The sequence below is a fragment of the Periplaneta americana genome, chromosome 4, assembly GCF_040183065.1.
Source record: "Periplaneta americana isolate PAMFEO1 chromosome 4, P.americana_PAMFEO1_priV1, whole genome shotgun sequence".
Classification (NCBI taxonomy): Eukaryota; Metazoa; Arthropoda; class Insecta; order Blattodea; family Blattidae; genus Periplaneta; species Periplaneta americana.
Genome location: NC_091120.1, coordinates 14741408 through 15029765, shown reverse-complemented (window position 1 = coordinate 15029765; position 288358 = coordinate 14741408). Strand labels below are relative to the sequence as shown.

The 288358-nt window shown below is 36.2% G+C and overlaps 4 protein-coding genes across 15 annotated transcripts; 2 read left to right on the top strand and 2 right to left on the bottom strand.

Moving 5' to 3' along the window:
• Positions 1–93024: 93024 nt before the first annotated feature.
• Positions 93025–156692, bottom strand: Rrp5 (Ribosomal RNA Processing 5). Of its 5 annotated transcripts, none has more exons than XM_069822871.1 (24): positions 156008–156692; positions 155573–155700; positions 153235–153357; positions 150218–150385; positions 147908–148205; positions 145337–145509; positions 143370–143618; positions 140398–140612; positions 136953–137169; positions 132750–132980; positions 129742–129913; positions 129463–129635; positions 126179–126313; positions 119483–119632; positions 116314–116512; positions 111604–111720; positions 108372–108576; positions 107531–108146; positions 104353–104553; positions 101255–101383; positions 96535–96636; positions 96035–96188; positions 95539–95704; positions 93025–93290 (listed from the first exon to the last, which is right to left on the bottom strand). In XM_069822871.1, exons 1-24 carry the CDS (start codon positions 156057–156059, stop codon positions 93113–93115), a joined length of 4551 nt encoding a protein of 1516 aa, XP_069678972.1. In that variant the 5' UTR covers positions 156060–156692; the 3' UTR covers positions 93025–93112. The 5 variants fall into 5 exon arrangements, with proteins under 5 accessions (XP_069678972.1, XP_069678974.1, XP_069678975.1 ...); XM_069822873.1 differs by having other exon boundaries at positions 156068–156691; XM_069822874.1 differs by having other exon boundaries at positions 156138–156691.
• Positions 156693–161191: 4499 nt separating this feature from the next.
• LOC138697541 (uncharacterized) lies at positions 161192–195379 on the top strand. Of its 4 annotated transcripts, none has more exons than XM_069822869.1 (8): positions 161192–161293; positions 162045–162220; positions 166159–166249; positions 167104–167289; positions 169683–169831; positions 172332–172421; positions 174889–175078; positions 194945–195379. In XM_069822869.1, exons 2-7 carry the CDS (start codon positions 162054–162056, stop codon positions 175076–175078), a joined length of 873 nt encoding a protein of 290 aa, XP_069678970.1. In that variant the 5' UTR covers positions 161192–161293; positions 162045–162053; the 3' UTR covers positions 194945–195379. The 4 variants fall into 4 exon arrangements, with proteins under 4 accessions (XP_069678970.1, XP_069678968.1, XP_069678969.1 ...); XM_069822867.1 differs by having other exon boundaries at positions 161231–161511; XM_069822870.1 differs by lacking the exon at positions 161192–161293 and adding an exon at positions 161558–161659.
• Positions 195380–196110: 731 nt separating this feature from the next.
• On the bottom strand, positions 196111–254388 carry LOC138697539 (serine-rich adhesin for platelets-like). Of its 3 annotated transcripts, none has more exons than XM_069822861.1 (14): positions 253948–254388; positions 251921–252030; positions 250006–250169; positions 238169–238314; positions 236039–236152; positions 233680–233832; positions 230703–230909; positions 226646–226886; positions 222316–222452; positions 212414–217465; positions 205664–206753; positions 203515–203617; positions 198516–198616; positions 196111–197035 (listed from the first exon to the last, which is right to left on the bottom strand). In XM_069822861.1, the coding sequence occupies exons 1-13, from the start codon at positions 254119–254121 to the stop codon at positions 198529–198531; spliced, it is 7779 nt and encodes a 2592-aa protein (XP_069678962.1). In that variant the 5' UTR covers positions 254122–254388; the 3' UTR covers positions 196111–197035; positions 198516–198528. The 3 variants fall into 3 exon arrangements, with proteins under 3 accessions (XP_069678962.1, XP_069678964.1, XP_069678963.1); XM_069822863.1 differs by having other exon boundaries at positions 222316–222449; XM_069822862.1 differs by lacking the exon at positions 196111–197035 and adding an exon at positions 197039–197659.
• Positions 254389–254729: 341 nt separating this feature from the next.
• LOC138697540 (transcription initiation factor TFIID subunit 11-like) lies at positions 254730–267851 on the top strand. 3 transcript variants are annotated; one of them, XM_069822864.1, is made up of 6 exons: positions 254730–254926; positions 255018–255088; positions 255169–255307; positions 258784–258853; positions 263445–263732; positions 265518–267851. In XM_069822864.1, the coding sequence occupies exons 3-6, from the start codon at positions 255171–255173 to the stop codon at positions 267069–267071; spliced, it is 2049 nt and encodes a 682-aa protein (XP_069678965.1). In that variant the 5' UTR covers positions 254730–254926; positions 255018–255088; positions 255169–255170; the 3' UTR covers positions 267072–267851. The 3 variants fall into 3 exon arrangements, with proteins under 3 accessions (XP_069678965.1, XP_069678967.1, XP_069678966.1); XM_069822866.1 differs by lacking the exon at positions 255169–255307 and having other exon boundaries at positions 254735–254926; XM_069822865.1 differs by lacking the exons at positions 254730–254926; positions 255018–255088; positions 255169–255307 and adding an exon at positions 258334–258358.
• The last annotated feature ends 20507 nt before the right edge of the window (positions 267852–288358 follow it).

Here is a 288358-nt window from a genome sequence, read left to right as displayed (position 1 = left end):
GTTTTCCATTTACATCAACAATATGGGAACGTCCAAGCAAATATGAACGGAAAAATGTTTGTTCTATCCCCCTTATGCCATAGTATACAAGTTTCATTAATAATACATCATACGGAATGGAATCAAATGCCTTACTTAAATCATTAAATATAGCATATGTATAATTTCTATTTTCAGAGGATGTATATATAGTTCTCAATAATTCATCAATTGCATCCTGAGTAGTTTTACCTGGACAGAACCCAAATTGTGAAGGAATAATAAGGTCATGTAGTTCAAAATATTCTCTCAACAGTAGGAGTACAACACTTTCTAGTATTTTACCTAAGATGGGTAAAATAGCAATTGGTCGACAGTTTCTAGCATTATTTCTTTCACCTTTTTTTATAAATAGGAACAGTTTTTGCTAATTTAAATTTCTGAGGAAAAGTTCCATCCTTTAAACATCTGTTAATGCAAACAGTAAGTGGGAAAAGTATATGATGTATTATATTTTTTACTAAAGTATTACTTTTACCATAAATATCCATACTATTGGAGTTTTTCATTTTTTTAACTACATTTAGAACCTCTATTTCTGTTACTGCAGGCCACTGAAAACTCATACCTTGAGGAACAGGGTTATTATTAAGTAACAGACTTTGAGCTGATACACCATAGGTGTCAGAAATTAACTTTGCTTTACAACATATGTCACTAATACAATTTGAAAAGTAATTCACAAATTCGTCTGGAGAAATAGATATAGGAATTTTATGAGTTGAACTACCTGCTTCAGCCTTTATAACATTCCATGCAGCTTTACATTTATTATTAGACTTTTCAATGTAACTCATATTGTAGCTAACTTAGCATTCCTCAGAGCTTTCATATATGTATTTCTATATTCTTTATACAGCATCCAAGATTCTTGTGATTTTGTTACTTTAAAAACAATGTTTAATGTTATTACCCTTTTCTTCATTTGTTCTAAATTTGTATTATACCATTTATTTGATATTCTAACATTCTTTCCTTCCTTAGTATTGTTTACATTTACAGCAGTAAGTGGAAAACACGTTTCAAAAACTTCTAGAAATGTATCTAAAAATTCTGTAAACAATTTCTCTGCATCTGACCTATCACTATTTAATAGGTTGTCCCAAGCTATATTATTCAAACAAGATATAACAGCACCAATATTATTTTCAGTTAAAAATCGTTTATAAATTATCCAATGACTATGATTAACTACATAATTAATTCCAGTTAGTGATAAAATTAAAGCTGAATGATCTGAAAGAGAGGGGTCTAATACCTCTACAGTGTATCTATGTTTATCAAGATTTGTTACAAAATTGTCTAAACAAGCATTCATCCTTGTAGGTTCATTATTAACATAAAAATACCCCACAGATCTAAATATATTTCGCAGACGATTGTTATTAAAATTAATTGTATTCATATTAATATTAAAATCACCACAGATACTGACATTCATTTTCTTTCTATTGATCATTACAAGCATAGCCTCAAGGTTATTAAAAAATATATCGAGATCACCACTTGGTGAACGATATAAACAAATTGTGATGAGATTAAAATGTATTACACTTATTGCAGCTACCTCTAGATGTTGTTCTTGACAATAATCAGACAAATCAATTACATTAAAATCAATACCATCAGCTACGAAAATACAGACACCACCATTTTTTAACTGAGAACGACAATAAAAAGATGCAATTGAATAACCTTTTACTTTGTAAAAGTTTACTTCATCAGTATGTAACCAATGTTCTGCAAAACATAAGAATTTTAAGTCTTTATTATGAAGAAAAGCATCAAGCTCATCTACTTTATTTCTGATGCACTGTATATTAATAAAAAATATAGTCTCATTAAAATTACCAGTCTTCCTATTTCCACTATTGTTCACTTTTAACTGACCTGTATCATTACTCCTCACTTGTCTTCTGTTACTCTGGGATGAAAATGTAAAAAACGTCGTACACAGGCATTCAAGGGCCATAGATTAGGGTCCAACGCCGCCTCAAAATGTTCTTCGTAGATGTCGACTTTGAAAGATGAGTACATATCGGGATGTCTTGATGTTAACTGTTCAACTCTAACTTCTGGAAACTTATTCTTCAAGAAATTGATGACGTGTTCTACTTTTGTAACAGGAGATAACCTATACACGTGCAGTGATATAGTTTTCGGGACACTGAGGCAGATTACTGCCTTCTTGTTGACATTTCATTCCAACAGCTGTTTTACGTTTAACATTTCGAAATAATTCTGGCCGGGGCACCTTCCCTTTACTTTTGTGCGTTACTGTGTACCACTCATTATTCTGTGAACTACATTCACCGTTTTGAACATTGTCACCACTATTATGATTTACAGAAAGACACGACTCTTTAACAACGTCACTGTATTTAACTGCTGGGGTAACCTTTTCTGCTTTGATTTGTATATCACTGTCAGTAATAGTAAAATCAGGTCTCTTGAATGAATGATGATTTGAGTTATTTCCACTACTGTCCATCTTTTGATTACCTTTGTTGGATCCTCTTCTCATTTCGTGTTGATTCGTTATAGTTTCAATATTACAGATAGAATATTGAATATTGAAATTGAACGATTTAAGAAGAATCAAAGTAGCTGTTAATTTTAAAGTACCAAAATGAACTAGTTAAATGTAAAGTCTAAAGACTGAACTGATGATTTTACTTAGTAGGGAGAACCCTGGTGCTGTTCAAAGATGATGCCATTTTTTGAACTTCTTCCTGGACGTCGGGAAGTTACGACCGCTACTGCATGACCGCTGTCTTGACCAATAACTAATGACCGCGTTTTGGACGTTTCATGTCCATTTATAAGTTCTGGAACCGCGTCCTTTGTGACGTAACAGAGTGACGCTATTTTATCCGCGAATCTTCTAAAAAGACGGTATTGCATTCACTAAACAACACGCTTCTGATTCTTAACCATTATTTCAGATCGGCGTTTCTGGTCGTCACTTAGAACAATACAGATTTAAGGAACTCTCACGACTGAATCTCTGTTTTTGATTTACCCAATAGAAATCGAGACCGGAATGATTCTCCAATTAAAATGTCTCGCGAGAGACGCTGCATTATATATGTATCTTTCGTTATAGGTCAACTGTTGCTAAGATTGACTTTGTGCTAAAATGCAAGCGTACGCATTCCTGCCTTGTTCAAGGACTGGACTTTCAGCTTCCTGTGACGTCGGTAAACTGTACGGTAATCTGTCGAAACAGGATCGTATGTCAAAGCATGTCTTCAACTGAAATGTTTTAATAAGTACGATTTCATTACTTTAAAATAAAGTGAAAATATATTGCTTATGGTCATAACAAAGTTATGATTGAATAATTTCAAGGAAAATTGTTCCCGAGCCGGGTATCGATCCCGGGACCTCTGGTTGAACGTACCTGCTTTACAGGGAGCTTTACCTGAGACTAGATTTGCATAAAGTTATGATTGCTTACCATAATCCTTGGGCACAACAATGCCCTCTTCTTTTTCAAAGACGATGCCGTAATCGGCACGTGCTTTTACTCCTAATCAAATTAATGGCAAGACATGTCGGAACCTGTGGAATATGATTATCACACAAGTCTTAGTACACTTTTTCTGTTAGGCTTGTGTAGTTCCCTCGCCAGTGGCCTAAAGAATCATTCAGGCTTGCAGGATTTTAATCCGTTCCAGAGGCCATCACTCATTCTTATTGAGGATTCGGATCGTCTGTGTCTTGTAAGCTAGTTTTGTGTCATTCACATTACAGATTATAAGAAAAATCTTTATTGGGAAGTCGAAGTGCCAAAGATTTTGACTTTCATAAGCAATAGATCGAAATTGATATAATTGCTGACATTGATATCATAATGGCGGTAGGGCTGCTGCTATTTAATAAATAAGATATATCTATGCATTTAATGAGTACTCCATTACGTAACGAGGCATAATGTAATATAAACTGAGTTCCTGGATATTTTAATTTATAACTTTGCGTGCTGTCTGTCATTTAACTCGATAGTATTTACGAATTTTTTTCATTGCAAAGTGATATGCCGATCTAACGTTATGAATCTCCGATCTGTAGCGTGTTATGCATGTGTATGGCATCATCTGAGACTTAGGGTGGAATTCATAGTCGTCACTTATAAAATGAGTAAACCCTTAAGTAATAAGTGTTTGCTTATAATAAGGGAACCCTTAAGTCAATTCCGAATTCATAGAAAACACTTATTTTCACGTAATGAGTGCTCACTTATAGCTGCCGGACATGACGTCATAACAAAAGCTGACTCTCATTGAACTAATCGAAAGCAGCTCTACATGTGGGGTTGCTATAACAACGAGTTATCAATATTATTGTACTGAATAAGTTATATACAGCAATAGTTTCATATGTTAAATTCTAGTTGCATGGTAGTTATAGTTATAATCAGATATCTTACTAATTGGAACACATGTTCTGTAGTAGTGAATTTCTTAAATAAATTAATTAAGCCTATTAGGCCTATTATATAATACTGTATATTGAATTTATTAACATAGTGTTATATTTACTCCGTAATTTGCCAATTATAGCTACATTTTACATTTTTGGCTATGATATCTATACTTAACTCTTTTTGATTTATTTTATTTGTATTTTTCATTTATATCTAGATCTGTGTCTTTTATTTAGGTAGTATCTATTTGTTTTTTTTTATTTTTAATTTGTAATTACACTTGTATCTGTTTTATCTCTTTTTTCATGTTACATGCAATTCTATGTTTTTTTTAACAAGTATCTGTACTGTCTTTTGTAATTGGGGCTTTGCCCTGTTATAGACATAAATAAATAAATAAATAAATAAATAAATAGATAGATAGATAGATAGATAGATAGATAGATAGATAGATAGATAGATAGATAGATAGATAGATAGATAGATAGATAGATAGATAGATAGATAGATAGATAGATAGATAGATAGATAGATAGATAGATAGATAGATAGATAGATAGATAGATAGATAGATAGATAGATAGATAGATAGATAGATAGATAGATAGATAGATAGATAGATAGATAGATAGATAGATAGATAGATAGATAGATAGATAGATAGATAGATAGATAGATAGATAGATAGATAGATAGATAGATAGATAGATAGATAGATAGATAGATAGATAGATAGATAGATAGATAGATAGATAGATAGATAGATAGATAGATAGATAGATAGATAGATAGATAGATAGATAGATAGATAGATAGATAGATAGATAGATAAATAGATAAATAAATAAATAAATAAATAAATAAATAAATACCGGTAAGTAAGTAAGTAAATAAATAAATAACGATGAATTTGGCTAGAGCAACAACTTCGAATTGATCTGAAAACGATATCGCTTCTTAAATTCCAGTTCACTATACATTTCCAGAGGATTCTCCATGTCCCTAATATACCTTTTTGGGACACGTATATTGTCCTCATTTCGTTCAACAAACTCCATAAAATCCTCAAAATCATTCTCAGTATCCATTTTGAAAATGAGTGGTCACTTAAGGGTACAGATTAGCTCACTTAAGTAATCACTCATTATGTGAATGAGGGACAACTATGAATTAGAAATGAGTATAAGTAACCACTTAAGGGTTCACTCATTTATAAGTGACGACTATGAATTCCGCCCTTAGCACTTACATGTTACATACAAGAATATTCATGTCATTTACAAAAATGATCAGTAAAAAAAAATAATCTTCAATACAAATTTTCTTCATTGAGGCGAAGAGATGACTGTTGCATAACGAAGAGTAGTATCTAGGACCTGGAGACAAATCTAGGTCCGGCGAAGACTGTGTTGGTTGAAGCTGGGCCAGCGCAGGCATCGGTTGGTGTATCTGCTTTCTTCGCAGTAGGGATGGGAGTTCTGGTTTCTTGCACTGGGCCAAGCTCCATCTCGTTCTGGCCTTCTCGTAAAAGTTCTGCTGTCTCCGGTTGTTTACGAGTGAGCTGATATAACCAGACACCATGCAGACGTGGACTTTGTCGGTACGTCTGTAGCATACAAACAAGACACAATATAACTCCTGTTATGGTTAAAGTAATTAGCCAGGGGTTTGCACTTTCTTGTGGGGGGGACTCTTCTACTTTAGATTTCACACTTTTAATTTTCTCTTGTAATTTCTCTATGGTTATACCATCATTATTAAAATCTTTAATATTTGGAAGCATATTCTTTAAAGTAATGACATGTTATTACTATTAAATACGAGAAAAATTCGTACCGGCACCGGGAATCGAAACCAGGATCTCAGCTCTGCGCGCTGAATGCTCTTACCAACTGAGCCATGCCGGAACACGATCCACGGCGCCGGCCGAACCCCTCTCGTAATGCTATTTTACGGCCTTACTACCTGCACTTGAGACGATACACGTCATATATGTACAGGAACGCATATTAAATGACTTTATGGCCATATTCAACATCAGTTTCATGACAACTGCTAACAGTTCAACGGTCTTACTAATAAAAACTCTATATACAGTCGTTTAACTGTCTTATACAATGAGTAGCTCGTTTATAAGTCGTGTGTAAATTCCTTACTAATAATCACTACATACGTCGTGTATAACAGTATAACTGTTACACAGCTACGTCATAGTTTCGTCATTACTTCGTTACGAAAGGTAATACACTATCGGAGGTTCTCTACTGGATCCGGCAGAGCGCTCTAGTGTGGCGTGTTAAATATCGATAGTACAACTGGCTCTAATCGATTACCACACTACATTTTGGTCAAAGAGTACAAGCTACAGCAATATTATTCTAATAATTCTATGATCTTTGGTTTGTTCTTCTGTGGTTACAAGGTAAACATCATCATAAAATGGCAGTCGATACGAACAGCTGTTAGAGGGGCGGCCATTTTTTCGCTATATACAACGCTTAAACTAGGGGTTTCGTGTATATAACTACTGCAAAGCAATTCCCATTGTATAGTTACAGCCTGTTTATACGTCCATAGCTTATTTACGGTTTATTAGTAACGTTTTCTGTCTCAACTCTGCATAAGTATCGTATAAAAACTATACACGGTTTATTAGTAAGACTGCAAATATTCATATGTATAAGGTCTCGCCCACCTCATTGAATATTACACGACTAATCTGAATTAGTCAATTGTATTATGACTAGTGAAACTGATGTTGAATTTGGCCATAAAGTCATTTAAATATACGCTCCTACATACTGTATATACGTGTATCGTCTCAAATGCAGGTAGTAAGGCCGTAAAATAGCATTACGAGAGGAGTTCGGCCGGCGCCGTGGATCGTGTCCTGGCATGGCTCAGTTGGTAAGAGCGCTCAGCGCGTAGAGCTGAGAGGTCCTGTGTTCGATTCCCGGTGCCGGCACGAATTTTTCTCGTATTTAATAGTAATAACACAATTGACTAATTCAGATTAGTCGTGTAATATTCAATGAGATGGGCGAGACCTCATACATATGAATATTTGATGTAATGACATGTTGTTCAGGTAGATTTAGATCTGGATGAACTATAACAGAAGTTCTATCAGGGATAATAACATCGTTAGGCTCATATACTGGATACAGATTTCCAAAAACATGGGGAAACAGTTTAAACTGACCAGAATAAAAATGACAGTTTGCAGATACATTAATAATACCTGTTCCCTTGGATAATAAATGTAGAAGTTGACGGTCGTGTTGCGTTTGGATTACGACAACTTCTAGTCATACGTACGGTAGCTGGTACGCTGTACACCCAATAATTCTTCTGGTACGGTCTGTACCATACAGGTCACCTGTGAGGTCCAATTGGTTTCGTTGCTTCCTGGGATTTTCCAAAAATAAAGCTGCTAAAGAATGTGATTGCAAGGAGGCTGAGAAAATAACAACATCTGGAGGACATAACATGTACATTTCACCTCTACATTGAGATAGATCATTCTCTTCCATGAGAGCATAAAATTGCCTATCACTTGTGACGGCAAAGTACGGAGCTTGTTCATAGCGGTTATATATTGGTAAATTCAATAAGAGTGCTTTCAATTTCGGTTATTCTCTGCATTATCTTATTAATTTGTTTTAATTACTGAATCACAAACTACTATCGTGAGCAAATACATTGTCTAAAATGAAATAATCTAATCTGTCGGTCTGGAACGTAGATTATATCTATGACAGGATACTTCATCACAATTCTGTGCCACGGGTTCAGTTACCTCATCATTATCTAAATCATCATCATCATCATCATCATTTGAATTCACATATTCACGGCGAGAGGAAACATAGGAAGGAGACGTCACATCAGAATTTGTCATGGTAGGGTCATTAGTGGTAACTTTCGAGGAATATCACTTTTGTTGACGTTGTACAAAATTTTGTCCAATATCCTTTTGAGAAGATTAACTCCGTACGTAGATGAAATTATTGGGGATCATCAGTGCGGTTTTCGGCGTAATAGATCCACTATTGATCAGATTTTTTGTATTCGACAGATAATGGACAAAAAATGGGAGTATTAGGGTACAGTACATCAGTTATTCATAGATTTCAAAAAGGCATATGCCTCGGCTAACAGGGAAGTATTATATGATATTCTTATTGAATTCGGTATTCCCAAGAAACCAGTTCGATTAATTAAAATGTGTCTCTGTGAAACATACAGCGGAGTCCGTGTAGGTCAGTTTCTATCTGATGCTTTTCCAATTCACTGCGGGCTAAAGCAAGGAGATGCACTATCACCTTTACTTTTTAACTTCGCTCTAGAATATGCCATTAGGAAAGTTCAGGATAACAGGCAGGGTTTGGAATTGAACGGGTTACATCAGCTTCTTGTCTATGCTGATGACGTGAATATGTTAGGAGAAAATACACAAACGATTAGGGAAAACACGGACATTTTACTTGAAGCAAGTAAAGCGATCGGTTTGGAAGTAAATCCCGAAAAGACAAAGTATATGATTATGTCTCGTGACCAGAATATTGTACGAAATGGAAATATAAAAATTGGAGATTTATCCTTCGAAGAGGTGGAAAAATTCAAATATCTTGGAGCAACAGTAACAAATATAAATGACACTCGGGAGGAAATTAAACGCAGAATAAATATGGGAAAAGCCTGTTATTATTCGGTTGAGAAGCTTTTGTCATCTAGTCTTCTGTCAAAAAATTTGAAAGTTAGAATTTATAAAACAGTTATATTACCGGTTGTTCTGTATGGTTGTGAAACTTGGACTCTCACTCTGAGAGAGCAACAGAGATTAAGGGTGTTTGAGAATAAGGTTCTTAGAAAAATATTTGGGGCTAAGAGGGATGAAGTTACAGGAGAATGGAGAAAGTTAGACAACACAGAGCTGCACGCATTATATAACTTACTTCGCCTGACATAATTATGAACATAAAATTCAGACGTTTGAGATGGGCAGGACATGTAGCACGTATGGGCGAATCCAGAAATGCATATAGAGTGTTAGTTGGGAGACCGGAGGGAAAAAGACCTTTAGGGAGGCCGAGACGTAGATGGGAAGATAATATTAAAATGGACTTGAGGGAGGTGGGATATGATGATAAAGACTGGTTTAATCTTACACAGGATAGGGACCGATGGCGGGCTTATGTGAGGGCGGCAATGAACCTTCGGGTTCCTTAAAAGCCATTTGTAAGTAAGTAAGGGTCATTAGTTTGTGCTGTTACCTTTCTCGATGCGGTCTGTAATTGATCCCTTAACTGTGCTAATGGTACGTCATCTTCCTCATCGAAATGATCACTCTGGGGAACTTGTAACTGACTAAGAGGAATATCATCTTCCGTAGAACATCCGTCGTCACTATCCACCGCTGCTGGTACCTCACGGGGAGTTTCGTACGACTTCGGGTCGTTTCTAATTATTTCGTTGGTTTCTGCTTCACTGAAACTACTGTCTTCGTCTGCTTGCCGGGGACGAAACTTGCCTTCTTTAATTTCAGACTCTGGGGGACATAATTTCAACCGGTTTAGGTGCACTACCTGTGTTCTACCATCTTTGAACTTAATTCTATAGTTCACTTCATTTAGTTTCTCTACAACCTGAAATGGACCAATCCATGGTTTCGACAATTTTTTCGTTACACCTTTCTTAATTGCTGGAGAGTGTAGAAATACAAAGTCTCCTACCTTGAGACAACGAAACTTTACTCTAGGATCTTTGTTATACTGCTTTGCTTGTATGGTTTTGTTTCGAACTATTCGGTTTCTTACTATCTTGTAAGCTTTTTTCTAGTTTATCTGCTAAAACTTCGACATGCTCGTCGGTTATGTCACTTCTCGAAAATTTTGGTACGGTATCCATAGGAAATGGGATGTACGCCATCTGGACTATAGCTATCCATTTGTCCCAATCTTTCTGATCTGCACAATATGATAACATGTTAGTGAACGTTTGATGACTGCGTTCCACTAAGCCATTCGACATAGGGTGATACGGACTCGTTTGTATTTTTTGAATTTGTAGCAATTTACAAACTTCTTTAAATAATTTAGACAAAAAGTTTCTACCCTGATCTGTAAGTAGCTTTTTCGGGGTGCCATGTCGTGCTACTATCTTCGTAACAAATTCTCTAGCTATTGTTTCAGCAGTTTGATCAGGAATCGAGATTGCTTCGCTATACTTTGTAAAAGCGTCCATAAAAGTCAACAAATATGTTACCTGATGTTGTTTTGGGAAAGGGACCAACTATGTCCATACTTACTAGTTCAAAAGGCTTTAAACAAGTAACAAAGTTCTGTAACGGAGCTATAGGGTGTCAACCATTCTTTCTCTTGTTACAAGATACACATTTCGCGATATAATTTTTAATATCGGTTTTCATATTCGGCCAGTAAAATCGTTGCCTAAGCAATTCGAATGTACGTTTTTGACCTTGGTGTGCTCCAATAGGAGTATCATGGTAAGTATTCAAAATCAAATTTCTCATAGGACAAGGAACAACTAACAGTTGCTCTGAGCTCAATTGCTTTGTATCGAAACGAAACAGAATACCGTTTTCGTCTAACTTAAATCTTTCGGTATCTGCTATCCATTCTAAGTACTTTGGTTCTGCTATCTGAAGATTTCTGAGTGATTGGCGGTTTAACTGTTCACCTTTTATAGCGAAAATATTGTGCGTTCGGGATAAAGCGTCAGCGTTTTGGTGACGTTTACCGGGTTTGTATTGGACTTGGAATTGAAATTCAGAAAGTCTTAAAAGTCCAACGAAGTAGTCTACAATTTGGTTCCTTTAACCTCATTAACCAGCGGAGAGCTGCGTGATCGGTCATGGCTATGAACTCATGACCATATAGATAACAACGAAAATGTTTCGTAGCCCATACAAGTGCTAGTAATTCCCTTTCTATCGTGCTATAATTTCGTTCAGCTTTATTCAAAACTCTAGAGGCGTATGCTACGGGATGCTCTTCCGAACCAACCTTTTGAGATAGCACTGCTCCGAGGGCAACTCCTGAGGCGTCAGTCGCTAAAATGAACGGTTGTTTAAAATCGGGATATTTCAAAATAGGTTCACTGTACAAGGATTTTTTCAATTTGTCAAAGGATTCTTGTTGTGATTCTAGCCATACAAATTGTTTATCTTTTCTTGTAAGTTCGGTAAGTGGTTTTGCAATCTCAGCAAAATCTGCTATGTGCCTGCGATAGTAACCAACTAAGCCAAGAAATGAGCGGACTTCTTTAACATTTTTAGGAATCGGAAATTCTTGTACAGCTTGTACTTTCCTTGGGTCTGGGCGAATGCCATTTCTATCTACTACATGTCCGAGATAGTCGATTTCGCGCACGGCAAATGTACACTTCACAGGGTGTGCTTTTAAGTTTGCTTCCCTTAATCTTTGTAAAACTTCTCGAAGTCTTTCAGCATGCTCTTCTATGGTTGAACTGTACAGGGAGATGTCATCAATGTACACAAAACAGGATACGCCCTTTAGGCCGGATAGTACTCCGTCCATTAATCTCTGATATGTGCTTGGGGCTCCAACCAAACCAAATGCCATTCCGTTATATTCATAAGAACCTAGTGGGGTGCTAAAGGCTGTATTTTTTTTCTTCGATTTCCACTTGCCAAAAGCCACTGTAAAAGTCGATTTTACTAAAATACTTTGTACCAGAGAGACTTTCTAATGTTTCAACTATATTGGGAATGGGGTATGAGTCACCAGTGAGTAACTGAATTTAAACCACGAAAATCAGTACAAAACCGGATTTTATCGCAACCGTCGGGAGATTTTTTTTGGTACTAACACAATCGGTGCACTCCATGGACTACATGAGGGTCGAATTATGTTTTTTTCTAACATGTCTTCTATCATCTCCTTCAATACTTCTTTATACTCGTATGGCAATCTGTAAGGATTTTTCTTTATAGAATGCGCGTTCCCTGTATCGATCCTATGTACTCTCAAGAACCCGCACAACATTTCCTTAAGAGCGATGATAGTAGTGTATCTTGCTAAAAAGTGAATCCTGTTGGATTTGTTGTCTGTTGTACAGACGTTTTGACATCCCTGGGGTATTGTTTTAAAATAACGGAATTTGCAATCTTTCGTGTTAACGCCTCATATGTTTAAGTCTATGCTTACGTAATTAATTGTGAATGTTTTCATTTTATGCACAAGTTTAATGCTTACGTTATGCTTATGATTAATTTGCATTGTGAATCTGAATTACCATGCCAATCGGTTTGATCTGAGATACGAGGGTTCAAACCCGGGCAAGAGCGAAGGATTTTAAAGTGCGATAAAATCCTTGGCAGGTTTGCCTTAGGGAGGGCGTAAACCTGGGAGGCCCGTCTCATAGATTTACGGCACGTGAAAGAACCGTGTATCTGGTAGTGGACTCCAGGAAAAATTTGTCGGTAAATTCCCGCCCACGTTGAATTTCGACATCGTTAAATAAAATACTGCGTAACTTCTTTTATCGAAATAAACTGTTGCAGCACCACACCACTTCATAATGCCTCCAAGACAGCCACCTCCTGTTTTCCAAGGTATGAAAGGTTGGAATTTATTTTCGGTTATTCAAAAAGTATGTTAAACTTCTCAGTGAAGGCCATACATAACTCTGTAACTGTAAAGATTCTTTTTTTGATTTGTACATGTTTATTACACGCATCATCTAGAACTTACAGAGCGTAACTTGCAGGTTAGCATTTTCCCATAATACTTTAGTGACATACTGACGCAAAATGGATACAAAAAGTGGCGACCAGAATGCTTAAAATTGATACAGCTGATGGAAATATGATCACACGAGATATCTGTCGTGTTAATTCATTCTAGCAAGCACGGACAATAAATGAATAATTAAATAACAAAGCCCACCGCCGCACAGCCTGCAATTTTCCCAATCTAGGTGGACAAAAATCAAATTTCGACTTCTTTAGTTAGGTATAGGTGAATATGAATTCATGTTTTTTAACATTTCGAGAATGTTGTGAGAAATAGCTTTTACTGTTTTATCAGCGGCAAGCTATATGTAGAAGGGTACGAACAATGAGTTCTTCCTAACACTTCTCGCTCCTGTTCAGCCGTAGACAGGGCTGGGCAGAATACTGACATCCAAGTATTTCAAATACAAATACAAAATACTTTACAAAAATTAACCAAAATACAATTGTATTTCAAATACTCAAAATACATTTGTATTTCAAATACTCGATACAATATATAAAGAAATAAGAATATTACAGTACTGAAAATCTAAAATATTATATTAACATCAAAATTATTTTTATCTCGAAGTTTTATATAAACACTGTAACTGAACATTCTTCGTTTTCCCAGTCATCAATGAAATTATGCTACATATGAATAATTACTGCTCCCTTCCAAAAAACCAGTTTTTCCAAAAGTTCATCAGATAAGGATCCCCTTGCTGGTGAGTGAATAAATCCTGCAAAACAGAACAGCCTTTCTACAGGCGCAGAGGGACACAAACTTGTATTATACTTTATAAAAGCTTGTTTCACTGTTGGATAATTCTCTAGAGTGCACAGGGTTGTCCCTTTGCCATTGAAGAATTGTATGAGCTCATACTCCGCAGTAGACAAGTTCTTTTCTTTTTGCATTTCAAAGTCTGTTTTAGTTGAGTTGAAAACATAAAAATTGTTTTCATCGTCTTTCATTGTCTGAACTGACCAAAAGTGTAGCAGAGAACTGCTCAGCTGATTTCACACACATATTCTGTATTCTCTTTTTATCATTTGGTGAGGCAGTGTCAGGTAGCATCTTATCTTAGATGATGGGTGGAAGCAAGCTGCCAAAATAGCTCAATTTGCTTCTGGGATCAGATCAAACATATGCCCATGTGCATCAACGTCGGTTAGTGTAACCACCGGTTAAAATTGTCACCTAACCCCTGGTTAAGCATTTTTACAGTGGATCGACCTCGGTTACGACTTAAATAGGAGGTTAACCACAGTAATCTCTAACCGGCCATATTCGAGCGGTTAAAAGAGATAACCAGTGATTAGTAGAGCAAGTAAAGCAAAATGGCGGCCAGAGCCACAGATGTTTATTTCGAAGACGATTATTATTATACAGTACTTGAATTACTTGGATAGAGAGTGAGCGTGAAGTTTCTTTAGTGGAAAGAGAGAATTCTTACGAGGAATTAGGTGACAGAAAATTTCAGGAGGGATTTCGTTTATCAAAATCTACAAATGGATCACTCGAAATAACACAAAAAGTCATATTTCTCCTATGGTTCGGCTGCTTATATTACGATTCTATGTAACTGTTATTTTCTGTATTCTATGTAACTGTTATTTTCTGTATTTTAAGAGGGAATACTCGAATATCTCTTTCTCTATGTCACTGGCTCGACAAAGAGAGGTTATTTATGGATCTTAGGATAATGAACAGTCCCCTCGTGTAAATGAGGTGCTTGCTCGTATACACATTCCTATTAATCATCTGCATCCTTTTCCTTTATAGATATTCCATCTTTTTATATAATATATTTAAATTCTAGTAATTAAGTCTAGCGACACTTCAACCACACAATGGGATATAATCATTTTTGCATTCAATTTTCTATTTTGTACGATTTTAACCTAACAGCAAAGAAATGAAACTCGCAAATATAACAGCGCCCAAAGGCAAACAAATGCAAAGCGAAAATGTAGGACACGTTCATTTCGATGTAGAACGGAGTGAGCGCAGTCATTTTTAGTCGTTGACTATTATCTTTGCAGCGGTATGGATGCTTTCCTTTAGTCATTTTGTAGAAACAGTACATCAGCATAGACTTTACTCTGGTTAAATGAGGTGTCAGCTAGCCATGTTTAAGTAATCTGTGATTATGAATGGTGCACACAAATTACATTTTAACCACTGTTACTGTTTAACCGTCGTTTCATAATCTACGATTACTGCGTTTTTAACCGATGTTGATACACTTCGCCATAAATCTTGATGAAAGCGAACTCATTAGGATTGGAGTTACTTGGAATAGATGGCGTAGATTACTAGATAACATAATATGTAATCTGTTTTCGAGGAAAATTAATGCAGACAGACGTTGGCTGTAATAGCACGTCTTCTCATTTTGCATTAAATCAAGGGCTACGACAGAAGGTTTCAGAACTGCGCAATATTCTTCAAAGTACTGAAACTCAACATCTTTGAAGGTTGGCAATCCCAGTTTTTCACATAGTGGTATACTGTTTATATCATGTTTGAATTTCAATATTTCAGAGATTGAGTCATAAAGAGAATTCTATCGTATCGGGCAAGGAAACTTGAATGAATATTTCAAGACATCTGATGTAATTTCGGAGTATTCAGGTTTCCTACACGCATTCCATAATGCTGAACACTTAGCAAGTGTTGGGTGATGGATCCTTGATGCTGTTGGAGATTTCTTTATGGCATTAAGGAAATCAGTTGTGGCAAAAAACTAAGTGTACCTATGGCTAGCACATCTGAAATGGGTAGGCAAATAAAATAAAAGTTCAGTCTTCAAATCCAAATCCAAAACTTGAAGGACACGAAAATGAAGAAAGTATTTTGAGTATTTGAAATACAAAATACTTTCTAAAATCCTTACAAATTACATAATACAAAACATAAATGTATTTTAAATACGTATTTCAAATGCATGTATTTCAAATACTGCCCATTCCTGGCGTAGACAGAGACGCTTACTATATGGGTGAAAAAGAGCCAATTGCTAGTGATCTATTGTGTTGTGAGACATGCAATCTGTTCAGATAGATACGCTCTTACTAATGTAACTTCAATTGCAAGTTTTCAAAGTATTATTCTTCTTACAGAAGGGTTTAAACATTACAATTGAAAAAAAAAAATATTATTTTAAAGTTCTTCAAATATAATGTGAGTTTTAGTATATCCGGTCACGTCCGGTTACAACAATTCTTTTACCATTTATTACAGCATCATTTAGAGTGTTGAATTCTTGTTTTAAAGTTTGCGCGTTATTGCGCATTTATCGGTAATTATTTTTTTTTTCAGTGGTGGGGCATACGGTAACTGTTCTACATTTGGCTTAACAGTAGAAAAGAATCAGGGGATAGGGAAGTTTTTAATCACTTGTGAGTGTTTTAGGCCTGAAAAATTATTCGCATCAGGTTAAAAATACATTGCACACACTTTTATCTAATCTTAACAAGCGCACAGTGAATCAGAACGCAAAAACTAGCTGGACAAAATTAACAACTTCTCTGCATTCCAACGGATTGTTATGAAACTTTGTACATGCCTTACAGGTGGCACATGTTTTCTGTACTAACTCTGATTAGGCTTACACCAGAAAAATTACTCCTTTAAAGCAAGTGCATTTAAACAAAATTAATAACTTCTCTCCTACATATAACATTTTTATGAAACTTCATATACGGTAGAAGTTACAGGTGGAATATTTTATTTTTTATCTAGAAAGTCTGATTATGTTTCATAATAGGAACTGCCCCTTTATAGTGGTGCATTTAAACAAAATTAATAACTTCTCTCCTATATAATATACTTTTATGAAACTTTGTACAACAATTAGGCCTAAAGCTAACATACAAATATAATCAGAATTTGTGCATAAAAATATGATACCTGTAACTCCTGTACAAAGTTTCATAAAAATCTCTTATGTAGGACAGAAGTTAATTTTGCGTAAAGGGGTACTTCCTCTTATGGAACCGTAAATATAGTTTTATACAAAAAATATATTATACCTGTAACTTCCGTACACTGTTTCATAAAAAACTGTTAGATAGGAGAGAAGTTATTATTTTAGTCTAAAACCATCCCCTATAAAGGGGTAGTTCCTCGTACACAAACGTAGTCAGAGTTTGTATACAAAAAATATGTGCTGTTTACTGTATAAGGCCTGTACAAAGTTTCATAACAATCCATTGGAATGCAGAGAAGTTATTAATTTTTCCAGCTAGATTTGCGTTATTGCACACTGTGCGCTGTGGAGTAATGGTTAACATGTCTAACCGTGAAATGAGCGGGCCCGGGTCCAAATCCTGGTTGGGACAAGTTGGGGTTTTATCTGGGGTTTTCTCTCAACCAATTGAAGCAGAATTGCTTGGTAACTTCCGGCGCTGGACCTCGGATTCATTTCGTCATTGTTAATTCAAATGTCACATCATTAATAACACAGCCCAGGTAAAGTTCACGGAGCAGCGTGTTGTATACGTACAAAAGTCATTCTCAGAATATGAGTGGGAAAGTGCAATAAGCCTCAGGCTAAGTGCAAGTCTTCGGGATCCTTCTCTGTTGAAATAAAGGAAGAAACAAACAAATAACAAAGAGAGAGAAAAAGAAAGAAATAAGCGTCAGATTGCTGTGTAAGCAAAACTTTGAAAACAGTTGGAGAAGTTTGAAAACAGATTGAGGAGTTTCAAAACAGTTGATAAAGTTTCAAAATGGTTTGAAAAGATACAAAATAGTTTTAAAAGTTTGAAAACAGTTTGAAAAGCTTGAAAACAGGTGGAAAATTTTGAAAACTATTTGAAACGTTTGAAAACAGTTGGAAAAGTTTGAAAACAGTTTGAAAAGCTTGAAAACATGTGGAAAATTTTCAAAACTATTTGAAAAGTTTGAAAAGAATTGGAAAAGTTTAAAACAGTTTTAAAAGTTTGAAAAATTTGAAAACACACTTTGAGAAGTTTGAAAACTGGTGGAGAAGTTCGAAAACGATTTAAAAAGTTTGGAAAGGGTTTGAGAGGTTTAAAAAAAAGTTTCTGAAATTTGAAAACAGTTGGGAAAGTTTGAAATCAGTTTGAAAAGCTTGAAAATAATTTCAAGGGAAAAATTATTCCGGGGCTGGGTATCGATCCCGGGACCTCTGGTTGAACGTACCAGCGCTCTGCCAACTGAGCTACCCGGGAACTTCACCCGACACCGTCTCAACTTTTCCCTTTATACCCACACAACTCGCGTGGGCTGCCGAAACGCCAGAGACCCACATCGAGTGCACACAATCTCTGTGTGACTTGGAATTGTGGTTTCCTGTTAACGTACACAGTGAAGTATATATTATGCAAATATAATCTTTCAGGTAAAGTTCCCTGTGAAGCAGATTTGAATAATTTCAAGGGAAATATTGTTCCGGGGCCGGGTATCGATCCCGGGACCTCTGGTTGAACGTACCTGTGTCGGGTGGAGTTCCCGGGTAGCTCAGTTGGCAGAGCGCTGGTACGTTCAACTAGAGGTCCCGGGATCGATACCCAGCCCCGGAACAATTTTTCCCTTGAAATTATTTTCAAGCTTTTCAAACTGTTTTCAAATTTCAGAAACTTTTTTTTAAACCTCTCAAACCCTTTTCAAACTTTTCAAATCGTTTTCGAACTTCTCCACCAGCTTTACCTGAAAGATTAGATTTGCAGCTTGAAAATAGTATCTCACCGAATCCTCAATCAATAAATTAATTAAAACTAATACGTTTCGCACAAGGCGATGTTTCCGGATTCTTATGGAAAAATCGCTAAGTTTTTTGCTTACAAACTGCAGCTATTAGAACGGGCCTGTATGAGACGAAGAATATGTTGCTCGTTAGCCTGTAGCTTCGCGGGGTTGCCTCGGGGGCTCTTCCATCTCCTTCTCGCTCTTCCTGCATTCTTTAGCGCCACTCAGCGCCGTGGAATACGAGAAAACAGAAGTAACATAAATAAGTTGGCGGTTTCTCTTCATCGTCTTTGACAGAACACTGAATTCTTGAACGGTCATGCACAGCATCTCGGAAATTAAAAACGCCAAGTCCTACTTCGAGGCACCGCGTCCCACTTCAGCGAATTGTTTACAGCCGTACTGCTTGCGATGAATTTCAGTCTGCACGGGTGCGAGTCCCTGTCTGTTTTGACTGCGACACATAAGTCACAGACCATTTGTTTACCAGCTATTCGTGAATTTCACCATCTCTCTTCTTGTTTTGTGGGTTTCATGAAAACACGAACAGCAATGGAACCCGGTTTCGCTGGAATTAAAGATTCGGTAACAGTACCGCTTGTGCCAGACAAAAATGGCGAATAATGACAAAACACAACGAAATTTCATGTCAACTCAATTACATTAAAATTCTGACCTAAAAAAAAATCTTACCTGTGGATGGTTCATTACAACTTTTTCTTTTGTATTTGAGATTCATAAATTTTATTTGAGAAGGTGTCATTTGTATTTCAGATCTACGAATTTTATGTGAGAAACTGTCACTTTTATTTCAGATTTTTCGATTATTTATTTCAGAAGTTATGATTTGTAACATATCAGAAAATACAATTTAACAACTCATTTAGTTACTTTGGCAAGAATTAGCTTATGTTGCTGATATATTTCATCCCTTCAGTATACATTTGCTGTATTTCTGAAATACTCATACAATTGATGTTTTCTAACATTAAAGTTGTTAATCTCAAATACAATTAATATTTTCTGAATACAAGTTATTAATCTGAAATACAATTTATGTTTCCTCAAGTACAATTTATTAGTCTGAAATGCAATTGATCTTTTTTTGAAATGCAAGTTATTAATCTGAAATGGAATTGATGTTTTCCGAAATACAAGTTATTAATTTGCGAAATGCAATTATGTTTTCTGAAATACTAGTTATTAATTTGAAATGTAATTATGTTTCCTGAAATACAAGTTATTAGTCTGAAATGCAATTGATCTTTTTTGAAATGCAAGTTACTAATCTGAAATGCAATTATGTTTTGTGAAATAGGCCTACAAATTATTATTCTGAAATGCAATTAGTATTTTCTGCTACAAGTTATTAACCTGAAATGCAATTGATATTTTTTTTTTAAAATGCAAGTTATTAATCTGAAATGAAATTTATATTTTCTGTAATACAACTTATTAATCTCATGCTTTACGAAATACAAATTATTAATCTGAAATACAATTGATATTCTCTAAAATACAAGAGTTTGATCTGAAACAAATTGATGTCTTCCCTAATAGCCTACAAGTTATTAATCTGAAATATAATTGGTATTTTCTGAAATAAAAGTTATTAATATGAAATATAATGATTATTATCCGAAATACAAGTCACTGATCTGAAATACAATTGATATATTCTAAAATATAACTGATAATTTCTGAAATTAATTATTACTTATTTTTTATGTGATAAAATTAATTGGAAAACGTTAAGTTCACAGTATTTGCTAGTTTTTTTTCTAAGATTTAAAGCATAAAATTCGTTTTGCATTGTTCCTTTCCCGATGTTATGTTTCGCTTGTGTATTTTATGTTTTTGCCATAAATTGACCTAATTTAATTTTATATTATGTAGTCTTAGTTGAGAAGAAACTGTCTACTGAAGGATGCACTGGAAGGAATGGTGAACGGGAGAAGAGTTCGGGGCAGAAGAAGATATCAGATGATAGACGACATTAAGATATATGGATCATGTGAGGAGACAAAGAGGAAGGCAGAAATAGGAAAGACTGGAGAAAGCTGGGTTTGCAGTGAAAGACCTGCCCTTGGGCAGAACACTATGAATGAATGAATTAGGTAGACAGTTAATCGTTATTAATTTTATGTATAGAAAATAAGGTTCTTAGGAAAATATTTGCAGCTAAAAGGGATGAAGTTACAGGAGAATGGAGAAAGTTACACAACGCATAACTGCAAGCATTATATGCCTCACCTGACATAATTAGGAACATTAAATCCAGACGTTTGAGATGGGCAGGACATGTAACATGTACGGGCGAATCCAGAAATGCATACAGAGTGTTAGTTGGGAGGCCGGAGGGAAAAAGACCTTTGGGGAGACAGAGACGTAGATGGCAGGATAATATTAAAATGGATTTGAGGGAGGTGGCATATGATGTTAGAGACTGGATTAATCTTGCTCAGGATAGGGACCGATGGCGGGCTTATGTGAGGGCGGCAATGAACCTGAGGTTCCTTAAAAGTAATTTTTAAGTAAGTAAGTATAAGAAAATCTAACGAATGTTAGTAAAACCGGCCGAGATTCGGCTAAGATTATCTGCAAAAAATTATCCCTAGACTGTATTGAAGATGCAACTCGCATCCTTCTACTCTTTATAAAAATAATTTGAGCCCGTAAGATTACACTGTAACTTCTAAAATATGCAACCTACATACAACTATACATAAACGGTTGTGTCAATTCCGATCATCCCACTTGTTCTAGTAGTCTGGCATGAAATTCGTAAAATTTTAATGCACATGAAATTATGGCAGTTTAAGAAGTGTGCTGTAAGCGAAACTAGTTTTTAAACTATTCCAGAAGTAAGATTATTTTTTACTCGAGGGATTTAAGTGTTAAATTCGTTCTTGGTAGCTTACAGACATCGCGTGAGAACCGTTGTGCGTGCAGAGTGCACAAATAGTTCTGAGCCGCCACGTTCTAAACACGGACATTCCTCTCTACTAATAATATGTTTTTTAAACGTAATAACAATATTTTATGGCGGGACGAGTTTGTATGGTGAGTGAGCTATTCGGAGACATGAGTAAATACTCCTCTAACAATCGCTTTTGGAATGCATCTGAAAGATGTCCCCTTCAGGAAGTCACGCGCCTCGCTTTCCTTCTATTTTGTAAGGAATTAAACACAGCTACTTCTGTGCCTCTCTATTCCCTCACCGGAATTAGGCCTATATCCTCGACTCATTTCCGAGCTTCATTGACGTGTCCTCAATTCCTTCACAGTACTGTAGAATACAAGTCATCAACAAGAAGGAAGCCAAACGCAAATATTGCGTATTGATTTTCATAATGCAGTGATAACTGAACACTTTTATTTCGAATAAATTTTATTCAGCTTCCTCCAAGTGAAGATTGCCTAGAAGACAAAGCTTACCATAAAATTTTTGTTATAATGGAAAAAAAGAAAACAATGGAGAAGAAAAAGAATAAGAAATAGCACAATTAGAAATAATTGGAAAAGACTAAACAAAACATCATTAATTCCAGAAGAAACATAAAATTTCCTAGTTAGCTATTGGGTGATCACAGTCGTCTACTTAGCACTACTTGCAAGACCCAACTTAAGTGAGCAGATCGCCATAGCAAAGAGATCAATCTATATAACTGTAGAGATGGCTTCTTAGGATTTTTATAGATCCCTTCACTGCAGACATAGATACTTCAGTGACAAGAGTTTGTCCTAGACCAAACTGCTTATTAATTACTACCGCCGTTGATCGATCAAAATATTTATTATTTATTATTGTTATCCAAATATTGAAACCCTATTTTACCTTTGATATATTAGGGTTGTAGTTTGTTACATGTGAAATACATTATATAGAGATAATACACAATTTTAAAGAGTAGTAGTAAGCCTGAGTCATAGTTACAATATAAATACACTAATTAAGAGACAGTAAACAATACTAAATACCTTATGGAATAATTACATTCAGTTAAAACAAAATTAAATAAAATTAGAAATTCTAGGTGTTTGATTTCAATTTCCTGATTCATAAACACAGATCAAAACATTTAATCGATTAAGTTTTGATCGAGTTGAAAAAATGTTTTAATATACTGTAATACATAATTAATTAATATTGGCCTTGAAAAAGTCATTAGGAACATTGATATAAATTTTAATGGTACCATATTTAATAGGACCAGACAGTGCATGGCCTACGCGGATGATATTGTGGTCATGAGTAGATCTCTTGGAGTGCTAAATGAAATAGTAACCCAAATTCAAACAGAAGGAGAGCACATGGGGTCAAAAATTAATAAAGAGAAAACTAAATATATAAGAAACATAAGACCAAGTGGCGTTTGTAATAAAGATATTATAATAAATGGACAGAAATATGAGGAAGTAGATTCTTTTAAATATCTAGGAGTTCTAATTACCCAAGAAAACACTGCAGATGCGGATATGAGGCAAAAAATTGCTGGGGGAAATAGATGCCTGAGAGCCCTTAACAAAACTTTGAGAGCAAGATGCATAAGTAAAAAAGCAAAACTTACATTATATAAAACAGTCGTAAGACCAATTGTGCTTTATGGCAGTGAATCTATGGTCCTAAATATGAGAATGGGCACTGGAGAATTACATATAATACAGAACTGAAAACTCAATATAAATCTCCAGATATTGTTGCTGAAATCAAAGCCCGTAGGTTGGAATGGTTAGGACATGTAATCAGGATGAATGATCAGAGAATACCAAAAAAGATTCTAAACACAAAACCAGAAGGCAGGCGCAATATTGGCAGACAGAAACTAAGATGGTTGGATGGAGTGGAGGAAGATTTAAGGACTCTAGGCATGAGAAGATGGAGGCAGAAGGCTCTGGTTGGACAGGAATGGACCAAGATCCTAAGGGAGGCCAAGGCTAGACTACAAGGGCCGTAGTGCCAAAGAAGAAGAAGAAGAATACATAATTATTGTTAAATTTAAGTAGTAAATGTGGTATATCTGTATATATTGTATCGCTGTATTACAAAACAACTATTTTAATTACTTAGTAACATATTTATTATAAGGCTTATAATTTATTGTGTCAATTTCTCCGGGAATTTTTGAGACAAACATAAATAACAAAAAGTATGAAGACTCACCTAGTTAATACTGCTTCATCAATGATGTTGAACATGTGAGTGCATTCACATGCTCCGAATTAAGTGCCGCTCTACGTTTAGTGACAATGTTTCCTGTATCATTAAACACGAAAAAACTTTTTTTTTCTGCCAAGCACTTCTCCACGATCGTTCAATTTAAATCCAAACGTTTCACCGAGTTTACCTCTCAAATGCTCATATGACGTAATGGAGTTTATACTTTTCACAAACCACAGAAAACTGAGCTTTTTTCTTTATCAAACTAAACAGACAACCTTCATATACAAACTCAGTACAGAAACAGCAACTGCAAAAGTACAGCGGTCGAAACAGAAGACTGATCGTCTATTGTAATCGAATTACCAGATTTTAGAAAGAGAAGATAGTTACGCTCTCACTTGCACACAGTGTAGACATGGCTATTTTATAAGGGATGAGGGGGACGAATCCCAGAAAAGTATGAATTTCATATGCTAGGGAGATGAGCTGACAACAAAGTCGAAGTTTTCTTGGAAAACCATAAAACTTAATAAGGGTTTCGCATTGTTTTTCAACTTTCAATAGAGGTAGACTATGTCACTGTCCTCATATCTCCATCTCTTTTTGAAGTGTTTGTGCAAAGATTTTCCCTACGCTACCTGTTTACAGTTAGTTAATAACAGTACTATTGTGCTTTTAAGTAAGCAAGTTCCGAGAGAGAAATGAAGGAATTTTTAGTATGAGTTTGTATTAACAAAAAAATAATTAATATCAATTACAACTGAATAATTTTAATCGACTCGATTATTCGATTAAATATTTTTATCGATTAATCTTACAACATAAATTGATCGATTAATCGATTAAATCCCACAACACTATTAATTACTATTTTTAAAATTGTAAAGAAATCAACTGGACTATAAATTCAAAATTATAATAAAGTTCATTTTAACATTAAATCAAGTTATATAACAGAGATTGAAAATAAAATTTAACCCACTCTAACAATGAAAATTGCATAGCCGAAGACTTTTGTAATGATCCAAAGCATAATTTCTAACAATTTAAATTGTTAACGTTGATATGTTATTTCCAATTAAATTAAATGTTAATTAATATAATTTAAAGTATAATACGCGTTTTCCTACAGAAACTCTTAATAACTTATACAATCACTTAGGTAATTTCTGGACCTGTGCGAGTTCCAGAAACATCGTATTCTAATAAGGGAACATTAATTATTGATAGGAAAATGAAAGTGATTATTTAAGAGAAATAACGCAAATTCTAGCTAAATACTTATTTGATAAGTTATATTACATATACGCTCAAATTACCATTCACACCAATTGCAACACTCACAACCAGCTTAAGCCCTATTTGGGTATCCCACAAAGGAGTCTCGTTGGTTGTTTTATGATTTTGTAACCCTTAATTAAAGAAATATACTTTGGAATCCTATACATGCATTCAAGTTTCTTTTCTGACCAATACTACCAATTCTATCATTTCTACTTAGAATACCCGATTTTTGTATTCTATCAAAACTATCGGACCAGTATTCTACACTTCGACTCTCACTTTGAGAGAGGAACAGAGGTTAAGGGTGTCCGAGAATAAGGTTCTTAGAAAAATATTTGGGGCTAAGTAGGATGAAGTTACAGGAGAATAGAGAAAGTTATACAATGCAGAACTTGTCGCATTGTATTCTTCACCTGACATAATTAGGAACATTAAATCCAGACGTTTGAGATGGGCATGAAATATAGCACGTATGGACTAATCCAAAAATGCATATAGAGTATTAGTTGGGAGAAAGACCTTTGGGGAGGCCGAGACGTAGAAGGGAGAATAATATTAAAATGGATTTGAGGGAGGTAGGGTATGATTGTGAAGACTGGATTAATCTTGCACAGGATAGGGACCGATGGCGGACTTATGTGAGGGCGGCAATGAACCTGCGGGTTCCTTAAAAGCCATAAGTAAGTAAGTAAATAATTATGAAGTTAGTGAAGGAAACATATTTTCGTTTTATCAGAAAAACATGAATTGCCACAAAATCTCTAGCTCAGTGATTTGATTAGAAACATGCAATCCAGTAAGAGGGAATGACAGAAATTTTGCGGACTTGCCACAACAAACAACTGAGGTGCACGATTACTGAGAACTGTAAAATGTGTGACGAGACGCTCTGTGCAGTTCAGATGGCTGACATGGGGCATTATCGTGAATGGCATATATAGTTTGGAGAGTGCACGTTAAACACGTGCTCAGGAAGAGATTCACGGAGCTGCGCACTTGATGTGCATTCGACATCGTGGACCCGATTCAGATAGCCAGCTCACAGAACGCTCTCTTACCTGGTCCAATATCCATGTGGAATTGGGAGTATGAAGACCGGTTTGTGAGAAGGTATGTGTTTCAAAGCTGCGCTTGGGGAAGTGTGAATAATTATAAACAAGTTGTTCTGCCGAGAAACCAAATATTTTCGCAGATAAAAATGCAAGAAATTATCAAGACGAACTAAGTGCAAGTGCTAAACTATTAGGGCCGTATTCATAGACTTTTTAGCGCGGGCTTCCGGTGGATGATAAGCGTTTTTCGTATTCATAAACCAGTGTTAGCGATAGGGTATGATTTTGAATTCTGTACTAGTAACCAGTGGATAGCCAGGGCTAGCTTAGTACGCTCGTAGCGCGTGCTGCGAAATGTCTATGAATAGCACCCTTCGAATTATTTTACAATACCCTTTACTTTACTATTAATTGGACATTTGTAGGAAAATTACAACCTTTGAACACTGTCCCTATAATAATTTATTATTCTACAAACATGTATTATTATTATTATTATTATTATTATTTGGTTATTTTACGACGCTCTACAAACTGTTTTAGTTACCTAGCGTTTAAGTGAGATGGTGATAATGCCAGCGAAATGAGTCCGGGGTCCAACGCCGAAAGTTACCCAGCATTTGCTCTTTAAGGGGTTAGGTACAGCTTACAGAAGTAAAATGTTTGGAAATATTCAACATTTGTTTCCTCCATTACTGTATCTTGTACAATAATGAAAATTGGTATGTGTAAAACACTGTCCTTCTGCTATATGAAAAAAATATTTTTACCATTTAAAGAAACTATTTATATTTTTTTTTCAAAATTCAAAATGATGCCAATTTACTGTGCAATGATGAAGCGTTTTCCTCATAACTCACAAACTTGTTTACTTTTCAAGTTCTCTCTCTTTTATTTTATTGCTGAAACTCATGTTTACAATATCATGCTCTTTAAAATACATTCCTTAATAAATAATATATTTGTTTTTTTTTTTATTTTGTGTTAGAAGGAAATACTGATATTTGACCATTTTTTAAAATGAATTTATTTTTTATCAGATAATATCTCAAAGGTAGAGAAGTAATCTTGCATCATATTGTAGACATGACATGCATAAATACACACAAAAAATTTAAACACAGAATGTTGGACAGTTTTTGAGTTATGTGGGAAACGCTTCATGACTGCACAGTGAACTGAATTTTGAAAAAAAAAAAAAATGTAAATAATTTTTTTCATATAGCAGAAGGACAGTGTTTTACACATACTAATTTTCATTATTGTACAAGATACAGTAATGGAGGAAAAAAAATGTTGAATATTTCCAAAATTTTACTGGTGTAAGCTGTACCTAACCCCTCAATGAGTTGATGGAAAACCCCGGAAAAAACCTGTAACCAGATAACTTGTCCCAACCAGGATTTGAATCCGGTCCCGCTCGTTTCATGGTCAGACGTGCTGGCCGTTACTTCACAGCGGTGGATTATTATTATTATTATTATTATTATTATTATTATTATTATTATTATTATTATTATTATTATTATTATTGCACTATACGCTTTGCTATTTTTCCACATTCGCGGAAGTCTCTCTCTCCTTTAGCTACTCTGCCCTGCATAACGAAGTTCTTAAGGAGCCATGCTAATGGTAGCTTATACAACAGTGGAAAGGAAAATACGCCGACGTCATGAAGATGTCACTACAAAAATAGATAACGTTTTAAGCGTATCGCAGTAACGTAGTAGCTTTGTCATGTTACCAGCGATATTAATTTGTTATTATAATAATAATTATATATAATAATAATGCTTTATTTATTCTGGCGGACTTAAGGCCTTAGGCCTTCTCTTCCACTCAACCAAAGGATGAAAATAAGTACATAATAGTGCAATATTTTCACAAAAAGAATTTTATAAGGCAAAAAGGAAGCAGCCAGAAATGTCTATAAATCAGAAGAAGATAGAAAAATATCATGAACGTAAATATACAGTATACTTAATTTAGGTGACAAATTACATTATGCAATTACATGATAACCTAGTTACAATCACGAATTTATATACAAAGTGAACCGTAAGTAATGTCATTAATTTCATGGGGTTATTCTTTGAAATATTTCAAACAAAATAGTTTTATACAATTTTCTCGTCTCTCGTTTCGTTTTCGAGATAAAAATTGATTGATATAAAACATTTTCATAACGTATTTTAGGAAAGTAATTGATTGAATTCCCTATACGCTCAGTCAATTTAGGAGAGCAGGGTATTATAATAGTAAATTACTGAAAAATGTTAGTTTTGTTTTTATAATCTCCCTACCATTTGTTTCTTTGTATACCAACATTTCAAACTGCAAATTCTTTACGGTACTATAAAACATTCTTTGCGATCGTCATTTGTTTACCTCATAGACGGTCAACTGAAAATGGCGGCTCCGTTCAAACGTTTTGGTGAAGCTAGCATTAGTGAAATAGAATTTTAGTAAGTCAATTAATATTTTATTGTATTAGAGCACTTTATTTCTTCTAATCGTGTAATAGTCAATTAAATCCCACTCGAGTTTTGATTTTATCTAGATCAACCATGGGGAAAAATGGCTCCGAAGGACCACTGCACTCAAAGCCGCCTTACCTTACTCCACCGACCCTCTCCTCCGTCTGGTGCTTCTCTAGACACGCTTCATTCAGAGGCGGGTATGGCTTCGATCTCGGGACGTCAGTTTCAGGAAGAGTGGCAGAAAGAATTTTTTGTTACTTACAAAAAGAAGAAAGTCTGTTGCTTAATTTGTAGTTTTAAAATTGCGCATATAAAACGCTTCAATATTAAACGCCACTTTGATCGGAAGCATAAAGCGGACTTCGGTGATCTTACAAGTATTTATTTACAGTTTTGAAAGATATTTTCGTAATATTTGTGAAAAGATACAAAACAAAATATGTTTATGGTATTTTTAGGATTTAGATACTTATTATTTTATTAAGTATCTGGAACTGAACTTATTTAAAACTTTGAGTGCATATTAGGCCTACTTGATGCGTTCTCTTTCCAAGAAAGATTTTCAAAAGTAACTGCAATGGACATGGAGATGTGTCTGTTCAATAATCCATTTGTATTTGATGTTACCCAAGCATTAGAGCCACTATAGAGATGCAAAAGAGTACGCTACTAAAGTGTTTAGGAAAAAATGAATTAGATCTTTTTAAATACCTACCAGAGGAGCAATTCCCTAATCTGCGCACATTTGCAATGCGTATGGTATCTATGTTTGGCTCAACGTACTGTTGTGAGCTGTTTTTCTTTTAAAAATGAATATGACCAAAAGTATCTCCAGGTCTAGGATCACAGACCTGCATTTAGTTTCAGTATTACGGCTGAGTTGTTCTATTTTAGAGCCAAATATATCCTTTTTAGTTAATAACAAGAAATTTCGAGGCAAAAAAAAAAACAGCAGTATCAGCCTACAGTAGTATTTCCTTTCATTCATATCTCATATATTTTGTTTAATATGTTTTAAAGTTAAATGACAGTGGAGCTTAGTTTTACTTTCTTTAGTATTTATAAAAAGAAACAATTGATTTTGTTGATCATTATATTGTGTTTAATATGTTTTCAAGTTAAATGACAATGGAGCTTAGTTACTTCATTGGTTTTAAAAAGAAACTATTTATTATGTTGAGCATTGTATCTTTTAATATATTGTGCAGTTAAATGACAATGGAGCTTTGCTTTTTCCTTTATTGTTTTTAAAAAAGAAATACTTTATTATGTCGATCACAAGGCAGTTCAAGAATTTTTTTGTGCACATGATAAAGGAATGGTTATACAATTGAAAAATATATAATTTGCCTAATGACAATAGGTGGCCGTCATAATTATTGTATGATACGTGTACTTCCTATAAACAAAATACTGTAAAGATTTTGAAACAAGAAATAAGAGCGGAGAAATTACCGATACCCAAGGTGTGTCGAATCCACCACTCCACTTGACTTAGCAAAACAACTGCGTTACCCCTCGCCTGTCAATCAAACGAATGTGGGGTGAGTAGGAGCGTTCCCTCCCTACTTTGCTGATAGTCCCCATAGCTGCTCTAGATGAATCAAAACCTCTAGTGAGATTACTGTTGGGGTTATGCCTTTTCTCATATAGACACCTACATCAATCTGTCATCATTCCACTGCATTCCCGGAACGTTGGCTGGCGACGCACGGAGGAGGTTGGACTAGGGACGAGGGGGTTGCTTGCTCGAAACCTGGGTACGTAGCGAACCTTTTCTTTTCTCTTTTTGTAAGGAGGAGAGACTCGAAGTCTTGCACTGCAGCCTGAGCCTTATTGTCCTATTCTGTGAATGAGTGGGTAGCAGAACGGTCGCGCTCTTGTACAAGTGCACCACGCCGCACTGTGAACTTAATCCGGGCTATTGTATGGATGGTAATATGTGAATTAATGATGGCGAAATAAGTCCGAGGTTTCCAGAATTTTAAATTTACATGTACAGTATAAATGGAGGGGAAAAAAACAAAAACAAAAAGGCAACTTAAAAATTTAAATTTTACTCTCCACTAAATATAAGTTGTTAAAATGCTTAATTCCCAAAGTACGGTATTTGGTTTTAAAAATGCTATTGTGTATTGTTAGATACAGTAAATATCACATGCAATAAAAGTTTTATGTTCCTAGCATCAAAATGCTAAGAGCCGAACTTTGGGCTTGACGAAATGTGCTGAAAAAAGAGTGTAAAGTTTGCATGGAATACAAATTCAAGGGTGTAGCCATTTAAATATGACGTAATTTTTGTTCTTCCAAGCACTGAAACTTGTTCAACATATAAATATGACATTACTGATAAATTTCTCAAAAAAACGAAATGCGATTTTTTACTGAAAAAAAATATTTATATTAATTATTATGATGAAATAAAATATTGAAAACAAAGAATAAAGTTGAAATGTACTCCAGTCATATTCAGATAATATTTTCATTATCAATTAATTTTCATTCCACAATGTTACCTGAATAAGCATAAAAATACTGTATACTGAGATTTATATTTTCGATCATATTTCTTGTAGGCTTGTTCTGCCTCCATGGCTCGTTATGGCAAGGTGGGGAACACGGATTTCTATTTACTGTATAGTATGCCGACAACTTTGGCAAGTTACTGACGTGGTTGCCGCACTCTCTCAAGATGACGCTGCTTCATTCAATTCGTGACGTGAATAAATCGTTCAGTCGTGTGAGTGCCAGTAATAGCTCGTCTTCCACAGCAGTTCATTATGCTAAGTTGCATGAAATTACCACGAAACTTGTGGCATCTGTGACGTTTTTGAGCACGCTGTGTGCCGACTAGAAACTGTTACTGGTGAAATGGGGAAAGCCATTTCTGAAAAGTGCAAACATATATTGTCTCCATTGCTAGCTTGCAGAAAATAAAACAAATCTGCCGAATAATGTAATGCAATACCTCACTACAGTTGCGTTAGAAGTGCGACTACTCTAGCTTGCTTCAAACATGCTCCAGTTGCGTCACTTTACGTATGTAGAACGATCTTTTTCTGAGATGAAAACTGTGCAGAGTGTAACATTATAAAACCTAACATGTATTTTGTGGTAATGCGGAACCAACAGCTATTTTTAAAGGAGTACTGGGTGTTCAGTTCAAAGTGTGTCAAGGCTCGCTGTATGCCGTCATATGGCTAGTCGATGAGCCTAGAGAATTCAATCTTCCTACACTTCCGCAGAGGTGTATTACTTATGTGCCAGAGAAGCTGCCTAGCAAGTACGGTGTTCATTCAGAAGAGTACTTGCCGATACGTACGGTAACGCCGGTAGTGGCAGGAATGTGAATTGTTTCGAAACATGTACTGAGGTGAGCTTTTTTCTTACTGTCGGGATATGTGGAGAGGATTAAGACGATTAGTTACGTATTTGTTGACATTAACTTCGACGGTCAACATGGACACGGAGCATTTGATTTGTGTTGTGGAATATTGCCGTACGCAACCGATGATAACAAATACCCTACGTACGACTTGCCCCGCAAAACACAGTTCGAAAGAGGTTATGGTAGCACACAGACCGTACAGACCGCCATCTGTTGCTACGACGTTCAAGTTATACCGTACACGTTCTCAAGTTCAGATTGAACGCCTTGATTAATAGGCAACTTCTCTGACACAAAAGCTAAAAGTCGCTTCAAATCGCTGACTCATCAATAGTGACGTCATGACACACTTTGAAATGAACACCCAGTAGTTACAAAGACCCTTGTTACACTCCAGTGAAATGTCCATAATACAATAACTTATAGTTGGACAACTATCACTTAACCTGGTTAATTGAAAAGTCATATATGTCCTATTTAGAATCTCATTTTAAATCACTAATACATTTTAATATTTTCATTACTAGCGCACTGATTTTAGAAAACAAAGAGAAATAAATGAAATGAAAAGACTAGAAGAAATAGAGTACTCTAATACATTAAAATAGGTACTGACTTACTAAAATTCTATTTCACTAATGTCATCTTCACCAAAACGTCTGAACGGAGACTCCATTTTCAATCAACTATCTATGCGAGAAACAAATGACGATATCAAAGCATATTTTATAGTATCGTAAAGAATTAACAGTTTGAAATGTTGGCAAACAAAGAAATAAATGCTAGGGAAGTGATCAAAACAAACAAATGCTAGGGAAGTGATAAAAATAAACAAATACTAGGGAAGTAATAAAATTGAGCGATAAACAGCCATGATTTTTTGAAAGACGTTTTTTCGTATCGCTTTATTGGTCAAAAGCAGTATGACGTAGTAAAAGTGTGATAGTCAAATAAAAAATCCAGGCCTCTCCGGGACTTGAACCCAGATTTCCTATAAGACAGGCCGGAGATCTCACCATTCAGCCACGCAGGGGTGCTACTTATTTGACGCAAATTACAGTACATGCCCGGTCTGGCGTAAACAGAACGCAACTTGGCGGACCGGGTTAAATTGTGAGTACAGAACACATCACGCTTGCACGCCGCGCGGGCAACTCTACAGTTTGAGATTTGACTGACGGCAGGCAGGAACCAAGGGCAAGAGCAAGTCTCGTTTCGAAGCTAGTCACACGGGAATCAGTTTGTCGTAATTGCGAGCATTGTTAGGAGGGCTCGCTCCCACTCATTCTCTCGCCTTAGTTTCGGTGATCCGAAACAGCATTTCCTTGTTCAGAGAACGGATCAACCTGTTTGAGGTTTAGCCATCTTCATGTTTTGTGCCGGATAATTGCAGGCCGATGCCGCGGTTATCTGCTCCAGTGGTCAAATTGGGTGTGGCTGCTGCTACTCCATCCAAATCTCATGCTGGTCTTTCTTGTTACTGACCTGGCTGCAGCAATCCGCGATCACCTCCCCCACGAGTGCAACTTCCGGAATAATTAATTCTTCTTTAAAGCTAAGGCCCATTCACAATGAAAATTAAACATAACCGTAACATAAACACAGAAGTAATCTTCATCTTACGATGTTTGGTGACGTATACACGTCCGTTGATGTGACATATTAATGAATTTAAATACAGGGACATCATTTTATTTTTACTAACATTTTTAATATTAACCTGGCTATATCTTCGGATTAAAGGTCTAGAACCAGAAACACAGCTTGCTCCCCCTTCCAAGACTGGAGTTCGATGATACTGGCGTAAAATACAAATCACTTTACTAGGTATAGGAGGGAAGAAAAGTAATTCATCCATTTATGTAAACTAGGAAATATCGCAATTTTGAGTTTGATTAATTTTCATTACGTTTTTGTTTAATCAAAATACAGTACATTATTAACAATGAGTGTTTTTACTCACGAATTGAGTTACCCATTCGGACGTACTAATTATGCAGTGTATATTATACTGTCTACAGCACATTAGCGTATAATATAGAGAATGAAGTTAAATTGAAAAATAATCATAATATGGATATTTAAACACATTTTTGAAAATAGTGGCCGTTCATTTCGATACAGGCTTCAATTCTTTTGTGCATATTATCGCACTGTAGACTAAGGTACCTAATTCCAATTACCATTTTCGTCCTTCGTACGAGTAACTCATGTTGAAATAATTCTATACCTACTATATAAAAGAGTACCTTACGTACTGTAAATTTAATCTTCACTTCTGCCCGATCCGAAAAGATAAAATTACTCAGAAATGCTATCTACTGTCCGTTCAAGTGGTTTTGTCGCAGGGTCGTAGAAAGGGGGAAATCACGTGACAGTTAATGACTTAACGAGGTCATTTTATTTAAGTTATTTTAAACAGTTGTATAATATTACGTAGATGTCCAATTCCTAACAGAAATTAATGTTTTCAGAAAAGAGCTAAGACAGCCCAGCTACTAGACTTTGCAAAGGGGCGAACAGAAGCGGGTGGGGGAAACCGGGATGCGACGTAGGCAAACGGACGACAGTACCTGTGCGAATATATGATTCAATATTGAAAGCTCTTTCGTCACTGGAAAACGCGAACATATTTCTGGAACGTAGTGTGGTGGACAGTTGGAAGTTTACTAGTAGAGGGGGTGGGAGTGAAGTACATTAAAAAACTCAGGTACAATAAAAATTGAAGTAAAAATAAAATGATGTCCGTGTACTATTATAGTCACAATCATGCCATGGTATGAAAGAAAAATTTCACAACCTCGAGCGGGAATCGAACATGCGACTTCCTGTTCTCCGGTTAGGCGCTCTACCACTGAGCTATCGAGTTCGTCTCACGCCAAAGGCTTGGAATTATCCTTTCATACTGGCGACTCTGTTATAGAGTACTGTCCATAGCGTCTGATCTAGTCAGCACAAGTTTGCGACGAGGTTATCAAATAGGATCATTCACAATGATTCACATAAACACTGACATTAACATTGCCGTTAGACGTTAACATGAAAGTTTGCGAACTCCAAACTTTCATGCTTATGCTTACGTGATTTGCAAACAGTACACAATCGTGGACCGCTGAAGTATACGACAGAATTTGAGGAAATAGGTCGTTGTTATGTTTCCATGGCTACCAAGTATCTTTGCGGTTATATTTATGTCCCCATCATGAATGATGTGATTTTACCGTAACGTTTACATTCTTAAGTTAAGCTTACGTTATGTTTAATTTTCATTGTGAATGGATCTTTCAGAATGAAAATTAAACGTAAACGTAAAACTTAAACGCGTAAAATTACTGGGATGTAGGCATTCACAATGAAAGACGCAAACGTAGCGTATTAGCGAATCAGAGAAAAGAACAAGTGAAAGGATGACAGTTGACTCAAAATGGCTGCCTGTATCGTTCTCGTAACAGTTTCATTCTTGACTGACAAACATCGACTGTAACAAAATACAGAATTTCCATACGAAATAAGATCTTATTCAGTGATATTTACGATAGATGCAACAATACAAATAAATTAACTAAAACACTGCAAAACGAAATAGGTTATGTCAGTACATTAATACAAATCATTAACTAACATTAATATAAACCATATTTTTTACTTGTCTTCGCAGTTCATTTCACATGGAATTGATTCCCATGCATTAGTTTTTAACGCTGCATTTTGTATGACTTGATTTTCTTGCCATGTAATAAATCGCAACTAACATTCCATTCAACGGCGCCATTATGCAACTGCGAACAACAGCACTGCGCTCTGATTGGCTGATTTCTTACGTTTCGCGTAACCGTAAACGCAGAAGCTTAGAGTTTGTAAACTTCTATGTTAACATTTAATTGGACGTTTATATTAATTATGTTTACGTGTTTCATTGTAAACGATTCCATTATATTAGGTTACATAGGTTTTTATGTTTACTTTGAATTTCCATTGTGAATCGGACTTTACGCCCCTTGCATCGAGTTTAAAGGCACAATTCCTGAGACTGTTCATTCGAATTGGTGGCATTAAAAGAGACTAGACTCTGCATTGCTTACGCTATTTTAATGGAGTATTATTTAGTAACGGTGTATCAAATGCAGTTATCTAATGCCAAGAGATGAGTCCAAGTATTCGCTTTATAGTTGAGGGAAATCTCGAAAAAACCCAACCAGATAATAATAATCAATACAAGCGGGGTTCGAATTTACACCCCAGTGCAGCCTCGGAGCACGAGTTCCGCTCGCTAGCTGTAGATTGTTCAAATACATGACAACTTTATACTGATATATTAATATACAGAGTGTTTAAAGAGTAGACCATAATTACAACTAAAATGAAATGAGGGGATTATGGAAAAAAGCGCTCAGACACTTCAAAACTTGTATTTAGAAAGGGATATTTTTATCGAAACAAATTTTTTTGTGTGACAATTGTGTGACTTAAGATGTTATCGATAACATTTTTAAATTAACACCCTGTAGTTTTTAATCTCATATAAAAAGTAATATTTTTAATGTAACATTTCCTTTGTTTGTGCAGGCGCAAATTGTGAATTATGTTTCATTTAACGACGCTCGCAACTCCCGAGGTTATATCAGCGTCGCCGGTGTGCCGGAATTTTGTCCCGCAGGACTTTATTCTTCTTCCTCCTACTATCACTCCTCCCATGTTCTGAAAACAGTACTTTAGTAAATCCTCCAAGAAGATGTTGAACAAGGTAGGTGATAAAGAACATCCTTGACGTACTTCTCTCCCAATTTCATTTCAGGTGTTCAGGGAGGAAATTTTCCCCGTAGTTAAAATTCCCTTTCTCAGTGTTTCAGGGATTTTGAAGCTATTGCAGCAAGTTTTACTTAAAAGTTAATTATGAAATTCACTAGTTCTTTCAATCAGATACAGATAGCCTACACACAATCGTGGCTCTGTCCCACACATATTTGTAACAAAAATTTATAATTAAACACAGTAATCTATGTTAGCAAGGCATGGTTTATCTATCAATCCCATAGTTTAATAATAATAATAATAATAATAATAATAATAATAATAATAATAATAATAATAATAACAAGCTGTAGACATTAATTTCTATCAGAACAAAAACAAGAAAGAAATTGAGTTATTCCAGGAAAAAAAGAAGTTGAATGTGCTATGACATGAATAATATAGATAACACTATTTTATAAATTTCGTTTCTGTAATAGCTTTTCTATCCCGGAAAATAAATCAGTTTCCTCACTTAATGAATTGAAGTATCTTAGCAATATAATTAATGATGAGTTCATATTATGAAATATGTTTCTCGATCTTGGGATATTAAAAAACAAATTTCTTCTAGACCTAACTTGGGGGATATAAAATGGTATCAGTTTGAGTATTTGAGTGGAATCTAGTTTCATTCGAAATACTTCATGACCTTTCTTTTCGAACAAATCGTGAAGAATATTTCGATATGCAGCAGGGTCAAATTTGACAAATTAATCCCACCACGGACATAAACTGGAGTTGAGATGCAATTCCAGAGGAAAAAAATAAACAATTGAATGTGAGCTTCTAGAATGCAGTTGTGTGTTCCCTTTCTTGAAACAGGGTCGATGCCATTATGTAAAATATGACATGATTCGCCCGGGGGCTGAATGCATGCATGGCACTGACCAACAATTACCATCACTAAATTGCTGCATGAAACAGTTTGGTACTTTTTATTGCAATATCAGATTAACAAGGACGTGAAGAAGCAACATGTTCCAGCGGCAAATTGTTGGTGCTGGTTTTTAATCGAGGAGCCTACCCGAAAAGAGTCCATGTTTGATCTACAACCTGGGGCCCCCGATAAATACTTCCAAGGAAGAGACCAACAAAAACAGTAAAATGTATTCGACAGCGAACTTTTTATGCCTTAAATTTAGGATCTAGATGCATGAAGCAAGCGTTTAGTTTCCGCTGTCTAGCCACTGTTAAAATATAAACTTTAAATAAAATTATTTGATGGAAACGTTGAAAATTATATAACTGTCATTCCAAGTTCCGTATGAGACGTTCAGATTTATTGTAGATGTGTTTATTGGATGAGTACATTCATGTTTCTTCAACAGTAAACTCATTAGATCTTTTGATTTATCTAGAGAAAATCTAGAGTGGGATTTAACTGACTATTGCACGATTAAAAGAAAGTATATACAGATTAAAAGAAATAAAGTACTCTAATACAATAAAATAAGTATTAATGGACTTATTGAAATTCTATTTCACTAATGTTAGCTTCACCAAAACGTTTGAACGGAGCCGACATTTTCATTTGTCTATACTGTAAACAAATGACGATCGAAAAGCATGTTTTATAACACCGTTAAGAATCTGCAGTTTGAAATGTTGGCAAAGAAAGAAGCAAATGCTAGGGTTGTGATAAAAAAAAAAACAAATGCTAAGGAAGCGATAAAATTAAATAAATGCTAGGGAAGCGATAAAATTGTGCGATAAACAGTCATGACTGGTTGAAAGACGTCCTTTCGTACCGTTTTATCGGTCAAAAGTAGTATAATCTTATTAAAAACTAGCCGTACCGGTGCGCTCCGCTGCACCCGTTAGAAATAAATATAAAGTAATTATATAATTAAAATAGGATATTTGATCCAGGGAACATTCGTGTTTGATAGAAGGATAAATCGTTTATTATGTTACTTAATTTAAATTGTATTTGCATAATTAAAATGCGATCATTTTGATCCAGAGACCACTCATTTGGTCATAAAAATTAGTTTAGGAAATACAGGAAACGAATGTACAGAATAGCCTATCAAGTTTTCTGTGCATAAGAATCTATTTCAATCTTACCTGTCCTCGATTCACTCAGAAGTTACTGTGATAACATTATAGCATTATGTCCATCTAGAGAAAGTACACTTTCCAATGGTGAATTAATAATTAATTATACAAATCGGTTAATTTAGCTTCCGATATTACTTCATAGAAACGCAGAAACATTATCTGTAGGCTATCTTTCATAGCTTTCGATTGTTGCTGTCCAAGGCCCCTTATAGACGAAGTCATTTGTTTTTTAATTCATTACACGGCCTTAGATGGCTGTTATTTTAATTTTAAAACTCATTTATCTCATTAAATATCAGTCCTATCAAAATTTTTCAAGGAATAAAACTTATCGCAAATTAATTTTAAAGAAACTTTTGTTATGTAACATTTTTCATAAAAATCAATAATAAGCGAGATATTTCGATTTATTTAATTCAGGCCCCTTATAACCCCCCTTTTAAATAATGTATTTTGAATGCCATATAGCCTAAAATCTAAGTTACAACGAACTTAATTTATATTCCAATTTTCATCGAAATCCGTTCAGCCATTATCGCGTGAAAAGGTAACAAACATACAGACAGACATACAAACAAAAATTTCAAAAAAGCGATTTTCGGTTTCAGGGTGGTTAATTATATATGTTAGGACCATTTTTTTTTGGAAAATCGAAAATTACCAGAAAAATTTCGGCTACAGATTTATTATTATTATAGATAGATAAACATTGCATGAAGACTGTTGATTCGGAGGGGGCTGGCGTTGCCTGCTCGAAACCCGAGTATGCAGCGAACTTTAGTGTAGTCAGCCGGTGTGGGTTTGCGAATGCGCCTAGCTTGAGGGTAGCGCAGTAGATCTTGAAAGTTCGCAGTGCTGGATCATAGTGCTCCCTCCAATAAATTCAATTCAATTAAAAAAAGACTGTTGATTTAATAATATTAAATATATCTCACGAAGGAAATGTTTTCTTCAAATTATATTTTAATCAGACAACGAATATTTCTATAAAAAATGTACTTTCTAACACACATCCGTATATCATCTTTGACAAAAAAAATGACCGGCAGCCATACGCAAAGTCCCCTTTGGAAGACTTCAGTTGATTTTGTGAGGGTTAGATTTACATGTAAACGAATTTCATATGCAACGGTAGAGATTCAATAAAGTTGTCAATTTTTCAAATTATACTATTATTTAGACACCTGGTCTAGAGATAACGTGGCTGCGTTGCAAACGAAAGGTTGCGAGTTCAAGACTCCGCTGTGTTTTTAATTAATTTTTTATTCTAGTTTCTATGTTCTGTCTATTGAAGATCGAGTGTTATAAATAGGGCTCGGAAGTTAATGATCTAAAAATCACAGAAAAATGACCTTATAATAACCTTAAATTTATGAAAATATGACATTGAAATTAAGAAAAAAAGACCATGATTTTAATAATAAAATACAAACGAAATGGTATACCTACTTTTGTGGAAACCATCCCATTGTGGAATCCTGGGAAACGAGAATGCGGATGCTTTAGCAAAGAAGGGCAGCACTGCTACTTACACACTTAAATCTACATACTTAGACTTCAACAAATAAAATTTGATAACTCAATCCCAAGGGAAAAAATGGAACTCTCTGCATCAAAATCCACAGTTAATTCCCGATTTACCACGAAAATCGTCTGTAGCTGCATTTAGATTGGCAACAGGCCATGATTGTTTGGCCAAATACCTATATAGAATTGGAATATATCAGTCCCCTAACTGCCCATTGTGCAACTCAAACCAAGAAATGGATTCGGAACACCTCAAAATCTGTGCTTCAGTGGCTGGTCATGACTTTATTGTCAAAACGCCTGGCATTAGAAAACAACAACAACAACAACAACTTTTGTGGAAACACATTGTCAGAAAACTCAGTCACTAACTGTCGCAAAAAAAAAAAAAAAAAACTTTGTCTGCTTTGTTATACTTTCGGCATTTTTATGTCTTCACTTGTGAGATACAATATGCTAACTACGGGCACTGCGGCTACAGTATTTGTTCTGTTGGTTTGAATAAGGGAGTCAAGGCTGATGCAATCATATGAAAAATTCCTGCATGACGCAATCCAATTGCGTACCGGTAAGCACTCTGCAGCAACTTCTGGAATATAGGCTACAACTACGCCGTAAAAATGTTCGTTCATAGGCAGAAAATAGCAAAAAATGCAACAAAAAGTAGAATATTTCTTAAAAAAAAAGACCAATAGACAATAAAAGACCAAAAAAAAAAAAGCAAAATAAAAGTAGGCTATATTGGTTCGTGCTGAAGTAAAATGAGTTTATATTGCATCCTGCATTGTGTGTGATGTCTGAGAAAAAAATATGATATTTCATAAACTTCCGCGCTCTAGTTATAAATAATTTATAGGCCTACCAAAGATAGGCCTACATGCAAGGGGTAATTCATTCATTCATTCATGCCTAGTTTTCTGCTCAATGGCAGGTCTTTCACTGCAAACCCAACATTCTCCAATCTTTTCTATTTTCTGTCATCCTCTTACTAAATTAGCTGCAAAATAAAAATCCTCTATATTAATGGCTATAAATAGATTTTTCCTCGTGTGAACCAGGCGCTGCCCTAAGCTGAACTTAGACAAATTCAAGCTACAGCAGATCGGTCTTTTGCGTCTAAGAACGTACAGATTACTGAAATTCTCTGGACAATTACACGTCCGCTTTTCTTATATTGTTTTTATTTTTGAATAGTGCTCATTAAGAGCTTTTCAAAAAGTACCTACACTTAATACTTCTGTACAAATTCAGTGTATCGAATATTAAAATAATAAACTACTTCTTCCTTAACAAAAACAAAACAAAGCTAGCTCACCTTCTAAATTATGTGTTCAAATTGGTAGCCCTCAGCTGCTTTACAATGTGTCACTCGATCATAGAAACCATTTAAGGAATGATTTAATCAGGCTTTAGGAATATCGTGCACCACTTCCATTTTTATTTAGCAACACTGAATTTGTATAGAAGTATCAAGTGTGAGTACTTTTTGAAAAGCTCTTAATGAGCTATATTAAAAAATAAAATAATATATTGAGTGTTCCATTAAAATAAGAGAGTTGGACTTACTTCCGGTTAAACCGGAAGTAGAAGAAACTCGTTAATACCATTATTGAGTTCTTAGTATATGGTTATCCTCACATACCAAGTTTCATATCACTGAACCGTATGCTTCAAAAGTTATTTAGGTGGTGCATTTATTATTTTAATGCTGGGAATCGTCTCAGTTTAAGTTCCAACTCTTGGGTTCGTGATTTAAGACGGCGCTTATTCCGTCGGATCCCGGCCAACTAGTCACTCATAACGAGTGCATCTCAGCACATGTGTGGACTTCATTCCTTCGTTCATAGACATCTATGACGTAGTGCAGAGGGCGGCAACTAGAGGGAACCCAAGAGTTGGAACTTAAACTGAGACGATTTTCCGACACCGAGATGGGTATCCGGTGTGGCTTAGTGGATAAAGCATCAGCACGTAGAGCTGAAACCCGGGTTCAATTCCCGGCGCCGGAGAGAATTTTTCTCCGTTCCATTACTCTTTCATCGTACGATGACGGAGAATATCTGCATGGAAATATCATATGTACTTCGGTACATTAAAATAATATAAATTTGTTAAAGTTCAGAATGAAAATGATTTGATGTTATAAAAGAAGACTAAGCATAGGAAATTCAACACTAAAGAGTTAAATGTGATTCACACTTTACTTCACGTAAGGTGATCACGTGGCCAACGAATAAGCATCAAAACGTCAACTTTGATGCAATTCACTGCTGTTTCAAGATCACAGTTTGACACTAATTTAATTTTAAGATATTATAAAAAAGTCTCCAAGAAAACTAAATTAACAGTATATAAAACCACGTATATCCCCACATTAATATAGGGAGCAGAGACATGGTCTCTGACCTCCAAACATAAGAGTCAACTACAAGCCATGGAAATGAGATATTTAAGAAGAATAGAAGGAAAAACTGGAAGGGATAGAATATGGAACCAAACAATAAGGCTAGGTCTGGGAATTGATCCTCTCGTAGAACAAATAAAATTATCACAATTAAGGTGGTTTGGACATCTAGCTAGAATGAACAATGATAGATACCCAAAAATAGCGTGGCAAGTTAGAATGGAGGGAAAATGACCTAAAGGAAGACCGAGGCAGACCTGGGAACAAGGAATCCAAGATAGCCTACCATGCGGGAGAGAGGGATCGAATGGAAAGAGGCAAGGTCCATTGCTCAGGACCGTGAGAGATGGAAGGCTCTTTGTAAAACCTCTACACCAGGTGGTAGAAGAGGATCGACTGAGTGAAGTGAAGTGAAGTGAAGTGAAGTGAAGTGAAGATATTATATTATAAAATTCGTGATTTATTTTCAAGTTTTATTCGATTGTAATCTCATTTCCATTATTCTTTGTCATGTGGTAACCTCAGAAGTTGGGGAAGACATACATTTCAGAATATAATTCTACAAATGTCTTATTCAGAGCTCGTTGCAGATAAATTTATCTTATTCTCAAGTCACAGTTCTGCTTAAAGCTGTAAAAGAAGCAGTAGTGTAAAAGAAACCAAACAGCTGCTGATCTCTGAGCGGCAATGTTCCGTTAATGCAATTAGGAATATTGACTTATTTCCAACTGTAATTTTTTGCGTGAATTCTTACGCGTCCATTGAACGATATAAGAATGAATCCCAAGCAAGATAGTACGCGTAATATAAACGTTGTTCTTAACAGTTGAATACGGCTCACCACATACTAGAGAATGATGGTATTTGGACTCACTTAATGCTTAATAGTTCAGAAGACCGCATCGTCCCTTCCTGGTTGTTTTATCACAACTCTTCCTTTGCATTCCATCATAATAAAGTACCAGCAAAAAAATCGAGGTATGCTGTATCGCAGCCGCGGCGAAAATGCGACTCACGAGCACATTGTGGCTCGTAGTGCATTTCCCTTGCTTCCTACCTACAACCCCCACCCTCTCACTCACTGGAGTCAAACTCCGTTCCATGTATATTTGTCTCTGACCTGCGAGTGGCGTATCGTCGCAATATATCTCTCGAAACCATGTACCTCTATAAAAACGAAAGTTTCAAGTAGGATGGGAGGATGCATTTTTTTGCCGACAATATGATGAAAATATTAAATGTATAATTTATTCACAGGTATTACTAGCAAAATGGTTGTATAACATAAAACGGCATTATAAGTTACTACATGTTACTTATGAAACATTAAAAAGTTAAGTGTTGTTATTATTATCATCATCACCATCGCTGTATGTCGATCCTTTTTCAGCAGATGTACGAATAATGCGGTTAGATCTTCAATTTAAATTCACATATTTACAATGTGATGTTAAATGAAAGCTAGATGTAAGGACTTGACAAATGTTGAACTTTTCAAATCTTTGGCAAAAAAATAAATATTTGAAGCTTCGTTCTTTCACTTTCTCTGTTGAAGCTATGTTCGCTACAACTTACGTTTGTGAAAAATTATTTTCAACAATGAAAATAGTAAAAATCAAATTTAGATCACGACTGAAAGACAAATACCTTCGTGATCAACTACGACTGGCAGTAAGTGACATAATTCCTGATTTTGAAACTCTGTCGCAGAGACATTCTGAAGACAGTTAATTTTAGGTCGTGATAATGTGTCCTATGTTTTTTTGTTCATTTCTTTCTTCGTTACACATACTAAACATTCGTTTGTAACCTTGTACTGTATATAATTTTATTTAAGTGCTTGACGTAAGAAAAATGAAAAACCGTTAATGTCAGACAGTTGCTTCAATTCCCCTTCGGGTGTCCGCCTCCCTCCATAGGTGCTATGCACGTTGCAGCTTACACAGTGGCTCGGCGCACGATAGCATTTTCGCCACCGCTGCTGTATCGAATACATAGCCGCAAGCTTCATGCGTCAATACGTCGCTGATAGAATTTCTGTTAACGTAAACATCAGCAATGACAATTATATCTCTTCTTACCAGATATCCTCAAAACCCTGCATACTGGCATATCTTGCTGTGCTGAGACTCCTGGGAGTAGCCATCTTGTATGCATTGAGAGTAAACATGTCGGTTGCTATAGTAAATCGTGCTCATCGTTTGCTACCTGTTGTTTATACCTGCATATAAGAGTACCTGGACATTGCAGTGTGAATTTTCTATCTTCACTTATATTTACACGCCAATTTTTGCAATTTCACTTGTCGACTGTTGATTATTTCTCAATTGAGATTATAGCCTGGTTCGTTATTTATCGTTTGACATCACTGCGAACATTCTATCGCTTCGCATTCTCGAGTTACACTACCTAGGCTGCCGCGCGACACACTAATTTGTGCCTCAAATTCTCCCCTCCCACGTATCGCTAAATGACGTCACCAACTCCAGCTCAAGGTAACGCTGGATACATTGATCCTTCGTCTATAGATCGCCGTTTACTTCATTGGAATATGTCGTGAAGTTCAGAAATTATAGACGCGATAATGCACGCTTGAAAATGTGTCTTTCGACTTTCTGAGCCGAACTTATAAACTTACGTATTACTATGGGGAGGATGTTGATGAAAAGTCATCTTCTTATTTTTCACATTAAGACGATGCCTATTAATATATAAATCCTTTCTATGTTAATATCAACGTAAAAAAGTAATTTCTTATATTGCATTTTTGACGATTTTGAACTAATAGGTCATTTTTATATTTTTCGGCATTTTTTGGTCATTTTTAATATTTTGAAGAAGTATTAGATCATTTGGAATGCATTTTACTTTCTTCTTTACCGATAGGTCTGTTAAATCATTTTCTAATCAAATAAGTTAGTAGTAATCACCTACTGAATAAGTGAATAGCAGTGAAGTATGAGTTTTATAGTTTGGAATAGATTCTAAAGTCCATCCCTCATTCCACTAAATGTTGCACTTCACACAATGGAAGTTATATAAAACGCTTGACAGCAGCTTAGTTTAAGTGAAGACTTTGACCGCTACTGTTCTTTTGTCGGTACGAGGGTGTCTTTAGAATTTAGGTTTGGAAGGAGGGAAACTTTCACCATGTCCTGGACAGGACGGTGTCCTCAACATAATTCGGAAGGGATGGCTACTATAGTAGACAGTATTTTTAGTACAAAGATTGCAAGAATGCACGCTGCGCCCACAATTTGTTTTGTCATTCACACTCCCTCATCTGGAAGATTTGGTAACAAAAGTGAAGCGCAGAAGGATGAGACGGAGAATGAAGGCACTGACATGGACCACACCTGATTGAAAGACATTGCGAACACTCATTAAATGCTATAGTATTCCCTTAAAACCTTAATTTTGTTACATGTTCATTTCCTTTATCTTAGCCAAATTCCAGGAAGTTGTCTCTTCTCTCCGAGATTTACAGGGCATTCAGTGAAACAAGGTAGCTAATTTTTAAGAAGTCGTGGTGCGAGTACGGTGAATAATATTTAAATGTCATTTTCTTTTAATTTTATGTCATTTTTCCATTAGTTTAAGGGCATTTTATTGATCATTTTAAGTAGATTTTTAGATCAACAACAGTCCGTCCCCTACCTATTACGTAGGATGTTAAATGTTATGTTTTATTTAACGACGCTCGCAACTGCAGAGGTTATATCAGCGTCGCCGGATGTGCAGGAATTTTGTCCCGCAGGAGTTCTTTTACATGCCAGTAAATCTGCTGACATAAGCCTGTCGCATTTAAGCACACTTAAATGCCATCGACCTGGCCCGGGATCGAACCCGCAACCTTGGGCATAAAAGGCCAGCGCTATACCAACTCGCCAACCAGGTCGACATTACGTAGGATGACTAGACGTCCCAGCTGGACGTCATAGAGAGCAAACACAGTAGAAGCCCGATATAACACAGTTTTTGGGAGACATACTTCACTCTCGCGCTATATCGAAGGGTAATCTGTACAGTGACAAAACGTCTAAATCTAAGTTCTTGCTTCGTTCATCTTCTAATTGTTCTTCTGGGACGCAGTTCCCACGTGATAAATTTGCCTTTCAAACTCCGATGAAATTTGAATAGATTAAAAATGTAACAAATGTTAAGCTTGACTTACTTACTTGGTTTCAGGGTGAACTTCCTGAAGATGAGTGATTCGTCCTAATGAAAAAGGAGGAGGAGCTGATTTTTACATATTAAGCATATAAAGATGTTATTTTGCATAAGACAAATGTTGTTTTTAATTATTTCTATAGTAGGCTAATTCGTTGAGCATTGCAAACATTGAAAGTCAGTGTTGCCAATTCGGCGGTTTTCCCGCTAAATCTAGCTTTTTTGGATAACCGTCTCGCGGGTAAAATTATATTATCCCGCTTAGCGGGAATACTAGCGGTTTTTAATCTTTAAAGTTTCTGAAATGAAATTCATATTAGCATTATAAGCGGATTTCATAATTACATTTAATTCGTTCAGTGTGTGTTTTGTGAAATATTGGATGTGTTAATGTAGTGATAATTCCATATTATATATGTTACCGTTAAAACCCGAAATCCGTCAAAACCAGTTTCAACTAGTAAAAACTAGTTTAAGCAAATAAAGATAGATAGAAAGTGAGTTTTCGTATAATCTAGAATCAGTGTCAGGTTAGGTTTGGTTTGCTTAGGTTTTTGTTTGGTGAAAAAAAAAATCCTAAACAAACCAAACCTAACCTGTCATTGATTCTAGATCTTACGAAAATTCGCTTTCTATGTATCTATATTTTAAAACTAGTTTTTACTAGTTGAAACAGGTTTTGTTGGATTTTGGGTTCTAACGGTAACATATATCGTGCAATAAGAATTTAAATATGTTGTGTCTGTGATAAAAGTGTTCAAAATTGCTTTACAGCGCCACATTGGGAATGATAATAGTGTGCAATATTCGTTACATTGGCGGGTGGATGCTCTATCTTGACCGTTATTATTATTATTATTATTATTATTATTATTATTATTATTATTATTATTATTATTATTATTATTATTGAATAATAAATATACATTAAAATCTAGAGATATTTGTTAGAAAATCGCGAGTTTTCGAAAGCCATCTAGCGGGATTATACGAACAACTGTTGGCAACACTGTTGAAAGTAGTTCTGTTCGCGACATTACATTAAATTTAGGATTTTTTTTTTGTTAATGTAAGATAAAGTATGTAGAAATGTATATCTATAGTAGGGGAGATTAGGGAGGTTTGAGACAATTTGGGTACTTTATTTTTTTTATCCTAAAGCGAGGAAATGACAGGCGTGCTTTAACCCTTCTTGTTCTTTTTATGTTTTATGGTTGTGGAAGCTTTACAAGTACGTCATTCTCCGTTACACAGGAAATGTCTGGTATGGTTGGAAAAATGAACTGGGATGTCTGTCTTATACGACGCAGGTACCTCACTTCATATTCATTGCCAGTAGCCTTTTCCAAACTTCCAACAGAAATGTGATATTACTGGGACATCAAGATCAAATACTACGCAGTCCACACCTGTGGAGTAACGGTCAGCGCGTCTGGCCGCGAAAACAGGTGGCCCGGGTTCGATTCCCGGTCGGGGCAAGTTACTTGGTTGAGGCTTTTTTCGGGGTTTTCCCTCAACCCAAGATGAGCAAATGCTGGGTAACTTTCGGTGCTGGACCCCGGACTCATTTCACCGACATTATCACCTTCATCTCATTCAGACGCTAAATAACCTAAGCTGTTGATAAAGCGTCGTAAAATAACCTACTAAAAATACTACGCGAATGTAGGGCTGCTAGTAACCAGATATGGGAATCTAAAAACAAGAAATCTATGTGAAGGGAGTCTCCTGAGAGAATTACCAAAATTGGCTGCAGCAGAGTTAACTCTTCATTTTATACTTAACTGGTTTCAAACCGCTAAGGATTCCCTGCACTTCACGAAACTATTCAGAATCAAAACATTGAGAAATGATGAATTACGTACAATATTAGGATGCTAGGAATGGTGTGGGAGTCCCTTTCAACTCGAGATTGATTTAGTGATAAATTGTAGAAAACAGAATCGTTCTATGCAAACTAAAGAATGAGTATACTGAATCTCTAACAACTCAGAACGTTGCTAATAAATTGATAATGATACTGTTATCTAGGGGGACATATTCTTCACTGCGTTAGGGGAGAGTCGGGTAGTATCGGACATCGGGTAATATCGGACAGTGCGTTTCTTTCATCTACCACAATATGGTAGTCCCTGAATGACATGGTTACGTTTGTCTATGCGACATCACAGAAACGTAACCATGTCAATCAGGTACTATCATCGTGTGGTAGATGGAAGAAACTCACTGTCCGATATTACCCGCTGTCCTATACTACCCGACTCTCCCCTATATCACAATCCGCGGTATTTCGTACCGCGCTACTGTATGTATATGCCTATTAATTATGAATTCTAGACAGATGAAGAAATCGGAACAAAAGAAATAGGTTTTGGAAGCACAGTGCAGCATTTCTAGACAAGAAACGAAACAAAGACTTCCGTTAAGGACTAATATTGTTAAATAAACAGACAAAATAACGGGATTCAGAAACAAAGGAAAGAATACGTTGAGACAATAAGAGTGACGACCTTGTTTAGAAATTAGTAAGTAGCGATGATCTGTCGGAAGGAGAAATACTAAAACGCTGTGGAAAAGCTGACTTGCAGAATTTTTAGTGTCAACATTTCAAGCGGGCCTCGAAATGGACGTTTTCACGAATAGGAACACTCTATTATTTTCGTGGATCCTGTGGTGCTGCTGACAGTAACGAGTGGGATGACGTCGAGCATTGCCACGAAATATTTAGACCTAAACTAATTGCTTTTTTTCTGGCAGAACGCGCCACTTTTATGATATATTTTTCAATATGGAACCGAATTTTGCGCCGCCCAATATATTGTGCGGCTTCTCTCTACTCAACTTCATTGTCTCTGCACTCAGGTCATTTAACACCACGAGGAACATGCTTCTTATTAGAATTATGGTTTCTATCTGGCCAGAAGACAGAGCAGGATCTCCACTAAGCTTTGGACAATGACGGACAAGACTTCGAAACTAGTCAGATAAGGTAAATCCTAAATATCAACACAGTAAAGAAGTTGGAAATTTGACCAGAAAATAAAATATTTATTTACCTAAGAATCTTAGCCCTTAATTCTGTGGTGTTTGGGTAAAGGGAGATAAGTCATAAAAATGAGTATGGAGATAAATAAAAATTAAACTTCGGATCCCTATTGCAAATAATTTTCTACACAAATAAAACATATCGACTGCTGGTATTCTTTTGTTTTTTGCACACACACTTGTATAATTTAACTTGTGTGTTCATGAAATATCTCGGAGAAACTCATCAAATATCTTGGAGCAACAGTAACAAATATAAATTACACTCGGGAGGAAATTAACCTCAGAATAAATATGGAAAATAGCTGTTATTGTTCAGTTGAGAAGCTTTTGTCATCCAGTCTGCTCTCAAAAAACCTGAAAGTCAGAATTTATAGTTATGTTACCGGTTGTTCTGTATGGTTATGAAACTTGGACTCTCACTTTGAGAGAGGAACAGAGATTAAGGGTGTTTGAGAATCAGGTTCTTAGGAAAATATTTGGGGCTAAGAGGGATGAAGTTACAGGAAAATGGAGAAAGTTACACAACGCAGAGCTGCATGCATTGTATCCTTCACCTGCCATTATTAGGAACATTAAATTCAGACATTTGAAATGGACAGGGCATGTAGCACGTATGGGCGAATCCAGATATGCATATAGTGTGTTAGTTGGGAGGCCGGAGGGAATAAGACCTTTGGGGAGGCCGAAACGTAGATGGGAGGATAATATGAAAATGGATTTTAGGGAGGTGGGATATGATTGTAGAGAATGGATTAATCTTGCTCGGGATAGAGACCGATTGCGGGCTTATGTGAGGGCGGCAATAGATCTTCGGGTTCCTTAAAAGCATAAGTAAGTACGTAAATTCGTCTGGGGAACAAAATGACCTATCCCCCTTTACCCGAACACCACAAAATTATTAATAGCAATATTTTACCTAACTACACTTTTATGTCCAGAAATAGTTTAGCGTCGAGATTCCACAGTGGACGATGAAGCTGCCAACAAATCTTGCCTGGATTCCTCTATCATCGGAGGTACTTTGACATACCATATATCTACTACACGGAACGCAAAACTTTACTTCCTCTCTGAAGAAACCATGCTGAGGGTTTATCATACTGTTATCGACCGGATTTAAAACCACGAATTTTGGACATAACAGCTAGAGGGTGGTAATGATGATGACAATAACATTGCATCAATGACGGACGCTAATTCGTTTATTCAACGCCGCTGTGAATGGCTGGGTGTGGTGTACTAGATCGCAGCATCAGGTGGCCTGGAGCTATGGAGGATGAGGAAACAAGTCGTGGAACAAGCAGGTGGTTCCATTGAAAAGCTGAGAGGAGAGGAGGCCAGCCAAGTTGGTTTGTAGGTCATCCACCCTGCTGACACACTTAACGCCAGCATTCAATATTCCTCCAATTTATGATTCTTCATATCTCGATGCATCCTGGCATGATTAATGGACAGAAACGTGTGTTATTCATCAGACAAGACTGAAGATGAAATCCAATGTGTATAATCACGCTAAGAAGTAACGGAAATGCCGGGCCTCGCCAGTCTTCTGTTTTATTCGACACTTACCTTGCGTTCAAATGCTTATTACTAAACTATTGTATAACGAACGCAATAAGACCTAATAACATAGTTTTTGATAAAATCAGTGTCATAGGTGGATAGATAACGGAGAATGCGTGTTCTCTAACAATTGAGGTCTCCTTCCTTTCTTTAAACGAAAGAGATGTTTTCTCGTTTCGATGTTGTTTCATATAGGGTTGGTTATTTTCCGGGATCGTACCGCATTCCAGCTATGGCTACTTACATGAAGGAAATCAAACAGGAAGAATACATTGCTGGAACATTGGTACGGCTATTAACATGCATGTTGGATCAGTGATACAGATATTAATACCGAAACGAGAATAAGTATTGTTGGAACATTGGTATGGCTATGTTCGATCAGTGGTATAGCTATTAACATGAATGTTGGATCAGTGATACAGCTATTAACACCGAAACGAGAATAAGTATTATTGAACATTGGTATGGCTATGTTCGATCAGTGGTATAGCTATTAACATGAATGTTGGATCAATTATACAGCTATTAACACCGAAACGAGAATAAGTATTCTTGGAACACTGGTATGGCTATGTTCGATCAGTGGTACAGCTATTAACATGAATGTTGGATCAGTGATACAGCTACTAACACCGAAATGAGAATAAGTATTGTTGGAACACTGGTATGGCTATGTTCGATCAGTGGCATAGCTATTAACATGAATGTTGGATCAGAGATACAGCTACTAACACCGAAACGAGAATAAGTATTGTTGAACATTGGTATGGCTATGTTCGATCAGTGGTATAGCTATTAACATGAGGAAATGAAATAGGAAGAATGAATAATATTGGATCAGTAACACGCCTACTAACATGAAATAAATGAAATATCACCTGTCTAACGACATAACAGGCTGAAACTATACAAAAATACTGGTCAGGCCATTCCTGGACACGAAGAGTCTGAAGACATTTTAAAGGAATTCCAAGTACAACCCTTAATTAGGAACCGTTATGTTTTGCTGAAATAAAATCGGTGATTTCCGTCTGTATTTTGTGAAATACGTTGTCATTTCGGTTGATATTTAGTGAAATAAGTTGTCAATTAAATGTATTATACATACATAATGTTCTGTCAAATGGCAAGTCTTTCACTTCAAAGCCAGCATTTTCCAATCTTTCCTACTTTCTGCCTTCCTATTAGTCTCCATATATGATCCATATATCTTAATGTTGTCTATCATCTGATATTATTTTTTGCCCCGAGCGTATCTCTTGTTTACCATTCCTTCCAGTGCGTCCTTAAATAGGCAGTTTCATCTCAGCCAGTGACCCAGCCAATTACTTTTCCTCTTCCTGATCAGTTTCAGCATCATTCTTTCTTCAACGATCACTAATGCATGATGAAAAGTTTGAGGAACTATTGAATCTACTGGAGAAAAGAGCTTGGCAAGCATTCAAAAATTTACTCACAGTTTTTTGGGAAATCGAAAGGCGGAAAATTACCGTGATATTGTCAACGATCTTATAAACGTTTGAGTTGCAATATGTCCTTAAAAGTACACTTCCTGCACTCACACCTAGATTTCTTCCCGGAAAATCTTGGCGCAGTGAGCGAAGAGCACGGTGAACACTTTCATCAGGAGATTTCAGCTATGGAAAGGAGGTACAAGGCAAATGGAATCCTAATAAGCTGGCCGATTATTTCTGGACCATCAAGAGGGATGCTCCACCGGCGATATATAGCAGAAAATCGTCATTTCTTACTTTCTAGGTGAGCGAGAATGTTGTGTAGTTAAGAATGTAGAAAATATTGAAGTGTTTGAAATTATAAACGCCTGTCTTTCGGAAACCTTGCGTGATGGGGAAAAACTGATATCATATTTGAATTCAAGAGAAAAAATACTATCAGAATCGCATATTTTTCTTTAAGACAAAAAAAAAATGTCCTCATGAGCCCTTATTCCATGGGGCAGGAGCAGAAATACCATATATGATAATATGCTAGAGACAGTCGATAGTCACTTGCAATTGTATCCATTGTACTATCGATAGTCATTACTAGACTTCGTGGAATTGCCACGAGAATCGTAAGCTTTACTACGCTCGCGGTATAGACTGTAAGAGAAAGGGACGTGCAACGGATGGAGTATGCCTCTGATCTAAACACTCAGCTGTATACTGCGGTTACAATAAAACCTGTATCCTGCATTAAAGAAATATAATGAATGATCATTGAAGTAGGAAATGTCTAAACATGTAAATACACAATTATTTTGTAGTGAGATATATTAACTCTTAAAATTTAATATAATATACTCACATCATCCTTGAATATGTGCATTGCAGTGAAGAGTTACGTACATTTTAAGCGACTGCAAAGTAACCTCCTCCGATGGTCACTTAAACAGTTTTTATTTTGGAAAAATGTACGTTCAACATCACACGATGTAATAGGTGCATATTTGAAGAACGAGAAGTCACTAGTTTTTAGCACACCAACTTCACACGTCTTGTCGTGAAGTGATAGTACATCATTTATAGTACGAAGTTGTGAATAGGCAGAATTTTTAGCAATAATGTTTCTCATCTTACATTTCACTTTTTCTGAAATTAGTGATATTCTGGATAACGATTTGTGATGCTTTATCCGCTTTATTAAGGGCTTTTGAGATTTGTAGTTTAGACGATTCTAACAGGGCGATCCTTTTGTACACGATTTTAAAATTAGAATCAATGAACAGAATATCTTCCAATAGCTGTTCAGAAGGCAATGATTTTAGAGCTGCAACAGCGGAACTGTCTGTGCTATCTAATGCATCAATTACCTCCATTATTTTGCCGTAATGTTCTACATAATAATTAACAGCATCCAACCACGTTCCCCAACGGGTCAAGACTGGCTGCGGGGGTAAGGGTATTCCAGAGGCAATCGTTTGGAACAGCAACACTCTCATTGTAGTATGTTTGATTGAATTCTTGTCTGCACTGAACAAATGTTAAGCTTAGACTATTCCGACCACAGTAATGTAAAATCAAGTGCTTACATAGGTAGGGTAGCTGCTCTATCTATTTGGACCGGTCACATCTCTTAACATGAACTGCTTATACTACGAGACCGGGCGGCCGCTCACCTTCTCTATACTACCGTACATCGGCAACCTGATAGCATGCTGCGTGTGGCAATTCAACGAAGTCTAGTCATTACAAACGTTTTTGTTAAATTGGTTATAAACTGAATATATTTCTGAATTATATGGTAAACGCGTACTGACCTATTCATTTAATAATATATATCATGGAATCTGAACAAACTAATATCATAATCCGCTCGTAAAGTGTCAACATTAGCCATAATGTTTTTAGACATGTGATCATTTCAGATTAAAATAAGCATTTCCACTTCGTTGGGATGCAAACAGTTTCGCCATTCATTGATTAAGTTTCCAGTTTTGGAAAACAAGGTTCCCTAGGAACTGAAGATTCCAGTGAACATAGACACTTCCTGGCAAAATTACTTAGTTGGTGAATGGTGTATGATAAAAGAAACTCATGAGTGGAAACAAAACATTGAATTTGTTTAGTTACGTATGAAAAATATTGAGTACATGTATGAAATTTACATAGTAGTTGAGTAGGGGTGTAATGCAAAATATGTACTTGATAGTAAAGATTAGAATTAGAATTAGCCCGTAGAATCCCTGTAGGGCAAAGGCTATTCTGGCATTCCCGAGTAGCCAGTTCGGGAAAGATCCTCATTCTTTTGATACTGCATCAATCAGTAGTCTCCACTCTCGACGGTCCAGTTGGCTCTAAAGTGAAGTTTCAGATGGTCCGCCCATTTTTTTTACTGCCGGCCTACGTTCCTCTGTCCGGTTCTTGGGTCCCAGGCTGTTGTTTTGTGCGCCCATCCTCATGACGTGGCCCGCCCACTTCCATTTGATGTCGCTGCGTCTTTGATGCCTGTCATCTTCCTCAGGTCTTCGTTGCGGATTCTGTCATGGAGGCTGACGCCAAGAATCTTTCTCTCCAACTTTCTTTGGCATGTTCCTAACATTTTTCTTTCTCTGTCTGTTAGAGCCCAGGTTTGGGCTCCATATAGTAGGAGAGGAAGGATGCAGCTGTCCAGTATATCCCTTTTCATTCTTATACTGTATTCTTGGCTTGTGAGGATGAATCTCAGACTCCAGAATTTTGACCATGCTGCCGAAATGCGCCTCTGGACTTTTTTGCGGGTACTTACTTACTGGCTTTTAAGGAACCCGGAGGTTCATTGCCGCCCTCACATAAGCCCGCCATTGGTCCCTATCCTGAGCAAGATTAATCCAGTCTCTACCATCATATCCCACCTCCCTCAAATCCATTTTAATATTATCTTCCCATCTACGACTCGGCCTTCCCAAAGGTCTTTTCCCCTCTGGCCTCCCAACTAACACTCTATATGCATTTCTGGATTTGCCCACACGTGCTACATGCCCAGCCCATCCCAAACGTCTGGATTTAATGTTCCTAATTATGTCAGGTGAAGAATACAATGCGTGCAGCTCTGCGTTGTGTAACTTTCTCCATTCTCCTGTAACTTCATCCTGCTTAGCCCCAAATATTTTCCTAAGAACCTTATTCTCAAAAACTCTCAATCTCTGTTCCTCTCTAAAAGTGAGAGTCCATGTTCCACAGCCATACAGAACAACCGGTAATATAACTGTTTTATAAATTCTAACTTTCAGATTTTTTGACAGCAGACTAGATGACAAAAGCTTCTCAACCGAATAATAACAGGCATTTCCCATATTTATTCTGCGTTTAATTTCCTCCCGAGTGTCATTTACATTTGTTACTGTTGCTCCAAGATATTTGAATTTTTCCACCTCTTCGAAGGATAAATCTCCAACTTTTATAGTTCCATTTCGTACAATATTCTGATCACGAGACATAATCATATACTTTGTCTTTTCGGGATTTACTTCCAACCCTATCGCTTTACTTGCTTCAAGTAGAATTTCCGCGTTTTCCCTAATCGTTTGTGGATTTTCTCCTAACATATTCACGTCATCCGCATAGACAAGCAGCTGATATAACCCGTTCAATTCCAAATCCTCTGTGTTATCCTGAACTTTCCTAATGGCATATTCTAGAGCGAAGTTAAAAAGTAAAGGTGATAGTGCATCTCCTTGCTTTAGCCCGCAGTGAATTGGAAAAGCATCAGATAGAAACTGGCTTCTTTACGGGTAGGGTTAGTAAAGGTTATGTTTATAAATTATAATTAAGGAACATTATCTTGTGTTCTGCTGAAATGAAGTGTCACACACTAAATCATGGCAACATAATCAACGCATTTAGAATATACTCTTTCTGACCGTTTCGCTTTTGTCTCCAAAGTCCATTGCATTAGTGCATCGCTAACATCAAATATTTATGTTTATGTATATTTTTTCTCGTTTATTTCTCTTCGGCAATGTTTGACTTACTTAATGTCACTGGTTCTTATTATCCTGCCTCGTCTCAATTATGTGATTTATTCGGTATTAACAAAATATGTGAAATGTTTGAAAACTTAATCGCCAAAAAAACAAATCTCACGAACATTATGTAGAAAATGAACGACATTTAGCCGCAAAATCGAATGATTTCAACGAAATAGTCACGAAGTTAGTATTTGAAAACAAGTTTTTGTTTCTTCGCGAAATAATCTTTTGAAATGAAATAAAAAACTATATTTGGCTGTTTTCTGAAGCTTTGCCTCAGCCGTCTAAAGGCAGACGCCCACTCACCGGAACGGATTAGTTAGGTGCGTTCGGATTTTTATTCTTTGCGCTATTTTAAATTGAGCATCACCCACTTGGCTGTAACGCATATGTCCGCATACCGAATTCCGTCCAAAATTCTAGCCAGATTCTCATTCGGACCAAGATCGAAATGAAGAAACAAGAAGACAGTCCACTGTCTTTCTCACAGTTACATGACTGATCTGTTTCATCTCATATCTACAATTAACTGTTTTCGTGATAGACTGGGACATTGTTTGGCTGTGAATGGTTCTCATTTTGAGCATATGGGCTATTCCATCTCAAATCGACCGAAATATAGAGAAAATTGACCTTGCAATTTTTAAATACAATAACAATTTTTCTGTCCGTAGACAACTGTGATATAATGCTTTGTGCAAAGTTTGAGGCATCAGAACTTAATAGTGTTTAAATTAATAATATTTAAATTTATCGTATTTTCATAAAATTAGCAACTTTAAACTGTCGTGGCTCCGAAACCCTTTCACCCAATGATCAAAATCATGGTTTATTTTGATGCTGAGAAATTAAAGTTTATATTGACATGTAAACAGTTTTTCTTACTTTTTATGGAAATGGAGAAATTTCAGATTTTTCTTCATTAAGACGCCTTTGGCCACGAAAAAATATTTTTAAAATATATGGTTAGATTCCGCATTGAAAGTACAAATAAACACATATTTTTTACTGGTGGTACGTTGATAAGAAAGTATTGAAAATATCAAATAAAGAAAATAAATAGTACGCGCGTGAACTAACCAGCTGACTGTGAGACGGGAGGTAGTCGAGACAAATGCGTGATGTGTCGTCTAGCAGTCATGGCTGGGCTAGCTTTATCACAAGTTTTCATAAACACAGGAGTAAAATGACGCCCAATGCTCGCTTATCTTCAGCTCTCGGCCAGTGCGTGCGGTACTGCGCCGTTCAAGTCTAGGCGTGCGAAAATAATTTATTTAATAGGCCTACCTTCGAAACTTATTGCCGAGCCACTACGCAAACAATGCCGAATCCCTCTTAATAATGCAAGGTTTTTTCTCAATATTTTTTTCCATTCTTACAAATGGCCAAAAAGCCTAAAAGCAAGTAAAATCAGATTATCTGTCTCTCTGTGTACAATAAAAATAAGGATTATTCTTAACATAAACTACCAAATGTCAGCTTCAAAATAAGCTCTCTTCAATGTTCTGTAGTAAATGGTTCCAGAGTTCTGAGCGCTGAAAGAGGCTTGTTTCTATAAAATACGCTAAACTTGCCGCTCAATAATACGAAGACCGTTTGACTTTCGATAGTATATTTTTAAAAATGCACTCCCCTCAGCACCTTGTATAAGTAGGGAAAAAATTAGAGTATAAAAAATGCGAGGTTTTTGACTGATCGATTTCATATGGAATAGCCCATATGTTGTAAAGTTTGGTTAGTGCTAGTGTTTTGTTTAGCTTTAAGGCCTACTCAACATGATTTTACATATTTGTCTCAAGTTCGTAGTCCATAAAACAAGTTTAATAAATATTTAAAAAGATATGAAACAGGTGAATGGGTAAAATTTCTACATATTCATACGTAAACTTCAATTGAGATTCGGAATATGTCAATTCTAATATGGGGAGCATTTTAAAAAACAAAGTCTACTGTCACACTCTGTATGTCTGAACAACTTTTTCGAACACTGTTAAGTATCATATTATATGGTTTATCTTCAACAGCTTTTGTATAAAACTTTTTTTTGTAAAATTAAAATTTTAAGAAGTTATTAGCAATATTTAGTACTTATTGTCCACACGTGGTTCCCAACCGGTGTGCCCCGGCACCCTAGGGTGCCACGTGATCGGCTAAGGAGTGCCGCTAGATATTGAAATAAACCAAAAAAGAAATACTGTCTACTTAAGCCTAAAGTCTTGTAAGGTCTTGAAATAAACCAAAAAACAAATACTGTCTACTTAAGCCTAAAGTCTTGTAAGGTCTTGAAATAAACCAAAAAACAAATACTGTCTACTTAAGCCTAAAGTCTTGTAAGGTCTTGAAATAAACCAAAAAACAAATACTGTCTACTTAAGCCTAAAGTCTTGTAAGGTCTTGAAATAAACCAAAAAACAAATACTGTCTACTTAAGCCTAAAGTCTTGTAAGGTCTTGAAATAAACCAAAAAACAAATACTGTCTACTTAAGCCTAAAGTCTTGTAAGGTCTTGAAATAAACCAAAAAACAAATACTGTCTACTTAAGCCTAAAGTCTTGTAAGGTCTTGAAATAAACCAAAATACAAATACTGTCTACTTAAGCCTAAAGTCTTGTAAGGTCTTGAAATAAACCAAAAAACAAATATTGTCTACTTAAGCCTAAAGTCTTGTAAGGTCTTGAAATAAACCAAAAAACAAATGCTGTCTACTTAAGCCTAAAGTCTTGTAAGGTCTTGAAATAAACCAAAAAACAAATACTGTCTACTTAAGCCTAAAGTCTTGTAAGGTCTTGAAATAAACCAAAAAACAAATACTGTCTACTTAAGCCTAAAGTCTTGTAAGGTCTTGAAATAAACCAAAAAACAAATACTGTCTACTTAAGCCTAAAGTCTTGTAAGGTCTTGAAATAAAATAAGTGAAATTAATTACTCTCACGCACTACAGAACGATTCTTTTCGATGATTCAGTTATACTTGTATCCGGCTCCGGCAGATGGCATTACAGCCAATCCCTGCCCAAGATTTCCGATTCAGTATACCAGTATAGACTACTCGCTTCCTCACGAACATTCCTGAGACTTCGAGAGAACAATATATAAAATTGTACGAGTTATGCCGCCGCTTTCAGTTGTTTTCTTCGCGTTGATTCACAGTGTTTTGCTATGGATAAGTTCATTGTTAAACGTAAACGCCAGGACAGTGAAAGTGAACAGTCGGCTCCTTCGGCTACAGTTTCTCCTGGACCGTCAAATTCAATATATAAAGAAGACAAACGAAAGAAAAGATCATACCTGGACAGTTACTTAGCGTATGGAGGAAAGCCCTATCCCTGTGTGTTTAGTTTGTGGCAACGAGGCCATGGTACTTAGCAAACTGAAACGGCATCTTACAACAAAGCACCCTAGTGTGTCACAGAAAAGTGTGATGTATTGTTCTGACCATAGCTGACATTGCTCTTGAAGCCTCGTTTAAAGTAGCAGAACTGATAGCTAAAAATAAAGAAAGCTCATACTCTTGGAGAGGAAATCATATGCCCTGCATGGAAAGTTATAGTTTCAACAATTCTTGACAAAAGAACAGCTGATCAATTGTCGAAAATTCCTCTCTCCGACAATACAGTCAGTCGCAGGATATCTCAAGTGTCATGCAATATCAACGAACATGTCTTGGAGAAAATAAAAACTGATAGAATATTTGCTTTGCAAGCAGATGAGAGTATCGATATTGGTGACTAACCGCAATTCCATGGTTTTATCAGATATATTGATGATAATGATATTAGTGGGCAGTTTCTGTTCTGTAGACCGCTGGAGACTAGAGCTGGGGACGGAGCGAGTAGAACTGTTGAATTAAGGAAAGCGTTCACTACATCGTATCGCACTGCTCGTACGAATCGCACGCAACGGATATTTTAAGTGCAGTGCGTTCACTGTAACGGCTTCACCTCATCGGATTCCCCTATCAGCTGTTTAAAATATGACGTCGTACGATATTGACATTACTGAAAGCAAAAGAGTTGAGGTTAGGTCTATTAATTACGTCTGTTAGCGAATAAGAATTTGTAATTACTTCATGCGTCTTAATTGAAGAGGAAGAAACGAAATAAATATTGGCTACATAATATATTTGCAAGAAATGACTTGATTACTGTAATGGGAACGCCTCAAATTATATAATTCTTCGCAATTTTCTACACGCGAATAAGTTTTCCGTCTGCCATTTTGGCGCGACACTGAACATGGCACAACATAGTAGTAACAGTTGACCAATTAAAATTGATTTATTAAAGAAGGCCATGATCGCGCGCATCGGAAAAGTTGCCCATCCGAGAAACATGGACGGATTTGCCGAGAGGCGATGCGTCCGATACGATGTAGTGAACGCGGTTACATAAAAATTACAGCAAAGATAGTCTTTTTCCGATCCGTGCGATTCGTCCGATGCGTGAGATAAGATGTAGTGAACGCTTACCTTTACTCGGGTCTATCGGTTTATGTGCTTGGCAGCGGAGCACCGAAGTTAAGGATGGTTCACAATAAATCGGGAACGGAAACGGCAACGAGAACGAGAACGGAAATAATGTTAAAATAAATGTATTTAAATGTGAACGTACACAATAGTTAATTGTGAATCCTCACATTTAAATACATTTATTTTAACCATATTCCCGTTCTCGTTCTCGTTGCCGTTTGCGGTTTATTGTGAACCAGCCTTTACTCGGCTAACCGTAGCCGTTACCGGTCAGTTCAAACGTTCAAACAGAGTTCACGTGTTTTACTTAATTCTAGCAGACAACAACGTAGGTACTGTTGTATTTAAATATTTTCTGTTGCAGGACAAATTATTTCCTTATTCCAAGGCGGGCTGAAAGGCCTCTAGCATTGAAGAGAAGTTCATTCTATTATATGACCTGTCAAGTGGACCTAATGAACACTGACAGTGTGAACGTTTATTATTATTATTATTATTATTATTATTATTATTATTAAAGTCCAGGATAACAGAGAAAGTACGGAATTGAACGGGTTACATCAGCTCCTTGTTTATGCGGATGACGTGACTATATTACGAGAAAATCCACAAAAAATTTGAGAAAACACGGAAATTTTACTTGAAGCAAGTAAAGAGATAGTTGTGAAAGTAAATCCCGAAAAGACGAAGTATATGATTATGTCCCGGGACCAGAATAGAAATGGAAATATAAAAGTTGGAAATGTATCTTTTGAAGAGGTGGAAAAATTCAAATATCTTGGAGCAACAGTAACAAATATAAATGACACTCGGGAGGAAATTAAACGCAGAATAAATATGGGAAATGCGTTTTATTATTCGGTTTAGAAGCTTTTATCATCCAATCTGCTCTCATAAAAGCTGAAAGTTAGAATTTATAAAACAATTATATTACCGGTTCTTCTATATGGTTGTGAAACTAGGACTCTCACTTTGAGAGAGGAACAGAGGTTAAAGGTGTTTGAGAATAAGATGCTTAGGAAAATATTTGGGCTAAGAAGGATGAAGTTACAGGAGAATGGAGAAAGTTACATAACGCAGAACTGTATGTATTTTATTCTTCACCTGACATAATTAGGTGACCTCATCAGTCATAATTTTATTTGTATTTATTTCTACGAGTTATGTTACCTAATTACTTTAATTTATCAATAATATTACTTTCACCAAATAGAACATGGTTGTACTGAAGGCTAGTAATGTAATAAAATAAATAAACATTATGTTCTTCAGTTTAAGATTCCACGTTTTATTGATAATTATATCCACTTTCCGTAATTGTAAATAATTCTGTGGGTTATTTTTAAGTGCTTTAGGCAGCGCTTCATGGAGCCTGTTTCTATCTTTTTTTTACTTGTTAGCCGCAGCGTTTAACGTTTACCTCACATGTTAAAAAAATGTTATGTTTTATTTAACGACGCTCGCAACTGCCGAGGTTATATCAGCGTCGCCGGATGTGCCGGAATTTTGTCCCGCAGGAGTTCTTTTACATGCCAGTAAATCTACTGACATAAGCCTGTCGCATTTAAGCACACTTAAATGCCGTCGACCTGGCCCGGGATCGAACCCGCAACCTTGGGCATAGAAGGCCAGCGCTATACCAACTTGCCAACCAGGTCGACACCTCACATGTTAATTTATTAGCTGTTAGTATTATAAATTATTTTATCAATTTTATTTCGTCTGTCATATATAACAACACTGAAAGTTAAATAGGCCTTTCATACAAAATAACTCCGCAAATAGCTGTAATCACGCAAATGAAATTTGCAACCGCCATTTTGCAATGAAGAGAAACACTTTTTTCTCGTCAATTGGTAAAGCGAAAACGCTTTACTACAACGCTTTTAAAGCACGCTTGGTTCCACTTTCATAGTACGTTATAAAATCGATTCAATCTATCTAAATTTTAAATCTGCCGCCAAAAATTTGTACTCGGTTCAACCGAGTAATGACGTCACACTAACTGCTCCGAACCGAACCGTTCCGTCTCCAGCCCTACAGGGGACTACAACCACAGGCCACGATATTTTCGTTTCTATTAATTCCTTTCTCAACGAGCATGATCTTTTATGGAAAGACTGTTGTGTTTCTTGTACGGATGGTACGCCAACTATGTCTGGAAAATTTAAAGGTTTTACAGCCAGAGCTCTCAATGAAAATCCATCCATAATTATAACTCACTGTTTTTTTTGCACAGAGAGGCGTCATGAAAGCTTGTAATGAAGATTTTGCGCAATGTTTAACCACGTTATGAAAATGGTGAACTACATGAAGTCTCGACCTTTAAAGTACAGGATTTTTTAACAGTTCTGTCGCGCAACTGATGTAGTTCATATCTCTTTGTTACTTAACACAGAAGTAATGTGGTTATCGCGGGGTCGTGTATTGAACCGGTTTGTCGAACTCGAAGAACAGGTGAAAACTTTTTTTAAGGATGAAAATCAAGACACATTACATGAGCTGTTATTAAGTGATTCTTGATGTTTGGAACTGTCGTATGTGACATATTTTTCATAAACTGAATGTTTCAATGCGGGGTTGACAGGAAACAACAATTTCCTCATCCAATAAAATTAAAGATTTTAAAAGAAAACTTAGTTCTTGGAGGTCTACAGTGCAGAAAGGAGATCTGTCGAACTTTCCATCTCTTCTTAATCTGGCAGGAGATAAAGATCTGGGTAAGCTGAAAGACCGCATTTGTGATAACTTATCAAGATTGCAAGATGTATTTGTGCGAGATCGTGCGTATTTGCTTGTTTTCCGCACAGAACCAATACGCGGTAATTGTGAAATACCACATTCAGTATTCCCAACGTAACACACATAACAATTTCCCCTCTTCTTACCGCTTAAGTGTGACATTCATTTTACTGCTTTAGGCTTTTAACATATTATTTTTAGAGACGTTTAACATAGTAATAATTATAAATTGGAAACTTACCACTGCAATTTCACCTAAATTGCAATGTTAATTATTGTTTTTAAATATCTGCAAAAATTAAGTAAAGTCTACTACTCCACGAAACTTATTGCATTCCTGATACAAGTAACATTAAGGAAGCCGTGAAAAGATCAACAAGATTCCAGATGCCGATGTTATTACTGCAATATGTTATATAAATAAAAAAAGGTAAAGGTATCCCCGTAACATGCCATGAAGGCACTTGGGGGTCATGGAGGTAGAGCCCCATGCTTTCCATGACCTCGGCACTAGAATGAGGTGGTGTGGTCGGCACCACGCTCTGACCGCCTTTTACCCCCGGGAAAGACCTGGTACTCAATTTTGTAGGAGGCTGAGTGAACCTCGGGGCCGTTCTGAAAGTTTGGCAACGAGAAATAATCCTGTCGCCACCTGGTATCGAACCCCGGACCTTCCAGTCCGTAGCCAGCTGCTCTACCAACTGAGCTACCCGGCCGCCTATGTTATATAAATAATATTGTTAAAATTAAAAATAAATCATTACATAACCTTACCGTTTGTTTTAAGTTCGCATTTATAGACTGGGGGGAAAAAAAAAGACAGACGTATATTACGGCCTGCTGGAGTATAGTAAACACAGAAAACATTTTGTAGCAACAATGTTGAAGAAAGATATTTTGGTTTTCCGAAGTTGCCGTCGTTAAACAGAAACCAACATGGAGATTTCATTGCAACTAATTAGAAATTCGTCTTTCAGGTATGTAATAAACGATCTTCGCACAAAATAATGTACGATACACGAACGGTATGTTTGTTTTCATGTTCTCGGAAATTAAAAAAGCTCAACTAAGTTTCGCTTTTTCAATCTTTTCCTCGACCATGAAAACGTCAACATACCGCTCTTGTAACGTATATTACTATTTCCATATATTTTCACTATGAATCTCGACTGGGTTGTCTCACCATTTGATTTCGTAGATAGTGCGGAGGAAATAGATTTCAGTGCTTGCGAACGAGGATGAATTTATTGATCTTTGCACTGATTCCACACTCGAAGGTAAGTTCACCAAGATTGAGGCGTCGGTGGTTGCTTTTTGGCTTCGACTGAAGAAAGCAATTAACGCACTTTTGCCCTTTTCAACATCCTATCTATGCCAGCAAGCCTTGTCTGCTATGGTGACAAAATGCAAAGCAAGAAATAGACTGAATAACCTTTAGGAGGATTTGCGTGTTTCATTGTAAACTGTAAGACCCAATATCACGTATCTGTGCTCTAAGGATCATTTACAAGTTTCACGTTAATGATAAATCTAACAAAACTCTATTGATATATTTTTACTCAGTGACTGTAGCAAAGTTTACCGTATTATGTTTTGACTAGCCGTACCCGTGCGCTCCGCTGCTCCTGTTAGAAATAAATATAAAGTAATTACATCATTAAAATAGGACGTTTGATCCAGGGAACAACTTTTACTACAGCGCAAGATAATCTGCTTCGCTCATTACCCTATTTTTTTTGCATTGCATTTATTGCATATGTATTTTATGTATTTTAACACGATTCAATTGAGCATAGTTAAAATTTGAATTATAAAATAATGGATTGCTAAGCTAACGTACTATTACTGCATACTAAATCAATACACTCTCGTTGTTCGTTAATTCTCTGAGATTAAAATGAGTGTACATAAATATTATTTTAAGAAATACAGAAAACGAATGTACAAAATAGCCTATCAAATTTTCTGTGCATAAGAAGCTATTTTAATCTTACCTGTCCTCGATTTACTCAGACGTTACTGTAATAACATTATAGCATTATGTCCATCTAGAGAAACTACATTTTCCAATGGTGAAATAATTAATTATACAAATCGATTAATTTAGCTTATGATATTACTTCATAGAAACACAGAAACATTCTATGTAGGCTATGTTTAATAGCTTTTGATTGTTGATGTCCAAGGCCCCTGTTTCGATTGTTGTTGTCCAAGGCCCCTTATAGACGAAGTCATTTGTTCTTAATTCATTGCACCGTCTTAGATGGCGTTATTTTAATTTTAAAACTCATTTATCTCATTAAATATGAGTCCTATCAAAATTTTGTAAAGAATAAAACTTATCGGAAATCATTTTTAAAGAAACTTTTGTTATGTTACATTTTTCACAAAAATTAATAATAAGCGAGATATTTCGATTTATTTAATTCAGGCCTCCTTATAACCCCCCTTTTAAATAAAGTATTTTGAATGCCATATAGCCTAAAATCTAAGTTACAACGAACTTAAGTTATATTCCAATTTTCATATAAATCGGTTCAGCCATTATCGCGTGAAAAGGTAACAAACATACAGACAGACATACAAACAAAAATTTCAAAAATGCGATTTTCGGTTTTAGGGTGGTTAATTATATATGTTAGGACCAGTTATTTTTGGAAAATCGAAAATTACCAGTAAAATTTCGGCTACAGATTTATTATTATTATAGATGTACGTTACTTATTATATCATCTTTCAATAAATAAATATATTAAACTTCAATTTGTTTTTTAATTCAAGAAAGGGTGCCCCCAGTTTTTAATGTTATTCCCAAGGATGCCGCGAATTTAAAAAGGTTGGGAAACACTGGTCCACCCTATACATTTACCGTCGCGAGGGGTGACTTTGTGCCATTCGCGAAAATCATATGGAAGTATTCTTTAAGATCGTGACAAGGTTTTAAAGTCTACTTCCTTACGATTAATAGTATTTAAAACCTTGTGACTGTTTTAAAGACTACTTCCTTACGTTTTTTTTATTAAATTCGCGAGTGGCACAAAGTGACCCCGCGCGACGGTAACTAAAAACCGTGATACAGGATCATACTGGCGTGGGAAATAAAAATGTTTGAAGAAAAAATGTATGTACTCCAGAGTAGTTTTGTGAATTAGACAAAGCCACACGATGTGTCCCACAACACTGCGTAGCTGCTTATACCGCGTGTTTGAATGAGAAGCCCCGAGGCTGGGAGAGTGAGGAAGGCACACAACAGGTGTGCTTGTTCCGGATCAAGTTGTGCTCAAGTAGGACGTGGATCCATTCAACTTTTTCGAGATGCAGAGCAAGAAGAATGTCCCTTGTTCATAGGCAGCCTGCCGTACACAACAAAAGAGTAATCAAATACAAGACATGATGGACGTCATGAGATGCCTCATTATTAGGGGCCTGGTTTTTTTGGTAACAACGATCCAAATGTCATTTTTAGGGGCATTTCAAGTTTCCGACACTTAAAGCCTATTCACAATGAAAATTAAACACAAACACAGAAGATAGCGGCTAGGCTACCAAATGGGATCATTCACAATGATTAACATAAACACTGACATTAACATGAAAGTTTGCAAAGTACAAACTTTCATGTTTATGCTTACGTGATTTGGAAACAATACACAGTCGTAGAGCCCTGAAGTATACAACGAAATACGATGAAATGACGTCTAATGATTTATTTTACGGCGTTTTATCAACTGCGATGGTTATCTAGCGTCTGAGTGAAATGAAAGTGTTAATGCCAGAGAAATGAGTCCAGGATCCCGCGCCGAAAGTTACCCAGCATTTGCTCTTGATGGATTGAGAGAAAAGCCAAGATAAAACCTCATCAGATAAGTTGTCTCAACCAAGATTTGAACCCGGACCCGCTCGTTTCACGGTTAGACTTGCTAACCGTTACTCCACAACGGTGGATCAGCTCCGTTTTCTGGTGAACGTGAGAAAGGGGGTGATTAAAGTTTCCTGGTCGTTTGGGTCGTTACAAGTTGCCAAATCCAGCTGATTAACCTGACCTTAGAAACGTTCTGAAATAAACTCTGTCTAGAAATTCAGTCTAGCAGGTTTCGATCCCAAAGCGCAGTAAACTTTTCTCGTCCCTTCCTTTTTGATCCTGAAGTCGAAAGTACGCATAACCTTCGAAACGATGTGAAATCATTAATAAAAGTCTAAACTATATCTTCTAAATAAAACACCAAGACGCTCTCTCTCATTCAGAATGTTTTTGTTTTTTAATTATTTTACGACGCTTTATCAACTGCTACGGTTCTCTAACGTCTGAATGAAATGAGGGTGATAATGCTAGCGAAATGAGTCCAGGGTCCAGCTCCGAAAGTTACACAGCATTTGCTATTAATAGGTTGAGGAGAAATCCCGGAAAAAATCTCAACCAGTAACTTGTCCTAACCGGGATTTGAAACCGGCCCCGCCCGTTTCACGGGCAGACGGGCTAACCGTACTCTACAGTGGTGAAATGTTACCATCCCCTATCTGAAAGTAAATGTCTTAACACATTGTTGAAATCCCCAAATTCTTCTTAAAGCATGTAACTTTTGCTGAAAGTACTGAATGTAGGGAAAAAACATCTCGAAGGCCACTGTGTAAGATGTGATCTGCTTCCATTTCCATCACTCTCGAGTCCGCGGTCCCAGCTATTTCGGTTACGACATGATTATTTCCCCATCATTATAAGAATCGAAGAAGACGGCACGACTAGGAAGCAATAGGAGGCTGGCTATCTATCCTCCAATACTTCCCAAGTAGCCCGCGTCATGTTATATGGAGATGCTATCTCTTTGTCGGCATGCCGACCTACTCAGTTCTACATTGCATCTCCTATTATGGAATGTAAGAGCGACATATAGCGAACATTTATAGGTTACTGAGATCTCCACGTGCAACATAGATCGTATTTTTGTAAGCGTGATGGTCATAGTCGTACAGCATAGCAATTTAAAACACATAAAGAAATCTACATTAAACAGATCATGGTAAGGAGGGCAGATGAACGGGCATACAGCGAACAGGTGATGAGCTAGACAAATGGATGCGAAAAATAGGCCAGAAGGACTGAGATACATAACATTACATAGATAAACAAATGGGTGGATGGAAGAGAGACAGACGGATTGGATAAATATAGACTTATAGATATAGATAAGATACTTTGGATCAGGCATGTCAAAACCCTGCACATTGTGCACTTGTCTCTGTGCGATGTGCAGTTCCTATTCCCCTACCTGGAGGGAGTGAATCGGCTTGGAGGGGAACGCGACAGGGCTGTACATTACCTGCAGTAGCAGAACAGCTTTTGTTTCAGTAACACAGATCAGTACCGACTAGAGATGAGCTTAAGCGATATTTTCAAGTATCTGTGACAACTGTGACTGTGACAATTAAATATCTGTGACTTTTATCTGTGATTTTGTCACACCGATATTTTATATCGATAAGTAAGCACAATATGCATGAATTACACCGATATTTTGTCACACCGATAAAAACTAGCAGGAAATATTGAAGAGCAATGAAATGTGAATGCGATTTCTCTAGACGCGCCACACATCAGTGATTTATATGGGAAAATCCAACAAATAAATTATGTACATATACCATTAATAAATAAATAAATGTCAAAAGTTAACCTCTTGTACCAAGAGGTTATATTATAAATATTGAATCAATTGATCATTTTTAAATGTAGTTGGATATGGAGAAATTGAGGTTATGTGATTATCCTAATCGTTTTAAAAATTGATCATTTTTATTGTATATAATATAATGGATAATTATTTTAAGTCGTGCATTAACATTATAATATTGAGTCATAGAATAAAAATTAACGAAACATAAGTATTCGGAAAAATATTGGAAAATAATTACGAAACAAAACAGTTGTTCAGATAGGATTTTACAAAAGATAAAGTGGTACTGATAATCAATGGTATTATTGAAGTCGTGTAATCACTACATCATTTATAATAAGACGGTAAAACTAGCGCTGAAGTAGTTTTTGCGATTTCGGACGTGAAAATCGTTGCATTTCTAAGGAATTTTTGTGGAGATGCAGTTGTTCGGATTAAACTAGCGCTGAGGTAGTTTCGGTGATATCGGAAGTAATCACATCATTTATAATAAGATGGTGAAACTAGCGCTGAAGTAGTTTTGGCAATTTCGGACGTGAAAATCTTTGCATTTATAAGGAATTTCTTGTGGAGATGCAGTTGATCGGGTCAAACTAGCGCTGAGGTGGTTTCGGTGATATCGGAAATGAAAATCGCTGAATTTGATTTCTTTTGGAGATGCAGGTGATCGTATATGCAAGGCATAGCAAAGCCTAAACTAACAAACTAACCAAACCTAATCTGTTACAGATTCGTATATGTAAGGTGTATGCGCGGAGTACGAAGAGAACTACCTGAACGCTAGTTTAGTTGTTGATCATATATGTCTAGGCATAATAAAAGCTTAAACTAACCAAACCTGACCTGTCACAGATTCGTATATGCAAAGTGTATAAGGGGAATACGAAGAAAACTACCTCAAGGTTAGTTTAGTCAAATAAGTTGCCCACCATATTAGCCAGTTTTGTCTCGTTCGGTTTTAATACTATAGGTACTGTTGTCGGCTTCTGAGAAATGCTTCGAAAGTTCGAAAGAGCATAACGTTCAGTGACATTATTAAGATAATGTTGTAGGCTCCTTTAACTATTCTGTTTGTAATTAAAAGTATAACTGAAAAAATATTGCCACTGCGTAAAAATTGAGTGGAAAATACATATAAGTTAATATAAATTCACAGTTATACGAAAATGTAAAGATATCGGAGAATGCATAAAATATTTATAAAACATATATAGGCTACAGACTAACTATGAAAACAGAAATTTCAGACTGATAATTATATTATTATAATGCCGCTAATAACTTTGCAACAAATCATCACTTTGCAAAAAATAATATTGAAGAAAATATCACGAAAAAATAATCAAATGTCACCGCCCGATTGCTGTTACTGTATCATGCGCATGCGCAAACCCACGACGTAGAGGATAAAGTTGTGAGAACGTCAGATAAGAGTACTGAATCGATCACTAGTGATATTTTAGTCACAGACTACTGAATACGGAGCAGATTTCGGTAGCGATATTTTGTCACAGATATTTCGCATCATCAGTCACAGGTTCATCTGTGACAAAAAAATACCTGTGACAAAATATCGGTTTGTGAAATATCGGCCATCTCTAGTACCGACACACCGGCGACGCTGATATAACCTCGGCAGTTGCGACTTTGTATTTCGGGATTTAACTCAACATACCGTATTTTATATTTAAGTTTTATTAACGAAGATAAGTTCAAAGAAGACAAAGACCATGACTATCGGAAAAAATAAAGAAGGTAAACGTTCGAATTCTAAATGAGGCAGTGGAGCAAGTGGACAGCTTCAAATACTTGGGGTGTACTATAAGCAGTAACATGAGCTGCTGCCAGGAAGTCAAAAGGAGTATAGCAATGGCAAAGGAAGCTTTTAATAGAGAAAGGCGCATCTGCGGACTCTAAGGAAAACAAAATACTTAGGAAGAGACTAGTTAAGTGCTCTGTGTGGCGCGGGAACATGGACATTACATCGAAGTGAAGAGAAACGACTATGAGACATTTGGAATGTGGATATGGAGCATATGAAATGAACAGACAGAATAAGAAATGAAGTTGTGTTGGAAAGATTGCATGAAGAAAGAATGGTGCTGAAACTGATCAAGAAGAGGAAAAGGAATTGGTTCAGTCACTGGCTGAGAAGACACTGCCTACTGAAGGATGCACTGGAAGGAATGGTGAACGGGAGAAGAGTTCGGGGCAGAAGAAGATATCAGTTAATATATATGAATCATATGGGGAAACTAAGACGAAAGCAGAAAATAGGAAAGACTGGAGAATGCTGGGTTTGCAGTGAAAGACCTGCCCTTGGGAAGAAAACTATAAATGAATGAATTAACAGCTGTGCACATCAGCTGAATCTAATCATAGAAAGGACAGCATCGCAGAATTCACAAGCTCGTATTTTTTTCAATAGTCTTGCCGCTACGTTGGTGGAAGGATAATATTAAACTGGAATTGAGGGAGGTTGGATAAGCTGATAGAGAATGGATTAATCTTCCTCAGGATAGGGACCAATGGCGACCTTATGTGAGGGCGGCAATGAACCTCTAGGTTCCTTAAAAGCCAGTAAGTAAGTAAGCAAGCAAGCAAGCAAGTAAGTCTTGCCGCTTCACCTGCATTTTTTCTAAGTCACCCCCACGATTAGCTGTGCTGCATAGTGTTTCTAGACGAATACCTGGAAGATTAAACACACAATGGAATTTTCATAGCCGATTGGTTAACACTGTTTTTGAAAATAAAGACAGTTTAATAGAATCCTTTGAGAAACTTCAAATTGAAAGAAATCATTCCACTGTACAAAGAACTACAGAGATTCTTCATATGTTGAGTGATCAGGACTTCAACATTTGGCTAGAATTTTTTCATCATATCATGCCTCATGTGTAGACTTCGTGAAATTGCCACGAGAATCGCAAGGTTTACTACGCACGCGGTATAGACTGTATGAGAAGGGGACGTGCAAAGAATGAAGTATGTCTCTGATGTAAACACTGAGCAGTATACTGCGGTTACAATAAAACCTGTATTCTGCATTCAAGAAATATAATGAATGATCATTGAAGTAGCAAATCTAAACATGTAAGTACACAATTATTTTGTAGTGAGATATATTAACTCTTAAAATTTAGTGTAAGATACATCATCCTTGAATATGTGCATTGCAGTGAAGAGTTACGTACATTTTGAGCGACTGCAAAGTAACCTCCTCCGATGGTCACTTAAACAGCTTTTATTTTGGAAAAATGTACATTCAACATCACACGATGTAATATGTGCATATTTGAAGACGGGAAGTCCCTACTTTTTAGCACGCCAACTTCACACGTCTTGTTGTGACCTGATGGTAATACGAAGTTGTGAATAGGCAGAATTTTTAGCAATAATGATTCTCAACTTACATTTCACTTTTTCTGAAATTAGTTATATTTTGGATAACGATATGTGATGCTTTATCCACTATATTAAGGGCTTTTGAGAGTCGTAGTTTAGACGACTCTAACAGGGTGATCCTTTTGGACACGATTTAAAAATTAGAATCAATGAACAGAATATCTTCCAATAGCTGTTCAGAAGGCAATGATTTTACAGTTGCAACAGCGGAACTGTCTGTGCTATCCAATGCATCAATTACCTCCATTATTTCGCCGTAATATTCTGAATAATAATTAACAGCATCCAATCACGTTTTTTCAACGGGTCAAGACTGGCTGCGGGGGTAAGGGTATTCCAGGGGCAATTGTTTGGAACAGCAACACTCTCATTGTAGCATGTTTGATTGAATTCTTGTCTGCACTGAACAAATATTAAGCTTTGACTATTCCAACCACAGTAATGCAAAAACAAGTGCTTACATAGGTTACATTAGCTGTAGCTGCTCTATCTATTTGGACCGGTCACAACTCTTTAACATGAACTGCTTATACTACGAGACCGGGCGGCCGCTCACCTCCCCTATACTACCGTACATCGGCAACCTGATTGCATGCTGCGTGTGGCAATTCAACGAAGTCTACTCATGTGGATACAGTATGTTGTATAACCAGCTGCAGCATCATAATGTGAATTCATGAAAGAAAGGCACATCAATACAGAAAAAAATGAACTAATAATAATAATAATAATAATAATAGTAATAATAATAATAATAATAATAATAATAATAATGTATATATTTTTTATCGTTAACCAGTTCCTTGTCAATAACGTAAATTACGGTCGCTAATGGGCAGTTGATAGAAAAGTACGATTTTCTGTTGTGGTAGTGTTCTGCATTGTTGTGGAGTGAATTCTGATGTTAGTATAGTCTATCGTTCCCACAACACCCATTCTTCCATCTATTTGATGGAATCTCTACATTACAGATCGTAATTCTTCCCTTGAAGAAAGTAAAATGCAGCGTGGACTGTTCCACATATCTTTAATAATGCGTAATGCAGTGGTACGGCTCATTCATTCGTAGTATTCTGCCAAGGGCAGGTCTTTAACTGCAAACCCAGTATCCTCCAGTCTTTCCTATTTTCTGCCTTCCTCTTAATCTCCTCATACAGGGACATCATTTTATTTTTACTAACATTTTTAATATTAACTTGTCTATACCTCTGGTTCAACGCTGTTTGCTACCCCTTCCTCGACTGGAGTTCGATGATACTGGCGTAATACACAAACAAATCACTTTACTAGGTATAGGAGGGAAGAAAAGTAGTTCATCCATTTACGTAAACTAGGAAATATTGCGCTTTTGAGTTTGATAATTTTCATTAGGTTTTTGTTTAATCAAAATACAGTACATTATTAACAATGAGTGTTTTTACTCACGAACTGAGCTGTCCATGTAGACGTATTCATTATGCAGTGTATATTATACTGTCTACAGCACATTAGCGTACAATATAGAGAATGAAGTTAAATTGAAAAATAATCATAGTATTGATATTTAAACACATTTTTTAAATGGTGGCCGTTCATTTCGATACAGGCTTCAATTCTAATGTGCATATTATCACACTATATACTATTGTATTTAATTCCAATTACCAGTTTCGTTCTTCGTACTAGTAACTCATGTTGAAATAATTCTGTACCTACTCTATAAAAGAGTAGGCCTACCTTACGTACTGTAAATTCAATCTTCACTTCTGCCCGATCCGAAAAGATAAAATTACTCAGACATACTATCTACTGTCCGTCCAAGTGGTTATGTCGCAGGGTCGTAGAAAGGGAGGAAATCACGTGACAGTTAATTACTTAACGAGGCCCTTTTATTTAAGTTATTTTAAACAGTTGTATAATATTATGTAGACGTCCAATTCCAAACAGAAATTAATGTTCTCAAACATGAGCTAAGACAGCCCAGCCACTAGGTGGCGAATAAAAGCTGGTGGGGGAAACCGGGATACGACGTAGGCAAATGGACGACAGTACCTGTCCGAAAATGATTCAATATTGAAAGCTCTTTCGTCACTGGAAAACGCGAACATATTTTTGGAACGTACTGTTTACTATGACCGTAAGGCTACTACGACTGTATATGCTGTCTTGTATCTGTGTGGAGGACGATTGAACTTCATTAGTAGAAGGGGTGGGAGTGAAGTACATTCAAAAACTCAGGTACAATAAAAATTGAAGTAAAAATAAAATGATGACCCTGTATAATCATGTGGTGCGATGAATGTTATAAATATCACCAATCACCATGTTAAATATCCCTGTAGCGTACGATGTTAGCGTTGTTAAAACTCTATTTAGGTTAGAAGGAATTATTTCTATTAGTAGGAAATTTCAACTTTTCATTCATTAACCACCACACGTTTTTTTCTGACAAACGAAATCTCGAATTCTCTATCCCTGTATTCTTCAGAAGCACACACAATAACGCCAATTTGACGTTGGTCTCTGTTTAAATAATCTAAATTCAACATTTCGTCTTCAATCCATCGAATCGTGCCATCCTTTTGTTGGAACTTCACATAATCACCCTAAGTTTTACCCCAGTAAACTACCGCGTTTAAGGGACACTAGGGTCCACACATGTGGAGTAACGGTTAGCGTGTCTGGCCGCGAAACCAAATGGCCCGGGTTTGAATCTCGGTCGGGGCAAATTACCTGGTTGAGGCTTTTTCCGGGATTTTCTCTCAACCCAGTATGAGTAAATACTGGGTAACTATCGGTGCTGGACCCTGGACTTATTTCACCGGCATTATCACCTTCATTTCATTCAGACGCTAAATAACATGAGATGTTGGTACAGCGTCGTAAAATAACCTACTAAAAACCAACAGTAAATAAGCAGCAACCGTCTAGTCAGACGTCAGCACAGAGCGGAGTGCTGGTGTGGGGTGGAAGCATACGACTGCAGTGAGCAGGTAAACCATAGACTTACTAAATAACCGCTAGACCGCTCACTGGCGCTAGTGTTATGTTCCCAAATTGAACAGTCTACGAGCGGCCATTTGCTTGGTAGAGCTGAATAAGTATGGTTCTTTCGTGTGCTGCTTTTTATTGCAGCAATGCACACGGATGTAACGGTAAAGAAGGAAGGAATGCTATATTTCACTGGTTAGTTAATCCTTAATTTCTACGACGATTTTTTCTCCATATTATGTTACAGAAGACAAACTATTGTACTTGCCATGTAACTCTTTATGCTTCAAGTTTCCTCTGAGTAAAGATTCCCTTAACCGAAAGTGGATAGGTGCAATCCGCAGAGAGAATTTCTACCCTACATTGAATCATTCAGTGTGTTCAACTCATTTCTGAGATTGTAATTACCTTTCAATCTACGTTATTATACACTGTTATTGTCCTTACTCTATATCATTCATTTTCTTCAAACAGCTGTTGTTTCAGTGCATAGATGAATAATAAAATTATTTACCGAACTTAAACATACAGAAACTGCATAAATTATAAAAAAATATATATATATTTTTTATATAACTGATTGAAAGTAATTCCTGTCTTAGTTACGGATTAATGAAACATTTTCTTATGCTATTGCTGCTGCTACTGCTATTAAGTTATTACTACTACTATTCCTGCTACTGCTGCTACTACTTTTTTGACTTCATACATCAGTTTAACCTACAGATTGAATTAAAAAGTTGACATATTAATTCTTTTATTAACCGTGGTTATGAATGTTCACATTCAGAGTTCCCATGAAAATGATGCAAGTCTGAACACAGTACCTATGTCTGACAGCCAGGGTTGTCGGGTATCCCAATTTAGGCGGGATTCTCCCAATTTCCTGGTTGAGTCCCGATTAAAGGGACAAAAATCCCGATTTTACAGATATTAGCCTTGAACATACTTAAACAAATTAGTCTGTATTTCCTATTATCCGATATTTTTATTTATATATTGACTCAAATGGTAACATTGTAAACACAGAGACAACCTGCGGATATTTAGTAAGTCTATGAGGTAGCCCAGCTGATTCTCGTAAGGAAACTAAATTCGCAAAATAATACTTCTTCTAGTTCTACCGCATTGTTGATTATTCCGTTCCGGTCCCTAGTCGCTGTTCTCGCAATTTGTAAATATTGTTTATCTCAAGTGCGTTGACTGGCAAGAAAGATAGGATTTTGATATCGCACTTTACACTAATAACAGAAACATACAATTTCTGCGTTTTATAGTTTAGTGAACTATGTTTAAACATGGATTCATCGTCAGATAGTGAAACTGTTGCAGTACCGGTTCCAAAATTAATTTATTAGCAAATTGTTAAAACGTAGGCTATTCGCGGTTAGTAAAAGAAAAAATTATTGTAGTGTTCACTGTACTGTGTGTCCTTCGTATTTTAGTGTTTCTCACGGAGGCGAATAGGCCTATTACATTAAAAAGCACGCGAACACTGCAGAAAACTGCTATAAATCTTATGATAGGCTAAATTGTTGACAAGTCTAACGTCTTAGGTTAGCTTCTGATATCCCGACTTCCCTCGCAGAAAACCTAGCAACTCTGCTGACAGTAGAGACACGGTATTAAAGGTATCGCAAAAAAAGTATTGCTCCTTTAAACAAAACCATTTAGCTTTCGGATACGATACGTATTCAAATAGCGGTTTCGAAATCCCGCGCGTTTTCTACCTACAAATGGCGGCTTTCTGCTGCTTCAATTTGGGAATATATTTCTCAGTTCTCCGCTACGGCGTGGTAGGGGCTCGAGGTAAACAGGTTCACTTTGGACGCCTATGACGTAGGCCTATTGCATAGATGGCCAATATGAAACCGATCTTCGGTTCTGTCGAAGGCAGCAGAGCGTTGTGGTCAAAGAGGGAAGGAGATACAAAGTTACAAGCAGAAGTGTTCTCTGTCCGTTGCTGACTTAGTTTTTCAGGAAATATAATACACATATTCTTGTGCGTACTGTAAAATATGTTACAAATTATCCAGTCTAGAACTGTTCAGAGCTGTTCTCTAAATGGTCTAAATTAACTCAACTAACGACATTAATAATAGTAATATACGTTACAAGAGCGGTATGTTGACGTTTTCGTGTTCGAGGAAAATTTCCGAGAACATGAAAACAAACATACCACTCGTGTATTGTACATTATTTTGTGCGAAGATCGTTTATTACATACCTGAAAGACGAATTTCTAATTAGTTGCAATGAAATCTCCATCTTGGTTTCTGTTTAATGACGGCAACTTCGGAAAACCGAAATATCTTTCTTCAACATTGTTGCTATAAAATGTTTTCTGTGTTTACTATACTCCAGCAGGCCGTGATATACGTCTGTCTTTTTTTTTTTTCCCCCAGTCTATAAATGCGAACTTAAAACAAACGGTAATGTTATGTAATGATTTATTTTTCATTTTAATATTTTAACAATATTATTTATATAACATATTGCAGTAATAACATCCGCATCTGGAATCTTGTTGATTTTTTCACGGCTTCCTTAATGTTACTTGTATCAGGAATGCAATAAGTTTCGTGGAGTAGTAGACTTTACTTAATTTTTGCAAATATTTAAAAACAATAATTAACATTGCAATTTAGGTGAAATTGCAGTGGTAAGTTTCCAATTTATAATTATTACTATGTTAAACGTCTCTAAAAATAATATGTTAAAAGCCTAAAGCAGTAAAATGAATGTCGCGCTTAAGCGGTAAGAAGAGGGAAATTGTTATGTGTGTTACGTTGGGAATACTGAATGTGGTATTTCACACTTATTGCGTATTGGTTCTGTGGGGAAAACAAGCAAATATACAAGATCTCGCACAAATTTTACATATTTTGTTAGCATTTCTCAGATTACGATAATATTAATATGCTTTTATCTTATAGAGAGCATTCGTTTCAAAACTTTCCTGTCTAAATAAATATAAAATTTAATTTGAATGTAATTAAACAAAAACACATTAATTTAGATTTTGAGGGAGAAGTTTAAAACCAATCTTAACTGTTCACTTTCTCATCTTTTGTTTTGTATCGTCGCCTGGAAACCTGTATTTTTGTTAGCTGGCATTCATGAAGCACATCATACAATTGAAAACAGCTACGGGGACACTTTTTGGTAAAATGGCAGCAATAGCAGTAAAGAGAATCGCAATTATAAACGCTCTGCGTACGTATGGAGGAGGAGGAATGACAAAATATAAATTACAATTAGCAATGAAGTTGCATCCAACAGTGAGATCAACCAACATTGATGTCGCTCTAAAGTCCTTGCTGCAAGATCAAGGAAATATTGTCCCTTCCAGATGATACTCCGAATGCCACGCTGTATGCATCGAAGAACGTATGAGGTCTTGGAATCCTGAGAGCTGAATGGGAAGCCAGTATTCAACACTATAACATCTGTAGGCGACTGGAACACGTGAATGATGCACATCTACATCAAATGAGAAATCTAGAAGAGGAGAAGCAAACATCTCTCACGCGCCTGAAGATTACTCCACACAGCGTCACTCCTCAAACTAAAGGAAAACATCTCAGAGAAATTCTCAGAAAACAATCAATCATTCCAGTCATGGTGCCAGCTCCCACATAAAGGCAAAGGTGTTTGTACATTTGAAGAATGCCCTAAAGACAAATCCTGGATCTCCTATAAAAAGTGTCTTTCGTCCTCGGAATACATCAATACCATCAAGATGTCTTGCAACGTCACCGCAGTGAGATCTGTCCCTGGCAGAACCTTCAGTACTACCCGTTGTCGCCATCCCGGCTGCAGCGAGACTGAAACACTTGGCCATGTACTGGGGTTCTGTAAGAAGGGAGAGCTCTGCGTAACAACAGACACCATTGTGCCCGTACAGCAATTGCCACTCTGCTAAGAAACAGAAGATGGGAAGTACATGAGGAGATTCATTGTGTGTCCTCCCCATCCAGTCGAAGCAGATGTTTCCGTCTTGTTGCAGGTCATTGTAACAGAACACCACAGGCGACCTGATGCTCACCAGGAATTCCCTGCTGTAGTCATATTACCCATTCGCAGATGTGATTGGCAAAGTCCAAACCTAGATAATTGTAGGAGCAAATTTCGATTTCGATGAAACGCCATATTCAGGAAATAATAATAATGGCAACAATAAATAATTGTAAATTTCAACTGCATATAACTGTTACCACGGGAGGAAATCGAGAGTCACCCACGAGGAGAAGAGGGGGGGGGGGAGAGGAAGTTAGTATTGTAGTAGGGCCGTGTTTAGTAGCGACTTCTGAGAGCGGGGAAGTGGGGAAAAGAGAAGACAACCTCGTCACCTCTGTGTGCATTCTGCGGACCTCAGACAACACTGAGTATCACCAGTACGAAAACATTACCTCCTCACAGTTTATATTTAGCAATGGAGCAACCAAGATCAACTCGACGGCGTGGCCAAGTAATACACAGTAGAGACAGGAAGATTATAAAGAATATAATAGAATGTTGCGACGAAGAGGATAGAGACAAGAGGCTAATTGCTCCCCTAAGGCAAGCTACGTCCAGAGCTGCTAAATACGCCGGCGTTAGTAATGCAAGTATCATAAGAATCCGGAAAGTGGCTAGCGAGCGACCAGATGACATTCAAACAACTCCTGGTAAAAAGTTAAGACTTTATTTCTACTGTCATTACAGCTCATTGCTGTTTCATCAATAATTCGCATTATTTAAAATAAATTTTAAGTCGATTATTTACTTTTTCCTGCAAGGAAATTTTACAATGATAATTACTCATACTTCAGAAATTTTAGTGTTGATTTATAAGCTATTTGTCATTGAAATAATTTGTAAATTATCTATATACTGAACACTGTAGATGGTTTTAAAAACAAATAACACCTGTCAAATTATCTGCAAAAGTGAACCATCCAACTGCAAATTTATATTTGAAGACTTCGAATAAATAATGAACTAAGTCGTCGTCGTCGTCGTCATCGTCATCATCATCATCATCATCATCATCATCATCATCATCATCATCAACAACATATAGCACTGGCCTTCTATGCTCGAGGTTGTGGATTCGATCCCAGCCGAGGTCGATGGCATTTAAGTGTGTTTAAATGCGACAGGCTCATGTCAGTAGATTTACTGGCATGTAAAATAACTTCTGCAGGACAAAATTCCAGCACACTGGCGACACTGGTATAACCTCTGCAGTTGGGAGCGTCGTTAAATAAACCATAATTATATCAACAACAACATTGGTACCACAGCCTATTGCAGACCTTGACTGCCCCTACAGTGCTCCAACATTTATTCCTATCTTTCGCCTTCCTTTTCCACCCTTGTACTTTCAGTAAGAAAGTGCCATTTTAAAATATTCAAGGTGGCCAGTCTATATATACTGTGAATTTTATTAGTAACAACAATGTAATTTATTCGTCACAACAATAATTCCTTTCTACAATTCACCTTAAACGCTCTCGTCAACAATTGGATCTTCACTCAACACAGTATTCGTTATAGCACTCCACCGACGACAATGACAATTTACTTGGACTATTACGCACAACAATGAACTGTTAATCTAAACTAATATTTACAAAGCACTATTTACAAATCAGAACTACCAGTTCTCAGTTCACAGTTCTTCTATCTCAGTCACTCGAGTTCACAGTATCTCGAACCACAGACCTTCAGAGACAGTTCACTGTACTCGAACTCGGGTCCCTCCAACTGCGGTCCACTGCACTCGAACTCAGGTCCCTCCAACTGCGGTCCACTGCACTCGAACTCAGGCTTTCGGATGCTGACGCAGATGCGGACGCACACTCGAGTCGAACTCTGGCTTGCTTGCTCTGGCTTACTCACTGACGGAATCACTGAAAACTCTACAACAACTCTCTAGTTCGCTGGCGCCTGCTCTTTTATAGCAAAATCATAGTTGCGAGAACCTTCTACAGGTGTGTAGAGAATTATCTCAATTTCTCTACATCGACATTTCTGGAAGGGCCGGGAAGGTCCGTTCCCCCTTCCCTCCGTAAGCAGCTGCGCGCGCGGACTCGTCGCGTGACGTAATACACCCTCTCTCTTCTTTCCACCGCGCGACGTCACTCAATGTTCCGTGGAGCCTGTGCGATCTGCTTTCTTGCGGGACGCTGGTCGTGAGTTCGATTCTCACGTCGCTGTCACATTGCCCCCTCCTTAGGGCTGCTCGTCCCGGGCAGTCCCTTGGTAGACGGCTAATCGGTCCAGATGCACCACCATCATCTTCCCTCGAGGTTGTCGCTGGATCCGGTACACCACGTCGTTGATCCGGGTCACCACGCGGTATGGTCCATCCCAGGCACGCTGCAGCTTTGGTGATTTCCCTTTGGTCCTGGTAGGTCGATACAGCCACACCAGGTCGCCCTCCTGGAATCCTGCAGAGTTGGCCAATCTGTCGTAGCGCACCTTCATCCTGTCGCTGGCCATTTTGAGGTGCTCTCTGGCCAGTTGGTGAACTCCATTCAACTTCTCGGTGAGTTCTGCCACATAGTCAGTTGCTGGCTGGTCGGCGCTGGGTGGCGTGCCAAACAGCAGATCACAGGGCAGGCGCAGCTCTCTCCCGAAGACCATGTTTGCCGGTGTCATCCCTGTTGTATCGTGGACCGAAGCTCTGTAGGCCAAGAGGAACAGTGGGACTCTGGCATCCCAGTCTCGTTGATGGTTGGACACCACCTTCCGCAGATGCTCTTCCAAGGTTTTGATGTAGCGTTCCACCATACCATCGGACTGTGGATGGAGGGGAGTGGTCCTGGTTTTATGCACCCCCAGACGCTCGAACAATTCTCCCATCAGGTTGGATTCGAAGTTGCGCCCCTGATCGCTATGCAATTCCCGGGGCACCCCGAATCGGCAGATGAAGTTGTCAAGCAGCGCGTCGGCCACCGTCGAAGCCTCTTGGTTGGGAATCGCGTACACCTCTGGCCATTTTGTGAAGTAATCCATGGCCACTAGCAGGTAGCGGTTCCCGCGATCCGTGACCGGGAACGGTCCAGCAACGTCGATGGCGATCCTCTCAAAAGGAGCTCCCACGTTGTACTGCTGCATGGCTCCCCTGCTGCGGGTCCTTGGTCCGCGACTGGCTGCACAGGTGTCGCATCTTCGGCACCATTGTTCCGTGTCGGTTCTCTGATGCAACCAATAGAACCTCTGCCTTAACTTGTCCAGCGTCCTGTTGGCTCCCAGGTGGCCTCCAGTCACTCCAGCATGAGTCTCCTCCAGCACTTCCTTCACCTTGCTCCTGGGCAGGACAAGTTGTTCTATGTGGGTCCTTCCATCGGCCGACTCCCAAATCCTCTTCAGGATACCGTCCTTGACAGTGAAGGATTCCCACTGGGCCCAGTAGCTCTTGTAAGTGGTGCTACGGTTGGCGATATCGGCCCATACTGGTCTCTGGCCGGACTTCACATCACGTAGTAGCTGTCCAATGTTTGGGTCCTCCAGCTGCTCCCTCCTTATGGCGGCGTTATCCCATCCTGGGCTCGGCTGGGCGGCAATTGCTCGGACTGCGTGGGCGCCATCCCGCTCTTCTACTTTCAGGCAGTGTTTGCAGCCATCCGGGCACGGACGTCGTGACAGGGCATCAGCGTTGGAATGTTTCTTCCCTTGTCGGTGTTCAGAGGTGAAGTTGTACTCCTGCAGACGTTGAACCCAACGGGCGGTCTGCCCCTCCAGATTCTTGAAGCCCAATAGCCAGGTGAGTGCAGAATGGTCTGTCCTCAGATGGAATTCCTGGCCATACAAATATTTGTGGAAGTGCTTCAGGGCTTCCACAATGGCAAGAAGTTCTCTACGCGTCACACAGTAGTTTCTCTCAGCCTTGGATAGTGTTCGGCTGAAGTAGGCAATCACCCTCTCTTGCCCGTCCTGTTCCTGAGAGAGTACTCCGCCGATGCCTACGTTGCTAGCGTCCGTGTCGAGCGTGAACTTCCTTCCAGGGATGGGATATCCCAGTACAGGAGCAGTGCAGAGCGCCTCTTTCAGCGACTGGAAGGATGACTCCGCCTCGTCTGTCCACTGGAATTGTCGTTTCTCCTCGGTCAGCTGGGTTAGAGGCTTAGCGATGTTGGCGTACCCAGCTACGAACCTTCTGTAATAAGTGCAGAGGCCGAGAAAGCGGCGCAGCTCCTGCTTGTCCCTCGGTCTCGGCCATCCTCTGACGGCTTGTAGCTTCTCCGGGTCCGTGGCCACTCCGTTGGTCCCTACTACGTGTCCCAAGTAGTTGACCTTCTTCTGGAATAGATGACATTTCTTCGGGTTCAACTTCAGCCTGGCTTGTCGCAGTCTCTCGAACACTTTCCTCAGGTTCAACAGCTGCTCGCTGAAAGTCTTGCCCACCACGATGACGTCATCAAGGTACAGCAAACAGGTGTCGTATGTCAGGCCTCTCATTACGGACTCCATTAGTCTCTGGAATGTAGCCGGGGCGTTGCAGAGGCCGAACGGCATAACGGTGAACTGCCATAGTCCTTGGCCTGTAGAGAATGCCGTTTTCTCCTTATCCTCCGGATGTAGCGCCACCTGCCAGTATCCTGACTTGAGATCCAACGTCGAGAACCACTCTGCTCCGGCCAGGGTGTCCAAGGTGTCGTCAATTCGTGGAAGGGGAAAGCAGTCTTTCCTGGTGACGTCATTCAGTCTTCTGTAGTCCACGCAGAAACGCAGGTCCCCATTCTTCTTCTTCACCAGCACCACAGGTGATGACCAAGGGCTGTCGGATTCCTCGATGACCCCTCTTGCTTTCATGCCCTCCAGTTGGCTGTCAATCTCCCTCTGTTTAGCTAGAGGGACGCGTCGAGGAGGTTGTCTGATTGGGCGAGCATTTCCGGTGTCGATGCGGTGCTGAACTTTCACCGTTCTCCCGTAGTCATTTTCAGACAGACTGAACACGTCCTGAAATTCTGTCAGTAGATCGTGGACTTGTCTTCTTTCTCTTTTGCTTAAATTCGCCGGCAATTCTCGAGCCAGCTCTTTCAGTGATGGGTCTAGATCTGGATGTGGTCGGTGACACTCCTCGTTTTCTGCCAGCGACGTCACAGACACCACCGGCTCGACGCTACCTAGTACAGTTCCACTAGGCACCTCCTTGTCCCGATTGGTGACATTCAGGACCCCCACCGGTACCACCTTCTGATTCGGGAGTAGGGATCTGGCCACATAAACCCCATCTATCGGAGTTGTTTGCGAATCGAGGAGCAGGTTTCTCTTCGGCTGTCCGTCCAGTCTTGCCGTCACCACCATCTCGCAGCCTGCCGGGATTGTCACATGATTCTCCAAGGTGAGTCTGCTTGCAATGGGTTGGTCTTCGACGTCCCTCAGGAACACTTCATCCTGACCAAACCGCAGGATACGGCGCCTGACATCCACCGTTGCATCGAAGATCCGCATGGCGTCGAGTCCCAGGATGACGTCTTCAGTGATGTTGGCGACGAACACCCACATCTCCAGTCTCCTCTTTCCCAATGTCAGATCCAGGAAAACCTCTTTTTGGATGGGCAGGTTCTCGCCTGAGGCAGTACGTAGTTCATACCGGCGCAGCGGTGTCCTCCCAGGTAGTCCACGCACGACTTCCGGTCTGGCGATAGTGAGCGACGCCCCGGTGTCTACCAGTACTCTGCATGGGCGGCCTCTTATCCATCCGTCAGCAATCAGCCCATCGTCGCATCTTCTGTTAACCGTTTTCAAGATCAGCCGAGGGGATGGTGATGACGGCGCCGACGTGCCCCTCGTCGCATCGGCCCCTTTTAGTTTTCCTGTTTGTGACCAGATCGGTCACAGTCCCTCCTCAGGTGTCCAGGCTCGCCGCAGGACCAGCAGGTGGGCACTCCTCGTCTTCGTCGCTCGGGTGATTTCGGTTGACGTTCCTCGACGTCGGCCGCCGCGACGCTCCTAATCCGGTGCGATGCCGAGACGTTCGCCGTCAACTTGGCTGCCTCCATCCTGAGGGCCGCCGCCAGAGCTGCATTGATGGTGCGATGCTCTGCCAAGAGTAGCTGTTGCTTTATTTCCGGGTCTCGAACTCCGCTGCCGAAGGTGTAGGCCGCCTCTCCAGCGATGAAGTCATTAGGTAGGCCCCTGAGCGCCTTATGGGCCAGTTGTTCCACCGCCATCGCGAATTCTTGCAGGGACTCGCCTGACTGTTGGACCCTCGTTTTTAGTTGGGTCCTAAATGCTGCAGCAAGTTGATGGTCACCATAACGTCCCTCCAGGGCCGCCATTATCTCAGCGGCTGTCCCATCCTCTGGAACGCTGTGAAGAATCTCCGACGCCTGTCCTTGAAGCGCGGCCAGCAGCTGAGTAGTTTTCTCTGCCGGCGTCCACCCATTGTGCTCTGCGATGGCCTCGAACTGGCGACGGAATATCGCCCAAGACGTCGTACCGTCGAACTTCGGCGTCTTGACGTTGTGATGTCTGGCTGAAGGCGATGATTCCGCAGGGCCACTATATGGAGTCCTCAACTCTGTGGCCGCTTCTTGCATGGCACGTCGAACCTCCTCGGCAACTATCTGTTTTTGTTCTCTAGCCTGGCGATCCACCAACGCGAGAATGTGCTTGTTTTCTTCAGCTTGTCGGTCCATCACCTCACTCGTCTGCTCTTGACGACGCTCGAGATCGCGGATTTTTCCGTCGAAATGGTCTACCTCCTGTCTCAACTCGGCTACTGTCTCGTTTATAGTTGTAAAATTCTGGTTTAGGTTATCCAAATCGGCCTTAAGTTCGTCTTTTACGATGGCGACAATTCCATCTACGTGGGCCGAAACGCTTTCAATTTGCGTAGTGACGTCATCTTTCACTCCGCTTATGTCGCCTTTCACTCCGCTTATGTCGCCTTTCACTTCACTTATGTCACTTTTCATCTCCGTTTCCACTTCACTTATGTCACTTTTCATCTCCGTTTTCGCTTCACTTATGTCGTTCTTCAACTCTGCTTTTACGTCGCTTATGTCCTTTTTCATTTCTGCTTTCATTTCCGCGATGGCTTGCAGGATCTGCTGTAGGTTCTCCATTGTCGATAATATCCCACTTCTGACACCAGTGTAAATTTTATTAGTAACAACAATGTAATTTATTCGTCACAACAATAATTCCTTTCTACAATTCACCTTAAACGCTCTCGTCAACAATTGGATCTTCACTCAACACAGTATTCGTTATAGCACTCCACCGACGACAATGACAATTTACTTGGACTATTACGCACAACAATGAACTGTTAATCTAAACTAATATTTACAAAGCACTATTTACAAATCAGAACTACCAGTTCTCAGTTCACAGTTCTTCTATCTCAGTCACTCGAGTTCACAGTATCTCGAACCACAGACCTTCAGAGACAGTTCACTGCACTCGAACTCGGGTCCCTCCAACTGCGGTCCACTGCACTCGAACTCAGGTCCCTCCAACTGCGGTCCACTGCACTCGAACTCAGGCCTTCGGATGCTGACGCAGATGCGGACGCACACTCGAGTCGAACTCTGGCTTGCTTGCTCTGGCTTACTCACTGACTGAACCCTCTCTCTTCTCTCCACCGCGCGACGTCACTCAATGTTCCGTGGAGCCTGTGCGATCTGCTTTCTTGCGGGACGCTGGTCGTGAGTTCGATTCTCACGTCGCTGTCACAATACAGTAGCGTGCAAATTAATCCGAACACGACATATTTTTACATTTTCTGTCATTGTTGGCCTCACAGCTGCTCATACCGCTTTAATTGATATCTGTAGTACGTGTAATTCCATTGTTGAAGGTCTGTCGTTATTATTTTTTTTTATAATATGTGACATTTTGCCTGTCGTTTTGTACTTATAAGCATTTCAGTTGTGTTGAAGACTTAATACTGCAATCCTGTGTACATTCTGTCGTCTTCACAAATGGATACAACTCCACGAAAACGGTCTAAAATTATAACATTAGCAGAGCATTCTTCTATGACACAGAGGCAAATTGCTGCAGAATGTCACATCGGTTTGGCTACTGTTAATTCGATCATAAAACGATACAGGGAGTCTGGATCCATCACACCCCAGAAAAAAGGAAACTGTGGCCGGAAAAGGAAGACTTCACCTGCAGACGATCATTTAATTGTCAGGAAAAGTAAATTAAATCCTAGACTAACTGCTGTCATCTTAACCCGCGAGTTAATGGCTACCACGGGGGCGAATATTCACGTCACAACAGTGTGGCGTAGGCTTTTGGAAGCTGGACGAAGGGCTCGTAAGCCTATTAAGAAGCAACTGCTAAGCCCTGTTATGTGCAAAAAATGCTTAATGTGGGCAAAATTACATCAACACTGGACAGCGAATGACTGGAAGAATGTACTTTTTTCCGATGAGTCTCATTTCGAGGTCCACGGCCGTGTTTCTTACGTACGGAAAGGATCCGAAAAAGTAACAGCAGCTCATCTCCAACAAGCACCCAAATACCCTCCTAAAGTAATGTTTTGGGGTTGTTTTACACATGAAGGGCCTGGAGCATTAATACCTATCAGGGAATGATGAATTCTGACAAATATATTCACTTATTGGAAACCAGAATCGTACCCCAGCTGCAAAAATCATTTCCTGATGGCAGAGGTGTGTTCCAAGAAGACCTGGCACCATGCCATACATCTCGAAAAACTACAGAATTCTTCAACAAGAAGAATATTCAGGTACTCCCCTGGCCAGGCAACTCACCCGACATCAACCCCATTGAGAACTTGTGGTCAATTTGCAAGAGAAGAATGCAAAAAATGGATTGTTCTACAAAGGAGAAGATGATTTCTGCCCTCATTGGTATATGGTTTTGCGATGAAGAAATGAAGAATATTTGTGGGAAATTAGTGGAATCCATGCCAAATCGTCTCAGAGCTGTTATTTGAACAAGGGAGGCCACATAGATTACTGAGGTATGTCTTAGATCCTTTTTTTATCCCGTTTGAGTGTTTTTGCATAAGTAATGACGTTGTTTGGATTAATTTGCACGCTACTGTATGTATATATATATATATATATATATATATATATATATATATATTACTTATTTATTGCTTAATGTTTAATAACGTCATAAGGAATTTGTGCAGTACACACCAGTTTCAGTAATGAGCTTATGAGCATAAATAAAAGTTTGCCATTATAGCCATAGAGAGTTGTCTTGTTATCATTTGTAGAGCAAATGTTTTTTGTATGGTAGTACTATTGTAGAATGCTGTCAATGCGTCTGTTATACATATGTGGTCAGGGGTCATACTCAGACTTGGGAGCTCAGCTCGCTACTTATCGCGGCCCTACAATAGACAGGCTGCTAAATTTTTGACATTTAATTTAATTATACATATATTCTTAGTCACTTTTTCTTGTATTCTAAAACTAACATTAGTCTCTACGCTATAAGTAGAGTGTGGGCAGAGAGAGGACAATTTTCAGATATGCCACCAGAAACCCTCCTTCCTTGTCTCTCACTATATACATGGAATGCAAAACTTTACTTCCTCTCAAAATTGCAAAATGAAGAGTCGTAATGTGTGATTGAATCGTTGGAATCGACTTCTCAAAAAAAATCGTGTTGCCCAACTCCAATTTGAAACCCTTATAACAATCATATCAATTGATGCCCATAGGTGCAAGAGTGCGCTTTAGAGCTCAGGAGAGCCTGAGCGCTTTACAGCGGAAAGGAAAGAGACAGATGAAAGAGGTAATATATGCCGCTTGGTCGAGCTATGTACAGGGATGGCCAGCACTGATCCAATGGATAAAGGGAAGAGAACTTATTAAAACTATATCCATGTTAATTTTTAGATTTGTGTGAGAAGTATAAGTGCATTATAAAAATGGAAGTTCTAATTTTAATGCTCATTTTTCACAAGTTTGCTTTTTTTTTTATTCAAAAGGAATATTTTCTCAACTTCTTTTTTATAGAAAAGTGAAATTTTCAGATATATGTCTATTTATTTAGTAGCCTTACAGGTACTGAAACAATGTTTTCATAAATCTAATATACCATAAATATGTATTAATGAAGATAGTGTATTAAAAATTTTGAAAATATTTGCATGGAAAATGTTTGTAAGGAAATTAATTAACAAAGCAACTACTGTTACATCATAAACAAGAGATATGATGTGCCCATGTGTTGTAAAAATGTCAGCTTTATAACTTCATTAGGTTTCGAGAAAATAATATAACATTCTGATGATAGGAAGTTGCTCACCAATATCACCTTAAAAGCATAATGCGATAAGAGTTCTGTTATGGAATATTAGTTAATTTACTCTTAAAACATGTACAATACTTAGGTAACTTTGCTTTGTATTATAATATTGTTTTGATTAGTTCATTGATTACTTTTGTAAGGCTAAAGATACCATCAATATCAATTCCAACTTATCATGTCATACTCAATCTCTTTTTTTGGGATATCACTTTCCTTATGAATGATGTGTTTCATCCACTTAGTACAGTATAGTTGTACTACTATGGAATTTAAGTGAATATTCCTTCTTAACTCTTTATTATGTTATTAACATTTAAAACACAACTGCAATATTAAGAAATTGGTGTTAGTACTTTTGTTTTACAGACAATATAGACAATATCAAACCGAAAGAAGCCATATAAAAATAACGACATAAAATTTCACGTTCCGTTTGAAGTTTGTGCACCACTGTTTTCTTAATCCAACAGGCTGCTTATTCCTCCTTCCATACCTAGCGCTCAATGCCCGCGCACGACGTCAGGGTCAGAAAAATGCCCTTGCTTTGACATCACTGCCTTATAATATTATAAATGATCTTAGCTTTTTTCGATACTATCAATAGTATTGAAAACAATTTGAGTATCGATAGTTTCGATAGTTTGTCATAAGACTATCGATAGTACTACAGCCCATCACTATAATATGCACAAACAAAACTAAAACAAATCTTCAACTCAAATCTCAACCTTCATATTGTGACAGCGACGTGAGATTCGAACTCACGACCAGCGTCCCGCGAGAGAGCATATCGCGCGGGCTTCACGGGGAAAAGGGGAAAGGGGCCTACACGCAAGGCTGCGCGCGCAGCTGCTACTTAACGCAGTGAATGTGGAACGACCTTCCCGACTATTCCAGAAATCCGTCGAAGTGGAAGACTCGCGAATTTTCGAGGCTACGTCGCTGTGGTTATAAATTACGGTCGCGAAGGAACGACAGCAGTTTTAGAGTTTTCAGTTATTCAGTCAGTGAGTAAGCCAGAGCAAGCAAGCCAGACTTGTGTGCCGGAGTTCGACTCGAGTGTGCGTCTGCATCTGCGTCAGCATCCGAAGGCCTGAGTTCGAGTGCAGTGGACCGCAGTTGGAGGGACCTGAGTTCGAGTGCAGTGGACCGCAGTTGGAGGGACCCGAGTTCGAGTACAGTGAACTGTCTCTGAAGGTCTGTGGTTCGAGATACTGTGAACTTGAGTGACTGAGATAGAAGAACTGTGAACTGAGAACTGATAGTTCTGATTTGTAAATAGTACTGTGTAAATATTAGTTAAGATTAACAGTTCATTGTTGTGCGTAATAGTCCAAGTAAGTTGTCATTGTCGTCGGTGGAGTGCTATAACGAATACTGTGTTGAGTGAAGATCCAATTGTTGACGAGAGCGTTTAAGGTGGATTGTAGAAAGGAATTATTGTTGTGACAAATAAATTACATTGTTGTTACTAATAAAATTTACAATATTATAAATCACCAATACCAAGTACAATGTCTTTATTAAATGGGACAGGCGCAGAATTACAGGATAATAGACTCAAACTAATCAAAAACAAAATTGTCAACTTAAATCCAAAACTTTGTGTCCAAACCCAGTACAGTGTCCTGCACACACTCGTCATCAGTCATTGTTTGTAATAGAGTAACAATGTAGTATGCTAATGCATGCCCATTTACAAGGTATTTGCGAGCCTGTTAAGTAAAGTAAGCTTTTGAATTAGTCAAACTCTATGCTGAAAAGAGATGTAAGCTCTCGTGGTGTATAAGCATTGGTTACTAAAACTGAACTTCTTATACTATGTTATCAGAAACTTCAGCCTACCATTTTTTACCATTTTCTTGAAGGAACAACCCCAAACCCTCAAGAAGTTCTTCAACATTCCTGTTTACTTCACAACAACTGTGAAGATTTATCTGATAACTTCATTCCATTTCTGCTATCCCTAGACTTTCTCTATCTTACGTCGCTTTTTTCATTATTCCCAAAATGTCGATTGCACAGAAAAAAATCCAATTACAATAATAGGGATTTTCTTCAACTTGGCAAGATATCTGGTGCCGTTTTCTCACCTTTGGAGTGGGGTAATGAGTCCTCCTTACCACCAACAGTTGCTCCACATAATGGGGAATGGAAATGTATGAAAAAGTGAAAATCACTAATAATGTATCCAATTGGTCACTTTATTATTCTAACACGATACGCTAATTTCGGATAAAAAGGCGCTACAAAGTCTACCATACATATAGTTCAATCGTCATCTTCCTTCGTTCCAACTGCTGAGTCCACGTAGTCAACAGCCATCTGACGCACTCGCTGCACACCTTCAGGAGTACCATGGTGTTCTTCAAACTGCAGGAATTTGGTAAACAGGGACTTCATCTTACGAGCAGGCAGTTTTTGTGCTATTCCTCGCTCCAAGACTTGTCTGTAAAAGAAAATGTTTAAATTTTGCGAAGTTTATTATGTATTAATGTATAATCTATATTGTAATCTATCTCCAAAAATCTCCAAAGTTAGCAGCAGAACGTGACTAATGGTTTGTTGGCCACTGATATATGAGGAGCAAGCCACACTTATGGCCAGTTTGTCCAAGTAATGCTTAAAAAATGTTAAATTAACAGTCTGTTTATTTTTAACGCTTTGTTAATGTATTTTCCATTTGTTCAACATAATTTTGTTTAAGATAACCAACACTTAACTATAACGTCTGTTAGCACTATTTGAACTACTCAACAGCAGTTGGTAATGATTCTACACATGTAAGACAATTTTTGATTGGCTAAAATTAATCATTAAATTCTAAACTATAGAGTGTAATCAAGAAATTCTCGGCAAAGAATACATTAATAGAAAAGAGTTGTATGTATTAACGGGATGGTGGATCGAAAAACAGAATGTGAAGATCCACCATAACTGTGAATTGTAAAGTTCAATGACAAATAAATATCATATCATATTATAGAGTGAGTCATGAAACTTGCATAAAATGACAACCTGTTATAGTAGGCCACGCTCCATAAACAAACAGTTGACAAATGAAAGTTGTAAGTGACGTGCTGAATAATAATTACAAAGTAAGGTTATATTTCCTCACTGCTATTATGGATATGAAATACGAAAGAAATAAAATAACACTGATGTATTTAAACAGTCCAAAGTATTTTTTAAATGTTATATTACCAGTCATATGCTAAACATTCCCTACAGAGAGACACAAAATATTAATTTCGCAACTTCTGTTCGAACAGCTGTGGAGACATCGGCCATATTTAACTAACTGTTAAACGAGTTAACTGCCAGAAATCCTACATTTAAAGTTAACAAACTGTTAACAATCTGTTAAACCAAACTGGTGTTGAAAACATACAATTTTATTAATTAACAGACTGTTTAGAGTTTAACAGTAGTTAAATTTTTTAACATTACTTGGAAAAACCGGCCATTAGAGTTTTTTTATTTAAAAAATACACTGTTATGGCCAGATCTGAAGCCATGACACATTATTCCATCAAGGATAATATATTTTTCTCTGTACTTCCAATAGACAGAATGTAACAAGAAATGGACTACTCAAATCTTTCATGCCTTCTAGTAAAAAATGTTTGATCAGCACAAATTTCATCTTCTAGCAAAAAATTATCCCGCACTTGGTTCACATCATAATATAAGGTACCTGGTGGTATTAAGGCCCAGCATGTTATAAGGTCCACTACCTAGTTTTTCCATTAGTTATACACTTTTGAAAAAGAGAGCAACAGCTCTTAAGACCTATTTCTTCTTGCATTCGAGTGAGGTATTAAGAAATTAGATTTTCGTTCTTGTTTGTAGCTGACTGTGGCAACAAAGTTATGTGTGATTATTTCTGCTTTCATTACAAAATTTTTCAAAATTTAAGCTGATATTTAATCGTTTTACTGTGTGTTATTAATATAACATTAAATGCATGTTATTGTGTAAACATTAAGAAGTTTGGGGCTACCGTGAAACTTTCGCTAATGAGCACATGAGCACTCCATAAATTAAAATTGGTGCAAAGTGACGGAGCAGTAAATAAGGCCCATGAAATAAATACGTGAAAACGCCCACAAGTTCACAGAAGTCCCTGAACTATAAAGTTCAAACTCTGAAGCACAATCTTTTTTGCAAGAATTGAAGCAAACAAAAGACCGACAATTCGTAATGCAGAAAGAGCATTGGATGAGCTATCAAGTTCAGGATTTATTTATAAACATCTATTGGGCGCGGATGTGTTCTGTCTGCGAAGAGAATTATTGTAGATATACATGTGTGTGTCCCTTGTGAATGTTGGGTGCACGATGAATGTGTAGGTCTCACTGAGGAAAAAACTGAAGACTTTGTATGCCCAAATTGTGTTCAATACTAATATTCTTTATTATGGGCCTTATTATCTGTCACAGCAGGATATAAGGCCCAGTGACATGATGTTAATTTTCATTGCTCACAGCATTTATGTGTCTGTTTGAATATTTATTTGAAGTAAAATATTATAGGATAACTACAAAAGTATGCTATTCCATTATTTAAAAATTGCTAAACATCTCCATTTCAAAGAAAGAACTTTTTATTCCTTAGGTGGACCTTATTACCCCTGGTTACCTTAATAAAGAACACACAATGCAAGATGAAATAATTTATGTCATGTATGTACTTACCGAGCAGCATCTAACTGTCCATTTTTAACCAGCATATCGACGTAACTGCTCCAAATGTCAATGCGTTTAGGATAAGATGTGAGAATGTGTTCCATTAGAGTCTGTGCACGCTCTGGTTCACCCAGACGATTTTCCAGTTGTGCAAATTTTGAAATAATTTCAACATCTATAAAATAAAACAAACAACAAGAATTAAGAATTGTGCAAATCAATCCACGATATTTCACAATTATTCTTGAACTGTATACAAAATTAATGTAGCAGCTGTTCCGTGACAGTGGAGGTATAAAAAACATATCCATGTCCATGCCACAGGACTTTCCAGAGAAAGATCTATACTTGGATGATTATTCACCTCTGCTCAGAAATGTGAACGTGAGGCCAGCAATTGGCTGATTGGCCTTGGCCCTTCATGGGTTGTCATGCCACGGATTTAGTGTGATAAGGAAGCTGGTTTATTCAAAGGTATGGCTATGAAGAATCTAACAGTACTTACGCAACTTATTCTCCAAGCAGCCCAATGCTTTCTGCATCACAGAGCGAGCACTCTCCAGCCTCCCCAGTTTCAGTAACATTTCACCCGTTTGTAGCCAAGCGTCTTTGCTGTCACGGAACTTTTTTGTAAGCAATGATGCCAACTTTTCAGCTTCCTGTAACAGGAGAATATAATATTACAGATGTCAGGCACTCTTTCATTCTTTACATTAAAATTTCATGTTATTACTTACTTACTTACTGGCTTTTAAGGAACCTGGAGGTTCACTGCCGCCCTCACATAAGCCCGCCATGTTATTACTTTTTCTAACAACAAAAATCCTATGCTTTAAATTTGAGAATAATAAATAATTCGAATTATACGTAATTTTGAATCTTTGAATTGAGTAATTTCAAAATACGGAGTTTTCACTGTACATGCAGTAAAATCAGTCTTAAAAATACATAAAACAACGAGAAAAGCGACATCTACAGTAATTTTAAAAAGTAATAAGTACATACCTGAACTTTCCCACTGTCAGCATATATCTGCAACATCTGGGTATAAACCTTGAAGGGATCATTCATTCGTACTGCTTCTTCAAAAACTTTGTCCAGATTTTCCTGAAAATAAAAATAAAGAAATTATGTATCACTCTTACACTAAACTTCACTGGAAGATGGATGTTAAGTCGACATCTAACGAATCAGTGCATCAATTCTGTGTGCTATGACTAGTACCTTAAAAATTGCTGTAGGAAAAATTACAAGTTCCTCATTCTGTAAAGTTCAGTAATATTTTGAAAAATCTAAGTGAAAAAAAAAAAAATTATTTCATACAGGTATTGATTCCCGTCTATTTTGGAATATTAATTTTTATGTAGTGCAGTACTGAGTACAACCTTGTTTAACATCTAAATCAACGACCTCCCACCGGCTGTTTCAAATGCAGAAATAAAGACAGCTCTTTTTGCAGACGACATGGTCATGTGGACATCTTCCCCACAAATAGACAAATCCAAAACTTCAATGGAAAAGGCTCTGATCCTATTAGAAAAGTGGACTGACAACAATTTGATGGCCATAAATACTGATAAAACAACGTTTCAAATATTTAGCTTGAAGAAAAAAATCCCAAAACTAAATCTACAGTTCAAGAAAACAAACCTGAGACAAACATATTAAACGAAATATTTAGGGACAATTTTTGATTCAAAATTATCTTGGAGAAATCATATGGAAGCAGTAGTAAACAAATCAACAAAAAGACTTCCAAATTTAAAGAGATTAGCTGGAGCAAAGTGGGGTAGTAATCGGCAGACTTTGAACATCACGTACAAAACATTCATCAAGCCAATACTTCTCTACAATGCGGAGGTATTAATTACAGCAAATAATTTCAACCTGAATCGACTATAAGTATGCGACTAATAACTGGTGCAGCAAAATCAACCCCAATCACGGCAATGCAAGCCCTAACCCAGAACCCTCCAATATATCTCACTCTAGAGGAGCAGGCACTAACACATCATGAAAAAATGCTACAGTTAACAACAACAAAATGGGAAAAAAGACTGTTACAACCAACCAAGTTGAAAATACAAACAAGTTTCCTGTCCAAAGTCACGGAAATAAAAACAGAATTGAATCTCCTTAAATCTAAAGAAAACATTTTAAGCAGAGAAAACCCTCTAACCTTCGAACCAATTAACATTCAACTAGATTTAGAAGAACCAGTTACAAAATCTGAAACTTCCAAACCTGTACTAAAAGTGCTAGCATTAGAAGCCGTGAACATTAGATACCCACCAGAAGAATGGTTACATATCTACACAGATGGGTCTACTATCGATAACAACTCAGGATCAGGAATTACGTGTGCGTTATTCTCATTTTATCAACCAGCAGGACATCATACAACAAATTTTGATGCGGAAATAATGGCTATTCATATCTCACTCCAACACCTACTGTACAGAATAGATAAATTTCAAAATGCTGTCATTCTCTCCAATTCTAAAGCAGAATTATATGCAATAAATTCATATAAAATGATGTCAATCCAAATTAAATAATGTCACAAAATGATCCAACAACTTCAAAAACTACAGAAAAGAATTCAACTGCAATGGATACCTGCACATTGCGGAATTGCTGGAAATGAAACTGCTGACTTTCTTGCCAAAAAAGGATCCAATTTAATTCAGAATACAAATACAAGTCTACCTTTTACATCCATCAAAAGACTAATTAAAAATAAATATAAAATCAAGCAAAACCAAGCACTATGTACCAAAGCCAAAGATAAAAAATGGAGCATTTTAATAAAAAAAAAAAACAGAAATTATTCCAGAAATCCCACGTAAATCTGCAGTAGCAAAATTCAGACTGCTTACAGAACACGATTATTTGGCCAAACACTTGAATAAAATAGGAATTTACACAAATCCAAATTTCCCTCTATGCAACAAAGAAGAAGAAATGACTGAAGATCATCTCATATCCTGTGAAGTTCTACCTGATGGATCCACCACAGAGAAATATTGGCGAGCAAGAACGCTAATGGCTTCGTTGCCAAAGTTGATTTATGGAGTGCAGACTTGGACCCTGACAAAAAGAGAGGTAAATTCTCTGGGAACTTTCGAAAGAAAGATCTTAAGAAGAATATATGGAGCGATTAATGAGGGAATTATATCAGTTATATGAAGAACCGGATATAGTGGCGATTATAAAAGCAGAAAGAATAAGATGGCTTGGTCATCTCATGAGAATGAGCGAAGACGAAATAGCCAAAAAGCTGCTTTTTAATGAAACTGGAGGGATAAGGAAAAATGGAAGACCTAAGCTCAGATGGTTTGATGGCGTGACAGATGACTTGGTGGCACTGGGAGTGAGAAATTGGAGGAGGAAGGCACAGGAAAGACAAACATGGAAAAGAATTGTTGAGGATGCCAAGGCCCATGTGTGGCTGTAGTGTGGAGATGATGATGAGTGGACACACCGAAGTGTTGTGTCCCTGTAACTTGCTCTTTGGCAAACTCTGATAAGTGTGAAGCTCTACACACATACACCTGTTCTATACCCTAGATCCTCACCATTACTTGCATCACTGTCACGTCTGTTACCAGTTTCATCACAGTGATCATAGGGAGCGGATTTTTATGTGCTAAAAAATGTAAATATAATTTTTTATGTGCTAAAAAGTACAAAAATATTTGCTAAAAATAAAAAAAATATTTTGTTTTAAATATGACAAAAATACCTTACTTATAGATGTAGATTCATTTTCCGGGCTGAGAGGCCGTGGTCTATTAGTTGGTTTTATACCAGACGTTTCGTCTGCAACTGCGGCAGACATCTTCAGTGGATGGTATCCGAGGTCGCAAGACTCTTCTCGGCGTACCTGAGGCAACTGATCCTGTGTCTGGTTGTGCGAGCGTATTTATAGTGCGGCTCGCGGGCCGAGGCCTGTTGTCGCTGCGGTCCGCGCCGCTTTGTTCGCTGCTCCCGGAACCCAGAACGGGAGCAGCGAACAAAGCAGCGACAACAGGCCTCGGCCCGCGAGCCGCACTATAAATACGCCCGCACAACCAGACACAGGATCAGTTGCCTCAGGTGCGCCGAGAAGAGTCTTGCGACCTCGGACACCACTCCACTGAAGATGTCTGCCGCAGTTGCAGACGAAACGTCTGGTATAAAACCAACTAATAGACCACGGCCTCTCAGCCCGGAAAATGAATCTACATCTATAGACTCCGGCCGTGAAAGCCTACACTGCAAGATTATACCTTACTTAGCTTGAAAAAAAAAAAAAATGTTACTAGGTACTCACCAACCACGCTTGAGTGCTAGTAGTTGGCCGAGAATTGCAGTGAACAACAAAGGTCATCTCCAAATTCTCCATCAGAAATGCATGCCGATTATCTCTGAACAACGACTTATACTATGAAAACGATCTTTCCGCATCACAGGATGTCGGACGTGCATATTTAAAGAGAGGAATGTCACAAACATAAACACCGTCAATTTCACCTACAGGCACACCCTCCAATACTTGAGTAACTTTGCACATTTCTTTATATCCATTGTTTTTCCCAAACACATTCTGGAATTTGTCCCATAGTAATTGTACTTCTGAACCTGGTAGCGAGTCTAGTTTAATTTTCACGGCACGTACCTCCCTGTTTCAGACAACAGGTTTTTGGATGTTTCGAGTTTTTTTTTATGGAGTCACAGAAAAAGCTTAGATTTGCTAATAGGAAAGCCAAATCGTTTTTTAAACAACCATCTTTAAGTATAACTTGAATATCGATTGACGAAGCCCGTTAACAGGGAATCACAACAAGATATATTGCCTTACTTGATAGACATGAGCGAGAGATTTGTTTAAATTAAATAATGTTCATACACGAGCTCTTATCTGTTGTGTTTCACAAACAAAGCGTGGAATGAAATCATCTTCAGCAACAATAAACATTCCTAATTATCTGTTGCAAAATCTCTCCTCCTTGTCCATGTTAATAATAATAATAACACTGACATGCTGCCTAGCAGTTCTCAGAACTTGAGGCAATACTATTACAAAAATGGATCACGGATACACCACACAGCGCTTAGAAACACGAAGCAACCAAGAATTCTTAAAAAAGATAACATACTTCTGAGTGACATAATTGATTTATTTTAAAATATTTAAAAGTTCTTGTAAAAAAATTATTTAAGTAAAAAAATCTCCAAGATTTATGTATTTATAATACATTTCATGAAAATATGTATTTACATAATTTTTTTGTGAAAATATGTGTTTTTATGTGAAATAAAATTCGGGTTTTAAACTTGAAACTTCATGTTCGGAATTTTTAACTTTGTTGATTGTGTTTTATCACACGCAAAAAGAATACTTATTTACATAGAAATCCGCTCCTTAGTGATCATAACAAATCAGTTATCAGTATCACTCAATGTATGTCATGCTACCATTAGCAGACACAGTTAAGATTTATTCTGTGAATAGATTAACAAGAGTAATGTACACAGTAACTGACTTATGACTATGACCGACATGCCTGCACACACAGAGTGGCACAGACAATGCTTCACATTTGTTACACATGCCCTTTATACACACAGTTGTAACAGTGTTCCACCCAAAGTTTCAATGAAAATGGTAACTCTATCTTTATCTCTTTCAAATTACCGGAGAAGGGAAAAAGTAAGGGCAAAGGAAAAAAAATAGGCTTACCTTCGATCCATATAGATTCTCCAGATTGAGCAGTGCACACCAGACATTAAGCTTTTCCTGCTCCTCACGGAATGAAATTGTAGTTAAAGCTCTCTGAGCAATTGCTCGAGCTTTTTCTATCTCAGTTGCCTGAAAGTAATAAATAATTTACTCTGAATATTAAAAAGTATGCCACAGAGTACCTGCCACTATCCTAAGAATAGAATACTAAATAACAAGTGATCCATTGGTTGGTTTTGTTGCAACAATAAACAAACACAACACAGGAAAGAGGTAACTTTTTTTATTAAATTTAATATTACTGTTATACGTCTGATTAAATCACAGAGTAACTTGTAGAAGACTTTCCTTTAAAAAATTGTATTAGGGAGAAACTCTTACATGTCACCTGAACTCAGTAAAGGGCAGAACTGTTAATCTATTAATATAGATACTGGTTGTAGCTTTCATGTTATTAAAGATTTGCAGGACTGGATTTTAATCAACTGTCATTTACTGTGATGAGTTTAACAGTACAGTTTTTCTTCAGTCAACACCCTCTCATCCACCAGCACATACTGCAATAATAAAAGCACAGAACCTAGATAACATCAGAACAGACAATAACCTTGGCCATAACAACTGTATGAAATGCTGCTCATTCTTAAAATGCATCTATATGGTTCAACTTTTCTTCCAACTTTTACACATTCAAGTAATGCGTGCAAGACTGAATGAAACACATTCAATTGTGCATGTCTTTTTCACGAAAACTTAGAGTGCATGTAGCAATTGAAAGCTACCCATCGCCGGTGGGTATCTTGTGCGTTATTTTGTACAACAGCATGTAGCAAGCAGCTGATTGGTGTGGGTGGCCATGAATACATATTTTAGTTGAATAATATATTTTTCACAAATCAACAGACTAATGCAAGAGAGAGAGAAAATGCGAAAGTAAACAGCAACAGGGCACAGTACAATTACAAAAAGTAACCTGCAATGCTGCTTTTTGTTCTATGAAATGGGATCCTAATACAGCATTACATCACGGTGAGCAAATGGAAGCAGCTACAATATAAATACTGAACCTATGCTATCACTTTAAACAAACTCACTCTATGTTGATTATAACAGAACAATAAGCGGAATTTATTAGGTACAAAAATATATTAAATTAACAGGTTGAAAAATAAAAGTTCTACAATGAGTACTTTCACATGTGAGAATAATGGAGACTAAGTACGCAGATTAACTTAAAAAGAAAAAAAATTGTCACCTAGTAAAATTGAAATATAAAACATCAACAGAAATCTAAAAAAGTTAATGGCATAATATAGTACGTCATAAAAAACAAAAGGTAATTGAAGTTCTTATGCTAGCTTTAACATGCCATACGTGTATAAAATAATAATTGCTCTATTCAGGATGGTAATAGGTTATTAAAACAAACTGATTATTAAGCTGCGGATTTATGCCTATATGCCTATCTGCCGACTTGTATGTATACTGTTTTCACTGTAAGAAAAATCCTAATGTAAACATAAGCACGTTGCTGTCATACCCGTGATTGGCTCCCAGTCGAAACACTCACATGGCGCAGGAAAATATAGTTCGTATTTGGAAACCACAATCTTGTATTATTTGAAAATAAAAAACTGAATTCTAGTTGTTAAATACGATGAAACATATAACTTCACTCATATGTAAAACGCTATGTAAAAGAAAAGCTACTTTTATATTTTGTTATGTACTATGAACGCAGATGAATACCACCAGTAATACCGAGGTAGTCTGTTCTTGTAACAAGCTGGTGTCACTTGAGCTCGTAGTTGTTCACGTAAGCACGTGGTACTGAAGTATGACTTCTGCATCCTCAACTGTCGTTTGTGAAGACATAAGACTTAAAAATAATTTAATTACAGTAATTATAAAGTAAATGTTTCCTAAGCAAACGAATGCATAGTAGTGAGGTTAGACCTACTTGACGAGTAACGGGAAATGTTCAACATGAAACAGAATGTACAACAGTAGGCGGGAACACATACTGAGGATCTATGGCGCCAAACAGCGGCCAATGAAGCCTCATTTCAGTCATGTGCTATTGTTTACATGAGGATTTTTCTTACAGCGAAAAGATTATATATGCCTATTTTAATCCCTAACCTGAAGACGCAAGCTTTTAGGTTACATATCCATTTTAAGGCATTGTGAGTATTATATGCGAATTCTATAGTGCCTATTTCACTAGTAAATGCCTATTTGCTTATAAATGCCTAAAAGCTGCCTAAATATCCGTATTATGTATTATATTTGAATTTAATGACTATTCTATTGATTTTTTTAATCTGTAATTTGTTTCTTTTTTATCCAGCAGCAAATATTATCCTGGCAAACCCAAAGCTAACATCTGATCTTGCTTTCATCAAAGCAAACTTTGGAAAGCTGCCTGCTTGCATAACAAAACTGGAAACGAGGAATATTCCACTCTACAGTGCTGTGCAAGTTATGAAGTAAGTAGAAACTATTCTTAAAGAAATACCAAGCAGTGTGAGAGAAACAATGAGAAATAAGTATTTGAAAATTGTGGAAAGAAATCCTGGTTGGGAGCAAGTGTTATTGCTGATTGGAAATGACAATGACATTACTGCGTTCCCACTAGTTTGGTCCCCAGCTGGGATTGGATCCCTGAAGTATTACTTCATGTGAAGTGAAGAGAAGTTTCTCCCAATTTAAGAACATTCTTACAGACAACAGGTATCAGTTGTCATTACAACATTTGGAGGAATATTTAGTTATTCACTGCCATAATGGCATTACTATAGAAATTCGTGTATAATACTACGCTATGGTCGTGTTAGTCATTAAGAATTAGAACTTGTTAGTGCCTTTTTAAATGCCTATTTTAGAATTTTGAATGCCTATTTTGCCTGCCTATTTCAACTGTTTTTAGTGCCTAAAAATCCGCAGCTTACTGATTATACACTATTGCATGAAAAAAAAGTAGATAATCATCTGCGAAAATGCGGAGGCATGAACAGTAACAGCATAACTGGACTATATTCAAGGACCAAATGCAAGCAAGTTAATTCCTAGTCTCACTGACAATCACGCAGTCTTACCTGCAGATGGAATGCCATGTACTTGATCCAGTAAGCAGAGTTGTTAGGTGAGGACAAAACAAGACGATCAAAATCATCTGCAGACTGTGGACCTCTGTCCATATCAGCCAATTTCTGTTCCGCCTCTCTAAGTTGTTGTTCCTCCATACTAGCCTTGGCTACCCGCTCTGCTCGATTCAATCGCTTCTTTTTTCCTTCTTTCTGAAAAGAGAAATTAATACTTCTACAACGTATATCCATATCTGCAAGTATGATAATTATCATCTATATTTTGTAGTTTGAAAGATGATACGTGACAGTTGTCCAAATAGAGAGGGAGGGAAAAGATATGAGGAGGAATGTGAAATGTTATGGAAACATACAGAGATTTTGTTACATTTAATTCATAATTATAAAATTAATGCAAAACCTCCATCTACACCAAACTATATCTCAACTAGAAAAATATAAAGGAACTGCACACATGACCTGCTCAGGTAATTGCATTAGCCAACTTAGCCTAAATGTTCCTAATATTTCAACACTATTTACCAAATTCCTATTGGAAAAATTATTCCTGAAGTTGGAAGAGGAAGAAAATAAAACTGGACTTAAGGTGAATGGAAGAGGAATGTCCGATCTGCATTTCGTGACAATATAATACTGTTCACTAACCAACTCCAGAGTTAGAACACATATTGAATGAACTGAACCAATACAGCAAAGAAGTGGGTTTAAAAATGAATACATCGAAAACTAAAGAGTTGACAAATGCGGACAAAGGACAGATTAAAGGCAGACAATATTTGTAGAGAATATGTAGATGAATACATCTACCTAGGGCACAACATCTCGATGTTGAGAAATGACTCTATGGAGATAAGAAGAATGCGAACTTTTTTCAACTGAATTTAGTCTCCAAAATCGGGATGCACATTAGAATAGATGGTAGAAGATTCTACATATTCTTCTGCTTAGGTTATGTGTGTGCTACAGCTCTGATTGGGTTACCCCGTTGCTCATCGTTCCTCATTTCGCACGCTTCCATATTTTTGTAGGCATTGTTGTTAATACCAGTAAAAACTTCAGAGGTGCCGTATGAAGCAAGCTTCAAATGAAAGGTTATATTTTATGCTGAAAACCATGAAAACAGACTGCAAGAGAATTCAGTGTGAAGAGAGCAACATTCGCTTATGGTGCTAACACAAAATAATGATATTTGCTTCTAAAGTGACAAGAAAGAAGTTAAACCTGCCCATGAAAAGGAAGACATCTTGAGGTAGAGGTTTTGAAAATCATACAGGAAAGAGGAAAAAATAGGCTCCTTGTGATTGGTGAGACAATAATTACAAGTATCGATAAAGCTAATGAGGTGACTACAGCCTGTAGTATAGCAAGGCAAATGCAGATAGTTGATGGGTAAAGTAATATTAAATTTCGCACCAGCTTTGCAGCTGCACTTTACATCGCCAGTAAACATTCTATTTTATTTCAAGCCTTTAAAAACTGATGTGTGCAGTAGATTCGAGTAAATACAGTACAGTAATTAAGTTGAAAACAAAGTTGTGTCGTACCATTGTTTCTGTACGGCTGCCAGATGGTGCTTCAAGAAACAGCACTGACTGATTCAAGTGATTCGGAGGAAAATGGAAGAAGCAAGTGACAGAAGCCTAGATGTCTCTTTCCCTTCACTGCTCTTCTTAATGTTGGAGGGTGACTCGTAACTCCAAATACCAATATTGTTATTCTAACTATAACGTAACATATAATGATATAAATCCAATCACAGATCATTCTTCATTTAAGACCTTTATTAATTGTACAAATTATTTTACTTTGTCATCTGCTCGTAAAAGATTCTCCCTTCTAAAAAGACTAGCAGGAAAGAAATGGGGATGCTCTGAGAATACTTTGAACACTACATACAAAATGTTTATACAGCCAGTGCTGACATACTGCGGAGAAATTTTACTTACTTCACCTTTCATAAACGAAATAGAATATGTTCAAAACCAAGCTCTCAGACTCATTACTGGTGGAATCAAAACAACTCCAATAGATTCTATGAGATTCCTCACTAATATTAACAGCATCAACATGACAATAGAAGAAAAAGCACTGATTCAATATAAAAAACTTATCACATTACCGGGAAACACTTGGCATTGAAAACTCAATAAAGTTTCATATCCATTGTTCAAGAATTAAAACAGAAAATCAATATCCCGAATTTAAAAGAAAACTTACAAATTAAACCAAACCCTTTAACTCTATTAAATATAGAATATAATCTAAATTTAACAGAAGAAATACTGAAATCAGAAGTAAACACTGAAATACTGAAACAATTGTCTTTAGAGACAATTAATATTAGGTACCCTCCACAAAACTGGCTTCATTTATACACCGACAGATCCTTGATCTCCAGAGAACAAGGTGCCGGTGCAGGTGTTACGTGCTGTCTCTTCTCACTTTATAGATCTCTTGGGTATGGAACAACAAGTTTTGATGGTGAAATCATTGCAATTAGTGGAAGTCTCAGGAATCTTCTATGCCACATCAATAAATTTAAGAATGCAGTTATATTGTCAGACTCCAAAGCAGCTATTCTATCAATAGTCTCTAAACGCACACCTTCATCTCAAACAGCAGAAATAACTAAAATGCTCTCTAATTAACATCACTCAATAAAAGAATTGTATTCCAATGGATACCATCCCATTGTGGTATCCTGGGAAACGAGAATGCGGATGCTTTAGCAAAGAAGGGCAGCACTGCTACTTACAGACCTGTTACTAAATCTACGTTTTACTCTGTGAAAAGATTTATTAAATCTACATACTTAGACTTTAACAAACAAAATTTGATAACACAATCTCAAGGGAAAAAATGGAACTCCCTGCATCAAAATCCACAGTTGATTCTCGATTTACCACGAAAATCGTCTGTAGCTGCATTTAGATTGGCAACAGGCCATGACTGTTTGGCTAAACACCTGCATAAAATTGGAATATATCAGTCCCCTAACTGCCCATTGTGCAACTCAAACCAAGAAATGGATTCGGAACACCTCAAAATCTGTGCTTCAGTGGCTGGCCATGATAATATCTTTGAAAAATATTGGAGTGCAAGAGGTCAAATGACTTTATTGTCAAACGCCTGGCATTAGAAAACAACAACAACTTTGTCATCTGCTTACCTTATCAACATTCTCTTCCTCTTCGGACGAACTGTCTGGCTGGTGGGTAGCTGCTCCCAATGGAAGAAGAGATGGTTTTGGATCCCAAACAAAACCAGCACTTAACGACAGACGTGACAGCTGTTCTGGTTCTGATGTCTTGCTGTCTTTAACTTCATCACCCAATGAAGTTTTTCTCTTTTTGTTGTCATCTTTGACTTCAGAATCCTCTCCTTTACTCATTCTTCTTTTCTTGCGTTTTTTCCTTCCCTTTACAGTCTCTTCTGTTTCAGAATCACTAAATGCTGTACGTAATTCATTTGATTCGGAACATTCTTCTATTTCTCCTATACTTCTATGTTCTTCGCCCTCCGAACTATCACCGTCTTCTGAAACGGTCATCATCAATTTCTCATCATATGACGTCTTGTGACTATTTTTTGAAGACGATTTCTTAGCAGAACCAGGTTTGATGCCAGATGTAGAATTCTGTATTCCACTATTACAATTATCAATCTTAGATTGTCTTGCCTCTTTCTTCTTTCTTATTTCTTCTGCAATCATTGCTCTTCCTTTTAGCTTGTTAACTTCAAAGAAAAATCTCTGCTGAACACAGATAATTCTTCCTCTCTCCACACTAAAAAAAAAAAGTTACTATTATTAAAATCTCAAGACAGATGAAAATGTTACTATTGTGAGAATGTACAAAAGTAAAAAATGTGAAAATCACAGTCTCATGTTAAAAAATAATTACAATGGAAAACTTCGAGCCTGCAAATCCATGGTTAAAACTAGTAACTTCAAACTTCTGTATCAAATTCCTCAATTTCTTTTAAATTCAATATATGCAGTTTACACTCACGCCTGTACTATCATCTTGCTAGTCTCTCCAATTTTGTAACGACTCAGATTTGGTGAGAAGTCATTGGGATGGCACCGTGACGGGACGTATGCAAGTTGCTGTCTTCCTGCTCCCTTCAGCAGAACTACAATCATTTCCTGACGCACAGACAACACCTCACCCCGAACTCCAATTCCTACATCCAAATTGTCAGCTACCTCACCATCTTAAAAAAAAGAAAATGAACTGAAATAATTAAAATCTACTTGGCTTATCATTCATATGCTTCATCCATACAAGAAAATTAGGAGTCTTGCACAGAATTACCAAGCATTCTCTCTCAAATTCGGGAAACAAGTCAGCTCAATGCATATACCAATGAGTGGAAAGTGCTTCTCTATTTGCATTAACTCCTATATTGAAGAGCAAGATAGCTAATGACTTCATTGCCACGAACTCAGCATTAATTAAAGAAAGGCTCTACAAGCCACACTGGTGTACCTCCCAGGAAATGATCTAACTGTTCACCATTCATAAGCCAAGTTATGAAAACATTACAGCTGTACTGTCCGTGACACAGCTCATCTGCTCTGGAAGGAGTAGTTTTGCACTAGTAGTGGATGGAGAAAGAAAGTTGGAAATGCAATGTAACATGTATTATAAAAACACTGACTCACCAATTTTGTGCTGCGTTACAATGTAGTAGCTGATTCTGAATAACTTTCATCATCATCATTACTGCTGCTATCATCACTACCACTATCGTTATCCAAAAAAATAGATTATCCACTACTGCAGACATTGTATTATGGCGAAATCTATATTCCCTTTCCACTTCTAATGTATATTGACTAAAACCCTCCCAATTTTGTTTTGTTAATAACGATAAAGCCATTTCTGTAAGTTCCTTTAATCTTTGCAAAGATAAATCTCCTCTCACATTATTTTCTATTTCATCTCTTTCCATGCTAATCCGATCGGGGATAAGTCACACATATAAGGAGAAGTCTCAGTATGGGGTGTCCAAACTCCACCAGTCTTTGGTCAACCCTAAAAGTCTTTACTTGGGGCCTGTGTTCCTCGATTAAAGAGAAAAGATCGACTTTGTGAAGTCTTTCACCGTTTTTACATAAATTCAGACACACCAGTGTAATATGTGGCGCGTTTAGTGGCCTGAGTAAGAATGCGTAAGACTCTTGTTCTTGGCTTCATTTCACACGTTTCTATTACCTTCGCTATTACTTCACGTGCTTGGGAATGACTTACTTTCTTTTTCTTAGGAAGCGACATGATTAGGCACATTTAAGTTTAAGATAATAAATTTATCTGCTATATACAGCTAATAAAAGGTAAAGGTATCCCCGTAACATGCCATGAAGGCACTTGGGGGCATGGAGGTAGAGCCCCATGCTTTCCATGACCTCGGCACTAGAATGAGGTGGTGTGGTCGGCACCACGTTCGGACCGCCTTTTACCCCCGGGAAAGACCCGGTACTCAATTTTATAGGAGACTGAGTGAACCTAGGAGGCTGAGTGAACCTCGGGGCCGTTCTGGAAGTTTGGCAATGAGAAAAAATCCTGTCACCACCTGGGAACGAACCCCGGACCTTCCAGTCCGTAACCAGCTGCTCTACCATGCTTAGAAATATGCTTAATCTCTATATATACGCAAACACTACGCACGAAATTATTCTACAAGAGTTACTACTCTACACCTATACATATATATACGCAAACACTACACACTTCATCTTAGCTTTGAATATTTATTTACACCAGCAATTCTATTAACCAAGTACAAATGGAGAGAAATTTTTTTTTTTGAAGAAAATAGAAAGGGGATTAAGCAGAGTGTATTCGCCCCAAAAGTACCGTTACCCAGCAGCTTGCTACAAGGTTAACCTCACACCATTCAAAACAACTACCCCTAACTTCTCCAAGGTTCACGGCAGATGAGCTGTGTCACCGACAGTATGACCCTCTGCAGTGAAGGAGGATATAGAAGAGAAAAAGACGAAGAAGAGAGAAGTGAGGAAAGTGAAAAAAGGGGAAAAGGAGGACTTTAAAGAAGAAAAGAGGGAAGGGTGGAGAGAGGAGGAAATGATTGAGAGGAGAGAGAATAGGAGAGGGAGGGAGATATGAGAGGGGTGGGGACAAGGAGGAGGGTGAAGAGGATAGAAGCCACCGGCGTAGCTCAGTCGGTTAAGGCGATTGCCTGCCAGTCTGAAGTTGTGCTCGGGCACGGGTTCGATCCCCGCTTGGGCTGATTACCTGGTTGGGTTTTTTTCCGAGGTTTTCTCCAACCGTACAGTGAATGCCAGGTAATCTATGGCGAATCCTCGGCCTCATCTCGCCAAATACCATCTCACTATCACCAATCTCATCGACGCTAAATAACCTCGTAGTTGATATAGCGTCATTAAATAACCAACTAAAAAATTAAAACAAAAAAAAGAGAGAGGATAGGAGAGAGAGTAGGTGAGAGGAGAGATGAGCAGAGAGAAAGAGAGACAAAGATAAAAAATTGTGATGAGGGTATGGAAGAAGAGGAAAAACAGGAGAAGATTATGATGGGATCAGGTGTAGAAGACAAAGGAAGGACAAAGAAAAAAGAGTAAAAGAGAAGTGAAGAGAGGAGGGGAATAGAGAAGAGAGCAGAGCAGAGCAGTGAACTATCTGATGGGAGCAGTAGTATAGTGGACTATGTGAGATGCCTACATTGCAAACAACGTCTTTAACAAGGTAACAGCAGTGATAACAATTCCAATGGTTCAAGAGAGATGACACTCACGTCAAGTCTAACGTTCACAGGTTATGATTACGGATACATTGAAATTCAACAGTTCATGAAACACACGCTGGATTACTGCAAACTTTGGGGATGTGTACAAATAAAATGTTATACGATCTTGTCTTCAAAGCTGTTCTTGTAACGTACTGAACAATACTTTTACATTAAACTTTATTCACCATCTGTGAAATAATAATACCAATACGATTATTCTAGAATATATGTAATGTCATACTGACACTGAAGCTTATACTCATACATGTACCAGATCATTTGTACTCAGAATCTGGTGTATCTCAAGTCTTTCAGGAAAGTAGGTTGTTTCGTAGTGAAATAATGAAGTGTGCTATAGTCCTATAGTAGGCTAATAAAAACAAGGCATAAAATAAATTAAAATAAAAAGTATATTACTGATATGAACATGCAAGATTAATTAAGAACCACAATGCAGTCTGCACTGACCTTGCACAACATTGATCCGGCTCCTGACATTATGGTTGAGGGCCAGCTCCACACAGTTGCACTGCAAGTCGATGAATATAACAGTCCCTTCTACTATGTCACCAACCACCATGTTTTCTGGAATAAAATAAATAAAAGAAACAAATGTATCAAAATTGTACCAAAAATATAGGAAATAATACTGACAAGAGCAGTGATCTTCATTTACTACAATATGTTCAGTATTTCTAGAAATAATTATCAACAAGTATGTATGTATGTATGTATGTATGTATGTATTTATTATTTATTTATTAACACTACAATTGAGTATACACCTGGTGGCAGTGATATATAATATACAACAATAACATTACAATAATTACAGTAATAAAATTATAATAATTACAGCAATAAAAAAATGAAATAAATGTAAATTTAATTCTAACTATAAATAAATAAATGCAATAAACCTAGGGCTATAAATAAAAACTATGCTGTAGTAAACCTAACTTATAAGTACTTCTATTAAACCTAACTATTATCAACTTAATTACATGTCACAACTTAGATAATTACCCTGCACAGACAATGAAATTTTCAGTCTAATCTTCTTAACCTTTCCTTAAATGTACTGATTTTGAGAGGACCACCCTGAAAGATTGCAGCTGGTAAGCTGTTCCAGTCTACTATTTTGTGGTTAACAAAGGAAAATTTTGCAATGTCCCGCTCTTTGTTTTCTGCATTTAAACTTCCTAATATGATCAGCACTGCCTAAGTATGATGGTGTCACTAACCTAGCACTGATGTCGGTCCATGCTTTGTGTCCCATTTGTGCCTTAAACAATGCACTAAGTCGCTTTGATTTGAGAAATTCCCACCCTAAGTATTTTACTACCTCTTCTCCATCTTATGTTCCTTTCCCATTTTGACATATTTTGCTGCCCTGCGTTGGACCTTTTCTATTGAATCGATTTGGTTTTGTCTATATGGATCTCAACCTACTGCTCCATATTCCATAACTGGGCGAACAAGAGTTTTGTATGCTAATTCTTTTGATCTTCAGTTAGATTTCTTCAGAATACGCATAGAAAAATGTAGTGCTTTCCAGGCTTTCCTTGTAGTATTAGTGACTTGTTCCTTCCAACCCAGTTTGTTACTTAAATATATACTGTACCTAGGTATTTACAAGTGTTCACTTGTGGCACCAATGTACCATTCCGCTAATATTTGAGACAAATTTCTTTATGCGTTCTATAGGATATTGACTATGTAATATGTTGATGTGAATGAAAATTTTCAACAATTTGTATCAAATATCTGTGTGTTAAAAATGAGCAGTTCCAACTTATTGGTCATCAATGATAAATAAGTAAATACGTAAGTAAAGAAATAAATAACATGTTTATAAGGCTTATATGTATACATTTCTCAACTGGCGACCAAATAAAACAATTACCGACTAGTTGAACAACTGTTGTTATTGGTTACAACAATCCATGTTATCCTTATCTTGCTCTCCAATGTTGTTGTTGTTTTCTAATGCCAGGCGTTTGACAACAGTCATTTGACCTCTTGCACTCCAATATTTTTCAAAGATATTATCATGGCCAGTCACTGAAGCACAGATTTTGAGGTGTTCCGAATCCATTTCTTGGTTTGAGTTGCACAATGGGCAGTTAGGGGACTGATATATTCCAATTCTATGCAGGTGTTTGGCCAAACAATCATGGCCTGTTGCCAATCTAAATGCAGCTACAGACGATTTTCGTGGTAAATCGGGAATTAACTGTGGATTTTGATGCAGAGAGTTCCATTTTTTCCCTTGAGTTTGTGTTATCAAATTGTGTTTGTTGAAGTGTAAGTATGTAGATTTAATAAATCTTTTCACAGAGTAATACGTAGATTTAGTAACAGGTCTGTAAGTAGCAGTGCTGCCCTTCTTTGCTAAAGCATCCGCATTCTCGTTTCCCAGGATTCCACAATGGGATAGTATCCATTGGAATACAATTCTTTTATTGAGTGATATTAATTGAGAGAGCATTTTAGTTATTTCTGCTGTTTGAGATGAAGGTGTGTGTTTAGAGACTATTGATAAATTAGCTGCTTTGGAGTCTGACAATATAACTGCATTCCTAAATTTATTGATGTGGCATAGAAGATTCCTGAGACTTTCACTTATTGCAATGATTTCTCCATCAAAACTTGTTGTTCCATACCCAAGAGATCTATAAAGTGAGAAGAGACAGCACGTAACACCTGCACCGGCACCTTGTTCTCTGGAGATCAAGGATCCGTCAGTGTATAAATGAAGTCAGTTTTGTGAAGGGTACCTAATATTAATTGTCTCTAAAGACAATTGTTTTAGTATTTATGTACAGTCTTAGAAACAAATTTTGTCGTACAGATATTTTATAAGTCCCAGAAAGGAGGCAGTGTGCATGATCAGACATACAACAAAACAAAACTAATTTTATTATCTCAACTAGTCTTTCTCTTGTACTCATGTGCACTGTCTCCTTTCTGGGACTTACAAAGTATCTGTAAGACAAAACTTTTTTCTAAGATTATACAATAATGAGTACAAATATGTATGTTATGAAGAGCAACAATATCAGTGTAATTAAAATCCCACTGTTCCACATAATCCAGAACAGTATCAACATACTTCAAATCTTACTGTTAAAATTGATAACTGATGGCCGGTTTCACCAAACTTTGTTATTATTATAACGTCTCGTTAAATAATTTAATGACACGTTAGTCAGTTTTTGTGTTTCACCTAACATTATTGCTAACGCATCTTTAAATTCATCGTTAATTTATTAGGACCTATTCATCGCGTTAAAACCGTAATGATGCGTTAAGAAGTCAACAACATGGTGGACGTAATTATTCGATGATGAAGTTCTTTATTTAAAACTCAACATAACGACGAATTTATATGTTGTAATAACACTTGGAATAATCATTTTGAAGATTTAAGTGATAAAGAATTCCACAAAAGCTACACATTAAGGAAATAAGTAGTAAGAATGATTCTAGAAGAAACTGAATACCGGTATACTGTATAGGTTAGAATACGAGACAGAAATCACCCACTTAACGCCTCTTCAACAGATTCTTCTCACTTTAAGATAACGTTGCGGGAAGTTTTGAAATAGTAATTAGTGATATGAACGGGGTATCAACAGCTGTATTGTCTAGATATGTGAATAAAGTATCAGACATACTATCAATATTACAATAGTCATCATTTCTATAGGTCTAATAAGCGTACAGCTAAATTTTTTGTTGTCATAGTCAACATAGGTTGTGTACATGTTCCAATCGTATATCCTGGCAGTAATATAGCCAAAAGATTCTGCAATAGGAGATCCTATTTTTCATTCAATATTCAAACAATTTCATAGGCCTATGTAACACTCCGCATAGAAAAATTGTGGCTAAACTAGCGCTGAGGTAGTTTCCTTCGTACTCTGCTTATACACCTTGCACATACGAATCTGTGACAGGTTATGTTTGATTAGTTTAGGTTTTTGTTATGCTTGCATATACGATCAACTGCATTACCACAAAAAAAAATCCCTTATAAATTCAACGATTTTCACTTCTGAAACCAGCACAACTACCTCAGCACTAGTTTAATATAATTGTAATAGGTTAGAATACGACAGATAGGAATCACCCACTTAACGCCTCTCCAACAGATTCTTCTCGGTTTAAGATAATGTTACGGTCTACACGGATGCCTTTTAAATGAAAAGGTGCAAAGAGATTTTCTTTTAGGAGACAATGGATACCCCTTAAAATCTAATTTAATGACACCTCTCCTAAATCCTGCCACACAAGCATGGCAAAATGGTTACAGGGTACTAATAAATCTACATGAAATACAGTGGAAAAGTAGTATGCAATTTATGGAAGAGGCGATTTCCCTAAATTTAGGCCTAATGTAACTGCTTAGAATGCTTTGTATATAATTAATTGTGGCATCAATTTTGGAGCTGTCGACCTTATAGTCCGCTAAAGTTTCTTAGATTTCCTTTAGAAGTTACAATTTAACTTCTCTACATTCCTACTATTTACATTTGGAAGCAGCTGTCTTTTTGTTTTTAATTACGGTATGACAACATACTGTATTTAGGAAGATGTTCTTAAAATCACTGCCTCTTACACGTTTGCCTATGATTGTTTCCTCATGCCAAACAAAGTCAGCCATGATCATACGTAACCAATGAAATTCGCGATTTCGAAGCCATGGTCGTATGAAAAACAAAACATGCAAGATACAAGTACAAAATCCCCTCGTTAGTAAATGCCTGTTAATTTTAAAGATACGAGGCTTGGTGAAACAGTCAACTTTCAACGATCCCGTTAAAATTAAACAATCCATTTGTTGACAAGTCGTTTGTGCTGATTTAAAGAAGCTTGGTGAAACCGGCCATGAATGTGTTAAATGTATGGCTTATTAAATTTTCAAACACAGAACTGTATGTCTAATATACTGTATATGAAAAGGTTCGTTTTGCAATAAAAAGCAAAAACTGTATTTTCTTTGTTTTCAGTTATCCATGGGAATCTGTCCAGTGATTAGCCTGAATAATAGGAGTTTGCTGTACTTTTATAATAAAATTACACATTTACAGGAAAAATACTCACAGAATCGAGTTATCTATTTAGAATTATTGTTTTCCTGGTGAAAACGCTGTTTCCTAGAAAATTACAAACCTTCAGACAACATGGGGGTTGCAATGCCCTGAGCACCGCATTCCAACTTAATTACAGCACCACATGCCTCAATTGCAACCACTTCGCCCTTCACGCATTCTCCAGGTTCTAGATTGGCCAGAGGATTGCCTTCCTTTCTCATAGCTTCAATAATTCTGTCATAGTCATTCCAGTAGCCACGTAGAAGAGACACACATGGCTAGAAAAAAATTATCAGTTATTAATTCAGGAAAGCTACAGTTATCATGCAAATTTGCAACCAGAAAAAAATAAAACAGACATTTATACGCATTCATGCAGCAAGTGAAAGGTTCCACTGAGAGAACGAAGTCATGGAAAAACTAGAGAAGTTGTTGAAATTCTTCAAGCTTTCGGCTACTAACTCTGCGGTCATCTTCATCACTGAAGTCAGTAGCCGAAAACTTGGAGAATTTCAACAACTTGACTCAGCTGATAACCCACGAAACCATCATAGAGAACTATTTATCTGGTATTCTGTGATCTGTTCCAATCAGGAAAGGAGATGGAGCAGTAGAAAGTATGGCTTTGGATTGGAACCCCCAGGGTAGTAGAACAAGAGGAAGGCCAAAAAATACATGGAAGAGGACAGTTTTGGAGGAAATTGCTAGGGAGGGGAAAACATGGAGCGAAGTGAAGAAGTTGGCTACAAACAGAGTCTGATGGAGGCACTTTGTGAATGCCCTATGCTCCTCATGAGGAGATACAGGAGTTTGATTGATTGATTGATTGTGATCTGTTCACGTGTTTTTCCAAGCACACCATCTTCTGTTATCGTCAACAAAATAATTCTAAGATGGCCACCAAGTTATCCAATCACAAGACCTCTCAGAGCTCCAAATCCCCTGGTTCGTAAACTACGGATTGTTTCTCTTTTTCCTATCTCACCTGTAGGACACAGGGATGTGACATTGCCATTAGAAACTTATGTATAAAAACAATGAAGAAATAACTTAATCAGTGGGTCATGTTTAGAAATTAGCAGTCTTTGACAATCTGTAAAACAAGAGAACATCAGACTTTGACCACTGCCTGCTGGATCACATCCTATGGCTGCTTATACTGCCTGTCCAATCAATGGTTATGCGTGAACAGTCACTAAGTGGCAGGTAATTACATTGCATAGACTGATAATGTTAATAGCGGTGGGCACTGCCTGCCACCTAGCGGCAAAATAACTTTGATTGAGCAGGCAGTTTACGCAGCTATAGGATGCGATCCAGCAGGCAATGGCTTTGACTTATAGTCCGGGTCAGCTTACTTCATACTTTAAGGGTGAAACCTAACCAAATTTCCACCATTACTACATATGCTAGTGGATTGTGGTGATTTTCTAGTTTGCAGGTTGAATTTTCTTTTGCCAACTTCGTTTCGAATTTCGATACTGACAAATACTACAAATGGTAGTGATTTAGTAACTGGTATGTTGGCAGCTGAGACAAATATCGACAATATTTATCGGTACTGGAGTTCCATGAAATTAAAATTGTACTAGAATTCTGAGGTGGTTACTGGAAGCTAGTGAAATCTGAACATACTAATAATTCATTAATATCAGTATTAATATTAATACATAATAATGATTTTATGTGTTGCATTGTGGTTATAATTCAAGACTATAGTCAAATAAGTTTTCGGAGTTAGTACAAATAATTTCATGTGGTCAAACAAAATACATTTTTAGGTTACGTTTCGTGAGTCATTGTTTAGTCAAACCAATGAATTTTGTATTGCCAGACAAAATACTCGACAAGTTGATTCTTTTCTCATATAGTTTGCCTACGAAAATATGTTACAAATTATTGAATTATTTAGAATAACCTTCCAACATAAAGTACGGTAAGTAAATTAAGTCATTTAGTACATAGGATCGTTTGATATCTGGTAACAGTTGGCAACACTGACAAGACGGCAATATTTGCTGTTCAGGAACTGTTCTTATGTGACCCTCACTATAGCAATCATAAACGATGTTCTCTTGTTTTACAAAATGTCAAATTCTGGTAATTCTAAACATTGCCCACTGCTGATTAAGTTATTTCTTCATGGTTTTCATACATGGATATCTTCTGACAATGTAAAGTCTCTATGTCCTATACCCTGAAAAACAAACAGAATATACTTATAGAGGAGGAACCACTACAATAATGCTAACTTCATGATCAGTGTTTTACACAGCCATGCTGATCCGCTGCAGATGTGAACAGAACACTACAGATTAATATTTCCAGAACTGTTTGCAGAATAAAATTTCAGCTGTGCAGTAACTATTCAATGTATGAAGGAAAATTCAGTTACTGTGTAACGATGCAACTCTGCACTTTAGAGAGTAATGTTAACAATACAATAAGTAAAGAGATAGGTTTGGAAGTAAATCCCGAAAAGACAAAGTATATGATTATGTCTCATGACCAGAATATTGTACGAAATAGAAATATAAAAATTGGAAATTTATCTTTCGAAGAGGTGGAGAAGTTCAAATATCTTGGAGCAACAGTAACAAATATAAATGATATTCGGGAGGAAATTAAACACAGAATAAATATGGCAAATGTCTGTTATTATTCGGTTGAGAAGCTTTTATCATCCAGTCTGCAGTCAAAAAATCTGAAAGTTAGAATTTATAAAACAGTTATATTACCGGTTGTTCTTTATGGTTGTGAAACTTGGACTCTCACTTTGAGAGAGGAACATAGGTTAAGGGTGTTTGAGAATAAGGTGCTTAGGAAAATATTTGGGGCTAAGAGGGATGAAGTTACAGGAGAATGGAGAAAGTTACACAACACAGAACTGCACGCATTGTATTCTTCACCTGACATAATTAGGAACATTAAATCCAGACGTTTAAGATGGGTAAGGCATGTAGCACGTATGGGCGAATCCAGAAATGCATATAGAGTGTTAGTTGGGAGGCCGGAGGGAAAAAGACCTTTGGGGAGGCCGAGACGTAGATGGGAGGATAATATTAAAATGGATTTGAGGGAGGTGGGATATGATGATAGAGACTGGATTAATCTTGCTCAGGATAGGGACCAATGGCGGGCTTATGTGAGGGCGGCAATGAACCTCCAGGTTCCTTAAAAGCCAGTAAGTAAGTAAGTAAGTAAGTAATGTAAACAATACATGATAATTATAAATCTACAGTACTTACTTCCATGCTGTAATCCCAACATTTGGAAAGTTTTGTAGTTACAAGAACATAAGGTCGGGGTTGACCAATTTTCAGCACGCGAGCTATCAATCCTTGATGTTTCACTAGTCCCAGCTGAGTTGCATCCTGAACCTCAGAATTGCTAATATCCTGGAAATAGATGTACGTAATATTAATGCAACAATATGTGTACATATTGTAGTCACAAGACAAAAGTTAGCAATTAAGTTCTTAAAATGAATATTGGTCATCACAAGACTATTGTATTCTGACATCACAGATCACTCCAACTTTTCATTGGTCTGCCTTGGTCACGTCTACTACGAGGTTTTTATTTCTGAGCAAATCTATCTTCTTCCGTATGTCCAGAACTTACCTTAGAAACCAGAAGGAAATAAGTCTAAAAACTCCATTCTGAGATATGGTGAGATGAATGTTCCCCTTTGTACACAGCTTTAAGACTTACTTCTTTTCAATATGGAAATATGTACGCAACTATCCAACTCTGCAATCGGGAGTACGAACATGTTGTTGTTGTTATCTAATGCTGGGCTTTGGCAATGAAGCCATTAGCGTTCTTGCTCTCCAATATTTTTCTGTGGTGGATCCATCAGGTAGAACTTCACAGGTTATGAGATGATATTCAGTCATTTCTTCTTCTTTGTTGCATAGAGGGAAATTTGGATTTGTGTAAATTCCTATTTTATTCAAGTGTTTGGCCAAATAATCGTGTTCTGTAACCAGTCTGAATTTTGCTACTGCAGATTTACGTGGGATTTCTGGAATCATTTGTTTTTTTTTTTAATTAAAATGCTCCATTTTTTATCTTTGGCTTTGGTACATAGTGCTTGGTTTTGCTTGATTTTATATTTATTTTTAATTAGTCTTTTGATGGATGTAAAAGGTAGGCTTGTATTTGTATTCTGAATTAAATTGGATCCTTTTTTGGCAAGAAAGTCAGCAGTTTCATTTCCAGAAATTCCGCAATGTGCAGGTATCCATTGCAATTGAATTCTTTTCTGTAGTTTTTGAAGTTGTTGGATCATTTTGTGACATTCTTTAATTTGGATTGACATCATTTTATATGAATTTATTGCATATAATGCTGCTATCCAACTCTGCAATTTGGGAGTACGAACATCAAAACAAGCATAAAATACTGCATATAAATCAACCATAACCTGAAAATTCATGTCTTGCTGCTTACTTCATTTTGTCTTGTGATGCAAGAGATGGAATCCACAATTGTTTCTGTACTCTTCAATTTCTTCATTTAATGAATACATGCACTTTTTTTTCAATAACTTCATTTCTGCCTCTTGTATTTCGGAGATGTCTCTTTTTGCTGTAATACAATTTTTGCTACCATATGTTACAACTGATACAGCTGTGACCTTACAAAGTTTGACTTCGGTTGCTCTACTTGGTCTGATTTTTTAAGTTTTCTGTATTGTTCCACATGTTTCCGAACTTTGTAGTTTTCCTTATTATATATATATTTTTCCTGCTGGTAAGTAATGTTGCAGTATTTGATTACTGACTACAGTTTTTTTATCTAATAGTGTTCTTGTCTTGAAATGGCAAAATATTTGTTTTATGGTATCTTCTGATATTTTCAGACTATACTCTTTATATAGTTGCTGCAATTTAAATATGGCTATTTGTAAATCATCTTCACTAGTTTCTATTATGATTTGATCATCTACAAATAACAAAGTATTAATAATTTTTTTCGTTTATTAAATATATTCTGTCTGTTATTAAAACTTTGCATTGTTGTACAATGTCATCTAAATAAATATTAAATAGTGTGGAAGATAAACTGCACTCTTGTCTTAATGTTTTATTTACTAATGATTTTTATGTTTCATTTGAAATTACGATACATTGATTTTTATTGAAGAATTTAAATATTGCAGTTCAATACATTTTATAATATAATGTGGGTATCATTCCGTTTCATAATTATTCCAAAATTTCTTCCTATTCACCAAATCAAATGCTTCTGTGTAATCTAAGTGTGCTACATGAGTTTTCAGACTGCACTCTTGTCTTTTTTCTATTAATTTGTTTAATTATAAACACATTATGTGTATGAGCAACCTTTCCTAAAACCATTCTGTTCTTTTAATAAAAGGCATTCTGTAATTGTTTTTAATCTATTATTTATTATTTCTATCGTCGTCGTCGTCCTCATCATCATCATCATCATCATCATTACTGTCCACACCTGTGAAGTAATGGTCAGCGCATCTGGCAGCGAAACCAGGTGGCCCGGGTTCGATTCCCAGTCAGGGTAAGTTACCTGGTTGAGGTTTTTTCTGGGGTTTTCCCTCAACCCAATACAAGCAAATGCTGGGTAACTTTCGGTGCTGGACCCCAGACTCATTTCACCGGCATTATCACCTTCACATCATTCAGACGCTAAATAACCTAGATGTTGATACAGCGTCGTATAATAACCCAATAAAAAAAAATATGTATTACTCCTGGAAGAGCTGTTACAGCCTGAGAATGGGATTTTCATGCCATCTTTTCAATGAGCATTTCTGATAATAATTCATTATTGCCTTAGGGAACTTGGACAAATCCATTCTCATAACGTGTTTCTTCCAGTTCTGCTGACATCTGGAAATGTAGTCTAGAACTGGCGATAAATCAACTTCTTGTAGCACACCTTCATTTTTCCTCCAGTCCCAGCCGTTTGTTCTACACATGAGTCTCATCTGATAAGCTGTTAATGTGTTTCTGTTGCTCTTCTAGAGTCCATGCTTCGCTCTCATTACACAGGAGCAGTCTAGCCATTATTTTATACCAAGTGAGTCACCTGCCCTTTATTTATACGAAGTTCTAAAATCCCACACATTCACAGTCAATTCCATAAACTCAGTACTCCTAAAGGTACGGTCACACATCACTACTTTTGCAGCGCTACTTTTGTACTGCAGCTGCAAAAGTTGCATGTCGTGTTCACACATAAGTCAAAAGTAGTGTGCTGCACGGTACTTTTCGTGCTGCGCAACCCGAGTGCTGCAAAAGTTGCAACTGGAGGTTGCGAGTCTGTTCACACACAAGGCGCTACTTTTGCAGCAGCAGTCATGCTGCAGGTTTCCATCTCCGTGTTGACTTCTCAATATACATTTTGTGGTTTGTTCCCATTATTAAGAAACTCATGCAAAAGCTTCCTTATCTATTATTTGCTTTTCTGTCGTATCTAGTATTCAGAAATTGACATTATTTTTACTATAAAGCTTTTAAAAACGCCTATATACTTAAATGATAACCAACAGCATACAGTATTCACGTAATCAATGTTGGCAACCCTCCTGTTTGGAACTACGCTACGGAAAATTTAAAAAATGAATTATATCGTCACCAATTATGCTCAGACTGTGTTGTGTATTTAATAACTATTACAAATAATTGATTTTCATCACATTTAACATTAAAATATATCCAAACAATAAAAGTATCATTGGCACATTTGGGTGGTAACACTGGTTGCAACCGCAGCAAAAGTTTCAACAAAACCGATATCAAAAATGCTGCGGCTGCAACTCTGAGAACCCTGTTCACACGTCGCTACTTTTAAGCTACACGCAGCATGGAAAAGTAGCGGGCAGCAGGTTCGGCAGCCGCTACTTTTCGGGTTGCACCGTTGTTCACACGTCGCAGTACGAGAGTTGCGCAGTTTTTTGTACTGCAGCGCTGCAAAAGCAGCGACGTGTGACTGTACCTTAATCGTGCCTTAATGCAAAAGGCAGTAGTGTGTCTTCATACTATATCCTCAGGTGATTAAGCCGTGTGGCTAATAATGGTTTGTGGGTTCGAGTCTTACACTGTGTATGATACATAATACTCTTGTTTTAATATGGGAACCTCGGAGTATTCAACATATTTCCTTATAGATTCTACTCCAGCGGTGTCGTAAATGTACTGCAAAACAAGGTGAGCTTTCAACACTAACACCTTAAATACTTATAAATAAATAAACATAATAGTCAGTATAATCTAATCTATTATATATGTTTATTTGATTAACATTTTAAAACAAAAAAATTTCTAACCTAATCCACTCTGGAGATATAGGAATTTCACCCTAATCTTGCTTTGAAATCTCTTACAAACAGATACTGTAAATTCTGAGTATGCTACTTAATGCAGGGTTGCATAAAATTTAAAAATAAGGGACGAGAAAATCACACAAGACAGAAGGATATGGATGATGATCTCATATTCTGTACCCACCAACAATATTCCTCTGCAGTTCTCACATTAATTTCTATTGCCTTTTCTAAACGATTCATCAAACCTCTTTTCCAGCATTTGGGGAATTGACATTTTTTGCTAGACGATGTTGTAGAAATATAATAATTTTAATTAAAACACTAATCCTGAACATTTTATTAATTCCATGTTTAATCCACCCCTTTGTGGAGATTTTCTATTTTTAATGGACTACAATACTTCATTCAGCTCTATAATTTCTGTGTTGTTTATTATTTCCTCCACTTCTTGATCTTCATATCATTCATTATATTTTCGTCATGTTTTGTAGTAATCCTTCCATTTATGTTTGCTATTACCATCAATTCGGCGGCCAGGTAGCTCAGTTGGTAGAGCAGCTGGCTATGGGCTGGAAGGTCTGGGGTTCGATCCCAGGTGGTGACAAGAATTTTTCTCATTGCCAAACTTTCAGAACGGCCCTGAGGTTCACTCAGCATCCTATAAAATTGAGTACTGGGTTTTTCCCGGGGGTAAAAGGCGGTCAGAACGTGGTGCCGACCACACCACCTCATTCTACTGCCGAGGTCATGGAAAGCATGGGGCTCTACCTCCATGCCCCCCCAAGTGCCTTCATGGCATGTTATGGGGATACCTTTACCTTCTTCTTTTATCACATCTATTCTCAATTAAAAGGAGAAAAGAACATGTCGACAATGCAAATCCTTTCCCTACCTGCAACAGATATGAAAGTCCGATCTAACTTTCTAGAAGGATGAAACTCAAAGAAAGACAAACAATTTCAGTTCTGTAGAAGGCACGACCAAGGAGACTGCTCAGAACAATAGCAAACAGATTCCAAAGAAGAAAAAATTAATCCAAGTCATGTGTAAAGTTCTTCTGTTTAGCAATGGTCATGGTTGGTATCTGACAGCAAAGCTAGACACAGACGAAAGAAAAAAAATATTTCCCAATGTACATAATAACAACAGGGCTGGGCAGTAATTGAAATACATTTGTATTTTGTAATTTGTAAGGATTTTCGAAAGTATTTGTATTTAAATACATAAAATTGATGTATTTTGTATTTCAAATACTCAAAATACTTTTTTTTTCCTTCTTGTTCTTCAAGTTTTGGATTTGGATTTGAAGAATGAATTTTTGTCTTACCCATTTCAGTTGTGCTAGCCATACACTTAGTTTTCTTGCCACAACTGATTTCCTGAATGCCATGAAGAAATCTCCAAAAGCATCAAGGATCCATCACCCAACACTTGCTAAATGTTCAGCATTATGGGAATGTGTCTAGGAGACTCAAATACTCAGAAAATATATCAGATGTCTTGAAATATTCATTAACGTTTACTTGCCCAACTCGATGGAATTCTCTTTATGACTCAATCTCTCAAATATTGCAATTCAAACATGATATAAACAGTATATGTGAAAAACTGGGATTGCCAACCTTCAAAGATGTTGAGTTTCAGTACCTTGAATATTTTGTAGTTCTGAATCCCATTGCCTTAGCCCTTAATTCAATGCAAAATGAGAAAACATGCTATTACGGCCAACTTTTGTCAACATTAATTTCCCTTAAAGACAGATTACATATTCTGTTACCTAGTAATCTACTCCGTCTATTCCAAGTAACTCCAATCCTAATAAGTTCACTTTCATCAAGATATAAAGTGATGTTTGATCTGCTCCCAGAAAAAAAAATTGAGCTATTTTGGTAGCTTGCTCCACCCATCATTGAAGATGAGATGGCTACCTGACATTTTCTCACTAAGTGATAAGAAGAGGATACAGAATATGTGTGTGAAATCAGCTGAGCAGTTGTCTGCTACACCTTTGGTCAGTTCAGACGATGAAAACAATTTTTGTGTTTTCAGCTCAAGTAAAACAGACTTTGAAAAGCAAAAAGAAAAGAACTTGTCTACTGTGGAGTATGAGCTCATACAATTCTTCAATGGCAAAGGGACAACCCTGTGCACTGTAGAGAATTACCCAACAGTGAAACAAGGTTTTATAAATATAATACAAGTTTGTGTTCCTCTGCACCTGTAGAAAGACTGTTCTGTTTTGCAGGATTTATTCGTTCACAAGCAAGGGAATCCTTATCTTATGAACATTTGAGGAACTGGTGTTTTGAAAGGGAGCAGTAATTATTCATATGTAGCATAATTTCATTGCTGACTGGGAAAAGGAAGTTCAGTTACAGTTTTTATATAAAACTTCGAGGTAAAAATACTTTTAATGTTAATATAATATTTTAGATTTTCAGTAATATTCTTATTTTTTAGGCCTATATATTGTATCGAGTATTTGAAATACAAATGTATTTTGGTTAATTTTTTAAAAGTATTTTGTATTTGTATTTCAAATACAATTATTTGAAGTATTTTGTATTTGTATTTAAAATATTTGGATGTCAGTATTTTGCCCAGCCCTGAATAACAATGTATGACTTACTCTTAACTTCACTTGTGTAGTGCTATATTTAGGTAAAGGCAATTGCAATAATACATGAGAAGATGTAATTGCTTTCACTGCACACGGTAGCAACATGTTTTCATGAACTGATGACAAATTGCCTCCTTCTTTAGCCTGGAAATAAAATAAAAGTTTAAATAAGAAAATTATTATGTCACCTTTGTAATAAATTACGTAAAATAGTATATTATTTTGTTTTATTGAGGAATTACTTGTAAATAAGTTTATTACGCACAACTTTATTTCAATCGGTAATTATGTATGGATAGGGTAGCTCATTAAAATCTAATTTTAATCCACTTTATTTATTACAGAAGAAAATAATTAAAATATGTCTTCATAAACCTATTGATTTTCCATCTCAAAATTTGTTTCTAGACTTTAATGTACTTAACGTAAGACAAATTTATTATATTGTATTAATAAAATTCATACATAAAAATCGAAATAATTCTGAATTGTATTCTCATAGTTATGAAACAAAAGGTATGAATTCTTTAAGATTGTTTGAACCAAAATGCAACACTGTTACAGTATTTAATCATAGTAGTAATTTAGGCCCAAGAATATATAACAAGTTTATATTCAAATACCCTAATCTTGTCAATTATAATTGTTCTAGTATTAAATTTAAAATGTTATGTATGGATTTTATAAAAGTTGAAAAATTGTAAATTTAAATTTATATACTATAATTGCATAGTAGACATAAGACAAATTTTATTGTATAATTATTAATTTCAATTCAGGAATCCGCCCCTGAGCATGAGTTCTACTCTTTCAGAAGCGAGCTAAAGTTTTTCTGTATATATTATATTTTATGTTACAATTATTAGCAAAATAATAAATAAATAAAATAAAACATATGTAAGTTTAAATACTTATTTTGCAGGAATTGTCTACCAAATGTTTAATGTATATTTTTTGTTACAGTAACATCTTACTCTGACTGAAAATTTCAGACTATTAAACCCTAGAGGAGATAAAGGGCAAAATAAAACAATGAAGGGACCTGCATGAAGTTAACATCATAGGAAATATTAGAAGGAAGTGACAACTGTTTGGGTCTATCTACATATGACTGAAAACAAGGGACTCGTTTATTTGTTACCAATTTTATAAGTTTAACTTGTCACGAATAGCTTCAAATTAAACCTAAATTCAGTAGTTCACATAAAGCTTAATTTTTTTTCTCCTACAGAAAAAAAATCTTTACATAGATTCTTTGCCCAATAGTGCATATACTGTGGAATCCCGGTCACCAAGTCACTCAATTGATTGCACTCCTTGTATAATGGCAGGTGACTTAATAATAATAATAATAATAATAATAATAATAATAATAATAATAATAATAATAATTTATTTAACCTGGCAGAGTTAAGGCCATATGGCCTTCTCTAACACTCAACCAGGAGTAAAAACTGTGTTACAAAAACGCTACAAATTTAAAAAGTACACTACAATTTTATACACAAAACTGAATAAGATAATAAAAATAAAATGTAAACAACAAGTAAGAAGAAAACAGACATAATATATAACATACAGAAAGAAAGAAAAAAAAAACATAATAAAATGTGAACAGCAGGTCAAAATAAATGAGGCATACAAAGTATAAAAAAATAAGACAATTATTGATAATAATGATGATGATAATAATAATAATAATAAAAAATAAGAATAGTAATAATAATAATAATAATAATAATAATAATAATAATAATAATAATAATAATAATAGTAAATAGCAAATAGTAATATATGTCGAACATGGAGTAAGGCCACAAATGGAAAAATACTAGAGGAGAGAGATTCAATCCGACGCTGTGGACTGAACTTCGGGGTAGCTCAGCACTTGGTACGTAGAACCAAGGACCCGGGTTTGATCCCCAGTACCAGAGCGAGTTTTTCTCCTCTAATAACCATTGCTAAATAGTTTAGATGCACATAAAATTTCCTAGGAGAAATTTTGAGTTCCAGGGGGGAATTCTGCTCCCTCCCTGCCAGTCCAGTCCATCCTCTGAATTCATCACAGGGTATAAAAGATATAAACTGCTACAAAATACTGATGGTAGAGCATAAAGAACTGAAGAAAAGAGTAAAGTAATGTATTTCTGTAACTGCTAATACAATTTACGCAATAATCCACAATCCAAACAAAGCTAGCTAATTGTTCCCAACTTGTTTGATTACAACATGCACAAAAAACGAACGATGAAAATGACATCTGCTCCCTGAAGAATTATATCAAGTGTCAATGTTTTATAGTTTTATAGATCTGTTATAATTTTATCCAATTATTGTTTTGTATTTTAACATATTATGACATAATAACATATTGTCCAATTAAACAGCTGATTTAGGACACATCTAATCACAAGCATCACCTATATAACTAGTGTAATCATGATTATTGTTGTTTGTTATTTGAATATATTGCATTTGACCAATGTCGCACAATATTAAGCATGTATAAAGTGAAAAAAAAAAATTCAGTTGTTGTTTTTCACGAGAAATGAGGGGTATTTTGATCGGTATTCATTATAGATGCCTGTTGCTAGTAGCCAGAGTTGGGGTGTAGTCAATATATACTGCAGGCTGTATCTTCTGCAACTGGTACTGATGATTTTAATTTACTTCTTTTGTGGTTTATGGATGGACAGTATAGAAGAATGTGTTGCAGATCTTCATCATGATTATTACACCACAGACAAGTAGGAGTATCAGAGGGGTGAAATCAGTGTAGGTACAATTGAGTGACAATGTGACTTGTTCTGGCTCTTGTTAAAAATGTTTGAACATGTCTGGGCAAGTTTTTGTACATTTCCAGATTATTTGGTTTCTTTTGAACGGACTGTAAAATTTTTCCTTCGTCAGAAGAGAGCCAATTGTTGATCCATAGGTTTATAAAATGAGACCTACAAAATTATAAGAAATAATTAAATTTCACTAGACATTTTATTCAGTAGACTGTTATGTACTGTCTATATAATTCTGGCAGTTCGTATCCTTTACACCCTGCATAATGGTTGAAGAGAGTGTATGTCAAAATCATGACCTTTACAGTAGTGTGATGCTCGTTCAGGAATAAATTTGTATTAAGATATCAAGTACTTCATAATAAATGACTTTTTGCTTAAGAAATGTAGTATAGAAATTATCTCTATACAATGTGTACGGAAGTTAGTCTTTGCTTTGTAGTTTCATGAATTTACACTGAAAACAAAACTGTTATGACATAAAACACATTTCCTACTTACCTGAAAATAATTAATCAAGGATGGCCGCAATGTGAAAATGGGAGGAATTGTATCTCTGAAACAAAATGCAGATTCTATAATTGTTCCAGGAACATATGTTTTCAACAAAAGTGATGCCAACAATGGATTGTCAGTTAAATGTTGGGCAGGAATTATACCACTCTCAGAATCACCTGCAACAGAATTTTGAATTATTAATGCAAATTCAAGCATCATGGAAACACATTGCATCACTATGGACTGCAAATGTGTATTATTGTAGTAACTACCAAAACTTACTTTGCACTTGTAGAACATAGTCTGTGACATTCTGAACAGTGAGTCTGTAAGCTTTTCCAAGTTGAAATGTTTGCATTTCCTTTGCTTTGGTTGCTGATGATGAAATTATTTGTTTCAGCCTTAACATCATTTTCTTATTAGTACTGTCTACTTTCGCCACGTAACATTTGATCTGAAATAACAAAAATTATGTTAATCACCCAGAGATAAACATGAATGGCCTCTGTATTTACATGTGACAATACATATTTAAAGGAACCTCAAAATCTGTGCTTCAGTGGCTAGTCATGATAATATCTTTGAAAAATATTGGAGTGCAAGAGGTCAAATGACTTTATTGTCAAACAATTCATTTTAATATATCAATATGCCTGGTAAGTTATTAATAAGTATTTAATGAATTTCAATCTTAAGGCATATAAACTTGCAAATGTTTATTTGCTATTTAATAACAATATATGAACGTTTTCGCCGTTTAGGGCATCTTCAGATATAACAAAACATATTATCTGGACCTATAATAGTATATTATGCAAATAACAAGGAAAATAGAGAACAATATATGTGATACATGAAATTCATGAGCTTCTCTTGAAACCTCCGACACACCAACACCAGTACATACAAATTTATAGAACTTCTTCATTTATATACTTCAATAAACCTGAGAACACGTAATAGGATGTCATCACATCAGAGTAGCCATTTCAAAGTCAATGACCTCTAAGTGAAACAATTACAAAACACACAACATCAACTACGAAAACTATCTTGAACTTACGACAATTCTCAGCCATGATTACTCTAAATATTTTATTATCTTCATTATAAAGTTTAAATTTTAACATTGACTAAATTAATCACTGTATATCAATTGTAAAGTAGTCATCAACGTCAAACAACATTCATTCAAATGCCTACGGCTTCTCTAAGTGAAATAATTACAAAACACACGAACATTAACTATGCATACTATCTTGTAACTTACGACAACTTTCAGCCATGATTACTTTAAATATTTTATTATCATCATTGTAAATTTTAAAATTAACTTCATTGACAAATTTTAAACATTGTATATTAATTGTAACATGAGCTATATGTATAAAATAAAACATTCGTCCAGTCTAAGTTGAAATTCAAAGATTATCTCAATATTCATCCTGTATCATGTTATATCTACATAAAGCTCATGAATTTCATGTATCACATATATTGTTCTCTATTTTCCTTGTTATTTGCATAATATACTATTATAGGTCCAGATAATATGTTTTGTTATATCTGAAGATGCCCTAAACGGCGAAAACGTTCATATATTGTTATTAAATAGCAAATAAACATTTGCAAGTTTATATGCCTTAAGATTGAAATTCATTAAATACTTATTTATTGTCAAACGCCTGGCATTAGAAAACAACAACAACATATTTAAAGGAACTATATCTGTGGCCGGGAGGAAAAAGGTCCTAAGTAAAAATTTTATACTTTTCAGAAAAGCAGTAGAAAGATTGAAATTGGTGTCAATTATAGTTTTTTCCTGGATATTATTTGTTTACATTTCTTCTAAAATAGGTAATGTTGCTCTTTTAACAATTTTCTTTGTTATTTCCAAAAATAGTCGCACTTAAGCCCTTTTTCATGTCAAAATAAATGAAAAATGTAAATTATTAGGATTGCAAAATGGGTCTTAAACAAATATAGGACTCTTTACCCTGGTGCTTAAAGTTTTAAAAGAAAAGGGCATCAGTATGTGATAAAATGGCTAAAATACAAGTTAGACCTTTTTGATAGGGAAGCATGGAAAGTAAACATGTGACGGTTTGTAAGGAATAAAGTATTAAATATTCTTAAGTCCTTTATCCTGTGCGTGTTCGATTCAAAAACTACTTAGGACATTTGGTAACACTCTATAAATCCAGTCAGGAGTCTTATTTGACTTTAGACATTTTACCAGATTGTAGAGAATTGTTTCCGCTTTCAGAATACATAAAAATCTCATTTTCACAAAAAATTGACATAAGACCTTTTTCCTACCGGCCACAGATATATACAGAGTGGCCCACTTAACTCTTTCACCACCGATAGCTTGAAAACTATTTCAGATATACACCAACCGACAATTACAAGTTAAATTATATCAAAGGAGACATCTGATACACATATATTATAAATAACACCTTGAACTTGGCTGGGTTGAGAAGAGTGAATTTAGGAGAGTTTAAGTTCAAGCTCTTGCAGTTCTTCTATCTGAGAACTTGCAGGCCTCATTTTCAGAAGTTGTGAAACTACTACGCATAGCTATCACCATACCAATGACAACTTCCGAACCAGAACGTTGCTTTTCGTATTTGAAAAGAGTAAAATCCTATCTTAGAAATACGATGAGAGAAGAGAGACTGATCGCATTAACCAAGTTGTTCATAGAAAATACCTACCATGTTAAACGACATCTCGGACTTTAATAAGAAGGTGATTCAAACGTTTGCAACATACAAGACAAGGCGCATGGAACTAATCTTTAAATAAAATAAGTTGCATGGTTTATTTTGTATGCAGCCCCTCTGAATTCAATACCCACGAGCCGCCACTGGTCTACTGTCATACATACTGTGACACGATACACGAGGGTAGGCAACAAAGGGGAACACAGTAGGTGGAACTTAAAAATGAGAGAGATTCAATCTGGCATCGGAACTTGAATCTAGTATGGCTTAGTGCATAAAGCACCAGCACTTAAAGCTGGAAACCCAGGTTCGAATCCCAGTGCCGGAGAGAATTTTTTTTCCGTTCTACCGATTTTTCACCAGAAGTGATAAGGCTTTTTTCTTTCTCCTGAAAAATCTGTTGAAATGCACATAGTGAATTTTGGAGGCACAGCAATGACATAATTAATACATGTTCCCCAACGATTGTGAATGCACTACATACTATCATATCGTGATAAGAATTACCCTGTGAATGTAAGATCACTGTTTATTTAAGTAACATTCAAAAGCTAAGCTTACCACTTGTCCTATGTAAAACATGCCCTGTTTGACGTTCTTCCCAAACTGTAGCCAGCCCTTCACATCACCATAGAAGGTCACTAGCACTCCAGTTCGAGTAATCAAAGCAACGACACCTTCACACTCCATCTTTATCTGTACATCTTCAAATCGGGTGAGGGGAGGGACACGTGACTTTACCAAATCTGGCTTAAGCGTCAGCTGGATTCTATTCCCCTGTAATTCCAGGACCTGCCAACACAAAACAAGTCAAGAATTTTACAAATTCAAATACAAGGAAGGAAGAAGTTTGTAAACATGATGTTCATGTGATCTGTTTCCTTGTCTTTCTGTTCCATAAGATGAGGATAAAGACTATCTGAATGATGAAGTGTTAGATATGGCAAATAACAGCAGAAAAGTGTACAGCCTTCAATTTAAACGAGGACCCTCCATAGTAGGGTGACCAAGCCTCCTGTATTTCCTGGGATCTCCCGTATTTTTCCCTAATTTTTAGCATTCTTCCAGCTCCCGTATTTTTCTTCTCTTTGAGCATTTTTCTGCCTTATTTTTGCATAAGGTAAAAATCATTATTCTAAACATTTGATTTTGCCACGAACGATTATTGTTTATATGATTAATTTTGTTGTTCAATAGATGCTTTAAAACGTGCAGTCTTTATAGAAGGTAATGTTGCCAGAAATGGGTTTAATGCTCACTTGTTTACAATCAAACAATATCAATATTATAAATTTGGAAAAACTGGCTAGTTTGCTCTAAGTATACCAAGTAGTAATTCTCATACAAAGAGGGCATTTTATCTCATGAACAATAATAGGACAGATTTCAAAACAGGAGCACGACACATCTACTGAACAATGGTTATTAAAGGAAAAAAATTCGCTCCGGCGCAGGGAACAAACCTGAATCTTTGGTTCTACGTACGAAGTGCTATAACCACTGAGCTAAGCCGAAGTTCAATCCACAGCACCGGATCGAATCCCTCTCCTCTAGTGTTTTTCCCTTTGTAGCCTGACTCCTGAGATATATTAAGTCAAATGCTATTATACAAGGAGCACACTCAATTGAGTGACTTGGTGGCCGGGATTCCACAGTATTATGCACAGTTGGGCAAAGAATCTACGTAAAGATTAAATTTTGGTCCTATAGAATATGTCTGTCATGATAACAATGGTTATTAATAGCAGTTGAATGTTCAAATGTAAGATATCGTCTATGTTTACTTACATAACCCCAAAAGGTTTCACTTTCATATCATCAATAATAGTTTTAATGTGTATCATTAGTGACAAATACAACATGGAATTACCTGTAATATTTCATTTTTTTATGGTGATAATGTCAACACCTACTTGAGTTTTGTAGTTATTAATAACCTATGCTCAGCTGTACTAAGAAAATTACACAACAGAGAATCAGATCTGTAAAATTCATGATAATATAACCTTCGTAATATGTTTTGAAGCTTTTTCAGAAAATTACACAAATGAAGATTGACCTATTGGCATTATATCGAAAAATCTTTTAACAATCTTGCAGTCAGGCCAAGATGATAATGTTTAGGAAAATTATGTAGGAAAATTGACATTTCACAGAAAACTAATTTTTCCGCATATCCTTGGATAGCAAGCTTCAAAATGAGGGGTCATTCATTAAAATCTGTTCAGCTGTTTTCCCGTAATTTCCATTACCAGTTCAAATTATACATAGATACGTCTATTACTACTACAAACAAAATATACACACAGTTATGTTATGTATAGTCTCAGGAAAAAAAAAAGTCCAATTCTTGAAGATCTTTACAGAGCACAATTTATACCACGATAATTTAACAACAATTTTCAATCTGGCAGTATTATCTAATCTGAAAATAAGATAAAATTAATGTGTAAGAGTCATTATTAAACAAACACAATACAGTACAACAACCCCGATTATGAAATTCATCGAAATCATTTCAACAGCTCAATGCAAGCGTGCTTGCTTGCAGACTACAAAGTTCAGGGTTCAGATACTGTCGATAAAAGGTTTATTTTTTAATATTGATTGTGCAGGTTAATTTCGTCTACCGTTGTTCAATTTTGCTGCACAATTTATAAATGAAGACTGGACATAAACTAGGCTCTAAGTGCCAAAGAGACAAACCATAAAAAACAGAACTTTTTTGAGACTAGTGATGCAATATCATACTGTGTGTTTTGCACATCTATCGGAGAAGGTAGGGTCTAAATAAAATTACAATGGGACTTACCGTTTTTCTTCGTGGATTCAGCCAGGGACATACACTTTCTTTTTTAATTGAAAAAACTAATTTTCCACGATACTGGCACTTACAGCCTTTTTTATATCCAGTCTTCAAATATTCATCTATCTAGCTGAACTAAAGGGAGGGGCTACTCATCAATTAGCACTGGTCAGCTTGATGAGTTAATGACTGAATTTGGTATAATTTTCCTCTATTCAATACCTAATTCCCTATTTACCCTTTCCTATCCAGTCCTCTGACTGAACTCTTACTTTCTTCGACCCCGACGGCATTAGAGCATTCGAGGCCTAGGGGTTCATTTCACTTTCCTTTCTCCTCTTTCTACTTTTCTGTTCCTAGTGCTGACCTGCTATGGCACTAAAATCGTCCTCCAGTGGCTTAAGGAGGGAAAGCTGGTGATCAACAAGATCTCCCAGCTAGGTCCAATGGACCCGTCGACCAACAGCAGGTGTGGTCCTCCAGACATTCTGGGGTTTGTGTGTGAATGAAGTAGCCACCAAAACGTTAAAATATGGTGTTCACTTAAGTCGGCTACAACTTGTCATTTTCACTCCTTTTCTGCATAGAATTGGAATATATCAGTCCCCTAACTGCCCATTGTGCAACTCAAACCAAGAAATGGATTCGGAACACCTCAAAATCTGTGCTTCGGTGGCTGGCCATGATAATATCTTTGAAAAATATTGAAGTGGAAGGGGTCAAATGACTTTATTGTCAAACGCCTGGCATTAGAAAACAACAACATAGATCAATTTTCATCGTCTTTTGGATTACAGCAACAACTGAAGTAAAACGAATTTCAATATCTGCCAAAGCAATTTGTGTGCACCACTGCTTTGGATCACTGAGCAAGCACAATGCATTAAATCTGGAACTTAGAAAATTCAGGCGTGCCATTTTTTTTTGGAACCCATATTAAAATCGATTTTTTTCAAGCATCACTGGCGTAGTGAGAAAGTAAAATTCGCATATCAGTTTGTAATGTTGGCCACTTAGCTAGACTAATATTGGCTTATAATTGATACCTATCTCCAGAGAACAAGGTGCCGGTGCAGGTGTTACGTGCTGTCTCTTCTCACTTTATAGATCTCTTGGATATGGAACAACAAGTTTTGATGGTGAAGTCATTGCAATAAGTGAAAGTCTCAGGAATCTTCTATGCCACATCAATAAATTAAAAAATGCAGTTATATTGTCAGACTCCAAAGCAGCTATTCTATCAATAGTCTCTAAACACACACCTTCATCTCAAACAGCAGAAATAACTAAAATGCTCTCTCAATTAATATCACTCAATAAAAGAATTGTATTCCAATGGATACCATCCCATTGTGGAATCCTGGGAAACGAGAATGTGGATGCTTTAGCAAAGGGCAGCACTGCTACTTACAGACCTGTTACTAAATCTACATATTACTCTGTGAAGAGATTTATTAAATCTACATACTTAGACTTCAACAAACAAAATTTGATAACACAATCCCAAGGGAAAAAATGGAACTCTCTGCATCAAAATCCACAGTTAATTCCCGATTTACCACGAAAATCGTCTGTAGCTGCATTTAGATTGGCAACAGGCCATGATCGTTTGGCCAAACACCTGCATAGAATTGGAATATATCAGTCCCCTAACTGCCCATTGTGCAACTCAAACCAAGAAATGCATTCGGAACACCTCAAAATCTGTGCTTCAGTGGCTGGCCATGATAATACCTTTGAAAAATATTGGGGTGTAAGAGGTCAAATGACTATTGTCAAATGCCTGGCATTAGAAAACAACAACAATTGATGCCTATCACCTGAAAGCATTGCAGTCTACTTTCCAAACTTTTCATCTTGGCATAGACTTCACTAAAAAGTGCTCACGACCTCCCCTTGTAAATTTAAATGTAAGGCTGCCACATCACACAAAACTAAATTACTGTAAATGCTCTTACACGTGCACTATGTAGACTTCCTTCTGGAAACTTTTTCTCCGGATGTGAAAGTGATACATTTCCCATGTTTAATGATTGTACAAATGCTGTAAACAACTTTCCGCATCCAAGGATAGTAACAAGTGCGCCATTTCTTGTGTGCTCCATAATCTGACACTTAATCTTCATCCCAGGCTGAAGATCACCAATCTTACACACTTTTGATTTTATCATTACCCTGGAAAAAGAATAATTAAGCATCTATTTAGTATCAATTTTACTATGCACCACATCCTAAATGTTCATATAAAATGTTTAACATTTAAACTTCAGCATATTAGATCATTATTATTATTATTATTATTATTATTATTATTGTTGTTGTTGTTGTTTAATCAACTGTCCGAAGACAGGTCTGAACCTCAAAAGTGATACTAAGAAGGCACCACTTATGAAACGACTAGGCCAGGAGATAATGGGGTAGAGTGGCCAATTCCTTTTCCCTCCATTACATACATCACACATCACTATTATTTATTCGCTCGTTTTCATACTCTCTCTCGCTATCATAATATTAATACTCGATCACAATGCGATAACACACTAGAAATTCCACTTCACACATCATCTCTGTATTCCTCATCTTTCACTGTTGCTACCTCTCGTCACTGGAACTATCTGCCGCCTGAAGTCAAGGGCTGCCAAACATTGAAATCTTTTAAATCCAAGTTAGAAAATTATCTTATGACGAGTTGCCAAACTAACTTACTATTATGACAAGTGTTATATTGCATGTTTCCACGTATTCACATTTTTTTTTTTAATGTTCTAGTGATATTCAACTTATTTTATATTTTTATTTTCATATTTTCCGATAACGGTATATCTCTAATGTGATAAGTTGAGCTCTATATAATCATAATTTTCCTTACTGTGTGTACTTAAAAATATTCTATTCATTGTATGCTTTGTACTGCACTATTTTTTTTACTATTATTATTATTATTATTATTATTATTATTATTATTATTTTTATCATTATTATTATTATTATCATCATCATCAATAATTGTCTTATTTTTTATACTTTGTATGTCTCATTTAGTTTGACCTGCTGTTCACATTTTATTATGCTTTTTTCTTTCTTTATGTATGTTATATATTATGTCTAATTTCTTCTTACTTGTTGTTTACATTTTATTATTATTATCTTATTCAGTTTTGTGTGTAAAATTGTAGTGTACTTTGTAAATTTGTAGTGTTTTTGTAACGCAGTTTTTACTCCTGGTTGAGTGTTAGAGAAGGCTGTATGGCCTTAACTCTGCCAGGTTAAATAAATCATTATTATTATTATTATTATTATTATTATTATCACCAACTAGCTACATATTACACTAGTCAGACTACAGATGCATACAAACAAATGTTCTCCCTCTGACACATATCGACAAGCAAGATTATTATTATTACTATTATTATTATTATTATTATTATTATTATTATTATTATTATTTATTAATGGCGGGTACTTGGCTGTTCGTCATTCACCCATATGAAGCCAGTCCAGTTGTGCAGATCAATTTATCTACAGAGTCTTTTCCAGGTAACGTCATAGGATGCTGATCTATGCTACACCTATGATGTGATGAGATGATGATGGAGATTTATTGGGATGCCAGAGGGGAACCATAGCTTCCGGAGAAAACCCGTTACCTGGATCAAGGGCTCGTCCAACACAGTTATAAATCAGGGGTATGCCAGGAATCAAACCCAGATCCACAGGATTATAAGTCCAGTGCCTTAGCCACTAGACCACCACGGCAACATACCGTTAATATAGGACCTCTGACCTCACCTTAAATAAAGACTCCTTACTTATTTTTCAATGAACTCACATTTGATGTTCAAATTCCCAGTTGAACTTGTACATATTGAGTGGAAACAAAAATCTATACAATAGCTAATAAGAAATCGTAATTCACTGCCACAAAGCACTACTTAAGGAAAAGTGTACTTGCGTCAAAATGTATGCACTACATTGCTTTCTCTTTATGCATCATATGAGGAAGTAGAAAAGTTGAAGACTGACTTAGAACATATTTTTGCAAGATTTAGGCCCATATGCCAGTTGCATTTCAGGCTGTTCTTCATATGCACATTGAAGTTTTTTTTATTCTATGCTGTATCAACTACGAGGTTATTTATAGTCCCGTCGCTCTAATTTCCGGCAGCCAATCGGGTTGCAGGTCGGCTACATTTAAACATGTGCATCTTGTGATTTGCTTATGATGACGTTATTCATTTCTTAAGGCTCGATAAATGCTTAATATAATCGCCTGCCATTTTGGCTCTTTCGTTGGCGTTCGCAGAAAGCACACAAAGACGTTATTTGCCGCTCAATTATTTGCTGAATTAAAGTGCGTTTGATTTATTATCATAGGAGCTACGACATGATAATGTTTAATGGTGTGCCAAATAGATTCCTCGTATGGTAGCTCGGCAACGAAAGAACAAAAATGGCGAACGACACTACCTACCTAGACTTTATAGAGCCTTCATTTCCTAAGACGTAAGCAAAGAGGAGGAGTCATGCCGGGAATAACAGTGTCGCAACTATAGAGTCGATGGAATTGATGATAGTGAGATGAGGCCGAGGATTCGCCATAGATTACCTGACATTTGCCTTATAGTTGGGGAAAACCTCGGAAAAAACCCAACCAGGTAATCAGCCTAAGCGAGAATCGAACCCGAACCCGAGCGCAACTCCAGATCGGAAGGCAAGTACCTTAGCCGCCTAAGCTACGCCGGTGGCTTTCAAGTTTTTGAGACGAACTTAAGACTGTCCCAGGATATCACTGAAACTGGGCTGAGGCTGTCAAAGAACGGTCTTGAAATGATCTCAGTCAGTGTGAAAAAAAATGGCGGCTATTTGAGATGACGATTTCAAAGAGTTTCTGATTTTATTGGAAATGAAGATAACAGTGGGCTGGACTGTGGTTGACAAGAGGATATTTTAAACAATGAAAATCTACTAGGATTTTACAATGACAAGCAGTTTTACTTTGAAAGCATGGCATGAACAATTCTGAGATGGGACAGACCAATAGATCTAATCCTTGCCATCGATGATGACGATGATGATGAAACTTTATTCCAAATTGCCAAATTAGCATGTTACAATGCACGATCGTAAACAATGCTAATTCGCAGATACTGATCACAATGATGACATAAAAGTATGAAAACATTCGCATTCAAAGTGAATATTCTTAGCTCAATCTCAGAACTGTTTCAAGACCAAGACAGGACTGTGACTGTGCAAACGAAAATATGAGACAGACCTTGACTTATTCTTGGTCATGGGAAAATCTTGAGAATAGCCTGGCGTTCGTTGTGCATACAGGCCTTAATGCTTCATTCTCTTCCCCTCCCCCAAATATTTTTATTCACCTTATAATATACTTACTTGTCTAACGTGCAGACAAACTGTTGCGTCATGTAGTCGTAGCTTAATACTTTGCACTTATGTTTGGTACCAATTTCATATTTCTTAAGCAATAGTTCTTTGTATGACATGCTTGGGTCAGACTTGGAGTCACTGATGGAACAGTAACGAATGGGAACAAATCCCTTTAGGTCTTTCACTTTTACCAAAACACCGTAGCCATCTACATGTTTTATCTGAAAGAACAATTAAAATGTTTAATTAGGACTTGTGGTAAACAACTACACTGTTAGAATACATTATGTAGCAACATTTTTAACACTACACTGACCATAGAGTCATGTTTCACTTGTCTCTTAATATTTATGTTAAGTGGAAGTGGGATAAAGTTTTATCTTTAACTGAACAGTCTGAAATGATCTATCCATTCATCATCCTGACTGTCTTCCAAACATAATCTCGCGGATTACTTCAAAATTTCTATTTTTTTCTTGTCACAATAAAACAAAAACTGAAATTTAAACGCATTTCTAGCCAAAATTCTAAAATTACTTATTTACTTATGGCTTTTAAGGAATCTTTACTTCTCTTAATGTCAAGAGCCATAACAAATCAAAATATGTAAATGTGTGTGCGTGTCTTTTTAAATTTAAATACAATGACTGATAATTTTACTAAAGTCTTAAACTGTTATTTCTGACATGTATAAATATATTTTTCAATATATACCTCATATATAACACAATATGCAACACACAATATTAGAGAAAAAGTATCACTGCAGTTGAAGTCACACTAATAAGTTTAACTAACACAAGAGAATATATCAATATAGACAAACAAACTGGATTTATACCTCTCAATGAATAAAAAAATCGGACATACACGTGAAATAAAAACAATAGTTTTAGTAACCATTAATGAAAGGTATCCCGAAAATGAATGGCTGAAAACACAGATTGCCTGCTTATGATTAGGGACCAGATTTGTAGGTTTTTACCTATTTTTTTCCTTGTTTCTGAACTTCTAACTTCCACATTACTCCATGAAAGAGTAATGGAACGGAAAAAAATTCTCTCTGGGATTTGAACCTGGGTTTTCAGCTCTACGTGCTGATGCTTTATCCACTAAGCCACACCGGATACCCACCCCGGCGCCGGACAGAATCGTCTCAGTTTAAGTTCCAACTCTTGGGTTCCCTCTAGTGGCCGCCCTCTGCACTACGTCATAGATGTCTATGAACGTAGGACTGAAGTCCACACATGTGCTGAGGTGCACTCGTAATGAGTGACTAGTTGGCCGGGATCCGACGGAATCACGAAGTGATTTACGCATATCATATATATTATTTTAATGTACCGAAATACATATGATATTTCTATGCAGATATTCTGCGTCATCATACGATGAAAGAGTAATGGAACGGAGAAAAATTCTCTCCGGCGCCGGGTTTTGAACCCGGGTTTTCAGCTCTACGTGCTGATGCTTTATCCACTAAGCCACACCGGATACCCACCCCGGCGCTGGACAGAATCGTCTCAGATTAAGTTCCAACTCTTGGGTTCCCTCTAGTGGCCGCCATCTGCACTACGTCACAGATGTCTATGAACGTAGGACTGAAGTCCACCCATGTGCTGAGGTGCACTCTTTATGAGTGACTAGTTGGCCGGGATCCGACGGAATAAGCTCCGTCTTAAATCACGAAGTGATTTACGCATATCATATATATATTATTTTAATGTACCGAAGTACATATGATATTTCCATGCAGATATTCTGTGTCATCATACGATGAAAGAGTAATGGAACGAAGAAAAATTCTCTCTACATTACTTTTTTTTAATCACGATCGTAGGAGTCGTACATCTGAATTCTGTTAAACTAACAGAGAGAGAGAAAGAATCAGAGGATGTTTTATATAGGTCATATACACAAAAGAAAACTGCAATCGGATTCCAAATCTGCAATAGAAAGCATAGTGAACTTCAGCAACGCGACAACAAACAGCACCAAAGAAATAACAAATCTAATCAAAACAGTACGGGCAAGAAACAGGAAGTTATGTTACAATGTATACCCACCCACGTAGAAATCATGGGAAATTAAGTGCCAATAAACTAGCTGATAAACAGTGAGGAAGAAATCACTAGCCTTCTCTTTTTTTACTAATAGTGGGTACTTGACTGTTCGTCATGCACGCATATGAAGCCAGTTGTGTAGGCTATTTACCTACAGAATCATTGCCCAGGATGCGTCATTGGAAGCTGGTCTACACTACATCTGCGAAGAGATGAAATGATGATTTATTGGGATGCTGGAGGGAAACCGGAGCTCCCGAAGAAAATTCCTGTGTTACCTGAACCACGGGCTTGTCCAACATAAGTTATAAATCAGGGTACATGGGGGATCGAATCTGGACCCATAGGATTATAAGTCCAACACTCTACCCACTAGACTGCCATCTAGACAATAAAACAACATTTCATAAGTACACAGAACAACACTGATGAAACTCAGTTAAAAGAAAACTACAGGCACATGAAGGACAGAACAGATGCCAAGGAAAACAACAATAGCATCTTTTATAATGCCTTGCCTTCCAGCTAATTAATGCAGATATGCGAAGAAGATAGAGCTGCTCTTGATAGAAACTACCTAGAAAAATGCGAAGGACTGAACAACAGCAAGAGCCTGACATGCTTATATTGGGAAGCTAGAGGAAAATAATGTCAGTCAAATAATCCTCAGTGCCAATGCTCAACAACATATAACACAAGATTTAGCTTTTCATATTTACTTTCTGGACTGTTCTATTCGTCCTCATTTTATGTGCAAATAAAAGAATAAATTCATTGAAGCTGTTCCTAAGAAAAGAAAATGATAATCTTGTGCTTCATTCATTCACTCATTCACTCCTCTTTCCGTCCATCCAGCTGTCCATTTATTTGTAACATCATATTTCTCTTATATTTTTAAGTAAGTGAAGCAAATACCTCTGCCTTTACAACACTTCCAATATCTAAAGAGTTGGATGGTGAATCACTTTTCTCAGTGTCAAATAAATTCACATTCAAAGTCATGTGAACAAATTTCACTGTAGGCAGGACATACAGAACTCTGGCTGCATGGATGTCTCCTTTAGCATACGACTGTGGCGTATCCCACATTTCTGCTAAGTAGTCTTGATGTATGCAACCAATAAACTGTTTGCCAAGATTAATTTCCAGTCCGTTGTGAAGAACCTGCAAGCCAGAAGAAAATTACGGAATTTATAGAATGACATTAGAGACAGGGGAAAGGGGGGCGCGCGCGCGCACGCACGCACGCACACACACACACACAAAGAATTTATTTTTCAGTTTGCATAGCAGAATAATTAAACATTCTGTAGCATCTTTACTAATATAAAAAGTGTGTTTGTGTGTGTGTGAGTCTAATGCCTACCCACTTCAATTTGCGTGATTCAGGTTCTGTATACTGTGGATAGATGGCAGAACTGTGGCATATTTTCAAATTGCACACCACTTCAGCAGGCCATGTTATGCATGATGTGTATCTGTCGAGTACTAGAATAAGTGTATGGTAAGTGTTCGTATAAGTATAGTGTAGGGAATGGGTGAGGAAGGGAGACATAAAGAATACTAGGGGAGACTGATGTACCTTTAAACACTTTTCAGATTTGATTTTTTTTAATTTTGGGAAATGATCATCATCATCATCATCATCATCAGCATCACGGGTTAGGCCGTCCAGCCTGTTCCGTCCCAATAGTAATTGAACTCTAAAATTGGTCACTCCATTGTCATCTCGGTCTTCCTACATCCCATCGTCCCATGGGTCTATAGTTGTGCAGTTTTCTTGGAACTCTGTCTGATGACATTCTCTCTACATGTTCGTGCCATTTATTTACATAGGTATGTGTTACATCAATTATATTTGAAATGCCTAATTCCTGTCTAATGTATTTGTTTTGTTTATGATCTAACAGTGTATATCCTGCTAATGGTCTCAAATAATAAAATATTTTAAATAACTATTAAAGATTCCTTTACAACTTCGTGTATATATTTTCCTGTTCTATACATCTATTAAGGATGGAAAAAATAAAATGTAATATGTTCAAAGGTACAACAGGTTCATGTACCTTAGAACATACCCTCTTGTAAGTTGGAACACATGTATTTTAGGTAGACTATAGTTGTAAGAACTGACAATCATATTTAAAATGTATTTGCTTAGATTTTATTTCCTGGAGGAACAAGAATTGCTTCAACGGCTCTCTTCAAGGCATCTGGATCAATTGGGGAACTCTTAATTAAAGACTTACTTCGTGACATGATCTTAAAATAAAAGAAAGACAAAATCCAATAGTATTATGAACCTTGGAACATGTTCCATGATACAAGATGTTCTGTGTTCAAAGATACAAGAGGGTGCACGTTTAAACAAATATGGCTCCCAAAACTAGAGATTCGAATAAATCCTGGAAATTAAAATATGTTATTACCCACCATATGATACGGAACACATTGTACTTAGTGGATGGTAACAAATACAGCCGGGTTTTATGTTAAATAACATATATCAATGAAGGAAATGTTTACTTTTGGTACTAAAAAAGATTCTTTCGTTCACAGAACTCACATTTTGCAATAAATCAAACCAAAATTACGACCAGATCTACTTAGTGGCTTTCCCAACAATCTACTTCAGTTTGAGTCCTCTAGATGGTAGCAAAAAATAAAAAACAAAAAATGTTCAAAGGTACACTATGCTAAAGGTACAACAGTCTCCCCTATATTTATAGGGCTTTACATGGGCTGCAGGATAAGAGGCTAAAAAAAAAAAAAAAAAAAAAAAAAAAAAAAGGAGTATTCTGCGAGAAGTGGAACATCTGGTCAGCCAACTGTTGAGTTCATTCACATACAGCACTTAAACTGATAATCTGACATTTCTTTACCTTTGAGACTTTTGCATTTAAGAGAGTCCCTGGTAGAACTGAGTCAAGTGTCATTTCTTTTGTATCGGCCACAGCCTTATTAACCTTTCTGGGATCAGCTGACAGCTGCACAGTCGAAGCGACTGAAGAAATATCTGACTTTGTCACCAAGCACCGTACAAGATGACCTACACCTGCAAGAAGATTAAAATACAATATTGGTGATACTGCACTTTTATGCTAGGCAAATATTCTCAGTTATCATTTAGACTTACTTTATCTTCTATTTTGCAATACTTCTGTTTCTCAATTAATTTTCTATTTCTGCCTACAAAATCCTACTCAGCCCTGTTCTATATCCTCAATACTACTTTCGAAACATTATCTGCAGAGATTCTAATGCAAGAATTTATAAGTTTATTTCTTCATAACAACAAATATTCAGTAGGAAGATACACAATACAATCTTGGAAAGGAGATGTGCAAACCCTGATAAAATGCTTCTCAAGAACGTGAAATCTAAGTTACTGTATTTCCTCGCATACCCAGCACACTTTTTCTCTGAAATGTACAAGTAAAAATATACGTGCACGGCTTATTCAAAATGAAGTTGGCAGCATTTCCCAATTTTCCTCCAGTGTAACTTCTAAGGTGGTAGTACATGCCATTATCTTCCTGTGTGGGTATTTCAACTGTTAACATTATTAAATGGTGTTTGGAATGGCAGTAGACCTACATGTGTCACAATGAAGTTAAAGTTTGATAAGTGTGTAGTTGTGAGTCTTATATTTTCAATTCTGAAAATGATTGCCACTAAAGTATGAGATTGATATCTTTTACTTGCAGTGAAAAACTTAAAATTATTATCAAAGATGCAGAGGAACATGGAAATCGTGCTTACTTACTACTTACTTACTGGCTTTTAAGGAACCCGGAGGTTCATTGCCGCCCTCACATAAGCCCGTCATCGGTCCCTATCCTGAGCAAGATTAATCCAGTCTCTACCATCATATTCCACCTCCCTCAAATCCATTTTAATATTATCTTCCCACCTACGTCTCGGCCTCCCCAAAGGTCTTTTTCCCTCCGGCCTCCCAACTAACACTCTATATGCATATCTGGATTCGCCCATACATGCTACATGTCCTGCCCATCTCAAACGTCTGGATTTTATGTTCCTAATTATGTCAGGTGAAGAATACAATGCGTGCAGCTCTGTGTTGTGTAACTTTCTCCATTCTCTTGTAACTTCATCCCTCTTAGCCCCAAATATTTTCCTAAGAACCTTATTCTCAAACACCCTTAATCTCTATTCCTCTTTCAAAGTGAGAGTCCAAGTTTCACAACCATACAGAACAACCGGTAATATAAATTCTAACTTTCAGATTTTTTGACAGAAGACTAGATGACAAAAGCTTCTCAACCGAATAATAACACGCATTTCCCATATTTATTCTGCGTTTAATTTCTTCCCGATGTCATTTATATTTGTTACTGTTGCTCCAAGATATTTGAATTTTTCCACCTCTTCGAAAGATAAATCTCCAATTTTTATAGTTCCATTTCGTACAATATTCTGGTCACGAGACATAATCATATACTTAGTCTTTTCGGGATTTACTTCCAACCCTATCGCTTTACTTGCTTCAACTAGAATTTCCGCATTTTCCCTAATCGTTTGTGGATTTTCTCCTAGCATATTCACGTCATCCGCATAGACAAGAAGCTGATGTAACCCATTCAATTCCAAACCCTGCCTGTTATCCTGAACTTTCCTAATGGCATATTCTAGAGCGAAGTTAAAAAGTAAAGGTGATAGTGCATCTCCCTGCTTTAGCCCACAGTGAATTGGAAAAGCATCAGATAGAAACTGGCCTATATGGACTCTGCTGTAAGTTTCATGCTACAGCCCGTAAATTTGACGTAAGTGTCTTTGCACCAGAAACTGGAGGTCCTGTTCCAAGATTAAATTTATTGTTGGCTGGACTGTATTTTTGTTTAATTGTTTTTAATTTGTCGTGAATACATTTTTTGAAAGTTTTATTTTTGTAACTTTTTTTTGCCTTTCAAAAGTGGAGTGTGCAGCTTTTTTCAAGGACACAGGTATTCGAGAAAATACCGTATTTGCAATGTTGTTAGAACCATACAAAAATATATAAACTAATCTTTAACATGTTCATTAAGTTCGTATTTGTCCACTTTTTTCCTTAAAGTTCCAGCAAGCAATTCAGAATGTGTTCCGAAGTAATACAGAACTTATTTCGATCAACACATGCAACATCGTGTACAGTGTCGGAATTTTAAATTGTTGGAACGTTTCTTGAACTGTTCTTTCACGACCTTCAGAGTTTCTTCTCACATTAAAATTATAGTCATCTTTTGAACTTAATTCGTCATAAAATATATCACTATCACCTTTCAAATCAGTCATGATCAATTATTTTTTTATTCCTCTGCCTAGTCTCAAAGCACTTTAACCATAAATTTGTTTTTCCTCAGGCAGTAGTATGAAATTCTTCTTCTACATGCATTCAGCCTCAGCATATCATCATCATCACCTCTACAGCTACGTAATTGCAAGGTGTCACTTACCAAGTGCTCTACCCTGGTTGCAGGTCTTCTCCAGGACTTGAGCAGCAGACTTCTTCAGGAAAGCTCTAACATTGTTAATGCCTGTATCCATTATGTAACCATTATCTTCTTGACTTTTTACAGCAGCAACAATAACGGAACCTTTAACAACTGATGTGTGCGACCATTCTGACTGTACTACATCTGGCATCAAACTCAGTGTAATCCTACTGCTGTGCTTGGCTGGCTGTGATGTTTCAATTACTTTAGCTACCACATACTGACCCACACGGAATATATCTTCCAACTGAGGTGCTGTCTGTAATTGTTCATGAAGCTCGAATTAAGAAGGAACAATAAAAAATTATACTATAACAGACATAAAAAAATGTTTTTCAACACAACACAAAGAAACATTTTGCATTTCTCATTACTAATTCTTACACTAAACATAAAACAAAGTGAGGACAATAGCACTAGTTTTAGTAACAAAAGCTGGAATAAATGTTGCAAGGTTTTGCCACTAGAGATTCCGTTATCAGTATGTTACGTACTGCAATTCAAAACATTATTTACATATGAGGAGCAACGTATCATATTACGTGAGTTTATAGAATATTTTTATGTTTTCTACAACCTGGTGTCAAAGCTACATATGTTAAGATGAGTGATTTTGAAATATGTTTCTGAAATAATTTCTAAATTCGTAATCTTCCTTTTATCCAATACAAATTTATGTTTATACAGTGTGGACCATTTAAGTTGATACTGTACAATATCTCCAATACTAAGCGTTGTAGAAATAAATGTCTTGAATAAAAGTTGCTTGATATAATGGGGGAAAGTAAATGCCATTTGTCGTGTTTTATTTGGAGGACATTGTGATGGTTATTTTAGGGTCAATTTAATTTTTTGAAATAGGAGCCTACATTTTTTATATTGTTTTCTCATTCCTCATAAAAAACTGAACAACTTTTGTATGAAGCACTTTGCGATTGTTCTTACACCAACGTAAATAACAACAAAAATTATGAATGTCTGTGTACGAAGAGCGCAATGAATGGTTGGACCCATTCAAAACAGTCCAGCATCACAGCAGGCGAGGAGGCAATGAGGCATTGTGTCCGTCGTTTTGTTTACTTTCTACAGTAGGACGGTTTCCTTGTATCTGTCGTTAGTGTAGGCTACTTGCAGTCACCTTCGAGTCCAGGTGGATCTACTGGTGGTACGTACCTACAATTAGCGATTACCGAGTAACAACCATCAGTTCCATGCAAGTCGTTTAACATTTGAAGCATACTCAGTTGTCTGTGGGTTGAAATGGACCTACTTTCTCAACAAGAAAAAGTGGAAATGATTCTCATTTACGGGGAATCTAGGAGAGATGTGGAACAAGCTATTCTTGTGTACGCGGAAAGGTTTCCTGATAGAAGAACTCCATCAAGAGCTTCATTTTATCGTGTGATAAAACAATTCTCCAAAGAAAGCAGTGTCCAGCCAAAGAAAAGGAGGCACAAAAGAACCACTACGGACGAACATGGGGAAGTTGCGGTGCTAGCTGCAGTGAATTACGATCCCCATGTAAGCGTTAACTTAACATTACAGTAAAATCAAGAAGTCATACCATCATTCATGATGGGAACATAAACATAACAGCAAACATACTTGGTAACCATGGAAACTTAAATGTCCACCCCATATAGTAGAAATAATTTAATTTTATCTATCATTTTGATAACATTAAACATTATCTAACACCAACCTAACTGAAATGATTCCAAAATGCAACCATATTTACACAATAGTTGCCACATTAACAAATGCTACAAAAATAAACACACTCTTTTTTATTGTCTAGTTTTAACTGCCAATTCAAAAGAAAATCTAGCGAAATTTCGTAAAAAATTCTGGATTAAAGATGTCAAGGAAAAGTCATAACAACAACATTTTTGGCACAAAATCCAGTATGAAGCAAAATTTAGGAAAACAAGAAATATCTGGAACAAAAAAAGCCTATAAAATTTTAATTACATGGACTGTGATATACCACAGGAAAATGAAATTGACATTAATAATCGCAAAAAAGATGTAACATTTACACAAAAGTTACAAATTGTAATAGCCAACACTCTTAAGTCCTAATTTAGTTCCAAAATATTTCAGTTGCATTACACTTTATAAAGGTGGACTTTCAAATAAAAAGACAAGAATAAACTGAAGGCAGCTGAAATGAAAATACTTCAGAAAAATTGCAAGATAGGCATACAAACTGTTAATTTTCGCCCTCTTTTCACATGGCCCGCTATGTTTTCATATGTGTTAATATCTCACCTGTTCAGTATGAACTTCATTCACTAAATTCCTGAGGCAGTTGGTGTAAGGTGTGGATATGTTGGTGATCGGAACAGTTCCTATTAATCTACCTGGTAGGGCAATAGACATTTTAAATTCCTCAATCTCTTCAATACGGCCGAGTATTAGCATGCCTTCCTTTACAGTCTGAAAATGTATATTAACAAAATAACATAACAATACTCAAACTATATTGGCTGGCTGGCGAAAAATTAATGTAATCAAAATCCTTTACATTATATCAACAACATATTAAATAAAACAATTGTTTCATAAAGAACACACAGATGTATGCATTCATAAAATTCAAAATGAAATGTAACTACTGCAAGGAAAGGAATAACACAACAACGTCACATTATACTGTTAAATGAATAAATAGATAAATGAATAAATACATAAATAAATAAATACATTGTCAGCGGATTGAACATATGAATGGAGAGTATGAGTCTCTGACATGTGCATAAGATCATTAACATCTCCTAGATACTGAAGAAAGACATGATCGACAGTTAAGATGGAAAGTGACAGTCCAGACGAATAATAAAACTAGAGATTTAATTTTAATTTTCGCCAAAAAGAAAGAGAATGAAAATTATTTGTGTATTGGAATAGTTAATTACATTTGCAACCTGCATTTGATCATGTGTGAAAGATAAAGTGGTATCAGATGACTAGATGATAATGGTGAGACTACAAGGGACGAAAATGGACTTAGCGCTAGTGCAAGTTTATATGCCACATAGTGGATTAGCAGACGAGGAAGTGGAAGAAAGCTGTGACATGATAGAAGACATAGTTGAAAAGGAGAAGAAGGGAGCATGCGTAATCCTAACGGGCGACTGGAACGCAGTAGTAGGAGAAGGACAAGATGGAAGAACAGTTGAAAAATATGGATTGAGAAAAAGAAATGATAGAGGAGAATATTTGGTGAGTTTTTGTAAAAGAAATGCAATGACTGTTGGGAATACATTATTTCAACAACATAAACGAAGTAGATACACATGGACATGCCCAAGGGACGAAAGGAGATATCAGTTAAACCATATACTGGTATGGGAAAGATTCCGAAATAAAAAGATGATAGAAGACATTAAGATATATGGATCATATGAGGAAACAAAGAAGAAGGCAGAAAATAGGAAAGATTGAAGAAAGCTGGATTTGCAGTGAAATACCTGCCCTTGGGCAGAATACTAAGGCCGTGTCTCAAAGCTACATTTTCAGCTGAAGTGAACTAGATTGTTGACTAAATAGCCGGATGTGACGTCAGAAGTCATAGTCCAAAGCTACATAGTGCATAGGAATCAAGTCCATAGGAGCTAGTCAACGAAAATGCTTGCTTGATTAATGACTTGTTCACTAAACAAACATAGATACGTCATCAGCAAATGGGGTTATGAAATCTGAAAATCCTTTGGAAGTGAAATAATGTAAATGTAATGTAGAATAACACGTTAACTTTGAACACTAATATTGTTAGTATCTTCTGTACAATGTTTTAAACATTACAGTAATATATTAGGCCCTTATCATTTCCATATAACTCGTAATGAAACTGCATTAGGACACTGCCTTCTTAATTTAGTGCTGCACCGTGATGTCATGGTTTTTAGAAAAATAATCTATGAAGAAGGCCATGTTTCAAGCAGCCATGTCCAAAGCTCCCTAGTGTGTAGTTTACAAGTCACCTAGTTTATTTTTTTATATTTTATTGGGTTATTTTACAACGCTGTATCAACATCTAGGTTATTTAGCGTCTGAATGATATGAAGGTGATAATGCCGGTGAAATGAGTCCGGGGTCCAGCACCGAAAGTTACCCAGCATTTGCTCGTATTGGGTTGAGGGAAAACCCCGGAAAAAACCTCAACCAGGTAACTTGCCCCGACCGGGATTCGAACCCGGGCCACCTGGTTTCTCAGCCAGACGCGCTGACCAGTCACCTAGTTGCTAGTCACTAGTGTGTAGTATGGACCTGAGCTTTGAGACACGGCCTAAATGAATGAATGAACTTTGATTAAAAGTATAATAAACAAAGTACATAAATAATTAAAAAGAGAACTATTTTTTTCTTTTTAGATGAAAAAGTCCACCAGTACACAACATCGAATTAGCAGGATTGTTAACTTCCAAATTTTTTTATCTTTTTACAGAAAATTATCGAAATTCTATTTTCTGCATTTGAATTAGCTGCAAAATGATAATAATTATACAGCCCGTTTTCAGGCAAAGATGGTCAAAGTTATAGCATCTCTGGATTTAGTACACAATGATCTGGAAAAGTGTCCCATCATCCAGTTCTGTTTCAATCTCGTAGCAGACACTCAACCAGCGCAGGCAAGTAAGATGATCCATGGCTTGCACATGAACTGCTTGTTGGAATGAACTTTTTATTTCCCACCTGTAATGCACTCATATAGGAAACTTCTAAAATGAACTACACATGCATTAACTTATGGCAAATTTTTTTGTGACAAGTGGATAAAAGTGGTCTGCAATTAGTTTTTCATGTTTTTGTATAGGAGCATAATGCTGTAGCATGAATGTACACACATGTACGCATAATTGGAGCTGAAAGATTACTACAGTACAATATAATTAATCACTACGGTCATCTTTAATATAATAAGTGGTTAATGTACATAAAAAAAATTGTGAAAAGAAACCTTAAAATTTACATCTTTGGAATACTTCTGTGTGACTCTTCAACTATGAATATAACAGAGTAAATGGTTTGAGTAAAGCCTTAAAGCAATAAGATTTGGTATTACAGGTTTAGGTTACTTCTAAACAGAGTTGATATCAAACTGCAATAACACTTGTAAATAACAACTGACCATTCACACTTCTTCAGATCAGTTGCAACATAAAAATTCACTCCATTTAAACTAAGAAAGTTGAGATGAAGTGTAGCTATGTGTATTTCTATAACACCTGCTCTTTCTTAATAAATATTTAGCATGACAAGAAATTTCAAGCTGCACACCTTACCTTCAAAGATAGTGGCTCTATATGAGATAGTTGTAACTTGGAAACTGGTGAATTATTCTTGTTCTTTTTATTTACTGAACGTTTTGACTGAGAACTCTTCTTATGGGATGTTTTACCAAATAACTGCCAAAAAGAAACATTAATAAATATTAACCACATTTCAAGGTAAAAAGACTCCTGATTTGAAACTAATACAGATTATACTATACAATTATATAACAAGTTCAACTTTAACATAAAAAAATTTTCCACGAGTAGCATTCTGTACCATTTATTAAAACCACCAAATTCAAAATGAACATGTGCTTTCTTCTATATGGAATGTACTATAGAAAGTACACATCATCATCATCATCATCATCATCATCATCATCATCATCAAGCTTGTGACGTCACATGCCAGAAATGCTACGGCGCATATAGCAGCCGACCGCCTTCTGAACTGCCATCTAGTCTAGTATCTCTTTGAATGACATAATTGGAATTAGGAAGAAATTTTGAAATAAATTGTTTTATGTAATCACAAATTTTTACACGTAACGAATTACATATGTGACCTCATGATTCTAAACAACAAATAGGCGAAAACGTTTGTCAAATAAATATATTTCAATTGCAAGTTATTGGACGGAATTGGTTAATGTACACATACGTCAATAAAAATTGTGAATTTTGAGTTATCACAACCACAAAAATGAATATCAAAATATAAAAATAAATATATGACATTAAGATATGTCAGGTTTGCCACTAAAAGAATCCAATTTCAACAGAAAATAAAAATCATACATGTTCCTCATTTTGTTTATATGACACATAATGGGAGGATATGTTGCTAAACTCTAGAATACCAGCAAGCAAACAGTTCCAGCATCAGTGACCATGCTGTCTGGAGCCTCAAAACAAAGGAGAGGAGAAACAAGTGAAGATCAGTGACGATGGCTGTGCAATGTATTCCGAATAATTATCCCTGGACCAAAAACTTGGCTAGTTTAGTAAATGTTGTTGCAAGTAAGATAGTCTAAAATTAAAATGAGTAATGTATTTGATCAGCAAATAAAAATGATTATTTTCCTCCCTTTACAAAATATATATATATATATATATATATATATATATATATATATATATATATATATATATATATATATATACTACTAGGTTCAAAAAGTTCCCGGAATTTTACTACCATTTTTCGTATTAATATATAACAAGGGATATTATACATTTGTTTTGTTGGTAACATTCATGATGTCATTTCCTTAAAGTTTGCTGATAATGGCAATTATTGGTTTTGAGTTGTAGGCAATTGTTTATCATAGTGTTTTGTTTGTTCGTCGCATTTTGTAATTATGTCCACAGAGCAAAGTACAAACATCAAGTTCTGTGTTTTGCTGGGGACATGATCAGTATGGCTGATGAAGATGGTGATTTCTTAAACAAAATGAAACTGGTGCTACTTGTACGACCCAGTCCCTAAACGACAGTCATCTGAGTGGAAATCGAAAACATCTCCTCGGAAGCAAAAATTTCCTAGGGACACTTCCAAAGGCAAAGTTATTTTAAATGTTATGTTTTATTTAACGACGCTCGCAACTGCAGAGGTTATATCAGCATCGCCGGATGTGCCGGAATTTTGTCCCGCAGGAGTTCTTTCACATGCCAGTAAATCTACTGACATGAGCCTGTCGCATTTAAGCACACTTAAAGCAAAGTTATGTTGGAAGTTTTCTTCGACTCTCAGGGTCTCATGCACCATGAGTTCATTCCAGAAGGTCGTACTGTAACGAAAGAATTGTACGTAGAAACCCTCCGTCGCCTCTGGGACGCAGTGAGAAGGAAACGTCCAGAAAAGTGGGTAGAAAACAACTGGTTCCTTATGCATGACAATGCACCTGCTCATCGCGCAATTATTGTAAAGAATTTTCTTGCCAGGCACAACATAACTGCTTTGGATAACCCACCATACTCTCCTGATCTCTCACCACCTGATTACTTTCTGTTTCCCCGTCTGAAAAGTCATCTGAAAGGACGGAGATTCAATGCTGAAGAGGTTATCGCAAACGCGACGAGAGCACTAAGACGGGTTTCACAAAATGGCTTCCAGGCCTGCTTCCAGGAACTCTACACGCGTTGGCAAAAGTGTGTTGTTGCGGAAGGCAACTATTTTGAAGGGAATGCTGTAGAATAGTGTTTAAGGTACGTTGTTTCTATGATGCTAGCAAATTCCGGGAACTTTTTGAACCTAGTATTACTTTCCCTTGAAAAAAAATCAGCAAATGAAAGGTGTTTTCCCTCGAACATGTAGAATGACAGCATTAAAGAACTCTGTACTTACATTGAAACTCCCTTTCTTAGGCAGAGTAATTACTGGCTTCTTGCCACCTCTAGGAAAACTCTTTTCATTTCCAATGAGTCCCATTGTCGTTAAAATATGTGTTGACGCTTGTACATAAAAAGTATAACCTATAACACAAATAAACGCTTGGTCTGAACAAAATCACAAAATTATAGATGGGAAGTTCTCCAACATACACACATACAAATATCATACTTCTTACTGAAATAGTCAGTGCCTTGCATATACCGGTACTCACAAATATCTATGAATTTGCGGATAAAGTCCAGAACATGGATTGCACCCTTCCCCTCTACCTCCACCGCACCTACCGTGCAACTAGCTACTTTCCTTGCAGACTCCTCCTCCTTGCTCCTTCTTCCAAGGCATACCAAAAGCCAAAACTAATCTAACCTGACGCTGCTTTAAACTTACGATAACTGGCTTTGGTCGACAGGTTGGTTTGGGCTTTTGCTATGCTTTGCATATACTCACAATTGTCTAAGAATGTGCCCTTTCTTCCGAGACAAACCAAAAGCCTAATCTAACCTATCACTCATTTTACCTTACGAAAACTCGCCTTTTCTAAGACACGCGGTATGTGCTGCGAAGTGTCATGGCGGATGAGCGCAAGGCCACTACGTGACTCAAATTATGCATGTATGCATGACAACCAACACTACACTATATACATAGCGATAAGAGAAAGGTTGCTGTATCCTAGGCTATCATGTACTGTATTTGAAAGGGGCTCTGGAAAAGCCCATGTTGTAACTGTATGAAATAGTGCATGTAGTTTATATACAGAACACCAGAGACGCATTGACACGATGCCTCCAGCTCAGGAAAACCGTACGGCAAAGGAATTATTGACTGTCATTGGATCATTATATATTCTAATTTTACGATTACTTGCATTTCTGTTGTACTCATACATGTTTCAAGAAATTACATTTATACGGGGATCGAACCCGGGTAATAATTTATTTGGTCAACAGTTGGCTTTTCATATACTCTCCTCTTGGTGTAGTGTTGGCTGCCATGCCACTAAACTATAAAACGTCTTTGATGCAACGAGTTAGAAATTCTCTTTCTAACTCGTTGCTTTGATGCCACCACCGTCTGGATCCCCTCGCCTATACTAAAAGCCAGGTTATGACCCGACTAAACCGGAAGCAACGTTCTGTTCCTCTCCTTATAAGCTCTGTTGCCACAGATTGGCGCCAGATTCAAAGCGTATTCAGCGATTGTCACTGATATGTTTAAAATAATTACTGTATATAGTTCTCGATAACACTATCAACAATATTAGTAATTAAAATTACTGTTTTTAAGAAAGGACGAGCTAATGACGCTGGTACGTAATGCGACTCGTAATGCAAGTGGTACTGCAAATGGGCTGGGAAGTTTGGCTACATTGTCTCCGTGATTCCGTTGCCAGATTTTCGTTAGCAGGCGACATTTTCACGTGAGGTCTAATGAAAAGCTCCGTACTCCTTTCCCCCTCCAAACCACCACATTCAACGTGTCATCGCTGCAGAGGCTACCCCTCTAACCCGCACTCTCCTCCCACAAAGCAAACTACTTCCTGTTTGCTAATATGTTTTCGCGGGATATCAGCCGAGTTAAGATTTTGGAATGCTCCAAGCTTTCGACTGCTATCTCTGCAGCCATCTTCAGGGAAGTGATGTCCGAACAGTAGAGATGGGTAAAAAATAACACAACAGTTATTTTGGAACTGTTCCGGTCTCGGAACTGTTGCAAAAATGAACAGTAGGTCGGAACCTCCTGTTCCGAAATAACAGTGTTCCGACTCCGAGCTGCTCACTTGCCCAGCTGTTGCGGGCTCGCAGTACCGCGTTGCACAAGGTATGTTCCGACTCCGAGATAACAGTCGGAACGTCGGAGCTTGTTCCGATGAACCAACGACAGCAGCAGTTCCACTGTTCTCGTTGTTCTTTATGTTGTACTTGGAACTTCGTTGGATGAAGTTGGTATTTGAAACTCTCACGTGGTTGGAGGGGGGCGCATGGAAATTGAAATCCTTGCGGTGGCGCGAACTTTTAATATCAACATTTGTTAAGACTGGCCAATCATCTGTAATGTTATAGTAAGTATTTAATAATCTGTAATATTCATTCCCGCTTTATGGTTTATTTCACCATTAGTTGACTAATTCTGTTTTATAAACATTCTACAAAGTCATAAAGTACGCATACTATTATTAATTCATTGATCAGCTGATTCTATACAAAGGTTAAAGTCGTAAATGGTAATGAGTGGTTTAGTTACAATGTCTGTATGTCGTTTGTTGAGGTTAAGTCTGACAAGCACAAGTTTTTGTGCTATCTTCTCTGTTATCAAAGAACGACAAAAATGTTGTAGCATTATTTGTTGGAAACTACCCATATAAGTACTGATTTGGAGAGCGATGTTTAATGCGAAGTTTAAATTACACTTTGGTAAAGATGCGATTCCAACATTTTACTAACCCACTGCGGGGTTTCCAGGTTTCAGTACTACCAATATATATCTTTTTTTATTTATGAAATTGTAATATTTATTATTATTATTATTATTATTATTATTATTATTATTATTATTATTATAACTGTGCATTAAGAAAAGTAAAAATAAAAATTAATGATTTTTTTTTTTTTTTTTTAGTTGGCTACCATATCTTTATAACTTTATGTACGAAAACAAAGTGTTGTATTCTGTCCTTGTAGTCAACAGCTGTGTAATTACTAACATTAAGCTTTTGCGTTCTGTCCGCATGCACAGCAATTTTCCAAAATCGATTCGAATGTGCATTGCAGTGCCATCTATAGATAAGAATGTGTACTATGTCATGCCTATGAGTGCTCCAGTGTGAGCTGCATGGTGAAGAGGGAGGGTACTGTACCGTTCGTTTGAACGACTCAACGACTCCGACTCATCACCACTGGTGACTGTTATTTCGGAACTGTTATTTGGAACATAGTATTTTTTCGGAACCGGAACCGTCGGAACTGTTCCGGGAAAAGAACAACTTCGCCTATCACTACCGAACAGAAAGTCGAAAGGTTATATAGATGTGGCTGTCTCAGGTGAAACGGGATTGGTTGGCGGATCGGCCAATCCCGTTTCACCTGAGACAGCCACATCTATATAACCTTTCGACTTTCTGTTCGGACATCACTTCCCTGAAGATGGCTGCAGAGATAGCAGTCGAAAGCTTGGAGCATTCCAAAATCTTAACTCGGCTGATATCCCGCGAAAACATATTAGCGAACCAACGCCGAGAAAGCCTCAAATCATACATACTTCCTGTTTAATCGGTTCATAACCTGGCTTTTAGTAGTGTTGGGTCTTGCAGAGTTTGTGGTGGTAGCCGTGGGTCGTGGGTCCATCAGCCAATGGGATTTTATTCATACACGTGCTTTTGTTTACATGACAACATATTCTAAGAGCGGAATTTTATTAGTATAGTACAATCAAGTACAATAAACATACTGATAAATGTATCGCACTGCAGTGACTGTAAATTAATACTTGGATGTCGGAAAATGTCAAAAGGCATTGTAAACTGGGGAATCCGTAAACTGACTAATATATATATATATATATATATATATATATATATATATATATATATATATATATATATATATATACTCCCTGTCGGACAGCTTGTAAATTAATATTTTCTGCCAATTATTTACCCTTTAACATATTTACTGAATGTTCCTTAGGGAATAGTGTGTAAAGCAGCAAGGCTTAATAAAATAATACACATCACTATTTTTCTCTTTTGTGTTGCCGTCATCTAGCGTCAAAATATTCTATTAATACGAAAACTGTAACACCACTGCCACCTGGCGAGTGACATTCTAACTACTTACTCAAGCTTTTGATACGCACACGCACGTTTTGGACGTTGGGACATGCCGAAATCTACGGCTGACCACTAGGATCCAGAATACAAAGCAGAGGTTAAATTAAAAATACAATATGATTGCGGAGAGAATACGGAACAGTGATAAATTTAAAAATATGTTAGGCTCTAGACGCAAGTCTTTCTCTTTGCCTGAAGATCTAGTATTTCTCGAAACGCTACGGTAGATGGGAGAAGTAACTGTAGAATATTTTCATAGCGATCTCATACATTAATCTAAATTGCAAATTTGTTTGTCATGCGAACAGAATATTTCAATAAAGCATATAATATTATGATTATTATATTTGCATAATAAAATTATGTGTGAGATATTATCACAGTCTACTATATACAGTCGCGAAGCTTGAGGTGTTTTTTTGCAAATCACGTGATAAAGCGCTCCAAACGGTTAGCAACTAGAAACAATAGACTGCCCATGGTCGACTTTGGACTGTGTCGTATTTCTATCGAGTGCTAGCTCGTTGCGTATTTCACATTGATGCTTGTGAAATGTTCGTTATTGGTTGTAATGAAAATGTTAATGGCTAAAATATAATAATTGGAATAATAATATGGGACAAGGAGGAGACGTTTGTAGTGCTATAAATTGTAGCAACAGTAGGAGAAAGAGGCCAGAGTTATCCTTTGTCCGATTTCCGAAAGATTCAGAAAGGTTCCTGGGTTTCCACAAGAATGCTGTGCAGAAACAAAACTCTTAATTTTGAAGTTCTTTGTGACTGTTAGAATACATTATATCCTTAAATTTCACAATGAAATGTTTCAGTCTAACCGAAAGGACATTAGATACCGGTTAAAGTTCTGTCACTTAGGCTGCTAAATTTCCAGAGAAATAAAGGTTAGGTCTACTTTTTTTTTTTCAGAGGATATATTTGAATTGTAGCTATTAATTTTGTTATTATTTTTATGTGTTATTTGACTAAAGACGTAGAAAAATTAAGTTTGCTTTAATGAAATTTATTGATCACGTTTTATTTTCAATTCTGGTGGGATTATTATTGCTTAGGCTTATTTTTTTTCAAAGTATATGTTTTTAATTATAGCTGTTAATTTTGTTGTTATTTTTATTTGTTGCTTTACTAGAGACGTAGAAAAAGTCTGTTACAATAAAATTTATTGATCACGTTTTATTTCCAATTCTGGTGTGATTATTATTGCTTAACCTCATCCCACTTTGTTAACTACGTAAGCCTACACTACAAGTACTGGTACGCGTAAGTTACTCCATTAATTCACATTTCCATTATTATTGTTGTAAAGGGAAATGCAAATTAATATTTATTGGTTTCATAGTTAATTATCGCTATAATCCTGAATGAGTGAAGCTATTATAGTAAATTTCAGTTCGTTTTGCACAAACAAAAATTATATTACTTATTTCTTGCGGGTATGTTCGAGTTTATGGTGGAATTTAATATACTCCATTAAAATAATAAATTAACTTTATGCATTTAATATTTCAATAATGGAAGGAAGGTGTTAATTTTTCCAAAAGAACACGACAACGAAAGTGTAACATATTTTATCGTCTGCTAGGAGAGAGAGATCTGCGATGATGAGGCGATAGTAGCGATCCTAGTGGTGGGCAACTACCCATGTTTGCATTTTTACTACATATTGAGCTTCGCGACTGTATATAGTAGACTGTGATATTATTTCCGTAGTTCATAAATTCAACAACAGATAGCGGAACAGACTCTTTGATCATCTGTCTGTGATCTAATCTGTCGTTCGGTTTTGATGTTTGTTTGGTGGGGAACGGGAGTGGTGTCAAGACGGATAAGGTGTTGTTTTGGATTAATTATCTTGTTAATTTCTAATATAATTTGCTTATCTCTAAGTAGACTTACGAAATTATTGATTGTGTCGTATTGTAGTTATCTATACATACATACATACTCTTCAATAATACGAGGAAACAACTAGGGAACAATTCATTTGACGTTTCACATACAGAAAGGGGAAGAACAGTATTATTGTTTTTATTATTATTTTTAGGAAGGTAAGTTCTTTGTCAATTTTCTGTATAATAACCAGCCTGAATTGCCGAGTTTAAGTGAAAATGTATAAGCTACTGCTGTATAGAAACTGCTTAGATGAATGTTTTGTAACATTGAAATATTTAGCAGAAGGAATTTGAGGGAAAATTGGTATCTAAAGATATATTTAAAATATATTAATTTGGCCTAGTCTTAAGGAAATTGCGATTTATTGCGTCAGATATTATCCGAACACCGTATTTTCATATAGCCTATTATGATTTTCCTCTTCTATTGAAAGCTTTTTAACTTATTTGTATCTGTAATACGCTCCAGTACTATTTCTTATGACAAGATTTTCCATTATAATATGAGTTGAACTGATTATTCAGTTTGTAAGTAAATGTAGAGCAATCTATTGATCTTAAGGAAGGAAATTTGGTAGGTCTAAATGTATGATTTCTAGTGATATAGGTATTCTAACTTTGTTGGTTTCATTTTACTATTCTCATTGTTAATGGGCATATTTTTAAGAATATATTTTCTTTGTTTATAGAACTTCCTAATGGATAACCTAGAAGAACTTGGAAGGAAGGCATACCAAAAGCAAATATGGGGTGAATATATGGAAGCCGTAAATATATATAATACAGCCATAAAAAAGTATCCTAAAGACCCAAGACCTCTTAATAACAGATGTTTATGTTACATTGAATTAAAAGATTTTAAAAAGTAAGTACCTTAAGAAGTCATGTACTGATAGACATAACGTTTCTAGGAATATTTGTTATGGATGGGCAATCATTGCAGTTGCACAAACATTATCTTTGCCCCATAAATATTAGAATTTGAACATAGCATCTTATCTAATGGTTAATGTCCTGGCCATTCAGGTAGGTGTAATAATGAGTTTATATGAGTCTGTAATTGATCCAAGTTTATTATACAACTGTTGCTTAAAAGTATTTTCCATGTTGTAAAGTCCACAGCTCGCTCTTGTTTATAACAGAGTCATGTTATCGTTTGTTATATTTTAAATATATCAGCTATTCTTTTAGTAACAGATGTGACATACACACAGTTTTAGAAGTTAATTTTTAAAATAAAAGTAGATTTTTTTTGTTTCATTCTCACCTCATCACTTTATGGTCTTTCTTAGAATTATGCGAATTTTCATCATTATTGCTTTGAAGATTTTCATTTCATCGTCATTTTTTGCGCTGTAACAGATGTGGCAAAATTGTCACCCACATCAACACTTAATTTTGAATTAACTTAAAATCCGTTTATCCTTGACTTACCTTAAAAATTTTTCACTAGTACCTAAAGGATGACATTAACTAAGTTATCTATGTTGATAAGTTCCATGACTTTATTTTAGTTAACATTAATAATGTTATTTTATTATGACGAAGTGAAGAGAAGCAAATAGAAGCATTAATTAAAATGTGGATATGGAGAAGGATGGAACATGTGAAATGGACAGACAGAATAAGAAACGAAGCTATTTCGGAAATGATGCTGAAACTGATAAGAAAGAGGAAAAGGAATTGGCTGGGTCACTGGTTGAGAAGAAACTGCGTTCTGAAGGATGCACTGGAAGGAATGGTGAACGGAGAAGAGTTCGGGGCAGAATAATATATCAGATGATAGACAACATTAAGATATATGGATCATATGAGGAGACAAAGAGAAAGGCAGAAAATAGGAAAGACTGGAGAATGCTGTGTTTGCAGTGAAAGACCTGCCCTTGGGCAGAACACGAATGAATGAATGCTATTTTCTGTAACAGATGTGGCATGGATTTTTGACGAATTTGAAAATTAACACGTAAAACATGTTTTTACTTTATTTTACACTGAAAATGAAGGCTTCATAAATATTCTGGTAACATATTAAGCTACGAGATATTCAGAAATATTACTACTCTTTATCATCATATTTTCACAGCAGTGTAAAATAACTTTACTTTTTAATATAAAATGTATGTTATAAAAAATGACTGTGCAGTAATTCAGCATTACCACGTTCCTCTGATAGCTTAATTGAGCTATATTTGCTCGAAATCTATGCAGTATTTAAGGAATGTTATTCCAACTTGCCTGTTATAAAACATAATTCGATCACTTGACTATAGCTCTCTCAAAAGAAGAACCAGCTTATTGTTTACTATTTATTTATTCTGGTGGAGTTAAGGCCATCAGGCATTCTCTTCCACAGCACCAGAAATTTAATACTGTACGATACAACTGCAAGGACAAGCATACATATAAGTGCATAGGCCTATATAATGTCTGACAAAATGAAAATGTTAATAAAAGCAACTTCGCTTAGTACAGCATTAACTAAGGCTGGCATAGATTTGACATAGTTTTAAATGACTCATAGGACTCCACTCATTATGTAGCATCTGAGTGTCCACACCTGTGGAATAATGGTTAACGCGTCTGGCCGCGAAACCAGGTGGCCCAGGTATGATCCCTGTTCGGGGCAAGTTACCTGGTTGAGGTTTTTCCGGGGTTTTCCCTCAACCCAATGTGACTAAATGCTGGGTAACTTTCGGTGCTGGATCCCAGACTCATTTTACCGGCATTATCACCTTCAGCTCATTCAGACGCTAAATAACCTAAAATGTTTGACTTGAGGCTTTCCCGGCGTTTGATGTAGAATAACTCTTCTCAGGTTCTCAGCCAGGTGAGTTATTCAACCTAAAATGTTGATAAAGCATCATAAAATAACCTACTAAAATAAAAAAAAAAAAATAGCATCCGAGTTGTGACTGGAACTCATTACGCAGAGTGTGCAGGCATGTTTACAAATCCTATGTTGGAAGTTGCTAGTGGCTAGATGTGATAAAAGTGTTAAAGATTTGCCTTCCAGAAATTCTGGACATTATAACATGACGAAGATTTTACCTTACTTTTGGTCAACAGTCCTTTATGCTGTTAGGAACAATAAAAATCTCGTATATTAAAACCCAGCAACATGAGGAATCTTGTGTGCACACAATTTCATACTTACATCTAAATTTCGAATTGTAGATTTTGCTATTAATTATACTGATTTTTCTACATTTAGACTAGATTAGGTTAGGGCTGAGCTTCGTGCTTAAGAAACTATTAAGAAACGACAGTGATAAATATATAGAATACATATAACGTTACTTGAGCCATTGTTGTGTCAATGTAGCTAAGACAAAAAAAAAATTTCAAACTGCTATTACATAGTCTCAGCTGTCTACCATGCCTGCCTTCAAACTTGGAGATTTGGGGTATGAATCCTGGCTGAGGATGATTGATTTCTTCTTTTTCTTCTTTATTTTCTCCTATGCTTAAAGCCTCTTTCCTCGAGTATTTACCTGTTTTCATCTTATGTATAAATTATCGCTCCATATTTTCCTTGGTTAACTTTCGGTGCTGGAACTATAAAAGTTGGAGATTTGTCCTTCAAAGAGGTGGAAAAATTAAAATATCTTGGAGCAACAATAACAAATGTAAATGACATTCGGGAGGAAATTAAATGCAGAATAAATATGGGAAATGCCAGTTATTATTCGGTTGAGAAGCTTTTGTCATCTAGTCTGCTGTCAAAAAATCTGAAAGTTAGAATTTATAAAACAGTTATATTGCTGGTTGTTCTGTATGGCTGTGAAACTTGGACTCTCACTTTGAGAGAGGAAGAGATTGAAGGTTTTTGAGAATAAGGTTCTTAGGAAAATATTTGGGGCTAAGAAGGATGAAGTTACAGGAGAATGGAGAAAGTTATACAACACAGAGCTGCACGCATTGTATCCTTCACCTGACATAATTAGGAACATTAAGTCCAGACGTTTGAGATGGGCGAATCCAGAAATGCATATAGAGTGTTAGTTGGGAGACCAGAGGGGGAAAAGGCCTTTGCTGAGGCCGAGACGTAGATGGAAAGATAATATTAAAATGGATTTGAGGGAGGTGAGATATGATGGTAGAGACTGGATTAATCTTGCTCAGGATAGGGACCAATGGCGGGCTTATGTGAGGGCGGCAATGAACCTCCGGGTTCCTTAAAAGCCAGTAAGTAAGTAACTAACTTTCGGTGCTGGACCCTGGACTAATTTTGCCTGCTGGCATTACGACCTTCACTTGACTCAGACAATAGATAATCATCGCAGTTGATAAAGTGTCGTAAAATAAAAAAAATAAGGGCAGCTAATTTTCTTGTATTCCTCTATTTGCTGTGAAGGTCGTAACTATGTGTGCAGTTTGAAGGGATGTTTCGACATGAGTTTCTTAACAGCTCTTTTGATAGTATAAAAAATATTTTGGATAAGATTGTTCATGTAAAGTGATTTCTCTTAAACTCTTTATCAGATTTAGTTCATATTCCATAGGCTATATGTGAATTAATATGTCAGGGACTGTTGCACATGAAGTGTATTAAGAAATGAATAGGTCTTTACTCAGAATTACCAGTACACACACGAAATTATAGCAAACCATTTTTTATTTCATACGGTAAAGAAACAAATGAAAGGGGGATAGTTTGTACCAAAGGAAAAATTATTTCCTCGTTGTGAGAGAAGTTTCAGTTTTTACAGTCTCTAGCAAAGAAAATCTTTACAAAAGACTATATAAATGAGTTTAATATGCACTTTGTATGATTTATTTTTGAGTGTTCTATGTTCGATACAGGGCAATGGAAGATGCAGATCGAATGATTAAATTATTTCCTAGTCATCCCAAATCATATTACCGCAAAGGTGAAGTTCTCGCAGCTGTAAAGGTGAGTGAATGAATATATGCCATCTTGATTGGTAATAGGGATTATAAAGAATGGGCACTTCGCGTCGGTACCTTTGATGTAGCCGGACCGATTTCAATGACCTTCAAGCCAGCTAGAGCGTCAGATTCTGCTTTCTCCCTAGAGTTGGCGCTGACATCACACCAGCTAGCAGTCGACACAGCGGAAATATAATACATATAATTAATACATCTAGGTACATTATGTACTCAAATAAAATAAAATGGATCCATAAAATAATAAATCCTTCATTAACTGTAATATCTAGACTCTAGAGTTCCTTTATAATGAGAGTTGAGACGTTGACCCCAACAACAATTAAAATATGTAATGATTTGATAGCGCTGAAAATGGAAAAACAAAACTCTTACGAGAAGTAAAACCATATACCTATATAATATTATATACAAATATTAAACGAATTCGATACTTAATTTTATAATGTATTATATTATTTTATAATATAACTTATGATATCTGAAATATAAAATATTATTATTACAACTAGTTTGTCACTGAGAAATAAGGAAAAGCTATTAACTTGAATTTATTTGAAGCAAAGCGTTACTGGATTATGCAATGAGGTAGGCGATGTTTGGATCCTGTGTCTCAACTCTATTATCTTAGCGTATGCTCGATTACACTACCTCTAGCGCTTGAAAGTGGAACTAGCCGCTGGCGCATAGAGAAACAAAACACAGGAAAATTCGCTCAGTGTCCATTCTTTATAATCCCTATTCGCTGGGTATACTCTCCAGAAAAGGTATCAACAGTTTGTTGTATCCTCTACACTTTGATTCACTCATTATTTATAAAATGTTATTCCTTAATTTCAGCGTTATATTGAAGCTGAAGAATCTTATAGACACGTTTTAATGTTAGACCCGGAATGTGAAGACGCACGTCAACAGTTATTAGATGTTCAAGCAAATCAACTCTGTCAACGAGGTCACAATAAAAAAAATGCACTGAAAGCACTCAACCTTGCTTTAAACGATAGCACACTTATTGCCGATGTAGAGGTACGTACAGCAGCTATACAAAAGTTACAGATAAAATAGCGTTACAAGAAATGAGTGAAAGTTAATGGGCATACAGTAGCCTCAGCCATAGCATTCCCAGTCGGTGAGCTTTGATCTTGGTACAAAGAAGGCGTTCCTCTGGTCAAGAGATAGAAGGATCTTTTAGGTTAGAGAGCAGAAGTTGGAAAATACTTTAAAAAACTGACAATAAGGGCAGTAGCATTTAGCAAGTGGAAGAGCTATGAGAAACGCTACTGTACAGTTTATCAACATCTGCAGTTGTAGTTTTTATGTACTATTTTTACATACAGTAGCGTGCAAATTAATCCAAACACGAACATATTTTTACATTTTCTGTCATTGTTGGCCTCACAGCTGCTCATAGCGCTTTAATTGACATCTGTAGTACGTGTAATTCCATTGTTGAAGGTCTGTCATTATTTTTTTTATATGTGACATTTTGCCTGTCGTTTTGTACTTATAAGCATTTCAGTTGTGTTAAAGACTTAATACTGCAATCCTGTGTACATTCTGTCGTCTTCACAAATGGATACAACTCCATGAAAACGGTTTAAAATTATAACATTAGCAGAGCAATCTTCTATGACACAGAGGCAAAGTGCTGCAGAATGTCACATCGGTTTGGCTACTGTTAATTCGATCATAAAACGATACAGGGAGACTGGATCCATCACACCCCAGAAAAAAGGAAACTGTGGCCGGAAAAGGAAGACTTCACCTGCAGATGATCGTTTAATTGTCAGGAAAAGTAAATTAAATCCTAGACTAACTGCTGTCGACTTAACCCGCGAGTTAATGGCTACCACTGGGGCGAATATTCACATCACAACAGTGCGGCGTAGGCTTTGGAAGCTGGACGAAGGGCTCGTAAGCCTATTAAGAAGCAACTGCTAACCCTTGTTATGTGCAAAAAACGCTTAATGTGGGTAAAATCACATCAACACTGGACAGTGAATGACTGGAAGAATGTACTTTTTTCCGATGAGTCTCATTTCGAGGTCCACGGCCACCGTGTTTCTTACGTACGGAAAGGATCCGAAAAAGTAACGGCAGCTCATCTCCAACAAGCACCCAAATACCCCCCTAAAGTAATGTTTTGGGGTTGTTTTACACATGAAGGGCCTGGAGCATTAATACCTATCAAGGAAATGATGAATTCTGACAAATATATTCACTTATTGGAAACCAGAATCGTACCCCAGCTGCAAAAATCATTTCCGGATGGCAGAGGTGTGTTCCAACAAGACCTGGCACCATGCCATACGTCTCGAAAAACTACAGAATTCTTCAACAAGAAGAATATTCAGGTACTCCCCTGGCCAGGCAACTCACCCGACATCAACCCCATTGAGAACTTGTGGTCAATTTGCAAAAGAAGAATGCCAAAAATGGATTGTTCTACAAAGGAGAAGATGATTTCTGCCATCATTGGTGTATGGTTTCGCGATGAAGAAATGAATATTTGTGGGAAATTAGTGGAATCCATGCCAAATCGTCTCAGAGCTGTTATTAGGCACAAGGGAGGCCACATAGATTACTGAGGTATGTCTTAGATCCTTTTTTTATCCTGTTTGAGTGTTTTTGCATAAGTAATTACGTTCGGATTAATTTGCACGCTACTGTATAATGCGAGAGTGATTTAAAAAATGACGGTATTTATATAGGGTGGACTATAAGTAATGTCATTAATTTGAGGGAGGGTATTCTTTGAGAAATTTCAAACAAAAAAGTTTAATACAATTTTGCTGGTTTTTCTTTTCTTTTTCGAGATAAAAATGGTTTTATATGAAACATTTCGTAGCATGTTTTGGGAAACCATTGACTCAATTGCCAATATGATCAGTCAATTTAAGAGAGCAGTGTAGGCCCTATCATGAGAATAAATTTTAGTTTTGTCATTTAAATGTGCAGAAATTTTATTCGAACAAATGTAACTTTTCGTACTACAATAGATTTTATAAGTTGTAGACTGAAGAAAATGTAAAATTTTGGTGTTACGATGTCTGTATATTTGACATTATAACTTAGAGAATGCTTTTGTGTGCATTATCTCATTTGCGTGCACAGTAAATGATTTAATAGCCTAGCTTTGTGTGTGTGAGATATATGCAAAGGTCCAAACTCTGTCACGAATGCAAAAAAGGCTATTGTTATGTATAAAAAACATCAAAAGTTTGTTCTGGGAAGCAAGAAAGAGAATGATGTGCAATTCAAGATTCTCTCATTGAAAATGAACAAACATCCATATTATTTGAATGGTAATTAAAATAAATAAACAGTAAACTGTGACAAGATTCGTAGCTTGAAAAAGGAACTGAATGTTTGTGAAATACGTAAAACTGCAGTGACATTGATTTTTTTCCCTTTTACAGGATGCAGAGAAAATTTTGAGACATGGAACTTTGGAATTATATAATCAAAATGGTGATGGGGATGCTGATGACGTTTATTACTCGGATGATGAAAATAGCTGCAGTAACTTCGTTAAGCAGGATCATAATATTAATGATCCACTGACTGAGTGAGTTACCCCAAATGTATTAGGATTTCATACCAATTCGGTTTTTTTTTGGGGGGGGGGGGAGGGTTTGGTACCATGGTTAATATAATTGCGTTAAGGCAAATAATTAAATTCTAATTACCGTACATATGCAAATACTCCATGCATATTTTTTCTGGAATTTAGCAAAAAAAAAAAAAAAAAACTGGAGTGCGCACATTATTTGAAATAAGGTCGAAACCGCTTCACGGTATAATGAATTCACTTGATGGAACTGAAGATGACGCTTAATGGGAAGATGGAGACAATAACAATGATTCTTCCATATTAACATTAAATTTATAAAAATTGTCATTTGGGATTTTTTTTAAGATACTCAGATGCTTCTACAACAGCATGTGAAGATTATGACGCGTTTTTAAAAATAAACTGATATTTCATTTAGTTTAGGATTAATTTCTCGTAAATAAAACATAAATTACAGTAATTTTTCTCTCTCTCTCTCTCTCTCTCTCTTCTAATCTCCTTTTTCATATATTGCATTTCTCCACTCCTGTATATCTCACGTCTCATTTTCAAAATTTATCTACCCACCATAATCTAGACACACGATCACAGACTCCTCAATATTATTCATTCCCTCCCACTGAACCTCCTCATACTCATCTTCTTTCACTATGGCTGTTCCTCGACTTTGGAATTCCCTACCGAGTAATGTCAGGGACTGTCAGACATCAAACCAATTTAAGAATAGACTAACGAAATATCTTTCTAACAAATTCTTGTTAACAATAGTAGCTGTTACAAGTTTCTCAATGTTTAATGGTTATTACAGAATAAATATTTAAATTATCTCATGATTACTATTATTATTATTACTATTTTGTCAATGCTTATTATTGCCTCACTAATATTACTTATCTAACTTTCATTATTCACTTTCATGTTGTTTTAAGATCTAGATCAGTGGTCGTCAGCACAGAACACCCTCGGGCTAGCGTCTTTTACCCGCAGATAAGACATTGCACTGGCGGGTATGCTTCATCCCTCTCCCTTCTGCACGACAGTGCATATTGCAATACACTTCTTACCTATTACCCATTTCAGTGAATGCTGACGACCACTGATCTAGATATTGATGTAATCACTACTGTAAGTCTATTGTATTCAATCAGAATTAGTCTGGTCAGGCAGGAGAGAAGGCCAATTGAAGGGCTCAGAGCCAAAGGCGACCCACCCACAATTTTGTATTGTTCATTATTAAGCCTTTTTTTTCAAAACTATACATTGTTATTATAGATTCATGATATTTTTTTGTATTTATTCAATGTAGACCAATTAAAATAAATTGTGAAACCAATCATTTTTGTCAGGATTCTCTTAACTTCAACTCTTATTTACCCAGTTTGTAATTGTGGGTTAGTCGCCTTTGGCTCTGAGCCCTTCAATTGACCTTAGTTCTGCTAGATTAAATATATTATTATTATTATTATTATTATTATTATTAAAATTAGTGTGCTCGGATTATTCGCGTATATATGGTATATTTGCAGTGAATTATGCAAATATATGGTATGGTGTTGCTGTTTACTTTCTCTTCCTATAAAAAATTCGAAATTAAAGAATTAGCTATAATTTTGATGTGTATTGTATTACTTACTCTTTTATTTATTTAGGTACACATTTCACAAGTGTTCACTATTGCACGTAGTGTTTTTGCTTATATTATTCATGAGTCGGTAATTCTATAGAAGAACTAGACCAAAGGAAGCACCACTGTTTTTTTCTTTTACTATTGTGTACTACAAATATTATAGAGTACGTAACACGTTGTTTTACTTTTTGGCACCCAATACTTTCCACAGAATAACCTACAACTATTCACCTGTTGTACATAGCAATGAACGATGTATCATTGCCATATTGTCCACATCATTGCAGTGTACATGCTTTCTTCTGCTGCAGTTCAGGCCCCCAAAGGGGTAATATTATACTGCCTACCCATAATTCACTTCCGTTACATCATAAAGTAATTCACCTGGACTTATGGTCCAAATTTAAATATCAATAGAGCCTTGTTAGGTGAATGGCTAACATATCCAGCACTAGTTCGAGAGGACACTGGATCGAGACTATATCAGGTAAATAATAAAAATTTGGGGTTAAATGTACTGTATGTTGTGATTTTGGAATATAGCTAAGACATACAGAAGATACGACAGAGAATAAGGGAGAAGAGACATCTAATAATGAAATTTTCGTGTACCAAATTCTTTTACTTGGAAAACATTGGGTGCCGGAAAATAAAATCATGTGCTTAGTATACTATTATATTCGTAGTACGGAATGATTAAAGAAAAAAAAAATAGTGCTTCCTTTGATCTACTTCTTCTGTACAATTACCTGTAATTCTGTTCTTAGCTGCGTTTTTTAATGCAGTTTCGTATTATTTCTGAACACATTATCAAGTACTGTGCAGTTATTCTTAAAGTAATCTTTTTATTATTCACTTATTTTCCAGCCCTTCAAATCCTTTGAAGAGCAGCTCTCTATGGGTCGGTTTTATTACAGAAGGAGTTTCCGAAAAAATGTTGAAAGAGCTGTTTTCTAAGTAAGTATTCGAAAATAACAATTACCGATATATTTGTCATTTTTTCATTTATTTTTTTTCTCTCGCTCTCCCCCCCCCCCCAAATCGAAATCTGAAGTCCACAAACTTGATTGGTATTCACGAAAGAATTTTATTAATGAAACAACTAGTATATGTGCAAGTTCAACATACGAGAAAGTATATTTCTGAAAGTCCTTGTTTCCAAAATAAGATACAAAAATTATTATTTATTGCGCAAACTGATTATCCTGTATTCAGAATTACTGCCAGGATAGCCACACGCACTGTGTGAATTTGTGTACAGATATTAATTAAAAAAAATCATTGAGGAAAGTGATTATCCGAATTTTTACCTCTTGTTTGCGAATTTTCTCAGACTGTATCTGTCAGAGTAAGTTTTACAGGACTTTAAATAATAATAAAAAAAACCTGCGGATATTTCGCGGAAGTTCGTGCATTAATTAACGCTAATTATCGGGCGTCGACTGTATATACAAGGTGGAAGCGATATAACTATGCAGGTTGAAGGAGCCAGTAGAATACATTAAAATAAATAAAAAACCTATTATGAGTTTTGTAATTAAGTGCATAAGTCTATGTAGTTTGGCACCAAAGCATTGCTGGTTCATATACGAATACACACACACACACACACACACACACACACACACACACACACACACACACACACACATGGTCTGAATAGTAGAGTTCCGTACCTTAATCACTCCGGTAGGATTGCCAGACCTCGTATAATGGCAGGAAATAATGATAGGTGGGTGGTAATATTTTTAATTAATTTGGAAGAAAATAGTCCATTTTATTGAAAAACTGCAAAAGGATAAATCATTTCTTTATCAGTAAAAAATCAGAATCGTATGGATAGTACTTACTGAGATAAAGAGAGTTAAAATTAGGGGAAAATAATTTGGGAATAATATGGTACAGTGAAACCTGTTCAAGACGGAAGTGACATGGTCCTAATTTTTTTTCCGTTATGGACAGGTTTCCGTGTTATTCAGGTGTGAAGTTAAAATGGAATATTTTATCATTTGTATAAATGAAAAACAAAATGGCACGCCGCAAATTGTAGGAATTACAAAATATTCCGTTTAACACTACTGACATTAAATCAGCTTCCTGTCACTTATTTAATTGGAGAATGATCTTGATGAAAATCTTATTTCCTGTATAAATTGTACCATACCTCATCATTAAACACTATAAAGTTTATTAATTAGCCTACACCAAATTTAATATCTAACACTACACTATAATACTGTACTGTATATCACAGCACATTATTTAATTGGACTGGGAGCCTAGAGGTCTTGAATTCTGGGTTATCTAATTTCTTTGCCAGTTCAAGGGTTTTCTTTGCAGAATAGGTCCAGAAATTCGCATGATCTTTGAAAGGGCAAGAACAATCCACTCCCACAACAGTTCATTTATTTCTATGTAACCAGTTGTTTTCTGTTTCCTTTTATGTCACCATTATTGACCCCAAGCCACTCAATCATGATACGGCCTTTATTTTTTAAAGTGTTAAGTTACACGTGAGTTTTCCATTCATAAATTTCAACATTATTTTCCATACTCTTCGTTTCTCATTTTCCTCGATAACTTTTACTTCATCAATTAATGATAGTGCAACATTATTACGCAACTTTTTTTTTTATCACTAATACACTTGCGTTCTACCCAGCTACAACAGCAGCTTATACAGGAGTGAAGCATTGAACATCTTTGAAGGGAGTCGTCTGCCTAGTCAATAGGGTAACAAAATTTATGATCACCAGGCCAACACACCCTCGCACCCTCAAAAATTTTACAAAGAAAACTTGTTTTTATCTTAGTGACTTACGTATTTCGTACATTCCTTGAAAGCACATAATGTTTCAAAATACAGTTTACATTAAAGTAGTGTTTCCAAAATATTATTTCCATTTTGAACAGTAGCAGACACTTTCCGTTTTATTCAGGAAACATTACACATAATACATATGAATTTCGCCGGGACCAATAAATTGTTCCGAAATAGACAGGATTCCGGATTATTCAGGTTCCGATTTGAACAGGTTTCACTGTATTATAATTTTTTGTTGTACTTTATCCAAGGAATAAGCTGTTAAAATCTGCAGTTATATTACTTCCACTCTGTATAAGTCATCTGGTAGCTGAAATATGTAGTTTGGAGGGGAAAACCTGACTAATTACAAGAAAATGACATAGAACACTAAATGCTCTTGTTGATTTTCGGAGCTGTAGTAATTTTCAGTTGACACTAGATAATTGTTGGTAAGCTCTGCCAGATTAAATAAATGAATTTATACGTTTTATTGAAGAAGATATTATCTAACATTCTGAAACTTGTTCAGTCAAATTTCTTCAGTATCATTTATGCATGAAGCACTTTTTAGGCGATTCTATAGACTGTAACATCGCTGATACTTGTGTTTACTTTCAGGTACGGTAAGATTTTGAGTGTGTACGTTTATTACTCGACCCATTGCGCATTTATCAACTATAATGATCATGTTGCACCTGGTAAGGCTATGAAAGCTTTGCAAGGAAAGCTCATCGGAGGAAGAAATATACTTATTAAGTTTCCTGATAGTGCAGCCACTCAAACAAATAAAAGGAGCAAAGCTATATAGGTGAGAAGATAATGTGGTTTTATAACATAGCAACGAAATAAACTCATGAAAATTCATATTAAATATGAAATTGGTGTTGTGAATTTTTTATTTTTTACAACTTGTTTTTATCCCACCTCAAATAAAAATGCACATTGAAATTAATAGTAAGTTAATTACTTTTATTGTCTCATACCAAGTAGTATGATGCTGGCAAAATATGTCACTTTTCTGGAGGAGAGATTGGGTTTGTGGCCTAATGTCAGACATATAGGAGAACATCCTATAAGAATCATTTCTCTGCAAGACTGATTCAACTGTGAATGATTAATAAAACTCTGAAAGATAGTACTTAAGAGATAAACAATTTTTATATAAAAAATATTTCAAGGAACTAAAAACAGTTGGGATAAAATTTATTTATTTATTAGCAACTGTCTTCCAATGAAGATAATATCACAGTTTAGTATATACAGTTGCGAAGCTTGGGATAATTTTTTGCATTTTTCGCGATAGTTGCTAGCCGCTTGAAGCGCTGTGAATACTAGGAACAATAGACTGTGTCACTGCCATCGTGATCTAATACAGGCCGTAAGGCAGACCATGTGACTCGCTTAACCCGATCACGAAGGGCGGCATTTCAACCATATAAATTAGTTGGAATGCATAAAGAGTAACATATATTTCTCTAAAATGTAGTGTAGTTGCATTAATAAAGTTTAAAACAATGATTATGAGACACTTCAGACATAAATCACTTGCGAGTTAAGATGAAATACTGTTTTTGGTGTGAAAATTACGTTGTTCGTATGTGTAATACTTGCCTTTATTTCATTTAAATATTGCGAAATTCTTGTACATTCATTTATGCACAAGTCAATAATTTTCAGTTGCACCGCACGGATATTTAGATATGTTGAAATTATAGGTTATGTTTACTGTCCCAGTTGCCCCTTTCTGACTAATTTTAGTGGTTTCCAATGCCCTGCCATTCATATGGAAATATTATAGGTTATTTTACTATATCTTATACTCTTAAATTCGCAATTATACATTATAATTAAACATAATGTCATGTATGATACTCCACACATTCAATTTGTATTGTAATATTACAATTGAGTACTGAATTATTGTATTTATGTACTACCTAAGAGACTAAGTAACAATCATACATACACGTACTAATTTCATAGCAGTGGTATGATAAATTTTCTGTCTTTATTAAAGGAGCAGTCCGCGATAAAATTAAGTTGGCTTTAATCAAACACGTTTTTCAATCTAAGTAGAATGCAATTTGCCGCATGTCAATGCGAGGCATGGTTCTTGAGTTTTACTGACTCTACACAAATACTTATGACGTCATAGCCACTGAAGTGATGTGATTGCGTAGTAGACCGAGAACATCTCCAAGTGCAGTGCTTTGTATTAAATAATCTTCTCGCGCCGTAGTACACGTGAACAGAATTTCAGACTTCGTTGTGATTGAGTGAAGTCATATTTTGCTTTTCATTAAATCATAAAACAGCACATACCTACGTTGTGGTTTTATGTAGGGCTATTTTTCTTTATATGAACGATTTTGAACTACAGTAGACTAAACAGAAGAAATTATGTCGTAATACAGTTTAAAATGCCGTGGTGTCGTGGTTTTTCGTGTTCAGAGGGAACAACAAAAGCACAACATGGAGAAGAGGTATCATTTCATGTATTTCCGAGCAGAGAAAAGTGACCGCAAATATTTAAAAACATGGGTGAAGACAATCAACAGAAATGTTTTACACCATTGAAAACTGCTATTGTGTGTTCTAATCATTTCCATGAAATTGATTGTGAGGAATCGTCTCTACTAAAAAGACGTTCAATGAAAGACAACAGAACTGCTATGAAAATGAAGAAAATGCTGTCCCTTCCTTAGTTTTGAAAGGAGAATCTCGCCAAGTCAGTTCTGATACTACGCGTTCCTCTGCTTATAAATGAAAGAAGGTTGTCGAAGAAGTAATAGCAAGTTGCAGTGATGCACCTATAGCTGAAAATGTGGACGTGTGTGTAGTTCTCGATGAGGCTGAAAATTCGCAGGAACATAATATAAACAAAGCTGTGCAGTGTGAGATAGGGTGCGAAACACCAAGAAATGTGTGCAGTGTGAGATAGGGTGCGAAACACCAAGAAATGTGTGTGGTGAATCAGATGTGGGTGAGCCAGAAACTGACTTAGATCTTTTCAAATAGAAGAAGAAACTTCAAATTCTAATTGATCAGGTTCCGAGGACGCTGCACATGAGACAGAAAGTAATATAGAAAGCCAAAAGGTATTTTTTGTATTCTGGTCAGCATTACAAATTTAGTTTCTCTTCTGTAATATTTGTCATTCCGCTATTGGGAATGGATCGAACCTGGATCCAGCGATTATAATGCTCTGAAAAATGTTGTATGTAACCCTGCCCTTTTAAAAGACTTAAAGCAGACTAATCAGTTTTGTCACACCAGCAAACTTGAATCATATCATAACGGCCGATTGGTTTACACTCCTAAGAGAAAACACTTTCCATATGATGGAATGGTAAACAAGAACTATGATTGCGGTAATGACCATAATTACAACGTGAAAAGAGATGTAACTGGCTCCAGACTCCAATACTCGAAAGTCACTAAATGATGGATGGAAAAGAAAACATACAGCAGGAAGGAAAACACGTGGAGGGAAGATATACAGAGAAATGTGTTGGAAGTGCCTAAACCGTATGACTCAACAACTATGGTGCAATAAAATAATATAAACCATGTACTGATTTAATGCTAACGTGAGATAAACACCTATCTGTAGTCCCTTCATTACGAATATTTCACGTCTGCATACATTCACTCACTCAGTGAAGGCGTTGACTTAGATTATGATGGATCGAAATATTAAACCGTTTCAGTTTGAACCCTTACCAGACCAGTCGTTCTAATCACAGAATGGATTGTACACGGGATTTAAAGTGGGATAGAGTTTGGGTAAGTTATTATTACTACTAGGTTCAAAAAGTTCCCGGAATTTTACTACCATTTTTCATATTAATATATAACAAGGGATATTATACATTTGTTTTGTTGGTAACATTCATGATGTCATTTCCTTAAAGTTTGTTGATAATGGCAATTATTGGTTTTGAGTTGTAGGCATTTGTTTATCATAGTGTTTTGTTTGTTCGTCGCATTTTGTAATTATGTCCACAGAGCAAAGTACAAACATCAAGTTCTGTGTTTTGCTGGGGACATGATCAGTATGGCTGATGAAGATGGTGATTTCTTAAACAAAATGAAACTGGTGCTACTTGTACGACCCAGTCCCTAAACGACAGTCATCTGAGTGGAAATCGAAAACATCTCCTCGGAAGCAAAAATTTCCTAGGGACACTTCCAAAGGCAAAGTTATTTTAAATGTTATGTTTTATTTAACGACGCTCGCAACTGCAGAGGTTATATCAGCATCGCCTGATGTGCCGGAATTTTGTCACGCAGGAGTTCTTTCATATGCCAGTAAATCTACTGACATGAGCCTGTCGCATTTAAGCACACTTAAAGCAAAGTTATTTTGGAAGTTTTCTTCGACTCTCAGGGTCTCATGCACCATGAGTTCATTCCAGAAGGTCGTACTGTAACGAAAGAATTTTATGTAGAAACCCTCCGTCGCCTCTGGGACACAGTGAGAAGGAAACGTCCAGAAAAGTGGGTAGAAAACAACTGGTTCCTTATGCATGACAATGCACCTGCTCATCGCGCAATTATTGTAAAGAATTTTCTTGCCAGGCACAACATAACTGCTTTGGATCACTCACCATACTCTCCTGATCTCTCACCACCTGATTACTTTCTGTTTCCCCGTCTGAAAAGTCATCTGAAAGGACGGAGATTCAATGCTGAAGAGGTTATCGCAAACGCGACGAGAGCACTAAGACGGGTTTCACAAAATGGCTTCCAGGCCTGCTTCCAGGAACTCTACACGCGTTGGCAAAAGTGTGTTGTTGCGGAAGGCAACTATTTTGAAGGGAATGCTGTAGAATAGTGTTTAAGGTACGTTGTTTCTATGATGCTAGCAAATTCCGGGAACTTTTTGAACCTAGTATGTATTATTGTTACAGTATATGCATGTGATAGGTCCTAAGTGAGTTAATAATAACTGACTGTAACATATGAATCTGTATTTACTCGTCCTGCACCACTGTATGTTAAACGGAACTACAACGCAGTTTTATAAAGTGATCGGTGGTTATGACGTCAGAGCTTGCAGTAAGACCTTTAATATTTAACAAACTGAAAGGCGTAGAGAGATGAGACAAACGCCGTTAATCTAAGGATTACTTAGGTAAACATCCTATAATATAATCAAAATTTAGAATTTTATCACGGACTGCTCCTTTAAGGAAGGTAGATGTGCTATATTAAATTCACAATATAAATTATTTTTTATTAAACCTCAAAATAGCTTCCATTCTAAACTTAAAATGTTGATGCGAAAAGATTATGTTAACATGTAAAATTCTCTTCACATTAAAATAACACAGTTTTGTAATTATTTCTGCAACATAGGCTATTATGCAACAAGAAGTAAAGGGAACTTATGGACACATTGCACTAAATAAAACTTAGCTATGATACGCAATAAAGTTATAATAATTCACTGAGCTCCATAGACTGAAATAGAAAACCCGAACATATATTACGGTCTAGATCGAAAAGGCATTGACTGTGCCGTATTTCGCATTGTTGTGAAAAGTTGTGTAAACTGTGAAATATTCGTTATCGGTTGTAATAACTCTAAATGGCTAAAATACAATAATTTGAATAATAATATGGGACAAGGAGACGTTTGTAGCACTATAAATTCTAAGAAAAAGAGGTCAGAGTTATCCTTCCGAAAGATCCAGGAAGGTGAGTTTATAAAATATAATATATACTTTATGAAAATAATATATAAATCTTATGTATTTCATATTTCAATAGTAGAAGGAAGGTGTTAATTTTTCAAAAGAACACGATATCGAAAGTACAATACATTTTATCGTCTGCTAGGGAAAGTCTGTGATGAGGCGATAGTAGCGATCCTGGTGCTAACAACTGTCTATGGATGCATATTTCAACTGTCTACGTTTGCATATTTAGTAAGTATTGAGCTTCGCAACTGTATATACTAAACTGTGATAATATCCCCTAAGGACTCGGTATACCTTATACATTTACAGTAGTTAGTGGGGAAAAAAAAAAAAAAAAAAAAAAAAAAAAAACTGAAAATACAAATTAAAACACAATCAATAAAGGTTAATACTTTTTTTTTATAGTCGATAATACAATATCATCACAAAGAGTTGTGGGAAGGTTGAAATGTTGTTTAAATTTTTCTAAGTCCTTTACAATTACTTCTCGAGTTCCAACAAGAAGACCCAAAACTTCCACTTTGTTGAGGTTGTATTTGTCCGTAAATGTGGAATTGTGGGGATATAAATGGACCTTCTTCCTCGTTCACCTTCATTGACTGCCTGCTATCTGTCCCAAAACAAATGGTCTGATCTATTATGTAACCAGTCCTGGAGTCATTAAAACAAGCTGGTGTCATTTCGCCTAGCAGGTTCTCCCTCCACAATGCAGTGCACTTCTTCTTCCACAGTCCAACCTTTATCTTTCAATGTAGCAGCTATCTTCTACTGTACAGTGATGACGAACGTTTCTTAGAAGAGCTCCACAATCACATTGCCCAAGACATGACTAAGGGTTTCTGTCTCTAGGCAGCCATGTCTACACCAGGTACCATCTTGAGACTGACTGGAATTGCTTGAACCACAGAAAAATTGACATTCAATGTTGACATCCCCTTCTTATTTAATATTCATTTATTAGTACCAGGAACTTCATTGTACAATACAACTCGTTTTCCTCTACTTGATTAAAACTTTCTTTTTTGCAATTCTTCCCTAAAATTACGCACAGTTCTCTTTGTTAGTTCTGTGTTACTTGATAAAGTATTTTGTAATTACTATATCTCTCATCATAACGATAATAAATAACATTTTATAAGTGACAAAGATCATTGCATTGACTGTATAAAATTACTAAATGTTATAATGTAGAAGCCTAATATTTTTGCAATAACAATTCAGGAGCGATGTAATATCCATTAGGGCTGTATCATCGTCTGCCTGAAGGTCTGGGTACTTCTGAACTCACTTTTATGAGTATTTAGAACCAACGAGCACAGAATATATAGACACTAGCATCTTAATACCATTGGACGGAGTGAAGCCGGTTTGATGGACCTGACACCATCTTGTTGCTACCAAAACACTGCAAAATAGCTATTACATTATAGAAGATCTTATGATAATAGGAATTCCATATGTCCCTAATTTCCTGGAGGACCCTCACTTTCTTGTTTGTTTCGTAATACAGAATCACTAGACACGTATTTTTTTTAGCAAAAATTGCAAAACTGTCATCGATAAATCACATATAGGCTATACATATTTAAAATGACAGCTCTTCAAATTGCAGTATGGTATTTAATAGGTACTCTGGAAGGTTAAACAAACAATAATGATAAAAAAGGAAGATAACAGTCTGACCTTATTTTGCTACTAGTCCAATAAAAATGCTAGCCTATAATAATTACTTTTATAGGTTGATCCATTTGCTTCAATTTAATAATGCAACTTGCTTCTTAAAGCAAATTATCATTCTCTTCCTTTTGCCAGAATTTCGTATAGATGTCCCGATTTATTTAGAGAAAAAGTGGAATGCTCTTAAACATACAATATTTGATAGGCTCTTCGTTTATAGTATATAATTACATTACTCTACGGCGAACAAAAGTGAAGTTTTATTACCAAGTGGATCAAGTTAGATCATGACCGAGTTAATGAAGCTACTAAGTCTGCAAAGCATTAGTCTGATTTCGTGGTTATAAAAATTAATTACAATAATATTAATACACTATTTCTTTTTCTTCATCAAACGAATACGTGCATTCTGTTGAAGAGAAATCTCGGTACACCCATTTTCTATAGCACGCGACACAAACTTCCAACATGGGTTGTTAGGTTAGCTTTGCTCGTAAATGCTAAGTCTACAAAGCGTAAGTCTGATTTAGTGATTATAAAAATTAATTACAATAATATCAATACACTAATCCTTTCTCTTAATGAAACAAATACGTGAACAATACGAATCTAACCGACTAACCTAAGCTAAATCATTCATTATCTACCGGTAATAAGTACATTTCACACGTGCATATTTACCTGTGAAAAGTTATTCCAGGATTTTTTTTGAAAACCTGTTTGTGCAGCCATACGCAGCACATGTAGGCATATTGGAATTAGTTCATTTATTAATTAAAACAACAATGCAACATCACAATCAACTGCCCATATGCTAACCGGGAGCCCAATGTTTTGGTAGCATCATAATGGCGACTGTCCACAAAATCAGCTTCACCTTCAAGCTGTTCATGTCTGCTCTATGCATTCTGTGCTCGTTGTTTAGAACCAAAATTGGTCCCTGGTCATGTGGTCTGTACTCAAGGCCACTGCTTGGACCAGTGGTGTATGCTAGCATACATCTAGAATGCAGTCTAATTCATGTTGAATTGTTCCAGAGGTCTTCATAAATCCTCTTTTGGCTGTTGGTGTAGCTCAGTTAGTTAAGGCACCTGCCTGCCGATCCGGAGTTGCACTCAGGCACAGGTTCGATCCCTGCTTGGAGTGATTGCCTGGTTGGGTTCCCCCCCCCCCCCAACCATAAGACGAATGTCAGGTAATCTATAGTCAGTCCTCGGCCTCATCTCGCCAAATACCATCTAGCTATCACTAGTTCCAAGTCTTGCCACCAGGTGAAAATATCCTTTGTAAGTACGAAACCCAGTGAAAAACGGACCACACTCCCTGCAGTTAAAGAATTCTACAAAGAGATGATATAAATTGGCAGTGACCTCACGCTAAATATTTCATGTCCATTAAGGATATTTCAGAAAAAAAAAAAATAGAAAAGATTCATGTTCATCACTATACAGGAAGTATATGAAATCTTTAAGGCAGAACACCCTACATGCAGTGGCGTAGCATGAAATTTTGAGCAGAGGAAGCTAACTCAAATTGTCTTCCATGTACATATGAAATAACGTAGTGAAAAACTATAGACTTAAAGTAAATAGTAGTCAATGTCAAGTCAGCAGTCCGAAGATTGGTTGGAACCTCATAAGTAACACCAATAAGACATGACCTCAAATAGTATGTGGTAGGTCTAAAATATGATTTCATGGTTTACACATATCTCTAACAAATAAACACGTATACATATAATTTAACACTAGCTCTCTCTCTGTCATATTTAGAGAAATCACAATATTAACGGTCAATAAATACAGTATTAGTAATTACGTAAGTATGCGTCTGTCTTGGTTGTGTTCTTCACTGACAGCAAGGGAGTCGGTCGTTTGTTTTTTAAATCACACTTTTGTTAATAAGTCAGTCTTGATAATAGAATTGTCCTAAAAATTCAAGTAAATTAGTGTCAGCAACTGTTATTTCACTCATTATTTATTATATCAGCCACAATGCACACTAACACTTCAACTAAACACAACTCACGAAAGGGATAACTCGGAAACTAAATTCTTTTTAATATTAAAGCTAGCTTCTTGCAAGCCTTGCGACCAGGGTAGTTTTGTTAGAAAGGGATGGAAAATCTGCGAGTAGGGTATACAGAAGAATGAGGGGATTGGAAGCTGGTGTGTGCAGGCTTCATGTTTACTGCTGCATCACAAATCATCCTAAGCTACCGCATCACAATATTTAACGCGTAAATATAAATTGTATTAAAATTAATAAATAATTTTGTTCATAAACTGCAGGTTTGTTATAAAATTATTATTAACTGGGAAAGCTGAGCTTTTTAGCTTACATTGACGCTACGCCACTGCCTACATGTGTGATAGGCCGTTCATATTTCTGTGCTTTGGTGCCAATCTGTATCTCCCTGAGAAGCAAGACACTCAGAAATGTGTATTTATTCTTATGGCTAGAAATGCAGGGATTAGTTGTTACAATGAAGTTGTATATTAAAAAATGTAACAGCATAAAAAAATAGGATAGGCCTACTCAAATAGCTGACAATGAAAATAAAAATTTAGAGATAGGTCCATTACTTGCACCTTCAGTATCAAAACAAACGAGATCATTAGTTACGGATACCTATCCACTGAGAGACCATCTCTGAAAATTAAGCGAAATTAGCTTAATCCCTTTGTTGTCTTAACAAGTGAAAAAAAGAAAGAGGAATGTAGATAAACAAGTTCCAAAATTCTATTATGCTACAAACAGTTCCTGCGTCTTAAGTTGAAGGCCCTGTAGCTGCAACATTATACACGAAATGGCATGTGTCAAGTGAGAGTTTAAATTCCCAGCCCAGGGATAGATGGTGCTTGAGTCGGGGTTTAAGTGTCCAGCCAGTGCAGTGGGTGTCATGATGAGAGAGCACTTCATATCAGGGCGTGAGATGTCTTTGAGTTAAAGAGATGCTGAACTTCAGGCAAAATTACGTCCCATCCATAGTAAAATCGCGATATGACCATAGAAGTTAAAGCGTCTGTAAATAAATAATAAAAAAAGAACATCTTAAATGAATACAGAATTAATCAGACTATATGTCAAAAAATCTGAAAGTTAGAATTTATAAAATAGTTATATTACCAGCTGTTCTGTATGGCTGTGAAACTTGGACTCTCACTTTGAGAGAGGAACAGAGATTGAGGGTTTTTGAGAATAAGGTTCTTAGGAAAATATTTGGGGCTAAAAGGGATGAAGTTACAGGAGAATGGAGAAAGTTACACAATGCAGAGCTGCACGCATTATATCCTTCACCTGACATAATTAGGAACATTAAATCCAGACATTTGAGATGGGCAGGGCATGTAGCACATATGGGCGAATCCAGAAATGCATATAGAGTGTTAGTTGGGAGGCTGGAGGGAAAAAGACCTTTGGGGAGGCCGAGACGTAGATGGGAAGAGAGGTGGGATATGATGATGATCATCATCAGTAGCTCTACAACTCATTGCTGAGTCTTGGCTTCCTCAAGGACTCGTCTCCAGCCATCGCGATCCAAAGCTACCATCCTCCAATTTCTCACCCAAAAAGCTCTCGCATCACCATCCACTCCATCAATCCATCTCGATCTCGGCCTTCCTTTCCTTCTTGTCCCATCCGGCTGTGTTAGCATTACTCTTTTTGGGATCTCTGCCTCTTCCTTCCTTATCAGGGGTCCTTCCCATCTTAGCCTGGTTAACATTATGTATTTAGAGACTTCCACATCTTCATAAAGAGAATACAATTCATGGTTATACCTTTTCCTCCATACACTCCTGTCACACACGGGGCCATAAACCTGCGCAATATTTTTCTTTCAAAACACTGGAGAATTCGTTCATTATTTTTGTTCATAGTCCTCGTTTCACAGGGGATATGATGATAGGGACCAATGGTGGGCTCATGTGAGGGCGGCAATGAACCTCCGGTTTCCTTAAAAGCCAGTAAGTATAGAAAATAAAAATAGGAAATTCTACATGAAGACCTAAACAAAATCAACAACACTAATAGAGTCGGGCCAAATACCTGAACAAACTTAACTTCCGACTCTCACCATCTTGTGTCCTGTCAGGATGAAATGGACAAAGAGCACTTGATAGCCTGCCTTGCCATTGCTTCAGAAAGTAGCTTAGTTTCAAAATCTGGAGAGATCATCTGCTAAATAGAGTACATTAGAAACAAACCAACCAACAATACCTTCCCTTCAAGTAAATTTGCCGTATTTTTCCTAATCGTTTGTGGATTTTCTCCTAACATATTCACGTCATCCACATAGACAAGAAGCTGATGTAATCCGTTCAATTCCAAATCCTATCTGTCATCCTGAACTTTCCTAATAGCATATTGTAGAGCAAAGTAAAATGTAAAAATGATAGTGCATCTCCTTGCTTTAGCCCGCAGTGAATTGGAAAAGCATCAGATAGAAACTGGCCTATACGGACTCTGCTGTAAGTTTCACCAAGACACATTTTAATTAATCGAACTAGTTTCTTGGGAATACCAAATTTAATAAGAATATCATATAATACTTCTCTCTTAACCGAATCATATGCCTTGTTGAAATTTATGAATACTCCCATTTTTTCTCCAATATCTTTCGAATACAAAAAATCGGATCAATATTCGATCTATTACGCCTAAAACCGCACTGATGATCCCCAGTAATTTCATCTACGTACGATCTTCTCAAAAGAATATTGGACAAAATTTTGTACGACGTCAACAAAAGTGATATTCCTCGAAAGTTACTACAGTTAATCTTGTCACCGTTCTTAAAAATAGGTACAGTTATGGACTCCTTCCATTGTTCTGGTACAATTTCCTTTTCCAAAATAGCAAATACAAGTTTATAAATTTCGACCAGCCTCATGGTCTAGTGGTCAGAGCTTCTGGCTATAGTTCATGAGGTCCCGGGTTCGATTCCCGGTTAGAGCACAGGAATTTTTCCTTAAAGGGGATTATTCCTGTGTTCATCCATGGTCTGGAATTTAGGTTAAGTTTAGATTTAAGACCTCTCCTGGCACCACATTATCATAATCATCCTATCACATCATCGGGGTAATGTAATTCTGCCTTCCAGGTTTAACTATAAACCCAAAATGATTAAAAGCACAATTTGCAATTATATTTGGAGTAAATATAACATTCTTTCCACAACATTTCCTTGGATTAGCCGGTATACCTCGACGATACTCCGATTATCCCGATGCAACCTCAGAAGTGGGTTACAACTAAGCCACTGCCAGGAGAGAAGACCAGAAATGTCGAAAGACAACCTGGTGGCATTGGATAATAATAAAAAAAAAAACCAATACCTTCCCTTTCCCTATATAGAGTGAGTTCTAATTGTGAACTATAAAGTAGTGCAGAGTATTCTATACTAAACATGTAACTTATAAACTTATGTAGGGTGACCAGACGTCCTCTTTTGTCCGGACATGTCCTCCTTTTCAGGCTTTGTCGGGGCCCAGGCAGATTTAAAAAAAAAATCAAGAAATGTCTGTAAGATGGTAAAATAAAAGGTTGAATAGGATCTATGTTGCTCTTGTTATTTATGTTTCTAATCGGGGAGATCATCCTGCCGGACCCTGTACCTAGTTCTTGCATTCAAATAAAGATTTAATTATGCAGACTTATTATATTTTATTTGATAGTTTATTAAATATAGGCAAAACTATGAATCTTTAAAGGCTTATTTTGCAAATAAAGTATGGTTCGGGAACGAAAATATTTTACCAATGAATTAATATTTCATATTTTGGCAAACTTTTCTTCATATTATGTCAGTCTCTAATTATAGTAACACTTGTGATCGTATAGCATATCACCACAGTCATAAAACACAAGTATATACTTATTGACTCTGAAGAAGAGAGACACCAAGAACAGAGGCGAAATCTGAAGAGTTAGTGATGTGAAAATGCACAAGTCTCTGTATTTCTAATCTCCTTCTTACACTAATACTATTGATAACGTTTCAATGCAATTTATTAAGTATGTTATGAATTGCCATTTTATACCAAATTTGAATGTAAAATTTGGAGTCCTGTACAATTAAGATTACAATTACATGAATATTTTATTGCTTTGAACTTTGTGTTCAATACAAAACTGAAGCCAAATTAATATACTTCTATAGAAATCTGTAACACCTCGACACAATTTACATTACGAGCCACTGGTTTTGGATAAATGACATTAAAAATTTAAATTGCATTTTAAAAAAACAAACTCCTACAATAATATTAAATGTGTGCTGAAGATCCCTGCTATTAATACGTCTTATGAATTATTCCATGCATAGCAAATTATTTATGAGATTTTAGGCCTTCAGTAGTGGATTATGGATTGATGGTGTTTAAAGGGCGCGTCAGCATCTATGGCTATGTACAACAACTCATTTAAAAACTGGTAGACGTAAAATCGACATCAATTAAAATCTCGGTGTTAAAACCGAAAGGTACAAAAAAAAAAATATATATATATATCTCCAGGAAATCAGTTACTAAAACCGTTACCAGATGTAAAAAGTCTGGTGTCCAGAAATATTAATACATAAAATGTAATCCAATATAAAAGTCCGAGTACAGGGCAGATAAAATGTAAATAGTATGTCCCCTAGATGTAAAGAGTCTAGGGGTCGATTTAAATTAAATGACGTTGTCAAGACTTCAGTGGTGGAGTGTCAAGAATCTTTTAAGTTTTTCAACCATGTGGTGAGATATATACGAGTTCTGCAATAATTTGGATCTATTTACAGATGATCATGCTTTCCACAATTTTACGATTTAAGTAAATATATATATTTTTTTTTTTTACAAATTTACATAAAATGGCTGTAGGCTATGCATATTGTAATCTATTCTAATTTTATGTTTCCATTAAAAAAAAACCGCTTTTAAATGTGGTTTATTAGACTTTGAACAAATCTCTCCCTTTTCATTCTAAACCTTCGGGATGTTCTTTGAATGATTCACCCACATGTAACAAAAGCATTTCCAAACAGAGGGAAAATGTCTCTTAACAACTGGGTCTCTGTCTCTTCCATATCTGGTCAGTGTAAGGCTTTAAAATAATTCACAATAAAAAAAAAAATTGAAATAATTCTGCATATTATGATAATGCTCCGAAACGTAAAGGTCTGGAGACACAATGGATTGCTCATTTCATTCATGTAGGGTTACCTTACATCCTGAATTTTAGCTTTAAAAAAGATATCCCACCTGAATTTTTTAATATTACTGAAAAAAAAAAAAAAAAAAAAAGTTGGAGCTCCTCTCTGTGATACTTTTTTTCGGAGGTTAAGTAACATTCATATTTAATCAATTTTTTTGTATTAACTCTTTGCAAAGTGATATAGAAATATAAGAGAGAAGAACTTGCTGAAAAGAGAGTGTAAAGTTGTTGTTTTCTAATGCCAGGCGTTTGACAATAAAGTCATTTGACCTCTTGCACTCCAATATTTTTCAAAGATATTATCATGACTAGCCACTGAAGCACAGATTTTGAGGTGTAGAGAGTGTAAAGTGGATGACCCTCTGGCATTCACACAATCACTGTTAAGAAAATTTGTCTCCCAAGAGTTGGAGCAAAACATGACAGCTTCGGCCTCCGATAAGTGAATTACAATTTTTAAAACTTGAAAGAATTCTGAGAAATATTCAGAATTATAGCTTAAACTGGCTCAGATTTTGTTTACCTGGGCATAACACCAATGTAGAAAGGAATTTTTCCTTAATAGTCAATGGACTGAATAAATGAACAGATTTAAAGTGGCCTGTAAAATAAAATAATTTTAAAGACACTACATACAGGGTGAGTCAGGAGGAAAGGTGCATGATGTGAGGGATGATAATATTGGTGATTCTGAACAGAAAAGTTTCTATGAACATATGCCCTGTTCTTAACAGAATCTGACATACAGCTGTTTGAAAATCACGGGGATCAGTCTCATGTCCTTCATCAGCACTCATATGCGGACACAACCAAAACGACATTAGGTTGTAGTAGGATCAATGAAATGTATCCTGGGCATTGGATCGGTCGCAGTGGAGTCATTTCTTGGCCACTGAGGTCACCAGACATTACATTGGATTACTGTGCATGGAATTGGCTTAAGACTGAAGTCTACAAGTGCAAAGTGGAAACTTCTCACTCACATTTTACATGCTTGTGCTCAAGTAAAGAATGTCCGAATCAGCTCAGATCAGCAACACAGCTGCTGTCTACAAGAGCTGCAAAGTGCACTGAAGTAGCTGTTTCAATGCCTTGTATCTAGCAATGAAGCCATTAGCATTCGTGCTCTATATATAATATAAATTTAGCTTCCCTTATGAAAAGGTTGCCAGACCTGACAAAGCGTAGCTATTACATATAATTTGGAAACAAACCTAAAAGGTAAAATGATATACATTTGAAACGGTTAGGAAATCGAATATACAAAATGTCAGAAAAATTTACACCTAAGTAGCGTTTGTGCTCATTTACAGTTAAGAAAGGGGGGAAAAAATATCATCAGATAGGTTAGAATGATTTGAATGCCATATACCACGAGAAAAATAATAGTATGGATTTACTGGAATTGATATCTAAACTAATCAACAGCCATCGGTTAAGATAACTTGAAATTTCCATTATCACTCCCATACAAATGATTTCTCAATATCTGAACCGATCCTTTGAAGGCACTAATGGCTATTTCTTTCACAATGCTGTGTGTTAGCCCCAGGTTTTTACATTTGTTGACAAAGAAGGAGGATATGGTACCTCGTGCTCCCACCATCAGACCTATTACATCAATGTGGGACAGGCTATATTTATCTTTATAGAACGGGATTGTTGGTTCATAGATCTGTTTCTTTTCACTGTCCACCTCATGCTGTTGATCTGCATGTGTCTCAAATCTGATGGTGGAGTCGAGAATGTATGCCAAGTTGTTCTTAATGGCAATGATATCAATTCGCCGAACAATTCCTTGTATGGCTAGTCCCTGCACCTCTTGATGAACTGTAAACCCTACCTCCTTCAATGCCTCGGCCAGCATAGAATGCACAGCATGGTGACGGATGTTGCGAAGGGCCTCACTATAGGGGCAGAAGCCAAGGATATGTAATCTTCCCGGCTAGGTCCGAGGGACCCGATGACCAGAGACAGATGAGGTCCTCCATTCATATTGGGAGTTTTTTATGGGCAACGTAACTGCCAAAATATAAAACTGGTGCCCAACAAACACAGTTATGATCCTGCCAAATGCATTGAAGTTGATGGTGGACTTTTTGAACATGTTCTGTAAAGAAAAGTACACAAACAGAACATAAGATAACAATGTTTTAATTTACTGTCACCTGCACTGTTCATGTTCCTCATTGTTTCCATTACTTTTCTACGAAACTGTTAAAAACAGGACATATGTTCATATAAACTTTTTTGTTCACAATTACCAATATTATCACCCTCAAACCATGTACCTTCCCTCCTGGCTCGCCCTGTACATTGCATTTCATGATTACCTCATGAATGTTCTATTAAAAAAATTTCCAATCTAATAAATATGACTGACTGGCACACAAAAACATTAATGTAAATTTAAACTGTATAAAATAAATCCAGTTTAAGGTTATTTTGTTGTGCTAATAATATATCCCCTAATATTCTCATTATTTATTACAATATGTGGAAAAGACGTGTAGACTTCTCACATCACAATTCCCTACTTTTTGTGTTACTTGTATGGAATCCTAATTTATATTATCTTATGCAAGAAACGAATTATTTGAAATCAAAAACAACACAAAATGGCAAAGACCTATTCATTTCTTACTTACTGGCTTTTAAGGAACCCAGAGGTTCATTGCCGCCCTCACATAAGCCCGCCATTGGTCCCTATCCTGAGCAAAATTAATCCATTCTCTATCATCATATCACACCTCTCTCAAATCCATTTTAATATTATCTTCTCATCTACGTCTTGGCCTCCCTAAAGGTCTTTTTCCCTCCGGCCTCCCAACTAACACACTATATGCATTTCTGGATTCGCCCATATGTGCTACATGCCCTGCCCATCTCAAATGTCTGGATTTAATGTTCCTAATTATGTCAGGTGAAGAATACAATGCCTGCAGTTCTGTGTTGTGTAACTTTCTCCATTCTCCTGTAACTTCATCCCTCTTAGCCCCAAATATTTTCCTAAGAATCTTATTCTCAAACACCCGTAGTCTCTGTTCCTCTCTCAAAGTGAGAGTCCAAGTTTCACAACCATACAGAACAACCAGTAATATAACTGTTTTATAAATTCTAACTTTCAGATTTTTTGACAACAGACTGGATGATAAAAGTTTCTCAACCGAATAATAACAGGCATTTCCCATATTTATTCTGTGTTCAATTTCCTCCCGAGTATCATTTATATTTGTTACTGTTGCTCCCAGATATTTGAACTTCTCCACCTCTTCAAAAGATAAATTTCCAATTTTTATATTTCCATTTCATACAATATTCTGGTCATGAGACATAATAATATACTTTGTCTTTTCGGGATTTACTTCCAAACCTATCTCTTTACTTGCTTCCAGTAAAATTCCCGTGTTTTCCCTAATCGTTTGTGGATTTTCTCCTAAAATATTCACGTCATCCGCATAGACAAGCAGCTGATGTAACCCGTTCAATTCCAAACCCTCTCTGTTATCCTGGACTTTCCTAATGGTATACTCTAGAGCAAAGTTAAAAAGTAAAGGTGATAGTGCATCTCCTTGCTTTAGCCCACAGTGAATTGGAAACGCATCTGACAGAAACTGACCTATACGGACTCTGCTGTACGTTTCACTGAGACACATTTTAATTAATCGAACTAGTTTCTTGGGAATACCAAATTCAATAAGAATATCATATAAAACTTCTCTCTTAACCGAGTCATATGCCTTTTTGAAATCTATGAATAACTGATGCACTGTACCCTTATACTCCCATTTTTTCTTCATTATTTTCTTATTAAAATTATTATATTTCATGTGCACCATTCCCTCATGACGTGATTAGTAAATACTGAATATGAACACAATCCGACAAATAGTTTGTACAGAGACAGGCAGTATGGTCACGACTGCAACATCACAATACTTAGTCTAATGTAAAAATAAAAGCTCTAAAGCTCTCTGCACATATTTATTATTATAATTGACAGGAAATAACTGATACAGTCAAACCTCGCAACAATTTTCTGAGTACTAGGAAATATCTTGTTTTCTGTAAAAGGCAAAGGTCCAAAGAGACCTGGTACTTATAGTTACAATACATCTAAAAAAAAAAAAAAAATTGTATTCTTGTCTTTTTTGAGTATTTCAGCAGCAAATGTATTATTTCTTATTGCTTTGAGCACAATTAGATGGTCTGTCAGTATATGGGACACATTAAATCACTTCAAGGTAGCAATTTAAATGTCTGCTGCTATAGTTTTTAAACGCTTACATTCAGGATTAATAAAATGCTAATACTTGCAACATTATTTCCTTACATTTCAAGGATTGGCAGGAGGAACGATGAGGGTCCAAATAACAAACTTTAGAGAAAAATGAATTTTAAACTCTAAAACACTCTGCTTTAATTAATATGTGTAATGTCATTTACTTTGTTGTTTCTACCCCATATCTAAATGCAGCTAAGTTAGTCTCCAAACTGATTTGTTTTCATGTTACACCTATCATTAACAAGTAACATTCGAATGTGGAAGGAAGACAGTCGCTAGAACCATAAAGGCAAATCCTGTGCCCTTGGAGCAGGTAGAGTTCTATTGTTGTTGTTTTCTAATGCCAGGCATTTGACAATAGTCATTTGACCTCTTGCACTCGAATATTTTTCAAAGATATTGTCATGGTCAACCACTGAAGCACAGATTTTGAGGTATTCCGAATCCATTTCTTGGTTTGAGTTGCACAGTGGGCAGTTAGGGGACTGTAAAACATTCCTTACACAGACTACCTAGATGTCAACAAAAAAATATGAGAGACAAAAAAAGGTAAACATCTTTAAGATGGCAATACGAAGTGAAAAGTGAAATATTGAATATGAAAACCAAGTACAGTCAACTCCGGGTATAGTGAACCTCTGTGGACTTGCATATTTCGTTCACTATATCCGAAGTGTCTCTCCCCTACCTTAAATGACAGGAATGAGTGAAATTGTGATCAAGAAAATAAACTATACAGAAATTAAAATATTTCATTTTTGTGGAATGGATTACACTATACTGTATAGGCTGTTACAATTGATTTACTTAAACTATGCTGTCGACCCACGTCTGCTTGCGAAAGACCACGTTCAATGTCACTTATAATATTCGCTTTATCTTCCAAAGAAAACACTTTACGCTTCGACATTTTTATACAGTACATTCTGAACACTAGAAACAGACTGCTCAGGTAGAAATGACAAATGCTGTTATGGTGTGACTGCGTACTCAGTCTTGGAATTTCCCGGGTCACTTAATGGAAAGTGAGAGGGGATTGATGGAGTTTCAAAGCCATCAGAATTTTACTTTCATTTATGCTCTAGACATAATGCCCGTCCCCTTTTAATAAAAAAAAAAGGCAATTTCATTTTCCATTGTTTCGATGCTATCCGTCATAATGGAAATTTTTCTGAGAACAAAATTCAACTCTTTGATGGTGAGGATTAGAAATAACAGTAGAGTAGTTTCCCTGAGAACAGAATGGCAACCCTTTGACGGTGGAGTGAAGCAAGGTCGTCACTCGTTGCTTGCATTTACAGTACAGCTCATTGTCTAGGAATCACTAATCCTATCTTTGTTCTTTGACTGAAGGAGTAAGAAACTTGGAATGTTGTTCTCAACACATTCTTTCAATTTTATACAAGAAGGTCTGACTTCAAATAAGAATTTGTCAGAATACAACTCTTGTAACTTCAATTTTAAGGTTCACTATAAACGGAAATATTAATGTACTTTTTAATGTATGTGGGTCGGACCAACGATTTAGGTTCACTATAGCCAAATGTTCATTATAACCGAGTTCACTATATCCAGAGTAGACTGTAAATAAAAAAAAATATTATGTTTTATTGTTCCATCGGAGTTTCTACAAAATTTTACCATTGTTGTAATGATAAGACATATTGAAAATATAGGAAATATGCTGCAACCCATCAAATTTATCGTTGCAACAGAGTTTACTGTTATATTGGTTTTTGTTGTATGGAGGTTCAACTGTATTGTGTAAGTTAGAAATGTATTAACATAGGTTTTTCTTCATTTTCAGCCGAATGACATATCATACATATGTACGGAATTTATTTTTAGATAAATATTAGCACAGTATTTAACAGTGATGTATTGAAGTTGAAGGATATTATTATATATATAATTCATATTTTAAGTGTACATTTTGTAATGTATTTCAGAACATAAGTAAAGTTAAGTGTTATATTAGGATAAGTACAATTTATACCAGTGCTGTGCAATAATTCATGCCAAGCAAAATCTAATGTAAATATCTAGAGGAATGAAAATGTATTATTTACTTACTACATGACAATTATTACATTAATTTTATATTCATGTAAGTGTCTCATACTGTATTAACAATATCCATTATACTAACATCTACTTTAAACATTGTGATATTCTATTTTGTATTACATTCTAACATAATAATAATTGTGATGAAATGAATTAAAAGTTTGTTATCATTTTACGCTGTGTACTTCTCTTTATGTTTGTATATTAATTTAAGCATGAGATTATTAAAGTTTCTGAAAATTAAGTGATCATTCATTACAATGGAAGATACATTAGCTAGTCGAGTTGGAGAACTTATCACCAAATGTGTGACCATACAACTCCTTGTCTGGTGACGTCTTTAACCCTCGAGAAATGCCAAGTGGCAGGTGTAAACATAAGTCACTATCCCTGAGATTGTAAGGTGTGTAAAAAGAAAAACACACACAATACCCCCTCTCCCCGCTCATATAAAATTCACCTTCCTACACTAGAAGTAAGGATATTACAAGTTTTTTTCCTTCTTTCCTTCAAACTGTACCATTAACTTACGAATAAGTCCTACAGAATGAACTTCACTCAGGTTAAAATCATGTAAATGAAAATGGAACCTCTGTACAAAGACATTATGGAATATTCTCCCATATCTTTCTCAAAAATGCTTCATTATAACTCCAGCATAACACATCATCTAGCAAGCAGCATCTAAAACTGGAAATACAATAACAGGCAAAGAGAAAGACATTATGGAATATTCTCCCATATCTTTCTCAAAAATGCTTCATTATAACTCCAGCATAACACATCATCTAGCAAGCAGCATCTAAAACTGGAAATACAATAACAGGCAAAGAGAACTTTGTAGGAAATTGGTCTAGTGAACAGCAATATAGTAGCTGTCAACTGACTATATTAAAAATAATACTATTTACTTCAAACAACTTTATTCAATTTTTTCTTGTAAGACAGGATTGCAATGCACTTAAAACTCCTGTGTATCATGATATTTTCAGAATATCGAGTTGCTGTAATATGGAAAATCATCACTACTCTTCCATATTTACAGACATTCCAAAAATAACATGAAAACAATACATAAATGTAAATTTAAAAAATATGAAATTGCAATAATATTCTTGAAATACAACCATCTGTATATAAAAATCCCTTAAATTTTAGTCATTACAAATACAATGGGGGAGGGTCAAGTTTTTTTTTCATTTGTTAAAAGTTACATTAAAATATTTATTCAATACATTCTGTACTAATATTAGTTCTAGTTCTATGATGTTAACTAAGCTATTCAAAATTGCTAAAATGATTTTCCTAGAAACTACCGTCTATTACATGAAAATGTTGTACTTTGTGAAATATGAAAAGTTTAAATTATTGAAACCACAGATCTAAAATCAGTAGTATGCTCAGAATGGCAAGGAATGAGCTGGAAATTGTGAGAGACTGCATTATGTAACTTTTTTTGTACCACATATTAAAAGGCAAGGCAACTTATTAAGGCAGATGTCCACAAACGAAACAAAATTTGTGAATATTCCTCCATAATTTCAGAGAACTAATTTTGCTTCACAAGTAATTCTGTACTGAAATGGTTGAAATAAGTATCCTTATAAAAATACATTCTGTACAAAAAAAAGTAGTTAGATTATGATATTTACATATTCTCAGGTCACGAAAATACACCACAAACCATGTTAAATTTGAAGAAAGTGTTACTATATAGTACCAACATACTAAATTTGAATCCAACATTCACTCACACACTTAACTCTGCTGTCTTTACCACATACACACACACTCACGCAAACATTAATTTAACATTCAATGAAGACTGCACCTGAAAAAAAAAAAATAAAATAAAATAAATCAGGAGTAGAATAATAAAACTAAAACTTCCATCATTGTAAATGTTAGTTCTCATATTAAATAAAATACTACAAATGGAAAATGAAATGAAGATTTGGATTGTGTTTTTCTGTTACTAGTGGATACAATACCACAATTACGAGGCCGTCCAAGAAGTGATTTTCCTTGGGGCCGTTTACAGAAAAAAAGCACAATTGCATGGAATCAGCAGCATTTCACAGCCGTCTGCACCTATCTGTCAATCTGATGATATGACTAATGTCTCAATTCCAGCGGGGAATATGTTGAAAAATAGCTCAACAATCGCTGTTTCTGTTCCATTAAATTTGCTCAATGAAATTGTGTTTTCTTTCTGTTAATGGTCCCTAGTGAAATTATTTTTTTACGGCCCTTGTAATTGCAGCTGCAGTACAAAAGTTTCGCTGCAAAAGTAGCGATGTGTGACCGTACCTTTACTTGCTGCTGGTCAACAATAGGGATATCTTATGCAAAGTTTTAGTGTTAGGTGGCAGGAGCATTGCATGCGGCGCAACATGTTGTAGGGCATATTATGTCATATGCTACAGTTGATTACATTCTCCAGCTTGTTGGTTTTCTGTGCATGTCAAAACTGTATTTATAATTATTTTATATAACCTAGAATCATTTAATACAATTCAGTATTTTCTTACTTCATAATGTAATTTAATTTACTATAACTAAAGCTTGTATAATACTGGCAATTCCCTTTAAGAGATGGATGGGGAAATCTGCAGTATGCAGAATATAGACCAGTTATCTTGTTGTCCACTAAGTTAATATGATATGAATCTTCTGACTTGCAACTGTCTGGAGCCATCACACTACGTACATCAGTCATCATCGCTATGAGTCCACATATTGGGCAGAGATCGCGATTTCTCAGAGCTGTGATTTTTTAACTATAGTCATAGTCGGAACCAGTCACAAAATCACTGGTCTTCAAATCACACCTCACCTCTACAGTGTCAATCATAACCTTATTTCTCATGCACTATAACAGATGTTGTCAAGAACTACACCTCACGCGGCTGCTAAGTATTATGCTGCCACAAGAAACACTTTTTAGTGCAATTAAACTATATTAGAATGACCAAATGTATAGAAAAAGTGTAAGAGTAGAGGATAAAATATGAATTACCTCTAATAGCCATAATATTATAATATCCTCTACCAAAAAAAGCTTTCTTGAGGTGAACATGAACATATCTGTCAAAAATCATCATCATCTAAATAGGTAACAGTGCTAGAAGAACTATTCTGGTCTACGAAGTTTTTTTTTTTTTGCCATCTCTTTATAGGTCATCCCAGTGACGTTTTCCCAGCTGATCTGTAATTGAAGACTGCCGAGGGACGTGTATGTTTGGCATATGTTTGACATGACGTATCTCTAAGAACATTCTTACATATTAACATCAGAGCAATTTACATACCTTTACATGATCATTACCTCTTCCTTCGACTTGATCGTGTTTTACGATCTGGTGTTACATTGTCATTACTCACTTCTTTCTTCTTTGTCTGTCTGGCAGTTCTGAAATTAAACATCACAAATAAGCATACAAATTTTGTTATGACAGCAAATCTCACAAGTGGACAAACTCATATAACGAAAAATGTATTATGTATGCTCATGGACTATCAACACATTGAAAGTACTCCATGAAACCTGCATAGTAATACATTTGAGACTACAGAACTGCGAGGAGGAGAGGAGAATACATGCAGGGTGGCCCACACACACTGAAAATGTATAATAGAATGAATAATTTTGGATTCAGAACTTTCAAATTCTATTCATTCATGGTTCGGTATATGACAGCACTTGATGTTACAAAGGAGAGGTACTACCTGGTCCAGTTTGTGAAGCAGCAGTACAAGGGTGGAGCAAATATGAAAATGGTCTTATTTTACAAAAAAAAAAAAAAAATAAATAAATAAATAAATAAAATAAAAAAAAATAAAAAAAAAATAAAGACTGTAATCTGGACTCAGGACAAGGAGATACACTGGCTTGCCTTCTCTTCAATATAGCTTTGGAAAAAGTCATCAGGGACTCAAACATTGATACAAGAGCAACCATTTACACTAAATCAACACAGATATTAGGATATGCTGATGACCTGGACATAGTGAGCAGATCAATGAGGGATCTAAGAGATACTTTCATTAAATTGGAAACAGCTGCAAAAAAGATGGGATTACAGATAAACAAAGAGAAAACTAAATACATGGAAATAACAAAAAAATCAGTAAAAAAAAAATGACCATTTAGATGCTGGACATCATAGGTTCCAAAGAGTAAAGGAATTTAAATACCTAGGGGTGAAAGTAACTGATGATGGAAAAATAGAGCAAGAAATTAAGCATAGACTAACTTTAGCTAACAGAAGTTATTATGGACTAAATAGACAAATGAGATCCAGATATATACACAGGAAAACCAAAATAAAATTATATAAGACCCTTATTAGACCAGTGCTAGCGTATGGAGCTGAGACCTGGGCTATAAATAAAGAAGATGAAAATAAGCTAGCAGCATTTGAAAGAAAGATCCTGAGAAGAATATACGGCCCTGTGAGCGAAATGGGAAAGTGGAGAATAAGATACAATTCTGAACTATATAAAATATTTAACGACCCTGACATAGTAAGAGAAATTAAAGAAGAAGAATACAGTGGCTGGGCCATTTATACAGAACAGAGGAACAATACCCAGCTAGAAAGTTGACCTTCAATACTATTTATGGCAGTCGAAGAGTTGGAAGACCTCCAGTGAGATGGTTGCAGTCTGTAGAGGATGACTTGTTGAAGAGTGGTGTGGGGGCATAGAGGAGAGCAGCAAGTGATAGGATGAGATGGAGGACAATTGTTGGGGCGGTCAAGGCTGGCAAACGGCTGTAGTACCATGAGAAGAAGAAGAGAGAATCTGTACTCAGGAGCATTTCCATTTTTATTTTGGTACGTGGTGGTCTCCCTGCAGACAGTGAATAGATTGGCTGCAAAATTTGAAAGTGATGGCAATGTTTTGGAGATAAACAGATACTGTAACACCACAGTCCACACACAAGAGAGGCTGTAAGAGCCGCTTTGTATCCAAGTCCCACTAAGGCTGGTATTCATAGTCGACACTTTATATCACCATTTTGCAAAGTGACACTTTTGACGAAAGTGGCTCTTTCATATTAGTGGTATTCATAGACGATTGAAGAAGTGCACTTTATGCCAGCAAAGTGTAGAGTTACAATTTGGTTGGTAACAGAAGTCCCACAATGCCTTTCAAAACAAGTGAACAAACAATAACAAATTAATGTGTAACCCACAGATTATAACGCTTATGATTTGAGTTGGGAGCCTAATTGATCGCGCGAGAACGAAAATATATGTTTATAGTTCTTTTATTTCAGTTTTTAGTTTTTGTTGCCGATAGTTTAGATTATTTCAGCCAGTTCAGATATAAAATATTTTATTAAATAGGTAGTGATACTGCTGGTGAAATTAGGTTAGGTTTTGTACAGTACATAGCTGCTCCATTGATTTATATATTTAGATTACATTTTGTACATATCTTTTTCATTGATTTATATCGTTAAGTTAGGTTTTGTATGTATCCGTTCCACTGATTTATATAGTTAGGTTAAGTTGGACTGAGAAACGTAACCTACTTATATATATATATATATATATATATATATCGTTAGGTTAAGTTCTATATGAATCTTCTTAATTGATATATCGTTTTATTCCCTTTATTTTCGTTTTCATTTTTGTCTTTTTCGTGAATAGTGAATAGAAGTCAAAAGAATGAAATAAACACATTATTATTATTTTTATTATTCTCCCTCTTTCTCTCTTGTTTCCATTATTGGCTGCTCTTCAGGAATATTTTGAATACCACATTTTTCTACAATGCAAAACAAAATAGGCCTAATGGTATGAGATCTCTTTTCATGGTGAGGTTATGACTGCACATGAACTAGAGACAGCATCTCAGCAGAAGCAGCCATATCAGATATATTGCTTACTGGCATGAAAATATATATTATCAAAATAGTAATGATTATATCAACATCAAGACAAATCTTATCTCAAAATACAGGTAGTCGATGAGCAATCTCAATAAGTTTCTTTATCGAATCTGAACCGCTTTTTTACATTCTATATCATTATAAAATTCCACAGGATTGTCTTTAGGTCTATCCCTAATGTAGCGCTTTCGTACATTGTCCACTAATTGTGCCACCTCTTCCGTACGTTCTAATAAATAATTCGACAACTTCCAAGACGTCCGCCATTTTTCTACAAAGTGACACTTTCGGCTCAAAGTGTGGTCGGAAGTACACTTTCATCCAAAGTGTTCCTTTGCACCAAAGTGTCGACTGTGCAACGGAAAAGTGATACTTTGTGTCTTCCAAAGGACACTTTAATCCAGGACCGAGCATGAGAGTGGCTCCATTTAGTCTGCCAGAGCTGCTCTCGCTCCGCAAGGCACTTCAATTCCAAGCCAGAGCGGAACGCTCACGCAGTGGCGGACTCGCATTACAGCTACCTTCCCTGCATTAATATAACAAGAGCCACGGTTGTTCTAGTCATTCAGTCTGTCAGTACATTATAGTTTATAAGGATATTACATCAAACCATTGTACAGTACAGAATTTATAACACTCTTATTAATTTAATGAAATAAACTTCGCTCTATAGACACACACAAATCATTAGGCTTATTTACATAACCCATACGCACATACTGCAATCTCCTCACCACGGTTCTACGAGAAGGTGTATGGCTTCCACTTCCCCTACTTGCTGTGGACAGAGTTCATCTGCCAATATAATTAAACATCGCTTGATGAATTCACCTTTGTTGAATGTTTTCAATTCCTTTGCAATTTCGTGGCAAATTTTGTGGCTAATTCTCATAGCCGATTCACTAAGTGCATTATTGTCATTCTGTTAATATATAATATGATATAATATAATATAATATAATATAATATAATGTGATATGATATATGATCATAAATTAATACAACTTAAATAACCTATAATGCAATGTAAATATCAAATAGATATTCTAATATAATGTACCTGAGAAACATTTTCTTTAAGTTGTATTAATTTATGGCGTTCATTACTAACATATTTGTCATATTCAGTAGCATGTTGTAGAGAATAATGTCATTGGATATTGAACCTCTTAATCAGTTGGAGTGTTTCATGCCACAGAGTCACCACTGCACCGACACTGAATGACGTACAGTATGCATACGTCGCAGCGCTCGCAAGACGCGTTCTTTAAAGCACACAGCGCTCATTTCTCAGAATCACGTAATGTGCCCTGCCCTGCTTTAATCGAAAGTGTCGACTATGAATACCAGCCTAAATCTATCAGAATTGCTTCTACTGAGCTGGATATCTCGTACCATTCTTTTCAGAGAACAGCTACTCCATGCAGATGTGCATGCAGAATTACAGTTCTTCAGAGACATGCCAGTCATATTACTTCATTAATCACTCACAGCCAATCAGTGAAGTCGTACCTCCTATATGGGCTAGTGCAGTATGTGTAAGGGCTTTAGTTCGAATAATGTTGTCGGCTTCATATAAATGATGCAATATTAGCACAATAAGACCATAATAGTACATTATGCAACGAGCCTATAATGGCAGTAATTAAGACGTGAGGATGTTTATGAAACGAGCGCAAGTGAGTTTCATAATTTTCATACGAGCATCTTAATTACCGTAAAGCGGGGTGACTTTGAACAGTAATTTAGCGCCCTTCTAAATTAAATGCTGTACCCTATTGCGAAAAAACTGAACTAATTTATTGACAACTGAAACAGTTTTTTCGCAGTTGGCTACAGCATTTAATTTAGAAAGGAGCTAAATTACTGTTCAAAGTCACCCCACTTTACGGTACCATTATAGGCAAGTTTCATACGACTTTTTATGCTCGACCATATTTCTAACTTGAAATTATTCATAAGTATTCATGTTGTTCTTATGTGACTGGGGAGCGAACTGATCTTGTGCAATCTTGTAAATTGTGAGATGTGTGCTGACGTGAAAGCATTGATTTTTTCTGGGCAACGAATGTCGACGACCTTGATATAATCTAGAGAGTAAAATAAACAATCTTGATATAACCTTGATATTGATTTAGACATTGAAAAACGAGATGACAATGAATTTATTTGAATATTATTTATAATTAACTACTGTCACAGAACATAACCTTCTGCGACAGTATTGGATTTCCAGCCTGCGTAACATTTTGCTAGTTGTCTTTCGATTGCATATCCGAGAATAATCGAAAACCTGAACTTTAATAAATAGGTGTACTTTAATGACATGCATTAAAGGACTGCTACCAGGTGTATAATTACTACATTTCGGCATGCTCGAGCATAAATAAATAAAATGCACATACCTCCTTGTGGCAAGTGGGGATGGCGACTTGGACTTGGACACTGGACTTGAAACTACCCTGGATTTTTTCCCCTTAGTCTTCGTGTCTGCAGATACATTTTCTTCTGAAATTCAAGGTAATTAAAATGTAACCATAAAAAATTAAGAAACTTAGCATTTTCTATGGCGAATTCATAATTATCCTCTAAAGTCAAATAAAAAAATGTCAAACAACTTTTAATCCATATTAGGAGAAAAAAAAAGTCAACATGATATATCTCTCTTTTTAAATTTCTAGCTTTTCTCGATATAAATACGTACAAACTATCAGCGAGTGAAATTACAAGTTCAGCAATTCCCTGACAGTAAAATATTTGATTAGTTCAAATAAAAGTTGGACAAGCTTACTGTGTGCAACAGGAGTGTAGAACAGAGTTCACTTTAGGAGTATTAGCAACAATGGTTATATACTTTCTACTGGTCGGTGTGGTTAGCATACTAGTTACTGTTGTTCTGAATAAATGAAAAAAAGAAAAAGCGAATGGTGCAAGATAAAAGTATTCGAAAATGAATAGTGCTACAATTGGTTTTTTGACTGCAAGCAGCATCCACCTGCTGAAATTCAGTATATGGAGAGACATGCCTAGGGAAAACAGGTGTAAAGGATTGGTGTGCACAGTTTTGTTCTGGTCGAACATCTCTAAAGGACAATCCATGATTAGAGCAAGTGCTCAAGGGTATCATGCCAAATTCAATGTTCACATGTTGATGCTCTTGTCCAAGAAAATAGGAGAATAACTATAAGTGAACTTAGTTTATTACTGAATATCAACCAGGGATCATCAACTGTAAGGGTAAAACCTAACAATTTTTCCCTTCTTGCTACATATGCTAGTGCATTATAGTGATTTTTTTAGTTGTCAGGTTGAATTTTCTTTTGTCAGCTGTTTCGAATTCTGGTACTGACAAATACTACAACTGATAGTTACTTTCTACAAATATAAATGACACTCGGGAGGAAATTAAATGCAGAATAAATATGGGAAATGCGTGTTATTATTCGGTTGAGAAGCTTTTATCATCTAGTCTTCTATCAATAGGGTGCAGTCTTTCTTTAAAGATAGAATGTTGTGAATCTGCAGTCACAGTTAAAATTAACTGTACAAGAATGAAGAGCATATGTACATCATAGTAATAGCATATGTAAAATTTTGAATAAAAAACAAATGCTTTTAAAACCAATAGGTTCAAGCCATAAAAATGTTCGTATTTGATACAATCAATTTAAAGAGGGAAGAAAGTCCACAGAAGATGACCATCGATCATCTCACACAAGTCAAATTGAAAAAAATGTGTGTGTGTGTGGGGGGGGGGGGTAAGCCATTCTAACAAGTACGTATTTCATATGGTACATGTCAAACAATTTTGACTGCAGACTTTTCTTTTGCTATTGCTTGGATTGAAAATGAAGTTAAAATATGTTCCAACGGGGGGGGGGGGGGGGGGGGGAAACCCCAGGGAATTCGACCAAATGACAGAAAATCACTTCCAGAGGTGCTATGAAATGACGCAGACATGCAGTGCATCATGAGGTGCTTACTTGGAAGGGTTAAGCAAGTTTCCTAACAAGTATAACAGTGCATCCTAAGAGGATAAGTTTTTGGGATCACGGATCTTGACATTACTGTCTTCAATGGAAATTAATGACGTAAAATGAAGTACATCAAAGCCAAATCAAACAATGCTCACAGACTGCCAAGTTACTGGCAGGAAAAGTTACAGTTTGCCAATTTTATTGATTAATAAATCTGCCTGCCAGACTGCTGCACTAGCTCAGTGTGTAAACATCAGATTGCCAATGACAAAACTGCTTATTATGCATGCTAGTCTGAAAATATGAAATCTATTTCTGTAACTGTAATTTTAATTTTATTTCCTATTTTATTTTATATTCTCTTATAGGCCTATTAATATTATATCTGAACTGCGATCGAACACGAGCGCTGCTCATTCGGTCTCAAATTTTGTAATACTACTGTATCTCCTTTTTTATATTGATTGTATTATTTTATTTCTATTTCTCTTGTTTGTAATTATATTCTTTATTCCATATATTTAAATTTTTAGATTTTATTTCTATCATAAATAGATGTAAAGAATATTAAATTTACCTGAAGTTTTAGCACCTCGTAACCTTTTTGGAGACTCTGGAGTCACAGAAAGTTCAATAACCTTGGTACCCCGTTTTCCTCTTTTCACAGGAGTTCCAGAATCTTTTTCTGTCTGTCTGGTAGTGATGACATCAGAACTGCTTTCAGCAGTAACGGAAGTAGCTTTGACAACTTTGCCACCCCGTTTTCCTCTTTTCACAGGAGATCTTGAAGCTGATTCTGCCTGTTTGGGAGTGATGACATCAGAACTGTTTTCAGCAATAATGGGAGTAACTTCGACAACCTTAGCACCCCGTTTCCCTCTTTTCACAGGAGATCCCGAACTTTTCGTTTTCTGCTGTTTGGTTGTGTCAAAATCAGAAATGCTTCCATCAGCTGAACTTGATACTGCTACAACGGTAGCTGTTCTACCTCTTGTTTTCCTTACAACTGGTGAATGAGGAACCTCCACCTCCACAGCTGATTCAGCAACTCTTCGATTTTTAGAAGGTACAGGAGACTCAGCACTTGCAGCAACAGTAGCAACCCGTTTTCTTTTAGTAAGTGGTGATGAATCTATCACAACTGTAGCAGTAGCACCTCTCTTTCTCTTAGCTGGGTGTGTATCTTCATTAACCACAGAGATGTTCTGCTGTTGTTTAGGTGGAGAATCTACTTCAACAACCTTTTTTGCGCCTCGTTTACTTCTAGTAGGTGTAGCTTCTTTTACAGGAACCTTAGTTCCCCGTGTGCGTCTGCCTGGTGGAGAAGGAATAATTGTCTGATCACTCACACCATCAGCTGGTTTTGTTTCTTCTGTGCTTCCCTTCAATTTTCTTGTTCCCTTCTCAACAGGAGAGGTCACGATATCAGTAACCTTCTTTCTTCTTGAAGATCTAACTGGTGTAGGTGGAGTGCCTGGGATGTCGAAGTGGACTCTAGCACCACTTTTAGACTGCGAGGGCAAATCCTCGTCAGCATATATTTTACTTTCTTCCTTTCTGCCTCGTTTCTTTGGTGGTTCTGAACTACTTTCAATTGATGTTGATCCTTTCTTGTTACGTGTGCTTCTAGTTGTAGCTGTGGTACTATCAGCAACAGCAGAAATAACCTACAACAAAGCAAACAAAATAAAAAATTTGAAAGGCATGATAAGGGCCGATAAGCTGATGCAATAACAATAGGAGTTTTGCCAGGAACCGTCAATGCTTATCTATATAACAAATATTATTAGTTGACAATAATTTGTCACATTTATTTGGCTTTTTAACAGAAAAGTTTATGCCTAAATACATGAAAGTGGTACATGTGTGTGTGATACAAATAAATAAACCAATTAAATGAATCTCTTTAGAAGTAGGTGAATATACAATAAAATTAAAACATTACAGTATTAAAACTGGGCTATGTGAGCCATGATCAAAGTTATTAAATACTAAAATTAGATTAACTTTGATCATGGCTCACATAGCCCAGTTTTAATACTGTAATGTTTTTATTTTATTTTATGTTCACCTACTTCTAAAGAGATTCATTTAATTGGTTTATTTGTTTGTATCACTTTCATGTATTTAGGCATAAAACTTTTCTGAAGATGGTTTAATCAAGCCGAAAACATTAAAAACCAAATAAATGTGACAAATTATTGTAAACTAATAATATTTGTTATATAGATAAGCATTGACGTTCCTGGCAAAACTCCTATTGTTAAAACAAAATTAAGATGATGCGAAAAATATCTTTACTTTAAGCATTACATTGTTCCTTTAAATTTTTCATAACTCTCGCATCTATCTGCCATTTACAACACAAAATGAAAATTAAATGTGCCAACTCTTTTAAAAGGGAAGGGGAGATACCACAAGGTAACAATATACACTAGCGACAAAAATTATTTTTTTTTATATAAAACAAACCATGAATCACACAATTTGTGTTGTGTAAGCCAGTGATCCAGGCAACACAAGGTTTTCTTTGGATACTCCACTTCCCCTGTTACATCTTAATAATTTTACATCATCATAATTTCATTACAAGTGTAATGTAGAACCACTGTCTGTGGTGCACTCTGGCTAGTCTCTGATCTATGCTCCTTGACATTAGCGACATCTATGAGCCACATTTGTAGTCAGGGGAAATAATATGTAGCAAGCTAAGGAAGATGAAAACATCAATGTAACATAATCATATTTCTCCATACGACTGCGAAAGGCAAGGGTCCATAAGAGACCTGGAACTTATTGTAACAGGCATATAAAGTGCCACCAATTAAAAAAAAAAAAAAGTAGCAAGCTAAGAGTTCTGCCACAAAAAAATTCTCAAAGGTATCTACTTCCAAAGTCTCAACCACGACCATACTAAGGCCCGGTTTCTTCAACCTTTGTTAAATTATAACAGTGTGTTATTCCATTTTAACTGTAAACTTAACAGTTGAAGCATTTCTTCAACTGCTGTTAGTACAAACAGGCTGTTAAAACCTATGTTAATTTAACTGCCCAATTTCATGCAGTTCAATCATTTAACTCTCTGTTAGCATAGAAGTATCCAATATGGCTGGTGCGTTAGATGCTGAACTTATATATCTGCATTATTTAGAAAATGATATCCATGAATATATAAACAGAGGGGATGATTTCTGTGATTTGACGGACCAGAAGTTCATACAAAGGTATAGGCTATTTTCTCCAAGCCTCACTTTTCGCTTTCAACTTAGATCCATTTGTTTATTCTCATTAATTGGTTTATACTGGGAAATAATTTCCAGCAGAAGATTTCTTTCGAAAGAAGAGAAATTAGTCCCAACATTTCTTTTTGTTCCAGTGTTTTCCATTTCATAACAGCAATACCAATATGCCGCTCCACGCTATTGTGATACAGACGAGGAAAGAAGCAGAAATCAAACCTGAGAGAATAGAAAGACTTCTATTCTCTCTGAATCAAACAGCGAAAACAAGCGAGAATCGCAATTGTCAGAGTTCAGAAAACAGAAGTGAGCCTATATTTGGTTATAGGTTATGGTTAAACTCTAGAATCTCTGGTCCTAACAGAGAGTTAACAAACAGAATGTTAAAATGTGAAATGTAAAGTCGAAGAAACGCAATATTTTTAACAGCAATTCATACTTTTAACTTATAGTTAATTAACGCTATGTTAGGTGCATTATAACAAAGGCTGAAGAAACCGGGCCTATATGTTAAATACAGTGTCATGCATTCATTTTTTTTGATAACTAAAGCAAATTTCAACTATAACTAAAAGAATACAATTCCATACAAACACTTCACAGGTTAAAGTGCAATTACGAAGTATTGTCATATATAGGGTTCAGAATTTACAATCTAGCTAAGGTGTGCATTGGGAGAACGAGAAAAACACTTGGAATTTCTTTTGATTAAAATTACTTAAGTCTAAGCGAGTTTTGTTCATAAAAGTATCTTCCATCAAAAACCAAGCATTATCACCCCATATTGTAATTTAGACAAAATATCTGCAATATAACCATATCAAAATATAAATCACAACAAAGACACGAATGCAGTAAAATGATATACCATCTAAGAAAATTAAAACAAAACATTATTCTTTAGTGGATCCCATCACATTGTGGTTTGATTGGAAATGAATCCACAGACTAAGAAAGGCACAGAAATTCTTTAAAAAAACTCAACGAAATTTATCCTACTATTCTGTAAAACTACTAATCAAGAGAAAATTTCAATCAATGTACATGCAAAACTGAAAAAACAATGCTAAAGGCAAGAAGTGACAAATTCTTATATATAATCCAGGAATTGTTCCTCAAATACGAAAAAAATATACAGTTGCAATGTACTGACTAATTACTGGCCATGACTGTCTGGCAGAACATCTACACAGGACTGGAATACTTAACTCTCCCTTTTGTGTGTATGCAATTCAAATGAACCCATAAACTTAGAACATTTAGGAAAATGTTGTTGTCTAGTGCCTTGCATTTGGCAATGAAGCCATTAGCAGTCGTGCTTTCCAATACTTTTGAACTGTAGTTTCTTCTGATCTTAATGCTTCACAGGTCTTCATTCATTTCTGCTGGATCGTTACACAGGACACATATTGGTGAAGCTGAGATACCTATTCTGTAGAGATGACTTGCTAGACAGTCATGATTTGTCAATAGTCTGAAGGCTGCAACTGCTGTTTTCCTTGGTCTCTGGGAGATTATATCTGGGTTGGAAAGTAGTGTAATCCATTTTTTGTCTTTAGCATTTGATTCTATTTCTTGTACATATGAATGAGAAAATTTTGTAGTGATAAAGCATTTTATTGAGGAATATGAGAAATTAAGTTTAGATTTTTGTTTTATTGTTGTGCCTTTCTTGGCAAGTGTGTCTGCGGCTTCATTCCCCATGACTCCACAGTGTGCTGGAATCCATTGGAGACGGACAATCTTATTAACTTTTTGGAGTTGTGTTAACATTTTGTAGCATTCTCTAATTTTTGTTGACTTCTTTGTAGCATTGGAACATATTCCCTGAATTGCAGCTTTAGAATCTGAAAGAATTACTGTCTTGTTATATTTATTTAAGGGAAGATTTAATAATTGTCGGAGAGCAATGTGTATAGCCTCTATTTCACCATCATAATTTGTTGTGTCTCTGCCAACAGAATGATAAAAGGAAAAATGTGTACATGTAACTCCAGCTCCAGTAAGGTTTTCTGTGGTTGATCCATCAGTATGTATGTGTAGCCCTTCTTCTGTAGGGTATCTAGTATTGATCGTTTCCAGTGCTAGAAGTTTTTGCATTTCTTTTGGTGTGTCTGATTTACTTATTTCCTCTGTTAATTCCAAACTGAAGGTAGGTTGCAATAATTCCAATGGATTTTCTCTTATAAGTAAATTTTCTCTTGTGTTAGGAATGTAGAACTCTACAAAAAGAATATTCTATACCTAAAAAATATAGGAGTGCAAGATGACTAATGGCTTCATTGCCAAACGTCTAGACATTTCAACAACAAAACAAATAGGAGAAATGCTATTTTCAAATTTTAATTCAGAGGCAATAGCAACTTCACTTTCTCAACTAACCAGCACAAACACTGTTTGCTTTTCTCAGACATTTTAAGGTACATTCAAGTCTCTGAACAAATACAGCCAAACCTTATGAAGATATGCAAATGTTAGGTTCTTTTTCAAAGTCAAAATTAATTACCATACATTGATATGCTGGAAAGTATTCCAAGTATGACTAGACACAAGATCACCGAGGTATCACACTCCTACTACTATGGGTCACACTGAAAGTTTCTGCAAACTGATATGTATAGCAACAAACTGTTTCTACATTCGGCTTTATTGCTTCTCAAAATACTTCCCCGTAAATCTAATGCACTCGTCCATTTGGCGGAACCAGTCAGCAAAGCACTGCACCAACTTTTATAGAGACACTTCAGACACCAGTTTGTTGAAGCCTCAATCATAGTTTCAGTTCAGATCAGGACTGTAGGGTGGATGAATCATTAAATTCACACCTGAAGAGATAGCAAAGTCCCCTGTCACACACTGCAGGATGATGCATTGTCACGGTAGAGGATATTATGACTCAAATGTATAAGCACTTTTTCCAGATTGTCAGTGAACAAATGGCATTACATCACAAAGCATTAACCGTGACTATCTGAAGCCATTGGATGAATTCTTTTGATGAAAATAATAATTTTTTCAGTTGGTTATTTAACGACTCTTATCAACTACAGTAGAACCCCGATTATCCGTCAGTCTTTCTCTTGCTTTTTTCCTGCAGAAATATATGAAGTACTGTACATTGTATTAGCACGTTATTTTTTCTAAATAGTGTTATTACAAGCCTTTTCCCTTACACAGTATGATGTATTGTTCGAATTGTGGTACTGTGTAACTTCTATATAAAATTTCTTCTACGGTGTCAAAAGAAATGTTGTTGTGTTAAGTATCGAGAAAAAAAAAGCATAAATAATTGTGTGTTTTCGGGAAAGAGGAACTGTGACTCATCTCGCAAAAGAACGCGAGTTTGGACTGTATAAAGAACGTAAATCTACAATACGAGACCTCCACTATTCATATCTTTCCACAGGCAGCATTACAAGTTCTCTTGTCCCTTAAAGACCTATCGTTGACGAGACTTAAATTAGTGAACTTGTGATCCATTACCTAGCGTGTTAAATATAAGGCCATAGAGGAAATTACCAAAGTGTAATATTATTCACTGAATTTACGAAAATCGGTTATGGTATGGATTATCCGATTAACCGTTCAGCCCACCCCCTTAATTATCTCAGATAATAGAGGTTCTACTGTATTAGGTTATTTAATATCTATGGAATTTGTGATAGCGAGATGAGGCCGAGATTCCCCACAGATTACATGATTCGCTTCACGATTGGGGAAAACTTCAGAAAAAACAAAACCAGGCAATCAGCTCAAGCGGGAATCAAACCCATGTCCAGACCAGCAGGCAAGCGCCTCAGCCGACTGAGCTACACCAATGGCTAAAATGATAATTTGAAGTCATAAAAAATCACAGCCCAAAAGTTTTGTCAACTTAAATCCATTAACTTCAAAATTATCTAGCAGCTAAATAAATTAGGATTCCCCCCCCCCCAACCCCCAGTTTTATAAACAGCAGTTGTATCAGAAACTGAACTGCATTTATTATACAACGAAAAAACAAACTAGTTTATTGCTATACACATTAGTTCACAGAAACTATGTGACCCCAATATGTAATCCTAATAACAAGTATAGATAGTACTCACCTTTTCTTCCTGTGGTATTAAAGTTAGAAGTGTTTTGCTCGTATTTCCTTCTGCTACAGCGGCTTCAGATTTCGGACTCTGTTGTGCAAGGTTTGCTCTTCTGTTGCGTGTTCTTGAGTTCTGAAGTGGTGCTTCTTTTTCTGGAGAAGTCACATTTCTTTGAGACTTGGACTTTACCTGAGCTCGTGCTGTCTGACGTCCAGATTGTGGGCTCTTTGGAGAAGTAAGTGATTTTACATCTGTGCCACCTAAGGAAGAATCTTTATATAACCCTGCAGCTTTAGGGGACTTCATGAGTTCCTTCACACCTTCAACATTTGTCAAGTCATTCTTGGGAGACTTCTGAATTCTTGGACTTTTCATGAGTCTCTTCACACCCCGAACATCTCTCAAATCATTTTTAGGGGATTTCGGACTCCTTGGAGTCTTCATAAGTTTCCGCACACCTCGAACATCACTCAAATCATTCTTAGGAGACTTTGGACTTTTTGGTGTTCCCAAAAGTTGTTTCACACCACGCACATCTGAAAGATCATTCCTAGGAGATTTTGGACTCCTAGGTGTCTTCATGAGTTTCCTCACACCCCGAATTTCTCTCAAATCATTTTTAGGGGATTTCGGACTCCTTGGAGTCTTCATAAGTTTCCGCACACCTCGAACATCACTCAAATCATTTTTAGGGGATTTCGGACTCCTTGGAGTCTTCATAAGTTTCCGCACACCTCGAACATCGCTCAAATCATTCTTAGGAGACTTTGGACTTTTTGGTGTTCCCAAAAGTTGTTTCACACCACGCACATCTGAAAGATCATTCCTGGGAGATTTTGGACTCCTAGGTGTCTTCATAAGTTTCCGCACACCTCGAACATCTCTCAAATCATTTTTAGGGGATTTCGGACTCCTTGGAGTCTTCATAAGTTTCCCCACACCTCGAACATCACTCAAATCATTCTTAGGAGACTTTGGACTTTTTGGTGTTCCCAAAAGTTGTTTTACTCCACGCACATCTGAAAGATCATTCTTAGGAGACTTTTGACTTCTAGGAGTATTCATAAGCCTTTTCACACCAGGGATATTAGTGAGATCATTTTTAGGAGACTTTTGTACTCTTGGCGTCTTCATAATCTGTTTTACCCCATGCACATCAGACAAATCGTTCTTAGGGGACCTTTGGCTCCTTGGTGTCTTCATTAGCTGTTTTACACCTTTAATATTTGAAAGGTCATTTTTGGGAGATTTTGGTGTTTTCATAAGACGCTTTATACCATGGACATTTGAAAGGTCATTTTTTGGAGATTTTGTGCTTCTCAGACTTTTCACAACCACTTCAGCTCCACGCACATTATTGGGCGACATTGCACTTCTAAAACTCCTCCTAACAACATGATTCTCTTTTACTATTGACGCATTTTGACCTGCATATTCAACACTCAATGAAACGGCTTGACGAGAATTTGTCTTCCATCTCTGAACTTCTGAAGTAATGAAAGATTCATTACTTGATTCTGATTTCATGTCACTGAAGGAATCCTCTTTGATTTGCTCACTCAAACGCCTTCTCTTAAAAGGTGGCTCAGATTTAGGTTTCTTCTCACTCATACTTTTGGATTCCAATCTCACATTGATTCGTTTCCTAGCGGAAGAGAGTGGGGATACAAAATCTTCTAAAGAAATCCGAGGAGTTCGAACAGAATCGAAATCGAAAGTTGTGTTCAAAGAACTTGGAGTCTGAGACCATGATACCCTCTTCTTTGATGACGAGGGTTTCTGGTCACGCGCTGCAGAGCCTGCTAATACACTTCTGGGTAATACAAATGAATTTGGGGTTGCCTCACCTGAGATTGAGGATTTCTCAGTTACTATTTCAAGTTTTTCAGAAGACCTTAATGGTTGAATTTTTGAAAACCTCCTGGTATTCCTAACAGGTGTTCTTGAAGATCTTGTTTTTGGAGAAAATGAAACCTCTTTAGTATCAATAAAGGTAGAATTATCTTTCAGTGACACAACTGCTGAACCTACAGATTTTCTGGTACTAACTGAGACATTAGAAGATCTGCTTGAACGAGAAATTGACGTATTTTCATCTCCAATTCCTAATGGACTTCTCTTTGGTGTAAATAAACCAGGTTCTGGTTCGTTCTTCACAGCTGATCCTGTTGAACTCGATTCTCTCATCGAAGATGGTGTGGTAGAGAAATGATCAAACTTTCCTGTTCTTGGAGACAATGAAATGTCTTTAGGTGACAGAACTGGCGAACGCTCATATTTTCTGGTACGAACTGAGACACTGGTTCTGCTTGAAGAAGAAAGTGACCTATTCCTAGCACCAATTTCTGATGAACTCCTCGATCTTCTTTCTGAAGGTGGTGTGGTTGATGAACGATAAACTTGTTCTTCTCTTGAAGACGATGAAACGTCATTAGAGTCAATGAAGGCAGAATTATCTTCAGGCAATGTAACTGCTGAGCCCTTTGATTTTCTAGTACTAACTGAGAGACCTGATCTGCTTAAAGGAAAAACTGACCTACTTATATCTCCTCCTGATGAACTTCTCTTTGGTGTGTCATTCTTCACAGCTGATCCTACTGAACTCCTCGACCTCCTTACTGAAGGTGGTGTGGTTGTCTCTCCTCTTCTTGGAGACAATGAATCATCTTTAAAGTCAATGAAGGTAGAATTATCTTTAGGTGACACAATTGGCGAACCCTTGGATTTTCTGGTAGTGGCTGAGAGACCTGATCTGCTTAAAGGAGAAACTGACCTACTTATATCTCCTCCTGTTGAACTTCTCTTTGGTGTGTCATTCTTCACAGCTGATCCTACTGAACTCCTCGACCTCCTTACTGAAGGTGGTGTGGTTGTCTCTCCTCTTCTTGGAGACAATGAATCATCTTTAAAGTCAATGAAGGTAGAATTATCTTTAGGTGACACAATTGGCGAACCCTTGGATTTTCTGGTAGCGGCTGAGAGACCTGATCTGCTTAAAGGAGAAACTGACCTACTTATATCTCCTCCTGATGAACTTCTCTTTGGTGTGTCATTCTTCACAGCTGATCCTACTGAACTACTCGACCTCCTTACTGAAGATGGTGTGGTTGTCTGTCCTCTTCTTGGAGACAATGAATCATCTTTAAAGTCAATGAAGGTAGAATTATCTTTAGGTGACACAATTGCCGAACCCTTGGATTTTCTGGTACTGGTTGAGAGACCTGATCTGCTTAAAGGAGAAACTGATCTACTTGTATCTCCTCCTGATGAATTTCTCTTTGGTGTGTCATTCTTCACAGCTGATCCTACTGAACTACTCGACCGCCTTACTGAAGATGGTGTGGTTGTCTGTCCTCTTCTTGGAGACAATGAATCATCTTTAAAGTCAATGAAGGTAGAATTATCTTTAGGTGACACAATTGCCGAACCCTTGGATTTTCTGGTACTGGCTGAGAGACCTGATCTGCTTAAAGGAGAAACTGATCTACTTGTATCTCCTCCTGATGAATTTCTCTTTGGTGAGTCATTCTTCACAGCTGATCCTACTGAACTACTCGACCTTCTTACTGAAGGTGGTGTGGTTGTCTGTCCTCTTCTTGGAGACAATGAATCATCTTTAAAGTCAATGAAGGTAGAATTATCTTTAGGTGACACAATTGCCGAACCCTTGGATTTTCTGGTACTGGCTGAGAGACCTGATCTGCTTAAAGGAGAAACTGATCTACTTGTATCTCCTCCTGATGAATTTCTCTTTGGTGTGTCATTCTTCACAGCTGATCCTACTGAACTACTCGACCGCCTTACTGAAGATGGTGTGGTTGTCTGTCCTCTTCTTGGAGACAATGAATCATCTTTAAAGTCAATGAAGGTAGAATTATCTTTAGGTGACACAATTGCCGAACCCTTGGATTTTCTGGTACTGGCTGAGAGACCTGATCTGCTTAAAGGAGAAACTGATCTACTTGTATCTCCTACTGATGAACTTCTTTTTGGTGTGAACAGACCAAATTCTGGTTCATTCTTCACAGCTGATCCTACTGAACTCCTTGACCTTCTTACTGAAGGTGGTGTAGTTGACTGTCTTTTTCTTGAAGACAATGAAGTGTCATTAGAGTCAATGAAGCTAGAATTATCTTTAGGTGACACAACTGCCGAACCCTTGGATATTCTGGTACTAACTGAGACATTAGATCTGCCAGAATGGGAAACAAACATATTTATATCTTCAATTCCTGGTGAATGTCTCAATGGTGTAAGCTGGCCAGACATTTGTTCAATCTTCGCAGCTGATCCTTTCGACTTTCTTACTGAAGACGGTGTGGTTAAGGAACGATTCAACTTTATTTTATCACCAAGTTTTAGCGATGACCGTGACATTCGGCTAACATCAATAACAGGAGATTTTGGAGATTGACTTCCACGACTTGAATATCTTAGTTTTCTACCAGATTGTGGGGTAGCTACAAATGATACTCTGGAAGTAGCTGATCTAGGTGTAGATGATAATTTCTTTACATTTGATGGGCCAGAGGGAGACAGAGGAGTACGTATTACTGATTTCCTATTCTGCAACTTTCTCGCTGACATTCTCCCAGAGATGGGCGTTATAATAAGGGTTCCAGATTTTTCTGCTTCTTCAATATTTTCATCAGTATCTTCTGTTGCACTTTTCAAGAATGAAGTATGCATATTCTTTCTACGTGTATTTCTGTGGGAACTGAGGTTTTGTAATTCTGAACTGCGGGACTTTCGAGGAGTAGATATTCTCTCTAACAATAAAATAGGGCTTATCTTTGAAGAATTCTTCTGCTTAGTTTCACTGGAAGGTGTGACAGGTACTTTCTTAGAGGACGGTATTGATGTTGGAGACTCCAATAGTTCCACAATCCCAGAGACATTAATTGTATCTTCAAGTTTAGGGGAACTAGGCTGTTTAGAAACAAGACTGCGTCCTCTTCTGCCCTTACTAGATGGAGTCTTATTTCTGTTCACCTTTTCAATAGGTGAAACCCTCAACTCTTTCTTCCTTTCTTCAGATTTAAAATTAAAACTCTCTGGAATTTTCTGCAAAAAGAGGACAAATAATTAGAAATATTGTTACTCAATCATTAAAAATACAGTGCTATGTCATCCAACAAACTGAAATATGTTAAATCATTACGGGTTCTTCACAAAGGCTGATAATCACCTTAGGATTAAGAGATTCACCTCTCATGGACTTAACTTCTAAATATTTTAAATTATGTTTAGCTTACAGAAACTTGTACTGTTTTTGATCAATCTTAATTCTGGTTAGTTTAAGAGTCAAGAGCTGTTCTGTCCCCCCCTCCCTTTTAATTGGTTATTTACGATGCTGTATCCACTACTAGGCTATTTATAACCTCGGAAAAACCCAACCAGGTATGAGTCCAAGTGAGGATCAAATCCTCTGGATCGGCAGGCAAGCGCCTTAGTCAACTGAGCTAAGCCAGTGGCTTTTGTCCCCTGTTACAAGCAAATGGTATATGAACTTCTTTGCTTGTTTTATGAGACTGGAAATATTGTCCTAGTACAAGCATGTACAGTGAAACTTCTTTAGTATTTTTTGCACCTAAACATTTTTCACCCTTAAAATTCCAATACTTTCCAGATTAATTGATTTTGGTTGTATGTTTTTCGTTTATTACACTTATATGATCATATTTTAAACTCCAACATATGCGAAATATCATTTATACACTCTAAATCAATTTTTCTCGAAATTAGGTTTGCCGTGAAAATACAGCATGTGTGCAATGTCAAGATGCGACCCATTTTGAATGAAATTCATAAAAATTCGAAGCTGCTCATGCTTGCCTCCAACAATCTTGTGTCCTTTAATGACGTTGTTACTGCTTTAGAAATAGTGAAAACATTTTGTAACATACCATGATGTGAGTAAACAAATTATGGAAGAAAGTGCAAGTAGGATAGCATGATATATGATATGATATTTGTCAGTCAACTTTACAATTCACAGTTATGGTGGACCTTCACATTTCTGTTTTTCGATCCACCATCCCTTTAATACATGTAACTCTTTTCTATTAATGTATTCTTTGCCGAGAATTTCTTGATTACTTTCTAATGTTCTGTTATGACTGAATTGCTATATGTCCTTTCCCCTCTATCTCTTCTATTCTCTCCCTCTTACCTAGACTGTCTCCCTTCCATTTCTCGCTCACCTATTAAATATTGCATATTCCTTCCTTAATAATTTGCGTTATTTATTTTCTTCTCTATCCTCAAATCCTACCTACTTTTAATCATTGTTTTCCAGCTATTTTCTCCTACATTACTTGCTGACTTTTCTGTTTACTCTTATTTACAACTCTTACATCACTTTTTTTTCTATCCTCTGTTTATTTACATATTTATCTCTTTCTTTTCGCTTCACTCCTAAATTTCCTATTTTATTATCTCTTTCCATATATTTATTTCTATAATACTCCTACAGTTGTAGTACCCCTGATACTACTCCCAACCCATAACATTGAAAAATTGAAACACCTAATTCACTTAATTACACTTGCAATTTCTCTCTCACTTCACTTCACATTTTTGTCTTCATTGTTTGATAGTCTATCTTATTCCACTCTTACCCTATCTTCTTACACTTAACACTTTCTTCTCTGTTCCTTTTCCTACACTTTTGCCACCCCTAACTTTCTTGCACTCACTTTTTAGAACTCTTCTTCTTCGCTAATAAGTAGGGTAGTATCATTAAGAGATGGACTCAAGAAAATCATTCTGAGTATGGTAATAATTTAATATATTCAACCGTTTTCTCAAAGAGGTTTATCAAGTTAATCATACTGATAAATTGAATCAATTCAACTGGTATGCACAGATGACTAGGCATAAACATGGAATGTTGAAATAACCTGATCAAATATAGGTCTAAGTACCAGAAAAGAATACTACAGTAAAATCCCTCGTATCCGGCACCAAAATAATTGGCAATACCAAAACAATGGCACTTCTGGCTAGGCAAAAAAAAAATAAATAAATAAATAAAATAAAATAAAAATAAATAAAATAAAAGAAAAAAATAAATAAATAAGTGAAAAATAAAAATAGTCATTCATGCAAAAGGAAAAAGTCGGATGAAGATGTGAGTGGTTTTCGTGGATCACACACCCTGCATACTGTGTTTACTCTTTACATTGTTTATGCGTGAAAACAGAAAATCCAGTTATGTCCCTGGAGTAGATAAGAGTGTTGGTAGGTAGGTAGGTAGGTAGGTAGGTAGGTAGGTAGGTAGGTTTATTTTGCCTGGCAGAGTTAAGGCCATGAGGCCTTCTCTTCCACTCAACCAGGTTTCAATAATATAAGTTGCCGCTTGGGTTTTACAAACAATGCACAGTGACGATGTCCTTAAATTTACCACTTGAACTCGCCTGTTTTGAAGTGGTGTTGGATGAGCCTAAATAGGAAAGTGTGAACTTCTCTGTTCCTACAGCATGTAAAAGTTTCGTGTGATAGATAGCATCATGGCTACTACCACTGAGCACAAGAGGAACGTCCTCACACTGAAGCAAAAGCTTGAATTACTCGAGAAAATAGAGAGAGTAGTTAGTAGATCCAAATTAATGGACGAATATAAAGTCAGAAGTTCAACTTTATACGATATAAACAAACAAGGCAGTCAACTTCGGTGACTCATAAGTAAAACTGAATCTACGAAAGTTGCAGAAAATCGGAAAACTGTACATCAGTCCCACTGTGAATAACTGGATCATGTTCTATACGAGTGGTTCACAATTAAAAGATCTGAGGGAATGTGCATTTCTGCGCCGATGCTACAAGAAAAAGTCAAGGAATTGCACCAGAAAATGAAACTGCAAGGTGAGTGTGGATTTTTCGTTGGGTGGCGTAACAGATTCAAAGAGAGAGACGAAATCCGAAAACTAGATGTACAAGGAGTGCTAACGAAGTTTCCGCGGGTCAGTTTATTAATCAGTTCCAGAAAATTGTGTCAGAGTTATGTTAGTGTGGAACAAATATATAATGCCGACAAGACTGGTTTATTATGGAGGTGTCTTCCTACAACAACACTGGCGTGCGTAACGGAAATCTTGCCCAAGGGCTTCAAACAGAACAATGACAGTGATGGGAAAATACGGAAATCCAAGATGCTTCAAAAATGTAAAGAATCTCCCTGTCTATAATCAGGCACAAAAGAATGCATGGATGTACTGCCACAGCCTGGGATGTTAGTATTGCCACATTAGGAAGTTCGCACAAATTTCGTGTTCAGTAAATATTCGAACCAAAAATTATTATTATTATTATTATTATTATTTTTTTTTTTTTGGTTAAGTGATGTGTTTTAATAAAGAAAATCCACACAGTTTTATGTTATTTAGGGTGGAATTCATAGTCGTCACTTATAAAATGAGTGAACCCTTAAGTAATAAGTGTTTGCTTATAATAAGGGAATCCTTAAGTCAATTCCGAATTCATAGACAACACTTATTTTCACGTAATGAGTGCTCACTTACAGCTGCCGGACATGAAGTCATAACAAAAGCTGACTCTCATTGAACTAATCGAAAGCAGCTCTGCATGTGGAGTTGCTATAACAACGAGTTATCAATATTATTGTACTGAATAAGTTATATGCAGCAATAGTTTCATGATATGTTAAATTCTAGTTGCATGGTAGTTATAGTTATAATCAGATATCCTACTAATTGGAACATGTGTTCTGTAGTAGTGAATTTCTTAAATAAATAAATTAAGCCTATTGGACCTACTATATAACACTGTATATTGAATTTATTAACATAGTGTTATATCAACTCTGTAATTTGCCAATTACAGCTACATTTTACATTTTTGGCTATGATATCTATACTTAACTCTTATTATAATATTTTTATTTGGTATTTTTCATTTATATCTAGATCTGTGTTTTTTTATTTAGGTAGTATCTGTTTGTTTTTTTTTTTAATTTTTAATTTGTAATTACACTTGTATCTTTTTATCTCTTTTTTCATGTTATATGCAATTCTATGTTTCTTTAACAAATATCTGCATTGTCTATTGTAATTGGGGCTTTTCCCTGTTACAGAAATAAATGAATGAATCAATGAATGAATGAATAAATAAATAAGTACCGGTAAGTAAGTAAATAAATAACTATTAATTTGGCTAGAGCAATAACTTCGAATAGATCTGAAAACGATATCGCTTCTTAAATTCCAGTTCACTATACATTTCCAGAGGATTCTCCATGTCTCTAATATACCTTTTTGGGACACGTATATTTTCCTCATTTCATTCAACAAAATCCTCAAAATCATTCTCAGTATCCATTTTGAAAATGAGTGGTCACTTAAGGGTACAGATCAGCTCACTTAAGTAATCACTCATTATGTGAATGAGGGACAACTATGAATTAGAAATGAGTATAAGTAAACACTTAAGGGTTCACTCATTTATAAGTGGCAACTATGAATTCCGCCCTTAGTTATGATCAAGTGACTGAGAAATATGCTTCATATGACTGCAGTTTCAACAAGTTGACATCATAAAATACGAACAAGTAATTTTTTTAAATACTTATTCAATTAACTGCCAAAATATCGTATCCTGAACTTGCCTGATCCCATTGGTGCCGGTTAAGAGGGATTCTATTGTAAAAGTTTTGTGGTGTTGATATTAACTTTGAATAGAAAATAGACAGTGTAAGAACATCTCTCTGATGCACATCCTATTTATTATGTCTGAATCTAAATCACTCACATTATTAGCACAGTCTATTGGAAATAATAAATTAATATATAAATACACAACATTACAAATAAGTATAAAAATTCAGTGTAAAAAATAAACAGCATCTATGAACTGATGCTATGTAATGACAACTGTGAAACACAAACTATTCTTACCAAGGAGTATGTAGATGCAAGAGGTTGGCTCTTCTTATCCTTGCCAGTAACATTTGTATCGGATTTTCTCCTTACAATTTTCCGTGCTGTACTACGAGATTTAAATCTTGCAACAGGTATCTTGCTTTCTTTTTCTACTGGAGAGAGAGAGAGAAAAAAGCAGTAATAACACATGATATACAACTTCACATCAGAAAATGTATCAACGCAAGCCTGTACATACATGTGAATGTGCACGCACACAAAATGTACACTGTGTATTTGCATAAATGTTGAAATATAAATTTTAAGAGTGCCTGCTAACAACTCTCTCAATGCTGAATGTCACTGCTGTGATGCTGATAGGATTTGTACGCAATGAGGCAAGTGTCCCATTTCATACTGGTTTGAAACGTGAGTTACTAAGACTCCAAATCTAACTTGACAATCAGGGAATTAACGTAAGTATGACATCAACGTTTGATTTCAATAAGTAAATTTGTCTGTCAAATGGGGAAAATGGGAGATAAAAAGGAGTTGAATGCAAAACAAGAAATACAGTAAAACTTCTTTTATACACTTCAAAATTAACGGTTCTTTCTTAAGTCCTGGAAAAATTTCTATACTTTCCACGTTCATTTATTTTATTTATACATTTTTTTACACTTCTATGATTGCAATGTAATTTGTACATTCTAAATCAATTTTGCTCGAAATTAAGGAACGGTCACACATTGCTGCTTTTGGAGCGATGCAGTACAAAAAATTGCGCAACTCTTGTACTGCGACGTGTGAACAACGGTGCAACCCGAAAAGTAGCGGCTGCCGAACCTGCTGCCCACTATTTTCCATGCTGTGCGCAGCTTAAAAGTAGCGATGTGTGAATAGGGTTCTCAGGGTTGCAGCCGCAGCATTTTTGATATCGGTTTTGTTGAAACTTTTCCTGCGGTTGCAACCAGTGTTACCATCCAAATGTGCCAATGATACTTTTATTGTGTGGATATATTTTAATGTTAAATGTGATGAAAATAAATTATTTGTAACAGTTATTAATACACAACACAGTCTGAGCATAATTGCTGACGATATAATTCATTTTTTAAATTTTCCATAGCCAATGAACTAATAATTTGGAGCGCGCAACAAGCCTTAGTAGGGCTTAATGCATGAAGAAGAAGAAGAAGAATTATTTTCTGTAGCATAGTTCCAAACAGGAGGGTTGCCAACATTGATTACGTGAATATATTGTTGATTATCATATAAATATATAAGCGTTTTTAAAAGCTTTATAGTAAAAATAATGTCAATTTCTGAATACTAGATACGACAGAAAAGCAAATAATAGATAAGGAAGCTTTTGCATGAGTTTCTTAATAATGCGAACATAACCACAAAATGTATATTGAGAAGTCAACACGGAGATGGAAACCTGCAGCATGACTGTGGCTGCAAAAGTAGCGCCTTATGTGTGAACAGACTTGCAACCTCCAGTTGCAACTTTTGCAGCACTCTGGTTGCGCAGCACGAAAAGTAGCGTGCAGCGCGCTACTCTTGGCTTACGTGTGAACACGACACGCAACTTTTGCAGCTGCAGTACAAAAGTTGCACTGCAAAAGTAGCGATGTGTGACCGTACCTTTAGGTTTGCTGTGAAAAGGTAAGAACGCGAAAATACAGCACATGTTCATTGATAAAAAATTCGAAGCTGCCCATGCTTTTCTCCACCAAACTTGTGTTCTTTAATGACGCTGTTACTGCTTTAGAAACAGTGACACATTTTGTAACACACCATGATGTGACTGAACAAATTATGGAACAATTATCACAATCTGATGGCATGGTTTACTCTGTAGGAGCAAGCAGTCCAAAATTACTGGCATTGTATAGAAAAATCACATATTATATAAATATCACACTGGAAGAACAAGGTAAGTCAGTGTCGTAAAATTTTCTGGACAGGAGTTTTAAATGTAATATATCAGCCAAATGCAGATGAATACAATAATTGCTAAAAAATGGATACACTGAATATACTAGAACGTAGCCTACATTGGGTTTGAAGAGAATGTGCTAGCAATAACATCAGATGAAAGAAGTTATCACAATATATTAGCCTCAAAAGAGAACTATGCCAAAAATCAAATTATCTAAAGGTATTCGTGTTAAAGTCCAGAGAAAAGGATGGATGAAATGCAGGCATGGTGTATAGATGGGTAAGGAAAGTGGCAAAATTTCTCCGATGCTTTACAACATAGTAAAAGTTTGTGAGGTCATCCAATGGTCACATGAAGACAAATTTGGAGTCAAAGACTAATATCACTTTTATCTTTGGTGGCCTCACTTTAGTCCTTCAATAACAATTCAAAGATGTTAGGAGACAGCGGATGGAAGGTGGGAATTATGACATGATGTCGACACGAAAGATACAGCAAGCAACAACTGAAATTACATGTGACTGGATAACAAAGATTTGGAACATGATAACCATATCACCAGCAATAATTACAAGAAGTTTTTTTGAAGACAGGCATATGAAACACTACTGATGAAACAGAAGATGACATGAGGTAAAGATACAGTAGAACCCTGATTATCCGTCACCCGATTAACCGATTGGCGGATTATCCGACTGTCTATTTTCTTCAGAAATGAATAACTTATATGAAGTACTGTTTTGTACATCATATTACTAGGTTCTACATATGTTTTGTTAGAGAGTGTTATTACAAGCCTTTATCGTTACACAGCATTGTCTACTGTTCGAATTACCGTTCTATAATATAACTTGTATATAAAATGTCTTCCACGGGTGTTAACAGGAAACGTGTTGTGCTAAGTATCGAAAAAAATGGAAATAATTGAATGGTTTGAGAAAGAGAAACTGTGGCTTATCTCGCATCAGAATACGAGATTGGAGTTAAAACTGCGCGGGTGAAATGAATAAAGTGTAAAAAAGTATATAAATCTACAACATGAGACCTCCTTTATTCGTATCTTTCCTGAGACAGTCATTACAAAGGGCCTCCTTGTCCCTTAAAAACTCGTAGTTGACAACCAGACTTAAATTAGTGAACTTCTGATCCACTAAATAGCGAGTTAAATACAAGACCATGAAAGAAACTACAAAATCTTTCATGATACGGATTATCCGATTTTTTTGTTTAACCGTTAAGTCCATCCCCTTCATTACAACCGATAATAGAGATTCTACTGTAGTATTATTTTGTGGCAGTTACATAGAAATATATAGTCAATTTACAAGCAAAACAAGTTGTCAAAAATATTACTTCTAAGAAGAAGGTGCATATAATGTACATAATGTATATGTGTGTAAACTCAGAATCGGAAAATTAAATACACATAAGGAGAAACAACTTACTAAAAATAATATTTTGAGGATTCAGTTTGGTCAAGAACTTTCAAATGCCTTTTTCTCAGAAGTAGTATTTTTTTTTACTTACTGTGTTTTGCTTGTAAACCAACGATATTCTTAATTAAGTTATGCTATACTCCATTTTTGTCTCTTTCCATATAGCACAGTACTTCGAGTACTCTGAATGGCTGGTGATTTAGGAGCGAAGGGGGAAGTACACCTATTACTAGTGCAAATATGTGTGTGTCTAATGCCTACTCACTTCACTTTGCGTGATTCGGGTTCCGCATACTGTGGATAGATGGCAGGACTGTGACCCATTTTCAAATTGCTAGTGCAATATTATAGATCATGTACACAGTTCATAAGTTTGAAACTCCTACACTATAAAACACTGAAAAAGTTTTGTTATTCACCTTTGAAACAAACTCTTGTATTGGAAGTGTGGCTGTCGAAATTGCAAAGATGTAGAGCAAGTGAAGTCATGCTTCAATGTAAACATTAATAACACAACAATAAAACGTACAGGGAATGAAAGAAAGAGCAAAAAACAAGTCTCCAGGAAACAGGTTTTTTCTTTCTTTCCTTTTCTTTTCTTTTTTTTTTTTTTGTCAGAAATTCTAACAATGTATAAAGAACTTGTTAAACAGTACACAATGCTTCAAATTTTATCCTATTATTTTCAAATACATGGGAACTACAGTATGTTTGAAAGTGAAATTATAGACAACTGAAAAGCACACAAACGCAAGAAAAATCAGACATACAATTCTCAGAAACATAACGAGCAAAAATTACAGTAAGCCATACAGAATTTTGAAGTGAAAGAATTATTAGAGATGAAGTAGATTCAATTCGGTACAAGACTAGTTTTGAAGCTCAATAATTTACTGTGCCTTGGAAGGCTAGAGACCAACTTAATTATGCTTTTACTTGATGGAGCATATAACTGGTCCCAGCATTTCGATTTGTAACTTACCAGCTGAAACACTTTGTGAACGTTTGGCAGATGACTTAGTTCCTGGTGTTACTTGAGGCCGTGAGCCTTTTCCATGACAAACCATCAGAGCAGCCATTTTCTTTTTATCAGGTGTTTTTGGGCTCTCCAATTTCAATCTTTTTGCAGCCCTTTCTGCAGAACGAAGCCCAGATTCCAGTTTCCTCTTCTGTCTTTCAACTCTTTGAGTAACTAAGGTCTTGGAAGCTGATATTGCAGCTTTCTGTGGGAGAATGAAGTAGAAAATTATAATATCATAACCCTGTGGAAATCCCTCACCTCACAACATTCAAGAGAGAAACCAAAGCTAATTTGGAAAGGCTATGTGTATACAAAGCAAAGGGATGGGGAGAACAAAACGGAGTGGAGATGCGAGAAAACGAGTGACTGATTGGCTACAGTCCATCTGAAAGTCAAAGAAACTGATCATACACATGCTATGGATTGGAGGAAAGAGTTGTTGTTTTCTAATGCTAGGCGTTTGACAGTAAAGTCATTTGATCTCTTGCACTCCAACATTTTTCAAAGATATTATCATGGCCAACCACTGAAGCACAGATTTTAAGCACAATGGGCAAGTTAGGGGACTGATATATTCCAATTCTATGCTGGTGTTTGGCCAAATAATCATGGCCTGTTGCCAACCTAAATGCAGCTACAGACGATTTTCGTGGTAAACTTGTTGTTGTTGTGGATTTTGATGCAGAGAGTTCCATTTTTTCCCTTGGGATTGTGTTATCAAATTTTATTTGTTGAAGTCTAAGTACGTAGATTTAATAAATCTTTTCGCAGAGTAATACGTAGATTTAGTAACAGGTCTGTAAGTAGCAGTGCTGCCCTTCTTTGCTAAAGCATCCGCATTCTCGTTTCCCAGGATTCCACAATGGGATGGTATCCATTGGAATACAATTCTTTTATTGAGTGATATTAATTGAGAGAGCATTTTAGTTATTTTTGCTGTTTGAGATGAAGGTGTGTGTTTAGAGATTATTGATAGAATAGCTGCTTTGGAGTCTGACAATATAACTGCATTCTTAAATTTATTGATGTGGGATACAAGATTCCTGAGACTTTCACTTATTGCAATGATTTCTCCATCAAAACTTGTTGTTCCATATCCAAGAGATCTATAAAATGAGAAAAGAGAGCACGTAACACCTGCACCTGCACCTGCACCTTGTTCTCTGGAGATCAAGGATCCATCAGTGTATAAATGAAGCCAGTTTTGAGGAGGGTACCTAATATTAATTGTCTCTAAAGACAATTGTTTTAGTATTTCAGTGTTTACTTCTGATTTCAGTATTTCTTCTGTTAAATTTAGATTATATTCTATATTTAATAGAGTTAAAGGGTTTGCTTTAATTTGTAAGTTTTCTTTTAAATTCGGGATATTTTCACTCCAATATGAAATGGAGGAAAGAGTAGTTAGTGAAGTAGTTGCAAATGTTAAAGAGGTAACCCAAAATTGCTGTGTCACAGTCATATCAAGTAGACCTATTCATAAACGAGTCTGTTAGGACAAAAACTGGACCATTTGGAACAAGCTCAGTACGAAATTATAGGAACCAATTTGCTTTTTGGTACAAACTTGGGACGACATAAATGTGGTCTTGCCTGGTTCTGTAAGGTCCTGTGTTCAAAGCAGGCTGACTGTAGGGAACTTCTAGGTGGAAAAAGTCACTAGTGTGACTTGCATCAGATGAGGAAATGACAACAATGATCCCATGTTATTTCATGTAACATATGTATGCATGCCCATCTGGTCATGAATTATGATGAATAGACATGCCAGCAATTACTCTGCCTCGTATTCTTGGTGTCACATCACCACATAATGGATGAGAAGGCCTCTTAGGGATATGATTTCAAAATCTCATTGGTACACAGCCTGCCTTCTATGTGCAACTACATGCGTGAGGTGAACAAATTGAAAGTGAATATCAATTAAATTGAGACTATACTGAATTCCAGATAAGAAAAAAATATTCGGGTAAACAAAAGGGTGGAGTTTTTTCACCTCACACACCATCGTAACATGTCACAAATATACTCCTATTGGCTAGTGATGATAGTCATGACGTATGAGCAGTTACTTATGAGATGTTCATCATGATTGATGATTTAGACATAAGTGGAGAATGCAGATATGAGTTACTACATTCATTGTTTAAAGTAGGTGGGATTCAGTTAGCCCGTACTTTGCATTTCACAACCTAACATAACCTATACAATTTCACATGTAATGCTGAGACTTGTCTCGCTATTTTGCCATCCTAGTTACAAAGATCTCTCTCCTGTATGAGCATGTAAACAATGTTAATATTATACTGAACATAAACATAAACAATTACCACTGTACTACAAAGATCAGACTGTGTTGTAGAGCGGTGAACCGTGCACAAACAACAGCATTAAGACAACTGCATAATACAATTTTCTACAATTATCAAATTTTTATTTACCTCCACATCTTTCTTTTGTGGAAAAATCGCATTATTATCAACAAGGTATTATAAAAATGCATTATAGAATTCAGTGCATGTCTACATAGTGACATACTAATTTCCATATTAACAGGCTGTACCGAACACACTGCAATAAGATTACAAATCACATTACATATCACAGCAGAATAACACATTTCACATCAAATGGTTGTTTACCTGAATATTTTTCTTATCTGGATTTCAGTATAGTCATGAAGAGCTGATGAGTTACAAAGACATAACACTGATTCTGTTGGTATTGTTTTGGATGGAAGTTCATGAAGTATACCAGTAGTTATGAAGCTCAACTCGCAAATCCATTTCATAGAAGATCTAAGTTGAGTGAACTCATACTCATAGCCATGTACATAATTTTAAATCCAATTTTTAGGAAATCAAGAGATCGAAAGGTTGAATATTTTTAACCTTTAAATTAATCCGAAGTTACCAGACTAATAAATATTTGTCACACAGGACCAACAGATATACATTATACCCTGTCTCAGGGTATGATAATCGACCCCACCATCAGGTTTGAAACTTATAAAGGACAGCCTGAAGACGTACATGAGGAGAAATGAGCAATCTACGTTCCAACCATCCCGTATTATAAAGATAAATACCAACTTCACGATATCAGTGTTACGGGATTGATTTTGGAGCAAGAGGAACGACACCTAACTTCTCTTATCAATTCTGTAAGACCCTAGGACTGCACAAATCGTTTCTGAATGAACTGGCCCTCCTCATAATTAGAGAGTCAGTCAAACTTTTACAGAACCACCTATATGGACTCTAATTCAGTGTACTGAAAAACTAACACAACATTATCTTTTTTTTTCTCTTACTAGCTTTCATTGCTTCTTTACTTGTAACTTCTTTTATTCTGTAAATTGCCATTGTTTGTTTGTGTACTTGTTTACTTTTTTTCTTACTCTGTTATCTTTCATCATTTATATCGTTTTGTATGCTTTGTCTAATGGCAGCCTCTCATTTGAGGAAGCACAATAAAATAAAAAAATAAATACTGTATATAAAAAAAATTTATTCCATCAGAAACAAAAATCTGAACTTCTGCGAACAGTACATCTTTTAAAAAGTAGTGAGAATATATTATACGAACTTGATCAAATCGCCAATAAAAGAAGGTAAAAGAAGGCAAGAAGTTGTAAGGCTCCTGCTTTAGCAGTTATCACAGTCAGTACACAATCCACAAGAACACATTCAGGTTCAGGTGAAAGAGAAAGTTACAAAGACAAATACAACTTAAAAAATTGCAGATTGAACAAACTTATTAATAACGAACTAGAAAAGAAAAATTGGACTGCTTGTATGAAACATGCAAAGAAATTGCAGGAATTTCGCAAATAAGACAAAACACCAAGAAATTTTAAAACTGCAACATTATTAACTTACAAGGACACTTTTGTGTTACATATTCATTGGTCTATCTTAGGGTTTCACGGGTACATATAATTTAAGATCTATCATACTTGTCATTTAACAAAGATGCAACTAAGAGCTCATGAAAAAATGGAAAAAAACCATTTTACCTTTTTTGAACTGGAAACTGGAGTACTATTTTTCTTCTTACTTTTGACAGACGTCTTTTTATTCTTCATGCTCCGTGGCGTCTTTGCAAGCAATATGGTAGATTTCCTTTTAGATGGGGTTTTATTTATAATTGACGCCAAAGACGCTGCTGCAGATTTACGTTTATTACTGTATGTTGTTGTAGATGGTACTGGGACAGCTGCATCCTATACATACAGTAACTATAAAAATACAATAGTCTAGAACTTTAAGCACTTGCTAAAATGTTAATGCAAGAAACTAAGTATCATTCAGCCATCAACACAGATGCTGTTGTTTAACAGATGCAATTTAGCACGATCACAAAAAATTAAACAATTTCAATATTATCTGGAATGTTTTGTACTTGTACGATGGGTAATGGCAATATTGATATTCAGATGCTAAAATGTGTATGATCTTAGATTGGATAAATAAATAAGTAAAGTAACTAAATAAATAAATAAATAAATAATTTATTATTAAACTAACTTTCCTCATTAGAGGACTGTCATGAGGACAACGTACACTCTGTGTCCACACACCACACTATGCCTGCACAAAAACGAACAAAGTTGTATAAATTTTTTTTTTTGCTTGAAATATCTCAAAGAATACCCCCCCCCCCCGAAATTCATGACATTACTTACAGTTTATCATATACAGCAAAGAAATGGGAGAGTTTTAAATAGTGAAATGAAACTTTATATATTCTATTAAATTGACTTTTACTATATGAAAATATAAAATATAGTATGATATTTGCATATAACCACTACTTCTTAAAAATGACATCCTTCATATGGCATCCATTCTTGTAATCACTCTTTGAAGTTTCTCATTACACTTTGTAACATTTTAACACTGATGTTTGAAATTTTTTTCGCGAATTGCTGTCTTCAGTTGTTCAATGATTCGCTATTATTTTGAATTGATTCAATTGAAAGAGGTGAATTGGGAGGACAAATTTAAAAGGTACGCAATCGCGTCCTTGCAAGGGGTTCGGGGCTGCCACAAACTAAATATGTGAGCTCCAAGCCTGTTGGCCACTAGTCTCACTCCGGGTTACGCTGCTCCACTGAAGGAGTTCTAGAAAATTTTGAAGGGGAAAACCGAAAATGGACGTAACCTCTTAGATACCACATACGCGAGGGGGATGGAAATGTGATCAAAATGATCATGGGATGGGACGAGGAGGAGATGGCTGGTGTAAATCTGCACATTGAAATGAACTGTGTCATTTCGCAGTGCAGGAGGAGTCGAGAAGACTCTGTCGTCTGTTGTTCGATGACAAGGCGGGTGAAGACCGCCAGGAGAGACGCCGTGAATTCTGAATCTGCAAATTGAAAGGTTCCCTGTCCTTTCGCATTGTGATTACATGAGTGACGTTGCACATGTATTTCAAAATATTATAGACTCTGAACTAGGGCATTAAGTTGTTTGTTAGAAAAAGAAAAGGGGAATTTATGGGGAAGGGCATATATGTCCGTGGCCCGTTTCTCTTAGGGCTCATCCCGACATTTGTCTTAACGCCTTAGGAAAACCACGGAAATACCTTAGGCAGGATGAGTTGTCTCAATATAAGAGATTAGCCAATTTGGCTTTTAGGTAATAGGTCGATTGATTTATGAATTTATGATAGATGTAATTATTAATTAATTAATTTAAAGTAAAGGGGTCATGGGGATATGAATGGAGGTCCGTGGCCCATTTCTTTAGGGCTCATCCCGACATTTGTCTTAGCGCCTTAGGAAAACCACGGAAAAACCTTAGGCAGAATGAATAAAAGTTTAGCTCAGGTTTGAACTTGGGTCCCCATAAATTAAAGTCATTCATCTTACCACAACGCTACAGAGAGCTACTATTTGTGTATACCTTACTTTTTATATACCCCTATAAAAAGAAATCATATACACTTAAATCAGGGCATCGTGCAGGCCAGGGAATGTCTCCATTTCTCGATATGACACGATTCCGAAACAAATTTCGCATTTCTGTCACAGAGATGGCTGCAGGATGTGCTGTTGTTCATACAAAAATTTCTTCTTCTCAATTGACCACTAAAAGAATTTTGAATCATAGGAAAAACACGGAAATTTTACTTGAAGCAAGTAGAGCGATCGGTTTGGAAGTAAATCCCGAAAAGACAAAGTATATGATTATGTCTCGTGACAAGAATATTGTACAAAATGGAAATATAAAAATTGGAGACTTATCCTTCGAAGGGGTGGAAAAATTCAAATATCTTGGAGCAACAGTAACAAATATAAATGACACTCGGGAGGAAATTAAACGCAGAATAAATATGGGAAATGCGTGTTATTATTCGGTTGAGAAGCTCTTATCATCCAGTCTGCTGTCCAAGAATCTGAAAGTTAGAATTTATAAAACAGTTATATTACCGGTTCTTCTGTATGGTTGTGAAACTTGGGCTCTCAGTTTCAGAGAGGAACATAGGTTAAGGGTGTTTGAGAATAAGGTTCTTAGGAAAATATTTGGGGCTAAGCGGGATGAAGTTACAGGAGAATGGAGAAAGTTACACAACGCAGAGCTGCACGCATTGTATTCTTCACCTGACATAATTAGGAACATTAAATCCAGACGTTTGATATGGGCAGGGCATGTAGCACGTATGGGCGAATCCAGAAATGCATATAGAGTGTTAGTTGGGAGACCGGAGGGAAAAAGACCTTTAGGGAGGCCGAGACGTAGATGGGAGGACAATATTAAAATGGATTTGAGGGAGGTGGGGTATGATGATACAGACTGGATTAATCTTGCACAGGATAGGGACTGATGGCGGGCTTATGTGAGGGCGGCAATGAACCTTCGGATTCCTTAAAAGTCATTTGTAAGTAAGTAAGTAAGTAAGACATTAACGAGCTACATAAAAAAAAAAAAACACACAGACAAATAAAAAAATTGTATTCCTAAAGAATTATTTCTTTGTGATGTTACCTGTAAAGAGCGACGTCTGTAGAATGTGTTCACAGTGATATTGGATCCTTTTGTTGCTTTTGCAGATTTGCTACGAATTTCCCTTGGTGATGACCCAGTAGTTACTGTTGTAACATAATCTGGAGAACTCACTTTCACTACAGAACTGGCAGCCTATAAATTTCAGAAATGGCACAAACTTTAGACATGAAATGCAATGTATAAATTCCAAAAACAAACTAAACTTTTTTTAACATGGAACCAGTACTTAAAATTTTTACATGTTTTTTTCACGCACTCTATGCCAACATGAATACAAATAAAGAATGAAATGCTTAACTATCTGAAAATATACAAGGCTTTCATTTCCAAACTTCCCAGTTTAAATAACTATTTCAATCAAATTTAATTTAAAAAAAGTAAATTTAGACATTGAGGGGAAAGTTTAAAAAGCATTACTAGCATTTTAGGTTTCACCCTCTCACCATCCACACGCTTTGAAATTTCAAATGGCGCCCCTATGGTACAATACTTAAATCTGAAAAAAAGTATTCAATTGTTTATACATCTAGTTCATTTCTTCTTACATCTTTGTTTTCTATCAACTTCATGAAAGATGTGTTTAAGAGGCTTGGAATACCTACATCTATTATTCCGATTGTAACTTTAGCTGTATTGAAAGGATCAATTGCTCTCCTGAAGCATCACCTATATTCGAGATGAAACCAAGTTCATTAGGATTCTTTACTTTTTTGTAACACTTACCCCTTTGAAACTAGTATATTTCCACCAATCACAAAATGTATTTGCAGCTATGTACTTGTAGGAGTTTCATTGTCAAAACAAAATTAATGGTTCATTGAGCTTGTAAAAATTTATATGGTTAATTAAGTACTCTTTGTCTCTTGCGGCAGCTCACGAATAGTGACAAGATTTCTAAATTAATATGTCGCAAATATTAAAAAAACTTTACACAACATTCATCACTGCCATCTCAAATCATATTCAGTTTTCTTCTCGATCAAGAGTCAGGACGTTAATTTTATTACAATATACTTATCTACCCCAACAAAAACCAATTCAGCTATTAAAATGTCTTAAATATTTAAATTTGGGGATGCATAAAGGCACCATCTTCTAGCAACAGGAGGTTTATAAGGGAGGAACAGGACACAGCTGTCATTGAAGTATTATGGAAGGAGATAATAGCTTCACAGATCTTTTGCAAATGTATAAAGAAATAATATAAATCCTTTCGAATTTTCTAAAGATTGCCAGAGATGTTTATGAATATCATGAAGTTTTTTTTATGTGGTGTTTAACAATGTAGGATTTTTTTCGACCTTGTACTTCCAGCACTGAACCTGTTACTTTGAATTTATTCACTAATGTATGAATCCTGACATAATCCAGACGTTTGAGATGGGCAGGGCATGTAGCACGTATGGGCGAATCCAGAAATGCATATAGAGTGTTAGTCGGGAGGCCGGAGGGAAAGAGACCTTTGGGAAGGCCGAGACGTAGATGGGAGGATAATATTAAAATGGATTTGAGGGAGGTGGGATATGATGACAGAGACTGGATTAATCTTGCTCAGGATAGGGACCAATGGCGGGCTTATGTGAGGGCGGCAATGAACCTGCGGGTTCCTTAAAAGCCAATAAGTAAGTAAGTAATGTATGAATCCTGGTATGAATTGGAACTCACACTCTGGGAAATTGTTCATGAAATTCTCTTTCTGCTCCTCTTCAGATTCGTACTTTATGAACTTGCAACACACAAAAATATGCTGTTCCGTAGTTAGACGAAAAGCCATTATTACAACATGAATATAAGTACTGTATGCATTACGAAAAACGAATGTAGACTGGTGAAGCCAAAGACTGCTTGATTTATGTCCCAGCTAAGACATCAAAATAATAAATACTTCTCTGCAATAAACTATCAGCTACCTACTGTTATAACATGAGTCATCCAACAGGAGAGCTGTACCCAACAACCACATCCACTAGGATTTCAGTTGCTAGAGCACAATCAGCATGAAATTCAATAATGAAATCCATATACTGTAATTTTGCAGAGTGCAGATAATTAGTGTTTTAAACTCTCAATTAGTGCTGTTTTCTGATTAACATTTCTAGCACCTGCTGTAATATGGTAAGTCAGATTATTGTTTAATAATAGCTGTTCCTTTTGTTTCATTGTATAGTCAGAGCTTTTTCTTTTCTCCATATGAGTGTATGGTATAGTCTCAGATCTTATGCTACTGCTTGTCAAGATCCGGCATGTAGTAATTATGTAGACAACCATAAGAATCACACTGTAAAAATTTAACATTACATAACAGTTACTTGCTACAGCAATATTAGTAAACTCTCACCACAGGAGTCTTAGATTTCTTCAACTGGTGAGTGACTGGAGTACCAAGATCAACACAACTGGCACCACTGCTTCCCTCAAACTGGTTACTGCTTACTGCTCCAGACTCACTCACCTAAAATTGTTCAATAAATGCTTTTAGGAACGTTTAAGTATATTAAAAGTAATATGCGTTACAAGAGCGGTATGTTGAAATTTTCATGTTCGAGGAAAAGTTTGAAAAAGCGAAACGTAGTTGAGCTTTTTTAATTTCCGAGAATTGAAAGAAAACATACCACTCGTGTATCGTACATTATTTTGTGCAAAGATCGTTTATTACATACCTAAAAGAGGAATTTCTAATTAGTTGCAATGAAATCTCCATCTTGGTTTCTGTTCAATGATGGCAAATTTGCAAAACAAAAATATCTATCTTCAACATTGTTGCTTTAAAATGTTTTCTGTGTTTACTATACTCCAGCAGGCCGTGATATATGTCTGTCTTTTTTTTCCCCCCAGTCTATGATGAGTCTGGAATCTTGTTGATTTTTTCATGGCTTCCTTAATGTTACTTGCATCACGAATGCAGTAACTTTAGTGGAGTTGTACAGTCTTACTAATAAACCGTGTATAGTTTTTATACGAGACTTATGCAGAGTTGAGACAGAAAACGTTACTAATAAACTGTGAATAAGCTATGGACGTATAAACAGGCTGTAACTATACAATGGGAATTGCTTTGCAGTAGTTATATACACGAAACCCCTTGTTTAAGCGTTGTATATAGGGAAAAAATGGCCGCCCCTCTAACAGCTGTTCGTATCGACTGTCATTTTATGATGATGATTACCTTGTAACCACAGAAGAACAAACCAAAGATCATAGAATTATTAGAATAATATTGCTGTAGCTTATACTCTTTGACCAAAATGTAGTGTGGTAATCGATTAGAGCCAGTTGTACTATCGATATTTAACACGCCACACTAGAGCGCTCTACCGGATGCAATAGAGAACCTCAGATATTCTATTACCTTTCGTAACGAAGTAATGACGAAACTATGACATAGCTGTGTAACAGTTATACACGACGTATGTAGTGATTATTAGTAAAGAATTTACACACGACTTATAAACGAGCTACTCATTGTATAAGTATAAGACAGTTAAACGTCTGTATATAGAGTTTTTATTAGTTTTGCAAATATTTAAAAACAATAATTAACAGTGCAATTTAGGTGAAATTGCAGTGGTAAGTTTCCAATTTATAATTATTACTATATTGAACGTCTCTAAAAATAATATGTTAAAAGCCTAAAGCAGTAAAATCAATGTGTCACTTAAGCGGTAAGAAGAGGGAAATTGTTATGTGTGTTAGGTTGGGAATACTGAATGTGGAATTTGAGACTTTCCGCAGATTGGTTTTGTGCGGAAACCAAGCAAATACGCACGATCTCGCACAAAAGTTAATTATAATGTCAATTCTTTGCTATAAGTGAGACACTGCATTAATATGATGCTGTTCAAACATCTATCACTAAACAAAAATTAATTTTGGATAAAAGACAATTATTACTTCCCCCCTCCCTCCTACTGTGATAAAAGAAGAGTTGAATTTTCATTACATGAGAGCATTCTTCTTCTTTTGGCATACAGCTCTAATAATTTAGCTAAAGCCTTTTTTTAAAACAATAGCCCAATCACTTCTGTCCTCTACCCTCTTCCTCCAGCTCCTTATTTCCACTTTCCTCAATACAGTCTAACCATCTCAATCTGGGACGACCCCTATCTCTCTTTCCCCCACAGTGTTCCAGTGAAGATCATCTTCTCCATTCTTTCGTTTTCCATTCTAATTAAGTGACCTACCTATTCAAGTCTTCTAATTTTTTATTCGAAGTTACAATATTAGGTTCCTTATATACTTGTTCTAATTCCAAGTTACTACGGATCCTCCAATTATTTTCTTCTTTTTAATAGGACCATTAATCTTTCTCAGAATTTTCCTTTCCTATCTTCTAAACTGTTGTTGTTGTTGTTGTTGCTGTTCAGTCATGGTCCATGATTCGCACCCATACATGAGAGCATTATGAGAATAAAATAAAAAAGACATCCGAAATGAGATGTTAGAAGAATATAAATCTGCACACAGGCACCTTTTTTTCACTCCGTGATCTCTGCTGTGGACTAACAATAGCAACAAGGCGTTCAGAGGCTGCTCCCTTGTGGACAGGAACATTAATTCTGCCTGGTGTCTGGCTACTTGAGGTTACCAGCCTGGAAACAAACTTCTTCCTAGTATCTGCAAAAAGCAATTCAAAATATACTATTATTAAAATGACCCAGACATACTTGAACTACACTACGGTCTGTAAAAAGTGCAATACCATGAAGGAACGTAGATAGGCATGTGAAAGTTATACTAAATATAACGCAGTGTATGACAAGCAAGTGATTAGTAAGGAGCGGATTCCTATGTAATTAAATATTATTTTTGCGTGTGATAAAACACAATTAACAAAGTTAAAAATTCCGTACATTAAGTTTCAAGTTTAAAACCCGAATTTTATTTCACATAGACATATTTTCACAAAAAAAATGATGTAAATACATATTTTCAGGAAATCTATTATAAACACATAAATCTTGGAGTTTTTTTACTTAAATAATTTTTTACAAGAACTTTTAAACATTTTAACACTAAAGCAATTATGTCACTCAGAAGTACGTTATCTTTTTAAGAATTCTTGGTTGCTTCGAGTTTTTAAGCGCTGTGTGGTGTATCCGTGATCCATTTTCGTAATAGTATCGCCTCAAGTTCCGAGAACTGCTAGGCAGTATATCAGTGTTGTTATTAGAGAATAAATTAACATGGACAAGGAGGAGAGATCTTGCAACACATAATTAGGAATGTTTATTGTTGCTGAAGATGATTTCATTCCACGCTTTGTTTGTCAAACACAACAGATAAGAGCTCGGGTATGAACATTATTAAATTTAAACAAATCTCTCGCCTCTCCCTCATGTCTATCAAGTAAGGCAATATATCTTCTTGTGATTCCCTGTTATTGGGCTTCGTCAATCGATATCCTTCAAGATATACTGAAAGATGGTTGTTTAAAAAACGATTTGGCTTTCCTATTAGCAAATCTAAGCTTTTTGTGAGACACCATAAAAAACTCGAAACATCCAAAAACCTGTTGTCTGAAACAGGGAAGTGCGTGCCGTGAAAATTAAACTAGACTCGCTACCAGGTTCAGAAGTACAAGTAATAAGGGACAAATTCCAGTATGTGTTTGGGAAAAACAGTGGATATAAAAAAATGTGTAAAGTTGCTCAAGTATTGGAGGGTGTGCCTGTAGGTGAAATTTACTGTGTAGGTGTTTGTGACATTCCTCTCTTTAAATATGCACGTCTGACGTCCTGTGATGTGGAAAGATCATTTTCACAGTATAAGTCGTTGTTCAGAGAAAATCAGCATGCATTGTTGTTCACTGTAATTCTCTGCCAACTACTAGCACTCAAGTATGGTGGGCGAGTACCTAGTAACATTTTTTTTTCCAAGCTAAGTAAGGTATTTTTGTCATATTTAAAAGAATTTTTTTTTTTATTTTTAGCACATAAAAAATAAATATATTTAAATTTTTTAGCACATAAAAATCCGCTCCCTAGTGATTAGAATTTCAAAATGATTTTGCATCCCTGAATCCAGCAGTGCCCTCTGAACTGTTGTGGAGCCAGACGAGCAGTGTATTACATTCACCAGGCAGTAAACCTTTCTCTAAGAGTCACTAAGCCTCGTCATGCTAAAAGGGAGCAGTATAAACAAACAATAGAGTTAGAATGGTGGCCTGCATGAAGGTACATTTTCGTATCGTGATACTGCTACTTGTGTGGGACATCATGCTACTATAGTGACACGAGTGTGGAAGCAGTGGACTGAAGAGAATCGGACACATCGAAAATCCAGCAGTAGATCATGATCTGTAATGACACCACGGGATGACAGACATCTCATCCACATGGTAGTGACAAATCGTTCAGCTTCATCACAGGAGTTAGCACAACAGTGGAGCATTGTCTGATTCCACTTTTCAATGACGTCTGTTTCGCAGAGGGCTGGTTGCACGCACTTCTTTGCAGCAGATTTCCTCGACCCTAGATCATCGACGTCTCAGGCTACAATGGGCTCGTAACACACAGATTGACGTGCAGATTGGCAACACAGTGTTTTCGGACGAATCCCGTTACAACTTGGAATACAATGATGGTCGTATAAGCATTAGATGATATCGTGATTAGAGGTATCATCCAGAATGCATTGTTCGGCGTCATACTGGTCGAACACCAGGCGTGATGGTGTGAGGTGCCATTGGGTATCATTCACAATCTCGGCTGGTATGTATGGAGGGTAGACTCAACAGCAATCGGTACATCGAGGATATTATAAAGCATACATGGGCACAATTTTCGGTTACGTGAGGCACTCGATTTGAAATAGTTTGTTTACTAGGAGAGGAGACTGCAGAGTAGGATGGGAAATATAAACTGCTGTGACCTGCGTCACCTTATCGTAATCGCTAAGGCGGTCAGTGGCGAATTATTAGGAAAGCGCTTGGTTAATGTGAGAGACTCGAAAACTTTTATTCAATTTGGCAAATTAATTCGGCAGCTTTAATCATAAACCTTTTTACTACTTCTCCATCATTGAATTGATTTAAATCACAGGCGAGAAATTGTGTAACTAGCCAATAATATTCCATCACGTTGTTTACATTTATTTTCTTGAATATTCTGGTGTTTATCAAGATTACTTAATAGATTTGCATGTTCTCGACCTAAAATAATTTCAGAAAATCATATTTCGTTTTCTACGCACATTTGATATTTTTTTTTATAAATTTCTTTTGGAAATAATACGTACGAACATTTAATTCCTCGTAGGCTACCTTTTAATGCAGCGTGTTTAAGGTATAATGTCGTATTTAGTCTTATTATGCAAATGTTAAGATCATAAATTTTCTTCGGAATAGTACGAAAAATAGCATTTAATTTGTCTTACCTTCTAATTCAGCATGTTCTTTATGACATAAGGAGTAATGTCGTTGTATATTAAATTTATTAATGGCTAATAGGATTTTCGAGCATAACATACATCGTATGTTCTCCCCTTCTAAACAGCAAAAAAAACTCTTCCTCCCATTTCTCATGAAATAATCGTTTTCTAACGTGTACACACTGCTTTAATAATGCCATTATGCCACCACTGATATTGCTTATGAAACTGATATAGGACCTGCCCATGCCTAGGAGCTGCGTGAGGAAGGGACGGGGACTGTGAAGGTGATGTCACTCAGAGCGATAAGCTCTGTGAAGGTCAGTGAGGCATTATTTCTCTAGCGAGGCACGATGCCCATCCATGTTATAAAGGCAGAAGTCGTACCCTTCATTCAGTACACTACTGACATATTCCAGCAAGATAATGCCTGACCACATGTTGCCAGGATTGTTCAAGCTCTCTTCAATGCACAGCACATTCAGCTTCTTCAGTGGCCTGCGAGTTTGCCAGATATGTCGACTATTGAACATGTATGGGATATGGTTGGTCGACAAGTACAGACCAATTATTTAGTCCTGACAACTCAGTGACGCGAAAGAGGGGAAGTAATAGGAAGAGTGGGGAGAGTTCTGGAGTAGAGATAAGGGCGAGCAGTCGGCAAAGGAATGCAGTACAGCTTAATTGTACTGGAAACATACCGCTATACCGCAAGCATGACATCTGATCGCTTCAAAGGCAAGCGAGTGAATAACCCAAACACCCCTTGGCATAACTAAATGGACTTGCCTGCAACTGTCAGGACTAAATAATCATACTGTAGTCCGTCAACAACCTCCAGCAGCCAGCTGCAAAGCACTACGTATAGCAGCTCTGATTGCAGCTCATGGAGGTTTTACAAAATATTGATGTACTCGTGTATTCAAGTGTATATCAATATTAGTAATATGTAAAACAAATTTGATTCAGTTCTCATGATTTTTTCATGGTGTTGCAATTTTCACAAACAGTAGTACATATGTTACCAATAGGGAGCAGATGTTGATGGCCTAAAAATCTACTTAAAATGATCAATGAAATGCCCTTAAGCAAATGGAAAAAACTGACATAAAATTAAAAGGAAATAACATTTAAATATTATTCGAAGTATTCATACCACAACTTCTTAAAAATTAGTCATCTTGTTTCAATGACTGCCCTGCAAATCTCGGAGAGAGGAGGCAACTTCCTGGAATTTGGCTAAGATAAAGGAAAAGGGCATGCAACAAAATGAAGGGTTTAAGGGAAAACTATAGATTTTAATGAGGGTTTACAATGTGTTTCAATCAGGGGTGATCCATGTCAGTGCCTTCATTCTCTGTCTCCTTCTCCTTTCACACTTCACTTTTGTTACCAGAACTTCCAGATAAGGGAGAGCAATTGACAAAAATTATGGATGCAGCATGCATTCTTGCAATCTGTGTTAACAATACTGTCTACTACAGTATCCCTTCCAAACTATATTGGAGACACAAAGTCCTTTTGTATAGGAAACGGTGAAAGTTTTCCCCTCTCTCAAATTTTTAAGACACTCTCATACCGACAAAAGAACAACAACGGTCAAAGCCCTCACACTACGCTGTTGTCAAGCATTTTATACTACCGGTACTTTCGTTGTGTGAGGTGAAGCCTTTAGTGGAATGAGGGATGGACTTCAGAGTTTGTTCCAAACTATAAAACTCAAACTTCACTGTTACTCACTTATCCAGTATTGATCTATTCGCTTAGAAAAAGATTTAACAGACCTATCTATAAAGAAGAAAGTAAAATGCATTCCAAAGGATCTAAAAGTTATTCAAAGTATTAAAAATGATAAAAAAAAAAAAAATGACCTGTTAGTTCAAAACCGTCAAAAAATGCAATGTAAGAAATTAATTCTTTATGTTGATTACATAGAAAGGATTTCTATATAAATTGGCATCGTCCTAATATGAAAAATAAGATGACTTTATCAACATCCGCCCCCCTAGTTATCAAATTGAAGGTCGAATGTTTTCTTATAGTAGAATTAACATTGCTTTCGACTTCTGACAGCTTGCTAGCCACGTGGCTTATGGGTCTGCTGCCAAGGCAACATTGCTGCTACTGCTAACAGCCGGTTGGTCAGCAATATGTTCGATAATATGACAGCATTGCCCACAAGCTCAGGCAAAAAGAGCAGAGGGCGTCAAATTGTGATTGGCTACTTGCAGGTTAATCTTGGTTGCCATGACAACAACCTGTAAGCGATGTGGCCGGAAATATTTCTAAGTTCATACAGTTGAAAACTTGGTTAACGAGATAACGAATTTGAATTTCATCATTTAAACAATATTACCCAGAAGAAAGTCACTGAAGGAGTCTTGGAAGATGAACAGATACTATTGGTTTTTTATTGTAGCTGTTTATTATATACAAGGGTCACTCCAAAAGTAAAACACAACATTTAAAAATTACATTTTTATCCTATAGCTTTGCTATTTTCACAGAATGTAGATATATCTTTTAGGAATAAAATGTCACTTTTCCACATAATCCCTGTCCCTACCAACTACCTTACACCAACTTGGAACAAAGGCTTGTATACCTGCACGGTGAAAGTCTGGAGCAACATGTCTGAGGCACTCTTTAGCAGCATGCACTAGGGAGTAGTCAACTTCAAACCTTGTTCCGCGAAGGGATTCCTTCAGTTTAGCAAAGAAATTGTAATCGCATGGATCAGGACTGTAAGGCGGCTGTTTCAGTGTTGGCCATCCAAGTTTTCCGATCTGGTCTGCGATCTTATGACTGACATGTGGCCATGTGTTGTTGTGCAACAGAACATCCTGCTTCTCCCAATGTGGTCAAACATGACTCAGTCAAGCTTGAAGTTTCTTGAGAGTTGCCACATACACGTCAGAATTAATGGTGGTTCCGTCTACAAGCAAGAGTCCTTCTGACTCGAAAAACACAGTAGCCATAACTTTTCCTGCCAAAGGCGCAATTTTGAATTTATTTTTCTTTGGTGTATTTGCATGCCTCTCCATTGTCTGCCTCTTTGTCTCCGGTTCAAAATAGTGGAGCCATGTTACATCTCCTGTCACAATTCTTGCAAGAAAGTAATTTCCACCATTCCACCAAAAGTTCGCTGCACACTGTTTTTCAGGTTTCTTTGTGGGCTTCTATCAACATCCTCAGAACCCACCTGGCATAAACCTTTAACCCCAACTGTTTCTATATTCTGCACCCACTTGCTTCTCCTATTTCAACTTGGAATGGCAATTCTTTCACTGTTACAAGTTTGTCAGCCACAACCATGTTGTCAGGACTTAGTGCAGTGGAGGGTCTGCCGCTGAGAGGAGTATCCCAAATATTGACGTGCCCTCTTTCACCAGATAATCTGCTTGCCTACCGATTAACCGTACTGCAATCGACAGCTGCATCTCCATAAACCTTTTTTTCAACCTCTTGTGAATGTTTCCCACTGTCTCGTTCTCACAGCAAAGGAACTCGATAACAGCACGTTGCTTCTGATGAATGCAACTCAAGGGAACGACTTAAATTAAATTTGAATACTAGTGGGAAGAATGTGTCTAGACCTCCATAAATTGCAAAAGTGTAGAATAAAAAAAAAAAATGTTGTGCATTACTTTTGGAGTGACCCTCGTACATACAACATGAGCTATTCACTCTGGAAATCAACAGGATTATTTCACTTCCACCCTGTACAGATAATAGTACTCACTTCCACTCCATTCCTTAGATAACCTTCAATGCATTACTTCCATACCACTCCTAGCATGGTCAAGCAGTATCATAACAAATGTTCTACTCCTGCATGTAGGCCTATGCCAGCAGTGCATATACAGGCTGGAGTGTGTGGTGGACAGATTGTTCTGCACACGGGTTACCTTTCTTCCCCTACCAGAATGCACTGAGTAAGGAGTAGATGTGCAAAGGTTAAGCAGAGCAGCAATGTATATAAAAAGGAGATATAAGCCTACTGTCCTTGAATATGTGGAAAACATTGCATTATTAAGAAATGAAATATTCAGAAATGATTCAACACAAATTCTGTCACCCCCATTCAACAAATCCGAAAATTTGTCTCCAGAGTTGCAGCTAAAATTAACTGATCTTTCACACACTGCACAGCTTAAATGTACATATAACGACAAGTACTTCTTTAGCTTTCACAATTCCTTAAACTATGAACTGTGTCCGAGGATTCGTAAATTTGCAGCGAAAATCAGTCTATTACGATTTTCAACAGCACACAAGTACCGGCAGACTTTCACGAACCTAACAAATCCAAAATTCAGGGCCAAGCTAGTCGATCATGAAAAGCGTCCTTTGCTTAGACTTGCTTCTTTAAATAACATTTTGCGACATATAATAAGGCTGGTGTGAGCAGAAATCAAAAAAGAGATTCTGGCAAAATTTTATCTTAGAAGGTTTATTTTCAAATATCATAACGACAATGATGCAATACTCCCAGCAGTTTCGAAAATAGTATACATGAATGCAGAATTATTTTTAAGTTATTCAATCCAATATTGTAATGTAGAAGGAACATTTTTTTTATTAGTTATTCAAAATCGTACATATAACAACTGCTGTGAAATAATTGTATTGCATCTTGACTTCATAATATTAACTTCCTTGTCTTTTGATTGCGCCTATTTGTACAGCATAATATACAGAGTGAAGTCCACACCTGTGGAGTAACGGTCAGCACATCTGGCCGCAAAACCAGGTGGCCCGGGTTCGAATCCCGGTCGGGGCAAGTTACCTGGTTGAGGTTTTTTCCGGGGTTTTCCCTCAACCCAATACGAGCAAATGCTGGGTAACTTTCGGTGCTGGACCCCGGACTCATTTCACCGGCATTATCACCTTAATTTCATTCAGACGCTGAATAACCTAGATGTTGTTACAGCGTCGTAAAACAACTGAATAAAATAAATAAATACAGAGTGAACTGTAAGTAATGTCATTAATTTGAGAAGGTTATTCTTCGAAATATTTCAAACAAAAAAGTTTGATACAATTTTGCTCGTTTTTGCTTCCTTTTCGAGATAAAATTGTCTTACATGAAACATTCCATAGCATGTTTTGAGAAAGCCATTGATTGAATTCCCAATATGCTCAGCCAATTTAAGACAGCAGTGTATTATGATATTAAATGATTGAAAGAATTTTAGTTTTGTCCTTTAAATGCGCAGAAATTTGATCCAAAGAAATGTAACTTTTCATTCTGAAAAGAAATTTTGAAATGTTACATTTCTTCGGATCAAATTTCTGCACATTTGAAGGACAACTATTTATTATCATCATACACTGCTCTTTTAAACTGATTGAGCGTGAGCATATTGGGAATTAAGTCAATTATTTCCTAAAACATGCTATGACATGTTTTATATAAAACTTGACTGGACGGTGTGACTTTTGGTGTTCCAAATAAGTACTTCAGTACAATTCTTGGCATCTCTCAGTGATACCCGGCCCCGGAACAATTTTTCCTTGAATTTATTCAAATCTGCTTTACAGGGAGCTTTACCTGAAAGACTAGATTTGCATAATATATATACGTCACTGTGTACGTTAACAGAAAACCACAATTCCAAGTCACACAGAGATTGTGTGCACTCGATGTGGGTCTCTGGTGTTTCGTCAGCCCACGCGAGTTGTGTGGATATAAAGGGAAAAGTTGAGACGGTGTCGGGTGGAGTTCCCAGGTAGCTCAGTTGGTAAGAGCGCTGGTACGTTCAACCAGAGGTCCCGGGATCGATACCCGGCCCCGGAACAATTTTTCCTTGAAATTATTCATCTCTCAGTGAAGTCCCTACCCGGAGATCCGATTGAGGGACTATTTTTACCTCTGGAGAATTTTACACTGAGGGACTCCATGAATCATAAGTAGTGAAGAAATAGTGGGACTGCGTTGGTGTTAATGCAGCTTCTGTGGGTGCCTCTTTGTTACTTGTTAGCAAGGGGAGGTTGTAAGCCATATCCTCGCCGTGTTAAATTTTGCAACTTCAGATACACTTATCTCAGAAACTATTCAATCTACATCTATGAAAATTTGCACACCTGTAGTTGTGATCTTCCTTAACCTACCGACTTTTTCTTAATTTATTAGTTCAGCTAAAAACCAAAAAATGTTAATTTTGATCCAAATCAGCTTACAACCTCCCCTTACAACAAGTTTAAGCCCCCTCACCACAAGGTGAGTAGGCATCTATAATGAACACCGATCAAAATACCCCTCATTTCTCGTGAAAAACAACTGAATAGACTACAGTGGACTTTATGTTGTCAGCAAACAGCTGGATACATTAAGAAGATTGATTGATTTGATATAAAACAATTCTTATTTCGAAAAGGAAGCAAAAACGAGCGAAAATGTATTAAGCTTTTGCTTAAGAATAATCCCCTGAAATTAATAACATTGCTTACGGTTCAACTGTCTCCGTGGGTCAGCACGCTGGCTTCCAGATCTGGAGGTCCGAGGTCCCAGGTTGGATTCCTGGGCTCAGGTCTCGATGAATTTTTCTTGAAGAAAAATTGCCTGAGTGAATAGAGTCTGGAAATTTGTATGAATGCGAGTACGATTGTGAGTGTACCAGGTTAATATTAATTAGCCAATCATTAAAAATATAAAATACAAAATGTATCAGGACTGCTGCTCAGCAGTAACCTGAACACAAGTTTCAGCGTCACATTGTTAACAAGTAACTCCATCTGTTAGCACAACCATAAAGCACTAATAGTTGCTATAGAGTTAACAACGGGGGAAAAAAAAATTACTTATGGTTCACCTTGTATACTGCAGCCAGGTAGCACGCGAAGGAATAAAGTCATTTGCGTGTCATTTCTTGTATGTCCCCGGCCTAAGCCATATTTTACAATATATTTTCTTACAAGTACAATCCTTAGTCCCTATTTACACTTGCTATTTGTCGCGCAACATCAAGCGCTTTCTGTCGGCTATATGTAGCATTACCATTTACACTTGACAGATTTATTGTCCACAAGCCGACGCAAGTTGTCGAGCAACATCCTATATCAAGCGCTTTCTGTCGGATAAATATGTAGTCTCACCGTTCACTCTTCGTCTGCTACTCAAGGCTATATTATAGTTGTTGAGCTCGAGCAACGTGCGAGTGATGTGTCAGCCTTTTAAATGAACAGAATGGATTTGAACAATAAAAAAGCAGCTGTTTTGGCTTCTGTAGCTTCAAGTGTTTTGTTAGCTTGCACTAATGAGAAGCAAAAAAAGAGACTGGGAAAGGAAATGGATATCCAGAAGGCAGGAGAAAGGGTTATTCCATGTTCTCAGTAAATATTTCAAACTGGAACAAAATTGTCCGATAGATATTTATTGTATTAAAATGAATTGAAAGTTTAATTTTTTTGTTGCATATTGACTCCTGATGTTATTTATTTTTGTTTTGATGTCGGAGGGAATAGTATTGGGACGAACAGACTCCAAATTTTTACAAATAAACTTCAGTGCATTTTCTCTCCGAATCCTATTGTGATAGTCCTTACTTCTGATGTCATATAAGCATGGACATTGTTCGTAAAGCTCGATTAATTTCATTACAGTAGAACCCCGATTATCCGTCACCCTATTAACCGATTGTTGGATTATCCGTCTGTCATTCTGTATTGAGTACTGCACAATACATTAGTACGTATTTTTTTTATAGAGAGTGATATTAAAAACCTTTGCCTTTACACATTATGATCTACTTTTCGATTGACTTGTTTAATTTCTCTGCAAAACGTCTTTCTGAAGTGCCAAAAGAATACATGTTGTGCTAAGTATTGAAGATAAGTGCATGTAATTGCGTGGTTTTGGAAAAGAAAAACTGTGGAATAGCTCTTATCGGGTTCTGAACCCGAGAAGAGTTATTCTATATCAAACGCCGGGAAAGCCTCAAATCATACAGAAGAACTGTGGTTCATCTCAGATCGGAATAAGAGATTGGAGTTACAACTGTGCGAGATTTAATAAAAACAAGGATAAAGTGTATGAATTACTTCAATCTATAACATGAGACCTATACTTTTGCTATCTTTCCACAGAAATCCATCATAGGAAGTTTCCTTGACCCTTAGAAACCCGACATTAATTCATTCATTCATAGTGTTCTATCGCTGCAAACCCAGCATTCTCCAGTCTTTCCTATTTTCTGTCTTCCTCTTAGTCTCCGCATATGACCTATACTTAATGTCTTCTATTATTTGATTTCTCTTGCCACGAAATTTTCTCCCGTTCACCATTCCTTCCAGTGAATCCTTCAGTAGGCAGTTTCTTCTCAGTCAGTGACCCAGCCAATTCCTTTTTCTCTTCCTGATCAGTTTCAGCATTATTCTTTCTTCACCCACTCTTACCAACAGAGCTATTATACTTAAAAGTTCTGATTCAGTACCTAATGTGTTAAAACACACAACCACAGAGAAGTTTATGAAACTGAATTATGCAACACTTAATTTATGAAAGTCTTCTGTGGTACGGATTATCCGATTTTTTCGATTAACCGTTCAGCCCACCCCCTTCATTACCACGGATAATAGAGGTTCTACTGTACTTGGTTTTTGTTCCACTCTGACATGATGCTACAAAGCACGCAGAAACAGAGAAAAAGCTGATTAAAAGTTGTCTGCTACAGCTTTTTCCGAACCATGTTCGGGTCCTGTCGCGTGAATTCGGCTGGCCCACCTACGGAAATGTCGCACAGAAATAGAAACAGCTTCTACCCAGCAGATGTCGAAAGGGAAAAAACGAAATCCGTACTGCTCATGCGCCCGCGCTATAAGTCAAACGACATTAAGCTAGTGTAAATAGGGACTTAATTTTACCTAAGCGACTAAAAAAAAATAGTAACAAAAAATATCAGCTGTAACAACACAAATTTGCGCACACTATATTACCTGATCCAACAAATGATCTTCTCTGAAAAGTTCTGTTCCCCAGAGCACTCTGCAACATGGAGATGGGCATGCCAACCATAGCAGTGCTTCCACACAATGGTGATGTATTTCTTCCTGATGCCACGCAGTGTTGAGAATCTGGTAGGTATTCCCATCGCAGAGACCTATCAATGAAACAAATTCACTTCTGTAACAATTTACAATATTTTGGCGGTTTCAAAATGCGGCTGACCATAATTCGGTAATCTGATTGCACTTTATTTACATAACATTCAAATCATCTCCTGTTAAAAACCTGGGTCACACCTAGTTTTCCTACACAGTAATTACGGAACCCAATATCCGAGCATAGGATGGATATAAGAGGTTACATGGATTATCTTGAGACATCCTTCCCCTAGGAATGTGTGTGATCCATCTATCCGCCCTGAATAATGCAGTTTCTTTTATAGAAGAATTATAAGAAAACATGGACGAGCACCCATTAAAAGTGTGACTGGTTGCATGAAATGGATTCTATTAGTGGTCTCTAGCAGAAGTCCTAGAAGTAATGTTGCCAATATGTTGTTGTTTTCTAATGCCAGGCGTTTGACAATAAAGTCATTTGACCTCTTGCACTCCAATATTTTTCAAAGATATTATCATGACCAGCCAATGAAGCACAGATTTTGAGGTGTTCCGAATCCATTTCTTGATTTGAGTTGCACTATGGGCAGTTAGGGGACTGATATATTCCAATTCTATGCAGGTGTTTAGCCAAACAATCATGGCCTGTTGCCAATCTAAATGCAGCTACGGACAATTTTCGTGGTAAATCGGGAATTAACTGTGGATTTTGATGCAGAGAGTTCCATTTTTTCCCTTGGGATTGTGTTACCAAATTTTGTTTGTTTAAGTCTAAGTATGTAGATTTAATAAATCTCTTCACAGAGTAATACGTAGATTTAGTAACAGGTCTGTAAGTAGCAAAAGGGTATCTGTTGGATACAGGGGGGAGAGCCATTAATCCTTCCCAATGAAGGCTTTAGGGAACTAACCTGGACAAATACCCAATGTCCCATCCCTACCTTCCCGTGGTGCAGCTGTTAGTAAGCATAATTTTACGAGCTGAACTAAAGGGAGGGGCTACTCATCAATTAGCACTGGTCAGCTTGATGAGTTAATGACTGAATTTGGTATAATTTTCCTCTATCCAATACCTAATTCCCTCTTTACCCTTTCCTATCCAGTCCTCTGACTGAACTCTTACTTTCTTCGACCCCGACGGCATTAGAGCATTCGAGGCCTAGGGGTTCATTTCCCTTTCCTTCCTCCTCTTTCTACTTTTCTGTTCCTAGTGCTGACCTGCTATGGCACTAAAATTGTCCTCCAATGGCTTAAGGAGGGAAAGCTGGTGATCAACAAGATCTCCCAGCTAGGTCCAATGGACCCGTCGACCAACAGCAGGTGTGGTCCTCCAGACATTCTGGGGGTTGTGTGTGAATGAAGTAGCCACCAAAACGTTAAAATATAGTGTTCACTTAAATCGGCTACAACTTGCCATTTAACCGCTCCAATATGAAATGTTGCCAATATTTGAAAAGTTGTAGCATTGTTAATCAAGGGAAATCTCGCCTCCTGTCACTTATCTATTCCATTAACTAACAGAACCTAACCTTATCACAGTCCTCGCCTTCTGCCCTTTTGATTCAGGCACTCATTTACACGAAACTTCATTACATTTGTGATCCAGGGAAAATACTCGTCTTTATTTACTGTACATAGACTGTATGGAAGGAAATGTGTATGGTAATAGGCCTATTACCAGCACTGCAGTGCTCGCTTCTCATTGGATATGCTAACAGACGATTTTTTGGTGTGCCTAAACTTTCATGGTCGTATGGTGTAAGAAAAGAAGAATAACAAAAAATCTCACCTATCACCTGCAGTTATTATGTCACCATGTCCTAAATATACTTCAGAATCTCCAATAGGTGTACCATTCACTGTTGTTGACGACGTGTTACTTAAGTTCTTCAATGTTGCCTGCAAATATAAAAATGTTATATCATACAGCTCTAAAAAGGAACTAAAGCCAACATAGGCTTTTGGGAAATCCTTAGTGTACGGTTTCTTCTCTGCCAACAATTTCTCTTAAACTGGCAGATTTGTCTGTGTTTGTCGAATGTGAATCATAACGCTTACGGAAAGGCACTTTTGAGTGCCAACAATATATTGTGTGCGCATAAGATAAGAATGGTGAGGGTAGAGAGAGGAAACCGTGAACTGAGGTTTGTAATGATGATAATGATAATGATAATAATAATAATAATAATAATAATAATAATGTCTTTAAACAAAAATGTGTACAACTTTCAGCCATTTTTTTGTTCTGGAGGCATGGCTCCGGACGTGATCTGGACTAACTTATTGTGGAATTATGATAACGGTGAGGGGAAACGACAGATCCCCGGAAATTCGGTAGAAAACGTTGGTCAATATGGTGGACATCATCGAGGTGACAGGTTAGGTTTGGTTTGTTCAGTTTTTGGTATGTCTACCATAAAAGTATAATATGCAAGGCATACCAAAAACCTCAACAAATCAAAACCAATCTGTCACTGATCCTCGATGGTATCATTGATGTCCATCATACTGACCAACATTTTCTACTAAAACCTCTTCCATCCGCGGTATTACTGAAGAATACGATACAGCCATAGTACATCCCACTGATGAAACAAGGATGGCGACGATGATGTAATATAATAAATATATAATATACGCATGGCATACCAAACGTCTCAACAAACCTAACTTAACCTGTCACTAATTCTCGGCCTTACGAAAATTTTTAATCTACCAAAAAACGTAAAGTTTCGTATCGTATTCTTCAGTACCGGTAAACCCGAGAGGCTAACCATTCGGCCACGGACGTCTGTCCTTTTTTAAACACCCTAAATAACACATTACGTATGTCCGACTTAACCTTACAGGTGTAAACAAAGGGAGTAGTTTCGTACCTTCATATTGGATTGTAGCTATTTCAACTCAAAGTAGGAACTGTGGGTTATTGTAAAGATTATAAAAGTAAATCCATAGCGCTACAGCTCTGAAGGGCCAAGACTAACCAGCCGGCTGCTGGCCTCACGTCCACATGCCGAAGCAGAGGTGGACGATCATCCAAATGGAGTGAAGGTATCGTCTGGTTAGCACGATGATCCCCCCAGCAGTTATAGCTGGTTTACGAAACCGGATTTTCGCCACCTATCGTAGCTCCCAAAGTGCATCACGATGCTGGGTGGGCACCGGTCCCATACACTGACCGAAATTTCATGAGAAAATTTCTTCCCTCACGAGGACTCGAACCAGCGCGCATTCCGTAACGCAGGTCCTAGGCAGGATGCAACATTAATGCAGATTGTTGTCTCTTGTAGTATTACTTGCTTCAGTTGTGTTGTGTGGTTATTTTTGTGTTGCCTTATAATGAACCCCAATAAGTGTAAATATACAAGTTAAGGGGCCCAAAGTTAACTCGGCAAATTTCAAGCTAAAAGAATTAAATTTGCAGAGGTCATACAATCAATCATTTTCAATATTACTTAAATGTCCGATGTCTATACATTATAGCCAAAGTAAATAACAGGCTATGCTCACAAGGTCCCCTATTTTGGATTATCGTACCGCCGTAAAAGATATACATTCACTTCAAATTCACATGTTATGGGCTATGATTGCTGTAATTGTCACTAATATTATATGCTACTGCTGCAGTCATCTATCGTATGGGCGCGAAGTATGGTCCACGTGTTGATTTTTTTAAGATAGTGCTAGCAGTATGCACAAATAGGCAATGAAATACTATTTCACAAAATGCTCACTAATATATTATGATTATCAATACCTAAATCTTAGTAGAGTTTATAATGTTAAATGTTATACACCAACGATAAGTTCTCTTACCTGCCCAAATTTAGAAATAAAAATTTTACAGTGTTCTTCAGACACAGTTTGAACGTGAATCCTCACATCGTTATTGATTCCTCTTCCAATAGTACAAGTTTGTGTTGTTACAGGATAATTCGAGCCATCGGTTCCATCACGTTTTATCACCGATAAATAACCGTGCACCTTCATTTCCGAAGGGAATATTTAGTTAGCCTAGTGATTTTATGCTGAGGTTGTTCTTACTATGACCAAAACGATTTCAGTTTATTTTACCGTATATTCCGCAATTCCAACACTATTTGCATTAAAAGAGCTTAAAACGCGACCACTTATTACTCACTTGCATACTTTATCTTTCATGTTAATGCACCAATATTTCTTTTATCAAAACTGTTAACGATAAAGATAGTTCATAGCATATTCCGTTTTTATCCAACACAATACAAAATTCAAATGTTCATATTCATCCGCAAGAAGAAGTGCTACACCTTTGGTTACCAGTTGTTAAAAATAATAATTATGAAAGTATATTAATTTTACATAGAAGGTAATTCACACATTTCTATTATAAATAAATAAATATTCTCAACATCTAATATTATTAAACGTATATTTTTAATTTCCTGTCATCTCGGAGTAATACATTTTTCAAATTGGCGTCTGTCGATGCTAAGATTTTATTGGTCGACGTAATTTACCGTTCTTGAGCGCGAAAGGTGTAACAAGAGAATGTATAATTCAGTCGTGAAATTGCAAATTGTCATCGCTTACCCTTTATTTATCACGGTTTTACAAGCTATGTCTTAGAACTAACAATATTAACCTCATAAATACTGATTAATTTTGTGTTTCAAGTAAAGCGTCAAATTGGATATCAATCTGTCACTGCTTGGCATTGGTACCAATAGTGATCAGATATAAGATTAATTGAAACAAACCGCTAATGAACTCTAATTCACATTGAAACTTATTCATCATTATGAAATATAATAAAGTAAATAATTAATAATATTTGTCTCAAAATTTGAAGCTCAACAATTGCAATATATACTTCTTTTCAATATATATTGTTGGTATTCCTACAGGCAAGAGCAGCCATTTTAGCGTGTAAATTTGTTGCTGCCGCTACTACAAGGTATCATAACAGACATTAAAGGTACGTTTTTGTAGTGTTATTTTGTCTGTTGTGAAAAGGGGTTTGGATTACAACGAATACATTTTACGCTTATGTTTCAGTAATGGGAAAAACGCCGAAGGAAAAACATGGGAATGAGAGGCGCAGGCCTTATAACTATCCAAGAAATGCCCAAGCTCAGACTCGGAACTCTGGTACCGAAAGTCGGAACTACAGTTATCCGTCCGGAAATGTACCAAGGTACAGTAAATATTGCTAACATGTTTCTGTAATGCAATGAAATGAAACGAAATGAATTGCGCTCAAAAAGGGTAAAGAGGAAAGTTGTCTGGCCTGTCCTCTCATAGCCTTTCGCAAGTGTAACATCGACATGGTTGTAACCGGCAATATCAGTGCTCACTGTTTGGTGTAAATAAACCATACACCTTCCATTGGATTATCACCCGAATAGTTGGTAAACAAACTCATTGTTTTGTAGACAGACGTACCGCGATGTGAAATTACTGTAGTCTTCGATGGAGTAATGAAAAGAAGCTACAGGTGCAAACCATATTGATTACACATGCTGTCCAGGGAAGATTGCATTGAATTTATTGAAAGCTTGTGATATTACAGAATTTGATCAGTAGTGAAAGGCTGATAATGCATTCAACAACAGTGATGGTGTATTTCGTTACTTTAAGGAAATGTTTGCTACATGATATATAGTGTTTTTTTTCTGTTTATAACACTTCTCCTTTAAATAGCAATTTGAATTGTGTTTTATTATACCTTATATAGCTCACAGGTCGTCACCTGTCGTCGCCATAATCATCAGCTTCAACATGGGTACCTAAAGGATTCAGTCGCGTGTAATTGTGTTCCTACTGCATTTCTTCGTACAGATCAGAATCTGAATAACTGCTGCTGCTGCTGCCACTGCCTGTTCCTCTACCTCATCCTCTCGTCACTGCTGATTCTGTAGCAGTCACTCATTATGCGCTTTCGACATCTCTTAAAATAACATAAGCAGCAGATATTCACTCTTCCCAAATTCTACACAAACACACCACGCTTTCTTATAGGCTTATGTTTTATAATCTTCGCTTTTTACTGCAGAGGAATTTATGTCTTTAGGTTTTAATGAAAGTACTAATCTGTAATTGTGTGTGTCTAATGCCTACCCACTTCACTTGCGTGATTCGGGTTTCGCATTGCGGATAGGTGGCAGGATTGTGACCCATTTTTCAAGTTGTACACCACATCGGCTGGCCACATTATGCATGATTTGTATCTTTGAAGAGTTATGTCGTGTACTGGGGTGAGTGTATGTGTAAGTAATAGGTGAGGATGATGATGGTGAGGAAGGGAGAAGAGGAAACCCGGTGCTGGCACGTAGCCTACGTCTGTCGAATAGCACCAGGGGGCTGCCAGGCTTATTGTGAAAGCATAAGGTCTCTATCACTATTAAGAACATTACTATTGTACTATCTTAGTTATAATCCTTCTTACCTCGTTTCAGCAGATATCCTGCAGTAACAGTATTATAAATTCATAAATAGGCGTATACTATAATTGGAAACTAGGGCTGGTTCTGAATAAGACTGACTCACTGAGTCCTGAACTTATCTCGCTAACATTATCTCCTTCATTCCACTCAGATGCTAAATAACCATAGCAGTTGATGAAGCGTCGTAAAATAACCAATTAGAAACCATACTGTCACAAGAAAATGTCCGAAATGGGAATAGTTGAAGCCATAGTTGTTGAAGAATTAATAAAAGCGGGGAGGGGGGAGAAACAAAAGCAAAGTGGGGTTATGAAGTGGATAGGGAGAAGTCAGAAGTGTGCTGGGTATTGTTTTAACTCATAACATAAAGATACAATGTTGTGAGTTAAAACAATACAGTGAAAGCTGACAGGTCAATATAGCGTGGTCTAATTTACCGCGAATTCGTATCTAATGCGGGAAAAGTATGTCCCCCAGTAAAAAAAAAAAATAATAACATAAAAGTATCTTTATCATAATGGAATTTTCTTTTACAGTAACTATATTTCTACATGCAATGTATTTAAATGGTACTTAAAAAAAAAAAGAATAAACATGTCCGAACATTAGAACATTCCTAGCAGTTCTAGATCGTCTTCAGACGATTCTGGTTCATAAAATGTGTTATTAAAAGCCTTATATGTAAAAAAAAAAAAAAAAGTCATGTAAAATTTCCTTATGAATTTCTGATTTTTATTTAAAGAATTTTCGTGCAATTTTACGACCTAGCTCGCACTGTATTTCTTTTTCTTCATTATTATTATTATTATTATTATTATTATTATTATTATTAATATCAATGGTTTTTTTTGTATTGTTCGCAACTGAAATAATGTTGACTGAATACACATTCATACGTTTTTATTGTAACTGATATCTTCACATGTGCTGAAATCGTCTAGTAATAGTTGAGAAACAATTTCTTTACCTACTGATTTTATGCCACACCTTTCTGTTCTTTGCCTTTTGCTTTCTAAAAGAAGATTACTAAATGGTTATGTTGAAGGGCTATGTCTACGCCAAATGTCAGCACTTTTAATTAGTATGTAGACAACATTATGCTGTAAAAAACATAACCACAGAGGACTGTTGTATGTGTTATTTCAACAGTCCATACGTACATAATAGGTTTGTTTCTGCAGCGAGTTTGTGATGGTTTCAAAACTGTTCCAACTTAATTTATTGTGCATGATCAGCGATGATTAGTTTGAAATTAATTTCAAACCACCCAGCACGAACTCTCATTTACTGTAAAATAATTTATTAAACTCGTATATTGAAGATGTAATTAAATTTCACAGTATATTTTAATAATTAATACAGATAAGTATGGCAACATAAAATATTAATGCAAAAAGTACATAGATGCCAGTCCAGTGGATAAAAATAAAGCACAACTATCTTAATGCGAATGCATCAGTGTGATCTGAGATTGGTTTGAGCTTGATCTGCAAATTTGCTTGACTATTAGGAAATGATTTGTCGATGGTTTGATTTGCTACAAGAATGCCAGACTTTAATCAGCAAGTAATCAAAGTTTTCAGTTACAGCTGCGTGAACCGTAAAATCAATGTGCACATGTTTATGATGGTTGGAAACGGAAACTGCTGCAGAAATCTATAAGACGTAATATTTATATATTAGTTTGTTATTTATGTTTAAAACTTTGATTTTTAATTATATTTGTTTCTTCTTCGTAAACCCAGTTTGGTTGAGGAGGCAACCACTGTAATTTTGTGAAGTACATGAAGAGACACTAAAATGTAAGTTATAAAAATGTAGTGTGCTTTATAGATGAGATGGGGACAATTACACTGTTTTCACTCATGATAATTGCAAGGATATTTACATCGAAATGAGTGTGTACATGTGTATTGAAACCAGTGTACACTTCACTGTATGTAACAGTTTTAGTTCACATACTAGTACAGTAAACTATGTGCGGAGGTGTCTGTAGTGTCTTATTCTTCTTCATCGTAATTAAAAACCTATTATGTTAAACATCAAACCCACCTATTAGAAAATCCGTTATGGACTGTTTTGTTTTACATTATTTAGAATTTTTTGGTCTTGTTATTATGTTACTATGCATATGCATTCAGAATGCACCGGATATACTCCATACATCCATCTCATTTAGCACTGGAATTCGTCTGATCTAATATAATTATCCTTGCCTTTTGTGTAGGAGGATTCCTGTATACAACATACATCAAGGAATTTCTGGCCCAGTACCAAACCAGCCTTATCGTTTTGGGGTAAGACATTCTAGTTTGTACAGAGGTTGTAATAATGGACTAATGGTAACATATTATTATCCCCAGTCTTTGTTTGGAACCAATTAAATAGTAGTAGTACTGTATTATTTTTAACAAGTAAGTGTAAATATACAAGTTAACTCGGCAAATTTCAAGCTAAAAGAATTAAATTTGCAGAAGTCATACAATCAATCATTTTCAATATTACTTAAATGTCCGATGTCTAAACCAGCTGTGATTATCACGTGGGATGTGTAGTTACGATTTCTTTCCCCTAATATTTTTCCTCGCATGTAATATGCACGCTGGGTTTTTAATCCAAAAATTATGGGGAAAAGTGCATCTATTACTTGAGTAAATATGGTATGTAACTACAGATAATTTTCATTATTAAAATTAATGCAAACATTTTATAGAAATTCAAACAGTTTTAATTTATTGCGAAATAATATGTTAACTAGAGAGCTTAGTATAATCTTAATTGTTTTTTTTTTTTTTGTGGGGGGGACGACGACGACGACGAAATGATTATATAATAAATAAACCGTGTTCAGCTTCTGTTTCAGGTATGTTTAATGCTTCTTGATCCCACTGAAGGTCTTGTGTAAGCAGTTTGAAGTCTGGCATCTGAAATAAAGTATACATCATTATCCATATAATTTCATACAAACGTATCTTTATTCAAATGTGGAGCCGAGTAATCGTATCATTTCCAAACATACCCATCATAGGGTCTGCTTAATTTCAGTTAATATACGATTAATTTTACCTGGAATTAAATTTTTATATTACATTTTTTTGTATGTCATTCATTTCCTGTTTGAGCACAAGCTACGTATAAGAATCTGTTATTATTGTTGTTGTTGTTATCTAATGCCGGGCTTTGGCAACAAAGCCATTAGCGTTCTTGCTCTCCAATATTTCTCTGTGGTGGATCCATCAGGTAGAGTAATGGCGAGTATAACCACACCATCAGAAATAGAGGAAATGCTATTTCATCTCTTACTCTGGCCTGCCACGGCATAGAAATGTTCCAGAAGTGGTGCTTGTGAGAAAGGTCCGTGGACTCTAAAACTCCTCCCGGCCAGGTCCGATGGACCCATTAACCAACGACAGGTGTGGCCCTCCAGTCATACTGGGGGTTTACGTGAGTGGGTGATGTAACCACCATTACAAACAAAAAATAGGTGCCCACTTAAAAAACGGTTACACTTATGCTAATTAACCTAATGGCAAATCCTTCAGATAAGTATTCTGGAGGTAAAATAGTCCCCCTTTCGGATCTCCGGGCGGGGACATCTGCAGGACGTCATTTACAGAACATCCTTAAAATTCTCCAATGGAATGTATAAGAATCTTAAATTAAGTTTTCATGTAAAAAATATGGGATCACTGTGCAAAAAGTAACAATTGCAATTTTCAGTCTAGAATTAAGTAATTCTTTCAAATTATTATGCTAATTTAAAATTACGAGTAGGCCTATGCTATATAGAATTGTTTTATGATCCACTTAATAACTAGTTCTGTTTGTAGTTGACATTAGCCAGATGAGAAACTGCTGCCATGTTTTGTATGCACTAAACCTACTGGCGTTGGCTGTGCATGTTTGTTGCCAAGCTCAAAGTACATTCGTACAGCGGTACTGCACAATCTCGTCAATGAGGCACAGTTCTCTGTGCTTTGATTGCAGAACTTTCGTTTAATTAAGGTACTGTAAACTATTACATGATCAATTAATTCTGGAGTCCTTTTGCTCTTGCTTTGCCACGCTTGTCATTAGTTATGAGGCTCGTGTGTTCAAATACGACAAAGGGTGATCATACCCTCAGCAAGGTTTTCTGCACAGACGATCCTGTTTTGCAGATTTACAGCATGTGAAAGAAACTTGTACTGATAAAAGAGCTTCAGGTATAATTTGCTCGCCATTTCTTACCCACATTCAATGTTGATCTTGAACTATATGTGCAGTTGAGAGCATCATTAAAGACACTACTACCACTAACATTACTGTTACTATCACCACCACTATTGTCACTACTACTAATGCTACTACAGTGAAACCTGTTCAAATCGGAACCTGAATAATCCGGAATCCTGTCTATTTCGGAACAATTTATTGCTCCCGGCGAAATTCGTATGTATTACGTGTAATTTTTCCTGAATAAAATGGAAACTGCCTGCTACTGTTCAAAACGGAAGTAATATTTTGGACACACTATATTTTGAAACAGTGTGTAATTTCAAGGAATATACGAAATATGCAGGACATCAAGATAAAAACAAGTTTTCTTTGCAAAATTTTTGAGGGTACGAGGGTGTGTTGGCCTGTCGGTCATAAATTGTATTACCCTGTTGACTAGGCAGACGAGTCCCTTCAGAGATTTTCAATGCTTCACACCCGTATACTCTCGTAGCTAGACAGAGCGCAAGTGTAGTGATTTCCAGGTAAAAAAAAAAAAAAAAAGTTGCACAAAATGTGGCATTAACATTAAGTGATGAAGTAAAAGTTATCGAGTTAAAGGAAAATTACAAACGAAGTGTATATGAAATAATGATGAAGTTCAGTTGTGGAAAACTCAGGTGTGACACTTTAAAGATAAAGATCATAACGAGTGAGTCGCTTGCGGCCAATATTAGTGACACAAAAGGAACCAGAAAGCAACTCTTTATGTGGAAATAAGTGAACTGTTATGGGAGTGGGTTCTTCATGACCTTTCAAAGAACATGTCAATTTCTAAATCTATTCTGCAAAACAAGCCATTGTACTGGGAAAGAAATTAGATACAGAATTCAAGGCTTCTAATGGATGGCTCCTAGTCCAATTAATTAATAATGTGCAGTGATATACAAAACAGTATTAGAGTATAGTGTTAGATATTAAATTGAATGAGATCAGTAAACTTTAGCAGTGTTTAATGACTAATGAATGAGTTACGATAACATTTATACAGAAAATGAGATTTTAATCAAGATGATTCACCAGTGGAATAATCGACAGAAAGCTGTTTTAATGTGAGTAGTGTTAAATGGGATATTTTGTACTCCTTGCCGTTTGCGACAATGCCATTTTGTTTTTCATGTATACGAATGATAAAATATTCCATTTTAATGTAACACCTGAATAATACGGAAACCTGCCCACAACGGAAAAAAAATTAGGACCATGTCATTTCCGTCTTGAACTGGTTTCACTGTATGACCACTAACACTACTGCTGTTACTACTGTTACTACTACCACCACCACTATTGCGGCTGCTTTACTACTACTACTACTACTATTGTTACTACTACTACTACTGCTATTACTACTTGTCTGAGTGGTTGTAGCATCCTGGTTTCCCCCATCCGTTTCTGCTGGCTCTCTGTAAAGGATATGACTGGGCTGTTTAGCTTTCCTGAAAATATTTGCTCTATGGAATTCGAATTCTACGTAATATTAGAGAACTGTTTAAAATAATGTAAAAAAAGGGCCCTGTTAAATAAACCACTTTCATGACCCTGTGACAACCACTTGGATGGACAGTACCACCACTACCACCATTACTGTAGCTGCTGCTTCTGCTACTTTTCCATGAATTCGGAAAATAATTATATTTCTTAACCCTTATTTTCTCTGTTTCACAGAGTTCTTACAATGTAGTGTTTCATTTTCTGTTGAACTGGTGATCAAAAGGTCACTTAACAATATGCGATTTGCAATACTATTGCAGTACAAGCATACCATAATGTATAAAGCCACATATGAAATCCATCAGAGGGCTGTAACATGGTTAGATAAAATTGATTCAAAATTCTATTGGACCGTCTTCCAGCAAGTGTCTGTTGTAACTTGTGAAGGAGATTTCATAGTGCAGTTCAACTAGAGGCTAAACAGATGTGACATAATTATTATAATTTTGACGGCAAAGAATAGTCTGCTGGACTGTGTGCTTATTTTCCTACACACAGGAACATCACAGGTTTCTGTAAGGAAATGTAGTATTTTTTAGGCACAAGTTCAAAGTATGCATATTTCATTCTCATTTAATTTTTATATTAATTTGTACTTGTCATTTGTAAGTTATTTATGAGATTATGAACTTACGAGACAATTCTACTTCAATACACAATATTTAACTGAAACTCTGTTCTACGTTTACTTTTTCTTCTATTGCATGAATGAAAATGAGGGTATTTGCTTGGACATACACCAGCAACATTGTATATAATTCAGGGGCGTATTTTGCGGGCTACCAGGGGTAGCCCAAGGAAATTACAAAAGAAAAATTTATAATATAACATAATGTAATAATTTTGTATTATTAGTTTTACCATAGTAATTAAAATTAAAGTAATTGTTAGATATATTTTGTGTAATAATAGGGTCAGCGGTAGCCCAAACCCTTTAACCAGTATACGCCACTGATATAATATCATGAGTGAAAGACTGTTTTACTGTACAATGGTTTAGTGTTTGGTGAAACATTTCAGATGGTCTGTTGCAAACCATGTTGTACTGCAAGTTGCATAGTGTAAGGTGACCAATAGCAACACTCTAAACACATTACATGTTACAATTTTACATGTTTTGTCATTATAATTTGGTTGTAGGCTGACCGAGGGTACGGAGGTAGGCTTCGTGGAGTTAATAAACCATTAAAGCCTATTTTGAGTAGGCAGAGGAGACCAGATCTGCGCAGTAAGCGAGTTCTCTCTCCTCTCCGTAAGAAAACTACCACAAATAAAATGCAATCTCAACCAGAGGGGCAAGAATTGCTCCAAGACAAGCATGAGGGAACGACCTGTCAGGCAGAAGGAACTAACTCCGAGAGGATAATAAAGAATGGACCAGAAAATTGCAGCTCTCATGAAGATATGAAAGATGAAGTTGTAGGCAAGGTAGGCTTATATAGACAATAATTTATGTTGAGGGTGGAAGTGAAATAGCCTTGCAGATTTTCAGAGTGAATAGCTGATGTCGTATGTAACAAAAAACTATAATATCATATTGGTAGAAAGTTCATAGTTTTTCCGAAATGTTTAACAACTTCTCATTCGGCAACTATTGCGAGTAGAATCGTGAAATTTTTCCATATCAATAGGAAATCTAATAAAGAATGATTTATCCCTCTGGCATAATTCAATAGCATGCATGGTTTTCGTGTAAATTTAATTTTAAAAACTTCTAATTTTAAGCCACTGCACGATGCTAGCAAGTGGCAATGTTATGGCAAAGAGCAGCTCACGTACCAACACACACAGAGTTCGTTGACCTCTTACATCTGTGTCACGAGTAGAGTGTGTTAGCGGCGATGTTGCCGGACTGCTGAAACTTTAAACTTAATTTTCTAATTAACCGTGCATTTAATCACAAAATGTAGTCATATAAAATGACACCAATTTAAATATTAACACAGTGAAGTTATTTATTTAATTTAAATCATTAAATATCTTAATATGGGAAATGCGTGTTATTATTCGGTTGAGAAGCTTTTATCATCCAGTCTGCTGTCAAAAAATCTGAAAGTTAGAATTTATAAAACAGTTATATTACCAGTTGTTCTTTATGGTTGTGAAACTTGGACTCTCACTTTGAGAGAGGAGCATAGGTTAAGGGTGTTTGAGAATAAGGTGCTTAGGAAAATATTTGGGGCTAAGAGGGATGAAGTTACAGGAGAATGGAGAAAGTTACACAACACAGAACTGCACGCATTGTATTCTTCACCTGACATAATTAGGAAGATCAAATCCAGATGTTTGAGATGGGCAGGGCATGTAGCACGTATGGGCGAATCCAGAAATGCTTATAGAGTGTTAGTTGGGAGGCCGGAGGGAAAAAGACCTTTGGGAAGGCCGAGACGTAGATGGGAGGATAATATTAAAATGGATTTGAGGGAGGTTGGACATGATGATAGAGAATAGATTAATCTTGCTCAGGATAGGGACCAATGGCGGGCTTATGTGAGGGTGGCAATGAACCTTGGGTTCCTTAAAAGCCAGTAAGTAAGTAATATCTTAAAGAATCTTGAAATGAACTCTATACTAGCAGACATATGTCACTATCAAGATAACTGGCGTCAATATGTGAGGCGTATGTCTAGGACTAGAATCTCTCATGCAGTCCTATATTACCTATCTAGAGGTAGGAGATCAACTGGACGTCCAGTAAAGAGATGGACTAAAAACTTTAGTGGACCCTGGGATTATAACCTGTATGGATGATGATGATGATGATGATGATGATGATGATGATGATGATGATGATGATGATGATGAATAATTTAATAGTTCTTCAGTACTGTATTTCGTTTTTATTTTTATTGCTTATGCTAGAGTGCCAGCTTGTAACTTTGAATCCAAGTTGGTAGCTTATTTGCTGCTTACTAATTATTATCTTCATAGGGGATCAGAATTAATACCTAAATGATGAAATCTTTAAGTGAACCAGTAAGGTTAGTGGAGGTTCTTGCAACTCAGCATTAATGTAACAGTGTGTGTATATGATTATGGTTTGGCTAAGTTTCGATGAGTTGACATAATCCCTTGAACGAAAACGTACAAATAATTGGTGAAAAATCTATCATTGTTTATGTAATTAAATAAGCTTTATTAAATTCAGACATCTGCTGTGTCATCTTATGTGAAAATATATTTTTAGAATGATTAATTACTGTTTTGTTTCAGTCATTGCAGATCGAAAACGGAACTCCAGAAATAACAGATAAGAATCCAGACTCTTATGAAACAAGTGGTGTAAATGATAAAATGGCCATTAAAGATGAGCCAGAGAAGGTACAGACTAAATCCAAGCCTTCTAAAGAGAAGAAAACAAAGAAAAGTCCCAACTCTGCTAAAGCCTCTTCTAAAGGAAAAAGTCCTAAATCAAAGAAGGAACAGAAAGATGTAGAGGAAGAAGCAGGAACAGAAAATAAGGAGAAAGAAAAAGAGAAACAGAATAAGAAGTTGGAAGTGGAAGCAAGGAACAGAGAATCTGCATCTCCTGAACGTCAGTCCAGTGCTAAAACAGTCAATGTTACTCCTCCACCTCCAAGGGCAACAGAACCGGATACAAATGACAGTGTAGGGGAGGTCCTCAACCAGGATCAGAGCAAGTCTTCTTCAGATGATGCACCATCTACAAATGAAGAGGAGATTCCTGTCAAGTTAGTGGATACGCACAGTGTGAAGGATTCTCCAAGAAGAAGCACACGGCTCACTATGCTTCAGTCTTTACCAAAATCGAAAATCCCAGAAAATCCTGATTCAAGTAGTGTCATTGTGTTGGACAGTGACAATGGCATTTCAGTTATGCCTCAGTCTTCAGCAAAACCAGAAAATCTTGATTCAAGTAGTGTCATTGTGTTGGACAGTGACAATAGCGTTTCTGTTACGCCTCAGTCTTCAGCAAAACCAAAAATTCCAGAAAATCCTGATTCAAGTAGTGTCATTGTGTTGGACAGTGACGATAGCATTTCCGTTATGGGAACAAGGAGAACATCCCAAGATAGATCATTTGCTCAGTCCCTCCGAAGTTTATCGGGGCGTCCGTCATTGAGGTCGCTACCTGCCTACAATAGGTCATTCAATAGGCCATGTACAACTGGTTCTGCATCTGTCCGCAGTACCATCTCTAGTAAGTCTGGAACTACAACAGGAAATGATTCTGAGAGTGACAGTCACGATAACAAAAGTTTACCGTCAAAATCAGGTTTGTGGGGTTTGTTTCGTACCAGCCAGAATGCATCTTTCCAAGACTCTGCAACCGATAATGAAGAATCAACAAATCGTTCCGTTGCTGATGACAGTGGGAACGATTCAGAGGCAACAACAGAACCTGCTTTCGAAGCTTCTTCCAACATCAGCTTTGGTAAACGAAAGAGCAGAGATGCTGGTTTGCTAGAAGAAGTAGAACAGGAGAAGAAGAGACCCAGAGCAGAGGGACTTGATCAGAGGAACAATGCAAACACCTCCTCTAAGCTGATGTCCATTATGTCTTCACCAATGCATTTGTTCGCAAGCAAGATAAGAAGCGATAAAGGTAAAAGCAGTACTCCTGTACAGATGCTCAAATCCTCTGTTATGGATGAAGATATGTCCATGCAGCAAGATAATGTCAGTGAGATTCAGTATGATGACGACAATCCAAACAATTTCAATGAAAAGGCAAGTTTGGCAGATGTTTCGTCTAAAGTCGATGAACAGGAGGTGGCACCAAGAAGATGGTGTAGCATCATGTGAAAAAAACATTTTTTTAAACTATATTGTCTCGTATAACTGGAAAGTGATGTATCTATCTTAGCTACTCTTGTTCTCTTTCCCCTATTTGAGATACCCGTAGTAGACTCTGGGAATGCTTGGAAATTATACAATTGTGAAGAAGAAAAGTGGCATCTTGTGACAAACTTTACATTCTTGAACTTACGTACTCTTATCGTTCATAGGCAACTGAATATAGTGTAAGTGGAAAGTTTAGTACAAATCATAAGATTTTTCATATTATATTGCGTATTATTTTAGAATTTGTCTTTATGAAAAAGTATGTATCATCACCCACCTAAATGAGGATATTGTGTTTTATGCAGATTGTTTATAAGGTTATATTTTACTGAAACTTCCCCATTAATAATAGAAGAGTGTAAATGAATGGTAATTAGTTAAATCTGGCAGAGAAACTGAGTAATGTTTTAGTCGGATACCTACAACTTTTAACTTGGAACATTTATATGTCTGATTTTTAAGAATAACTTCTTCACGATGGTATTTTTCTATGTATGTCAAAGCAATATGTATTGTAAACATAAATGCCAACATCTGGTCTTAGAGTAAGATCTCTGTAATTAGAATAATAATTATTGCTAGACATTACCGAAATTAAATGTGTCAATGGTACTTCTGTTGGCGAGTATTATTAGCTTTGTTATAAATTTAGGGATTGTGTTTTTGATGGTCAATGTTATTTTGTATTCGTCATGATTTTTAAGTTGATAATATAAGATAAAGGATGTAGAAATATAAAAATGTGGTTTTATTTCCCTTTGGTTATAAGATACCTCACTGGAGAAAAATTTTATAGCACCATGAATTATCATTACAAATAATTAGTAGTGAAAATATCTTCTATTACAATGGAGAAAAGGAATAGTGTGCATATGACTGGAGTTCTTTGAATATAATCAATTGTTTCTGGATTGGTATCATTGTCAACAGCTGAGATTGAAAGAAATTGCTGTCAACATACAGCAATTAAACTTTGACCTTTGGAAAAAAATGTGATTTGTATGGGATACCGTAACTCCTGTTGTTGGCCTTTGCACTGAACTCAAAGCTTCCTGCCTATCATCAATGATAGTGATGCTGTAATACCACGTCTGTTTTGTTTCTGAACAATTTATACTACCAACATGTACTAATGAAAACAAACTACAGTTTTTGTCCTAGTTTTGTGACAGGGTACAAGCTCTCCAATGAAGAGCATACACATAGGCTTCAAAATTTGTTCAAAACCCAGAAAGACTAAGCTAATGAAAATAACTATACTACAATAAAAGGAAATGATCCAACTTACACCAAATTAGCAATCAGTGGAGAATAACAAAACATTAATTCGTCAAATACAATTTCAAGAACTAACACACAAGATATGGTTGGTAGCCAGTGCTCTGGTATCATGGCAATGAAGCTTTCTTGCAGTCCAATATTTTTCTATGATGAGATGAACAGGCAAAGCCCAGGTGGCGCTTGTTCATGATTACGTCCTTTCCACATAACACACGATTGGTGAGAGGGAGATGCTGATTCTTTATAAATGAGCTGCTAAACAATCCTGCCCATCAGAAGGCGGAAGGCTGCCACTGCTGAATTTCTTGGTTCTTCAGGAATTATGTTTAAATTTTGGAGAAGGGGTTCCCATGATTTATCTTTTAACTGATTCCTTTATTTTGTTCAAAAATTTTTGTTTCTATTGGAATTTTGTTATTTAATTTAACAGAAATTATTTTTGAGTAATCTAGTTTTGTATTAGGGTGCAGCCTTTCTTAGTCAGTTGATCCACCAATTCATTACCTGCAGTCGACCTGGTTGGCGAGTTGGTATAGCGCTGGCCTTCTATGCCCAAAGTTGCGGGTTCGATCCCTGGTCAGGTCGATGACATTTAAGTCAGTAGTTTTACTGGCATTTAAAAGAACTGCGGGATAAAATTCTGGCACATCTGGCGACGCTGATATAACGTCTGCAGTTGCGAGTGTCGTTAAAACATAACATTCTAACATTCATTACCTGCAATGCTGCAGTGTGCTGGAACCCAGTGCAGAACTATTTCTTTTTGGAGTTGCTTGATCAGGGTACAGCACTGAGAAGCTTTTGTCAGTTGTCTGTGCACTACTGTATTATTAGCTATAGCTGGTACAGCTACGTTTGATTCAATGAGGATTACAGCTTTGGAAAATTTATTTGAAGTAGATTGGTTAGAATAGTGGTTCTTTCGTGATATCAGTTGTTAATTTGGTGGGAATTTCGTGAAATAAGTTGCCAATTAAATGTATTCTAAAATAAAACTTGTTATTTTATATATACATACATACATACATCACATCATTGCCAAATATAAACTAAGCATGGTTCCTACACTGTCTGCACTAAGACTTGTACAACAATCTGTAAGTATTTCCCAAAATCCCATCGCATCAAAATATAGTCTCTGTTGCATAATGTACTGCAGTAAAAATTGAAGTTTATTCTTCAACCTTTGCTGCAGTCAACTACAGAAATCAATCTTTTTTTGATAGCCATAGACTGCTGTAGTTGGGCCCGAATGGACTGGAACGTTAAAATTTTACCATTCCGGTTAAAAATTAGTATGGCCACTGGTCCAGTATAAATAACCTTTTAATTCTAGGTAAATATATATCAGTAAAACGATTCTGATTTTTTTATCAGGTTCAATATTCAAGCAAATTTAAATTTACAGTAGGCTTCTGTTAAAGAGAAACACATTATGTTAGGAAAAGACTGAGTGAGATATCAGCAGTCTATTTTTTTCCCCTGTGCAGTCCAGCGCTGTGCACGCAGATAGAGAATGCACTCTGTTGTATAAAGGTAAAGTTAGTCAAGAAACACCGCCATGCTAGTTAATTTCCAGTGTCACCAATTGACATTTTTTCTTGCTAAGTGAAGAACAGATGAATTTACTTGTAAATGATCTGTATTTGGTTAAACAAAAAACTGCCTTCCTAAAACTCTTATCATTGGTAAGAGTGTGTGCAGACTCTGCAATATTTTTCGTTTGCTAGAAAAGGGACTTCATAACTGCTCTCCTTAAGTTTATTGACTGTGATACTGAAGCACATGAACTGAAAATTTTAAAACAAACAATTGACACTGCCAGTTTCAACATCAGAGTGCAAGAGATCATTCAGCATAATAAATGAAGTAATGTCAAAGAAGAGAAATGCTCTGTGTGTTGATATTCATAAAATGTCTGGCCCTTCACTTCAAGAGTTCAATCCACACTCGTGCAGATGAAACAGCATGTAGGAAATGACAGCTAGTGAAAGAAGTTACATATGGGGTCTTCTGAAACAGACTGTATACCGGGGACAGAACAACTAGAGGCTTCAGTGACGTCACTACAGAAGAGCCAACACACAGCAGAATTGTTTGTTTTACTACAAACTGAAAACGTTGATCATCTACTTTCACTGATCCAGCTGTGCTCTTACAGTACAATAACTTCCGTTCAGAAAATGTTTTGCAGCTGAATGGTAGTGCGGTAGGAGGGGGTGTTGGACCGCTTAAAACTAACGGCCTCCAAGCTTCTAGATGTTCTGTCCTCAGTGTAAGGTGAATTCCAATTAAATTTTTTTCCCAACTACAACACTGGCCATACAGATAGTATAAGTGTACTCAATATCCATTGAGGAAATGCAGAAATATTGGCATTACAAAGCAACTGACAAATTCACTGAAGTGAAAGTCATAAACCTGCTTTTTAACAAAATTGAATAAAATGTTTGTGCATATTTAGTCGCTTTTCTGATAGAGGGGTTCATCATTGTTTACATTTCGTGTAATGACCCAAATTTCACGTGCGAGTTTTTATTTAAATATGGTATTTTAGTTTGCTATTTGGGAAAAGGACAATAGAAGGAGTCTATAATTGTACCTATTTATAAGAAGGGGGACAAGAATAACTGCAGTAACTTTCGAGGAATACCACTTTTGTTGACGTACAAAATTTTGTCCAATATTCTTTTGAGAAGATTAACTCTGTATGTAGATGAAATGATTGGGGATCATCAGTGTGGTTTTTTTGTATTTGACAGATATTGGAGGAAAAAAAAAAGGGAGTATGAGGGTACAGTACATCAGTTATTCATAGATTTCAAAAAGACATATGACTGTTAAGAGGGAAGTTTTATATAATATTCTTATAGAAGTTAGTATTCCGAAGAAACTAGGTGATTAATCAAAATGTGTCTCAGTGAAACGTACAGCAGAATTCGTATAGGCCAGTTTCTGTTGGATGCTTTTCCAATTCACTGCAGACTAAAGCAAGGAGGTGCACTATCACCTTTACTTTTCAATTTCGCTCTAGAATATGCCATTAGAAAAGTTCAGGATATGAGAGAGGGTTTGGAATTGTTTATGTGGATAATGTTAATATGTTAGAAGAAAATCCACAAATGATTAGGGAAAAGACGGGAATTTTACTGGAAGCAAGTAAAGCAATAGGTTTGGAAGTAAATTCCGAAAAGGCAAAGTACGAAGGCTATTCATAAAGTAACTTCCGTTTATTTTTTACAAACCTGTGAATGACGTTACAGAATTGAGCTACAATACTTTTGAAAGTATACACTCTAGTTTATTTTTCCACATAGTTTCCAGTCACATTGAGACACTTGTCGTAGCGTTTGACGAGCTTTGAAATTCTGCAATTGTAGAATTCGGCCGCCTGCGACTGAAGCCAACCTATGACGCTGGTTTTCAACTCTTTGTCATCGTCAAAGTGCTTCAAGCCAAACCACGTCTTCATGTGCACGAAGAGATGGTAATTGCTAGGTGCCAAATCTGGGCTATAGGGAGGATGATCCAATACTTCCCAGTTGAACTCTTGCAGCTTGGTCGCAGTACGACGTGCTGTATGTGGCCGGGCGTTGTCATGCAGGAAAATCACCCCAGAGCTCAACATGTCACGACGTTTGATTTGAATGATGGCCCTTTTCAAGTTTGTTAATGTGTTACAGTAATGCTCAGTGTTAATTGTGGCATTCCTCTCTAAGAACTCACTAGCAAAATTCCTTTTCTGTCTCAGAAGACAGTTGCCATGAGTTTCCTTGTGGAAAGTGTTTGACGACACTTTGTGGATTTTTTCGGGGAGTGAGTATGGCCCCACTGCATTGATTGAAGCTTTGTTTCTGCATTTACATACTACACCCAAGTCTCATCTCCTGTCCTGATCGAGAAAAGCATCACCTTCTCTTTCATAACGCTCAAGAAAGGACAGTGTTGCTCCCATCCACTGAGCCTTTTGTTCCTCAGAAAGGAGTTTAGGCACCCATCTGGCAGAAAGTTTCCGGTAGCCCAAATCTTCGGTAATCACTTTGTACAGAAGAGTATGACTAATCTGTGGAAAATCCTCACTAAGCTCCGACATGGTGAACCTGCGGTTTGCTCTAACCCTTTCGTCAACCAAACGAATCAAATCTGCATTCACGATACTCAGTCGACCACTTCCCTCTTCATCATGGACATTGGTTCGCCCATTTTTGAACATACGGCACCATTGTCTTACACCGCCTTCACTCATTACGTCTGGCCCATAAACTTCACAAAGTCGGCAATAGATTTCACAAGCTTTACAGTTTTTGGCCACAAGAAATCTTATTACAGAATGTACCTCACACCTGGCGGGACTTGCGATTGCAACATGCATTTTAACAGCACATAGGTCAGAGAGGAACAAAGACACGACCTTGACTCTACCGCTGCTCGACGCATACTGCTTCAAGGTACACTCCACCGCAAGAGCAGCACCACTGTCTCTGTTGTTCGGCACGCTATATGAAAACGGAAGTTACTTTATGAATAGCCCTCATATATGATTATGTCTCTTGACCAGAATATTCTACAAAATGGAAATATGAAAATTAGAAATTTATATTTTGAAGAGGTGGAAAAATTCAAATATCTTGGAGCAACACTAACAAACATAAATGATATTTGGGAGGAAATTAAATGCAGAATAAATATAGAAAATAAATATAGTTATTATTCAGTTGAGCTTTTATTATCTAGTCTGCTGTCAAAAAATCTGAAAGTTTGAATTTATAAAACTTATATAGGCCTACTGGTTGTTCTGTATGGTTGTGAAACTTGGACTCTCACTTTGAGAGGGGAACAGAGATTAAGGGTGTTTGAGAATAAGGTTCTTAGGAAAATATGTGGGGCTAAGAGGGATGAAGTTACAGGAGAATGGGGAAAGTTACACAACTCATAACTGCAGGCATTGTATGCTTCACCTGACATAATTAGGAACATTAAATCCAGCCAGACATTTGAGATGGACAGGGCATGTAGCACATATGGGCGAATCCAGAAATGCATTTAGAGTGTTAGTTGGGAGGCCGGAGGGAAAAAACCTTTGGGGAGGCCGAGACGTAGATGGGAAGATAATATTAAAATGGATTTGAGGGAGATGGGATATGATGGTAGAGACTGGATTAATCTTGCACAGAGACTTATGTGAGGGCGGCAATGAACCTCCAGGTTCCTTAAAAGCCATTAAGTAAGTAAGTATGGTATTTTAGTTACCTAGAGGGGTGAATATAACAAAGAAAGTAGTTGTAGAAAATTTCGCGCGTATCATTATTATAAAAAAAATATGGTCCCACTCATGAGTTAACTAACCCAGGAGATAATTGCTTAGGCAGAGAGTTTCCACATCGTTCACAGGAATCGAATACTCAAGTGTGCACCCACAAGTAGAAGTCCAGTGGGTTGAGCTCTGGTGAGCATGGAGGCCAAGCAGTTGTTCCACCTCGCCCTATCCATCAGCCAGGGAATGTTGCATTAAGACGTCTATGTATATCCAGACTGAAATGTGTGCAAATTGAGCAACACTGTCAAACAATACGTGCTATGCCAGGAATTTGGGAGCAGGTCCGGATGTCAATGCAATGAACTGCGGCCTGTATTCAGGCAGGAGGTGGACATTTTGAACAGTACCTGTAAACATATGTACACAGACTGAAACATTAATCAACTAATACAGTGTAACCTGTTCAAATCGGAACCTGAATAATCCGGAATCCTGTCTATTTCGGAACAATTTATTGGTCCCGGCGAAATTCGTATGTATTATATGCAATTTTTCCAGAATAAAATGGAAACTGTCCAACGCGGAAACGGAAACTGCCTGCTACTGTTCAAAACGGAAATAATATTTTGGGCACACTATGTTTTGTAACTATATATTGAAACAGCGTGTAATTTCAAGGAATATACAAAATATATAGATCATTAAGATAAAAACAAGTTTTCTTTGCAAAATTTTAGAGGGTAGGAGGGTGTGTTGGCCTGTCGGTCATAAATTTTATTACTCTGTTGACTAGGCAGACGAGTCCCTTCAGAGATTTTCAATGCTTCACACCCGTGCACTGTCGTAGCTAGACAGAGCGCAAGTGTAGTGATTTCCTGGTAAAAAAAAGTTGTGTGAAATGTAACATTAACATTAAGTGATGAAGTAAAAGTTATCGAGTTAAAGGAAAATTAGAAACAAAGTCTATGTGAAATAATGTTGAAGTTCAGTTGTAGAAAACTCAGGTGTGACACTTTAAAGTTAAAGATCATAATGAGTGAGTGGCTTGCGGCCAATATTGGTAACATAAAAGGAACCAGAAAACAACTGTGTATGTGGAAATAAATAAACTGTTGTGTGAGTGGGTTCTTCATGACCTTTCAAAGAACATGTAAATTTATAAATCTATTCTGCAAAGCAAGCCATTGTACTGGGAAAGAAAAAGCAGAATTCAAAGCTTCTAATGGATGGCTCCTAGTCCAATTAATTAATAATGTGCAGTCATATACAATACAGTATTATAGTATAGTTTTGGATATTAAATTGAATGAGATTAGTAAACTTTAGTAATGTTTAATGACTAATGAGTGAGTTACGATACTATTTTCATCAAGATGATTCACCAACGGAATAAGCGACAGAAGGCTGATTTAATGTGAGTAGTGTTAAATGGAATATTTTGTATTTCTTGCAGTTTGCGGCATGCCATTTTGTTTTTCATGTATACGAATGATAAAATATTCCATTTTAATGTAACACCTGATTAATACGGAAACCTGTCCACAACGGAAAAAAAATTAGGACCATGTTACTTCCGTCTTGAACAGGTTTCACTGTACCTAAGTTTTATAGTACACAATGATCCTCCTTGTAACCCTTATAGCGTGGCAACCAGGCATTTCCGGACATATGAGGAATCCATACCTGAAGTTTTGCCCACTTTTTTTGTTACACTCTGTAAATTCACATCATCAATATTCTAGGTGCTTGGTAACATCCTGTCATGGAGAATACAGGCTATTATAGAAGCGGAGGAATGGCATACCTTATATTAATTGCGTATTTGTATTTTTAGTGTTTTGTTTCTTCCGTGAAAGGGTTATTTTTATTTTAGGAGAAAGATATAAATGCCCAATCGTATTTATGCTTTTATTTCATTATTGCATTACTACTGTTATGGAAAATAATTTCGTTACCATAAATAGTTCATATTTGCTGTAATTATTAGGGGAAGAACCATATAATTTAGTTCCTGAAATGATCTTTGTCACTTCTAGTAACTTATGAACAGGGAAAGGATTTATATGTAAATACATATTTACTTATAAAGCTAATATAATTTATATTTTGCATTATCTTTATGTTTCACAATGTGTAGGGTTGAAAAATCCTACTTTTATTTTCCATATTTTTCCATATTTTAGAGTTTAGTACATATTTTCGTTAATTTCCATATATTTTCCATATTTCATATAAAACAGTCCATATTATATTAGGTTTAACAATAAAACAAAACAAAATTCCATTAACTTTTAAAAATACATTTCAACAATAGAGATTTAAACACATGTTCAGTAATCCCTTTAACATCAGAGTTATTTGAAAATTAGCAGTCCTATCAACAATGGGAAAGTAAGTTACAAAACTGTATTAATTTAATTTAAAATTTTTAACAGACTTCAGTTGTGCAGCTCAACAGTTAAATGCCAGTCAGAGTACACATAGGTTCAGTTTTGTAAATCATACTATAAAGACGGTAAATATGCTAAAAGTACGTCATTCAGTCAATTTAAAATCAAAACTAACAAGTTACATTTCAGAATTTAAAGAAGATGGTTTATCAACTGACAATAAAATATTATTTTGTAATTTGTGTCAGTGTGCAGTATCATCTACACAAAAGTTCCTGGTGCAACAACACATTACAACTAGTAAACATCAGGCCAACAAACAACTAAATTCCAAGCAGAGACAATTGTTTTTAACACAACCAACAACATCGAATGTAAGATCTGAGTTTAACATCGACCTGTGCCGTTCTCTCATCTCTGCTGATATTCCTCTCTACAAACTAAAGAATAAGGTCTTCAGGGAATTCCTTGAAAAATATACTCAACATACAATCCCGGATGAGTCAACACTTAGGAAGACGTATGCTCCATCCATCTACGATGAGACAATACAGAAGATAAGAGATGAAATTAAAGATAGTTCAATTTGGGTTTCCATTGATGAGACTCCCGACAAAGAAGGTAGACTTGTTGGTAATGTAGTTATCGGTTTGTTAAGTGAACAATATTCTGAACGAATTCTTTTACATTGTGATGTTCTAGAAAAGTGCAATAACAAAACTATAGTTAAACTGTTCAACGAAGCTATGGGTATCCTGTGGCCAAAGGGTATTATGTACGATAATGTGTTATTCTTTATTAGCGATGCTGCCCCTTATATGGTCAAAGCTGGACAAGCATTATCTGTTGTATATCCTAAATTGACTCATTTTACTTGTGTGGCGCATGCATTTCATCGTGTGGCAGAAGTGGTCAGAGACAATTTCCCTAAAGTAGATTTGTTGATTTCATCAGTGAAAAAAGTATTTCTCAAAGCTCCCAGTAGAGTTAACGTGTTGAAAGAAATGTACCCTGAAATTCCATTGCCACCAAAGCCAATTTTAACTAGATGGGGTACATGGCTAGAAGCAGTTGAATATTATGCCGAACATATAGACTCTATTAACAATGTTCTCCTTGCATTGGACTCTGAAGATGCAGTCTCAATTGATACTGCGAAAACAGTTACCTGTGACATAAGTGTGAAGAATGACTTAGCTCACATTCAGCATACATTTTCATGCATCATAAAAACGCTCAAAAGTCTCCAAAATAGGCACCTTTCACTATCTGAAAGTTTTGAAATTATAAATAGTACTGTGGAACAACTGAATCGTGGTAGAGGTAAAGTTGCAGATGCAGTAAGAGCTAAGGTGGACACTGTACTTTCAAAAAACCCTGGATATGAAGAACTACAAAAGGTTGTTGCTGTGATGAGTGGTGAATCAACAGTGAAGATTAACTTGGACTTATCCCCAGCAGACATTGTGAAATTGAATTATGTACCAGTTACTTCTTGTGACGTCGAACGCTCTTTTAGTCAGTATAAATCTATCCTCAGAGACAATAGAAGAAGATTCACTTTTCAGCACTTGAAAGAAATGTTTGTAACCTATTGTTATGGTAACAGACAATAAAAATTGTGTTTTGTTGAAACTACATTGGAAGATAAGGTACGTCCATTATATTTTTTGTTTAGTTTGATTAAAATGTACCAATATTTAACGTACATAGTCATTTTTTTATAATTTTAAGTCCATATTTAATTCCATATTTTGGTAAAAATCCATATTTAATTCCATATTTTGGTAAAAATAACTACATATATATTTACATATTTCATATATTTTTAGTCCATATAAATCCGTTCCCTGCTTATGAATAATAATAATAATAATAATAATAATAATAATAATAATAATAATAATAATAATAATAATAATAATAATAATAATAATAATAATAAAAACAACACAAAGTTACAAAGGCAAATAGATCTAGCATATATCTTTTTTGGTCAAAAAAATTAGAATGGAAAGAATAAATGAAACAGCTAGAATTGAATGAGAAAAAAAATTGGATAAGAAAAAAGGTTTAGTTTTTTGAGTAGTACTTCAATAAATAAAATAAAACATATATATTCAAAAGTTTTAAATATACAGAATAATGGAAGATTTATATATGATAGCTGCTCATTGCAGATTGAAATGTGAAGTACATCTCAGGCAAGTGAACAAAGACTAATTATTGTATCAACATATCAAAATGAGTTGAGTTGCACAAAACTAGTCGCAAGTGTAAGATAAAACATCTTATATTAAATAATTAAGTTTAGAAATTACGGTACATTAAAATTTGTACAGTATATCTATATATAAATTATAAAATATGTAATGTAAGGTATATTTTTTTTGTCTGAATTATAATAAATATCATATCATATTGTCACTTCTAGTACCAGTAATTGTTGCAGGACTCTCACTTTGACTCCCTCTATTCTTTCCTTTCACTTTGGTAACTGTTGAAGTTTCAGGACCACCGTCATTGTAGGATAACTAATTGTGTTGGGTATGCTTAGCTGAACATCTTTATTTATAAATTTTCCGAAATTTTTTCTGTTCTCCCCCCCCCCCCCCACACACACACACACATTCTATTGTGATTTCACAATGTTGTTGCTTCTATTTCTTCTTTACGTGCGTAATTTTTTCCCGCTCCCTAAGTATTTAAACATTCACACATGTTCAGGTAGTTATCTCCTGAAAATCCATATTCTTGGTGTTTTAATGGAAATATTCGTATCATATACCTCAGTCTTGTCATTTTAAAATCCTAGGAGATCTTTAAAGATCATCTTCAGTGTGACTTTATAAAATTTGATTGTCAGTGCAGAGTAGCCTATTATTTCAGCCATTTTATCTATACTAATAAAGCCACACAGTGGTCTAGTGGCTAGAGTGTTGAACTTACAATCCTGTAGACCTGCCATTCATTCAATCATTGATTGTCAGAATTCACTGCTCTCTTAAATTGACTCAGGAATTGTGAATTTAGTCAATAGTTTTCCTCTAATGTTTCATTTAAAATATTTTTTGTCGAAACATAAGCAAAAACGATCAAAATTGTATTATAAACTTTTCTGTTTAAGATATCTCAAAGATTAACCCCTGTATTTAATAAAATGACTTAATTCTGTATAAATCATGACATGAAGCACGTTAATTTCATGTAATTTATTTGTAGCACTGTTCACGAGATAAAATCTATTTCCATGCCATAATTACCGACATATCAACATCATAATCCCATGTATTTATTTATTAACTGAACTTTTTGTTTGATCTCTGCACCTCGAGTAGGGTCCAAAAAAAAAACTTTTCTCTAAACAAAATGCCAATAGGAGAGTATGTGCAAGCTCAAACATGCCATAAACATTTGCAATGACATTGACCATTTGTTTCAATGATGCGTTTCCCTTCTTCCAAAGTGTTGTACTGCAAATCTTGTTTCGTTCATTTTTAATTATGTCACTCACTGCCTGATGACAGATTTAAAAAGATAGCAATAAACTGTTTGTAAACTTACATACAGTAAAAGATCTAGAAGAATGTGGTCATGGACAATTTATCTGTCCATTGTCTTAACATAACTTTCCTATTATCAGAAATTAAATTACATACACATCAATATCAAAATTGCTATACGTGATAACACTTCTGTGGTAAGTATTGTACTGCTATTATCACGTTAACTATTCCAACTATTCGAAAAAATGTTATGGTTAAATTGCAGTTTATTTTATATATTTTTCTGTTAAAATAAATGGTACGGTACTGTATTCATAAATATTTAGGATTTCTTTTACCTTAGGTTCAAAACAGTGACACACGGTATTCTGGTATATTAATATAAAAGCATTGTATATGTTCAATTAAATTTATTTGCACAATATTCATTCAATTCATATACGAGTCCACAATTCAAAAGTTGCAGACAAAATAGAAATACTAAACAACAACAATCCTGATATCAATTGCTGATTCTAATTACTTGCCAGACTGTGGCACAGGATCCCCAAGCGAGGGAAGTAGACCATGAGCATGAACAACAGTAATCCTCTAGCAACGGCGTTATCAAAGTCGCACAATGTACGGGGAACTCTTCTAATACAAATTTTCCACTTGACCTATTAACTTACTGTGTTTAAAATCGAAAATCAGAGATAATATATGAATACCTGTAATCAATATCTGACATTACATAACCAACCTGTGACAAACATATGTAACTACAACTGAAAGTAATTATAACAAAGCTCAAAAGGTAACAACTCTAGGTGTAACTAGAAAATAAAGGCTGATAGTTTTAGAAACATGAACAATAGCACCTTTATCTTATTTCACAAACTGAAATATAACACAATTTATCTTTCGCATGTAAAATTTGAACGCACTTAAGACTGTCACAAATATAAACATTGCATGACAATGGAAACGTTCTGTACTAGTAAGTGTTCTTCAGCACAACTACAATTTGGCATACCTATATTATATTCCTTATTTTTTAAGTAGTTCTAATATTAATAATTACAATTATTTTATCTTTAAGGTAACATGATATAATGATACTTATTATTAAGGCTCTGAATTATTGTCTTACGTTGTCTGAGAATGAGCGAATGAATGAACAGAATCATTCACTCATAATATTTTGTAGTTACGATCATTTTGATTTTATCCCTCTGATATATAATACAGCATAGGATCTGTATGAACTGTGAAAGGTGACGAGTAATTACATTCAAAACCGTAAACATTTAAACAGCTTCAAAAATATTTAAGCCATACAGGACATTTACTTTTGTTATTTTTGTTACAATTTCAACATGTCTAAGTATCTATCTATACATATTCTCAAATTAAAATATTTATGAAACTAAAATACTTTTAAGCAATTTATATTCATCATATTTAATATTTTTCTTACGTATAACAACCTGACAAGTTGATCATAACATGTAGATAAACAATTTCACCAATGTCAGTCTAATATGGCAGTATCACTACAAAACATTCCTTTCTAGTAGCCATTTAAAAACGTAGTATTGTTACAGACAGTTATAAACTTAATGCATCCTTCACTATGACACACCAGATCTGAAGGACACAGCCAATATCAAAGACTTACGCATAAACAATGCTGAATTCTCATCTTTCCACAAGTACAGCAAATACAACGTCTACACTGTGTCAAGTATTCAAATTCGTGTCAACATTATAAACATAATATATATTCCATAAATTCACCTCAATGTTGATAAAAACAATATCTACAGTACAGGAGCTAATGTTCAATCATTCAATTGTTCACTGTTCTTCAGAGTAATGTTCACAAACTAATTCTTGAAACGTATATTAAATCTAGATAAAATTAAATTAGGTAATTGTTTTCTGTTCTTTTCACCCGCAGAATTCTGTTTAAAAAAAAGGTACATGTACATATACCGTATTTCACCATTTTCCAGTGACTAGATAAATGAATTTTAAATAGCCAAGTCTTCAATTACTCGACTCTGCAGTAGGATCATTTACACAACTGTTCATCTTACAAAAGCTATTGTGCTATTTGGTTGTGTAACAGTATACCGGTATGTGGGTTATTAGAGCATGTTACATCTTCCCTGAAAGCTATAGATCTGCAATAGGCTCTAGTTCCTACATATGCCAGTGTTCATAGCGTTTCAAGAATTTGCTTCTCTTTTCATCTCATGAATTTCTGTTACATGTAACGTTTTCAATTTACATTATGTGTTCATAACATACGTACTGCAACTAATCTGCGAAAAAAAAAAAAAAATGCTGTTCTGGTAACATTTTTATATTTTGAATAAAATCTTTGACAAAATGTAAATAGGCTGGTATAAATTGAGTTCTGTAATATGAAACTATTATTTTGTACAGAAAAACATGTTCTGTTTGGTACTGTGAACAGTATCCAAACTTTTATGGATACTTCACATGCCAACAGTCGACACACAAATCAGAGACTGAACATATTCGTTTTAAAACTTCAATTTTAGCATTCCTATTTAAGATATGTCAGTACACAAATCACGACATCTAATTTGATAAAGATTAGCCCATGGTTTAAAAATATTTTTTAGGTATGGTATATGAAATGCTTAAATATTAATTAAATAGTTCTTACAATTACTGTTATAGAATAGGTCTACTGGATAATGTACCTATTATAAAGAATTAACAGTAGTATTAATTCAGTTTAAACATGAAATATAGAATATAAATAACAGATAAAGCCATGTATTATATCAATATGTTACAACACTAATAATCAGGAAATCAGGTTAAGTTATCAACATATACAAGCATGGCTCAATTGAAATCCATTCAGAATGTTTGTTGTTAAACACACTGCTATCAGTAACTGACTTTTTTTTCAAGTCGCAATGCTCAGCCAGGAAATAAAAGATGCTCTAGACAAAAAAGAAACTGCATTAGAATTATTTGTGCATTTCAAAGGGGCCTTTCTACCACTTTCTAGCTCAATGATTCCGTGCAATGAAATATGAGTAAAAGTTATCAAAATCCAAACAGACACATAAAGGTGTACCAGTACCACAAAGTGCAGTTCCAAGTCCCACATTGTTCAATGTAATGATAAAGGATATACCAAGTACACTCAGTAAAGTTAAAAATATCAAATCAGCATTATTTGCCGATGATCTTGCAATCTGGACATCCATAGACCATAATAAATTAGAAAACTAGCACCCCAAATGAATAAAGCACTTCTTAAACTCGCAGAATAGTGTTATCAAAATGACATGTCAAGAAGTACAACAAAAACAAAATTTCAAATTTTCACATTATGTTATCAGCAATCAAGTATAGAACTATAGGCCTACTGTGAAGGAGAAGTTATCGAACAAACGCAGAACTACTAATACCTAGGAGTTACATTGGACCAGAAACTAACATGGAAGCAACATAGGTCTATAGATGTAATTACAGAAAAAGCAACATTTCTAAAGAGGATTTTGCAGTTCATGTTGAAGTTACTTCTATCAAAATTATTATAAGAATATCCTTATATGTCATTATGGCTAAATCAACATTATATCACAGTCTAGTATATACAGTCGCGAAGCTCAATATGTAGTAAATATGCAAACATTAGATAGTTGCTCACTACTAGGATTGCTAATATCACCTCATTACAGGCAATGCAAAATAGTACCGTCACAGTCTATTGTTTCTAGCACTCTCAAAACTGAAGCTTCGTGACTGTATATAGTAGACTGTGATTATAATGCAGATGACACTTCTTTCATAACATGTTCGACTAGTGCAGCAGAACTGCGTCAGCTAACCTCAAATACAGTTGTGGAAGCAGCAGAATGGTTCAGAGCAAATAAGTTAATTTTAAACGAGGAGAAGACTCAAAAATTAATTTTGACATTGAAAAAAGAAGAAGGGTCTGAAGAAAAGGTAGTAAAATTACTTGGTACCCATCTTGATACAAAACTAATCTGGAATTGCCACATTGAATATATTTCTCGGAGGCTGTCCAGAGTCCTGTACCTCTTAAGAGTAATTAGAGACAAAATACCCGGGCAGTACCTAAGAAGTGTTTATTTTGCTTTTTTTCATAGCATATTAAAGTATGGAATCCTGGTGTGGGGAACAGCAATAAACTTATTGAAGTCCTACTGATTCAGAAGAAAGCAATAAGAATTATCACAGAAGTACCAAGCAAAGCACTTGTAAACCACTGTTCATACAGGAGTCCATCTTAACAGCTGTTAATACTGAATATATTCTGGAACTCCTTTACATCAAGAAAAATATTTATGGCTTCACCAGTAGGATGGATAAACATGAGTATAATACTCGGAATAAAGAAAAACTGGACATACCATTTTGCAGACTATCCAAAGTTAAAAGTAGTGCTAACATGTTGGGCTGTAGAATGTTCAACATGTTACCACAGGAAGCACAGGAAGTGTCACTTGACATATTCAAAGTCAAAGTGAAAACGTGGCTTCTTAGAAACCCATTCTATTCTGTGCAAGAATATTTTGAATTAGAAAATCAAGCTGTAGATATTTTTTTAGGTTTCTTTCTCTGAATTTTATTATTATTTTGTAATATATTAGGAAATTCTCATAAATTGTTAAGTTAATTCTTGTTTTATTGTATACAAACGGAGCAAATCAAATAATATTTGTGATCAATGTGTTACAATTTTCATCTAGATATTAGCCTATTTTTGATAATCTCAATTGTAATCTCTAAGGAGTATTTGTGATCATTTTGTTTTATATTTAGTGTTGTAATAGAATAATTTTCATTTTTGTACGATAATTTCACACGTGTAATTTGACAATCTCATTAGCTTTTGCTATAACAACAGCTAATAAATACTATACTAAAATTAAAATATTCTTATAATAATTTTGATTATAACTCTAAAGGAGACTGGCAGATAATCACTGGGGATGCGCAAAATACAAAACATAAATCAAACCCGTTCTCCAATATAGCACTAAGGCATTGATAACTACAACTGAGAAAAATTTAAACAAAATAGAAATGGTGCAGCATCAGGCAATGAGGCCAATCACAGGAGTGTGAGATCCACCTCAATCACAGCAATGCAGATAAACACAGACAACATATATGATCGAGAGAAATGCAGTCTATTATAATTAAAAAAAATAACAAGACTACTAAATAACAAATATTGGAGTATATATGAACCTAAACCAAGGAACCTAAAATCTAAAGAAAGACTCAAACAAAAAACTAATCGATTGCATACTCAGTATAATATTGTTACCATCAAAATTGAGAACTTGGCCTCTACTTCGATCAAAATACAAAACTGAACTGTTAGTAGAACACATTAAAAAAGAAAATGAGCCCCTAAATTGAAAACAATTGACATTAGAGACGAACTATAAACAATATCCTAGTGTAATGTGAAAAGCAGTACTCTCTTAAAAATCAGCGGAAGAAGTTAAAAATCGAGTTAGACAAATACGGAAAGACATTGGATTGTGATATAGGAAGTACTGTGATGAAAAATTTTACCATAATAAAATTCTCTAAAGAGAAATGCAGCAGGTAGATTTCACAGAATGGGAGGAAAAAAGAGTAAAAATATGTTTACGTGAAAAAAACACTTTGTTTAGTTAGTAAAGTATTTAAAGATAATAGTGATGAAGTAAATTTGCCGTAGGAAACTAAATTTAAATATTTCGAATGTAATTCACATATATATTTTTTAGTCTTTTCCGTGTGCAATTCATGTTTCTAATCTTTATAGTTCCATTGCTGAAGAAAAGTCATATTTGGCCCATTTTGTTTCTTTAAAATATGTTTAAATACTCTCCAGTGTATGTTAACTTTACTTTGTCTATTTAATGCTTCTGATAGCAGTGGCAGAGCTGGGCCTGGTTATGCTCCTTTTGCTTTCTCCCTCCACTGTACCCTACTTTGGGAGAAATGTTGAAGTAAAGAGTTTATAAAATCAAGTATTTTTATCGTACTATTAATGTTGTTGTTTTCTAATGCCATGCGATTAACAATAAAGTCATTTGACCTCTTGCACTCCAATATTTTTCAAAGATATTATCATGGCCAGCCACTGAAGTACAGATTTTGAGGTGTTCCGATTCCATTTCTTGGTTTGAGTTGCACAATGGGCAGTTAGGGGACTGATATATTCCTATTCTATGCAGGTGTTTGGCCAAACAATCATGGCCTGTTGCCAATCTAATGTTGATATGATTTTAACACAATGCTAATACGATAACTGATTTGTTGCATTTGTTGTTCCTTTTTCATAAAGTGGCACTATATTGAATTTTATCTGATTTTACTTGGAAATAAAATTAAGTGATGGATCTGTGTGTGAGTAGTATGCTTAGCTAACAAGTTAGACGAATGAAGACTTACTGGAGTGCAAACCAGATTCCAGTTTAGTTACTGTATCAAAGTTTAGTAAAAATAGTAAATGGTATCTGATACAATTAAATGGAAGATAATTCAAAGTTGTAGAAGTCAGTTAAGTTTATTGTACCAATAAAGAATTTCTGTTGAACATTCTCTTCCATGAGCTTCCTCAGACAACACAATTACGGCATATAGTTTGTTCCAGATAATACCAAATTTAAGGGAGGAGATGGGTGAAATTTGTAATTTCTGTAGTTTTTGAGCTAGTTGGTTCATTTTTGCCAGACGTATTCCACATATGATATATATATATATATATATATATATATATATATATATATATATATATATATATATACACGCTACAAATTTTCATGCATGTCACCCAAATATCTTCAGAATCTACCCCCTCGTACAAATTTTGAGTATATGACCTAGAAAAAAATTACAGTATCTTTGATGTATCTAGAAAAGCACTAAGTATTCATATTTTAGAAATATATCCTTAGAATAGAGAAAGAAATTATTATTTTGTCAAAAGTTTTTTTTTTTATTTTCTAGTAGGCCTACCTATTGTTATGCAAATTATTTTTTAATTAAAAAAGTAATTAACATATCAAAAATCTGATATCTCTATTCGTTAATCACACTCTGCAGAACATGCAGTAAAAATTTCATGTTCCTAGCATCAAAGTTGTAAGAGCCTTTACACTTCGAACCTGACGAAATGTGCTGAAAAAAAGTGTGAGAAAACAGCTTGTAAAATTTACATGGAATTGAAGTTCAAGTGTGCAGCCATATATGTATATATATTCAGTAATTGTTATGCTTTCAAGTGCCGCAGAGCATTGAAACTTGCTCAAACTATAAATAACAGAGTGCTGATTCATTTTTTACAAGAAAACGAAAATGCGATTTCACCATCGCCCCCCTTAATTTAGAACTATTCTTCATTTCGCATAAAAGTCGCTTAAGATATATAGTATATATAAATTGTAATCAAAAAGACATTTTACTATGTAGAAAGATAGAGATTTTGTTATAAATAAAAAATTATTGCTATATTACTAATGTCGCCAGAAGAAAATAGTTAAATTTTTACTTCATTGTTAAGGTTGATCCACAATAAACCGGGAAAGGGAACCAGAACGAGAACGGAAAGTGGAGGACGTGAACGTGATTTCTGATTCACAATAAATCGAGAACAGAAACCACTATGCATGTCGATATGCATGTCAATAATGGCATGTAAAATCGATATTACGCATTGTATTGTACTGTATTGTATTTATTCATTCCCTGTACAATCTGTTACAGATTATAGGTTCGTCATTAAATATAAACACAAAATACAAACTCAAAAAATACACACAAACACACAAAATAAGATTTCTAGTATGAATTTAGTTGATTTCTAGTATGAATTTAATTTTAACACTCTTAAGTTTTCCAAAGAATAGTAAAACTGCCAAAAGACACAATAAATAACAAGATATATAATGCATTTTCCGTTTGCAAGACATTAAATAAATAAATTAACATAGATTAGGTAAGAACAAGATAGTCCTACATTATTATCAATATTGTTTGGAGAAAAAATTATGTGCAACAGTAATGAAGGTAGGTATTTTGCTTTATAGCTTTAATGCAAGAAATCAGTGATTTTGAACGGCATGGACTGGAGCAGAATAGTTTTTACCCTGGTTTTGAAACCTTCATAATTTAAATGTTTAATATCCCCAGGTATCTTGTTATATAATAAGATACCTGTATGAGAAGTACTGTTGAGACTTTTGGTAATAGTATGACAGTTTATATGCAAGTTGTTGGCAGTTCTTGTGTTATGGTTGTGAGTTTCAGAGTTTCTTTTAAAATAGTTAAGATTCTTATGTATAAAGCAAACAGATTCTAGGATGTAGATTCAGGGGAGTGGTAAAATATTGAATTCTTGAAAAATTTCTTTGCTTGGAGTGCATATAGGAACTTGTTTTATTATTTTTATTATTTTCTTTATATTTTCAAAGTTGGAAGAGATATGCTTTTCGTAAGAATTCTAAAAGCATAACATAGTTTGCATAGTTTTCCAGAGAGAAAGCTTACGTGTTGAGTCCAGGATAAATTCGAGTCAATCCATACTCCCAAGAATTTTGTGCACTCAACATTCTGATGTAATTTGTGTATAAATGACAAATGGCGTTCTCTCATGAGTACAAGCCAAAAAACATAAACACAGGTTAACCAACTTCAAAATTATGACACAGAATATTTAAGAATTCAATTTACTTGGTAATCTGGTCACATATAGTACACGTAGCATATATTGAAAGTGATTCTACTGAATTTCTGATTTTGTTAAAAACGATG

Bases quoted from the DNA above. Each gene is read 5' to 3' on its own strand.
- Rrp5 (XM_069822871.1), bottom strand. From the start codon at position 156,059: ATGCAAAGCATAGCAAAAGCCCAAACCAACCTGTCGACCAAAGCCAGT. The intron at 145,510-147,907 runs GTAAGTGACACC...ATCTTCTTGCAG, and splicing joins CAACCAGGGTAGAGCACTTG to GTGTAGGTCATCTTGTACGG. The intron at 111,721-116,313 runs GTTTGTAATTTT...ATTTTATTCCAG, and splicing joins AACCCCCATGTTGTCTGAAG to AAAACATGGTGGTTGGTGAC.
- LOC138697540 (XM_069822864.1), top strand. From the start codon at position 255,171: ATGGGAAAAACGCCGAAGGAAAAACATGGGAATGAGAGGCGCAGGCCT. The intron at 255,308-258,783 runs GTACAGTAAATA...CCTTTTGTGTAG, and splicing joins CCGTCCGGAAATGTACCAAG to GAGGATTCCTGTATACAACA. The intron at 263,733-265,517 runs GTAGGCTTATAT...GTTTTGTTTCAG, and splicing joins AAGATGAAGTTGTAGGCAAG to TCATTGCAGATCGAAAACGG.
- LOC138697539 (XM_069822861.1), bottom strand. From the start codon at position 254,121: ATGAAGGTGCACGGTTATTTATCGGTGATAAAACGTGATGGAACCGAT. The intron at 250,170-251,920 runs GTGAGATTTTTT...TTTCATTGATAG, and splicing joins ATAATAACTGCAGGTGATAG to GTCTCTGCGATGGGAATACC. The intron at 233,833-236,038 runs GTGAGAGTTTAC...TGAAATTTATAG, and splicing joins AGAAATCTAAGACTCCTGTG to GCTGCCAGTTCTGTAGTGAA.
- LOC138697541 (XM_069822869.1), top strand. From the start codon at position 162,054: ATGGATAACCTAGAAGAACTTGGAAGGAAGGCATACCAAAAGCAAATA. The intron at 162,221-166,158 runs GTAAGTACCTTA...TGTTCGATACAG, and splicing joins GAATTAAAAGATTTTAAAAA to GGCAATGGAAGATGCAGATC. The intron at 172,422-174,888 runs GTAAGTATTCGA...GTTTACTTTCAG, and splicing joins TTGAAAGAGCTGTTTTCTAA to GTACGGTAAGATTTTGAGTG.